Source organism: Pipistrellus kuhlii, unplaced genomic scaffold (genome assembly GCF_014108245.1).
Source record: "Pipistrellus kuhlii isolate mPipKuh1 unplaced genomic scaffold, mPipKuh1.p scaffold_m20_p_4, whole genome shotgun sequence".
Lineage (NCBI taxonomy): Eukaryota > Metazoa > Chordata > Mammalia > Chiroptera > Vespertilionidae > Pipistrellus > Pipistrellus kuhlii.
The window spans coordinates 37958528-38221513 of NW_023425540.1; the positions used below are offsets into that span (position 1 = coordinate 37958528).

The 262986-nt window shown below is 37.8% G+C and overlaps 2 protein-coding genes, 2 non-coding genes and 1 pseudogene across 9 annotated transcripts; 2 read left to right on the plus strand and 3 right to left on the minus strand.

Moving 5' to 3' along the window:
* Positions 1-20828: 20828 nt before the first annotated feature.
* Positions 20829-21795, minus strand: LOC118703219 (annotated as a pseudogene).
* A 4607-nt stretch (positions 21796-26402) lies between these two features.
* Positions 26403-26537, minus strand: LOC118704010. The gene has a single exon (XR_004983246.1). It is a non-coding gene; the product is annotated as a small nucleolar RNA SNORA21 (small nucleolar RNA).
* Positions 26538-42133: 15596 nt separating this feature from the next.
* Positions 42134-42242, plus strand: LOC118703965. The gene has a single exon (XR_004983206.1). It is a non-coding gene; the product is annotated as a U6 spliceosomal RNA (small nuclear RNA).
* A 16122-nt stretch (positions 42243-58364) lies between these two features.
* Positions 58365-117593, plus strand: JMY (junction mediating and regulatory protein, p53 cofactor). Of its 5 annotated transcripts, none has more exons than XM_036410984.2 (11): positions 58367-60040; positions 74388-74561; positions 79647-79797; positions 82949-83118; positions 91411-91576; positions 91866-92053; positions 93397-93483; positions 94125-94220; positions 95738-96332; positions 97428-97738; positions 99342-99942. In XM_036410984.2, exons 1-10 carry the CDS (start codon positions 58979-58981, stop codon positions 97733-97735), a joined length of 2997 nt encoding a protein of 998 aa, XP_036266877.1. In that variant the 5' UTR covers positions 58367-58978; the 3' UTR covers positions 97736-97738; positions 99342-99942. The 5 variants fall into 5 exon arrangements, with proteins under 5 accessions (XP_045427618.1, XP_036266877.1, XP_036266879.1 ...); XM_036410983.2 differs by lacking the exon at positions 99342-99942 and adding an exon at positions 117344-117593 and having other exon boundaries at positions 58368-60040; XM_036410982.2 differs by lacking the exon at positions 99342-99942 and adding an exon at positions 101396-102865 and having other exon boundaries at positions 58368-60040.
* A 7904-nt stretch (positions 117594-125497) lies between these two features.
* HOMER1 (homer scaffold protein 1) lies at positions 125498-211497 on the minus strand. 2 transcript variants are annotated; one of them, XM_036410987.2, is made up of 9 exons: positions 210162-211497; positions 178474-178630; positions 172936-173067; positions 166494-166586; positions 160543-160682; positions 137053-137209; positions 136229-136339; positions 135051-135131; positions 125498-128967 (listed from the first exon to the last, which is right to left on the minus strand). In XM_036410987.2, the coding sequence occupies exons 1-9, from the start codon at positions 210164-210166 to the stop codon at positions 128779-128781; spliced, it is 1065 nt and encodes a 354-aa protein (XP_036266880.1). In that variant the 5' UTR covers positions 210167-211497; the 3' UTR covers positions 125498-128778. The 2 variants fall into 2 exon arrangements, with proteins under 2 accessions (XP_036266880.1, XP_045427619.1); XM_045571663.1 differs by lacking the exon at positions 210162-211497 and adding an exon at positions 188401-188432.
* Between the last annotated feature and the right edge of the window lie 51489 nt (positions 211498-262986).

The window sequence follows — 262986 nt, forward strand, 5'->3', positions numbered from 1 at the left end:
CTGTCCCCAATTCCTCCCCACTTTTCTCTGACTCCAGGGAGCTGACAGCAGCCCCACCTAGACTATCTCCTGTTGCTTCTTCTACCCTAAGTCCTTCCTTGCTTCACTGTGTCCAGCTTTATATATATATTTAAAAAATTCTAAGAAGAAAAAAAAGTACACCTCTGAACCTGCTTCTGATAACTGGTCTTCCAACTGTAATGTAACTCCAAGACTCTCCTCTTTGGTACTCAGACAGTTATTTAACAACAATCAATTTGCTATCTTCAACTTGCATTTGAAAGGACTGTTTCCTGCAATTGACCTGCCTAAAAGTACACCTATGGTCCAGATGTTTGTGGATTTTCTTTCCTATCTTTCCTTTTCTTCACCACCATAAAAAAAAAAAAAAATTAACGCATACCTTTCATTTTATCCCAACTATTTCTACACTGCATAGTAAAACCTGAAATGTAAAAACCTCTGAGGCACCAAACACAGGGCGACTCCCAAATGCCAATGTTGAGAAAGTGAATGACTTCAATGATTGATTAATCTTTTTGCAAGTCAGGTAGTTCCTAATTCTTTTCTACCAATATAATTGAAGCACGACATGTTAGCTGACAGTGCATTAATAATGATTCTTGATGATATATTATTATATAATTTCTGATGTAAAACTTGGAAGGAGTTCATAGAATTGAGTGATAGTGCTATAACAGAATATTCTTCTTTTCTCTCTGCTTACTTATGTGAATAAGATTTCTCAGAGCATATCTATAAAACAAGGGGCATGGAATTGATAATAAACTTTCATTCTAGCAATAAATGATAGTCAAACATGGATACATAAATTGAAAAAACTAGTTCCACTCATCTATTTAAGAAATGTATTTCTAATAAAATTTTACTATTCATAATTATGGGTCTAGTAATAATTAATGTCGTTTTTAAACATTCGTTTAAAATCTTGCTTGGCGTTGACTTGTATTGACATAACCTTCAAACACGTGGTATCCACAGAACGTGTGAAGTGCAATTAACAAGTTTTGCTTGAAAAAGTTTGTATTTGGTTTGGTTTTTGTTGCAAAACTAGGACTAAGAAGATGGCGGATGAAGAGCATATTCGGCACTGCATGCTTTACGAGTTCCAATTAGGAAGAAAAGCAAGTGAGGCTGCAAAAAACATCTGTAGTGCTCTTGGTCAAGATGCAGTTAGCGCCAGAAAATGCCAGCGTTGGTTTGAGAAATTTCGCGAGGGAAATTTTTCCTTAGATTACAAGAGTGGTCGAGGCCGTGTGTCCAATTTTGATCAAGAAGCTCTTCAAGCTCTTTTGGTGCAAAATCCTCAAATTACCCAACAAGAGCTTGCAACAACTTTAAATTGTTCACAAAAAACAATTTCCAATCAATTGTGTGCACTTGGCAAAGTCCAAAAGTTTGGAAAATGGGTTCCTCATGAGTTGACCGACAACAACCGTAATCAAAGAGTCACAATTTGCAGTTCGCTCCTCTCTCGTCAAAACCATTTGCCATTTTTAGAGCAAATTGTTACCGGAGATGAACAATGGGTGCTGTAGGTTAATTTGAAAAGGCGGCCTCAATGGTTGGACAAAAATGAGGCTCCGCAGCCCATGCCAAAACCTGACTTGCATGCGAAAAAAGTGATGTTGTGTGTTTGGTGGAATTTTAAAGGAATTCTTCATTATGAACTTTTACCATCTAACCAAACCATTACAAGTGCAGTGTATAGTGCCCAATTGGAAAGGCTAGCCCAAGCTTTAAGAGAAAAAGAACCCAGGCTGATTAATCGGAAGGGCGTAATTCTTCACCACGATAACGCACGACCGCATACTGCAAGAATCACTGCTGAAAAACTGCGCCAGTTGGAATGGGAAGTTCTCCCTCAACCTGCATATTCTCCTGATATTGCCCCTTCCGATTACCATTTGTTTCGTTCTTTGCAAAACTTTCTTCTTGGAAAAAAATTTAATAATGAAGAATGCCTCAAAAATGCATTGACCGAATTTTTTGCATCAAAATCACAAGAATTTTACAACAGAGGGATTAAAATGCTTCCTGAGCGTTGGGCACAAGTAGTAGAAAACAATGGCAACTATATTGTTGATTAAATTTTGTTGTATTGTTTAAATAAATTCAATTTAAAAAAGTATTAGAAAATGACATTAATTATTACTAGACCTAATACATATAAAATTTTGTCATATATTTAAATAGTGTCTGTTAACAATAATTATAACTCAGTGCAGAAGAAACCTTAAATATTTTGAGACTATCACAAAAAACTTTAAAATTTTAAATTTGAATATATACACATATTTTTGTTGTGGAAAGTTTGCTGGGTCTATCCATAGAAGACTTTCAGGCATATACATATATATAATAACATTGAGAGGGAAAGAAGAAATCGAATGAGAATACAAATTTAAGGGAGAAAATTAATACTATATTATTTTTTACTGTTATAGAAGAGCTCATTAATCTATTTTTTTAAAATGGATAAAAGCAGGCAGGAAATCAAATTAACTTGGTATTTTGCTTCCAATGAATATAGTTAGCTTTTTAAAGTGTCAAATTTACATTAAATTAGAAATTATGTCCTTTGCAAATATTTAAACTTATGATTTAAAAAATTAATAACTTGAAAACGTGTAAAGGTATCAATTGTTTTGTTTATTTTATTATTATTATTATTATTATTATTATTATTATTATCTTGAAAGCTAATACAGCAAGAAAATTTGAAAGCTGCTATAGAAAAGATCTGAGGTCCATGCAAACTCTCCAGAATCTGTGTCTTTAACTGTTTCAAAACTTCTAGTCAGCCCTAACCAGTTTGGCTCAGTGGATAGAGCGTCAGCCTGTGGAATGAAAGGTCCCAGGTTCAATTCCAGTCAAGGGCATGTACCTTGGTTGCAGGCACATCTCCAGTAGGGGGTGTGCAGGAGGCAGCTGGCGGATGTTTCTCTCTCATTGATGTTTCTAAATCTCTATCCCTCTCCTTTCCTCTCTGTAAAAATTCAATAAAATATATATATATATTTTTTTAAAAAAAACTTCTAGTAAAAAAAATGAACATATTGTGATATCAGGTAAAAGCTGCCATTTCAGGAAATTATCCTATTAGCACAATTAGTGCTCAGAACACTTTAAATGCAATCAACTTTAATTAAAATGGCTCTTATGAAAAATCAACATTCATAAATTCCAAGAACAAATTCTAGAGATTGATACTAAACCCAATTTAACATTTATTTAGTCATTTGTTCAACAAATTATTGAGCCCCTTTCCCAGCCAAGCCTGGGAGAGCCTCTGGGGACACAGCCTGGGTGCCCTGCTGGCTTACACCGCAGGGATTGAAGGTAGAGGGGCACTGAGTCTGAAGGTAATGAAGCTTAAGTTTCAGAGCTCTTCATCTGCAGGACCCTTCTGAGCCCTTTCTGAGTTGCTGACATTGGAGCAGAGACCTGAGTGAGGACAGCATTCCAGGAAGAAATAATATTATAGATGGCAAGGCTTTGAAGGGAAATGATGTTGAGAAGGCCAAGGTTGGAGCCTTATATTTGAGCCCCTTTTACCCTTTTCTACTCTCCTCAACCCCCTTTCCCTCAGGTAACCACCATTCTGTTGCTGTCTATGAGTTTTTGTTTGCTTGGCTTTTTTGTTCATTAGTTGCTTTCATTTTTATATCCCACATATGAGTAAAATCATATGGTGTTTTGTTTTGTTTTTACTTTATCTATGTGACTTACTTTGCTCAGCATAATATTCTAAAGATCAATTCATGTTGTCATAAATGACAATATTTCATCTTTTTGAAGATTGAGTAGTATTCCATTGTATATAAGTACTACGTGTTCTTTATCCAATCATCTATTGAAGGTCACTTTAGTTGTTTCCATGTCTTGGCCACCATGAATAATGCTGTAAGGGGTATGGGGGTACATCTATCTTTACAAATAAATGTTTTCAAATTGTTCAGGCAAAGACCCAGAAGCAGGAATAATGGGTCATATAGGACCTCTATTCTTAATATTTTTAGGAACCTCCGTACTATTTTCCATTGTAGCTTTGTAATTTACATTTCCACCAGCTGTGTATGAGGGTTCCTTTTTCTCCAACACTTGTTATTACTTGCCTTTTTTTTTTTTTTTTTTACAGCCATTCTAACAGGTGTGAGGTAATATCCCACTGTGGTTTTTGACTTGCACTTCCCTAATAGCTAGTGAAGTTGAGCATCTTTTCATATAACTGTTGGCCACTTGTATGTCTTCTTGAGAGAAGTGCCTGTTTAAGTTCTTTGCCTATTTTTAAATTGGATTGTTTGGGTGTTTTTTTTGTTGAGTTGTATGAGTTCTTTATTAATTTTGGATATTAACCTCTTATCAGAAGTGTTGTTTGCAAATATCTTTTCCCATTCAGTTGGTTGCCTTTTTTTGTTGGTGGTTTCTTTTACTGTGCAGAGCTTTTTAGTTTGATATCGTCCCATTCATTTATTTTTGCTTTTACTTCCCATGCTCTTAAGGTCACATAAAATCTTCTCTAACAATAAGGTCCATAGGTTAGTACCTACGTTTTTTTCTATGTATTTTATTGGTTCAGGGTTTATATTTAGGTCTTTGACATCTGATTGATATTTTAAAATAGCAGCATCAATGTAAAAATACATAGAATATTTAAAATAGCCTAAAGTCATAACACATATATATTGAAACACCGTCCCCACTCATAAAAGACAGAAATCATTGCTTTCTGTGTAAAAAGTTACTGCCTCTCAGTGGTAAGAGATATTCAGAACTACATGATTTTTAGGCTAAAGTAAAACAAAAATCCATCAATGATGATAAACCTTTTTTTACTAAACAAAAAAAAACCCAAAAAACCAATATACCCAATTTTTATAAAGTAGAAATTCTAAGGCCATGCAGTTAACAATATAATTTTTAAATAAATCTGAGACTAGTAAGCCCACAAACTAATTACTAATGAAGAACACACTTAGGGGATAGCTATTTACAATGGTTTCAGTGCCATTGTTTTTCCTTCCTTCCTTCCTTCCTTCCTTCCTTCCTTCCTTCCTTCCTTCCTTCCTTCCTTCCTTCCTTCTTTCCTTCTTTCCTCCCTCCCTCCCTCCCCCCTCTCTCCCTCTCTTTCCTTCTCTTCCTCCCTCACTGGCTAACTTCTCTATTTTCTCCCTCCCTCCCATTTTCATTCCTACAATCCTAGTCTTCCTAATAAGTGGTTAGGAGTGCCTGCTTTCTGCTAGGCAATCAAGACAGGCATCAGCTTAGTAAGGAAAACAGACATCACACAAATAACTTATTAATTGCAATTGTAGTGTTAGCTACTGAAAGAGATGTTTGGAGTGCCATGGGAGATGGATGTAGAAACATGCAATTAAATGCAATATTGTATTTTAAAAAGAGAGAGAGAAATGAGCATAGAAGTATGGCAGCACAGAGAAAAGCAACTAATGCTTAAATGCCAGCCACTCGCATATAATATTTTCTTAGAACACTTAATTTTTAAAAGGCTGGGGGAAGCAGGTAATTCATTCCTTTTAATTTTTTAAAGTCTTCTTGAGTTTCTTTTAAAACTTGGCTCTGTGCAGTAGCAAAAATTCTCATAATTATTTTAATAAAACTGGGATTTTAAAAAAGTGTTTAAATTGTGTCTGAAATTCTGATTAAGACCACCTTCCTGGAAGGGCAGTGAGGGCGACACAAAGAGAAAAAGATCCTCAGCACACTGTGAATTCATTTTAAATTCTGAGACCACAATCAATTTCACACAGAGGCTCCCAGTTCAACCCAATGTCCTCACCCACAGCCCCAGGATCAATCAAGATGTGTTTTAATTGACTGCTTTTGTCTTTAAGAAATTCTTGGATGGAAACCAACATTCTGTCATTGGTTTTATTCTTATAAAAAAATAAATAAAAAAGCACTTTGGTGCTTAAATACTTTAAAATGTTTTTAAAGTTTCTAATTCTGTTTTAAATGTATCAATTTTTTTTAAAATCTATTTCTCCCTTCTGGTTTTTGCTTAATATAAATTATGTACTTAGTGCTACTCCAATGTAAAATATGGCTGGAGAAAAAAATAGCCTCTCAGTGTACAAATGACCTGAGAATAACAAAGGATAAAGATGTTGGTAGAAAGAGTGGATCATATTTTCACCTTGCCCTTTTCTTCTCTAAGAGACAGCAGCAGGAGCTAAAGAGTTAAAGGAGTGACTTTTTCCAACCTTTTTCATCTCATGGCACATATGAACTAATTACTAAAATTCTGCAACACCAAAATATATATATTTTTTGCAATCTAACACACACAAAAAGTAGATGTCATTTTGACTCATTCACACAGGACAGCTATTGTGTTGGCTGTTGTCATTTTTATTTTGACAATCTAAAGGAAAAGAGGTCAGTGACCCTGATTAGTCAAGTATTGCATGTTTGTTTGTTTGTTTGTTTGTTTGTTTGTTTTTACTCCTCACCCAATGATATTTTTCCATTGGTTTTTAGAGAGAGTGGGAGAGAGAGGGAAAGACAGAGAGAAAGATCTATTTGAGAGAAATACATCGATTGGTTGCCTCCTGCACATGCCACAACCAGGGCCGAGCCAGAGAGAAGCCTACAACAAAGGTATGTGCCCTTGACCGAAATAAAACCCAGGACCTTTCAGTCCGCAGACTGACGCTTTATTCACTGAACCAAACCATCTAGGACTGGTATTGCATGTTTTAAAAATTCTTCTGGCATACTGGTTGAAAATCGCTGAGTTAAAGGCACAAAAGCAAGAGGGCACCTCTCAGGACCCAATCAATACTCCAGTGCTCAGGGAGCAATCAGTCCTTCATGATGTTGGATTAGGGACTTGGGTTCATGTTGTACATGATTCTGTCCACCTTGGACCAGCACCTAAGCCTAGCTGTAGGGTGAGGACCTCCCTAAGTGTGCACTTCTTTTACCTATGGTCTCTGTAGATTTATCCCTAGAATATTTAACAGAAAGCCTTCACCCTAGGATTAACCAAACCTTTAAAAAGGCAAGCATGTGCTCCTAATGATGTTTTCTTCCAAGTGTATCTTAACCTTACTTCCATAAAGACACTTTCTTCCCAAATCATCCTGAAAATTCTAGAAATTTTAAGATATCTTGTAGACAAGTATTGAGTAAAACTGACATTCACATCAGAATGTATCTTGTCAATGGAAGAAACCCTTTCCACATAATATAGGAATGATGGGTTTTATTTGTATTATACTTATACTTTCCTAGAAGTTTTCATTTCATTACCTCAATCTTCCCCACAAATAGTGTGAGGTTGGTACCATCCTCCCCATTTTACAGGTATATAACCATTTCTCTTTCCCAGTGACTCATAGTTTATGGAAATAAATAGAAACGTGAAGTTGGAAAATCTCCTGTACCTGCCACTTTATTCATTTGTTCAACAAGTATTTACTAAACACAACTGTGTGTTAGGCACTATTTTAGATACTGAAATTATCGAAGTGAAAACTCATGAGTCTTACCTCTCCTTAAGAGTTTAGAAAAGGAGACAAATATTAAATAAATGCAATAAAATGTAGTCTTGCTGATGGAACCCAAAAGGAGGAAAAGTGAGTTCCATATATGGAATCAGGAGGAGAAAGTTTCCTATAGGAAAGAATTCCACCTGTTTTGAAAGATGAATAGTGATGACAGAATGGGAGCGGACATTTCAGGAAGAGAAAGCATATAAGTCAAATAGTAAAAGTAAATAATAAAGTAATAAAAATAAAATACACAAAGAACCTCTGATATACAATACCTCATAAAGGTAAAAATAAGTATTCATTTATTAATGGACACACACTTATGCCATCCTTAATATATACCAGAGCCCATACTAGTAAAAGTGAAACAAGGCAATTTTTTCCACCCTCAAACTTTAAAGAAGTAAGATACAAAGGATATAATTTCACAGAGTGATACATGTGATGAAGAACACAAACCAGAATAAGGAGGTGAGTGGTGGTATCTCTGAAGAAGTAGCATGAAAACAGAGATCTGTGTGAAGACAACACGTTCAGAGAACTGAGAAAAAGGCATTCCCAGCAGGAGAGTCAAGTGCAAAGGCCCTGAAGCAGAAATTAATTTTGTGAAATTAATTTTAACTTTTTAATTTGAAAAAAAATTCGTCTGTCTAGGATTCATCCTGCACTGGAGGGAGTAGGAGTTAAGGCTGATTATTTTTAATCAGTCAGGATCTGATCTGAAAAAGGAACCTATGCTAGGTAGTTCAATTGAAGGAATTTCACCTGGGGAATGTGTTACAAATTTGTCAGAAAAGCTAAAAGAGAAAACAGAGGAAGGTGAGGCAGCCCAGAGATTAGGAATGGCAGAAAGCCACTCTTATCTTAACACAGAAGAGGTGGTGTTATGATGCCAAAGAGCCAAAGTCTCCAAATAGAAGGTGGAACCTTGGACCACCGTAGGAGCTAGAGACACACAGGCAACTCAGCCACTGCTGCTAAGGCCACAGGAACAGGGAGAGGGGGAGAAATCACTTGGGTTCTCCTCTGCCAACTCCCATTTGGCTGTGCTTAACCAGAGGCCAGAAACAAGGGAGCTGGGAACTGTAGTTTGCGGGGAAGGGGGTGGGGTGGTCAGTTCCCTGAGGTACAAAGCAAGGAAGGGCAGGGAAGGGGTCGGAGAGCAAATCTAAAATCTAACTATTAAATAACTGGCACACAATCAACCAGTTAATCATCCCAGAATTCCAGAAACAATCATTCCGTTATTATGGCCAGTTAATTCATCCTCCAAAAGTCTCTTTTCTATCCCAAAGCCACTTCCTCAGTTCAAGCTTCACTTGGGCAGCAGAAATAAATGGTTTTATAACTTGTCTCCTTGCCTCCACTCTCCCCCACTCTAAAATGCCCTCGGCACGGTGTAGACCTCCAGAATTCATTTTTAAATAGAGTCAATTGTGTCCCAATCTTTGCCTACAGCTACTAGTAAAATCCAGTTCCCTTTCACATCTGGCTCCAGCATAGCTTTCCCCCACATCTTCCTTTAAACACACACTGTGTTTTAGCCACAAAAGAACTCAAGATTTCCCAAACTTGACATGTTCTTTCATGCTCACAGCTTTTGCTCACACTAGTTGGAATTCTCTTTTTTGTAATCCTTTAAATCCTTGTTCAGCAGCCCCTGGTAAAATGTATTATTCTATACTATATTCCAACAGCAAGTTGTTTATATTGCAAATAGAATTTACTTACCACATTTATACTGGTAATGTAGAATACTCTTTACTATATATATATATATATTGATTTCAGAGAGGAAGGAAGAGGGAGTGAGAGAGAGAAACATCAATGATAAGAAAGAACCACTGATCTGCTGCTTCCTGCATGCCCCCACTAGTGATTCAGCCTGAAACTGAGGCATGTGCCCTAACTGGGGATCGAACCATGACCTCCTGGTTCATAGGTTGAGGCCCAACCAGTAAGCCATACAGGTTGGGCAACATTATATTCTAATATGTTTTAGAGTACAAGCAATATCCTAGACAGGGGTCTACCACCTGTATTTGTGAAAAAGTTTTAATGGCACACAGCCATGCCCATTTGTTTACTTACTGTCTATGGCTGCCTTTGCACTTCAAAGGAAGAACTGAGTAGTGACAGAGATTGTATAGTTCCCAAAACCCCAGACATTTACTCTCTGGTCCTTTAAAGAAAAAAAGTGTGCCAACTCCTATTCTTTATAATTACTTTCAAAAAATTCCTAGAACTTAGTCTAATATCTGGTACATAGTAGCTGCTCTATAAATGTTAACTGAATTGTTTAGAAAGATACAAATATGCAAGTTCAAAAATAATATAAAAACAAAAGACCCTGAATAGCCACAGAAATCTCGATGAAGAAGTACAAAGTGGGAGGAATCACACTGTGTGATATAAAACTATACTGTAAGGTCACAGTGATCAAAACAGTCTGGTACAGGCATAAAAACAACATATAGATCAATGGAACAGAATTGGGAGCCCAGAAATAAAGCCATGCCTTTATAGTCAATTAATACTTGACTAAGGAGTCAAGAATGTAAAATGGTGTAAGGATAGTCTATTCAAAAAATGGTATTGGAGCCCTGCTGGTTTGGCAGGCCTGGGTTGTGGGCTCAATCCCCAGAAGGGAGCATGCAGGAGGCAGCCAATCAAAGATTCTCTCTCATCATTGATGTCTTGATGTCTCTCTCTCTCCCTTCCTCTCTGAAATCAATAAAAATATATATTTTAAAAATGGTGTTGGAAAAACCGGACAGATACATCCAAAAAAAAAAAAAAAAAAAAAAAAAAGAAAAAGAAAAAAACAAAAAACTAGATCACCTTTTTACACCATGCACAAAAATAAATTCCAAATGGATTAAAGACTTAAATGTTATGCTCAAAACCATAAAACTCTTAGAAGTAAAATCTCTGACATCTCTCAGAGTATATTTTTTCTGATATATCTCCATAGGTAAGTGAAGCAAAAGAAAAAATAAACAAACGAGACTACATCAAATTAAAAAGTTTTTGCACAGCAAAGGAAACCATCAACCAAATGAAAATACAACCCATGAATGAAATAACATATTCGCCAAAGATACATCTGATAAGGAGCCAGTATCCAAAACTTATAAAGAACTTATAATACTCAACACACAAAAAAATCCAATTAAAAAATGGACAAAGGACTGAACAGACAGTTCTCCAAGGGGAACATACAGATGGCCAATACACATATGAAAAAAAATTCAGCGTCACTAATCATCAGAGAAATGTAAATTAGAATCACAATGAGATATCACCTCATACCCAACAAAGTAGCTAACATCAATAAATCAACAAACAACAGGTGTTGGCAAGGATGTGTGGAAAAAGTAATCTTTGTGCACTATTGGTGGGAATGCAACTTTGTACAGCCACTGTGAAAAGCAGTATGGAGTTTCCTCAAAAAATTAAAAATGGAACTGTCCTATGACCCAGCAATTCTACTTCTGGAAATATACTGGAAGAAACCCAAAACACTAATTTGAAAGAATATATGCATCCCTATGTTCATTGCAGTGTTATTTACAATAGCCAAGATTTGAAAGCAGCCCAAGTGCCCATCAGTACATGAGTAGATTTAAAAAGCTGTGGTACATTTACACAATAGAATACTATTTGACTGTAAAAAAAGAAGGGAATTTTACCTTGTGTGACTATATGGATGGACTTCGAGAATATTATGCTAAGTGAAATATGCCAGTCAGAGAATATGATTTCACTTATATGTGGGATCTAATGATTAAAATAAACTATTGCCGAGACTGGTTTGGCTCAATGGATAGAGCGTCGGCTTGAGGACTGAAGGGTCCCAGGTTCGATTCCGGTCAAGTGCATGTACCTTGGTTGCGGACATATCCCCAGTAGGGGGTGTGCAAGAGGCAGCTGATCGATGACTCTCTCTCATCAATGTTTCTAACTCTCTATCTCTCTCCCTCTCTGTACAAAACCAATAAAAAATATACATATATTAAAATAAACTATCAAACAAAATAGAAACACCCTCATAGATATACAAAAGAATAGACAGACAACTGTCAGAGGGAAAGGGGGTTGGAGGTTAGGTGAAAAAGATGAAGGCTTAAGAAAAAAACTCCCAAACACAGACAACAGTATGGTAATTACCAGAAGGGAAACGGGGTGGTGGGAGGTAGAAGAGGATATGGGGGATAACTGGTAATGGAAGGAGACTTGGCTTGAGTTGGTGAATACATAATACAATATACAGATGATGATTATAGAACTATCCTCCTGAAACCTATATAATTTTATTAATCAAAATTCAATTTTTAAAATCTCATGAAAAAAAAAAAAAGAAAAATCCAGAAATAAAAGAAAGTCATATTTAAGAATGACACAAAAAAAGCCAGAGAGAAAGGGAATATCTCTTTATGTATGTAAAGGGTTTACATTTTTTTCCAGCTTTATTGACATACAATTAACATATAACATTGTGTAAGTTTAAGGTGTACAATGTAATGATTTGATACACAGACTGGGTAGGACAAAAGTAGGTTTACAGTTGTGAGTATACAAAACAGTTGATTCTTTTATTCCTAATTAATTACTAGAGGCTCAGTGCATGAAATTCGTGCACAGATAGGATCCCTAGGCCTGGCTGGCGACCAGGGCCAATCGGGGCCTTCCTTCCAGCTGCCATCTGGGGCCTCCCTTCCCTGGCTGCTGGCTGCCAGCTGTGGCCTTCCTTTGTTCTGTGCCACCCCCTAGTGGTCAGTGCATGTCATAGTGAGCTATTGGTCTCCTGGTCAAACTCTGTGGGGACAATTTGCATATTAGGCTTATATAGAGAGAGATTGTATTATTTTCCATATGAGCAACTGTAAACCTCCTTTTGCCCCATCCTGTATATATTTCAAAATGTTTACCACAATAAGGTTAATTAAAATATTATTCACCTCACATAATTACTTTTTTTGTTGTTGTTTATGTAATGGTGAGAACATTTAAGATCTACTCTCTTAGCAACTTTCAAGAGAAATGTTCATGGTTGCTTTTGAAACAAACAAAAATAAAACCACAAACAAATGATTTTCTAACTGCAGGTGAAGAAATTTGGGTTAGCCTTAAGGAAGAATATATCAAAAAATTTAAAAAAAAACTTATGAACCTTTCTGCTTCAGTAGAATAGAATACCTAGAATTTTATTTTATTTTATTATTTTTTATATATATTTTATTGATTTTTTACAGAGAGGAGGAGAGAGGGATAGATAGCTAGAAACGTCGATGAGAGAGAAACATCGACCAGCTGCCTCTTGCACACCCCTTACCGGGGATGTGCCCGCAACTAATGTACATGCCCTTGACCGGAATCGAACCTAGGACCTTTCAGTCCGCAGACCGACGCTCTACCACTAAGCCAAACCGGTTTCGGCAGAATACCTAGAATTTTAGATTAGGGCAAGCATCCTATGCTGGATGTGACTTAAATTGGGTCAGGCTTATGACTAAACTAAAAAGCACCTGAGAGTCCCTCTAGCTCATGAATCTATGATTAAATGAATCTGTTTCTGTGATAAGAGTCCTGGGAGTTCCCTGTTATAGGTGCAAGGACAACTGAATCCTTTACTGCATGAACCTAAAAATAATTCAATTCTAAGTGTTGTGGTTGTTTTACACACTGAAATTAATTTTGCCTACATGCAAAATTGATTGGTGAAAGACTTTACTGTGATGTAACAAATAAAGCAAAGTGTTGTCTTTTGTTCTGTGTGGTATTATTGAGTGCAACATATGGATTTATTAAGATTTAAAAAATAATTCTTAATTATTATTACAACCAAAAATTCAAAACATCCAACATAAAAAACACATAGAGCCGAAACCGGTTTGGCTCAGTGGTAGAGCGTCGGTCTGCGGACTGAAAGGTCCCAGGTTCAATTCCGGTCAGGGGCATGTACCTTGGTTGCGGGCACAACCCCGGTAGGGGTGTGCAAGAGGCAGCTGGTCAATGTTTCTCTCTCATCGACGTTTCTAGCTCTCTATCCCTCTCCCTTCCTCTCTGTAAAAAATCAATAAAATATATTAAAAAAAACAAAAACAAAAAAACACACATAGAATTCTGGAGGAATTTATCTACAGCCAAATCCTTCACAGTGAAGTAAAACTCTATCCACTGAAAAAATTATTAAAGTGATCAGTAAGCTATGGGGAAGAAAGCTCTGTGCATAAATGGTTCTTCTTCATAGGTAAATAGCTTCTGCAAAGATTTTTTTCTTATTATTGCTGTTAATATATTGTTTAAGTAATAATTATCATTCATTGCTTGTGGGAATGCAAAATGGTACAGACACTTTGGAAGACAGTTCAGCAGTTTTTTATAAATCTAAGCATTCTCTTAACCATATGATTCAGCAATCATATGCCAAGTTAGTTAAAAATTACGTACATACAAAAACTTACATACAAATGCTTACAGTAGGTTTATTTATATCCCAAAGTTGGAAACAAACAAGATATTTTTCAATAGGTAAAAAAAAAAATAGCCATACAATTGAATATTATTCAACCATAAAAATAATCTCTCAAGCCACACACACACACACACACACACACACACACACACACAAATAATAATAAAAAAAAATGGAGGAACTTTAAATGCATACTGCTCAAAGAAGCCAGTCTGCAAAGAGAAAACCATGGAGACAACAAAGAAATCAGTAGTTATCAGAGGTCATGGTGGAAGAAGAAATAATAGATAAATCTAGAGAATTTTTTAGGGCAGTAAAACTATTCTTTATGATACTGTAATGGTGCATATATGTCCTCATTTGTCAAAACCCACAGTCAATACAATAGAAAGAGTGAACCCATTGTAGACTTTAGTTAATAATAATGAAGCAATATTGGTTCGCCAATTAAAACAAATGTACTATATTAATGCAAAATGTTAATAACAGGGGGAACTGAGAAGAGTGAATAAAGGAGATATAGAGAATCTCTGTACCTTTTGTTCAAATTTTCTGTAAATGTAAAACTGTTCTAAAATTAAACCTATTAATTTTAATATAAAAATAAATGCTAAGAATTAAATTATTCAAATAAAAATATGTGCAGCTGATAAACAAAAAATCATGAATGTTATTAATAATACAAATACAAATGACAATGAAGTACTATTTCTCCTATTGACTTTCAGAGGAATTTTAAACTATTTTAAGTACAATGAGACCTGTACTTTTGTACACAACTGGTAAAAAGAAAAACCATGACAGTCTTCCTGGAAAGCAATTTGGCAAGAATCTCAAACACATTTATTTCCCTTCCCTCAATAGTTCTAGGAATCTATATTTTAAAAATGTGTGTGTGAGAGAAAGATTTTATAATAATGTAAAACTTGGAACAACAAAGGGATGATTAAGTAAATTGTTGCATGCTCATATGATGACATATTACATAACCACTTGTATTTTCTCAAATATTACATAAAATGTTATACTACTTTTAAAGTAAAAGAAAAACTTTAATGAGTTCTCTTTACCTGGTTGATTTAAGAGTTCCAGGCATTAAGCATCAGCTGTAGCATCAAGACCATTAAGGAAGGTGCTCTGTTGGGGCAGCTCCAGCTGGCAGTCAGACTGGACTCTTTCTTGTGCTTTACCAAACCTGGCATCCTCTCAGACTGTTCTTCCTCTCGGATGTCCCTCCCCACACTAGTTCTGCTTCTCCAAACCTCCCCCCTCCTTCAAAGCCCAAATCAACTCCTACCTCCTCCAGGGAGCCTGTTCGGATTATTCTAGCCTGAATAGCACTTATATAAACAAATACTAATTGTTTTCTGGTTTCTTGTCTCTTCATTCCAACCAGACCATAAGCACCCTGAGGATAAACTCTTGATCCTTCCTATTTGGACTCTTCACAGTACCTCGTAATACAGTGGAGATCTAATAAATACCTATTTGTTCTTAAATAAGATAATAAAGATGAAAACATCCAGCACAATGCCCACCACATCATAGATAATTAATAAATATCTGTTTTATCTGGAAGGATAGTTTCTCAACTCAAAATTAACAAGACAGGGAAGGAATATTCAACTACAACATGGCAGAGAGGGCAAGAGCAAGAACACTAAGAGTTACAGCTCTCCTACCTGTGATGGCTAATTACAGGTCACATCACGAAGGAAAGTGAACACACATGCCAGGGCACATTATCCATACCCTTCCTCTCTAAAATCAATTTTAAAATTTCTTTTTAAGAATTTTAAAAAAAAAGATGTTTGAGGTTAATTCAATCTTCACATAAAACATCTTTAAACTATTTTACATTAAAAAGGACATCTTGGATCATTTTAATTGGGTTGTTTTATTTTGCCAATACAGCAGCGTTTTTCAACCGCTGTTCCGAGGCACACTAGTGTGCCGCGAGATGTTGCCTGGTGTGCCATAGGTGCAGACAAGACAAGAATTTTATAATTTTTCACTATTTTGTTTACTTAATATTTCATAATAAAGTAATTATAAAATACTTTCTTTGTGTTTATTTGATTCCTATTCAAGAGAATTACTTTATATATAGTCAATATAGGCACAGAGTTAAATTTTTTAACATTTTCTAATGGTGGTGTGCCTCGTGATTTTTTTCATGAAACAAGTGTGCCTTTGCCCAAAAAAGGTTGAAAAACACTGCAATACAGTATTTGATTTACTGTGTACATCTCTGCATTTTACCTGTTGTTTCCATATGCACTATCTGCCTTCTGAGCAGATAGCTAAAACTTAATTTTTTAAAAAAGATTTAAAAAATATTGTTCATGTCTTTTGGGTTGACTTTTCAACAATTCCAGAAGATTCTATCTATTTGGCATAATGTTAAGGACATTTCTGCCCAATTCATATTTTTTTCCAACTGCTAAAAAACCTTGAGCAGGAATCAAGGTTATTTATTCTGTACCTAGACAAGGCTTAAAAGGCAAAAGGCACATCCCAGAGGAAAGCAAGGCATTCATTCAGATTCACTCTAAAACATTCTCTCCCCTGGTGCTCTCGTCTCTATTCAATTTCTTCATTACTACCCATACAGAAATGACTCACAAATTTATATCTCCAGTCCAAGTCTCTGTCTTCTCACACTTCAAACTTAACTATACAACTGGCCACTTACCTTATCCTCTTGAGATTCTCAAAAGTGCCCAACCTTAATGAATTCACGTTTTTACCACTACTCAGACTCACCAATACTCCCAACCTGGTTTCCTTCCACAGTGGCTCACCTCAGTGAACTAGCATTCCATTGAACAAGCCTGAAAGCCAGAAGGCATCCATGACACTCCCTCTCCTTCACCTCCAAGGCCAAACCATTCTCCAACTCTGTCAAAATTATTTGTTTCCCTCTATCTTCTCCACCATTTTAGCCAAGCTCTATTTTAATAACTCCTACTCAGTCTACATGTATCCCTTAAAACCCACTAACACCTACTCACTATTTTACAGAAAAAGCAAACATTTTAATACATATTATATTCTTTTACCCTCTACTATTACAGGGCCTTTGCTTATACTGTTTTCTTGACTTGAATCACTCTTCTCTCCTTGATAACCTCAATTTCCTCACATTTCAGCTCAAGCATCATTTCACAGTGAAGTTTTCTTTGGCTTTTATGAGCAGGTCAAACCCTCCTGTCTCCTAGCACTTTATTCATCTCCTTCAAAGAGTTCCTTAAGTTGTTATCTCACTAATCTAAGCCATAAAGGCATGAATTTTTCTAATTGCTTTCTCCCTACTGTATCCACACACCTAGCATACTGTCTGACACAAAATCGTTGCTCAAGAGATATTTATGGGGTAAATACATAAACTAAAATATAAATAATCAACATAAAATCCTTTCCCAAGAATAAGTTTTTATGACAACTACAAACCAGAAGGAGAATAAAACATTTCCTTGAATAAAAGAACACATGGGGGGAAAATGTCTAGCACACAATAGGTAAGCAATGTTGTAAAAAGTCACCTGTTTTAAAACTTTCATAGGACCAACAACTGCATTCTGTTCCTCTGAGTATTTATGGAGAGCAGGAACAAAGCAATGCATTTTGCTTTCAGGATGCTAATAATGAAATGTTTTTGTCTGTGTTTCTGCTCCTTGAATATCCTTTACTTTGTATAAATTTACATAAAATGTAACAGGCCAATTGGAAAAAAAAAAAAGAAAGAGAAAGAGAGTTGCAAGGATTTATATTTTGCAAGTTGGGCAGGATGCCTAGATGGGACAAAATTTAGGTCTTCCTATTAAATGGATACACAGCTGTCTGGTCTTAAGCCTCAAATAAAAAATATCTACTACAAAGGGAATCATCTCTAAATATGGAGCAGAGAATTCAGGATTTCAAGTTTAGCTTCCTTTGTGTGAAAGACATTCAAAGGGATCAAAGGTGAAGTGTTTAATCTTGAGTTCAGTTAAGGACACATTCCAATAAGGAAAAGCTGTGGGGCTTACCATTGTTTTATAAAATAGTGTGAAGAGAATTGTTGGGCTCTCATTTGCACATGACAGACGCACGATTCATTTCTTTAAATATGAAGCCTGAAGTCACGCCATCTAAAATTATGTTTTCTACCAACAGCACTGAGTAACTACACATTGGAATGAGCACTGGCCTGGAGCCTACACCCACAGAGCTGAGATGACAGGCTCCTCCATTTACAAGGACTCTGCGCAGGAGACCTGGGTTCTCGTCCCATTTCTCTGGCACTGATTAGCTCTGTGGCTCTCACACAGTCTCAGATCTTCACGTGTAAAATGAAAAGGTTGTATTTGTTAAGTTTTTAACGCCCCTTCCAGTTCTAACTCCTTTGATTCATGCCTAAATCACTGCCAGGAGACTGGGTTAAGTCGCTAACTTCATCTGCAAGTCCCAAGTGCATTGGATGCAGGGGTTCCTGCTCTTTGTAAAGGTTGGTTCCTAAGAGGAATTTATAGCACCATCGAAAAGTGAGCAAGGAGAAACCTTTCCTTTCCTCAGAGGGGCATAGCAGCCACCAATCTGGGCTGACTGGAGGGTTGGGATGGGAAGAGAAGTAGGGAGGGCAAGGCCACCATGATGATGAAGCAATTTTGCCCCCTAAATGGACACTGGCCTGACTTCTCTTCACTACTGTTGGGATCTTAGCAGGCAGGCCACTGACCTCACCTTCTGCAACAGTGATTCACAGGACTCCACCCAATAACATGAACTCTTCCATACCAACCTGTCATGGAGCAGCCCTCTGTGCATTTTTTTTTAATTGTTGGTTTAGTTTAGTTTTCAACTACGATTTACAAGCAGTATTATTATATGTTAGTTTCAGGTGACCAACATATACTTGGTTGGACAATCATACACTTTACAGTGTTCTTCCCTGACACCATACATAGTTAATATAGTTGTATTGTCTATATTCCCTATGCTGTACTTGACATCCCTAGAATGTATTTGTAACTACCATTTAGTACATCTTACTAGTAATCCCTTCACTATTTTACCCATCCCCCAACCTCCCTTCCCTCTGGTATGTGTCTATTTTGTTTGTTTATTTTATTCTTTAGAATCTAAAGAACCAAATGATATTAGTCTTTCTCTGACTAATTTATTTCACTTAGCATAATATGCTCTAAGTCCCTACATGCTGTTGCAAATGCTAAGATTCCATTCTTTTCTATGGCCCAGTAATATTCCATCATATACACTGAGTGGCCAGATTATTATACTTTCAGAGATCATAATAATCTGGCCACTCAGTGTATATGTAACACTACTTTTTTATCCATCTGTCTACTGTTGAGCACTTGGATTGCTTCCATGTTTGGCTATTGTAAATAATGCTGTAATGAATACGGGGATGGATATATTCTTTTGAATTAATGCTTTGGGTTTCCTTGGATACATACCCAGAAGTAAAATCTCTGGGTTTCTGATTTTGAGGAAAATGCTTTTAGTTGTTCCCTTGTTGAGTATTATGTTAGCTGTGGGTTTGTCATTTATGACCTTTATTACGTTGAGGTAGATTCCCTTTATTCCCTCTTTGCTGAGAGCTTTTATCATAAATGGGTACTGGATTTTGTCAAATGCTTTTCTGCATCAATTGATATGATCATATGATTTGTATTCTTTACTTTATGTAATGAATCATGTTAACTGATTTGCAGATATTGTACCAACCTTGCATCCCAGAAATAAAACCCACTTAATCAATGTATTGCTGAATTCAGTTTGCTAATATTTTGTTGAGGATTTTTGCATCTATGTTCATCAGAGATACTGACCTATAATTCTTTCCTCTATAGTGTCTTTATCTGGTTTTGGAAACAGTATAATCCTAGCCTCCTGAAACAGGTTTGGGAATCTTCCCTCCTCTTAAATTATTTATAGTTAGAGAAGGATGGGTTTTAGTTCTTCTTTGAATGTTAGATAAAATTCACCTATGAAGACATCTAGCCCATGGTTTTTGTTTCTTGAAAGTTTTTTGATTACTGCTTCAATTTCATTAATTGTAATTAGTCTGTTCAGATTTTCTTCTTGATTCCAATTTGGAAGATTATATGTTTCTAGGAATATAACTATTTCTTCCAGATTGTCTAATTTATTGGCACATCATTGTTTATAAGCTCTCTTCATTTTAAAAAAATGTATTTTGTCAAGTAACCATCTGGTTGGGTAATTCCACAACAGAAGGTGTTAAAAGCAAAGAAAAATACCTGTGCAAGAAGGATGTTTTCAAGTTGGAGGCATAAGCTCAAGCTGCCTCAATTACTTTGTGCTTCCTTCCCTAGCAGAGAAGAGAAACATTCTTTTTTTTTCTTCTTTTTTTTTTACATCTCAAAATTGGGTGCCTTGTCCCTACTTAGGGCTTTACCATGGGCAAAAGGCAGTGCCAACTTCTTAGTCTATAGGAAAGTATTGTTTATTTAACTAATCTACCAGAAGAAGATTCTAAATTAAATTTCCTTGCCTTGTTTTATAAATGATAAATTGCTATGCTCAGCATACTTTCTTCCAAATGTTCATAAAATGGAATACGTCAAAGTAAGTTTCAAATTTTATACTTATAACTATACAATCTCTAACATGTAGCAAGATATTGTCAAAGTATAATTTGCTTAAGAGTAATGTTAATTGAGATTTTTTTACTTGGCTATAATATACATTTGTCATTTCTTGGGGAAAAAATTTTTGTCAGCTCCCTTCTGAATTATGGTTCTAATTTTCTTCTATTTTATTTTTTTCATTCTGCATTTTATTACTGGAATACATTGTCCTACCCATCTCACCCCATCCCACAATAAAAAAATCTCATCCAGATCTTCCATTCCTTTCCTTCATCTCCAAGGCAGTCCTGCACAAGTGCTCGAGAATTTACTTCCCACTGGGCATTTTGAAGTGTGTCCAAGGGGTAGCCAAGTGGAAACTACCAGGAGCCCCTGTGGAGAAAAATGGAGGGGGGTGAGGTAGCTCAGGAGGAGCTTATTTGAGGGCCTTGGTCACTTGCTCATAGACAAGCTCAATGTCCTCAACATCTGGACAGGTGGAGACGAACTCTCCATGCACAGGCATTGGGCAAGTACCGATGCACCCCTAGGAACAACTCAAAGATGGAGAATCCGCAGAGTCTGCAGTACTTCTTACGAACCACCTGTACTATGCAGAGCTTTGGCAATGGGCTGCACTCAGTCAGAGTGAGCTCGTCGCCACCCAGAAACTTCCTCTGAGAGATGCCCAGCACTGGTCTCATCCACTTCTTCTGGGGGCGGGGGAGAAGATGTCAAGTAATGGTTTAAACTTTCAGGGCTTCCAGGAGCCCTTTCTCCAGATTATCACTGAGGCTTAGGTTTGAATTCTTGATGTAAGGAGAAAATCTGGCAAGTATGTCCAGGCCAGCTGTGCTGTACTCAGGGTTCAAAGTTCCCAACTTGGGGTACCCAGAGGACATAGCACTGACTCCAAAAATTCCTTAATCTTGTTGGTGACTTGTGTACACTTCATTGCCATACAGCAGAAATGGGAGCTGCCTTCCTCAACACAGATTCTGTACCAACTTGGTTAACCTCTTGGTGTCAGTGGTGGTGATGCTGAAGGTGACTCCCTTGAGCCAGAGACCATGAAGAGTCTCTGGGAGAAGGGGCTCTCAGTCTTGGCCCCATCCCTGCTAGCCTTTACAAACAATTCAACCAGCAGTTGTTCTTCAGCCATGGTTGCACTGGCGTCCAGAAAGTTGCCTTCGTTGGGGGAAAGGGAAGGAACCAGGCGCAGGAAGGCGGGTCTCACAAGCAAAGATTCTCTCCCCAAGAGCTAGGATTGTCCCCTCAGCTCAACACCAGCCTGGTCAGACTCACTTACTTTAGACTGGCCCTCCACCAGTCCAGTAGACCCTATACTCAGCTCCTTCAGCTCCCAGAAGGGCCTGCATCAAGGAGCACTTCTGTTTTAGTTGAATAAAAAAAAAAAATTGACTTTCATCTTAAATAGACATGATAAAAAAGAAAATTCCTGTCTGAAAAAGTCCATAATATGAACCCACCCTTTTACTATCCAGTCCTGCAATATTACCTTGAATATTTTTGGCCTAAGCCAATCTTTCAGTGTTTACTTTAAGTATGCAAATAATACAAGTTCTTTTAAAAATGCTACTTACATTCCAAAAAAGCAATCATTCTTATTGTCTACTGCTGTCATTCCAGACTTAAGGGTTCTAATCCAAATTCATGGGTGACTAGAAAGACACCACCCACATCCTATTGGATTCATTATGAATAACACAAAGATAATGACACTTATAATTACTGTCAGGTAGCTTGCCACCTTCTTAGAAGTTCTAAAAAGCAAGATGCCCAAATGTGTACTCATAATTGTTTATTAGTCAGTCAGTTTACAAATCAAACTATAGCTTACTCAAAATAAAATGGCACTTTTTCATTTTTTTAAAATTTGAGTTACAGTGTTTCTAAGTTAAACACAGAGTATAAATACTGATATGGATAGTGTAAATATCTGAGCTATTTGCATGAAAGTACCATAATAAATAGAAGTCAACCTATAACAAGTTTTGTTTTAGGAGAGTTATTGTTTAAATTCATATTGAAAGTAGTCAAATCCCACTAAATAAGGAGATTATTTTCTTTATAAGGCAAATTGTGTGTTTCAGTGAATATTCAAAAAGGAACACTTCAAATTACTTATCTTAAGATTTTGGAAACTCTTAAGATAAAGAATAAAGTCCTATTTACTCTCTGTTTTCTCATTCCCCTTTACATTATAGATTAAATCTCATAATACTGTTTTGAATGTTATCTTCCTTCCTTCTGACTCCACATTCTATTTTAACATAGTAAATTTGTTAACAATTTGACACCCAAAACTCTATGCCTATTTTTATCTATCTCCATAGCAACTGCATTCAGCACAATGTAAAACATTAAAGACAACAACATATAACTAAGAAGAAATTGTTTTCTAAGTACTCTGAGACAATCCAGTATATCTGCTATAAATTCCAGCAACAACTTTGTAATGGAATTGACTATGCCCTTTAAGTAATCACTCTTTTGGGAGAAATGACATCAAGTTGACATATAAAATTGTGCATTATTCTATAAGATTGTTTAAGATATAACAGTAAAGACAAAACAGTTGCCCAGGCTGAAATCCAAAGGGAAGGCAAATCATAAGGGCAGACGTGGCTTCCCCAAGACTTGAGCAAAACTATCACAGTACTTTCCCAAGGAGCAATTCCCCTTCCCAGCAGGAAACTCATTGGAACACCCCTGAGTCACTTGAAAATTGTTAGGCGACATCAACCCACCTCCATCATAAGCAATTTCAATATAAACATTTAAAGCCACATATGATGATTTCATAGGTCTGAATGTCCTCTTGATAGCTAAAGATGACAGATTACAAAGGAGATTTAGCCAAGTGACAGCAACCCTGTAGATGCCTGCTAGGAGGCTGACCACCACAGCATAGTAATTTATAGGTTTATATGTTGGTTTCTCCAGCACCATTATAATGTTCAAGTATTGTAACACATCAAACATTACAACACAACAGACTGCCAAAAACTTATACAAACAACAAAGCCACACTCTCCTTATTGAATGATTCAGATCATTATAATGAAAATATCATCAATAAGGATCATAAACTGAAACTAATACTAAAGAAAACAAATGAAGCTGTACCGTGTAGAAAAAAACAACAACCATAAGATTCTGACCTAGAATAATAAAATCCTATGGTTGGAAAGAGTCTTAGAGGCCATCTAATTCAGCAACCCACCTGATGCAAAAGTTTATTCTACAATGTTCTTGAAAGTGGCCTCTCCTTGTTCCTGTCCAGTGCCCAAGAGTTGCTTTTGACTCAAAATTTGCCTTGCTGAAACTTCCACTCATGACTCTGTTTTCTAGAGCTTTTAAATTAATTAAATCTCTGTGCTAACTCAGTTGGTTTTTTAAAAATACATAATAATAAAATATCAAGCACTTATTGAGTACTTACTTTGTGCCAGGCATTTGACTAGGTATTTATATGAACCATCTTACTTACTTGGTGATTATAAGTGTAAACTCTGGAGCCAGACTGAGTTAGAATTCTGGCTCTGCATTTACTAGCTATATGACATTAGAAAAGTCATTTAGCCTCTCTGTTCCTCAACTATAAAATAGGAATAATAATAATAATAATGTCTAGATGATATGGTTGATAGGAAAATTCAATGCTATATATGTCAAGTGTGTAGAATAGTGCTCAGCACATGATAACGACGGTAAAAATTTTGTTGTGCTACTCATTGTTATTATTATTTCCTTTATAATCCCATTCTACAGGTGAGAAGGCTGAGGTTTAGTAAAGAGTTTAGACAACATAAGTCTGGGATTTTCAATTATCATTGTTCATTCACATCTGGAAAAGATTATGCAATCTATTTGCTATTTCTCATGTATTTGTAATTCCATTTAGCTTTGTATATTAGTTTATTTAAATTGATTCCATGTTGGGAACTTTCTTCAGTGTTTGATTTGTTCTAAGAGTTTGGAACCAAGAGTATGGCTTCTCCAAAAGAAGCATTCCTAATATTATATTCGCTAATGAAATAAAATCATCTAGTGTTAAACCAGAGATGGTAAATGTGCGTTTGGAAAACTATATTATAAAATATATCAAGAATCATAAAATCATTCAAAGCCTTTGATTCAATGATCCTACTCATGGAAAGTTATTCTAGGGAAATAATAGAACAAAACAAGTGAGTTACAAAACCTCCAAATCTTCCTTACAGCATTATCAGCTTCATTCTCCAAAATATATTAGGGGTGTAGTTAGGTAAATAAACATGAAGGGAAATTATGTAGTAATTAAATAATCATTATGAAACATGGAAGGAAGTGTATAATAAATTTTAAAAAGCACCCAAAGTTGAGTAGTTATGGAATTATCATGATATTTTTAAATTTATCTTTATTGTTGAAAGTATTACAGATGTTCCCCTTTTTTCCCTTCATTGACCCCCTCCCCCCACACCTGCCCCTTCCCCAGGCCTTCACTGCACTATTGTCTATCCATGAATTATGGATATACACAGGTAATATGTGTATTTGGTTAATCTCTTCCCGTCTGCCCCTTGTTCTGAAATTCATCAGTCTGTTGCATGGTTCCATGTCTCTATGTCTATTTTGTTTGTCAGTTTAATTTGTTCAATAGATTCCACATATAAGTGAGATCATGTGATTTTTATCTTTCTCTGACTGGCATATTTCACTTGGCATAATACTCTCCAGTCTATCCTGCTGCCTCAAAGGGTAAGAGAGCCTTTCTTTTTTATAGCTGCATAATATCCCATTGTGTGAATATACCAGTGTTTTTTTAATCATTCATTTACAAATCTTAGCTATTGTGAATAATGCTGCTATGAACGTAAGGGTGCATGTATTCTTTCTGATTAGTATTTCTGGATTCTTAGGATATATTCCTAGAAGTGGAATCACTGGGTCAAATGGTAGTACCATTTTTAATTTTTTGAGGAAACTCCATACTGTTTTTCATAGTGGTTGTACCAGTCTGCATTCCCACCAGCTATGTACTAGGTAGGGTTCCTTTTTCTCCATATACTTGCCAGTACTTGTGATTTGCTCACTATTAATTTTTGTATGCTTAAAGACAAAACTGGGAGAAAATATCCCAAAATGGAAATAGTTCTGTTAAAATGGCTCACTTAAAAAAAAAAAATGTTTAATCTTACCTAATAATAAACAAACTTGAAAATTAACCATACCTCCACGACACCACCAGCCAATCAGGAGTGATATGCAAATTAATCCAACAAACATGGTGGTTAATTTGCATACACAGGCGAGGAGTGGTGGGGACGGGACACTTGCAGTCATCGCCATGGCGATGATGCAGGCATTCTGCCCCATCTCAAGTCCCTCAGGGCCTCTGGGCATCCTGGGAAGGTGCAGTTGGAGTGGAAAGAGTTGGCTCCAGGGCCTGAATGGAAAGGGGCTGGGCCAGAGCGGAAAGGCGGTGTCAGCAGCCAGGGAAAGGAAAGCCCATTCTAGCACGAATCTTTGTGCATCAGGCTTCTGATATTTATATAATAGGATACTATACTTAGTGACAATGAGCTAAAACTACATATATCAATATGAGTAAGTCTTTTTTTAAGGTTTCTTCCGTTTCTTTTCTTTCTTATTCTTTTTCTTCCTTTTATTCTTTCTCTTTCTTTTATTCCCTCCCTCCCTCCTCTTCTTCCTTCCTCCCTCTCTCTCTCTCCCTCCCGTCTTCCTTCCTTCCTTCCTTCCTCTTCTTTCTTTCCACCTTATCATACCACCAATTGAAGCAAAACTACACAATATGCTGCTGCTTCACCCAAAAGTGGTGTTTTTACTTTGACCTTTCTTCACAGCTCAGTGGGTCATTAGCAAAAGGCCCACAGAGCGCTTTAAAAGGGGTATGGATAAATCTTGACCACAAAAATCTTCAGTAAGATAGATATGACTTCATTTCATTTATACAAAGTGTTAAAACTTATAAATGCCATACCATATTATTGTTACAAACACACATACACATGTGGTAAAAGCTTAAATATCTGGATAGAAATTATAAACACCAAAATTTAAGCTAATGATTACCTCTGGGACTAAGGAGGGAAATTTACCCAGGGAAAGATTCACCAGGAAAACATATTTCATAAGCTGGTTAGAGAGTAATCTGGTTATTTAACAGTATTATCATCTACCAGTGGTTCTCAACCCATCTGAGCCGTTTATTAAAAATACAAATGTCTGGGCGCCACTACTCTAGATTAGATTCAATTGGTTTAAAGTAAGATCTGGGCATCAACAATTTGAAAAGTTCCCAGCTGATTCTAATGAGCACCTAGAGTCAAGAACTAATGTATTTTTGGTATAGCTAAAATATATAGTAATGATTACTACTAACCTTTAAAATTGCTATGTTGTTGCCTAAACCGGTTTGGCTCAGTGGATAGAGCATCGGCCTGTGGACTCAAGGGTCTCAGGTTCGATTCTGGTTGCTGGGGCACATCCCCAGTGAGGGGTGTGCAGGGGGCAACTGGTTGATGTTCCTCTCTCCTCGATATTTCTAACTTTCTATCCCTCTCCCTTCCACTCTGTAAAAAAATCAATAAAATATATTTTAAAATAAAAATAAATAAAATTGCTATATTGTTTTAGCCATAAAAATATGAGGCTATATTTATACATACATACATACATACATACATACATACATAATATCGTTGATTCTGATTAACTCAGAAAACTAGAGAACACTGCAGGTCTCTGAGCCCAGGTATCCATGGACTCTTTGCTGTCCACAATACAAAGAACCCAGCATGTGCATTATGCAAGAGTGGAAACCAAGCCAAAACAGATCAGGGAAACAGAACTGTTTAAATTGTCATGCCAGCAACAGCACAACTGAAAATGACACCCCCATAGTATTGTTTTCCCCGTAGAGTGAATTTCACAAGAGCTCCCTTGTAGAGGGAGACTCTACGCCTGCAGCTTCCTCCTCTGGGCCTCTCTCTGACTGTAATAAAGGAAAGAAGAGAAAGAAGCCCATCTGTTAGGTCTCTGCAAGCAGGCTTGTCAGATTTCCATGATGCCAGGCCAGCAGCTACAGTGGCAGAATCACCCTGTGGGCCAACAAGGAAAATAAAACAATTGCCTTCTGAAGCAATTGAGGATGGTCTCAAAGTCATGAGAAGAAGCCAAAGGAAGCTGCAGTGGCCAATGACAAACTCATCTACTGGTAGCTTCCTCAGGTAGCTAGATGAGGAAGCAGAGCCCACAAGTGTTGATGACAGGACTGCTCCACCTGCTCACCAGCTGTTCACCCTCCTAAGCCTTTCTCTCTTCTCCATTCCTTTCAGTCAGACTCTCCATGAATTTCTGTCCTGGTCTTCTATAGAGTGAGGTATGTGAAGAAGAGGACAGTAGACAGAGAAAGTCATAACTTTTGTGATAAAACAAAAACAAAAACAAAAAACAATTAGCCGAAGCAGGTTTGGCTCAGTGGATAGAGCTTTGGTCTGCGGACTGAAAGGTCCAGGTTCGATTCCAGTCAAGGGCAAGTACATTTGTTGCGGGCACATCCCCAGCAGGGGGTGTGCAGGAGGCAGCTGACAGATGTTTCTCTCTCATTGACGTTTCTAGCTCTCTATCCCTCTTCCTTCCTCTCTGTAGAAAATCAATAAAAATATATTTAAAAAAAATAAAATTAAAAAATTAAAAAACAAAAAACAATTAAATAGATAAAATATAGAAATAGTTGGGGGAAGCCAAATTAATAGAATAACTTTTATTGATTGAAATTTTGGTTTTTAGCAACTTAAAATTAGATGCCCTTAAAGAGAAAAGAAATGCCACCTTTTGATGAAAACAGTAACAAAACAGTAACTCATTTTTTTGCATTATTTATTACAAAATCTGTCATCAATGGAACCTAGGTTCTTACAGGACAATTGACACTTAAGGTCCTGTTAGTCGAAGGCCCCAGCATACCAAACTGTGGGAATATTTTTACTAAGGGACTTGAAAATTCCAGTGGGTCACAAAAGGTTAAGTAAAAGGAGACATATAGAATGAAAGCAGCACTGCTGAAATTAATTTTTATTAACTACCCTAATATTTTTAAATGGGGATATTTGAATAAAACATAAGACTAGCTAAGGAGTGCCATGTTAAAAACAGTGACTTCCTTTTCTTAGAAAAGGGAATTTGTGTCAGCAAGTGGCTCTTATGGTCCATTTGTAGGAAGAAGTTCATTAGAAAAGAGGCCTGTCATGTTTCTCCAGACTGAAGGAATAGTGGTTAATTTTGAGATGTTATGGATGAGTGAGCATATAAACAAACGTAGGAAGAAGCAGGAAGGTAAGGAATGCTAACCGCCACCGCCAATATGCCTGGCACACAATTAAAAAAAATGTATTTCTCCAAAGCTAATCATCCTAGCATCAGAAACAAAAGTTGAGGGATTAAGCTCTATTCCAAGGACAGATTTGACAATATTAATTACGTTGGTAAACAAACTCAGAAACAATAAAAATAAATCAAACCATGTTTCAGCTCCAGTGAAAAGGCAGTGTTTGCCGGAAAGGCCCCAACAGCAAGGTAAAAATCGTTTTCAAACGATTGAAAGAAGTCTAATTCTGAAGACTAAAAAACTAAAACCTCTGGAAAGGGAAGAGAATAAAACAATTTTCTACTTTAACAGATACTATAGTCCTTTTTAAAGAAACAAAAGGCTATACTGTGCTAGTGATTCTCTGGAACACATGAAGTTACCTAACAAGAATATAATGTGCCTCACATGTAATTAGTCATTTATGCAGTCATCAAGGAAGGAATGCCAAGATTTTCATATATAGTAACCTGATGTCTTCAGAAGCAAAGACCAGTCAGACAAGTTCCAGATAGAAAAATAAAAGCAAAAAGGTAGAGACTGGGCTTGCATGGAGAAGATAAAGCTTGTCAACAAAGAGGAGACATGTAATTTTTGGTCCCATGTGAATTAAAAATTCACAATCTAATTAATTTAAAATTCAACAAATCAATCAAATTAAAAACTCAGCACAAACTCTCCATTATCATTTGGAGATCACTACTTCATCCAGATCATTCTGGATTATAAAAATGACAATAATAGTTTATACTTGAGTTTCTTTCACATCAAGATATAAAATGGTTACCTTATTAATCTCATACCACAGTGAAGAAAAATTAAAAAGTGTTGAGAATATTGACAGTAAATATACACATTCTAGAAAACTGTTTTCAAATCTTAGGGCACAAGTCTTAGGTGAAAGGCCATGTATAAGTTGTTTGTCTACCTGCAATGGCATTGAATACATCTTTTGTATAATTCTTAAAATTTGGACTTCTCCAGTCTAGGGTTGTGGACAGGTAAAGATGATACATTAATACCCAATTTATATCAAAGTGGTCCATCTCAGTTCCCATTTTGAGACCCACCATCCCACCGCTAGTATTGCTTGGAGGCTGTACCTCAGTGGTGGGGACTACTAAAACAGCTCTAACTCTACTACATTCATTCATTCCTTTCCTCGTTCACTCAACATATTCATTCACTGGTGATTTCAAGGGCTGTCATGAGGGGGATATTAGCCACACCCCTTTAATTACCATCTTTTCCTACAGCAAATACAATTTTAATTTCAAGTTTCCTAATCTCCAGTCCCAACCAGATGATCACAACTAAACCATTTCTATATAAAAATTCTGGTGATACCACTGTAATCATCTTTCACAATTATTTCTTTTTTCTAAATTATTTTTCTTTTTGAAAAATAAGTTTTTTGGGATGATGTTGTTTAATAAAAGTATATAGGTCTCAAGTGTACAAATCTGTATACATCATCTGCATATTGCATTGTGTGTTTACCACCCAAAGTCAAGCCTACCTCCTCATCATATATTTGACCCTCTTTAGCCTTTGTGACTCCCCCACCGGCTTCTATTTGATAACTACCATACTGTTGTATGTGCCTATGAGTTTTTGTTTCTCTGTTTGTTTGTTCACTTGTTAATTTTCAATTTTTCATTGAACTTATTGGGGGTGACGTTGGTAATAGAACCATACAGGTTTCAAGTGTACAATTCTATAACACATCATCTGCATACTGCATCGTGTGCTCACCACCCAAAGTCAAGTCTCTTTCCGCCACCTTTTATTCCACACACACACCCCTCCTTTGCCCTCTTCCACCTCTTTCTCCCTGGCAATAATCATACTGTTGTCTGTGTCTGTTTTTTGTTTGTTTGTTTTGAGGGTTTTTGTTGTTGTTGTTTTTGTTTTGTTTTGTTTTTGCTTAATCCCTTTACCTTTTTCACCCAGCTCTCCACTCCCCCTCAAACATTTATTTTTCAGGCACTGGTCTGCCCAGGTTTTTATCCTCTGTCTGGATTATAGAGTTGGAGTAGTATCTGTTTGAACTGAGGTGGTGACAGGATGGAATTAGGAAGAGAATTCTAATTTCTCAAGATTCTTAAATAGGGAAAAGAGCTATAAAAAGGAGCCAGGGTGTAGACATTCCTAAATATTCTTAATTTAGCAAAAGGAGAACTATAAATGAAGCAGATACTTTTTAGTGTCTTTCAAAAATGATAACTAACGATTATTGAGCATGTAAATACATAAATGATTCCAGTCTTACATGCATCTAATACTTATTCTGTCTCTAATATAGAGCAGAACACTCTACAGATTAAAACATTTTCCATCAGGTTAATTGTGGCTTTACAGAGAGATGGAATAACCTGCTGAAGATAACACTACAGGATTCCCATCCTGCCAGTTTGGCCCCAGACCCTATACCTTTATCCACTATTCCACATGAGCTGTTGATGCCACTAATTTCACTTGTCCTCACATTCTGGAACCCTTTTAAATGTAATAACAATAATTACCTTGAAGGAGGAGCTCTCTGTGATATAAGGAAAATAATTTTTTACTGAAAATTCTGTTCTTATTCCGGCATTGCTAATTAGCTATGTGAAGGACAAGTATCTTCACCTCACCACATCTTAGTTCCTCATCTAAAAAAATGCTGACTTGAAACTTAATGGTCACAAATGTTTCATTCCTAAAATTTAAAGCTTTAAGAAAAATATATTCTAAGTTAAAGAGAATATATTTTAAATTAAGGAGCATATCATAATTTAAATTATAAGTCTGGGTCTATGATGACATATTTCAACTTAAATATACCTTAAGGAAAACCTCATAGGACTTTTGTTTGTTTCATAAAGGGCTTTAAAACTTTGAATTTTGAAATACTAATAATCTCAAATAAAATTATCTCATTTCATTCACCCTTTTCAGGAAGATGAATCCAGCTCTAGCAATGCCTTGGACTCATGAAGCTCCTCTCTTGAGGCTTAGCAGAGATAAACACTTTCTGAGTGACATCTGGATTCCTCCGTTGATATTATGACAGGAGGTAGTGGTGATGGCCAATGTTGACAGGAAAAGGAGAGTAGTGGAATGTGGGAAGGTGGGAGGGAGAAAGGAGGTGGCAGAGGAGAGGGTGGGACCCGCCTGAAAGGTGACACCTCTAGCTGCCCAAGCTCATTATCAGTTGTTGACTTTGCATAGGAAAACAAGTTTCACACACAGTATGCAAATGTTGCCGATTTCTATACAGTGTGTACTAACTTATTCAGCCCTTCTTCTAGCCTTAACAACCATCTTTCTTTTTCTCTTGATCCAACTCTTGAATACACCTGCTTGAATCCTGACTAGATAGTAGCTCAGAGTTAGGGGATCCCTGCTTAGAGACAGAATGCAGTTACAAAGAGAATTCTGAAACTGTACTAGATACCCACAGTGTTAATAGCTATCATTTATTGAGAGCTTACTATGTGCCAAGCACTGTTCTAAAGCATGTATGTGCCCTGACCGGGTAGCTCAGTTGGTTAGAGCGTTGTCCCGAGATGCCAAGGTTGTGGTTTCAATCCCTGGCCAGGGCACATATAAGATCAACCAATAAATGCATAAATAAGTGGATCAACTAATTGATGGTTATGTCTCTCCCTCCCTCCCTCCCTTGCTCTCTCCTGCCCTCCTTTCCTCTCTCTTCAAAATCAATACAAATAAAAGTTTTAAAAGAAAACTAAAAATATTAATCAATCCATCAATGCATCAGTCCCCCAAATACCCACCAAGTTGTGGAACTTCCTTTGGTGGTTTGGGGAGATAAAAAAAAGAAGAAAAAGAACCTATATGTACTAACCTTTTGATTCCCTCAACAACCCCATGAAATTGGAATAATTATCCTATATTACAGAGGAAGAATGTAGACACCGAGAAGTTAAATAAGAACTGGGCTATAAACTCAGGTGGATTGGCTCCAGAGTCAGTGCTCCTAAATGCCACCCTATGCTGCCTTGGCATATAAATTGTTCCCTGGAAACCCAGAATCCATCTTATAGAATAAGGAGACCAAGGCCAGCAATGTTCAGAGGCTTGTTCATGTCCACATAGCTGGTTAAAGAAATAGCCAAGAAAATCATAACTCCCAACTTCTAGAACAGTAATTCTCTTATCTTTTGCTGACTCTAATGGGGTTGGGAGTTGGGGCCATCAGAGGGTAATGTCTTGAGTACCTTATTCTTGTTTCCTGTAGAACCTGTTCCATGTCCTTATCAGTAGGAAGTTTTACTTGGCTTTTCTGAGATGTGTCATCCAAAACACATTCTGGCTGAACATCTCCATCAGCAGGGCCCAGGCAGGAGCCCATTACCCTTCCTAAGACAGTTTGCCCACTTTTAAAGAAAAACAACAACAAAAACACAATTGAGCAGTACAGTACTTGCCCCAACTCTAATGAACTTTTCTATTTTCAAAGCCTTCCTCTCCTTTTGCTTCTCCTTCTCCCTCTCTCTCATACATGTACCACAAAGTGCAGGCTCTTAAACCAGAGTAGGAAGGGCCTAGTCTCAGCTCTACCACTCAGCACTGAGGGGGATAAACAAAGTTACTTAGCATTTCTGTGCCTCAGCTTCTTCCTCTGAATAATTAAGATAATAAGCCTCACAAGGTCATTGTAAAAGCCTCTTATGAGGTAATATCTATCAAGCTCTTAATGTTAACTATTATTGTAGGTAACATTAGTTCTGCAATGTTAACCCACTCTGAAAAATGATTTATTAATATCTTGCTGATAAAACAAAAATATCTCTCAAGTCCAATCAATATGTGACAATTATATGTCTGAAATAGTCCAGGACAGCCCATTCTGAGCTTCAATAATCCCAGATTTGGGCCTCTCTATTCTTTTTCTCTGTGTAACCAAAATATGTGACCTTCATTCTTCTAGAATCTAGAGCATTCTGGAGGTGAGTATTAAGTGAAACACACAAACACACACACACACACACACACACACACACACACACACACACATACACTCGATACCTTCTAAGGAAAAACAATAATTCTCAAAGGTAGTATATTTATGATAAGGAATATTAAAGAACAAAACATCTTTCTATATATAAAAGAATCAGCACAGAGACCCAGGTCCACACTGGAGAGGGCAGGGCACATTGCTGTTAATTGTAGTTCTAGCATCTGCCTGTTAAGCTATTTCCAAGGTTAACACACCTTGCTCATTGTTCTGTATATATACCAGGCCCAAAATCTGAAATTTCAGCCTTTTTCCCTTTCTTTATGCAAGATTAGATTCTGTAGCAAGAAGTCTCTCATCCCCTATGGTAATTTCTGCAAAGTAACAATGGCAAACACGAGTTTGCATAACTCCTTGTGCTGTATCCAGTCCCCAAGGTGTCAGAGGAGGAGGGTGTAAGATATATTCTCTAAATTATGTTAATTTCAACATTTTTGTGCATTCTTAGAAAAATTTCAGCTTGTTTTAATCAAATATAACATTTATATATATATATATATATATATATATATATATATATATATATATATATATATGTACATTTTTGTGTGTGTGCTTTGGTTGATATATTAACATATCACATAATACTAGAGGTCCAGTGCATGAAAATTCATGCACTGAAGGGGGGGTTCCTCAGCCCAGCTTGCCCTCTCTCACAGTCCAAGAGCCCTCAAGGGCAGAGGTGACCTGGTGATCAGGGGAAGGCTACGCCCCCATCACACCTCTGCTGCCACTGCTGGCAATGCAAGCCTCAGCCGGCCCTGGTTACCTGAGCCTTGGACAGCACTGGGCCACCGGAGGCTTGCCTGCACCCTGGGCCAGCCTGGGCAGCTGGGCAGCCAAAATCCAAGGCTTGCCTGCGCCTGGGGCATTGGCTGGGCAGCCACTATCTGAGACTTGCCTGTGCCTTGGGCAGACCCTGGGCGGCTGGGGGGCTGAGGGCAGGCTCTCCCTCCACCTGGCAGAGCTGAAAGAACTGGCGGACTTCGGAGGGGCTGAGGGGATTGGGCGCTGCCATCTTTGTGAGAGTGTGATGGTCAAATTAGCATATTCCCTCTTTATTAGATAGGATTCCCAACAAAATCATGATAAACTTATTGACTTAGAGATGTTTTACCCTCTCAATAAATTCACACCTATTTACTTCAAATGCTTAATTTTCCTGATTAGATAACAAAAAAATTTAGAAATTATCAAAATCAATTATCAAAAATCAATGTATAGCATTGTCCGAAAAATGAAGCTATATCTATTTGCAAGTTGAGAACCATATTGTGATTAAGTCAAATAAGATCTAGGAAGGTATAGTCAAACTTCTTACATTCCATCTTCCTGAGTAGTAATTTAAATGTAAATAAATTTTATTCAAATCAATTCTATCCTAAATCATATGCATAGGTGCAATCATTATGAATAGCAGATGTAACAGATTCAGACAAATAACAATCAAAGATTAGACAGATGAATAAAAAAGAAACTGTCATTTTGTTCTGATTACTCAGAAGCATCAGGAATAAGTAACTGTTTAGAAGAGTCTGTGATATTAAAAGTGACTTTGTGACCTCATAAGAAGGGACATAATAGGAAGAAAGCCTTCAAACTAATTTTTGGCAAATCAATCCAACCAGATTTTCTAGACTGTATATCAATTCATTTTATCTGGCTCTAATCAACTTAAAATTTTTAAATGAGGGTATATAAGAAGAAATCCAAATATAGAAAATATTAATAAGTTAAATGAATTATTAATCAGCATTATGAAATTTCAGCTTGTTTCTATCTCATCAGTCAATATTCCAAGTTCATATTTATCTTATAATATGCTTCAGATTTGTATTCTAACAATTACCATCAAAATCAATAATGAATCCATAGTCATGTGTAGTTCTGACTCATAGAAAACATTCAGAGGGAAAATATTTTGGCATAAAGAAGCCACTCTTTCAAGGCAAGAAAAATTCAGATTTCCACTCTGCTAAAGTTACAGACTGAGTATGGATGTTTAGAAAGTTAATTTTAATATAATATCATTTTTCTTTATCATCAGCACCAGAATCTTACTTTATTGAATTTACTACCATTCTCTTGTCTGCCTATGACCTTATGTGACCTCATAGCAGAGACAGACCATGTTTTATTTGTTTTGGGTGTGGTCTCATCCATGTTTGGAAGAACAGCAGAGCAAAGCAGGATGCACGTGTGTGACCAACACAGGGAATGCTAGCAGTTTTATAGGTTTTATACTCAGTGGTGCTTCATGTTAATTTCCTGCGAGTTATATCTTAATCTTTAATTGCTTCATTTTGCAGTCAGCCATCAGCTGCAGATAATGCAGGTCACACAGTCACCAGATTAGTCAGTCTCCCACTCCCGAGGCCCCTCTGCACATTTGCAAACAGCATTTAGACAGACAATTGGGTAAAGGCAGCTGGATTAGAGCCCTGATTCTCAAAGTGTGATCCTGCACTAGCAGCATCAGAGTCACTTGGGAATTGTTAGAAATGCAAATTCTCAAGCCCCCTGTGCTTCCCCTTAGACTTAGTGAATTAGAAAGTAGGCCCAGCAACCTGGATTTCAGCAAGGCTTCCAGATGATCTAATACACACTAAAGTTTGAGAACCAGTAAATTAGAGTGATCCCCCAATGCTATGATTCCTTTAAAATGTGTGATATGTTGATTCTGTCACAAACTTTCAAAATATCCAAAACATTTTCATATTACATTGTCTCGTATACAGCTATGAAAAATTAAGGGAAAGGAATGTTGAAGACTTATGGGTATTCTAAAGAGCATAATATTTTAAAACACAGCTAACTTTATATTTACAGACATTGAGTTTGGGTGGAGAAAGGGTGTGAATTTCTTTTCCAAGACCTATACCCAACACGAGCCAAAGGTTCTCGGGGAAACAGCTACCTAGGTCACCAGAGATGGGGCAATCATCTGCTGACAAGAGGAACATGGGGACAAGGGCCGGAGCTCAGGCCCTGGGATACATGGATCACCATCATCCAATATTTAATAGAAAATCTTAGCTCATTCATGCCTCGTAAAATTTCTTGCCCTCAAAGAGTCTACATTATTGCTGAACCAGGCCAGGAAGAGTCAGACCTGACCCACCAAAGCAGGTTAAACTGGTATGCATACATTTTAATGGATGTAGAACACCTACTGCCCTCCCCATTCCTGTCCTTTTCCTAATTCCTATCCTTCTGTGGAATCTCCCAACTTCCAACATGGAGCATACTAATGTATTGTATTTAGAAAATCAGTAAGTTTATCTAATATTTTACTGTTATGAATGAATTCTAGAATGAATGTTAGAATGAAACAAAACAAATCTTGAGTACTTTTTCTTTATCAGGAATTTTTTATTTTTAAAATCTTTTTTCTTGCATGGATACAATCTGCTGTTGTTGTTCATTTTTCGTTATTGCTTTATAGTTGTTATCTTTTAAAATAAACATAATATTGTTTTATGAAATTATTTTATGGTAAAATAAATTCATAGCCCCTACCTTATCTAAAACTAAATATAGGCCATATATAGCTTCCAATAAGAGACACATGTGAACACATTTATTGGGACAGAAATATAATACCAAAATTATAAAAAGGAGGAGGAAGCATATACTCTAGCCCCAAAGGCTAACATGGCAAGTATGCAAGATTACTAATTCTGTTTCTGCCACCAAAAAAAGAAGACTAATCCAATATTACTCTTAAAATGGAAAATAAAGAAACCAATTTTTCAGAAGGGCTTTCCCCTCTATTACTAAACCCTAAAATAAACACATTATGTAATGCCTTCTGTAGGAGACAATAGTTTCATAGCAAATTTGGTCCTTGCACTCTCTAAAAGATAAACTCAGTAATGGGGAATCTGGAGAGGACTTAGTTAATGTTGCATAAGTATAGAGCTTTACAACAATCTAATGAAATACAAGTACAACCCTTAAAAGTCACCAAAAAGTAGATGGATAACATGCTCCTTAAACAATCTTGACTAAATATCATTTTCCTCTGCTTAACATTTTAAGAAAGTAAAATAATGACAATCCAGAATTCATCTCCAACTAGAATGTAGTGTTAGGATTTTATGTTGCTGACTGACAGAAGATACTACATCTTGTACATCAGGCAAGCAGGGGGCAAGGCTAACATCTGTTAATCAAGTTGAAAACCTTGCCCCAAGTTCTGCTCTGAGGGAATGTGAACTGCAGAATACCTGAGCCAAAGCCAGAATTTTCCCTCAAGAATCACCTTTACCTCCATTCTAGTATCTGGCTGAGGTACTAGAAACATACAAATTTGAATTGCATGAGATTCATCGTCTTATCAGTGGTGCTTGGGCTGGCAGAGCCTGGTTTACATAAATAAGCTTGATGTGGAAAACTTTTAGAGCAGGTATCATTAATTTAGCCTCTCAGCCATAGAAAAAGTCCGGTAATGTTCCTGTGGAACATTTGATGCTGAACAGCATAATTTCCTGACGTGCCTGCCAGAGTGAATTAGCTGCAAACTGTGCAGCCAGTAACCTACACAACTTGACCTGTGATATGGAGCTAATTTGAATTCTAGTGAATGACCACGGAAGGCAGAAGCTGAAATCTGAACTACTCTTTCTGGAAGAAGTTAAAATAGTGGGAACAATTGCTTATAGAGGCCACCCATAATGCATGTTATTAAAACTACTTCATGAGCATGCCGAGACATATCTGTATGATTTGCTATGGCAAAGGGGCTTGCAATCCAGTAATGAAAAAGCGGCCTCCATGAGATTCTTGTTTCCAATAGAATAATTATTGAAAGGGCAGTGAAATAAGGGTAGTTAGGGATCTATTTGAAACCCTATGAAGGCCAACAGTAAGAATTTTCCAATGAGTGAACAGGTTTGAACTGGCTTAAACTCCCCCTTTTTTTCAGTGAGATGTGTACCCTCCAACTCAGTTTCCTAGGAGAGTGGTGACCACCCACGCTATCAAAGTCTCCAGGTTCTAGGCAGCTTTCACCTATGCTCAGACTGCTTTGTGCCAAGGCACATTTATCCCTGAGCCACACAGGACACCCTCATGCTTGCCACATAAAACAAGAGCACAAGGGATGTCATTGTCCTTTCTGCTGGTGTACAATCCCGAAGTGGCTTCAGCCACACCTCAGCCTGAACAAGCCTCTCTGCAAACACTGAGAGCCTGGGAGCCTGGTTTGCCTGCTAGTCTGCTCAGCAGTGGTGCACCCTGGTGTTTACCGCCAGCCCATTAGGAGACAAGCCCTTGCAAGCCATAAAATAAAAAATTGATTAGAACTCAGAGAATGTTGTAACAATTATTTTCTTGGACAAAACATCAAAGGAATATCCCCTTTGTCCCATAGCTATAGGCTAAAGGGAGATAATTTATCTCTGACACACTTTCCTACAGATAATAATCCATAGTTTTCTTTATTTTTCCTTTTTTGGGAAAAGGAGATGACTTTTTCCTATAGTTGCTATTTATAAAAGTTTGTGGTCAGTTGTGTTGTTTTAAATGCTTGATTTGGGTCCATCTCTTTTGTCCATTTGTTTATTTACATTAATTTTTGACTAGGCATAAAATTCAAAAGGAACAAAACAATGTAATATTAAAAGTTTCTTTTTTATCTTATTCTCCCAAATACCCAGTTCACATTTCTGGAAGCATCTATTGTTTTCAGTTTCCTTATAGATTTTCTATGCATATATGTTGTTGTTTTTGAAAATCACCAAAAATAGCAGAGCATACATCTTGATTCTTTTTATTCAACAATATATTTTAACAATCCTATATAATAAAAGGATAATATGCAAATCTACCAAACGGTGGAATGACCAGTCGCTATGATGTACACTGACCACTAGAGGGCAGATGCTCAATGCAGGAGCTGCCCCCTAGTGGTCAGTGTGCTCCCACAGGGGGAGCCCCCTTCAGCCAGAAGCCAGGCTGATGGCTGGCAAGCACAGCCTCTCCTGCCCTCTCTTACAGGCCTAGTTCCCCCCAACTTCCCTCCCCTGCAGGCCTGGACCCTCCCAACTGCCCTCCTCTGCTGGCCTGATTGCCCACAACTGCTCTCCCTTGCTGGCCATCTTGTGGTGGCCATCTTGTGTCCACATGGGGCAGCCATCTTGTGTGCTGGAGTGATGGTCAATTTGCATATTACCTATTTATTATATAGGATTTTACTAAGAATGGAGCTTGAATTTTTTCAAATGCTTTTCATGGTATAATTTCACATTTTTCATCCCTTCTCACCAACAGAGCAGTATATCCTATCATTTCTAGATTCATCACTTTACTTCTCCTTAGTCACCCAATTATCAATTATCAATTCCACATGTGGTAAATACTCTACTGCTCCATGTGGATCCCTTTACCCACTTTGCAGCTGCTAAAGGCTCACACAGCCATCCTTCCCTGAGAATTCTCTAGGTCACAGGTACTGCCCAGCCCTAACCCGGGCTCCAGGCCCTACCCAGCATCAGACAAGCCCAGCAGAATGCCCAGGTCAAGCACTACACTTGATGCTGATGGCCAGTATCTTGTCTACTGTTGACCTGAGTCCCTTTTTGTTTCTCATGTTCCTGTCCTTGCTGATCTAAACTTACTGCCTGGTCCTGCAGAACCTTCATCATTTCTTGCTCCTACTCTTGCCCCAAATTCCCAGAGCTGACCTTTCCAAACTTGACCTCTGTCCTGCCTGCCTTAGGCACTGCTGTGGCTACTTCCCCCGGTCTTGCTGAAATGACCCCGCCTTACACACTCCGGTCTAGCCCGACACAATCTGTCTTGATGTAGAATATCCATTACTTCCCTCAGCCTCTCTTTTAGTACAAAATTGAAAGTTGTCAGTCTCTGCTGTTAAATACATTCCCTATAAAAAAAAATTAAAACACTTTATTATCTATGTACTATCTATATATTTAAAAATATTTTCTGTTCTATGTTTTTTATTAATCTATTCATTTGTTCATTCATTTGTTCCTTCACTCAATGATTCCAACCGATATTATTTATCTACCACATGATCACCATATTTTCCCTGCTTGAACCCTCCCAATCCCTGTTCACACTTAACATTTCTTTTCATCCATAGTGGAGTCTATTTCCCCTCTCCTTGAATCTGGCTGGCTCTGTCCATTTGAATGCAGTAATAGTGGCATCCTGCCAGTTGTAGGCCTGGACAGCTTTGACTTTTGCTTTCTTAAGGTTCCTGAGTCCAACCTCCCTGTTGGAGTAAAAGGGGAAACTGAGGTGCCAGACATGTGAGTCAAGCATCTTGGATCCTCCAGACCCAGTCAAGCTGTCCCAGCAAAAACCATAAGGAGCCCTAGCTGGTTTGGCTCAATGGATAAAGCATTGGCCTGTGGACTGAAGGGTCCCAGGTTCGATTCCGGTGAAGGGCACATGCTAGGGTTGTGGGCTTGATCCCCAGTTGGGGGCGTGCAGGAAGCAGCTAATCAATGATTCCCTCTCATTGTTGATGTTTCTCTCTTTCCTGCTCCCTTCCTCTCTGAAATCAATCAAAATGTATATTTTTAAAAACAAACAATAAAAGCAAAACAAAACACAGTAGTCCCCACCCAACTTGCCCATACTGCATGCAGAATTGAAACAAAGAAATGTCTTTTAATAATCATTATATTCCTAGTAAATTTAGAAAATATATTAAATGTGTAAACCCAATATTGTTGAGCCTAAGATAAATTGATATAATATTGGTATATTAATTTAAAGTCATACCCTTTGGCTTAATTCCACTTTAGGATTATACCTCAAGGAAATGACCAGAAAAAAAAATAGTTTGTACAAAGATGGTCATAGAAATGCTATTTATAATTCTGGAAAGCTGGAAAAATCTCAAAAGTTCAACAATGCAGTAAGGCTAAGCAAATGGCAGTGTATTATCAAGATGGAAAACTATGGAACACTGACTAGTGTGGGGACTAGGTGGATACATGGAAATGTTAACTAAATTCAACAAAAAGACAAAAACAAAATCCCTAACTGAGGATGGCAGCTATACAAAACAGAGATATATGAAATAACTCAGGTCAGAGAATAAGAAGGAAGGGTGCAGTGCTTGCTTCGGCAGCACATATACAAAAAAATTTGAATGATACAGAGTAGATTAGCATAGGCCCTGTGCAAGGATGACATGCAAATTCATGAAATGTTCCATAGTTTTAAAAAAAGAAGGAAGGGTGTGAACAATTACAACTTAATTAGAGGTCCAGTACATGAAATTTGTGCCTGGGGGGGGGGGGGGTCCTCTCAGCCCAGCCTGGACCCTCTCCAATCTGGGACCCCTTGGGGGATATCCAACTACTAGCAGTTGGACATACCTCTCACAATCTGGGACTGCTGGTTCCTAACTGTTCACCTGCCTGCCTGTCTGCCTGATCACCCCTAAGTGCCCTCTGACAGCCTGATCACTCATAACTGCCCTCCCTGCCAGCCTGGTCACCCCTAACTGCCGCCCCCTGCCAGCCTGGTTGCCCCCAACTACCCACCCCTGACTGGTCTAGTTGCCCCCAACTATCTCCCTTGCTGGCCTGGTCACCCCTAGTTGCCCCCCTCTGCCAGCCTGGTTGCCCCTCACTACCCCCTCCCCCCCCCCCCCCCCCCCCCCCCCCCCCCCCCCCCCCCCCCCCGCCAGCCTGGCCACCCCCGCAGCCTGCTGGTCAGTCGTTTGGTCATCCCTAGCTAATTCCCCTGCTGGCCTGGTTGCCCCACACAGTCCGCTGCTCAGTCCTTTGGTCGTCACTCACTAACCCCCCTGCTGACCTGGTCGCCCCACGCAGCCTGCTGGTCAGTTGTTGTTACTGTGAGGAGTCGTGACCAATTTGCATGTTACCCTTTTATTATAATAGTATAGATATCCTTTCTCCATTGAACTGGTTAAAGTCTGGATTTTTTAAATTGGGGAAGGGGTAGCAGACTAAATTACGTACTGTGCTTCTTTTAATTTCCTGTTCCCGAGACCACCAGTGTTCTCCCTCTGCAGCAATGTGATTTAACACCCACAAAAATAACTGTCCACATAAACCATGAGACAGTAGACTTTAATCGGTGCCACAAGCCAGTGTTTTACAAAAACACTGGTGCAACAAAGGATATACCAGAAAATATGGCAATTGCAGATTAATAGAAGGCATTCTTTTCATTTCCTATTCATGCCAAGTGATGGCATATACTTAAGTGATTACTTTATAAACAAAAGGAAATGGAATGTTTAAATGCTTTAAAAGTATGAACTATCTCAAACATACCAAGAAGCAGAGAAAGTAATATAATAAACACTCATAAACTCAACACCTAGGTTTAGCCAATGTGAATACCTGGAAGTCCTTTTAATGTCCCTCCCAAACCTACTCATTTCCCTCTCTCCTCAAAGGTAACACTATTTGGATCTTGGTGTGGGTCTTGCCCTTTTATTTTAAAACATCTTTACCACATAAGTGTAACTCTATAAATAATAGGGAATGTCATTTTGCTTATTTAAAAATTAAAATGGCATTATAATGTATACACTGTACTCCAACTTCTTGTTTCCATTTAACATTCCTTTTGAAATATAGCCATGTTAATGTTAGTTATAATTAGTTTTGTTTTTATGACATGGTATTTTTTTTCTGTTTGTTTAATCCTGACCCAAGGGTATTTTTTCCCATTGATTTTTAGAGAGAGTGGAAGGGATGGGGGAAGGGGAAGAGAGAGAAAGAAAAACATCAATGTGAGAGAAACACATTGATTGGTTATTTCCTGCATGTGCCTGACTGGGGCTGGGTGGGTTTTTTTTCCATGCAGAGATGATTTTTATTATAAACAATAAAATGATCTGTCTCCATTACAAACCTTTCATATTGAAAGGATCTCTAACATGAATTGCTTTAATATTAATTATGAAACAAGAAAAGTTTAAGAATCTCACCGTGGGAAAAATCCAACACTGACAAATTCCAGTGATCAGACATTCTCTTTTAATGTAAAATAATCACAACTCATAATTACATAGAGAATGTCCTAGCTGTGGGGGTTATGAGACAAACTAACTTTCCAGATCAAAAGGCACTCACTGCTAGGGATGAAACAAGCTCTGAACCAAACCAGCCACATTGGGCTAGTCCCTTGAAAACAGTGGTCACGTACCGTTCAGCTTGAGCAGCCCAAGGACACGTAGCAAGCAATCATCCCCTTATCTTTAAACCTACCACTCACACGTGGACAGGCTGCCCTCATCACTGCAGGTGAAGTGTGTGGAGAGCAGTTCAGTTCTAGTTTGGAGCTGTCATCCCCCTCTGCACAACTGTCACACGGATGATCCAGACTCAGTCTTTTTCCTGAGAGCCACTTGCCACACATCTTCATGAGGTGGCCATGACCGTGCACTCCCAGACTGCCTCCTGACTAAGCCGGACACTGATTGCGCCATTCTTTCCAGGCCCACATAGCTTTCCTTGGTCAACTCTAGAATCCCTGTGACAAGCAAGAGCACCTCAAGCAACTCTGCTGCTGGGCCTGGGTAGAGCACAGGGACTGGGAGCCCACTGCAGTGTGGAGCTGGGCTTCACCAGCCCAGATCTTGTGCAGATTCCCCAGCTCCCTAGTGTGTGGGTTCAAATTTTTCTGTTCATTTTCTTAATGGCAGGTATCCTACCCCTTCCCTAATAAGATTAAAAAAATAATAATAACTTCCTTGATATGATCATGTATAGTTACTAAATGCTATGAAAAATAGCCTAAGAATAATAAACCTTTAGAACCATTCACACGCATATCCAAAAGAAAATTAAGACACCAGAACTATTTTTAATTATTGGAGACCTTGGCTATAAGGCCTGTAGTAGGTAGAATAATGCTTTTCCTCCCCTACCCCACCTAAAGATGTTCATGTGCTAATCTGTGAAACCTGGAAATATATAAGATTAAATGACAAAAGGGAATTAAGATTGCAGTTGGCATAAAGGTTGTTAATTAGTTAACTTGAAAATAATGAATTGTCCTGGATTATCCTAGTGGGCCAAATAAAGTCACAAGGGTCCTTAAAAGTGCAAGAAGGCAGAAGTCAAAAATCAGAGAAACATAAGGCAACCGAAGCTGTATCTATCTCAGAAGAAAGGTGGCATGCCATGAGAAGAATTCTTCCCACCATTGCTGACTCAAGATGAAAAGATCTACATGCCTATGGGCAACTTGTAGAAGTTGGAAAGGAAATGGATTTTACCTAGCACACCAGAAGGAATGCAGCCCTTGACTTTAGCCCAGACTCATTTCAGACTTGACTTCTCCAGAATTTTAAGATAATTCATTTGTGTTGATTTAAATCACAAAGTTTGTGGTAATTTGTTACAGCAACCACAGAAAAATTAATACATGATCATATATGTAAAATAAAGGATAGATGATAGGAAAGTAGGGAAAATTGTGTACTTGGGGATGTGTACATTGTTCTTACTCTCAAAAATATTTTTTTAAAAATGCAGTTATTGTTCCACATTTTAGATTTTAATTTATTATGTTAAACTCACCCAAATTTTCTGCATTAGGTAAGATAAATACAAGAATGAGTACTACAGAAAGAGGAAGAACCCAAACCCCATTCTCAGAACTTACCCTAGAATCTGTAAAATCATTTCAAACAAAATAATAAAGCCATACTCTGAAGATCTGCCTCAGGGGATTTTGGAAATCTGTCTATTTTTGTTTCTAATTTCTGAAACACTATTCATGATAATTCACTATAACTGAAGCCAATTACTAGAATGTGAGCACCACATTGTAATCATATTTTGCCCTCGATGTGTCACGAATCAATGAATGAATAGTAACAAGTGTGTGTTTTTTTAAGCACAGATGGTGTTTGTGGTAGCCATGAGGTTGCCTCTCAGATCTCTGAGCATAATACTGATGCCCCGGCTGCTGCATTATGAATCCACCACATTTCCCACAGGCAGGATTGTGGCAGGGAGACTCGAGCAGGCCTATCGCCGTCAGACACCAAACTCCTCTGACGAGTGGTTGACTCTGGCTAAAGGATTCTAGCCTTATCAAAAACTTTCTTACACTGCATTACATTCTCCTCCTTTCCTCCACAATGTACCAGCACTCCAGTCCTTTCCTCTGTTTCCTCACAATTTTCCCTCACAGGTGTTTTTACAAAAAGGCTCTTGCACATCTAATCCCATCTTGTATCTACTTCTTGGAGAATCTTAAGTAATGCAGTGATTAAGTGTATGAGTTTCAAAGGATTTCCTAGATAGGACATAAAAAATGAAAAGAGAAATAAAATTTAAAACATAAAGATCATTTTTGTAATTGATTTTTTAGATACAGAAAGGAAGAGGGGGAGAGAGAGAGAGAAACATTGTGCTGTTGTTCTACTTATTTATGCATTAATTGATGGATTCTTTTTTTTAATCCTCACCTGAGGATTTTTTTTATTGATTTTAGAGAGAAAAAACAAACACATCAATGTGAAAGAGAAACAATGATCAGTTGCTATCAGTACATGCTCCCACCAGGATTGAACTCCCAACTCAGATATGTTCCCTGATTGGGAATCGAACCTGCAACCTTTTGGTGCACAGGACAACGTTCCAACCAACTGAGCCACTCCAGCCAGGCCAAAGATTGTTTTTAAATGATATTAAAGATGCATGTTTATTTACATCTTCAAGACACATTAAGTGAAAAAGATAGTTTATAAAACAGTACTTACAGTAGGATCTTCTTTTTGTAAATAAGCATAGAAAATATATGAAAAGAGATACAAGGTTTTAAGTGGCATCTCAGTAGTATTTAAAGTTTTTTATTTCAGATTACTTGCAGTTTCAAATATGCCTACATGTTGACATAACACACGTTGCATTAATAATAATACTTAAGGAATACTTATTTTAAGCTTTAAAGAAATATTGAAGTCCTAAATTAAACATGCTACTCCTCTTTGGCACAGCCCAACATGAAAGTTCAATTTTTTATCAGACGTAAACTTAGTTCACCTTCTCAGCTCTATTCAACTACCTTTCTTGCAGAAAGCACTGGCTGTATCACAGACCACTGACCGCTGCTGCTTTGTGGAGTTGTGTGGCTGGCTCCTATCTGTGGGTGTTGTTGAACTTACAGGTGCTAAGCTACCCTTTATGTCTAGGCTGGATTGAAACACCACAGTGCAGAGCCCAAACTCTGGTTTCCTTAAGGGCTGGATGATGCAACCTGAAGTGTGAGCTCCACACTAGGTGAAACTCGTTTTTTGGAAATGACAGATGAGAAGGAGCCAGGAAGACACATTCCCCCCCAACCCCACCCCCCTTTTTTTTTCTTTTTTCTCCATTCCTGTGAACATGGTGCTTTATTTTTAAATATATTTTTATCGATTTCAGAGAGGAAAGGTAAGGAAGAGAGAGATAGAAACATCAATGATAAGAGAGAATCATTGATAGGCTGCTTCCTGCACGCCCCCTACTGGGGATTGAGTCTGCAACCTAGGCTGTACCCTGACTGGGAATGGAACAATGGCCTCCTGGCACACTGACTGGGCAACATGATATTTTCTTGCATCCCCTCTGGGGAAGCTCCTCTTGCTGAGGGAGAATGGGTGCAGAGTGACCTACTTACTGTGTCTTACAAACTGGTGGCAGAGCAGTTTGTTGACATATGAACACATGTTGCATTAATAATAATACTTAAGGAATACTTATTTTAAGCTTTAAAGAAATATTGAAGTCCTAAATTAAGCACTTAACAGAGCTTCACATTTTTCATGCCCCTTTTTCTTACTCTCAGACTGTAAAATAAGAATACTTAGCCATAATAGAGGTGACTTAAAATACAAAAATGAGTAGCCATGAACATGCACTACTCAGATTCCCTTTTAAGAAAGTCTTTCCATTCAGCTGCAAAAAGTGGGCTTAGCTGATGAGCACCTTTCATATTCGCCTTAGACTTTGAGCCCAGCTCTGGTACTTTTCAAGGTGGCCCCCAGGCTACCATGAGCTGTGGCAATGGTAGCCAAGATAACATTCTTCTTGGCTGACTTATCCAATGACTGGAGGACTGTGCAGGGCTGTCTGCAGTCCCAAGGTCTAGCCATTCCTGTTTAGCTTACATCTCATCTAACAATCACTGTTCAAGTTCCTCCATTGGACTGGCAGAGATTTCAGGCTGATGCCCCTCTACCATGCAGCCTCCTCCCCTTTTCTTTCATAGGTATTCCTTTCCACAAACTTTTTATACTCCTCACTTCCTCAGTGTCTGCTTCCCAGAGAGCCCAGCCAGCATCTAGAACCAGCCGGATGGTACTAGAAGTAGTCCAAGAAAACAAGATGTAAGATGGGGTTTGGAGACTAGATCACTCCCCATGTGACTAGCAATAAGCATCCTATTCTGAGTGATGAGTATAGCACAGAGAATTCTAGCAAAAGGTGAGTCCTGTTTCTAAAGTTTACACTGAGGGTGAGTTAGGACAATGTGCCAGTGGAAAGGAATGCACTGGCTGGTACAATGATTTACTAGGTGTGTCGGTTAACAATGTGGACTTTTTTCAATAGATGGAGTTACACATATGTTGATATACATGTGATTTGATATGTATGCTATTTTGTTGTATTTACAACAAGTTTCAAAACTTCATATGTTGGAGAAACCAAGATGGTGGAATAGGTAAACATCTAAACTGCTGCCTTGCACAACAATTTAAAAACTATAACTAAAAAACAAAACAAACATCATCCAGAACCACAGGAAGGCTGGCTGAGTGGAAATTCCACAACTAGAAGGAAAGAGAAAAGCACAGTGAGACTCAGAGGAAGTGCGGAAGGCAGAGGTACAAAGGCACACGTATGGAGAGGGCTGGCAACTGAGTATGCAGCTGGCTTTCTCAATCAGGAGGGAGACAAAAGCTCCTGACTTCTCTGAACTCCAGTTCTGGGCAAGACTCTGGGGACCCAGACTCATTTGGGGAGAAACTGGACTGTCTGTCAGCGAGCAAAACTTGAGGGCAACTTTCTCTCAAGGGTGCTTGCAGCGATTACCTCGGGACACTAAGACACAGAGGCCTCTTAGGGCAGGGCTGACAGGAAGCCATTGCTGTTTGCTCCGCCCTGAGACTCATAAGACTTTTGCAAATCTTGTCTCATAAGAGTGTTTCCAGCACAGAAGTTCTATCAGCATAGATACATCTGATCCTCACAGCCAATTGGCCTGTCAATTCCTCCCAGTGATACCAACAACAATCAAGGCTTAACTACAACAAGACCATGCACACAGCACACAAAGGGGTGCACCAAGAGTGTCCACCTCAGGTAACTGGGGAGGCTGAGCCACTGGGCCCTAGAAGACACCTAGCACACAAGGCCACTCTATCAACTCAGAGAAGAAGCCAAAATGTGAAGACAAAGAAACAGGTCACAAATGAAGGAAAGAGAGGAAAGCAAACAACTGGATATAGAGTTCAAAACCACGGTTATAAGGTTTTTCAAGAATTTTCTAGAAAAAGTCGATAAATTTAGTGAGACCCTCGAGGATATGAAAAAGGACCAACTACAAATTAAACATACACTGACTGAAATAAAAATAATAATATACAGAAATCCAATAGCAGACTAGAGGGTTGCAAGAATCAAGGCAAAGATTTGAAATACAAAGAAGCAAAAAACACCCAACTGGAAAAGCAAAGAAAGAATCCAAAAATATGAAGATAGTTAAGTAGCCTCTTAAACAACTTCAAGTATACCAACATCCAAATTATGGAGGTGCCAGAAGAAGAGGGATAGCAAGATACTGAAAACCTATTTAAAGAAATAATGACCAAAAACTTCCCCACCTGGTGAAAGAAATAGACTTACAAGTCCAGGAAGCACACAGAACTCCAAATAAAAGGAATCCAAAGAGGACCACACCAAGACACATCATAATTAAAATGCCAAGAGCAAAAGATAAAGAGAAAATATTAATAGTAGCAAGAGAAAAACAGTTAGTTACTTACAAGAGAGCACACATAAAATTGTCAGCTGATTTTTCAACAGAAACTATACAGGCCAGATGGGAGAGGCAAGAAATATACAAAGTGATGAACAGCAAGAACCTACAACCAAGATTACTCTACCATTTAGAATTGAAGGTCAGATAAAGAGCTTCACAGACAAGAAAAAGCTAAAGGAGTCCATCACCACCAAACCAGTATTATATAAAATGCTGAAAGGTATTCTTAAGAAGAAGAAGGAAGAGAAAAAGGAGGAGGAGGAGGAAGAGGAGAAAAGGATAAAAATTATGAACAACAAATACATATCTATCAACAAGTGAATCTAAAAATCAAGTGAATGAAAAATCTGATGAACAGAATAAACTGGTGAATATAATAGAATCAGGGGCATAGAAAGGGAGTGGACTGACAATTCTTGGGGGTGAAAGGGGTGTGGGGAGATACGGGAAGAGACTGGAAAAAATCGTACACCTATGGATGAGGACAGTGGTAGGGCGTCAGGCAAGGGCAGAGGGTGGGATAGGAATTGGGTGGAAGAGAGCTATAGGGGGAAAAAGAGGAACAATTGTAATAATATGAACAATAAAGATTTATTTAAAAAAAACACTTCATATTTCAAATTTGCTAAAGGTGTTAACATCATAGATATTTTTATACTTAAAAACATTGACTTTCATGCCAAAAAAAAAAAAAAAAGAGAGAGCATTTGCGGGAAGTTATAATTCATTACTTTATTTTGAAGAAAAGTGCTGCTGAATACTTTGGGAAGCTTATGGTGAACATGCTCCATCTCAAGATACTTGTGAATGCTGGTTTAAAAGCTTTAAAAATGATTATTTTTATATGATAGATAAAGAATGTCCAGGTCAACAGAAAAAAGTTTGAAAATCAACAATTACAAGCATTATTGGATGAAGATGCATGTCAAACTCAAAAACAACTTGCAGAAAGATTAAATGCTGCTCAGCAAAAAATTTCCAATCATTTACAAGCAATGGGAAAGATTTTAAAAGAAGAAAAATGGGCCAAGGCCAGTTTGGCTCAGTGGATAGAGCGTCGGCCTACGGATTGAAAGGTCCCGGGTTTGATTCCAGTCAAGGGCATTTACCTGGATTGTGGGCACATCCCCAGTGGGGTATGTGCAAGAGGCAGCTGATCGATGTTTCTCTCTCATCAATGTTTCTGGCTTTCTGTCCTCTCTCTACCTCTCTGTAAAAAAATCAATAAAATATATTATAAAAAAAAAAAGGAAAATGGGTGCTACATCAACTGAAGGAAAGACAAATGGAACACTGAAAAGTCATCAGTAAAATTTTGCTTCAATGGCACGAAAGTCTTTTTTGCATTGACTTGTGACTGGTGATGAAAAGTGAACTTATTTTGAGAAATCCCAAAAGCCCAAAATCATGGGTTGATCCAGATCAACCATTAACATCGACTGCAAGGCCAAATCACTTCAGAAAGAAGACAATGCTCTGCATTTGGTGGGATCAGGAAGATGTGGTGTATTATGAGCTTCTAAAACCAGATAAAACCATTAATACTGACTGCTACTGACAACAATCAATTTGAACAATGCTTTAATCGTGAAACGACCAGAATGTTTCAGAAAACACAGCAAAGTAATTTTGCTTCATGATGACACACTTCAAAACCATTTAAAGACACATTAAAAGATCTTGTCTGGGAAGTATAAACCCACCCGTCATATTCACCAGACCATGCCCCTTCAGATTACCACTTGTTCCAATTGATGGCACATGCTCTTTCTGAGCAGCACTTCAAAACATACAGACAAGTAGAAAATTGGCTCTCTGAATGGTTTGCATCAAAACAAGAAAAGTTCTACTGGGATGATATCCACAAATTACCTGAAAGATAGGGAAATGTGTAGCTAGTGATGGACATTGCTTTGAATAAAGCACTTTTGATGTTTCTCTTGAAATTATCATGTTTTCTTTGATTATAAAATTCGCCATTAACCAGTACAAGTAGTAGCCATTTGAAATGTAAGGGGAATGATAAATATAAGAATAATGAAATTTGAGGGTTAGGGGAATTTTTTAAAAAAAAATTATTTATTGCCGGGACCAGTTTGGCTCAATGGATAAAGCGTCGGCTTGGGGACTGAAGGGCCCCAGGTTTGATTCCGGACAAGGGCATATCCTTGGTTGCGGGCATATCCCCAGTAGGGGGTGTGCAAGAGGCAGCTGATCGATGACTCTCTCTCATTGATGTTTCTAACTCTCTATCTCTCTCCCTTCTTCTCTGTTCAAAAATCAATAAAATATATTTTTAAAAAATTTATTTATTGATTTGAGAGAGAGAGAAACACTGATTTATTTTTTGCATTATATATGCATTCATTCATTGATTATTCTGTGTGCCCTGACCAGGGATGAACCTGAAACCCTGGCTATCAGCTTGATGCTCTAACCAACTGATCTGCCCAGCCAGGGCTGTTATGAAGTTTCATCCTATAGACATAATGAAAAGCTGTGACTAACTTTGTTTATTGACATTCTTTCAGGACAAGATAATTTAATATTCTAGCTAAGACTCTAGAGGATGTTGTAACTTGCAGCTGGAGAAATTCCTAGAAACCTGGAAAACAGAATGGCCTTCACAGATCCTGAACTGAAATGCTTGAATTCACCTGGTATACAGAAGAGGGAGGAAATAAAGACTCAGGAAAGTGGGAATGCTGAAATGGATGTGTTATATGAAGCCAGAAGGATTGTGTTTTCCAGGGAGGCCTAAAGAATACACCATTTACCAAGAGCATTAGAAATGTGAGGGGGGTCTCCTTTGCAGGCCAGGGATAATGACAGGAGAAGCAGGAACAGAATTTGGCTCAATGAAAGCAATGGGAAGAGAAGGCCCTGGAGCAAGAAAGGCCAATGGTAGCATTTCACCATCAGAAGCCAGAGGGTCACAGTGTCCCTAGTTAGGGGATGATTAATAGAACACAGCATCCCCAAAGGCAAAATAACTGAGCAGCCGAAAGGCACTGCTTAATACTTTACATAATCAAAATAGAGTAAAAGTGGATGAGCAGGAAATTGAGGGGAAGTTGTTCTGCACTACTCTCCACATCCTTCCTCCCCCCAAATCTCATGCCCAGATTCTGGACCTGAACCAGTTTTCAGACCTGGTGCCCACTGACTAAAGAAATGACTGGATCCCAGCATGAAGAGCCCTGAAATACATAATGATTTTCACAGTGTTTCCCCAAAGGAACCTGCTTCATGTACTTGTGACTATTCACTGGGGGAAGAGGAATACTCACACATTTCAAAGACGATTGAAGATAGGGTTCAAGTTGACACTGATACCTAATAACCAGAAATTTAATCACGGGCTCTGTGCTAGAGTGAGGGCATACAGGAGCCAGGTAATAAATGGAGTCTTGGCCAAAGTCAGAGTCCCCTGGGTCTGTGAACTCATTTACTCATTTCTCTGATCCCTAAATATATAATACAATTGAGATGGACATATGTGGCAGTAACCCACACCTTAGGCCTGTTGGTGAGAGCTATCATAGAGGGAAAGAAGAAGTGGAAGCTTGTGAAACAGCACCCCTCCCACCTATATAGTGTGTCAAAAACAAGTATAACCCTAGTGAGAAATGGCAGAGATTAATGCCAGGCAAGGAAGTCCCTGGAATATCTGTCTAATTTGCTGGTCTGGTTCTTAAAGGACTAGATGGATCCTAGAGACTATTGCTAGCTCAATGAATAAGTATTCTTAATCACAGCTGCCCAGCCAGTAGTTTGTTGTTGTTGTTGTTGTTAGGACAGACAATATGGTCTCTGGTACATAGTATACAACATTTATTTGGTGCATGTGTACTTTTCTATCCCAATCAGGAAAGATCAGAAACAGTTTGCTCCGGGGCCATGTTAACTCTGCCACCATCTGTCATAATTTAGTCTGAAGACATCTGGACCATCTGGACACACTGCAAAACATCATATTGATTCATTACATTGGTGACATCATGCTGATCTGGCAGCATGAGTAAGAGGCTATTAGCATGCTGGAGACTTTGGTAAGATACATGTACTCCAAATTGAGGGAGATAAATTATAAAAATTGAAGTGCTTGCCAATTCAGTAAAGTTTCTGCACAGACCATGGTCAGGTGCAAATCAGGACATTCTCTTTTGCAGGAAGCTGCTGCTATCAAGGGAGTGTACCAAGGAATGCGGAAGGTAGATGGACCTTAGGTGTTAGCAGGGCTGACACTAAGTACCTCATCTGTTGAGATAGTGGTGGCTCAAGGCAATTCCCTAACCTGATAATCCTTTTACTGTTTACCAAACTTTACCTTTGTTATGCCTGTATGCATTGCTAAAGGGAAAATGTGTATTCAAGTAAATAAAAAGCAGACCAGCTAGAGGTCAGTGTGCTTTTCATGAAAGAGAAACCCCCTGGCCCCCACCCCTTAATAATTAATATTTCTTGTCTAGAGTTTTCATTTGTGTGTCAGCCCCTCCTTCAGATCCTGAACCCAGCCATGCAGGTCATGGCACCCTTCAAAGTAAAGGACAGATTGCTGCATCACACATCCACTAATACAATGAAGGAAGCACAATGATTGTTAAGGCTCTTTGGTTTTGGAGACAACACATTCCACACCTAGGAAAATGCCCAACCCATATACAGAAGCTGCCAACTTTGAGTAGGACTCAGAGTAGAAAAGGGCTCTGCCTCAGGTCCTGGCCACACCTGCCCTGGCCAGTGTGGCTCATCTGGTTAGGCACCATCCAATGCATGCACATGCCTGGACTGTAGACTCATCCCCCAATAGGGGGAAGGAGTCAGCGAATTGATGTTCCACTCTCACATGGATATTTTTCTCTTCCTCTCTCTTCCTCTCTGAAATCAATAAAAAAAAAATATTAAAAAAGAAACAATATTTGCATCAGAGAAATGAAAATTAAAACCACAATAAATATCACCTCACACCTGGCAGAATGGCTATCATCAATAAGTCATCAAAAAACAAGTGTTGGTGAGGATGTGGAGAAAAGAGAACCCTTGTGTACTATTGGTGGGAAAGCAGTGCTGCAGCCACTATAGAACACAGTATGGATTAATGTGGTGAACACACAATATAATATGTATTATAGAATTGTACACCTGAAACCTATATCATTTTATTAACAAACGTTACACCGATAAATTCAACAATAAAAAAGAAAACAGTATGGAGGTTCCTCAAAAAATTAAAAATGGAACTGCCTTATCACCCAGCGATATCCAAAGCATTAATTTGAAAGAACAGACACAATCCTGTATTCGTTTCAGTATTATTTACAATAGCCTAAATAGGAAAATAACCCAAGTGCCCATCAATAAAGGAGCAGATAAAAAAGTAGTGCTACATATGTACAATGGACTATTACTCAGTTATAAGAAAGAATGAAATCTTACCATTTGTGACAGCATGGATGGACCTAGAGGTTGTTATGTTAAGTAAAATGTCAATTGGAGAAAGACAAATACATACCATATGATTTCACTTAGAAGTGGCATCTAAAGAATAAAATAAACAACAAACAAATAAAATAGAAGCAGGCTCATAGATACAGAGAAGAGACTGATGGTTGCCAGAGGGGAAGCAGGTTGAGGGATTGGGTGAAAATGGTGAAGGAAGTACAAATTGAGCCCTCACCAGTTTGGCTCAGTGGATAGAGCATCAGCCTGCGGACTGAAGGATCCCAGGTTGGATTCCGGTCAAGGGCATGTACCTTGGTTGCAGGCACATCCCCAGTAGGAGGTGTGCAGGAGGCAGCTGATTGATGTATCCCTTTTATCGATGTTTCAGTTATCCCTCTCCCCTCCTCTCTGTAAAAAAATCCATAATATATATATATATATATATATATATATGTGTGTGTGTGTGTGTGTGTGTGTGTGTGTATTAAAAAGTACAAATTGACAGTTACAAAAATAGTACCAAGGATGTCAAGTACAGTATAGGAAATATAGTCAATAATATTGTAATAACTATGTACAGTGCCAGGTGGGTATAGTAAATATTGGGAGGAATACTTTGTAAAGTTTTTGACTGTCTAAATGCGGCACACCTGAAACTAATACAAAATAATATTGAATGTAAAGTGTAATTGAAAAATAAAATTTAAAAATCACACACCTAATCTTTAGTCTGGAGCTCCAATTCTACGTCAGTCCTTTTCCTCTCACAGGTGTTACACCATCCACCACCCTCCAATACATTTGGACGTTCCTGACTTTGCAGTGTCTCCTTCTGATAGAATCTAATTAGAACAGATGTCCATTAGGCCCCTGAACTCAAGTTGTCCCCTGCTCCCAATCCCGGGATGTTTGACCTAACAATCTAAACTATTTTTCATATATAAAATTTAAAGATCATACCTACATTTAAAGATCATACCTACAATCATACCTACATTATGATTATAAATATAAAATAAATACGTGCAAGAAAATGCTATGTAATTTGAAAATCACTACATAGACTAGTATAGTTTTTATTAAAAGACCTAAAGAGTTAAAGCATTTCCCAGATTGCCTAACAATTCACAGCAGTTTAAAAAAATTCGAAGACATAAACATTTTCAACCCCTTTCAAAGCTAGTATGGTGTATGTGCTTTTTCTGTAGCTTTACTTGTTGCCAGGGAGTAATTTATACACTCAGAGATCTTGCTTGACAATCAGATACAGACCTAAACAAAGAATTGTAGAGTACTACAGTAGCCTTCCATGGGAATTTTTGTTTGTTTCTTTTCATTCCTAGTGTAACAATTACTTAGAGGAAACAAGAACCATTGAAACAATCCTTTTGACAAAACACAGTGGCTCCAGAGTATTAGGGGAAAATATTTAACACCTGTGTGACCACCAGTCAAGTTTCTCTAGCACTACGGTAATAAGACATAATTTTATATCTGTGGATAAATACTGAAATACATGTAAAAAATGTTTCCTATAAACATATTCTTTGATTTTTTTTTTTAATCCTTATTCAGACTTCTCCATAATGTATTACATGAAAAGACCTAGGGATCATGTCAACTTTTTATCAGAAAAACTTTTAGGAGTAACTTTTAGTAGAAAAGATTAAAAAAAAATTTATAATGTGCTATTGTTTGCTTAGATCGTGATACGTATTTGTGATGGGTTTCCTTTCTTCCTACCTTTTGAAAGGTGTATCTCTGATTTGCATCTGAGAGTTGACACAGTTCTTTTACAAGCTTTGAAAATGTGTGGTTCCACATAAAGAACTACAAAAAGGCTTAAAAACCAGTTAGGTTCCCTGTTTGCTCATCCTGCCCAAGCCCCCCCCCCCCCCCCCTTTTATTGTCAAAGCAGATTCATTGGTCTAAAATGTCCTGCTCAGTGAAGGGGCTAAAACTTTTGCTGTTCAGCCAGATGTCAGGACAACACTGAAGTAAAACTAAGTATATCTGACAATGCACGGTTAATTAAAGTTACGGTATTCTGCATATGTTTTTGAAATATGTATAAAAGTAAAAGAACGAATCCTCATTGCACTTTACTGTTGAGGCAGAATACCTGCAATATGAATTGGACTCGAGGAAGAAAAAAAAAATGCCAATAACGTAAACTGGATTACAGGATCCTCTAGGATATTTTAAGAATGTTTTATCACAGTTCAGTAGGAACAGCAGGATTCTTCAAATTTACATGATTTTTATTTTATTTATTTATTTATTTATTTATTTATTTATTTATTTATTTATTTATTTTGCATGTGCATTCTGGGGACTCCTCATTGAGTACAACTTCAAAAGGGCTCAAACCAATTATCTCAAAATGAGGCTCAAAGAACCACTACACAATGATGAAACCTGAAGCAACAAAACACTGATGAAACTGTGTCTCGAGGGTGTTAGGGTACATCCAACAGTTTGGGGGAACCCAAAAAAGCTCATCACAAGGTCCGAGTCATGTTAACGGAGTACAGAGTATAGGACTTCATCCCGACTCCCCCCAGGGGAATGGAGGCAAACTTACATTTGAAGGCCCCCTTTTGCATGACTGGAGTTCGGAAAGTCCCAGTTCCTCAGCCCGCGCTCCTTTTCCCCCCCGGGGTTCGGAGGCCACTGGGCCCGCGAGGCACACCTGTCACTCCAACCCCCTCCGACCCCACAGCCTGCGAGTCTCCGGCTCCCGCCTGCAGGAGGGAGGCGGAGGCAGAGCAGAGGAAGGAAAGAGTCGGGAGGGGCGGGGCGACGCCGAGGGGGCGGGGCGGGCGCGCGCACGCGCGGGCTGGGAGTGTGCGCGCCGCCGCCGCCGCCGCCGCCGCCGCGTCACCAGCGTGCGGCACGTGCCGGTGTTTACGTCCCTCGTGGAGCCGCCGACGTCAGCAGCCGAATGCTAACATTGTGGCGATACCGAGGCTCAGAGTTTAGGGAGACGCGTCCGTCCATCAGACAGTTCCGCGCGGTCGGGAAGAGGACGAGGCGGGGAGATCGGCCTGGAGACGCACACACCGCCGGCCCCCGCCGTCCACCGGCCTTCCCGGCCCCGCGGGACCCGCGTCTTCCCGCTGGGGCGCCGCAGAAGCCGCCCCGCGGCCTCGCGCGCGGTGGGCGGGCGCGGGGCGCTGCCGCGGCGGCGCGGGGCTTGTAAACAGATCCGGCTGCACGTGACCATGTGAACTACCTGCTCCAGGGACGGGCGCATTGTCTGTGTCTCCCGGCGGGCCGGTCCACAAAGGAGCGCGGCGGGTCCGAGCGCGGGGAGGACGGGCGACCGAGCGAGGAGAGCCGGCGGCCGGGACGCTTAAGATGGCTGAAGGCGCCCGGCGAGGGTGAGCGGGGGGCGCGGCGGCGCAGCCAGCCGGTGAGTTCTCGGCCGGCGGGCGGGCGGGCGGCCAGGACCAGCCGGCGTCGCCTCCCCCGCGGCCTGGCGCCGGAGCCACCATGTCGTTCGCGCTGGAGGAGACGCTCGAGTCGGACTGGGTGGCCGTGCGGCCCCATGTGTTCGACGAGCGCGAGAAGCACAAGTTCGTCTTCATCGTGGCCTGGAACGAGATCGAGGGCAAGTTTGCCATCACCTGCCACAACCGGACGGCCCAGAGGCAGAGGAGCGGCTCCCGGGAGCAGGCGGGGACGCGAGGGGGCGCCGAGTCCTGCGCCGCCGCGTCCGACGGGACTCGCGGGCCGGGCTCCAGCCCAGCGGGCAAGGGGCGGCCGGAGGCCACGGCTTCTGCGGCTCCGGGGAGGAGGAGGAGTCCGGGGCCCCGGAGGAGCCCGGCCTCGGCGGAGAGCGGCTCTCCGCGGAGCGCGCGCCACCTCCGGGGGGATCCGCTGCTGCGGGGACCAGCCGGCAAAGGGGCCGCCGAGAGCCCTCTCCGGAGCCCGGCGCGGGCCAAGTCCGCCCCGGCCCGGAAGGCATCCGAAGGCAGAGATGCGGCGGGGGCCGCCTCTGCCGCATCCCCGCCGGCGCCCAAGGAGGAGGTCCCCCCCGTGTCCTCGGTGCGGGTCGTGAGCGCCTGCGGGGCGGTCTCCGAGGAGATCGAGGTGCTGGAGATGGTGAGGGAGGACGAAGCGGCCCCGGCGTCCCCGGCGCGCTCCGACCCGGATCAGCAGCCCGCCGCCGCCGCCGAGCTGGAGCCCGCGGCCGAGGAGTGCAGCTGGGCCGGGCTCTTCTCCTTCCAGGACCTGCGCGCCGTGCACCAGCAGCTGTGCTCCGTGAACTCGCAGCTGGAGCCCTGCCTGCCCGTCTTCCCCGAGGAGCCCTCGGGCATGTGGACCGTGCTGTTCGGGGGCGCCCCGGAGATGACCGAGCAGGAGATCGACACGCTGTGCTACCAGCTCCAGGTCTACCTGGGCCACGGCCTGGACACCTGCGGTTGGAAGATCCTCTCCCAGGTGCTGTTTACCGAGACCGACGACCCCGAGGAGTATTACGAAAGCCTCAGCGAGCTGCGGCAGAAGGGCTACGAAGAAGTGCTGCAGCGGGCCAGGAAGCGCATCCAGGAGGTGAGTTTGGGTTTCAGTTCATAGCTTTTCGTTCCTCCTTACCCCAGGCTGGAGCCTCGGTCTTAAACTGTGCACCTCTGGGACACTTGTTTCCCTGGACAAGGGAAAAGGAAGACGATGGGCTATTGTGACTCGCCTCCCCCCTTCATTCCTTTCAGTGGTAGGAAAAACTGGCTTTCCTCCACTGGCCCTCTGAAGAACCTTTGGTAAGTCTTAGATGTCCTCCCCCATGTATCAGATAGGTTCTGTATGGTAAGTGCTCTGGTGATGTGCTGCCACTAAGATGAAAGCCACTTTGAAAAAAAGGCACTCTCCCCCACCCCCACCCTGTAAATGTAAGCTGAGGGAGAATTTACTTCTCTCTGCTCTCTGAATCTCTTTCTAGCAATAACTACTCGGCATGAACTAATCCTGGTGTCATTTCTTAGTGTCATGCTCATTTACTCAAAATAGTTTGTTTTATGGAGTAAAGTTAGTTTTGCTTTTTCCTCCATATGTAGTTTGGCAGCTTAGGCAAGTTGTAAATTCATGGTCCTCCAAATAAGTGGCCTGTGCAAACGAAAAAGTACCAAGTGACATTTGGTTGTAAATGTATTCTTAAGGGTTTTAGACACACTTTAAGAATATTTCAAGTCTTGCTGAAACTGGTTTGGCTCAGTGGATAGAGCGTAGGCCTTGGGACTGAAGGGTCCCAGGTTTGATTCCAGTCAAGGGCATGTACCTTGGTTGCGGGCACATCCCCAGTAGGGGGTGTGCAGGAGGCAGCTGATCAATGTTTCTCTCTCATCGATGTTTCTAACTCTCTATCCTTCTCCCTTCCTCTCTGTAAAAAAATCAATAAAATATATATTTTTTAAAAAGAATATTTCAAGTCTTTACAGATAGTTCGTGTTTCACTCCTGTTTTAGAAAGGAAAAAATGCCCTAGGCAGGGATGTTTAGTATACTTCTGTACTTGGGGATCAAAAAGTAGTGCAGTATAGTGCAATATGGGGGAAAGATTGGAATGGATATACATAGGAAGCTCTACAATCCATAAAGTATATATAATTTGAGGTTATGCTTACATACAGCTTCTGTAAGAACTTCACTGAAAAAGTATTTTCACATATACTCAGTTTCCTCTAATAGACACTTTTCTCAGAGCCATTTATTTTTAGGGTCAGTACCAATTGAGGTTGGACTTGGGTAGGTAAATGCCCCTTTTTATGGTTTTTATATTTCTGACATTGTGTTGTCATCTGTTAACCTTGTCTATATTTATATAGAAGTTGAATACTGCTATTGAGGCCAGGAAGTTGGAGCCTTCTGGTTTTTTAGAATATGGTTTTTCTTTGCTAGACTTGAGGATTTAGGAAATAACTCTTCCTCACTTATCCCACACCACAGTGTTCTCATACAACTTCCTGAATCCAGGCTTTCACTCCTTTCAATTAGTATATTTTATGCTAATCCCACCTGTAATGATCCTAGAGTTGCAGGGTTTTTATTTCCTTTGGTATCATCTCCTTTCTGGAGTCTGTTCTACTTAGGATTGTTTTTTGTAAGGGACAGAAATCTTAAATTGCCACATATATTCTTTTTTTGTATTTAATAAGAATAATACCTGTATTTCATTGACATTGCAAGAACAAAGTTAGTGCTTCTTTTTCTTACTTGAGTTATACATATATACATATATTATAGTCTTATAGGCATGTCTGGTTTTATTTTATTGATACTCAGAAAAAGTTATTTTGTCTTTTTTAATTCAAATTGGGTAAAAAATGAAGGCTGCCAAAAGTTTAGTTAATTACAGTTTTCTAGAACCCTTTCATGGGGGAGGTTGTGTATGTTTCTTAAGATGTATTTTTTACTAATTAAGTAAAGTTATATTAACTATAATATTTTATTCTGTTTAACAAAGAAATTTTTAAACTTTTAAGAAAGCTTTTGTGTGTTGGAAAACACCTCAAAATAAGTAAAATTTAGTATAAATTCATTGAACATTAAATACATAAACTTTTGGTGCTTCATTTAGTTGGCTTGAATAGTATTTTTAAAATAACTGTCAGTGAAATAAACAGGTTCAGTTTTAATGCTCTCCTGATTTCTACTGGAAGTTTCTGTGACTCAATCGGGGGAAAGTGTAGTGTGATTCATTAGTGATGTCTGCCATGGGGGTGATAATGGGGGTGAAGAACATACCAGCCATGTTTTTTGTTACCGAGGTGCTTAAATTCTTTGCTATCTTAATATTTTGCAGTAATTTTTTTTTGTAGGTAAAATTTTTATAGAATGTGTCACAGAACATTAATTCTGTTGAGTTTAGTAATTACATCTAATTCCATGTTTTTGTATTTCCAGTTTTCAAGTTGACTTAACTTGTGAAATTGGCTATAGTTTTTCAAGCTATCGATAGATGTATTTGCTAAAATCAGACTCATCCTTTGGTATATTTTACTTAAAAATTTAGTTGTTTGGTTGTGTTTTTCCTTTAATTTCTGTGAATCTATTTTCTGGTCCCCTTTTCTACAGAATTGCTTTTCCTTACCCCAGGATAGTTTTCCATTGATTTTTAGAGAGAGGGAAAGATAGGGCGAAACATCGATTGGTTGTCTCCTGCATGCGCCCTGACCAGAGCCTGCAAACCGAGGTACATGCCCTTGACCAGAATCGAACCCAGACTCTTCTGCCCGCAGACGGATGCTCTATGCGCTGCCAAATTTGCCAGGGCCGCGGTAGGCAAACTGCAGCTCAAGAGCCACATGCATCTCTTTGGCTTCTTGAGTGTGTCTCTTCCACAAAATACCACAGCCTGGGCGAGTCCATTTTGAAGAAGTGGCATTAAAAGAAGTTTAAGCTTAAAAAATTTGGCTCTCAAAAGAAATTTCAATCGTTCTACTGTTGATATTTGGCTCTCTTGACTAATGAGTTTGCTGACCACTGTCAGCTAGGGCTAATGGTTTCATCTTAAAAACTACACCTGTTTTTGTTAAAAATGGTCAGTAAATTGTTGAAAGAATTTGTGTGTGTTTTTTTAAATAGAACAGACTGTGCAAATACATTGTAAACTTTTCAAGGTCACTGGCCTTGACAAAATCTTGGAATTCTCTTCTTTGCCACCCCCTAGTTCAGGGCCACACATCTTGTGAGCACTCTTAATATTAGTGGACAAAAGACACCAGAGTTTGTTTTTAGAATTGCAAGAATTTGAAGGGTTTGGAAGAAGTGTCCTGTTAATGTCAAGTTGTGGGTAAATAAGTTTTTGTAAAATGACAAATGTAAATTACTCAAGGGATCATGCTATTGAAAAGCTAGGATAAAGATCTCTTAAAAATGTAAATGATTTCCTAAATAAGGGGTCTTTATTTGAGGCCTGTGGGTTCCCTATAAATTGAGGGGAATTATATTTGAACTTTAATGGGCATGTAACATTTTATATGCATAGGCATGTTTGCATTTTTTGAGAAAGGCTTTTACCAAACTCCTAAAGGTGTTTTTCAAAAAGAGGTTTAAAACCACAGTTGTAAATTATGTGCTTTGTAAATTAGCACCCATGACTGGTATGCTTTGTAAACAATATCGGAGTTTAATTTTTGGAATACACGTATGATTAATTGAGTTATAAGAAGTATTCCTATATCCTTGGCTTGTGAAATACTGAATTAAACCTTAAATTTTCTGCTAAAAGTTTTTGTTAATGATTCATAAAATTGGTTATCTGATTGGAAATAAGTTTTGGAGGAGCTATAACTTATATAGTACTTATAACTTATTTTTAGATTACATACAAATTATATACCACTTAAGACCTCAATCTAGAATATAAATGAAATGTCATATTTATTATAGGGTAGGTTTGTCTTGGACTTTTTCAAGGGTTTACTGTAAATAGTGCTATTTATACAACAGGCATTCAATCCCTGTATGAATTAAGTGCCACCAAGTTCTTTTGGAATGGTTTCAGCAATAGCCCAGATCATTGGTCAGAGCTGAAGATTGTATTATAGTGTGTGTGCATGGGTGGCCCATACTATGGCTTACCTTTGATGACTTAGGTTTTGTAATAATGGTTTTTGTATAAGGACAATTATTCTTGAAATTATTATTTGTGGTTTTTTTTAGATAACAGACCTTAATAACTATGATGGTAGGCTTGATTTAAGATCTATAAATCAGTGTTCACTTAAGAATTTATTATGTTTGTAAAACTGTCCTCAATTGGACAGTTTTACAAACATAATAAACTTCTTTCCAGTTGAAACAGCACGTGTTTTTAAAAGTAGCCATCCACATAAAGCACACAGTAACCAGAGCCTACCCAGGGTTTGGAGTCAGGACGACCTGAATTCGAATATAGACTTATCACTTCTGTAACCTGCTTAGTTATTAAAACTCTTAAAACAGGGAAATGGGGAAAATACGTAAACGCTATTTTAAGATTTAATTAAGAGAGTATGAAAAAGTACCCAACAAAGTGTCTGGTATTTATAAAGGAGACTTTCAAGAAGTGTTAATGGTTTCTTTCATGTAATAAGGATTTTCTAGAGTTTTCAACTCAATATTTCTCTCAGGTAATGTAACTAATTTATTAGCTACTTAGGCATTGGGCACTTTACATTCTCCTTACATCCTCCCCACTGTCTTTTGAGCCAAGTGGTGCTTTTTTTTTTTTTTTACCTATTTTGCTGAAGCAGAAGTTACACAGATTTGTCAACATTAAACAACTAAGGAGTGACCAAATTCACATTCAAACATAGATTTATCTTAACCCAACTGTGTGCCTTTCCTGCCATTCCTAGTTTTCCTAAAGACATCTGTTTGTTAAAATGACAACAGCTAGCACTAGCCGGTTTGACTTAATGGATAGAGCATTTGCCCAAGAACTGAAGGGTTGAGGGTTTAATTGAAGTCAAGGGCACAAACCTGGGTTGCAGGTGGCTCCCCTGGCCCAACCAATAGATGTGTCTCTCTCACATGGATGTTTCTCTTGTGTCTCTCTCCCTCCCTTCCACTCTCCTTTAAGAAATCAATGGAAAAATTTCCCCGGGTGAGGATTAACAACAAAAAAATATGACTCAGCCAAAAACAAATCTAACTTCTGAGGTTATTTAACAGAAGGAGCAAGAAACTCTAAGAAGACTGTTTGCTTATTACCTCTCCTCCCAATTATGACTTTCCCAAGTTTTCTGGAAAACCAAGATTAGTTATAAAGCTTTGAAGACTTGCTGAAACCCCAACTATATACATTATATAAGTGACAGGAGCCCTAGGTTGTTGGTCTTCTTTGGGTCAGTGAGCCATGATCCATGACTAAGTAGGTATGAATAGTAGAAGCAGGCTGGGGAAAGACATAGTGTATTGCAATGGAGAGAGCTGTTCTGCCTGTATATTCCCATAGAAAGAGTGTAAACTTAAACACAGTTAAGGAATAATGAAGCTAAGTAAATTTTGTGGGATTCTTGAGAGTTATGATGAAAGACTTGAAAGCTGGAAGCTGTTAAAATAATTACTTAGGTACTAATCATTTTTTTCAGTCCTGTGCTCAAATACATTTTTGGTAATTTTTCATATCACTGAAAAAAAGAGATAAGTATAGAAGAAAAGATGAATATATGCCTCTAGTTTAGCACTTGTAAAGCAAAAACAAGAAGACTGGTGACAGGATGGCAGTTTTCCTGATAACTAATTTATGTGGTCATTTCTCTGCTTGCCATTTAACATCACATGATGCCCAGCCCACCAAATATTTCACAAACATGAAATCGGGCATGTTTCCTCCTTGCTAAAACAAGGTCAAGTTGGACAGACACTTTAGTAATTTGAGTATAAGGGTGTGTGTGTGTGTGTGTGTGTGTGTGTGTTGAAGGGAGAAGGTGAGCAAGAGGTTTAGTTTGTCAAACATAAAGGCAGAAGAATGTTTGAATTAGCAATCTTCACTCCCCAAATGTTCATGTAACTTTAATCAGTCTCACTGTTCTTCATTGCTGCTTTATTTGAGATTTCATTGACTATAGAATATTATTGGAAGTGAGACTTAAAAGCACAAGGTGGCCTTTCCTATTTGGTTAAATGTATGTCTGCTTTGTTTTGTTTTGTTTTTAAAGGGAAGTTTCCTATGACTTCTTTTACTCTTCTTGAAAAGGCCAGAATCTGCTCCCTCTGATTCTGACCTATTCCCTGTTGATAGGGGAAAAAAAACAAACTAAGGTGCAAGGGTAAGAGGCATAGACAGTAAAGACTATTCTTGGTGCTTTTTGGAGGTGTGTGTGTGGTAGAGGTGAAGTTCATTTAGCTTTTCAAGCTCCTTGTTAGGGGACTTGTAAATACCAAATAGCTTTAATACAATATATAAGTTATAAAACCAGAGAATTCAGCAAAAAGCTAGAAAATTTTGTGAATTTTCTTAAATGTAGGGAATTTCCTTTTTATGCTTGTCTTTGAATTTAAACTTTTATTTGGTCATATTGCATATAATAGATCATTTTCACATTGTTCGGGGTTTTGTGGAATAGGCTATGAAATAAAAAGAAGCCTGATGGGCTAGACATTTTGTATAGAAGGGAATTGTCTTAAGAATAAGTGTACAAGTTCCTTTAATAATTTGGGATTTTATTTATAACTTTAAGGTTTGAGGGTGATAACTTGGGGAAGCTTAGTTTATTCAACAAATAGTACCTTCAAATAAGTAGGCACTGGGAGAAGACTACAGAATGGTCATTTTCTTTGCGAAAGTAAAATTTGTTACCAGGTCATCCTGATGGTAGGAATTAATTGAGGCAGGTTACTTTTTTTTTTTTTTTTTAATATATTTTATTGATTTTGTACAGAGAGAAAGGGAGAGAGATAGCAAGTTAGAAACATCGATGAGAGAGAGTCATCGATCAGCTGCCTCTTGCACACCCCCTAGTGGGGATGTGCCCACAACCAAGGTACATGCCCTTGACCGGAATCGAACCCGGGACCCTTCAGTCCCCAAGCTGACGCTCTATCCACTGAGCCAAACTGGTCTTGGCTGAGGCAGGTTACTTTTTAAGAAGCATCTCACTACACTGTTCATTAATTTGTGCTTAGTGGAAAGAAAATCTGTGTTTTTGTCCTAATTCTGATACTTGTTGCTTGGTCTTAGGTTGTCACTTACCATCCTCTAATCAGGGGTCCTCAAACTTTTTAAAGTGGGGGCCAGATCACGGTCCCTCAGAGAGCTGGAGGGCCGGACTATATGAACTACTAATTCCTACTGTAACACCTCGGCTGCGCTCACTGCCCAAAAAACCTGGCGGGCCGGATCAGACTCCTCTGCGGGCCGCATGTGGCCCGCGGGCTGTAGTTTGAAGATGCCTGCTTTAGTTTCCTGTTTATAAAGTGAAGTTACAGTGTCCTTTTAAAGGAATTTAGGGTAGTTTATAGGCACAGTGTGGCAAGGGTTGGGACTTAGGCCACTTGCTTTGTGTGCTAGTGTCCAGTTTAGGTCTCCCTGCAATAATGTGACTAAGTCATAGCACTTCTAATGTTGATAGGGGTCTTAGGCTTTTAAAATAGCCCATTTGTGGATGCAAGATGGGCATTAGAAGAGGCCAGGAGTAGTGTTTCTTCCTGTTTTTGTGTTTTGTTTTCTTGTCCTCACTTTGTTCCTTAGCTGAGCTTAAAGGTGTGTTGTTTTTTGTGCTTTTCCCTATAGTTTCTATATTTAAACTGCTTTTCCCATTCACTTTTGATAGCTTGTTGAAGTTGTACTAACAAAATGAATGTTTAATTCCTAAAATTATTTCTCTAAGCCTTTCTTTCTCTTCATCTTCCTATCTAGGTGAATCTTTGTCCTCTGTGGACAGTAACAAGGCCTAACTGGAGTGACCTATGTATAGAGAAGTATATGAGGATCTAGTTTTCAGTAATCACAATAACCTTTATTGAATGCTTCCTGTGGGTCAAGCACTGTGGGGAGGTCTTAATTAAATATATTATCTCTGATAGTCTGTAGATAGAAGTTAGTAGGTAGGTTTCAAGAGTTTGTTTCCTGGTCCTCTATTAATATCTTTGTGAATTTGGGCCTACCTCATTCTCTTCAGTACCTTAGCTTCCTCATCTGTAAGGCAAGGAGAATAGTACTGTTGCCTCATAGAGTGATTTAAAATAGGTTTTATGTAAAATACATAGACTAGTAAATTCTTGGTAAATGTTACCTCTTTTAATTTAAATTTTTTATTGTTTAATATATTACACAAGTCTTCTCTTCTCTCCCCCCCCCCCCTCCCCATTGACCTCTCCTGGGGCAGCCCGAACCCCCAGCATATGCCCTCACACTCCCACCCCCCTCCACTGTCTGTGTCCATTGGTTATGCTCATATGCATGCCCTTTGGTTGATCTCTTAGCCCCTCACCTCCTGCCTTCCCTCATAGGTTGGATAGTCTATTAGATGCTTCTATGACTCTGGTTCTATTTTTGTTCATCAGTTTATATGTTCTTTATATTCCACAAATGAGTGATATTTATCTTTCTCTGACTGGCTTATTTCACTTCGCATAATGCTCTCCAGTTCCATCCATGCTATTGCAAATGGTAAGAACTACTACTTTTTTATTACAGTGTAGTATTCCATTATGTAGAATACAGTTTTCTAATCCACTCATCTGCTAATGGGCACTTAGGCTGTTTCCAAATTTTAGCTATTATAAATTGTGCTGCTATGAACATAGGGGAGCATATATCCTTCCTAATTGGTGTTTCTGTTTTCTTGGGATATATTCCTAGAAGTGAGATTACTTGGTCAAATGGAAGTTCCATTTTTAATTTTTTGAGGAAACACCATACTGTTTTCCACAGTGGCTGCACCAGTCTGCATTCCCACCAGCAGTGCACAAGGGTTTCTTTTTCTCCGCATCCTCTCCAGCACTTATTGTTTGTTGATTTGTTGATGATAGCCACTCTGAGATGGTATATCATTGTTGTTTTGATTTACATCTCTCGGATGATTAGTGATTTTGAGCATGTTTTTCTGTGTCACTTGACTTTCTGTCTGTTCTCTTTTGAAAGATGTCTGTCTATTTAGGTCCTATGCCATTTTTTGATTGAAATGTTTATCTTCCTTTTGTTAAGTTGTATGAGTTCCCTATAATTTTGGAGATTAAACCCTTATCAGAGATAACATTGGCAAATATGTTCTTCCATGCAGTGGGCTTTCTTGTTGTTTTGTTGATGGTTTCTTTTGCTGTGCAGTCGCTTTAAATTTTGATGTAGTCCCATTTGTTTTATTTTCTCCTTAGTTTCCATTGCTTAGGAGCTCTATCAGTAAAGATATTGCTACTACAAATGTCTGCTATTTTGCTGCCCTTGATTTCTTCTGCAGTTTTTATTGTTTCCTCCCTTACATTTAAGTCCTTTATCCATTTTGAGTTTATTTTTGTGTATGGTGTAAGTTGGTGGTCTAATTTCATTTTTTTGCATGTATCCATCCAATTTTCCAACACCATTTACTAGTATTGAAGAGACTGTCTTGACTCCACTGTAAGCTCTTGCCTCCTTTGTAAAATACTGTTTGAGCATAATGGCTTGGGTCGATTACTGGTTTCTCTATTCGGTTCTATTGGTCTACTAGTATATGTCTGTTCTTGTGCCAGTACCAGGCAGTTTTGAGAACAGTGGCTTTGTAATATAGCTTGATATCTGTTGTTGTGATCCCTCCCACTTTCTTCGTCTTTCTCAAGATTGCTGCAGCTACTAGTATTCGGGATCTTTTTTTATTCAGATGAATTTTTGGAGAGTTTGTTCTACATCTTTGAAGTATGCCATTGGTATTTTAATGGGGATTCCATTGAATCTAGATTGCTTTGGGTAGTATGGACACGGTAAATGTTAACTCTTATTTGTATTAATCTTCATTTCAACCCAAGAGGTAGGGATTTTGCAGTAGAGGAAATAGGTTCAACATAACTGATATACAGAACCTGATTCAAATCTAAGCCTGACAGATTCCCACCTGCTTTCTTAACCACTGTGCCATCATCATCCCTGTAGAAAGGGAGTGAGGCTGATAAACAACTCAATCATTGTCAAATTAAAGTGCATGGTCAATGTCTCATCAGAAAAAAACAAATAGTGACTGGCTGATGTTTGTTTTTTATAAACTTTGATTATGTACATTTTATATAATAAAGAGGTATTATGTTAATTTGTCCTTTACAAGTCAATGGGTTGTGCACGCACAGGAGCTGGGGGATGGGTCTGGGACTTCCACCCCCAGCAGAGGCAAGCTCAGGCCTGCCCAGCACTAATGTCCTGCCCAGCGCTGAGGTGAAGCTGCCCGCTGCATCCCTGGCCAGGAATGTGATGCTGCCTGCCTGTGTCCCTGACCTGGGACTTGGCGCTACCTGAGTGCATCTCTCCCTTCACCCTCCAAAACCCTGTCCCCCCAGCACAGGGCTGCTTCTGTGTCTCGGTGAACTTTGCAACAGACCCAAGGAGAAAACAGAGGGGAGAAGCTGGGAGTTGTGGATTCCCAGCGCTTTAGTCACTTGAAAACAGCCCCACTTGAAATGCGAGGTGGCTGAGAAGTGAGGGGCTGAACACCACTTCGATGGACTTCTGTAGGTCCGAGGCCCAGGTGTCCACCATGAGAAGGAAAAGAGGGAAGATGGTTGGAGGGGCCTCGAGGAAGGGAGGACAATCTTAATCCCAAATAATCGAATTCTTTTTCTACTGTTTGTTAAACACAGTACATGGCTTGACCAGAATTGAACTCTAAATACTTCAGTGCATGGACTGCTCTAACCACCAAGAAAAACCGGCTAGGGCTTCTTTCTACTTTTTTTTTTTAATGTGCATTATCTATAGTACCTTACACACTTCATAGTTTATATGATCTGAAATGTCAGCAGCTCAAGTTTATTTTCTGGGTTTCATCAGTTTGGGTTAGCAAAATAGAAAATTAAATTGTTATTATAATAGATTAGTGGTTATGTTCTTTTACCAATTGAATTCTTTTATCAGGAATTATAGGAAATGGTTTAGAGTCTAAAAGTCTAAAAAAGTCTGGTGTTATTAGTAAACTCTATCTTTTGAAGTTTTAAAATGCATTTCATTTACTTAAACATTATTTGCAGATAGTTAGATTAAAATAGATTGCCAACTGAAGTTATAATTGGTTTTAAGGTAAGTTAATGTTGGAAAACATGAAACTTTATAGCAAAGAAGACAAATTAATAAATTAGCAGTGTTAGGTGAGATGCCTTGGACTTCTCTGCAAGAGTATTAAGTTTAGTTGCTGCATAATAGCTTTGTAAAGTGCTGTACTGTTCTGTTTGAGAATAAAAAGCATGTGGGAAATAATATATAAATGTGTTAATATTTAAATAAAATAGTTGATTTTCTTTCTTTTTCATTGCATATAGTTGTGTAGAGGGGAACTGTGACTTAATAAACATACAATGACTTGATTTTGTTTTGGCAGAAAATAGTATCTAAACTGTTGTGTTAACATTTACTTTAGTGTCTCTGTAAGGAGAGCTCCCAGAAGCCCTGTGTCTGAGGATTGTCTTACTGTTGAATCATGGCATTTGGTCACTTCTCAGTGACTCTGGGGAACTTTACAATTGAGGAATGTTGCTACTATTTTGTTTTTCCTCCTCATTCTTTTAATTTCTGCTATTCCTAAAACTTCATAGAAAATAATCTCTAATGTTTTTCATTTCAAGTGGAATAAAAAATAAAGGGTTTCTGTGAATGTACATTTTCTTGTAAGGAGAGAATTATTGCCTTTAAAACTATAAACAGTTTATAATTCATTGTAAGGACTAATTGTGCATTTTTTTAAAACACAGTTTTCTTGTTCTATCCTTCTTTAATCTGGTTATTACGTATGTTTCCTATAGCTGTAGTCTTGAGATGGTAAAGCTGTGTTGGAAGTGAGTACCTGTGCCACCAGTTAGAATTTATTTCTGGGACTTGAGAAAAGTGCTGTAATTATAAATTGATCGTTCATACAGCTGCTATTCCTTTTATAATACTACTTTCAATTGTAGCTTAACGCAGCTGATTCAATACAAGATTTATCTACTTATGAATAATAGGTAGCTGGGCCCAGAAAGAGAAGTATGTAGTATTTTCTTATTTCTTATGCCTTATCTTTTGGAAAAGTTGTATTTGTAAGCCAAAATACGTTTGTGTGTGGGTAAGTGGAGAATGGATAGAATATAAAACCTTTCTTAAGATGTACAGTTGGCCAACAGGCACATGAAAAGATGTACTGCATCACTAATTATTAGGGAAATGCAAATCAAAACCACAAGTTATTACCCCATACCTGTTAGAATGGTTATTATAAAAAATATTAGAAATAACAAGTGGAGCAGATGAGGAGAAAAAGGAACCCTCTTACTCTGTTGGTGGGATTGTAAATTGGTGCAGCCACTGTGGGAAACAGAATGGAAGTTCCTCAAAATATTAAGCATAGAACTACTATATTACTTAGCAATTCCTCTTCTGGGTATTTAACTGAAGAATATGAAAGCACTAATTTGAAAAGATATATGTACCCCTTTGTTCACTGCAGCCTTATTTATAATAGCTAAGATATGGAAACAACCTGAGTGTCCATCAATAGAATAGATAAAGAATAGACAAAATAGTTAAAGATGAGGTATATACAGTTAACTCTTGAACAGCTGGGTTTGAGCTGCACGGGTCCACTTATAGAAGGATATTTTTCCAATAAATATACTGTTGGCCCTCCACATTCCTGGTTTCAAATTTGTAGATTCACTCAGCAAAAGATCGAAAACAGTGTTTTCCATCTAAGTTTGGGAATCTGCATATACATAGGGTCTACTTAAGTTATGCACATATTTTCAGCTTCATAAGGTCAGCTATATATACTCAGCCATACAAAGCTAAATATTGCCATTTTTGACAACACGGATGTATCTTGAGGGTGTTAATGCCAAGTGAAATAAATCAGAGATATAAAAACAAAACAAAACATGATTTTATTTGTGGAACAGAAAACATAAAGAAATGAAAGAATAAAAACAAACTCATAGATAACAGACAACAGATTGGTAGTTGCCAGAGTGGTGGGGGCAGGGAGGCGGGGCAAAATAGGTAAAGGGAATAATGTACACCTGAAACCTACATAATGGTATTCAATTAAAAAACACATCTTTCTCTAAAAAAAGTATGTATTCACTTGATAGATCATGATTGTAAAAAGTATAATTGAAATGTAAATCTTCTCTCCTCCTACCCTCATTTCCTTGTCTGTGGTTCCCCTTCTTAGAGGTAGTTACCCATAAGAGTTTCTTGTGTATTTTCAGATTCAGTCATATATACAAATATATATAGGACATTGATACTACCTATGTTTTAAACAACCCATATATACTATATATATATATATATATACACTCTAGTATACATATTGTGTGTTTTTTTCTCTTAGGCTATTTTTCTTATTTCTTTTTCTTTTTAGTCCTCATCCGAGGATATTTTCCCATTGATTTTTTTTAGAGAGAGAGTGGAAGAGAGGGAGAGAGAGAGAGAAACATACATGTGAGAGAGGAGGTTAACCGATTGGTTGCCCTCCTGCATCAGTGCTGACCAGGGCCCAGGCCAGGGAGGAGCCTGCAACCCAAGTACCTGGCCTTGACCAGAGTTGAACCCCGGAACCTTTCAGTCTGCAGGCAGATGCTCTATCCACTTAGCTAAACCAGCTAGGGCTAGGCTATGTATAATGTTTTAAAATGGAGAAGTACTGTGAATTCCATGAGAAAAGGGACCATGCTTTTTTGTATGCCCGGCTCCTAGCCCACTGCCTAATATTTTAGATACTCAGCCCATATTTATTGAGGAATGAATGAATGAATGAATGAATGAATATAAATACACATATATGCATAGATACATACATGAGTTACAAAGAAAGTTAAATTGAGTTCCAAATTGGGAGGAAGAAAGGAGTGACAAGAAGATTTGGGGAGATTAGTAAAATAACATTGGCAAGAGTTGATAGTTATCTTGTAGTTTAGCAAGAAAAAATTTTTGAAAATAAATATGGGGAAAGGTATTAGACCATGGAATACTTTTCTAAAGAGTTAACTAAACAACTAAGTAGTATGGAGTCCTAGAAAATGCAGAAAACAGAAATAATATGGTGAAAGCAGTTTGAAAAGGATAATTCAGGCCTAAGGCATGGATATGAGGGATAAAGAGCAGTTGGAGCTTTTTGTTCCCTCTTGCTTCTGTGTTTCAGAGTTTCCATGTCCTCATGATAGGGAGCAAAAAGTAAATATTTATATGCTGTTATAATATATATAACACACACACACACACATAAAATTGGATTTCTTTATACTAAAACTTCATTGTTCCACAGCTCTTGGATAAGCACAAGAATATAGAGAGCATGGTAGAGCTTCTGGACTTGTATCAGATGGAGGATGAAGCCTACAGCAGCCTTGCAGAAGCCACAACGGAACTCTATCAGTATTTACTACAGCCATTCCGAGACATGAGAGAACTTGCCATGCTACGGAGACAGCAGATCAAGGTATTTTTTTAAACCTAAATAGTAGCCTGCCTGTTTCATAGTTCTCAACCTGGCTGGCCATGCATTTTAATTACAGTGAAACTTTTTAAAAATGTACATATCTGGTTCTTTGTCCCCAAAGATTCTAGTTTGATAGATTTGGGCTATATACAGCCTGAACAATCATTTTAAAGCATCTCAAAAGACAATTCTGCTGAGTAGCCAGGAGAGCACCCTTGACGGTAAAATTATAAATACAGTGATTCCCCTGCCCACTTTCCTGTACTAAAATTTGTTTCACCTAAGAATTGGAGTTGTTTTTTTCTTTTCCACTCTTCTAACAATAGATAGGAATAACACATAAGACCCGGTATCTAAGCAAGTGATGTGTTTATCATAAGTAATCCTGTGCCAAGAAATTTGTATTTATAAATGAGTCTCACTGTCCTAGCTACCTAAACTGACACATTCTTTTTTCCATGCTAAAAACAGGCACTGTTTTCTTTCTAGTTCTGAAATTGAAAACAGGGGTGTCACTGTTTCAGCACATGATCCAGATGACCAAGGCTGTGCATCTTCAAATTTGCCAAGTTAGGAAATGAACTTAGTGTCCTATCTTCACTTAATGTCTTAGGTGCAATTGTAATCACATTTTTTAACAGTTGGCTGAAACATTAGCTGCTCAATTTTACAAGTCAGTAAAAAACAGCATTGAAAAGCATAATATACATGAACAGTGAAGGTAAAGATTAATCCAACAACAAAGTGTAAATTATCTTCAAATAATTGTGACTGGATTTGCTTTTTGTTAACTTTTTCTCTTCTATAAGCCATAATGCACATTTTCTCGCTTCTGTGTACGCTGTTTAATTGTGCAAGTGAAAATAAATTCTGCTAATAATCTGAGTTGAGATTTTTTAATTTGGAACATTGCTTGTTCTGTTTATTAAATTTCTGTTTCATAGTTGTGTCTGTTGGAAAATCAAACCAGATACTTCAGATATTCAGAGGGACTTGAATATGAAGAGTTGTTAATTAGGTATAAAGTTGTTAACCAGATCATTAAGAAGGCAAGAATGTAACTCTGTAAGGTATCAGGGTTAATAATTGCCAAAACAGCCACCACTCCTAGGTGTGTGTGTGGGGGGTGTACTGGAGAGATGTACTTTCATCTAATCAGCAAAGAGGATGGGCCCCGTCCTGGTGAAACTAGTCTCTGAGGAAGAGGACATTGCTCACCTAGTGCTGGTGTTTGAGCTGCTCTAGTGGAGAGACCTGCTCTCTGGGGATAGTGCACCGGTGGGCTGGTGGGACTGGGAGGTTGGGGCACACAGTGAAGCTAGTTTTGCAAAGGTGGGAAAGCTGGGAACTGGATTCAGTAAAAAACTTCAGAGTCTGAGTTGAAGAAGTGAGGCTGGGATGATGCTCACAGGAACAGCAAACAGTAAAGTCAAGTGATGCAGATGGTAAGAAGCAAAGCTCTGTTACCTTCTTCAACCCTGAAATCTCCTCCCACCCTTCCTATTGACAAAGCCTAAATGTGATTTGCAGAGCTTGAATCCTAGCATCACAGGGCAGAAGGTGGAACTTGGAGCCAACAGACAAGCCATTTACATACATTTCAGATTTTCAAAGTTAGAGAAAATATCTAATAACCTAGTTTATGGTCTTAGGTAAAATAAACTTACAAGTTCTTTAAAAGATATAAAGTTTAATCAATGAGGTCTTTGAAAAAGATTTCTATTCAAAATATACTGAATAAGAGTTTAAAATTTTGCCTGCAGTGTTCAATTTATTACTATTCCATACTTGTGAATTCTAATATTATACTTTTTAACTTGAGTGTTTTAAAATCAGAAGTAATCACAACAAAAAGTTCAGACCTTGATGGTTTTGTAATAGCAAACAAGTCTTTTAGAACCCTTAAATCAAAGCTGTAGTCTAAATATGCCACCTACTGCCAAGAATCCCACCGAGGTTTTCTGTTTCCTGTCAAACCAAGTAACGTTCCTCAGCCTAACATTCAAAGGCCTCATAGTGATCACAGCCTTCTTTTTTGGTCCTACCTCCCATCACCTTTATCAGTCTTACCCAAACTCCTGCCAGGCTGGACTGCTGTCTGTCTCTTACCATACCTGCCTCTAGGCAGTGCTCAGGTTAATTTTTGCTTCTAGCGTGCCTTTTAAAGGAGGCTCTATTTCTCCATCTGTACCTGTCAAAATCCTATCCCCCAGCGTCCAAAGCTTCTGCAGTTATGAACCTCAGTAAGTTCTATTTTTTTGTAGAGATTTTTTCATTATTATTTTCCTCCCATTACCATTTATCCCCTCACCCTGCTCCCTATAAATAGCTAAGTTCTCTCTTACCAAACCTTTAAATTTTCTTAAAGAATTTAAAACACTTTTATTCCTTTTTACACAGAGACACTGTTTGCCATCTATAATATCTGGCCAAAATGCTACTTATTCATCATTCCCTTTAGAAAGTCTGCCCAGACTTTGCACCCCAAACTCCACAGCTAGTGCTTTCCATGGTATCTTAAGCATACTCTGTCATGACATTTTTTATACTCAACCGAGAGCCCCAGTGCGTGAAATTTGTGCACTTGGGGGAAGAAGGGTTCCCTCAGCCTGGCCTGCACCCTCTTGCAGTACAGGAACCCTCAGGGGATGTCCAACTGACAGCTTAGGCCCGCCCCCCTCCCATCCCACCCCCGGAGAGAGGCTCCCGCCACCACAGCTGCCCTCCCCAGCTGTGAGCCTGGCTCCTGGCTGAGCGGCACTCCCCCGGTGGGAGCACATTGACCACCAGGGGGCAGCTCCTGCATTGAGTGTCTGCCCCCTGGTGTTCTGTGTATGTCATAGCAATTGGTTATTCGGCCATTCAGTTGATTTGCATATTAGCCTTTTATTATATAGGATTGTAATTCTTTACTTGGGTATTTATGTCCTCCACCAGGCCGAATATCTTATTATCTCTGGTGCCTACTACAATACTGGCACTGAACAGATATCATACATGATCGTTTTGAATGAATAATTGAGACCTTTGTTAAAGGTCTCATAGCAGAACTAGTCTCCTCATTTCAAAACAGATTTCTTCATCACAGATCTCTCTTTCTTCCCACCCTCAATTAGATTGTAAGTTTCTTGGGAAGACAATATGCATATTACTCATATATTTCCTCTAAAGCACCTAGTACAGTAGTCTCTGCATTCAAATTATATAATTGAGATGATTTCTAAATATTAGCCATGGGAAAATCTAAAAGGGGAAGAAAAAAAAAACCCAACCATATCCAATAGTAACATCATTTAAGTTTGACTCCTGAAGTTTGAAACTGGAGATACAATAATCATCTGAGAATTAAAAAAAAAAAATCTAGTATGGAATTGGATATCAAGAGTCCTAGCTGCTGCTACTGGCTTGTCTTTGTTTGGTAACTATTTTTATAGTCTCAGAAGTGGCGTTTATATTAATGAGGAAGACATTTATGTTCTGAACATATATATATCTCTACTTCCTATCCCTGCCCCATACACTGGAACAGTGGTTGGCAAACTCATTAGTCAACACAGCCAAATATCAACAGTACAATGATTGAAATTGCTTTTGAGAGCAGGAAACCGACTTCTGCGCATGGGCCACGAAGTTCCAGTTGCACTGTACATGCTCACCCGCACATGGTATTTTGTGGAAAAGCCACATTCAAAGGGCTAAAGAGCCTCGTGTGGCTTGAGAACTGCAGTTTCCCGACCACTGCACTGGGAAAAAGAGGTCTCATAATTTTGCCTCTTTCCTAGCCTCATATATGAAAACATGAACTCATTTTTTTGCTTGACTAGAAACAGGAAACCTCTGGGATAGTGTGTCTTTAGCCTGTCTAGTTGGTATGATTTGTGAACCCAAGAAAAGATAGAAGCATTTTTTCTTGTTCATGCTTATAAAAGATATGTATAATAAAGAAGATTTGGAAAGTGCAGATTTTAAACAGGAAGAAAAATATTACCAATAATTTACTACCAAAAGATGACATCAATAATAATACACCTTACATATTTTGTCCTTTTTCCCCTAGGTATTCTTTTATGTAATTGAAATTATTATATCTCTGCACAATATTGCAATGAACACTCTGGTTATTATTTTTGGAAGGTATTGTCTTAAAAATCTTCAAAAAGTATGGTATCATAAAATACTTCCCAAAAAATGTTTTAATCATTGTATAGTTTCACTAGTATTGTATAAGTATGTATCTTTTTTGCCATTACCACTGTTTAGTCCACATGTGTCAAACACAAGGCCCGCGGGCCAAATCCGTCCCGCCAGGCCTTGCAATGTGGCCCGCACCGCGCTGTCATCACTGCACTCCACTGCGTTTCCATCACAATGACAGTTTATGACTGTTCAGTAAACCATTCGGCCCGCGATTTAGGCTGGATTTTAGATTTTGGCCCCTTCTCTGATTGAGTTCGACACCCCTAGTTTAGTCTCATCATTTAAAAAAACAACAACACATTTTTATTGCTTTCAGAGAGAAAGAAAGGGGGAGAGAGAGATAAAAACATTGCTTCAGCATGTCTGAGGTTTTGCTGCCTGTGGATTCCTCTAGTATTTTTATGGTTTCTCATCTTAAGTTTAAGTCCTTTATCCATTTTGAGTTTATTTTTGTGTATCTGTTCAATTTTCCCAACACCATTTATTGATCATTGTTAATTTTCTTGTGTTATTAATTAATAGCTAGCACTCTAAAGCAGGGGAAAACAAGTATTCCTTATTTTAGAATCAAGCACAGTGCCTGATGTAAGCATTTAGTAAATGTTTAAGAAATGAATCAAAGAAAGAAAATAACTTTTTAAAAGTGTTTTATTTTATTGATTTTAGAGAAAGGAAGGGAAAGGATTAGAGAGATAGAAACTTCCATGATGAGAGTGAGTCATCTATTGGTTGCCTCCTGCATGGTTCCTACTGGGGATTGAGACTGCAACCAGGGCATGTATCCTGACCTAGAATCGAACTAGTGACCTCGTGGTTAATGGAGTGATATCTAACCATTGAGCAATACCGGCTGGGCAGAACTTAATTTTTCTTTTTCTCTCTCTAAAGATTTCCATGGAGAATGATTATCTGGGTCCCCGAAGAATTGAAAGTTTACAAAAAGAAGATGCTGATTGGCAGCGGAAAGCTCACATGGCTGTGCTCTCTATTCAAGATCTTACTGTCAAATATTTTGAAATAACAGCTAAAGCTCAAAAAGGTAAGTTTCCCAAAGAAATTATACTTGTTTAACTTTGAAAACGAGTTGTTTAAATATTTTATGTTCACATTAACTGTGTTGAAAAGTATATAAAGACCGCTAATAGTCTGAACAGTTGGGAAGGAAGATCACTATTAATAAAGTTACATCTTTTCAATCTTTTTTAGATATATTAGTAATGGGATATTGATATAGTATAATTCAGTTTTGACACTAATCATTCACAATTACAGACCCCACAATTTAAAGGCACAGAGGTCTCTAACATGACTATCCTCATCTCGGGTACTACTCCCTCATTTGGGGGGTGGGGAGTTTTCAGGCCATCTGCTCTTCTACCAACTTGCTACTAATTTGAGGGTTCCCATAACTTTTTTAGGTTCAGTAACTCAATACAATAACTCAAAGAACTTAGAACTTATAAATGACACAAATCAGGACAAGCCAAATGAGACATAGGGCAAACTCTGTGAAGGTTCACCTTCCTTCCATAGGTGGCCATAGACATTCTTCAGTGGCTCCTTAATATGCAATTCAAACTCAGGGCTGTTCATTATATTAATAATCTGTTACTTTCTTTACCTGCAGTTAATACAGGTTAACATTCAGGTTATTCTTTCACCAAATTCACATTTTCTTAAGTTGAATTTAAAGCAATTTATCCTTCAGAATGCCAGTGCAGAATGAGAATACTTTTCTTGATTTCTCCATATCCTTTGGCATTGTCATAAAAACACACAAAACCAATAATTTGATAAGTGAAAACGGTATCATGTTCTTATTTTACATTTCTTTAGTTACTGAATGTTGATCTTTTTTGTTCTCATATAATAATTGGTATTAGCATATTCTTTTTTTTTTCTTTTCAGTTAACATTTTTGCCTATTTTTCTATGGTATTTTTTGTATTGCTCTATAAGAGCTCCTAATATATTCATTGATATTTTTATTATATTTCTATTATAGTTGTCTAGTTTTGACATCTGTTGCAAATATCTATTCCTAAATTTTCTTTTACCATTTTTTACTTTAAAAATCATCAGCTTTTAAGAATGATTTCCTTTTTAATCTTTAAATTATGTTAACTTGTAATTTCTAAAGTAAGTTTCTGTGTTCCTTCAAATAGTTAAAGCCTACTAAAAATCCTTTTATATACTTAGATTTCTTTCTACACTCTTTTCTGTTCTTATATTGTAATTGTAACTTTATAACAAAATTTATTAACAAAGTTTATCAGTTAAACCCTCACTGTTTTTCAAAATATCTTGGCTATACTCAATTATTCTTCACTAAAATAGTATTATAAACCTTTTGAAAAAATCACATACCCTCTTTTTTTTTTTTTTAATTAGGATCATTTTTTCCGAAACTAATATAATTCTGATCAAAACTATAATGTTTTAGGATTTGAAAAAGGATTTTAATATTTATGAGGAAGAGTAAATGCTTTATTTATTAAATAAACATAGGATGATATTTTTTGGAGGGTGTGGTTGGTATATCATGACATTTATTCAAGTTGATTATGTTTTTTGTTTTGTTTTTTGGTTTTGGTTTTTTATCTGGGTCCTACACATTTCTTGTTCAGTTCACCCGTGGGCTTTTTATGTTTTACCTTTGTTGTTATGAAAGGACATTATTCCTTTTAATAGGTTTTGAGCTTTATTATTTAATCTTCAAATCTTTTATCTGTTTTGGTGATTAATATGGTATAGAATGTGTTCAAGTTCTTATGCAGATGTTTCACTTACATACAAAGTGAAATTTGATAGCTGTAATAAAAACTGTCAATAAATATATGTGATTTTTATTTGTTAAAGAATAAATTAAATATGGTTTGTTTCTTAGATTTAAAAAAATGCTTTAGATAGATGAAATTATAGTTAACATGTAGTGTTTGACAATGAAGTGCTTTTCTTCATTCTTTTAAGGTATGTTTTAGTAATACTTTATGTTTTAATGTTGACGTGACTGATTTGTGCATAGATGCTGGCAAAAGTGTCTGACACTTACGCTGTTGCTACTTTTGAAACTCTGGGCTTTTATTTATTAGGATGAGACCAGCAATGCCCTAACTCCAAAACTACACAAAAAAAGAAGACGACTATAGACCTGTATTCTAATAGATAGATACAAAAATCCTCAACAGAATATTGACAAATTTTAAAATACTTAAAAATTAACAATCATGACCACATGGAGTTTTTCTTTCCTCATTCAGTATGTGAAAACCAATCAATGCATGCTACTGAATTGCAGGTCTAAAGCAGTAGTTTTTAACTGGGTGTGATTGTGTTACACAAAAGGACATGAAGCAGTGTCTGGAGACATTTTTGGTTTTCACAACAGCATAATGAATAACTAGCATCTAGCCAGCAGAGGCCATAGAATGTTCAGCATTCTATGTTGCACAGGACAGCCCACCATAATGGCTAAGAATTTTCTGGCTTATAATGTCAAAAGTGCTGGTGTTGAGAAATTCTAGTCTTAATAAGAAAAAAGCATGATCAGTATATCAGTAGATGTTGAAAAAGCATTCGGCAAAATATAACATCACGTGCTAAAAAAGCAAGTCTTAGCTTGTTGTAATGAGGTGAGAAAAAGAAATAAAATGTATTTAGTTTGGAAAGGAAGAAATATAATGTCCTTCCTATTCACAGATAATAACATTGTTTATGTATGTAGAGAATTATATGGAATCTATTTTTTAAACTCTTAGAATTAACAAATCACTTTCTCAAGGTCACAGGAAATAAGGTCAACCGAAGAAGTGAATTTTAGTAGGATTTAAATAATTTTAAATAATCTTGAATATTTCAACTAACATTACCAGGAAAAATGTATAAACCTTCACAGAATAAAGTTTATATAGAAACTTTGAAATGTAATGACACTGGACATGTAAAAGAGCATTTTTAAAATTAATCTGACAAAGTTATTTCTGAGGAAAATTATTTAAAATTTTTATTGAAGACATTATAATCTAAGATATTGTTGAATAATATTTTAGAGCCATTAATAAGTAATTTACCATGGGGGTAAGATTTGGGTGTTTATCTTTGAGTAGGTGGTTAGTGAAACCTAAGTCTTTCAAATTTTTTAGTATCAAGTTGTTTTATATCTTATTGTCTTTTAAAAATTATTATTAATAGCTGTGTACGATCGAATGCGAGCAGATCAGAAGAAGTTTGGTAAAGCATCTTGGGCAGCAGCCGCTGAACGTATGGAGAAACTCCAGTATGCAGTTTCTAAGGAGACGCTACAGATGATGCGAGCAAAAGAGATCTGTTTGGAACAGAGGAAACATGCACTAAAAGAAGAGGTAACAAAAACACGGAAAGATACAAAAATTTTTACAACTTAAGAATTAATTTTATCTTTGTATAAGACTGACATTTTTTTGATTTTACAGTCAACTAATAATTTTGCACTGACTCCATTAGACAATAATACTCATGATGGGGCCTATGATTTGCAGTGCCACTAATAGAATAGATACATATGGTATTTTCACAGCATCACAATGGAAATACAGGCATCAGTGCACTGTTCAGATAAAAGGAGGTCTACGTTAGAATTCCTTTGCTTTCTTTAAAATTTAGTAATGTTCAAAGCTTTCTGACAATTATTAAGAAAGTTTCACTCCCTAAGGAAATTTAGCAAAAATACTAAGGCAGTAACATTTTGTTAGACTTGATTATATTATGCTTAGACCATTACCTTTGGAACTTTCATTTTATTTCTTCTGGAACAAAATAAGATTAGTAGAGGTCCAATTTTCTTGATTGGGTTTCAATTTTCTCTTCATGGATACAAAAAAGAAAGGAAAAAAAGCTATAGAAATCCTTGAAAAGGGTTTCTTAAAACCTACCTAAAATGAACTTCTAAAAAATTATATTTTTTCTCATCCTTTTTATCAGTGGTTTTAGTGTTCCTTAGAGGGTCCAAAACAGCACTGGATATACCATTGATGCCCAAATCTTGCTTGAAAATATTGCAACCATTAGTTTTGAAATATTTTATATATTTTATGTTTTATTAAACTTAGCCAGAACAAATAGCTTTTTATAAAAGAGTACTTAAATATCTACATTTGTGTATGCTGATAGTTTTTCTAAGTACTAGAAGAAGCAAATGATATGGTGTAGGAATGCAGTATTTTTGAAAATCAGGAAAGTATATAGTTTTAATAGTGAATGAAGATTAAAACTAGTGTTAGGGATGAATCTAAGCAGGTGTTCTAGATGGTAGGTAGTAACCTTTGATGTTTTAGGCACAGCTATTCAGTTTGTCCATTGTACCCAGATTTAAAACTCAAAATATATCAAAGATAAAAAGCAGTCAAATCATTAAATAAATTTTGGATTGCTTTTCCTTTTCTTTATCCATTTTTTACCTTACTGAGATAGATGGTTAACAATTTATTGTATCATACATTATTAAGTCATTTTTGGGGGGAGGAAATGAAATCACTTTTTGGGGCCAATATGTCATATATGAAATATTTCTAAAACCAAACTCCTTCATTTCCGTACTTAGCAGGTCTTCCTCAAATCTCTCCTTTCTGTTAAGGGCGCATGATTCTTCAAGACACCCCAGGCCCAAAACCTTAGGATCATCTTTAACTCTTCCTTTTCCTTTGCCTCCATTTTCTGCTTATTAGAATTCTGCCCAACAAAAGTGTCCCCCTCAGTTTAATACTGGCTATTTTAAGAGAGGAATTATACTTCAGAAGGATTAGATAAGTATAAAATTATTTGCTTCATTAGATTTGTAGTACTTCGTAGCTCAAAATGATTTTTAAATCATATTTTGAGAAATAATACAATCAACTGGAGAATATTTTCATAACCCCCAAAATAAACCTGTGTTCATTAGTAGTCATTCTTTTTTTTTTTTTTAATTTTAATTTATTGATTTTTTACAGAGAGAAAGGGAGAGAGAGAGTGAGCTAGAAACGTCGATGAGAGAGGAACATCGACCAGCTGCCTCCTGCACATCCCCCACCGGGGATGTGCTCGCAACCAATGTACATGCCCCTGACCGGAATCGAACTTGGGACCTTTCAGTCCGCAGACCTAAGCTCTATCACTGAGCCAAACCGGTTTCGGCAAGTAGTCATTCTTCATCTCCTCTCCCACCCTCCCCCAGACCAAGACAATAACTAATCTACTTTCTGTCTCTCTAAATTTTCTATTCTGGACATGTAAATGGAACCATAAAATATGTGGTTGTTTTATTTAGCATGTTTTCAAGGTTCATCCATATTTGTAGCATTCATCAGCACTTTTTTGTTGTGTTTGTTTTAGGGTGCCTAAAAGAGCTGCTGAGAGCAAGGTTTCTGATTGCAGTACTTGCTATTGCAGGAACATTTATTCTTACTGGAATTGGTCTAGGGTGGTAGACAAAGCTACATTGGGCCCTGAGAATCTGGGATATGATTATCTGTGGGGTCATTTTCCTTGGGGCCATCCTGTTACCTTAACAGTCTGTTTTTTAACATTCTGTAGTGTGTTTAAATCTTCAAAGGTTTTGGTAAAACTGCCAGTTAGTCATTCTTGCCAGGTTTATGATTGTTGTGTGTATATAATATACGCATTCTGCTTTTTATGTGCGTCTGTGATGATTTACTATACAGTTTTATTAGCGTTAATTTAAAGGTGACCACATTACTCATGAGAAATAGTACAAATGTCAGTTATTAAGCCCATCCCAAACAAATGCCAGTGAAGACCTTGTGATAGAGTACTACCCTGTGATTTAAATGATGGGGAGACTTTTGTTCTTTTTAAAAATGTTGCTATGTTGTGTTTCCTTAGGTTACTTTGAAGACAAAAGACTTCTTCCTGATGTGACAAAACACTTTAAAAATAGGAATTAAATTGAAAATTATTTAGTAATATTTGACATGAATATAATGCTGAACTTGAAACAAAATTTTTAAATTAACATTGAAATATTAAATGTCACCTGGGCAAGCAAAATTCTGTTTAAATTTAAAATTTTCTTTACACTAGTATTCAGAATAAGTATGATGCCTTTTACTCTATCTCTTTTTTAACAGTTTCTGAGTCTTGATTATAGCCATTCTTACCCTCTTGAGGTCACAGACAATTTGTCCCTTTAATGATTTGAAAGCAAGGAATCCTGCACTCAGAAATACGCATATGCATAGCTTTGCACACAAATTTAGTGGGTTCCCAGTTCATCTATATCTGAGCCTCTCTCTGCTGGTGTTCAAATTTTTCCATCAAAAACTCTTGAAAATATCATTGCCCTTTTGGTCCAATACTTTTGAAAGGGTGAGTTCAATTAGTTGTGACTATTCTACACTTTCAATAGTATATTCTCCATCAATCCAGATTTTAAAACAATAGCACAGTCTATCCAGATACATCTTTTACTTTCAAATATTATTATTTACAGATCACATCAGATACATTTTAAACCACTGAACAAGGTGAAGCTACACATAATCACACAAGTTTAGGAATAGGATGTATTTAAGAAGTATCATTAAAATAATGGATATTAATGAAATAAGGGATTCTCTTTATAGTTATTAATTGAAATAGATACTAAAGTTAAGATGCCGTCATGAAACAAATCACATATATCAATTAATTTGTGGATTGTTACCTTCTGTTGACCATATTCTCTTGGTAATAGGGAATTAACCAGAAAACCCTTGGGATTCCAATCCTTGTAGTTGAAAGTTCTAGAAATACACCAATGTGCTTTCTTGTCTTGGCAGAGGATTTTAACCATTCCCATTCATATTTTTAAAACTGATTCTTTGAGGTCATCTCTATGAATATGCATAAACTTCTAGAATATTTAAAAAAAATTTTTTTAAACATATCTTCCATCTTTAATATATTTTATTGATTTCTTACAGAGAGGAAGGGAGAGAGATAGATAGCCAGAAACGTTGAGAGAGAAACATTGACCAGCCGCCTCCTGCACACCCCCCACCGGGGATGTGCCCGCAACCAACCAACGTACATGCCCTTGACCAGAATCGAACCCGGGACCTTTCAGCCCGCAGACCGATGCTCTACCACTGAGCCAAACCGGTTTCGGCAACTTCTAGATTATATATTATGATTATATATTCCAACCCCTAGGCTAGTTCCTTTTATTTCATTATTTTGTCTTTCTCCTAAAAGCATATGGCTAAATTATGATTAATTAAGGTTATAGCCCTCTATGTCAGTTTATTTAAGTCACTAGTAATTAACTAGAGGACAAGTGCACGTGGGTGGGGAGGGTCCAGTTAGCCCACGCCGATGGTGGCTGGGCAATGGGGGGGGGGGCACAGGTGATTGGCTGGCCGGTCCCACCCCCAATTGGGCCGGTTGGCCAGCCACAGTGGGTGTCATAGCAACCGGTCATTTCAGCATTCCGGTACCTGGCTTTTTATATAGAGAGAGATTATTGAGCACTTATACTATAGTGAGCATGAACTTATGATATAGACAGAAAACTTCAGCAGAACTTCCTTCAGTGATGGAAATACCCTACATCTACACTTTCCCATAAGCTTAGCTACTAGCCATATTTGTATTGAGCCCCTGAAATGTTGCATATATGACAGAGGGGCAGAATTTTTTATTTTAAATTATTTAAGTAGCCACATATGGCTGTGGCTGCTAAATTGGACAGAGTTACAGATCCCACCTTGAGTGAATTACTTAACTTCTCTATAAAATAATATATACCTTCTAGGAGAGTTATGAGTTCATGTATATAAATCATTTAGCAATGTGCCTGGCATAGAGTAAGAACCCAAAAATAAACATTAGATATTATTATTGTGATCTGTGTTAGTTAACTGTGCATGTATCATGGAAGGGAATACAGAAGTGGTGAAAATGTAATTCCCATGTTTAAAATGTTTATTTGTTTTTCGTATGGGCCTTTCCAAAAAGTTTCAACCTCAAGGAACATGAGGCAGAGAGGCTGGTTTTGTGTTTTTAATTTGTTTCTCAGTAAGCAGATAGTCTGTTTCATCATATCTGTACAGTAGATATTTCAGTCTCTAAGTACAGAAAGCTAGGTTCCACTCTAAAACTCTGTTACTTAATTTGAAATTCTATTTTTACTATCTAAGTTATATTTTGATAGTGTTACAAAAAAGTTTTAAATATTTCAGGCTCTGTCCTTAGTGTTTTATGTGTATTACCTCAATTCCCAATCATAATCCTTGGCGCTATAAGCCCATAAGTCATTATCTGAAACCCCAAGACCAGATATGTTTCAGAATTCTCAGTTTTTTAGATTTTAGAAAGCCAGTTGAAGGTATGTAACTACTGGACCAATGTTAGCATTTCAGTAATGAAACATGTAGATATTTATGTTAAATGGAATAAATAAGGATTCACATCAAGTCAGATCATATTTCCCTACTAATTGTGAGATTAGGTTTTGACATCAAATAATTTATGGATATTTCCAATTTTAAAATATTTCTGAAGTGTGGAATTTAAAAAAATATATTTTATTGATTTTTTACAGAGAGGAAGTGAGAGGGCTAGAGAGTTAGAAACATCAAAGAGGGAGAAACATCGATCAACTGCCTCCTGCACATCTATTGGGGACGTGCCCACAACCAAGGTACATGCCCTAGACCGGAATCGAACCTGGGACCTTTCAGTCTGCAGGCTGATGCTCTATCCACTGAGCCAAACCAGTTATCAGTTTGTATGTATCTTCCCTGCAGCTGTTATAGTGGAACCCCAGGTTTGCCTAGTTATAAGTCTCATGTTCTTTTCATCTTTTCCACATCAAAGGGCTAGTCTTGATTGAATGCTTGTCGAGCTTGCCTTTAATGTTATTTCTCTTATGCTGTGCATTGTTTTTATGACTACTCTTTGAACCCTCGCTTCATTTCTTGTTTACTGCCATCTTCTCTGTAACTCACATAGTGGTGAGTGCTCAGTGAGTACTTGTTGGCTACTATATTGGCTCAACCCATAGACACTGTTTTTCACAGCCCTTCACATGTTGTACGGTTTTCTAGCACAGTAGGGTAAAAGGCAGGACAGGGCCAGCATTTGTTATGTAAATGACTTTACATTTGTTTTTAAGATAAAGTACAATCTGGAAAATAGGTAACATGAAAACTACTATATCATTGTGTAAGGGGGGGTGATTATCCATGGGGTCATTAGTGTATGATGTACTTTCGTGGATATATGGATGTCGACTAATACTTTCTGTACTTCATTTCCTTGATAGATTTACTGCAGAAACATTTTTCTTTGTTCCCTTTTCTATATCAGAATGGTGCTCCCTTCTTTTGTCTAAGTGGAGAGACCATCCCTGTAGGAATTTGTGTAATTGGGCTCGTTCACATGCTGCTGATACTACCTAGGCTGCCTTAGGAAGTCACAGTTTGGTTTGGGATCTTGATTTCAAAAGTGTATTTAGAAGGGTGAAAGTTGAACAGTTTTTCCATTGGCACTGACTTTTTTTCTTGAACACTTAACCTGCTCTTTAGGCTTCCTTCTTGTCAGGGGAAGCACTGCCCCCCCCTCCCAGATTCCATCTGTGGCACCTTCCTTCACTGCGTGGCCCCATTGCTCACAGTTAGTGCTCCTTCCATTTTGGATTCCCATTCCCTCAGTTCTGTGGCTGTCAGCTGAATTAGTCACCAGGAAAAAAGTCAGTCTGGAAATTTCAGACGTTAACAGGGAAGAGATTTGGAGCAGTGTAGCCTCTGCACACCTCTCCATGCCTTTTTCTGAGAATTTCTCCACCATGTTGAAGTATAGATAAACCTCACAGTACCATTTTGTGCTCTCAAAATTTCCCTGGCTTGTCTTTAACCCCCTTTTCATTAGCTTATCTCATGAAAGTGTTCTCTACATCTCTTTAACTTTTCCTGAGACCCATCACTGCCCTGTTGTTTGTTTTCTTAGAGTTTGGTACTTAACAGATTTCTTGTCTTGTGCTTCTGTCTCTTATGAGGTTTTGTCCTTCTTTTGAACCCAGCCATGCCAAATGCACGTCTGGACTCTATTGCTCTGAATAGAACTCACTAAGCCAGAAAATTGGGGGTGAGATCACTTGTTGTAAAAGAACACCCTTCCTTTCTTTGCTATTTGCTGTACTCGGGTATCATTAGTCATCTTAAATGCTTTTAAGGTATTTGGGCCCTGGGCAGGAATCAGAGTATTGTTCTACTTGCAGTTGAGGCAGCTGACAATGTACAGGTATGTCAACAGGGGACTTTGAACTTCCTTTCTTAGCCAAAGTATGGGACAGGAGTCTGGTAATTAGCACATGTTATAAAAGTGGCAGATAAACGGTCACTTCTGGCTGGTGAGAACTAGAGATAGTAAAGATGGAACAGCCTGCACTGGACCATCACTGCAGAACTGATCATAGATGAAGGTTTTTAATGATGCCTTCAGTGATTCACACTGAGGTTTTACTGACTATAATTCCCCACTTAGAGCATTAGAGCCTTCTAAAATCACACACTGTCTGTCTGAATGCTGTGCTCACAGAAAGTGTTGGTGCTGATAACAAAGGAAGATGCATCCTGGGACTGTGGTCTCCGAGACTGGACAAGACCCCTAAGATAGTCTGTAAAGGGTTTATAATTTAAAGTGAGATGAGAAGTCTTAGCAAAGAAATCACTTCTAGATTCTTCTTTTATGATTTAGGACAAAAGCAGCAGGATTTAATTTCATCAACATTCCCCCTCATATGTGAAACTATAATTAAACCCATTTTGGGTTTGTTTTATATTTATTGTTTGTTACTCATATTACTTAGTGTAGCAAAATCACTGACTTACAACTTAGATAACTTATTAACTATTTATAAAATGTTTATTAAATTAAATAGCACTGTATTTAATTCATCTGGTTATTTTTAAATGTATACTGTTGCACATTTAGACCCCTACTTAACTGTTTTGAATTTCGAAATTTTTATTAAAAGAATTGAACTGGATGGATATCTAAAATGTAAAGGAAGGCTGGAATTTTGTTTAAAAACACTCTTTTTTATGTGCTAACATGTTTTACTAACCTCACCAGCCAGAAGGGGTTATTTTGTAGAAATGAGAACTCACTGTCTGCTGGCATGGCTGCCCAGGACTTTCCGTTAAGTGTGTTCCTGGGCTTCTGGAAGCCCCGGTGATGACTCACCTGAGCTCATAAGCATTTATCTAATTTTCCTCTTTGTTCTCCCCCCACTTCGTTTGTTAGTCACTCCTTAGCATGCCACGTGAGCCCAGGGTCTCCTCACAGTGCTGCTAGTTCCCAGCAAATTGATACCTGTACCAGGAGTCTCCTGGAACTTCTGGGCTTGAACCCCGTAAACTGCCAAAGAGTGGTGCCATGTTCTTAGAAGAAATGTTTTTGGAAGAATACTTAACTCTCTCATACCAAAAAACTATTCCCACATTACAGCCTCATGAAAAGTTTCTTGCACCTGTCTTTTTCCAAAGATCCAATCTTCATTCTTGCCCACAAGTTTCTTAGAATAATTGCTTTATGGATTTATCCTGTCTGATTAGTCTTTATTTCTAATTAGAACTTACAACATGACTTTTTTTTCTTGTCCCCACCAACTAGAAATATTTTTATTTTCAACACAGATGCAGAGTTTGCAGGGTGGTACAGAAGCCATAGCCCGATTGGATCAGTTAGAAGCTGATTATTATGATCTGCAACTTCAGTTGTATGAAGTACAGTTTGAAATCTTGAAGTGTGAAGAGTTATTGTTGACAGCACAATTAGAAAGCATCAAAAGACTTATATCAGGTATGGTGTACATTTAACCACATAAGTCCACAAAAGATTGAATGCTTTATAAGAGACTAGAGGCCCAGTGCACAAATTCAGCAAAGGGGAGGGGTTGTGGGAGCCCCATTGACAACCAGGGGGCAGCTCCTGCGTTGAGCATCTGCCCCCTGGTGGTCAGTGTGCATTATAGCTACTAGCTGGTAGATAATGGCTTTGCCTGAGGTTACAGAACCAGTAAGTAGATGAGAACCCTGTTCTGTCTGCAGTTTACGCTCTTAACCGTATCTCTGTTGCTATTCTGTACCAGAAAAGAGAGATGAAGTGGTGTACTATGATACTTATGAGAGCATGGAGGCAATGCTGGAGAAGGAAGAGATGGCAACGTCAGTGCATTTACAGAGAGAAGAGCTGCATAAACTTCAGCAGAAAGCACGCCAGCTGGAAGCAAGACGTGGACGGGTTTCAGCCAAGAAAGCCTACCTCAGAAATAAAAAGGTATAATAAGTTATGTATTTATGACATTCAGCCTTAATTTTAAATTTTGCTTTTATTTATTACCTAATCCTTAATCTATAGTTAATAATGCTAAGCTAGTTTGTCACTAATACTTGTTCATCTTTTAAAATGAAGTAACTTATTATGGGGTGCTGCTTCAGAGTCCTGCTGGAGTTCCTTGGTAATATGATATATATAACCTATCACCTTTTTAAAATCTGAAAAAAAAATTAATTTCAAAACATATCTGACCTTTGTTCTGGATAAGGGATTGTGGACCTGTATTCTCATTTTAAAACCAAGGGAGCCAAGGTTAAATAAATGACCCAAGGAGAAGTACTTAGTAATGGGCAAGGTAGGATTCTATCTGAGGTCTGTGTGACTTGAGAAGCCTGAGTCAGTATACCACTGCATCATGTCACTGTATGGGACTGCCTTTTTCCCCTAGGGAGACTGCCCTGGACAAGATCATTTCATGATCAATACTTGTTAGGCAAGAGATTTAACCGAGTTTCGGGGGAGAATATAATATCAACAGTTGCTTTACAAAATAGTTTACTGGCTTAAAATGTCATTCCTCAGATGCCTTTCTCTGACTAGAAGACTAATCTTTGGTATTGCTCCTAGAGTGTTGGGAACTAATGGAAACCCTTTCATCTGGAGGGCTTTCCAAAAGGACAGAGGGAAAATGAAGATTTAGCGTGGTGTCACTAAAATTGCCAAATGACAGTGTATTATTTTGTAAAGAAGCACGTATATCTCATTTTATTGTTACCTTTTTGTTTTCATGGGAGCATAATTTCAGGAAAAGCATAATTCTGACTTTCTAGTCTTTGAGGTCTCTTTTAGCTCTAAAGTCCGTGGCCAGAAGCTTAAGATTTCATAATATGGTTCAAAGCAGTCTGGGCATAATCATGTCCTTTTATTCATCAGAGAGAGTTTAAGAATACAGACTTTAAGCCAGGAGTTGTATATCCTTTTTGCCCAGACAGTTTAAGGAGTACAATAAGACAGAATATTCTGGCCACAGACTTTCAGAGCTGAAAGAGACCTTTGAGACTATATAAGAACACCTTCTTCCACTCTATCTTGCCCAATTTCCAAAAAAGGGAAATCAGGAATGCTAGAGAAGTTTTAATAGTTGGATAGAAATCTCTTTTTTAAGATCCTGGTTATTTGGCTGGCTTATGCTGCTTCAGTATACAAATGAGAAACCAGAGGTGGTTTATTTGATATTTTGCCATGCAGTTATATGTTAAAATGTGACTTATCACGTAAACCATGATATGTTGTTTAAATCTTTAAGTTCCACTTATATTAAAACACGTTTTATATGTTTACAGGAAATTTGTATTGCAAAACACACTGAAAAATTCCATCAGCACCTTCAGAGTGAAGAGAACTACAGAACCCATCACACAGTACAACTAGTAAGTTTCATAACTCATTTGCTATCTAGAAAGCCTTTTCATTTAATTAATATTCTGCCAATTGAGATTTAATTAGATCACTTTTAGTTGATTCAACAATACGAGAAAAATTTTAAATTTTTGTACAAATAACTGCCAGCTATAAGGTTATGATAGTGAAGCAAATGATTTATGTATAATGCTGGAACTACTTTTATTTTTTTTTTAACTGCTGGTTATATTGGTTGGCCTAAAGTGTAATATCTAAATTACTGACCAAGTGTTTATTGATTTATTTTAAGGTCCACTGTTTTGAGTTAGCAGAATTAATAGCTATAAGTATTTCATACTTAAAATTGTTTAAGCCAGAGCCCCAAAAATGAAACATTTTCTAGTTCAGAGATTTTATTCTATTTTACAGAATAAAATTCTTTAATTGGGAGTAAATAAAAAATAAAATAGTATTATTTTTGCCATTATGAATTTTAAAACGATAATTTGTTAAAAACAGATAGTATTTCATGCCATAAAACATTTTGTTTAATGCGTCGTTTTGGGGGGTTACCCACCTGACATACTGGGAGAACTCTGTTCTTTTTTCCTATTAATGATAAAAAGAAATGGGAAACATCATAATTGAATTACTCTTCACTTTTTACCAGAAGAGAGAGAAATTACATGATGAAGAAGAAAGAAAAAGTGCTTGGGTTAGTCAAGAAAGACAGAGAACGCTGGATAGACTTCGAACTTTTAAACAGGTAATAAAAGTACACTGTTTTGTTTTTCATTGCTATATACACACTACTGTAAGATTTCTTTGTATGAGAAAAACTGGGCTTTCCCTTTGTTGTTTAGAAAGTAATTAAGTTTTGATTGAATGGCTACCTTTCCTCTGGTTGTTTCCAGAATTAATATCCTGTGACCCTTGGCTGCCACTTCAGTCTAGTATAAGAGGAATGGCCACTAGGAAGCCTGGATTCCCCTTGAATTATAAACTAATTATAAGGTAATTAGTTTACAGCTAGCTCTCCATTTCAAGCATCAACTTGTTATTGATTCCATACACATCAACGTATGGTAGTAATCTATGGAAATGATCAGTGACAGAATTAGAGAGTGGATCAGCATACATGGGAAATGCTTCAGCAGTTTTCTTACCAGTGAATCCATGACTTGACACTGACATCATAGCAGCTAAATATTTTCTTTGAACTGTGCTTAAGCTGAATAGTTTTAGTTGGTAAATTGCTCAGGAGCCTTATTTCCACTGTCGGAAGCTTTTTATAAAGTCCTATTAGTATTATAGTGAAAACGGTGTTAAGCCTTGAGTTAAGCGAATGCATTAATGCTCGGTTTCATTGCAGTAAAAATATAGAATTAGAATTGTTACGTCAGTCAGTACTCCCAAAATTTCATCTGTAAGTATTTGAAAATAAATGTAAGAGAGTAATAATTGCCGATACCGGTTTGGCTCAGTGGATAGAGTGTCGGTCTGCGGACCGAAAGGTCCCAGGTTCAATTCAGGTCAAGGGCACGTACATTGGTTGTGGGCACATCGATGTTTCTATCCCTCTTTCTTCCTCTCTGTAAAGAATCAATAAAATATATATTAAAAAAAGAAAAGATCAATGGAAAAAATATTCTTAAAAAACAAATAATCCCTTAGCTTTCTGCATATATATGTTTTACATCATTTATGTTGTGTAATTTGCATTTCTATTATTTTTTTGTTTAAATTCATAATTTTATCCAGTAAAGACCGTTTTTTAATAGTCATAATTTTGAATAGTTGCTTAAGTCGAAAAGAAGATTACAAGATCTTGATAAAGGATTTGATGATGAGCAAATGTTAAAGAGTTTGGTGATAGCCTTAACCGGTTCAGCTCAGTGGATAGAGTATCAGCCTGTGGACTGAAAGGTCCCGGGTTCGATTCCGGTCAAGGGCATGTACCTTGGTTGCAGGCACATCCCCAGTAGGAGGTGTGCAGGAGGCAGCTGATTGATGTTTCACTTTCATTGATGTTCTCTATCCCTCTGCCTTCCTCTCTGTAAAACATCAATAAAATAGTTTGTTTTTTTTTAAAGTTTGGTGATAACTGTTTGAAAGTTACTACACTTTGGTATTCTGGTTTTCTGTATAACTTTATTACAAAAATTTCCCTGAAAATTACAAAAGCTCCAAAAGAACATCTTTCACTTGAGAGGGAGAATAGCCATTTGTTCATAAATTGTTTTAACATAATTTAACCAGTTATGATAACTTCTGTTTTTTTAGAGGTACCCTGGCCAAGTTATATTTAAATCAAGCAGATTGCGACTGGCTCATGCAAGAAGTGCCGCCAGTCCTGTGCCCTGCGAGGAGCAATGCAACTCTATGCCAGGAGCACTGCAGATAGAAGAGAAAAGTGAAGAGGTGCAGAAAGGAAGAGGCAAGCTTGGGTCATCACAGACAGCAGAAGCCCAAAGCCTCATACAACTTGAAGATACTTCATTAGTACAACTTGAAGCCACTTCATTACCTCTCAGTGGTGTTACCTCGGAACTGTGCCCCACTGTTTCTCTTTCACTTTTGAATAATATTGACCTTGAACCAGGTTCTGTTACCACAGATCCACTCCCACCACCTCTTCCTCCAACACCGCCACCTCCACCACCTCCTCCTCCCCCGCCCCCACCACCACCACCTCTGCCTGTTGCTAAGGACAGCATCCCAGAGACACTGGAGAAAGATCTGCCTAGAGTGGAGGGGAACGAGAAGAGAATCCCTAAATCTGCGAGTGCCCCTTCAGCACATCTCTTTGATAGCAGCCAGCTGGTCAGTGCCAGGAAGAAGCTCAAAAAGACTGCTGAAGGTTTGCAGAGAAGGAGAGGTAAGTTAAAGAGATCTTTTCATGTTCATCTGTTGAAAAAGAGAGTCATAATCAAAGGACTTTTTATTTCATAGGATCTTACGAAGCTTAATACATTATTTTATTTCTGGACATTATTTGATAGCAAATAGGTTTTCAAGATCACAGCAGGGCAGAATTCTTACCAACCCATATAGACAAATTTCTATAGACATAACCTTTATGTCTATATAAAAGTGTGTACCTTTAGCTGTTGGGTATATTTTTTAAAATAAATCTTCTAAAGTGATACTTAATCTATTTGGTAATACATAGTAGGCAGCTTCTTTTGTGTAAGAAAGTGATTTTAAACCTGGGAAATACAAGAAATGTATTCACATTGGAAAGCTTAAGTCATCTGGTCAGAACTATCACACTAGGGTGGCATTGGCAGAACAGTATAACATTTGGTCACGTGTTTATTGAGGATCTTGGTATACTCCATATAAAGAATCAAAGGAGAATAAGGAGTAATATGAATAATTTCTTACATGTCATATTTTGTTAAAACTATTTTTTTAAAAAGAACAGAAAATCTTGGCCCTCAAGGAGCTTTAGCTTGCATAGAATATTATATAGAACATTTTGCATATTATATTTTAATCTGAAATACTATACTGTAAAATATTTTTTACCTTAATCCAAGTAGAATTTCATGTGTAAAACAACTAAATGCAAAGTATAATCACTATAATGAACCAAAATTAATTTTTGAAAATTAAATGTATAACCCAGTCACTTCTTGGTTGGTTTGGTGCATTATAGAAATCCTTCAGAAGTCTCACCCATGATATTTCTAAAGACCACCTTCCAGCTCCCAATCTGTTCCCTTCTCTCACATGGGAAATAATAGGAATACCAATAATACCTGACATGGAATTGAATCTTTGAATTTCTTTTTAGTAAGTGTAATTAGGATTCCCTGGGCTTTGGAACCTTCTGGTCACACTGAATAGTCCATTTTATAGATGGTGTTTCCAGTGTCATGGGCTATCAAGTCCTACAGTCTTTAGAGGTTGTAGTAGTTTGACTTTATGTGTTATCCTAACTACAGTCGTTTCCTTTCATTTTCTAAAGTGAGCTCACCCATGGATGAGGTGTTAGCTTCCTTGAAACGTGGTAGTTTTCATCTGAAAAAGGTTGAACAACGAACTCTGCCTCCTTTTCCTGATGAAGATGATAGTAATAATATCTTGGCACAAATAAGGAAGGGGGTAAAATTGAAGAAAGTACAGAAGGAAGTTTTGAGAGAATCCTTCACGCTTCTGCCTGACACAGACCCTCTCACGCGGAGCATCCATGAAGCTCTCAGGAGAATCAAAGAAGCATCCCCCGAGTCGGAGGATGAAGAGGAGGCCTTGCCTTGCACAGAATGGGAAAACTAACAAGTAAATGGTCTTGCTTTCTTCATAGCATTGGTAACACAGCTTTTATACTGGATGATGATGATAATGTCTCTTATGTTGAGCCTGAGGTTTATTATTTATTATACAGGCCAATTATAGTTGGGTCATAAATTTGTAAACTTCAGATTTTACTTCTGTGGTTTCTAGAAACTTAATAGGAAAGCACTTCACTTTTCAAAGATACTGCTTTGTAAATGTTTTTTTATATGGCAGTACAGTCATATCCCAAGTAAAGAGGATAGTCTTATCTAATACCAAGAAAGTCTTTCAAAACAGAAATGGCCTTTTCTAACTGAAGCATTTTTATTACACATGCATGCATATTGAATTTTGATGTTTTATTAGCTGCCTGTAAAGGAATTTTTGAAGATCATACTGGAAAAGTAATTGTGTTATCTCATTATTTAGCTTTCTAAGCCTTTAAAACTGAGGTTGATCATTTTTAGGCTTATAGTTACTATATTGTTTAATTAAAATTGCAGTTAACATAATAAATATAAAAATTATACATATAATATTTTATTGAGTACCCCTCTGGGTATTGGTTCCACATTTGGCATTCTACCAGGGTATAGAGAGTTATACTCCATTACATTTTAATAAGGTAAATATAAAGTAATATAATTATAAATTATGTTAAATATATAGAATCAGTCATGACAACATATATTATAAGTTAAATAATATACAGCTTCACCCCATTCACCAAAAGGGGGGGAGACTCAGAGGGAAAGACAGAGAGATACATCGATGTGAGAGAAACACATTGATTGGTTGCCTCCAGGAGAAGCCTGCAACCAAGGTATGTACCCTTGACTGGAATTGAACCTGGGACCCTTAAATCTGCAGGCCAACCAACGCTCTATCCACTGAGCCAAACCTGCTAGGGTTCATCAGCACAACTATTCTTAAACATGTTTGATTATAAGAATTACCTGGAAAGCTTATTAAAAGGGCAGATTCCTGGCCTTCACTCCCCAGGATACTGACCAAGTAGTTCTGATGCATATGCAGGAATACATCTGGATTTTGAAGATTTAATACAAAATAAAAAAACTGTCATTAATTTTTAGATTGATTACATGTTCAAAGATACTATTTTGGATATCAAATATTACTAAAAGCAATTTTACCTGTTGCACATCTCTCCAGCAGCATCTGCACAGATAAGTAATTTAACAAAATGGGTAGGGGAAAATCATATTTCTCTTAAGTGGTTGTGTGTTACCTTTAATGTGCTTGAGCCAACATTTCAGAATACCATGGTCCTGCCATGGATTTTGGGCTTTTGGTATCCTTTTTTCCAACGGCCTTACTTATAGAGGTCCTGATTAACAGAGTCACTCTGTGTGACTTACTGTTTATGAGCCCCAAAATAATTTCAAACCATTTGTGCTTGTACGTAACTAGTACATGTATACTATGCTTTGCAAAGGGATATAAATATTATCAGCGTATCTACCTGGTGTATGAATGTGTCTACAGACTCAGGTGTGTCTTGACAGGGAATCTTGTTGACACTGGATCTTTGTCTTTCACATTATAGTGCTTGCTACCTATTTTTATTGCTTGTCTCCTGTTACAGCTTCTCAGTGAGATGCTAAGCCTATGCCTGAAACTACCATCTTAGTGCTGATTGGTTTATCCCTCAGGTGGGCCTTCATAGAATGAGTATGCTTAGTCCTTTTATTACAGTTGCCGGCAGTGGCCCAGGCAGGGTATGTGGCCTCCCAGCAGCTGCTCACGCCAGCCCATCACTGTTTGTCATCTTCCCATCCTACCAGATCCTGCCCAACATAGACACTGCAACAGTATTTCCTACATTAAAGTGTCTATTATTTGTAGCTTTTGGCTGCTAATTTGGCCTTATTTCTGTTGTCCAGGATAAATACCACTTTGAAAATTGCCTAAAACTTTTCTCTTTTTGAATGATTTTTTTATGACTGGTATATGTAGTATAATGTTGAGAGAAACAATGAAATAGTTCCACAAAATGTATGAGCTCAGGTAGCTGCAAAGCTAATTTTAAAAGACAGTATATCCTACACCCAAAGCAATCTGTAGATTAGCTGTATGCTCCACCAATTGAGTTGGCATTGATCAAAGAGCTCCATTTCACTGCCAGTGTGTGGGCTTAGGAAATCATTTTTAAATGCTTTAGATACTTCTCCACAGATAGCTAAAAAGACTGTAATTTGTATTTCCTGCTATTAATTGGCTTCATTCTTAGAGCTTTTAAATCATTAATGTGATTACATCTTTGAAGAGCTAATTCCTCAAAAATTCATGAAGTAAAAAGTGAAGTGTACCTCGTCCTCCTCTAAAAACTCTTCCTAGAGATCACTATAGGTAACAGTGTCCTTGAAGGGTATTTACATAGACTTTATTCAGTTTCTAGTTTGTTTCCTGTGGGAACAGGAGAGAGAGAGAGAAACATCAGTGTTGAGAGAGAATCATTGATTGGCTGCTTCTGCATGCCCTCCACTGGGGATTGAGCTTGCAACCTAGGCATGTGCTTTTAACTGGAATTGAATACGAGACTTGTCATTCCGCAGGCCCACACTTTATCCACTGAGCCAAACCAGCTAGGACCCTATGGGGTCCTTCTTAAACTTATGAAGGAATTATAATGACTCTGTTCAATAGAAATACAATGTGAGCCTGACATAGGATTTTAAAAGTTCTAATTATAAAGAAGGTAGAAAAGAATGGGTGAAACTGATTTTACTATTACTTTATTTTACATGCTATATCCAAAATGGTATCTTTCATCATGTTTTCAATATAAAAAAATATATACAATTCAATTTACATTTTTTTGGTACTGAGTCTTCAAAATCCACTGTGTATTTTATACTTAATAGTATAAATTATAGCATAGTACATCTTAGTCTGGATGCTAAATATTCAATGGTTAAAGTAAAATGTCCTATCAAAACAATGAAATTGTATTTAGTAGAAAAAAATATTTTCTATCACTTCATATTTAAATCAAATTAAAAATTAATTTTCTCAGGCACGCCTCATTTTAAGTGCTTAATAGACACATGTAGCTACAGTGTTAGATAACGCAGAACTATAATAAAGTAAGTTAATATTCTTTTCATATGAGCTTTTATCTGATAAGTACCAGAACTTTTATATAAATGTTCCTGTGCCATAGGTAAGCTCATAGATCTCAAACAACTACGTATTTTGAATTTTACAAAGTCTTTGTAAAACACCCATTTAAAGACAAGTACTAATCCCGTCCTCTAAATGTCAATCTAACAAAAATTGCTCCCTAGCGAATTTTAAAAATGTAATAGTTCTTATACTGTCAGTTTATTAGGCAAATACTTTTAGATTATATTTTTCCTTTTTGTATTGTCATGTTACATTAAAAGAAATAAAAAAGAGAATCAAACATACAACCTTTTAACAGTGATCAAAACCCATATGTAAGTTTTCTCATTTTTATTGCTTTTGAATACAAGCATATCTTTTTTTTTTTTTTTTTTAACTGTATAAATGGCCATTTATAAGGAAAATCATCATTGTTCATTCTGGATGTTGCTAAAGTTATGAGGAAGCATATATACATACTACCTTTAATAGGTCATTTTTTTTTTAATACACTGTTATTTCGTTTGTAAACAGGTGACTCATGAAAAAGAAAAAAATACCTGCGGTTGAAGACCGATTCATATTCTTTTGAAAAACAAATTTTGGTTCCAGAATTGGATTCCATTAGATCCAAAGTGTATTGGCTCAGTGGTGTGAAAAAAGGAAGCACAATTGGCAAGTTATTACTCTTCAGTCATTGCAATAGATGGTGGTTAACATGAGTGTTAGGTGTGCAGTGTTTCTGACTAGAGGGAAGAAAAGGCCTTCAAAGAGATGGCCTTTTTTTTTTTTTTTTTTTTTTCACCATCTTCCCCTCCTGTCCACCCACATACATACTTACAGTGGCCAGTAAAGCTAGGGGTTGCTATGAGTTGGAAGAGCACTGGGTGGACAGGGGTCTACTGTAAGTTGTATTGGGACTGCTTTGAAATCTATTTTTCAGTGCACTGGTAGTCATCTGCTTGAAAATAACAGAGCTTCTTCCATATCAGCTTATATAAATAGTTTGACACTCTGAAAAAGAAGTTTATCATGATAACCATTGGGCAGGAATTGGAAGAAAATCAGATGATGAACATTTCCACATTACTTATCTCCAAAGGAATTTTCATAAAGATGTTCAACAATATCTGGAAAGATACAAAACTATGGAGATACATCTAGTTACGTGTTTACCACAATATGATACATTTAACATGGCATATTTTTAGAAAATCGCACACTCTTACACTTTGTAAGTTTTTGAAGTAAAAATTTCCATGCTTTTAAATAGCTCTTAATAATCGTGAATTTATAATAGTTTGAATATTATGTGCAGCTTTGTTTATGAGAAGCAATACTTTGTAATTTGATAATTCAAATTATTTTTGGTCTTTTTGTTTGAACTATTGCTTGATTACTGTAATTCAACATGACTTTCCTATTAAGAATCAAAATTCAGGATTCTATAATAGGAATGCAGATTCCTATTTATCATGTCTTTTTATCATGTACCATTTAAGTTTTTATTTTTACGCTCCACAGTGGGAAAAAAAAAAAGTGATCTACAGATATGCAGAAGAAATTAGACAAGCAGAAAAGCCTCCTTAGCTGGCATTTCACTATCCTCACATGCTTTGAGTGGAGTTTTTGGATAGAGCCTTTGTTATTGTCACTAAATTAAACGTGTGTAGCTCTAGGTGCCTGTTTTGCTATAATGGAGTCCCGAAGGGTGCGTTTATATGAATGGAGCCAGTATGTGTTCTCAGCTGGACTGCTATGGGCTTAAATGAAGATAGATATGTTGGACTCAGTATAATATTCTGTAAAGTAATTCTGCATAAGACAGATCTTGGCCTTTATCTGAAGGGAGGACCAAAGTACCAAAAAAGACATTTCTTATGAGGCAATGATCTGACCTAGACTCAGAAAGCAGTCCCAGTGTAAAAGCCCTCCAGTGGATCAGTATTCCGGAGAAGAAGAAAATGCTCACACCCTTGTCACATTAAAGTATTATTTCCTTGAGAATAATTCATTCATTGAGATTTAGAAAAATACAGGAGGATGCAATGTTAAGTTAGCAAAAGCACTAGAACCCTCATGTCTAGAGGCATCGCTACCCATTTGGTGTTACAGCTGCGATTCCAAGGGTCCCATGAAGATTATCTCACATTTGAAGATGATTAGGTTAGAGCAGCCAGCTGTGCTCATTCTCTGGTAAATAACTTTCTCTAATATACTCACTTCCCTTTGAGATTCAGATTCCTGCTTCCATAAAATTGCATGTTACTGCAGGTCATCAACTTTTAAAGAGTTCTCACAAATAATATTAAAATTTAAAATAACTGTGACCCACTTGTCTTAAGACGACTCATCTTAATTTTAAAGCAGTTTTAGACCCCAACAGGAATTATGTTGACATGGTTAAATTCTTTTTTTTTTTTTTTTCTTACCCCAGTAAGATGAGCACCTTGGGCCTTAGTATTTCATTTGTGTATATTTTAGTTATGATGGTACTTATAGATCGCGTTTCCACTTCCAAACTTGCCTGTACTATTTATATGGTTTAAAATATTTGACAGCTATATTTCTGTTAATGTATCATTCCCATATATAAGAATCTGCAAACAACTGCTTGCTTATGCTGAATCAGTTTAGAAGTTCATTTACTAATCTAATCTCAACTACTATATATTTAAAATAGGGAAACAAGTAGGTGGTGGTCTGGGGAATGTTTTGAGAACAGTATTACTTACTCCTCACTTAAATGTCAATGTTAATTATTTCTTCTACTAATGCAACTAAAATTATGTATATATAACCAATGTGGAATATATAGAGGTATTCCTAATGATTTAAAATCCCAATGGTACTATATTGTAGCAATATGAAAAAATGTCTGGCTAAAGAAAGATTTTTAAAAGATAAGCAACTGTTTTGCTTACTTGATGAACATTTTATAGGCTTATTGAGTTTGTGAGCAGCATAAAAGCAATCATTCCTTAATTCTTCATTGTGAAACTTAAACATTTCTATAAAATGCATTTTTAAACAGACTTTTAGACACGACTGTGACACTAAGTCAGGGGGAGTATTTCCAAAATGGGACTGTGGGGCTTTTCTTATATGAAACCGTAGAAAAATTTCAGCACTTTTATGTTACTAGAGGCCCAGTGCACAAGTCTGCTCCCCAGGGGGAGCAGGCCTAAGCAGGCAGTTGGACATTCTTAGTGCTGCCGTGGAGGTGGGAGAGGCTCCCACCACCTTCACTGTGCTCGCCAGCCGTGAGCCCAGCTTCTGGGTTTCTGGCTGAACAACACTCCCCCTGTGGGAATGCACTGGCCACCAGGTGCAGCTCCTGCATTGAGGGTCTGCCTCCTGGTGGTCAGTGCACATCATAGCAACTGGTCATTCCACTGTTCGGTCGATTTGCATATTACCCTTTTATTATATAGGATGTGAGGGGGCGCCTTGGTTTCTACAAAGCTGAACTATGTAGCAATATTTGGTAACTTGGTGTGACCACTTTTGTAAAGCATATACTTTGGCCATAGCAGACACTAAGAATTGAAATTCTTTTATTAGCGGAACAAAGATAAATGGGGAGCATTCTCTCTGTTTGGGATGGGACCAGATATTATACAATTAACACAATTTAACTTTATACATTCCCTGATACTCCATTTTCAATTACATTTACTGAGTATGGAATGCTTTTAGCCTAAGAAAAGTTTTTTTTCTTTTACTGAATACAAGGTGTGTGTTTTTTTAATCTTTATAATTTCATTATTATGCACTTAACATCACATACCAACCTGTAAAGTACTAATGGGTCCTTACAGGCCTTATCAGGGAGTTGAAATTTCATGTACTTTACCATGTTATTTGTAAAAAAAAAAAATTTGAACAGATATAAAACATTTAAAAACTGTGGCAGACTCATTGTTAATGTGCAACATTAGATAGTGAAAGCAGAAACCTTAAGTTTTGCCTAATTCTTGCACTGAATTTAAATAATATAAAGTTAAATGTGCATTTTTAAATAGATTTTATTCCCCGTTTACTGCTTAACATAGAAGAACTATGCTTCACGTGGAGGGCTGACCAGCAGGCCTCGTTTCCGGTGGCAGAGAGGGAGGGAGGGAAGGAGAAGCACCTTACTGCGGCTGCGCGCTGCATTGTTCAAGCCACCGAGCAGCTCAGCAGTTGTGTCTGAACTTGGCTGCAGAGTGCTCTTTTGTTAAAGCACATGTAAAAAATCTCTGCCCAATTGCTTTGTGAGATGAAGCAATGCTATTTTTTATCCTATAAATATAGGCTAATTTAAAAGTTTTCCTACAAATATGAGTTTATATTGCTGCCTAAACTATCGTGTATGTAAAAAAGAGGCTTTTTAAAGGTAAGAGGGAGTCTGGATTATGTGTGTTAAATGTTTGTCCACGGACTTACATCAAAGACATATTCATGTGGAAATGTTCTCTTTTGCCCATGGTAAATGTATAGCTTGGCATTTGAGGAATTTAATTGAATTCCAAATTTATAAACGTTTCTCCCCTTCTCCATGCATTTATTATGACACTGTAAGGTGCATGTACAGAAAATACCTCTGAGATTGACACATTAAATACTTTATCAATGTTATTTCACACTGAATCTCAAACATTTGTTTTGAGGGATAGGGGAAAGTTTTTGTGTGTGTTTTTAAAGCCAGGTATAATTAAGATTGGCTTATTCTGGGGAGTTAAGGAAGGACCATGATAAATGACATATAGACATGTACAAAAGGGAAGTTTTGGTGTTTTGTTTCTTTTGCATGTTCTATGGTCATCAAAGAGTATATAACAAGTTATTCTAGCTTTTCCCAATACTAATTAAATTGGTTTTAAGAAGTCTCCATAATCACAGATGGCATTTTCCCTTCATCTGTTAACCAAAAGAAGTAACCAATATAACCCATATAGTGACTTCTGACTTCAACTTGGACAGAATCCTCACTGTGTCACTGAATTTCTTATTGTACTGTATGTATTGCCAAGGTTGAAACCATAATATGTAGTTTATGAAAAATTGAAGGCCACAGATCATTTTGCATGAGTAAAGCCCATTAGGATTAATGAAACTGACATGTTTTTTAGCCTTTCTGGTCAAATGAAAATTTTAATAGCAAACTGATTCACCATTTACTAGCTTTGTGCAATATTATAATGGTAGAAGCAAAACACTAGCACATTGTGCTTAGCTTTTAAGGATTGCTTTAACACTATCACATTACATGGGCAGTGTGCATAGTGTATTGTAAATGCCAACTCTTGCAAATTTACAATACTTAAGTATGCTAAGTTAACATCCTAAAGTATTAAAAGTACAAAGAAAAAAACTTAAGCAAGCATTTATAGCAATACTTTGAAATCTCCAATAATTGTTTTGACTGTTGCCTTTTGCTCTTTAGTGCAACTTTTCTGCATTGTAATTATTGTATTGCTTTGTATTTCATGTTTTTTACACTCATGACTTCAGAGTTAAGTACTTGTACACCAAGTATTGCAATCACCTTTCTCTTCTTGTACATGCAATGTAACAACATACAGTTTTGGTGCTTAACAATATTCCATTTTTTTCTTTAATAAAATATATTTATTGCATTTACCTAACTTTGTTTAACATTGGTGGGAGATACTGTCACTTCATTTCAAATAGAAGGAGCACAGCAAGTTACATACCTTTTATGTTGATCAGGATTCAGAGACTGTTTACCCCTATACTTCTGGCTCTTCCCAACGACTCTTTATTATGAAATATTTTCATAGCAGCTTTATACTAGTTCCAGCCTTATTCATATCATTTCTGTAACTATCCACATAGTTTGAAAAAAATGATTCCAAAATTGGAAGGTCTTTAAATGCCTTTCATGTTAGCAGTCAATTTGTGTTCATCTAATAAGGGGAGATTATCGGCTTTAATCAAATATAGGACTAGCTTAACTGGGTCCCGGCACATACTCTTACCCAACACTGACTTGATGAAGTCCCCAGCACACACACAGGTCTCAGGGAGGCGTCCTTCAATGGACTGAGGTCCCAGATGCTGCCAAACCCTACCTTTCCCCCAAGTCCTCATTTCCAAAATGATGGGCCGAACAGGATAAACGGGACTTTCCAGCTTCAGAATTCTGTATTGAGAAGTGAGAAATTTGCTGAAAGCGGTTTGGCTCAGTGGATAGAGCGTTGGCTTGTGGACTGAAAGGTCCCAGGTTTGATTCCGGTCAAGGGTATGTGCCTTGGTTGCAGGCATACCCCCTGTGGGGGGTGTGCAGAAGGCAGCTGATTGGTGTTTCTCTCTCATCGATGTTTCTAATTCTCTATCCCTCTCCCTTCCTCTCTGTAAAAAAAAAAAAAAAAAATTTAAATTTTTTTTTTAAGTCAGAAATTTCTCCCAGGAAGGGCCTTACTTCCATGTATTCTCTCTACAGATACATCAGCAACTAACCAGAGGGTTTTGAATACTAGTTTTTCCATAAAATGTACGTGATAGGAATGTTAGCCATATTGATAGAATATCATTTTCTGCCTCTTGAATTAAACTTACACACATTAATACAGACTCAACAGTACTTCAGAAGACTCCTAGTATCTAGTTCACCCTTTTGAAAATCATGGTGCTATTGGCTAGAGACGTGTTTATTGGGTGGACTTCTCTGTGAGGTTAGCCATCTTTCCTAAGACAGGTGAAAACCTCCTGAAAATCTAGGCCTGACTGGAATTCCTTACTCTTTGTGGCTTTGTTGCTTATCCTGACCTTGCTGAACTTCTATAAGCTGGTTGAAACCTGAGGAATTATTTGCTATAGGAAGCCCTTTGAGAGAGACTTAAAATTTTTGATGCAGCACTAGCTGGTTTGGCTCAGTGGATAGTGTGTCAGCCTTTGGACTGAAGGGTCCCAGGTTTGATTCCAGTCAAGGGCACATTCCCGGGTTGTGGGCTCAATCCCCAATAGGGGATATACAGGAGGCAGCCGATCAATGATTCTCTCTCATTGATATTTCTCTCTCCCCCTTCTTCCTTCCTCTCTGAAATCAATAAAAATATATATTTTAAAAACCTTTGTTGCAAAAATCCCTACATTCCTTCATATTCTGACAGTTACCGAAGGAAACGACATTTAACCATATTTCCCCAGCGCTCTGTCCCTCTGCCCAGGGATACCTTTTACACAAAGACCCCACAACTTTGTTGTACACCAGAAACTTGGTTCTCCTTCACTGTTATTAGCATTTTCTCCAGATCTCTCCACTAATAATCTTAGTCATTCACAAGTGTTCTTGCTCATCTTTCTCTAAACCTATTTGTCAACTGTTTAACTTCTAATAGGCTGATGTGATATTATTCTCCTGAGTTTATGCAGACCCATTTCCAATCGCAGCAGCCTCCAACTTTCACTTGCCTCCTCCATTTGCTCTTGCGATTGCTGTGACAGACACCATACACTCAGGCCACTGAGCTTCTTTCTGATCTCGGATTCTTCCTTGTCCCTAATTCCAAAGGCTAGGCCCTGCTGTACATTCAGTAGAGTCTAAGACTTTCTGCCTTCATTCTCCCTAAGGAAAACATGCTACAAGGCTTTCTTTGGGGTCTTTTCCAAGCCTTTCTATATGCTCATCTCATGTCTTTCCACCGGCATACGTGTCTGTCTAAAATGCTTATCAACACCCATCAAAAATCCATCGAGTGTTAATTTGGAAAGCAGGTGGGCAATGTATCTGGCTCCCTGTGTGTCAAAATTCTTTATCAGAACATTGGAAGAAAGGGAATAAGAAGGTTAAGATGCAAAATGAAAATTATACAAAGATTTGCCGGGACCGGTTTGGCTCAGTGGACAGAGCGTCGGCCTGCGGACTGAAAGGTCCTGGGTTTGATTCCAGTCAAGGGCATGTACCTTGGGTGCGGGCACATCCCCAGTAGGGGGTGTGCAAGAGGCAGCTAATCGATGATTCTCTCTCATCGATGTTTCTGGCTCTCTATCCCTCTCTCTTCCTCTCTGTGAAAAACCAATTATATATATATATAATTTTTAAAAAATTATACAAAGATTAACAATTTGAGGTACAAGAAAAGGGGTTAGGCCCAGCCGATGTAGCTCAGTGGTTGCACATCGATCTGTGAACCAGGAGTTCACTGGTTTGATTCCCAGTCAGGACACATGCCCAGGTTGCTGTCTCGATCTCCCATGTAGGGTGTGCAGGAGGCAGCCAATTCTCATCATTGATGTTTCTCTATCCCTTTCCCTTCCTCTCTGAAATCAACATATTTTTTTTAAAAAGAAAAGGGAAGGGAGTTAGATATTAAATTGTCCACATTGACAACTCTAAGTGGCAGAGAGGGATATGCTTTAAAATCCCTCCATTACTCCCCATAGCACCTTCACTATTAGCCCAGGGAGGTCCAACTCAGTGAGCACTTCCTAATCAGTCTCACTCTCTTCCGTGTATTTAAATGACCTGTGGAGTGACATTGCCCAATTTGACTTTTAAAAAAATTTTTTTTCAACTTATACCTCTTCTCAGAACTCTTGGTCTCTTGGGTGTTCAGCTGCCTGTTGATCTCATCATTCGGATGCCTCATACCTATTTCAAGTAGAACATATAAAAAATGGTTCTCTTGATCCAATCCTTCTCAGCTTTACGTTATCTTTCACAATTCATTCAGTTCTGCAATTTAGCACTTGGAAGTTATCCTTGCTGCTTTGCTCAACCTCATCTTCCACATTCAATCTATATCTAGTCCTATCAAGCTGAATTCCAGTTTACCTCTGACAAATCCACTGCTTTTTCCATCTCTTACTGCCCTCTGACCCAGAGCACCTTCGTCACAGCTAGACAACTACATTAGTCACAACATCTTTTCACTGCCATTCTTGTCTCCTTCCAACTTAATCTGCACCCACTAATGTCTCACTCCCCTGCATAAAGCCCTCCAGTTGCTTTCCATTGACTTAGGATAAAATCCCAAATCTTGAAATCCCAATTCATAAAAGAAATACAAATGATTAATGTGCATACTAAAAAAAAACACCTCTACCTCAATTGTAACAAGGAGAACATAATTAAAACAAAATGAGGTACCATTACACTTTGAAGAATGGTTAAAATTGAAACGATTGGCATTTTCGTGTTTAATCAAGGATTTTGAAGAAAACAGGAACTTTCATACACTACTAGTGGTAGTATAAATGGTATAACTATTGGAAAACTAGGCATTAGCTACAAAAGTTGGATGTATGCTTACCCTGCAATCTAGTTGAAATATGTATAGACTTGAACCAGGAGACATCTGCAAGAATGCTTATAGCAGCATTTTTCCTAACAGCCAACAACCATGCACTGATGGATAGACAGTTGTGGTATATTCCTAAAATGTGGTGTGTCCTACAATGGAGTGCCGTAGAACACTAAAAATGAATAGAGCTGCACAGTTCCGATGTGTCTCATAAAGTTGAGCAAAAGAAGCAAAAAAGAATAATACATGATTCCGGTCATATAAAGTTAAAAAAAAACACAACAGACAAAACTAAACTAGCATTTATACTATTATTTAAGCAGTAAAACTTTTTTAAAAGCAAAGGTATGATTACCATAATTAAAACCCTATGGTCACATTGGAGGGAAAGGAGAGCTTTGTGACTAAAATTCTGTGGAGCTGTCAAGCTCTTATTGGTTGGCCAGGGTGGTGATTAGGTGGGGGTCCACTTTACAATAACTCGGGTAAGTTTTACGTTTAATGTTACTGTATTTTTCTGAATAAGCAGTACATTTCCTAATAAAAAAGGTTTTAAAACTCTAAAATAGTGTTGTTCTATTCTGTAAATTGCTTCTAGAATTGAAGTTGCCGAATACGTTTTATACACAAAATACTTTGCATGCTTGCTCTACAAAACAATGACAATGAAAAAACCAGCTCATCTCAGACTTCTGCTCCACAAAGTTATATGCCTTTCCATCGGCTGTGTGTGTGTGTGTGGGCATTAAACTCCTTTTCTAGGTGTTCTACTATTTAGGTTTCTTGTGAGGAAGTAGATAGGAAAATCTTTAAAATTTTCATCAAATAAAGATATGCTACAGACAATAGGGTACTGAAGGCCTGGCATGGAGGCGGGCTGGAGGGGGTTTATGGGGGAGAAGGGGGACATTGTAATACATTCAACAATAAAGAATTATTAAAAAAAAAAAAAAGATTCTACAACATAGCAGTCATAGTGGTTAAGAGCAGGGACTACTAGCTGTGAATGTGGACAAATTCTGTGTGCTTCTGTTTGTTCATCTGCAATATGGATGGTTTCTACTTCATACAGTTGTGGTATGGGCTAAATGCATACATAAATGTTAGCTGTTATTCTGAAAATAGAATACCAAAGTTCTTCATATGCACAAATACACAAAGATTTCTGTAATTTGAAAGCAGGAACATCTGAATCTAGAGTAACCACTCCTGAAAAGTAGCCACAGTCTGAAAAGGCAGCAATAGTCATATACATTTCCTGTTGTAATAGAACAATTTCATTCACATATCTCAAAATGAATATTCTGCAATAAGCAACAGTTTAACAGAAAACCTTTATGTTGGCTCTTCATAGGAAGAATTGGGTGCAATGGAAAAATGCAGGAGATGGGATCCTAAAGAATCTAAAAAGTAATCCAAAAATATGTCAGTGAACTTTCCGTTAAATATGGTGGCTTCAAACATCAATACCTCTTTGTAAAGTCCTAACATGGCAATAAAGGAATTAAAAGAGAAAACTGTGGACAAGAAATGTCAGTAAGTGTTTGGAAGAGACCCAGGCCGTTCGTTGGTGGAGGGAGCTGACCTGAGTGCAGCCAGAAGCAAGCCAAGCCCTGAGGGGCCTTGCTTTGGGAGGCACTCTGTCCTTTGAAGGGTGGGGAAGAGAAATAAGTGTGGAAGGTCAAAAAGAAGTGATTGATCTCACTCCCATCTCCAGGCCCTCCTTCCCCCCTGCAAGATGCTAGAGGTTCATTCTCTGGATAAAATGAACCAGAGAAAACCTAGGCTCCTATAGCAGGCACAGGGGAGGGCAGTTAATGCTGCACACCGGAGGATTAAGTTAAAATCCTTCAGAATCACGGGGAACCTTAGCTAGGCACCTCCAGCCCCCAGATGAGTCTGGAAGATGCTTCTGTAGAAATTAAAACCCCCAGAGAAAAGGCCATCGTGAATGTGTGAGGAGAGATGGAGATTTACCAAACAGGGAAGCTGGTCTCCCATCCTATCATCCTACCCCCAAAGATACCAGTCAACCAGCCCCCCATTCCTGCCCCCGGGGCTCCCAGGGTCTCACTGCAGAAGATGAACAGACTACTCAGAATCATAGTTTCAGAACGTCTCTGCCCGAGGGATGGACTGGTTAAAACAACTAAAGAAAGTAACTCAGAAAACAAGACAATTTGGAGAGTAGGAGAAAAACATTAAAATTACTTTTGTCAGAAAAATAAGGTGAAATACTGCACTCATGATACAAGAATGTGTTGCAGCAAAAAGGAATAGTCTGAAAACAAGGAGTGACATGTAGAAATGAAAACTTTGACAGCTGAAGAGGGCATGGAAGGAATAAATGGTGATGGAAAAAATAAAATGCATTTTGAAAAATTCAACTTTTAGAGCTGAATAAATCGCTAAGGAGATGAACAATAGAAAAGAGGATTGATTTGGCTCATCAACAACTGATTGATGCCAGGAAGAAGAGAGAAGTGGAGGAGAGACCATTATTAAACAGTACAAGAAACTTACTGTTCTCTTCGCCACAAATTGAGTTGCATTTCTTTTCATGTGCAATAGGATTCTGAGAGGCCTCTGAGGAGTGTCCCTCCCAGTCAGATAGGAATTGGAAAAAAACGCTCCCTGATACGAGTGACCCTGAGGTACTGGGTTGGAAACAGAGTTTTTGGCAGAGCAGTAGGGGCAGAGCCAGAGTGGAGAAGTCTGCAGAGCAAATGGAAAATTGGGAAGAGGAGATAATTCGTGAGTATACAATTCTTTCAAAAAATTTTCCAGTGAAAAGAGAAATCAACCAATAGCTCAAGGATTAAGGGTGGGTATTTTTTATAGGTAAGAAACACTAAGTCATAGCAATATCTTTACAGACACAGCTCCCAGGGCAATGGAGACTAAGAAGAAAATAAACAAATGGGACTACACAAAGTTAAAAGCTGCACAGCAAAAGAAACCATCAACAAAACAAGAAAGCCCACTGCATGGGAGAATATTTTTGCCAATGACATTTCTGATAATGGTTTAATCTCCAAAATTTACAGAGAACTCATACAACTTAACAAAAGGAAGATAAAACAATCTAATCAAAATATGGGCAAAGGATCTAAACACACTTTTTGAAAGAGGACATACAGAAGGTCAAGAGATACATGAAAACATGCTCAAAGTCACTAATCATCCGAGAGATGCAAATCAAAACAACAATGAGATACCATTTCACACCTGTAAAAATGGCTATCATCAACAAATCAACAAATAAGTGCTAGAGAGGATGTAGAGAAAAAGGAACCCTCGTGCACTGCTGGTGGGAATGCAGACTGGTGCAGCCACTGTGGAAAACAGCATGGCGTTCCCTCAAAAAGTTAAAAATGAAACTCCCATTTGACCCATTAATCCCAAGACTATATCCCAAGAATCCAGAAATACCAACCAGAAAGGATATATGCACTCCTATATTAATAGCAGCACAATTTACAATAGCTAAGATTTGGAAACAACGTAAGTGACCATCAGCAGATGAGTGGATTAAAAAACTGTGGTACATCTACACAATGGAATACTACGTCACTATAAAAAAAGAAGGAACTTTTACCATTTGCAACAGCATGGATGGAACTGGAGAGCATTATACTAAGCAAAATAAGCAGTTGGAGAAAGATAAATATCACATGTTCTCACTCATATGTGGGATATAATGAACAACATAAACTTATGAACAAAAATAGATCCAGAGACAAATGATAAGAGAGGGGCAAGCAGAGACCAACCAAAAGACTTGTTTGCATGCATATTAGCATATTAATGGACACAGGCGCTGAGGCAGTGGGAGCTTGCCCAAGGTGGGAATGGCTGTGGTAAGGGGGACAACTGGGAAAAAAGACATCTGTAACACTTTAGACAATAATAATAATAATTTTTTAAAAAAAGAAACACTAAGGCATACTTATGTGCTGAGGTACTGATACAAAATAGATAAAAAGTAAAAGTGGCTTGAAATAATTGTATTATTGCTTCTTAGGTAAATAAGACCACTTATAATTAATAAAGGGAAACTGGGGAAGAAAATTATCCAATTCAGGCATCTCAAACATCTTTGACCTCAATGATGGGAATGATTTAAATTCAAAGGATTAGAGGAGGTTTATGGTTTTTCCCAAGTACCCACCTCAATTCTCCATAGTTATAGAATGTACATGAACACAGCCATTAGAGCTATTCTGGTCATGAATGGATTTTCTAGAAAAAGTTTCTCCCACAGTATTTTCACTGACTTCTTGTGTCACTAGTACACGGACTTGATTAGTCCACATTTAAGGTGGTACTTTTATTATCCACTTGTTCAACAAGTAATTTTTAAAAATATATATATTTTATTGATTTTTTACAGAGAGGAAGGGAGAGAGATAGAGAGCTAGAAACGTCGATGAGAGAGAAACATTGACCAGCTGCCTCTTGCACACCCCCTACCCGCAACCAATGTACATGCCCTTGCCCGGAATCGAACCTGGGACCTTTCAGTCCGCAGACAAGACGCTCTACCACTGAGCCAAACCGGCTTCGGCTCAAGTAATTTAACATTCAACAGGATCTACTACATACAGACAACGTGCCCTGGAGGATACACAGGTATCTGTAATTCTAGGGCACGGAAATAGGTTGAAAAGAAAAGCAAGTCTCCGCCCTCACAGTGCTCTGTAGCGGACATAAGTGTTAGACCCACCAACCAGCCCCCCAATGTCTGACACCCATCATGGCCATCAGGACAGGACCACGTGGCACAGAAACCACCCCGTTGGTAGGGGTAGGGCCTCACCTCCGTCCACACCTCCAGGATGTGCCATGGTTTGGTAATCCAGAGGTCCCCTCAGCGTGGGGTGGTTCTAACAACCTGAAGTCACCTTCCTTAAGTTACTGTCCTAGTTACTCTGCCAGGCAACCCAAAGGGCCAGGACCACCGCTGAATTACACAGCTGTCAGCTCTGTCTCCCCAAAACCACTGGCGCCAACATCACAGCGCTGTCCAGCCACCCCTGGGAGAGAACATCACAAGCCAGGGACCCGCTCCAGCTCAGGCTCTGAGGGCAGGTGTGAGATGCCAACGTGTGGTGTGAAAGGGCAAGAGTAGTGCTGGCCAAGCACAGGCGGGGCTCCCGGCAAGACCTACTTTACTCCCTGGCAATGGCTGCTTTGCTGGAAGAGTCTGATTCCACTTCAGTCAAGAATTTGCTGTTATGAATGTTCTCCCTGTGTAAAATATCTGCTATTTTAATAGCCATCAGGGAACGCAGACGAAGAGTGAAAGGAACAGTAATGACCAGGAAGCCTTTCCGAGTCACAGAGAACGCTCCTATCCAAGAAGAAATAATTTCACTCTGTTTTTGCAAATGCAAATAAGAATGGAAATTTAACATGGTCATTTTCACCATGGAATAGATTTTTCACTGCTGCCAAGTTCTACAATAATCCTAAATGCCTCTCCTTCATTCCTGCGCTGAGGATTGGTCCACAGCAGGTCAGAATTGAGAACTGCTGCCTTTCAGCTAGATTCCAGCCATTAAAAGCTTTAATTTTTTTTTTTTGTTTGTTTGTTTTTTGTTTTTTTAAGTGCTGCAGGCTAAGAGCTTGGATTTAGGATCTGGCTTTAGGCATCTAGCGGTCTTAGGCTGCATTTTTTTTCTAGAGAATTATGAGTGAGTGCCATGAAAGAGAGAGACTCCTGGAGGGAGGCGATTTTTAGTTCTGCTCTGGCTGTGTGAGTTTAGGCTAGTCACTTACCTTCTCTGGGCCTCAGTTTCCTCCTTTGAGAAGTTGGATAGGAGAATCTGAGGTCCCTTCCAGTTCCCATGATGTCAACCAAAATAAGTCACTCTGGTGGTCTATGAAAGAAGAAAGTGCCCTACAGCTTTCTAATTTCTGAACAGAACATTTAAAAGGAGAATGGAACCTACTCTCTGAGTGGACACACGCCTCCTGGGCAGAGGGAAAGAAGAAATGTCTTTTAAGAAGCCCGATATGCCAAAAAGAGCTGCCTGCCACCATGCATTTGCCTTTGTTGCCGAACCAGCTGGCTCTCAGGAATCCACAGGGCGCTGGGGGGAGAAAGCCAGGAAAGCCCGGCCTGCCTGATTCCTACTTCGGCCCCAAAGCAGTTCTTTGTTCTGAGGTTTACCAAAACCAGAAGACAAATTATTTTCCTACGAATTCACACAAACAGCCCAGAAACTAAAGTGCTTTCTAGAATACTTGTTCCCTGGCTGGATAGTTGTTGGTTAGAGCACCGTCCCAATACATCAAGGTTATGGGTTTGTTCCTGATCAGGGCACATACAAGCATCAACCAATGAATTATTAAATAAGTGTAACAACAAATTTACGTTCCTCCCTCTCTCTCTCTCTCTCTCTCTCTCTCTCTCTCTCTCTCTCTCTCTCTCATCTTTATCTCTATCTCTATCTCTATCTCTTTCTCTCTCAACTTAAAAAAGATTGTTCTATTTGGTTCACCAACCTTTTTTTGGTATCATGGCCTCACAAAACTTGTCTGCTGCCCATTATGTATTTTCTTCAGGCTTCAAATTTTATAGTCAAGAGCTTACAAAATGTTTCCCTAGTAGCTTTGAGAAATTATTTAAATATAATTTGTACCCATATAAAGTGTACAATTTGATAAACGTTGACAGTTTTGCACATGTGTGAAACTGCCATCACAATCAAGACACAGAACATTTCACCACCAAGAACTAACTCCCTTGTACCTTTTTGTGATCCATAGATAACCACTGACCTGCTTTTTGTCACTACAATAGATTAGTTTGCCTTCTCCAGAATTTTGAATAAGTGGCATCAGATAGTATATACTCTTGTGTCTGGCTTCTTCCATTCAATGCCATGAAATTCATTCCTGTTGCATGTATCAGTAGTTTGTTCCTTCTTGTTGCTAAGTAGTAGTCCACTGTATAGATGGTGTTACATTTTGTTTATTCATTCATCTGTTACTGGGCATTGGGTTATTTCCAGTTTAGGGCTCTTGTGAGGACATGTTTTTATTTCTTTCAAGTAAAGGAGCAGGATGTCTGGATCATTTGCTGGGCGTGTGTTTAAAGAAAGTTCACAAAATGTCCAGACAACAGTAAATGACCGCCAGGCACACCTTTGCCCTCACATGAGAGAAGCCTTTGTTTCTTTCTAGAGGCGCTGAATAAGGTATAAAGCATTCCTCCCATTTGCAGAGGAGGAAACTGTGGCCTGGGGAGATGAAAATACGTCCACAAGAGAGCGGCAGGCACGTTAGAGGTGTTGGCAGGTCACGTGTGTGAAGAGTGCTGCACGGCCAATGAGCATGTCGAGTGCTTCATGGAAGGACAAGATTGGCTGCCCAGCGCAGGGGCCCAGCTCACCTATGGATCATCCTGGTCAGGAAGGATCTAAGCCTCACTTAAACCTGATGGCATGGCCTTCTCTGCCTAGAATACAGGGGGGGGGAAACAGTTTTAGCATGACTTCGGATAAAGCCCTAAAACCATGGTCAGCAAACTGTGGCTCACGAGCCACATGCGGCTCTTTGGCCCCTTGAGTGTGGCTCTTACACAAAATACCACGGCCTGGGCAAGTCTATTTTGAAGGAGTGGTGTTAGAAGAAGTTGTTTAAAAAATTTGACTCTCAAAAGAAATTTCAATCGTTGTTGCTATTTGGCTCTGTTGACTAATGAGTTTGCCGATCACTGGCCTAGAAGCCCCTGAACCTTACCAGGCCCGTGTGAAGACAGCCACTTCTCCGAGGCCAGCGCTGCCCACTCAGGGAGCTGGGCCACACCGTATGGGCACAATTTACACCTTCTATGAATGCACAGCCACTAGAAATGAGTTTGGCTTGAATTCATTTAAGAGGAATCCAGTGTGGAAATATTTGTTCATGTTTTCATTCTTGTTTGCAATAAAAATGGAATAAAATAAATGACCACATCTCCTCCTAAATCCAAAACATAAGCCTAACAAAATTTTGATTAAAAACAATAAGTTTGCTCTCTATTGTCAATAGTATGCATGATTTTTGGAAGGATATTTGTAAAACCATCTTTAGCAATAACAGTGAATCTTATTTCAGATGGGATGGCATTTTAAGTGTTGCAATCAAGCAGATGTGGGGATAAAGGGGAGAGATCAACCAAAGAACTTGTATGCGTGCATATAAGCATAACCAATGGACACAGACACCAGGGGGGTGAGGTCATGAGTGGGAAGGGGGATGGCAATGGGGCAATAAGGACACTTAATCAATGAAGAAAAAAGGACCAATAAAAACGAATATGAATATTTAAAGGGGAAAAAATATGTTACTTGAAGGCGCATAACCATAACCCAACAGCAAATAAAATTAGTTTCATTTCTCTCAGAAAAAAACAACTTTGAGAGTTTGTGATACAAAAAGGGTATGTTATTAAGTCTTTCTCTGTATGCCTTTTTCTTGACACACCCAGAGGAAAAAAAATTGGAATGAAATTCAAAAATTCTTTGAACCAAAGAACAAAGAGGAAGAAATGGCAGCTTACTGAAAAGCATTGCATTTATCGCATTTACAAATGTGACGTGTTTTTTTTTTTCAAAGGCAGCCCAGGTTCTGCAGAGAAAACAAAGGCCCCGTCATCATTGAAGTCGCTTTTATAGCTTGAAGATTAAGTTGCATCTCAAAAGCGTTCCTGTGGTTTTCATGCTTTAAACGTGCTACAGGTTTTTAAGGAACCCGTAAGTACTCTGGCTCTGGAGACACTGCCTGCTCCAGTCGGCAGCAACAATTGTCTTGGTACTCAGACAAGGTGGGACCAAAATCTTCCTTTTGTTTTTATTTTTATATTTAGAACAGCAAGTAGAAGGGAGTTCTTAACTGGAGAATGAATATGGCAAAGGCTAAGAAGATTCTTTACTGACACCCCCTTATTTGATCCTGACTCCATAAACCCCAGGATCATCCCTGAGTACGCCTATTGACTGCTGTCAGAGTTACTGCCAGCTTGTTTAGCTTCCAAAAGGTGTCGCTGAGGTCCCTGGGTCCACATGAGCTGGCCTAAGCTGGCACAAGAAGGGCTGTGTTAAGAGCACAGTTCAGAACTCCTCACATCGTTCCCCCATCAGATATGAAGCAGACCGTGCAGGAACATTATGGAGATACGTAAGGCTACACCATGTTAACATCAATTAGGTCCTGGGGGTCCGAAGCCCAGAAGCCCAGCAGCCCCAGGCAATCAGAAGGTGGCCTCACATTTGGATGTGAAGTAGTTCATTTCCTGGTTAGTAGAAGATATAACAAAGGATTTGTTTGTAAGCCTGAACTATGCTTGGTAAGGATCCTACTGATTTAGTATAAAATTAAATGACAGTTAATCAATTTGATTATCTGCCAGCTCTTCTCCAGGTCATTTGGACCTTTCGACCTCCATTTCTCCCTGCACACCCCTTTCAATATCAGGGCTCTCTAGGGCTCTGGTCCTGTTGTCTTCACCCACTCTGATTTCATCTCATGGCATCACCAACCACCTATTTTCTGGTAATTTCCAAACCCATTTCTCTAGCCAACACTCCCTTCCCAATCTTCAGACTCATAAGACTTCTGGAGAAGTACCTCCAACTCAACAAACAGAACTTACATTTCTTCCAACCCAATCTGGAAATCTAGAAGTCCTCCAGCTACCAAGCCCTACAAGCTCTATTGGTGGTGGGTACATTGTTGCAGGCCATTGTTTGGGTGTGCAAAGAATATGACTTCGTTCTTCTCTGTTTTGTTCTAAAACATGTTCTGCATCAGAAACATTGGTTTTGTCTGTTCAAGATAAACTCAACCAATGAGGGTTTCCCACCTCCTCTCTGGGGTTCCAACTAGGTTTCATGTAGCATCAGAGTCCTTGGAGAGCTGGGAGAATGGTGGGTTCTGGTTCCTTGTCCACCTCTCTCAGTGCTGGCCACTGGCATCTTTCTGCACCAACATCCACTGATCTCGTCTTTGGTCCCAAGTGACTCTGTCCTAATTCACTGGCTCCTTGGTCAATAACTTTGCACCTGCTAGAGAGAGTCAGGCAGGGAAACATTGCAGATGCCTCCCTTTGCCACTCTGGGCTCCTAAGAAACTTGTTAGAGACTCCCTTAGTTTAGACACACTGTGTCACCATTTCTCCTCAGCATCTGCTGCATCCCCCTGGTCCAGGGGATACCTGGAAACTGAGGCATGGGTGTCTTCTGCTATTCAATTCTCAATCCCGTGGGGTTCACCTATTTGTCCCTGACTTAAGGCTGGTGTGTTAGAGGGAGGGGGCAGTGCTCAGGGCTTTTTCTTAGTAATACTACCTTCTCATTATCTTGTTTCCTTCATTTCCTCTTTCTTATCACATGAAAGTTGTTGTTTTCATCTGATTTGAGAGAAGAAATCCAAAAGTAGAGAATTGACTTTCTCATTACTGCACTAACAACCCAGTCCTGAGGGGCAGGGAATTGAATGCTTTGGCTGTTGTCTGAATTGGTTGTAAGGAGAAGGAAAAGGATTAATAAATGCCAGGAAATAAACAGATTAAAAATTCTAAAATGGCATCCCATCACATACCTTTTGAATATATCTCATAATTAGTTCAGCTGTTTTCACATTGTTTTTAGTTTGTTTTGTTTTTTTGTTTTTGTTTTTGTCTTTTACTTGAACTTCTACAATGAAAAAATGAGTTATCTAGAATCCTGAATCTGTTCTTGCAGAACGTTTCTTAGTTCAATCTCCTCCCCACCCTGCAAGATTTTCTGAGATATAATTGGCATATAATATTGTACAAGTTTAAGGTATACAATATACAATTATATATATAATTACCACAATAAAGTTAGTTAATACCTCCATTAACTCAAAGAGTCAAATTCATTCTTGATACTGTGGCCAGTGATTTGCTTTCTCTAAAATGTAAATCCAATCATGTTACTTCCCTCCTCCAAGGTTTCGGAGACTTTCCACTGCCTTTAGAGAGTCAGAACTGCCATGGACACGAAACAAGGTCTCGATCTGGAATGTGCCCACCTCATCTGCTCGGGTGCCCCAAGCTAAGCCACTGATGGGTCCACCAGGGAGTTAGACCGCATTTGAGGGTATGGCCCTGTGCTCTTGTGATGCACCCTTTCCCCTCAGCTCTCTGGCCATCACCAGAATTTTCTAAGTAGACATCTATTTATCTTTACATCTCAGCTCAGATGTCACCACTGATGGACTAACTCCTTCCTTTGTAAGTCAGTGGAAGCAATGACTCCTTTTATCACAACACACATTGCTGCACATATTGAACACATATGCTTTCTTCACTAGACTGTTTATTGCGAGAAGGGACTATGTCTTAGATCTTTGCGTTCCCAGTGCCAAGTGATATTGTAAGTGCTCACAGAATGTTTCAACTGGCGGGGGAAGCGCTACACTCTGTGTTTGTCTCACATACCCCTGTGGGTTCCTGAGCCATCCCGATGGCACTATCCAACAGCTGGTGGACTAAGTCAAGGTTAAAATTTACATTGGGCATCCCCTTTTCTAAGACAGTAAGCATATTCAGTTGTTCAACACATTTATTCAACAACTTTTTTTTTTTTGTCCAAAGCATGTGCTAGGTGTTCGAAATATTTCATTTAGAAATATTTTCCTCAGGGTCAGTTAAAACATTTTTTGAAAATTTCAGGAAAACTTAAAACATCCAGAGCCTATCCAGATTTGGATTATAATAGGTAGTGTGGAGAATTTGGTAACTGGGTATTAATCAATCCTATGCACCCCTAATATTTAATTAGTAGTCTCAAGTTCAAGAAGAAGGTGGTGGTATAAAAGAGAAAAGAAAAATATGCCAATGCTTAAACTGTGACATATCCATAAAGCATAACTCTGAAGGAGTTAAAGGGGGAGATGTAGGTCTATTTGTACCAACTTGGCCATAAACGAAATTAAGTAAAAAGTAGCAATTGTAGAACAAGACAAGCCATATAAAATTTATACGCTCCCTGCCCCTCTAACAACTAAAAATATCTATCAACAAATATATTTTGTATATAAATGGATATAAAATGTTGAAAGGACACATATTAATTAGATTATGGTAGCAATTTCTAGGGATGAAACTGAGAACTTTAGAGTAACTTTTGCTTTATCTGTACTATTAAAAAACATTTGCAAAAAAAGTAATCATGTAAGAACCACTTGCATAATTAAGTTTTTTCCCCCCTAAAAAAAGTAGAGAAGTAGTGCATTACATATTCAAAGACAATACTTCTGTAACATGGAGAATACTTTTTCTCATTAAGTGATATATTGTGAATTTAAACTTTTGTACCTGTACCTGCCTTCTTATAAAAGGCCTGCCGTTCCTAGTTGGGACACGATGGAGTGGATTAGCAGGCAGAGGACCTGTGTTCTATTCCTTGTTCTGCCTCTTACTTGGCCAATCACTTAATCCTGCTGAGTCTATGAAATCTATAAAATGGGATAACAAATACGGTTAAGTCACGACATTGCTGTGAACTTGTGGGATGGCCATGCACCATGGACTGTGACGTTCTATGTTTTACACTATCATATATAACGGGATTTTAATGCACAGAACGTACTCTAGATAAAGGCTCTGCTAAAGGAGACCAAGATTAATCACTAAGTAGAAAAATATGAACAAAGGTGGTTTAAAAGTCAGTTTATTTGACAATTCACAAGTGATTTGTAAGTTTTATGGATTATTTGGAGCCAAATTTGAAAACCAGTAGCTCCGTTTATTCCTGGAATGTCTGACATGCTCTAATTCACCTAAGTAGTGCAAGTCATGTCTACTCGAGGAAATCAAGCTAATTTTAACTTAAACTAGACATAAAAATCAAATAACAAATACAAGGAGTATTTTGTTGTTGTTGTTGTTGTTTGAGCTTATTTCTACCAGAGATAATTTGTATACAGTTACCTGTTTATGAATCAATATAAAAAGAAGAGGAAGACAACAGAAATGTTAATTCTCTGAACTTTCTATGGCAATGCGAACACAAAATCACCTGGTCCTCAAGGTGAATTCAGTATCAAAGTAACACACTGGAAAAGGCACATGCAATCCACTTAAAGCCTCTAGAACTTGACTTTGAGGAGAGGCAGGTGAGCCACAGAAAGATAATTAAGTTCTACTAGGAAAGCGTTAATTCTTCTTGTCTCTTGTCCCCCGACCCCCACACCTTTTAGAAATGACAGAAGCATGGAAGCTATTAAAAGAAAAAAAAAAGTAGCATTTAATCAACAAGTCAATAAGAAAAATGAAGTCATTTTCATAAGCATTTGAAACTGGGCTTATGAAAGACAGCAGTTACCACATGTAGACCCCACTTTGCATTTTGCTTCAGTTGTACTGAGAAAGCCCTGATTCACACTAAGGAATAGTAGCACTTCTTTAGTAGCTCACCTTGAAATACCAAGATGCTCTTCAATTTACCAGAGATGGCCTTATTCTGCACCTGCACAAAAAACAGTTAACCTGGTGCTGATGTTTGCTGGATTTCAATGTTTTGAAATGTTATATATGGTGCACTGGAGTTTGCTGGTTTTGATTTTTTAAGTTAATATATATTTTAAAATCAGACTTTAAGGAAGGATCTCAATAGAACACAGTCAAGTATCATTGCCTCAGACATGAGTTTCTTTACAGGTTTTATTATCGTGTGAAATCTGCCAGGTTTTCTGACCCTCCACGCCACGCTTCCACGAGTCCCCCCACTTCGGCTGCTCACTCTTCCCTCTTGGCCGTTCCTTCTGTTTCCTTGACAAGCTCTGGTCCTGCCCTGCACCTGGCCCACAGGGACACGTTCATCGTATTTTCCCCATTTCTTATGCCCTCTATTACCATGAGCTATGCTGACAGCTCCCAGATACCTATCTCCCAATCAGCTAGCTCATATTTCTCTTCTAAGCTCCATTTAGACTTACATCTCACTCAGATGTTCTATAGACCTCTTAAACTCAAAACAGAACTCATCATTCATCTTGCTTTGTCCCTCCTCCTCTCCTGAATTTGCTCTCTCAATAAATGAGATTGTTCATCTGGTTGTCCAACTCAAGAGAGCTAGGAATCATCCCGCATTCTTCTTTTTCCTTGTCACCTACATTAGCCAGTCAGTCCTACTAATTCCACCTTCTAAATACTCTCTGAACATCTTGTCCATTCCCACTGCCACTGCCACGATGGGGGACTTATCGTAACATTCCAGATGTTATTTCTCTCCCTCTGTCACCTGTTTTTGGTAAAAGTGACTTACAATGTTTCCTTTCCATCTAGTGTACAAAGCACTAGGCAGTGAGTGCTGACTGAGTTTTTGAAGGTTTTTTCTAAGATGAAATCATTAGCTATTTTATAAGACAATATATAAACAAAAAAATGAAAAACATTTGCCCTAGCCGATTAGCTCAGAGCATCGGCCTACAGACCAAACAGCCCCTGGTTTGATTCCCAGTCAAGGGCAAACACTTTGGTTGCAGGCTCCCCAGCCTTGGTAGGGGCGAGTGTAGAAGGCAGCCAATCCATGTGTCTCTCATGTCAACATTTCTCTCTCCCTCCTCTTTCCTCCCTTACACTCTCTCTAGAAATCAATGAAAAATATATCCTCTGGTGAGGGTTAAATAAATAAAAACATCATGTCTTTAATTCAATTCACTGTTTTCTATTTGTGTGACATCTACATATCAGATTCCCATAGAGGAAAAAAAAGTCATAAAAATAGTAAGGTCCAATTTAACACAAATATGAGGAATATCTCCACAACTAGAGAAAGGTGAATGATGCAACTATTGCCATTTTAAAAAAATCCATTTCTAATAATTTTCAAAATACTCTTACATGAAAATCATCTTAAAAAAATAACGGTATAAGCCGCTACTTAAGAAATTTTTTAAAATATGTCATTCTCAACTACTACTTATATGGAAGTTTTCTTTTGTAAGTTTTATATAATTTACTTCATGAATGATAAAAAACAATGCTAAATATCCAGGAGACGAAAATTCATTGAAGACCATTTTATAACTTCAAGCACAGAATTTTAGGATGTTAAAGACATTTGATGGCAACTAAACAAAAGAATTTCTTGAAAAACAAACACTCCCACCTAACAAATATCCCCCCTGCCTGCCTCCACTCCAGAACGGACAGAAATCAGGTGCACAGGAGAGCAGGCCAGCTGTGTACTCCAGAGTTAAATGAAAACATGGAAGACTGTAGCACACTTGTTAAAGAATGAATTTAATTTGAACAAGGAATTTAATTCTTTAACAAACCAATGAGTTTAAAAAGTTGGTACTGGTTTAATTTTGAGTGTCCCTTTTTCAAGTTCCACTTGGGGGGGGGGGGAAAGTTTTTTCTCTACTGTAATTGCTTCCCAACAGTTCAATGACAGCAAAACATTAAATCTATGATGGTGCTGGAGCTCTTCTGTAAGGGCAGAGACGCACCTTCATGAACTTTGTAAAATCTGCAGTAAAGGAGAGAAAAAAGAGAGGGGAAGGGAGGAAGGAAGGAATGAAGGAAGGAAGAAGGAGGAGAGGGGAGAGAGAAGAGAGGGGAAGGGAGGGAGAGGGAGAGGGAGAGGGAGAGGGAGAGGGAGAGGGAGAGGAAAAGGGCGAGTGAGAGGGAGAAAGGGAGAGAGAGAGACCAAAACTAATTTTCCAGGCAGGAAAATACTTACAAAACCTTTTATGTCAAAGTTAGGGTTTCACAACAGATCACACTAAATGTAAAATCCAATAGCACCTGTAAGATTTAAGTAAATGCTGCCATCACTTGAATGCTTTTTAAAAAAGTATCTGTAAAAGACTGAGGGGAAAAAAGATAAAGTACATTCTCCAGAGAACAACAAGTGTATTGCAAAATAAAAACTGTATTTTTGTCTTTCTTTTTTTTTTCCAGTTGTTTTTTTGTACAAGAGTTCAGTTTTCATATAATAACTTATACACAACGGGATCACCCTCTGCTCTCCTTCCTGTGTCACTTCGAGTCCACATGTTCAGGCTACAGTCCCCAGCACTGTTTTCTGACAAATATATTACCACAGTTTGATCTAAATATAGATACATTATATAATATTTGCCTCTGGGAAAATCAAATTTTAATATGCAAACTTTTATTTCTATAATACAGAAATGGAGAAAACTACAGTAGGCAAACAACCTAATTATGACTTGAAAATGATGACTCTCCTACCGTAAATCAATGTTTAAAATAGTCTTAAGATTTTATTTATATGTGCCCTTGTGTCCACCTTATCCCATATACTGTACACGTCTAATGACAATCTGGGAATTTAAAGGTGCAGCCCTCAATAAATTGTTAGATCACTTTTTTAAAAAAATTAGGCTCTATTGGACAAGGAAAAAACTCAGAAAATTTCCAATTTTAAATTTCATATAGTAGGAAAATATTAAAAAAAAATTTCTGTATATACATATGAGTATATGTATATATTGAGTTACACACATCTCACATATCAGTACAACTCAAGTGGAGACATTTTGATGAGTTATTTTCCCACTATATAATAACTATGTCAAAATTTAAAAATATCTTATTACATCGTTAAAATAATTCACTTACCATTTCAACAGCTTACATACACTGTTTACTTACTTTTATTAACTCTTCATATCTACATTCCCTGATCCCTAGAGTTAAATTTCCTATTTAAGTCAAAATCTGGTGCTCTTTGTTACTCAGAAACTGATAGATAAAATCACATCTACTTCAAAATTCTATCAATTAAGTAAAGTTTTATTACCTGATTTGTCAGAGACATAGCTCAGCTCTGCCCTTGTGTACCTACATCACCTTCCCTGTGATACACAGGTGAGCTAAATGCCCTAAAATAGATGGCGGTGACTCACATGATGTTATAGCACACATAAGACATGGTGATCAAGTGTCTGATAAAAACTTCTCAGAGACATCTGAAAACTCACTTTAGAAACTAACTTTAGAAACCATTTATTTTTCACTCTAATATAAATTAATATGTATGTATTTCCATACATACACATACATATATAAAACAAAATTGCCTATGCTGAGTAGCTGTTTGTGAGTGAAAAAATGGTTACAAATTGATCAATTAGCTTACTTTTGTTCTTAACAATTCAGTCTTTTGGGGGTACAAACCAAAAGTCAGTGCACTTTGTAGACTCCTCAGAGTCAGATTCCCAAGCATACACTTTAAATAAAGAACCCTCCTCAACACCGCAGGCATTGTACAGCGAGAATACATGGACTCTGATGCAACTCCTACTCCATATGCAGACTAAACAGCACGTGCCTTACTTTTAAAATAGCTTCTTAAAAGAAATATATAAAGAAACGCATCTTTGCTAAAAGTCTTTTAAAATTACATCAAAACAACATTAAAACCTGTTCACTGAGAAGAGCCTATTGAATTGAATTCCTGTGTTGAGATGCCTAGTTAACAGTTCAGAATATTGCCTTGTGAGGTTTGACTAGAGATGTGGTTGGCGTGGAGATCCAGACAGAGTACACGGCTCAATCCCAATAGTCCTCTGATCCGCTGTTGGATGGAAATGGATCCCTTTTAAAATATCTATACACCTGAAAAGGATCTATAATAAACAGTTCCCCAATAACCACAATTATTTGTAAATTGAAATGCGTTGATCATCCAGAAAAGGTTTCTTGCAAAAGATATAAATAAAGGTAACTGCATATTCTGTAAATATACTTAACATTGCTAGACCAGACCGTCAGCGACGGGCTGCTGCATTTCAGTACTGTGTCAAATTTATTAGAAATTTAAAAAGAAAAATTTCTGAGGGACTCAGCTGCCTTCGTTAGTTGGCTTTAAAATGTATAGTAAAATGGGAGACAGTATCTTCTCATAAATACATGGGATCAGTATGGAAAAGTAAACTATACAGGGACAAGGTTAGAGAACACCAGAGTGCAGCAGAGTGGCCACCAGAGTGAAATATCTTCCCACAAAAAAAAGGGAAGGGTTCTACACACCCTGGCACAGCAAGCATGTTTCAATTAAAGATGCAGCGCGCTCTCACTCCTGGCAAGAATTAACTGGTCATGACACTGCTTCCCAACAGTGCAAAAGTATCCTGAGAAATTATTCAGATTATAACAAAAGACAGGGCTTTCGTCACTAAGTTGTTTTTTTGTGGATTTTTTTTTTTTTTTTGCACAAAACACAGCTTTAGATATCATAAATAAATTAAGTTAAAAAGCAGATAGCCTTCACTGTGTTGAACACAAAAAGGGGATGTGACCCAGACATCGTTAATTCTCCCATTGGCTAATATCAGGAAAAAGAAAAAAGAAAAAAAGAAAGAAAAAAAAAAAAGATTGCATTAAGTGTCTACTTGTAATTTCCTAGTTAGCTATGGCCAATAATATACATGGAGGTAATTTGTAGTTCAAGTGTTTCATCTCTTTTTCCCCAACTAGCTACAAGCTGGATTCTAAAATTTACACTGAAATATACAATTCCAATTTTCAAAAAAAATCCTCCTCCGGGAGGAGTGATATTTAGATTTTTTGTGCAATCTTGATGCAGAGCCCAAACAGTCCTATGAAGGGAGACAGTGTATTTTTTCTTCTTCTTTTTTTTTTAATCAATTGGCACTGAAATTTCACTTTCCTTAGCTGCATTCTAGAAGCTTGGCCAAGTTATCTCGTAACTCCGTTAGTTCAAAGATTTTTCCATCGAGAATTTCTAAGAGTGTCTTCAGGTTATTACGAAAAGCTTCTTGTTCATTCTGACTTTTCTCCAGACGTTGCTCTAAGTCAGACAGTTGTCCCTCCAGGTCTTTGTTCCGAATTTCTACTTCCTTTAGAAACAAAAGTGCGATATAGATATATATATAATGTCAGTTAATGATTTAGAAAACGATATAACTTTTGTTATTTCCAATATTGTGGTAGTTACGAATCTCAGGTTAACACAATTTTAGGAGAGATTTTAGTCTTCACCATCCAAGAAATCCATGTGGTTTTACTGTCTGGTTTGTTCAGGAACCTACCTACCCATCTAACAAAAATTTCCTTACTGCGTACTTTGTGCCAGGCAAACCCCTGGGCACTTCAAATACCGAGACAGTACTTAGAGGATTATCCGCATCTCATTTCTATTTCGGCTACCGTGCTGTTCCTAATGCACAACTGTTCGCAATCTCTGGTGAAAGCAGGCAGAGAAAAAGAGGGGAGTTAATGTTTTCTCCTTATTGGCAATTCTGGAGAAATACTGAGAGAAGAAAAATGACTTCCTAAAATGGAGTTTTAGCATCCTCTAAATATGTTAATTATTCTTTGTTTTGCCACAAGAGCGAATGAATGCATGTGATAGAAAACATAGTTCAATTGCTAAAAAACGATAGTGAAGATATATAATAACTATATATAAGAATTGTAAAGATAATAATTCCAACATACTAGAAAACAAGGAAAGAAAAAGAATCACACACAAAAAAAGGAAACTCATGGCAACAAAAACAATTTTTTAACACATTAAATTCTGGCATATGGTATTTAGAAGTTTTTATTGCTCTAAAAATGCTTCTAAATGTCACAAATATGGTAAGCAATTCTATAAAATAAAATAACATAGCATGAGCTTTGATATATTTCAGTAAAAAATAAAATTGAGGGGAAAAAAGCAGAAAACCAACTATTATACTTTAAATAAGCATATGAATTACAGGTAAGCAATGAATTGGCAGTTACAGTAGTCCCCTTATCTGAGAGGGGACTAAGAAGCCCAGTGGATGCCTGAAATTGCAGAGAGTACCAAACCCTATATATATACTGTATTTTTTCCTACACATACATACTTAAGATAACATTGAACTTATACATTAGGTACAGGAAGATATTAACAATAAAATAGAGTATAACAACATACTGTAGTAAAAGTTATGTAATTGTGGTCTCTCTCCCAAAATATCTGGTAACTGAGACAGCAACTAAGTGACCAACAGGTGGGCAGCCTATTCAATGTGAATACGCTGGACAAAGAGATGTTATGTCCTGCGGCGGAACAGAGCAGGACAGCTGAATATTTTATCACGATGCTCAGAATGGCATGCAATTTAAAACTTATAAACCTTATTTCTGGAATCTCCCATTTAATATCTTCAGATTACAGTTGCCTGCAAGTAACTGTTTTCTGTGCAATCTTAATAAAAAACGAAAACCCTACGTAAAGAGGGGGCTACTGTATATATAAGCTTTCTAGAAAGCTCACTTTTACATCTGAGAGACTGAGGTGACTGACACAATTTACATTCACGTATGCAAATTCTATGGAATAATAAAAACATTTTGGAGAAACCAAAATGGCGGTATAGGTAAACACCTGAACTGCTGCCTTGAACAACAATTTTAAAACTACAACTAATGGACAAAACGGACATCATTGAGCACCACAGGAAGGCTGGCTGAGTGGAAATTCTACAAACTGGAGGAAAGAGAAAAGCACACTGAGGCTCACAGAAACTATGGAGGTGCGCACGTTCAGAGAGGGCTGGCAACTGAGTACATGGCTGGCTTTCTCAGTTGGGAGGGAGGCAAAAGATCCCAAATGCTCTGAACTCCAGATCCGGGTGAGACTCATACAGGGAGAAACTGAACTGTCTGGTAGTGGGCAAAACTCGGGAGCGGCTTTCTCTTAGAGATGCTTGCAGTGATTACCTCGGGACACTAAGGCTTCCATCCTGAGATCCCACCCCATTAAGCCATTGCTGTTTGCTATGCCCTGAAACTCCACCCCATCTAAGCTGAGTGAAGAGGCTTTTGCATATGAATGGCCTGGTTCTTTGAATTCTAAACTTACCTAACAAACTGCAGCTGAGTCAGGGAGACCCAGAACATCCAAAAGAAGGCCCAAAGCCCCAAAGCAGCTTTTATTGCTTCACAGCTGAGCCTCATCTGGGCATCTCCAAAACCCCAAACAAAGAAGAGGAATCTGCAGATCTCTCTGTACCTCCTGCTGGGTGGCCTCAGCCAGAGGCTAAATTAGCACCTCCTTGGAGATCCAAGAGCCTGTGTACCCAGGGGTCAGAGTGGAACCACCCAGATTACAACTCCTCTGTTCCATAAGGTACACAACTCAGGGGGCAGACTCAGTGAGCACCAAAGCCCCACTGAAGCGAGTCTTTAACTCGTAAAGGTGTCTCCAGCACAGTTCTCCCATAGTAGACACAGCTGATCCTCACAGCCAATTGGCCAGGAGGTCAATTCCTCCCAGTGATACCAACAACAATCAAGGCTTAACTACAAGACTGTGCACACAGCCCATAAAGGAGTTCACCAAGTGTGTCCAACTAGAGAGGATGAGTCACTGGGCCCAACAGGACAACTAGCACACAAAGCCACTCTATCAACTTAAGGATGCAGCCAAAATGCAGAGACAAAGAAACAGATCACAAAGGAAAGAAATGGAGGAAAGCAAACGATTGGATATAGAGTTCAAAACCACAGTTATAAAGTTTATCAAGAATTTTCTAGAAAAGGCCAATAAATTTAATGAGACCCTCGAGGAGATGAAAAAGGACCAACTAGAAATTAAGCACACACTGACTGAAATAAAAAATAATAATCAGAGATCCAAAAGCAGACTAGAGAATCACAAGAATCAAGGTAAAGATTTGAAATACAAAGAAACAAAAAACACCCAATTGGAAAAGAAAAAAAAATAAAAATTAAAAATAAAAATAAATTTTTTTAAATCCAAAAATATAAAGATAGTGTAAGGAGCCTCTAGGACAACTTCAAGCATACCAATATCCGAATTATTGGGGTGCCAGAAGAAGAGGGAAAGCAAGGTACTGAAAACTTATTTGAAGAAATAAAGACTGCCGAAATCGGTTTGGCTCAGTGGATAGAGCATCGGCCTGCGGACTGAAAGGTCCCGGGTTCGATTCCGGTCAAGGGCATGTACCTTGGTTGCAGGCACATTCCCAGTAGTGGGTGTGCAGGAGGCAATTGATCAATGTTTCTAACTATCCCTCTCTCTTCCTCTCTGTAAAAAATCAATAAAATATATTTTTTAAAAAAGAAAGAAATAATGACCAAAAACTTCCCCACCTGGGGAAAGAATTAGACTTACAAGTCCAGGAAGCGCTGAGAACTCCAAACAAAAGGAATCCAAAGAGGATTGCACCAAGACACATCATAATTAAAATGCCAAGAACAAAAGACAAAGAGAGAATATTAAAAGCAGCAAGAGAAAAACAGTTACCTACAAGGGAGCACCCATATGACTGTAAGCTAATTTCTCAACAGAAACGATGCAGGCCAGAAGGGAGTGGCAAGAAATATTCAAAGTGATGAATAGCAAGAACCTACAACCAAGATTACTCTAGGTAATCATTCAGAATTGAAGGGCAGATAAAGAGCTTCACAGATAAGAAAAAGCTAAAGGAGTTCATCACCGCCAAACCAGTATTATATGAAATGCTAAAAGGTATCTTTAAGAAGAGGAAGAAGAAGAAAAAAGGTAAAGATAAAAATTATGAACAACAAATACATATCTATTAACAAGTGAATCTAAAAATCAAGTGAATAAGAAATCTGATGACCAGAACAAACAGATGAATATAATAGAATCAGGGGCATAGAAAGGAGTGGACAGACAATCCTCAGGGTGAAAGGGGTGTGGGGGGTGCAGGAAGAGACTGGACAAAAATCATACACCTATGGATGAGGACAGTGGGGGTGGGGGTGGGGTGTAAAGGCAGAGTGTGGGGTGGGGACCAGGTGGAAAGGAGCTATGGGGAGGGGGGAGAAAGGAGGATCAATTAATTGTAATAATATGAACAATAAAGATGTATTTTTTTAAAAAGACAAATTAAAAAAATAAAAGCATTTTGGTGTTAGTAACACAATATGAATCAGCCTCAGAAAATATATTTCAAACATGTTAGTATATCATTTAAAAATATATAAACGTCTAAAAAATCCTGTCAAGTCAGGATAGGGGGATATTTTTTTAATTACTGAAAGACAATTTGGTAAATAAAAAGAATAGTATGTGAAGCAGATTTTTATGCTTGAGGACAAATACTGGGAATTAATGTACTAATAAGAAATAGAAATTACTTCAGGGTTTTGGGATCATGGGTACTTTTTTCCCCAAAATTTGTCTTATAATATCTGTTAAACTTTTGAGAAAAATAACTGGGAAATGGCTTGCATACATAAGAGAGTAACAGTTGAATTAGGATTCCGAACATGTAGAAAATTTCATGGGCTTTGACAGAAATAGCTAGGATCAAGGCTTAAGCCAGGATGCCACAGATGCGTTGTAAAAGCCTGGGAAAATATAAAAAGGGAATTATGCAGCTATAATCACTTATAAATGAAGAATTTAAGGAATCCCAACCTAATCTTAAGGTATTTACTGTGAGATGTTTACCAGGTATGTTTCTAATCTTTGAATAATCCATAAGATGAAGATAAGTAATTTGAGTGCAGAATCTGAAATCAATAAAATGCTTATAAATCCAGAAGCCCTGGAGGCTCTCAACTATGAGGGAGAAAATAGTCCCTGGGATCAAACCTAAAAATGCCACTCATGACTGCACAGCGAGCTCTCTCGCCTGCTTAAACAATAAGCTTAAGAGTAGGATGTTTCCAACTATAAAAATAGACGGAATGTCATTCACTAGAAAACACCCTGTTCACCAGGCACCGCCCAGCTTGCTCTCTAGACTAGAGCCTCCCTTTAAAATGAAAGGCTGCCTTGTTCTCTTTGCCAGTCAAGGAAACATCCAAACATTTTCAGTGGAAGCAAGCAAAACACAAAGTTCTCTCAGCTATTAAAGTGGTGTTGTTCTCTCTAAAAGGAGTCTTATACTCTAAGCCATTCTTCTGATTGGAGGAATTTTACCAGGCAGATGACAAAAGGGATCCGATACAATGCTGATGGCGCTGGTCTATTCTGAGGCAGAGAATGTGATCCGAGGGCAAGAATAGACAGCAGGTGCACGGGGCCAACAGGAGGCAGTCGGGGCCCTGGAGGGGGGCACTTCTCATTCTTCTACTTTGGTAATGAATTTTAAAAAATCTTCCTAACTGTGGTTCGCTGCCACTGACACCTATTATGCGTATATAAATTGGAAGCACATATTCGTGCAGAAAAAAAGTGAGTAAAGTTAATTAGACTGAAAAAATAAGAAGAGCACTGACTTCATTTCCATTAGGGCTCAACTACTGCTTTAATTCGTATTTTAATTCATTGTAAAAAAATGAGCAGAATTTCTAAACTGAATGAAAACCATTTGAGAAGTTTTCTTTAAATTCAGAGTATTTTTAGGTTAAAAGTAGAAATTTCTAAAATAATTCTGAAGATCTACACTAATAAAAGAGAAAGATGCAAATTGGCTGTACCTTTGTGATGCCCACCAGCCAATCAGGAGTGAGTATGCAAATTAACCCAAGACAGACTGTATGTTAATTTGCATACGCAGGTGCCCAAGCAGCTGGGGGCTGGACGCTTGCATCATTGCCATGGCGATGAAGCAGGCATTCTGCACTGCCCGGGCTCCGGGCCTCTGGGCAGCATGGGAAGGCAGAAAGAAGGTTTGGGGTCAGAACGCAGGCAGAAAGGCGGCTCCGGGCCAGAGCAAAGGCAGTGCTGGCAGGCAGGGGAAGGAAGGCCCTTTCTTGCATGAATCTTCATGCCTTGGGCCTCTAGTAATTTATAAATGACTACCTATGATGACTATAAGTTATCTAAATGAAATTATCAACAACTTTTAGAAAAATCTAAGCTTAGGCATGAATCAGAAGTCCTAGAAAAGAAAAATGACCAAGAATCTACAAAATGAAGTTTCAGGAAAAAGTCATAACTACAGTGATAGAATGATTGATGCCTCCCCATGCAAAAATGAATAAACATTTTATTAGAGCTTACCTGCAGTTTCTGAGTCAGAGAGTCCCTCTGTTCTTGGAGTTCTCTGGCATTATCAATTTCTTGTTTTAATCTTTCTATTTCCTAGAAAAAATAGAGCAATGTCTTTAACAATAACATTTAAGTGCTATCAAGGAAAGAGAGGCACCGTTTTTCCTGAAATTACTGTCCTAGTTCTTTAAGACTGATTTAAAGAACATTTACTTTAAATTCCTTTAAAAAGATGAAAGGATTAAAAACAAATAAAGAAATTAACTCATAGACAGACAACAGTATGATGATTACCAGAGGGAAACAGAGATGGGGGAAGTAGGAGAGAGTAAAGGAGGGACAAATGTATGGAAAGAGACTTGACTTGAGATGATGAGCCATATACAGATGATATATTATAGAATTGTGCCCCTGAAACCTATATTATTGTATTAACCAATTTCACCCAGTAAATTCAATAAAAAAAATAAAGAGCATTCCTTTATACTGACTTTTAGAGAGGTGAATTCATCTTTAAATATATATTTTTATGATTTCAGAGAGGAAGGGAAAGGGACAGAGAGATAGAAACATCAATGATGAGAGAGAATCTTTGATTGGCTGCCTCCTGCAAGCCTTACAATGGGGATTGAACCTGCAACCTAGGCACATGCCCCACCTAGGAATCACACTGTGACCTCCCAATTCATAGGTCAATGCTAAATCACTGAGACATGTTGGCCAGGCTGAATTCATCTTTATAGGCATGTTGTCTTGTGCAGAATAAGCTTAAGAAACAAGCAACAAGACTAACTTGATGGCTTTGGTATAGCACTGCTCAGAATCAGTCTGAACATTTTAAGGTTGTTTCAAGTTTTGAATTCTTCCCTGGGATATTAAATCTGACTGAAAACCATAGAAAGCAACAGCTTGTAAAATTCATATAACTTACAATAGTTTCCTGTTGGTCATAAGGATACAACTCTCAGACAGAGAGTTGCATAACTGGTATGCAACAAGCAGTATCTCAGTCTGATTGCCTCACCATAGTTCATAACAATAGAAACAAGGATGGAGAAAATATGAACAAGGTTAATATCACTCAAGAAAAATTTCATGCTAAAAAACCCACACAGCCTTACCTTATTCCATAAAGTACATAGACTCTAATATTTTAGCTAGATTATAGCTGAGCAAAAAGTAGAAAGTACCTCTTCCTTTTCTTTCAGTGTTTCTTCCAGTTCTTGTATTGTCTGATTTAATTCTGTCTTATGGGTATGCACTGCATTTGCTTGACTACTAACACATTCAAGCTCAGTCACCTAAAATTAAATGAGAACTCAGGTTAAATTATATGAAAACTTCAAAGAATTTATTACTAAAGAGATAACAGGCCCTTGGTAGGCAAGTAATAAATTTTGAATCAATATATGAAAATTAATTTTGAGAAATATTAATATAAAAGAATAAATAGAAAAATTTCTTTAGAGATGTGGATTTAGGACAAAAAAGAGCAAAGGAAATAACTATTTACATGGGCTGGTCATGAAAAGGATAGGAAAACTTAAATGATTAATGGTAGTAGAAAATTCCTTTAAAAGCTACTCATAACATTTAAAATCAGATATAGTCATCTGCCCTCCATCTGTAGCTTTCAAATTTAATTGAAAACTGGCCTTGCAGAGATGAGAAATTTTTCTAATACATTTCCAAAATGTAAGAGAATCTGGAAGAAAAAAAACATGCTTAAAATGCAACTTAAATATTTGATACAAGAATGTCTACATGTTAATAGTTTCTCTTATGACAAAAGATAGTTCTTCAGTCAATAGATGGACTGAGAGCCCAAACACAACATAACTTTTAGTGAACACTTGCTATTTTTTGAGAGAACAGATATAATACAACCCATATATGCTCTTAGAACCAATGAAAATCTCCAAACGATGTCCCTGTGCTGAATCTACATGTAAATTTCCTCTAATCAAGGAAATCTGCTAGCCATAAATTCCATGGACAGCAGCCCTGTACTTGCCCGCTTGTGCAGACGTTCTGCTTCCTCTTGATATGCAGCAAGTTGCTGTTTCCATTGTTTCACATTGGCAGTAGACTCCAACAGGGCTGCAGTGAGTTTGGCATTATTTCCTTTGAGGGTAGCCAGTTCAGCCTCCCAATGTTTGCTGATTGCTGAACTGAAATTCAAAAAAACAAAACAAAACTCTATACATTATACTGAATATTATTACATTGAAAGGACAGCAGTACTCAGGTCTTTCATTTGGTTCATAGTTCATGAATGTTTCAAAGACAATCCAAGAAGAATAAAAACAAAAGTATTTCATTGAAATGCTCTTAATTAATTAATTAAATAAATAAATAAATAAATAAATAAAATCTTAGCAAATGAGGAAATATAAAAAGTACCAAAGTAGTAGGCTTAATGTGGAAAAGTTCAGGTATCTTACAGGAGAGTCTCCACCTATTCTTTCTTTTTTAAAATTTATTTTTATTGATTTCAGAGAGGAAAGGAGAGAGAGAGAGAAAGAGAAATATCAATGATGAGAGAGAATAATTGATTGGCTGCCTCCTGCATGCCCCTTATTTGGGACCAGCCTAAAATCTGGGCATTTGCCGTGACTACTGAGCACACCAGCAGGTCTCTATCCATTCTCTTTTGAAGAATAAACACTATATCCTGAAAAATATCTATGAAGAAAACATAAGAATGTACTATATTTTTAAGATCATCATAGCCTGAAGTACAATTTTATTCCTTCATATAAAACATATGAGGATGTCCTAGCCCAGTGGTCGGCAAACTCATTAGTCAACAGAGCCAAACATCAACAATACAATGATTGAAATTTCTTTTGAGAGCCAAATTTTTTAAACTTAAACTTCTTCTAACGCCACTTCTTCAAAATAGACTCGCCCAGGCCGTGGTATTTTGTGTAAGAGCCACACTCAAGGGGCCAAAGAGCCACATGTGACTCGAGAGCTGCAGTTTGCCGACCACAGCCATAGCCAATTTGGCTCAGTGGATAGAGCATCGGCCTGTGGACTGAAGGGTCCCAGGTTCAACTCTGTCAAGGGCACATGACATGCCCTGGTTGTGGGCTCGATCCCTAGTGGGAGGCATGCAGTAGGCAGCTGATTGAGGATTCTCTCTCATCATTATCTCCCTCTCTCTCCCTACCTCTCTGAAAAAAAAAAAAAAAAAATGTATTTTAAAAACAACAACAATAAAACATATGAGGATGCTTCAATGTTTCAATAAGGTTTAGGACATGTAATAGAGTATTTAATATTACTGGTGATTTATGTCATGTTGCTCAGAATTTTTAAATGGCCTAAATATTTAGAAAATGCTGGAATAGCCCTGACCAGTTTGGCTCAGTGGATAGAGTGTCGGCCTGTGGACTCAAGGGTCCCAGGTTCAATTCTGGTCTAGGGCATGCATGTACCTTGGTTGCGGGCTCATATCCAGTAGGGAGTGTGTAGGAGGCAGCTGATCGATGTTTCTAACTCTCCCTTCCTCTCTGTAAAAAAACACACAATATATATATATATATATCAATAAAATATATTTTTTAAAATGCTGAAATAAATTGATTTCAGATCATATGACAGACTAGACCTAGAAACTAATGATTTAATTTATGACAAAATTCCCCTGTCACTGATAGAACAGAACTTAGAGCAATCACCTTCCCCCCCCCCCCCCATTTAATGTTCTACTTGATAAGTTACCCAAAGTTAAGTATTTCAATCAAGACAATTTTCTACTATAAAGATAATTCTACTAATTAGGAAGGTCCCTATTTTGATAATTCCTTTCGTCAGCTTTATAATGAAGAATTGCCTCCTTTCTCATTATAGAAAAGTTTGTTCCTATTAGTGAAGTTCTACTAACCTCATTCCATTAACTAACTAGTAATGATAATAGCTTTCCTTAATCCACATTTTGATGTTTGATATTATTTGCATCACAAAACAAATGTTTTGATAGACTTATATTTTATAGTAATATTAATATATATTAGATAAAAGAAAGCATAATTTCTATCATCAAGATTCCTAAAGTTCATCACAAATAATAAGACATATCAGCATTATGAGATCATTTCTGTGAAATTCTTGCCAAAAACTCCTCTCATCCTAATTATGAGAAAACATCCTTCCTATAAACCCAAACTGGGAGACATTCTACAAATTAACTGATTGGTGCTCTTCAAAAGTGTCAAGAAGAGATAAGACTGAGAAAAAATGGAGGAGACTAAGAAGAAATAAGTAAATACAATGTGAGATCCTGGTTAGGTCCTAGAACACAAAAAGGGACACTGGTGAAAATTGTTATCTGTAGTTTAGTTAGAAGTATTGTATCAATGTTAATTTCCTGGTTTTGATAATTATGAAAGATGTTAATATTAATGGAATCTAGGTGAGAGGCATACGGGAAATCTATACAGTTTTGCAACTTTTGTATGTTTAAAATTAATTTAAAATAGAAGACTAAAAATGTTTCTAAAGGGTCCTGAAAATTTTTCATCAAAACATGAAAGAACAGAATCAAACAATTAGTTAAGCTATTAATTTAACAACCCTTTTTTCTCCTAAAAAGGAAGTTTCTAATTCTTTTGTGGAAGGATTTTCTGAATTCAGATTTTCTGAGTAAAGTGTGCACTGATTCACCTGCTCTAACTGAATTATAGATTTTTTTTTTAAAAAAAACCACCTACCAATTGTTCCACTACAGAGATGAGTTTTATTTAAATGGGTTTTTCAAAACTCATAAAATTGTACAGAAGAGAGAGTAAATTTTACTATATAAAATTATGCTTCAATTAAAACATTATTATCACACTACCAAAAGAAAAAAATAAAAGCTTTCTAAGCACGCCTAGATATTCTTCCTGTGACTGTAGCATTACAAATAATAAGAGGTGGAAAGTCTTCTTAGATGGTAGAACGGTCTCTAAGCTGCTCCATTCATGTCTGTATTTATGGCATGGGAAGAGACTGAATGGGCAGGAAACAGAACAGCTGTGATATAATGAGAGTCCAAAATAAAAAGGAAGGAGGTGAGGGCATCTGGAGATGTTGATAAAAAGGAGATTGGAGAAGTAGGATTATAGAGGCAGGGATATGCAAGGGAAAGGAACAGGCAGCTGTAATTAAAATTAGTTTGGGGTCTGGCCAGTGTGGCTCAAGGTTTGAGTGTCGACCTATGAACTAGGAGGTCACAATTCCATTCCTGGTCAGGACAATTTCCAACAGGGGGCATGCAGGAGGCAGCCCATCAATGATTCTCTCTCATCATTTATGCTTCTATCTCTCCCTTCCTCTCTCCCTCTCTCTTCTTCTCTGAAATACACACACACACACACACACACACATACTTAAAAATTGGCTTGGATAATGAGAAAACTGAAATGATGCCTCTGGAACAGGATAGAAAAAGATGAACATATAAAGTCTTGATATATCATAATTTGTTTACTTCATATAAATGAACATGTCTTGAGTCTCTAATATATTAAGAAGTGAGATTTGGCCACAGGAAGTTCAATGAATTCCCACTAACTCTTTTCTTCCTTTACTCTGCAGAGCTCCAAAATATTGCTGATTGCACTTAAGAAAATATTGAAGCAAATTATTTTATCAAATACTTGCATGCATATTGCATAAGACTACAATCAGCAATAACAATTTAAGACCTAAGAGTCCTGAAATGAGTTCTATAGGAGACCAGTTCAATGCTAAGTTTGTGTGTTTCTGCATTTTCATATGCTTGGTTCCAACGAAAATAAAGATATGCTCTTAAGGCCATTTTGTAATATCAACCAAAAACTGCTTTTTTTTTTTTTTTTTTTTTTTTTTTGTAAATTTGAATCTTTCAGGACATTCTTGCTTTTTGTACTTTAGGAGTGGCTTCATTAATAATCCATTTTTCTAGAGCACAATGTGAAATACAATTTAGAAAGTAAAATATTTTTTATTTTTGTAATTTGCCCTATTTTCTTCTAGTGTATTAGAATTCCCTATATAATGTCAACTTACAATGAATTCCAAAGAGTCTCCTGTAGGAAGTTCTACATGTGAACTATCTGATATCTCTGGTGTGTCCAGCCCTTATATATAATTTTAAATAGTTGGCACACTTTTGCAATTTGAGAAACAATGTTCCTTTCTTCTATCTACAACTCCTCTCCCTTTAAACTCATATTTAGCAGTACCTAATACCTTGGGATTAATTCTGATACCAAAACTTTAAGTTAGCATCTTACATTTCAGGAATATTGTTTAAAAAAAAAATTGAGGTTCTCTGACTGCTAACTTGGTCTTTTTTTACAGGTACACCTTTGACAGTTTCACACCGAATAAACTGCTCACAAAGAAACACCTAAATTGTGCAGCTGGAGACACCAGTGAGTCAGAAGAGATTTTGAAACACCACTATGACCTCATGTCTGAGTGCTGGAATAAGGACAAAATAATTCTTTATTCCCATGGCTGGTAAAGTTTCCCTTCAAACATGACCAGCTAGTTTCCTGCTGGCACTTCCGATCCAGAAGCCAGGGAAGGAGTTCAGAACATTCCAAAAACATCTTCTGAAAGGTTCCTTAATCTAGAATTTTACAATTTCCCTTTATCTAATGTCAAAGTTCTATAAGAAAGCAGTCAACTTGATTAAATTAGTTCTGCAATATCCAGAAGATCATCTAACAAAGTAATCTATCTCACAAAATAAGAGTCTAGTGCATGAGTAAGGCACTTATTTAACCTGTGGAGTCAACCCTATGTGTCCACGGTCAGTAACAGAATTTAAGAAAACTGCTTCTCCTCTGTGCCTGTAGGGGCCAGGATCCACCATCAGTCTCTAGAATAACAGCGCCTTGCATGTGCTTCTTGAGCCTGTTAATTATGTAGAATTGTGAAAAAAAAAAATCCAGATAATGTCTTAAAAATAGATTGCAACAGGCTTACTTTTCGACATTATTCTCAGTGTGAATGGTGAGGTCACTCCCTACTATGCAAATAAGACTGACTCAAGCACTTCACAATCCTGACTTGTCTCAGGACTGGCCTAGTGGTCTCTCCTCACTGCCTGCCAAACGTGGACATTACCACACTGTGTGCCACTTTCTGGGCCACGTGCTCTCATGTTGGCGTGTTGGCCCCAACCCAGTTCCACTTAGAAACTAATGCTTCCTTCAATAGTGTAGGGTCCAAACTTGTTTCTTAATACTATCTAAGTTATCCTTTTAAATGCAAATGAAGTAATTTTGCCCTGTTTATAATCAGCTTTTTTTTTTCTTTTCTTTTTTCCCCCCTCATCAAAAGAACTTCAGTAAGCTGGGATTTAAGGTCCTGCCATGCAAAGAGCCTTGTGTAAGAAAGGCTTTTTCTACTAGATGTGGCTGAAAGTTTTAATTTGCCTAAATGCTTCACAAGGTGTCTCTCAAAGCTTACTGTAATTTTGGCAACTCCTTTGGTTGCTTCCTTTTCCTTGAGGTCTTGTTATCAGGTCTTCCCAGTGTTTTGTTCCTATCGTCCTGTTGGTACCTGCTTCTTCTGACCCATGTTTTTAAAAATATATATTTTATTGATTTTCCACAAAGAGGAAGGGAGAGGAATAGAGAGCTAGAAAGGTAGATGAGAGAGAAATATCGACCAGCCACCTCCTGCACACCTCCTACTGGGGATGTGCTCACATTCAAGGTACATGCCCTTGACTGGAATCGAACCTGGGATCTTTCAGTCCACAGACTGACACTCTATCCACTGAGCCAAACTGGTTTCGGCCTGATCCATGTTTTAATGTATGCCCACTGCAGCCTCGTGGCCCAAAGTTCTTTTCAAGGTGCATGAATTCGTGCACTGGGCCCCTAGTTTATAATAAGTTTACGCCTTTGGTGTCAGCCTCAGAATACATTTAGCCAGTTAATGGAGTGAGAAAATAAGCCAACAGAAATGATTCTCATTAAGTGGTGAGGTTGATTTCTGATTGTGAGAGAAGAGAAGGGAAGGTGAAATCTGAATCTAAACGACATTACATTTACCACATAAAAACACTCTGCACTTCAGGCAGTTTCCCATTTGGTTTTAGAGGGCACAAAAGTCTAGTTTTACTCCCACTTTTTATTCACTAAAATGGAGAGAACCACAAACCCACTAAAAAGAGGCCCTTGGAAATTCCCCAGCTGCCATCACTGCTCCCAGCAGTAACAGAAGCATGTCTGAGTGCTCGAGTAGCTCTCACGCGCGACAGCTGGGCACTGCAACATCCCCTAACATCCACATACTGCCTGCCGGGCACCGTGCCTTCTGTGGTCTTTGCCACAAGCCTTAAAGTAGCAGTCAGGCTCCAAGGAAAGGTGATAAAAGATGAAGAAACCACAGGAGGACCTGATTTCACTTCACTTCTACTTTTTACTCTCACTGCAGGTCTCCCCTACCCACGATGATCTAAAACGTATAAAGGAATTTCCTTTTAAAATTTAATTTAAGCAGCCCATTTTAGGTAGGAGGTATGGATACCAACGTGTTGCTCAAAACATATTTACTTGTGAAAGGCTCAAACTAATTTACGGGCATTTTAAATATTTAATGTTAACCATACTTTCCCTGCATCAGGGTTGGGTATAGAATCTAAGGGAAGGGAGTAAAAAGCTATTCAGTGCTAGTTCATAAGTGATTAAAAAAAATTATTCAAGGCAATATCGTGTGTTATGCATCTACTACCTTCATACAAGTCGCTATTTGTGTTGTTTTCACTTTTATAAAAAACTAATCAGTAACTAAAAGCTTTCTTTGGCCATGTATTCAGAGCATGATGTTAGATTATCCTATTGGAGAGAAGTCTTCAGGGAATAGCCTACACAAGTAAAGAATTATGTTTCTCTGATCTCTTATAAGTATGCATCTATCCTGTGCAAAGAGTGAGGTCAATTAAGTTTAAGACTGCCCTTTATTTATAGGAAAACAGCATTAAAGCATTATTGTTTATTCAAGACAAATGTATATTTTTATCTATCCATCCATAATTAGATTTAATTTTGGAAGTAAGGTGCCTCTGTTTCCTTGCAAAGTAGGTCACTTAAGGAAAATCCATCCTAAAAATTGATTAGCACAATATTTCGTATTGTTGGGGAAAACATTATAAATAAAATAATGGAACTCATTCTCCATACTGACAGAATATAAAATGCAATCAACAGAGATTTTGATAAAGTTAAAATTGGATGGGAATATATGAATAATTTTACAGTAAAATCTGTTTTCCAATTTCCTGTCATGAAAATTTTTCATTCTTTTAGAAGCCAGTTGTAATCAATAATTTGATTGATCATTGTTTGATATTCAGAATTTTTTTAAATTTCTTTTTAAAGAGAAGGCCAGGGTCAAATGACATACCTTGAAATTATTTAAATGTGTAGCATGAGCAATACTCTACTTACAACAATTATTGCCTGTTAGTTATGGCGATCATCATTACCCACTTTACTTATTTAATGCATCCCTGATCTTCTTAAGTAATATGCAGAAGTAAGGGCCCTGATCACAATGAACTTTAAGGAGGGGGAGATGCTAAGTGAATACAGCTCAGAATTAATAATAGCTTAGTCCACTACTGATGGAAACCAAACTCTGTTACAACTCTGAGGACCAACCTAGGTGATGAAGACTGGCTGTTCTACAACTCCAGGTTAGTTCAGCAAGAGTCACACTTCAGCTACAGAATATGACACAACTGAAATCTACCAGCAGGCTATTCGCTTTGTGTTTTTCTCTAGTAATGCTGGCAGACTTGAGCATGCCCATCCCATAAACTTCCTTTCCCTTGACCTAGCACCCTTTTGTAATCTGTGACTTTGAAAGAGTTTTTCTCTGTGTGAAGCTACCACATATGATATCAAGACCAGTGACGTGGGCTTCATTTATACCAAGCTTAAGCAACTGAATAAACTGATCCAGACTATTAAACCCAAATGCTGCAGTGGAGGGGACTTTCTGTCTTCCACACAATAGCAACACGGCTAGGACTTGAACCGAGACACCTGCCATAAGGTTTTTTCCAACTAAACTATAATGTCTTTTTTCATATGGGCTTGCAATGACTGATGACTTTTCCCCTCACCTTACAAATAGTTAATAATCTCCATGATTAGTACTGATTTACAGAAAACTAATAGATCATGTTCACTGCAGCATTACTCACTATAGCCAATATAAAGAAACATGTGACTGTCAATGGATGAATGGGTAAAGATGGAATATGATTCATACACAATAGAATGAGAAAGCCATGAGAAAGAACATCCTGCCACTGGTGACAACATGGATGGGCACTGAGGGCATTATGCTAAGTGAAATAAGTCAGACAGAGAAAGATAAACATTGTATGCAATCATTTATATGTGGACTCTGAAAAAGCCAAGTGCAGAGAAACAGAGACGACATGGTAGTTACTAGGGGTGAAGGGGTTGGGGAAAAGGAATCGAGATGTTGATCAAAGAGTACACACTCTCAGCTATTAGGTGAGTAAGGTCTGGGGATCTAATGTAGAGCATAGTGACTATAGTTAATAGTACTTGAAAGTTGCTAAGAGTGTAGATCTTAAATGTTCTGACCACACAGAAGAAATTGTAATTTTGTGACCTGACGTAGGTGTTGGTTAAGGCTATGGTGATAATAATTTTATAATATATAAGTGTATCAAATCAACACATTTTATACCTTAAACTTACAGAATATTCTATGCCAATTATACCTCAGTAAAGTTGGGGAAAAAGACAGGTGAATCAATCTATCTATATCTATATCTACTTCAATATATCTATATCTATATCTATATCTATATCTCTCTATATATAAAGTGCTAATACGCAAAGTTTCCCTTTGGGAGTTCAACCTGGAGACCAGTTCGATCGCTCACTATGACATATGCTGACCACCAGGTGGCGGCGTGGAATATGGCAGGTGACCAGCTGTGGTGGGGCGCTGAGACAGGCACTGAGGGAGCGAGGGAAGAAGGAGGCAGGGAGGCAGAGAGGTGGGGAACCTAATCAGCCATGTACAATTTCATGCACCAGGCCTCTAATATGTAAATATAGATTTGGAAAGCTAAAGCTAGTTTCCATGCTCAATATCTTCAATAATTATATTAAAATGACATAATCTATGGCAACCACTTTCATACGCAATTTAAAAATTTTAATCTCTTGAGAGTGTAGTTAATTTTTCATATGCATTTTTAATAAAAGGGAATAGAGAAATTTAAGAAAAAAGAAAAACATTTTAGATTCCATTTACTGATACCAATTAACACTATATTCATAAAAGATCAACCAGACAGTGCTAGTGACATTCTAGATTTATAACACAGTCATAAGTATCTCTTCTTTAATATTTTTAGCAATTGAGAACCATATGACAAATTCTATAAAATCTGGGCATTTATACATTTTGGCTCTTGGGTTCTATTTGGAGAAGACAGACAAAATTAAGGAAGTTTAAGTTCATTTTGTTATCAATGCATAAGATGTGCATTGTTAGGCCCTGCCCAGAAGCTCAGTTGATTAGAACATCACTATGATATACCAAAGTTGTGAGTTCAATTCCCAGTCAGGGAACATATAAGTATCAACTAATGAATGCATAAATAAGTATAATAAAAAATCAATGCCCCTCCCTCAAATCAGTAAATAATTTTTAAGAGATTTGCATTTCTAATTAATTAAGTCATGTGACACTAGCATTTCAATGATTATATAATTAAATAGGCTGTCCTTTTTTGTAATTTCTGAACTTAATTCAGCAATTAGAAATTAATAGTATTTATCGCCATTTATGTGTCTAGTATTTTGGGGCATATGTATATGACATTTTTCTCATCCTCAAAGGAATTCCTACCTTAACTGTAGAACAAAAATCTGACATATAAGAAACAGCTGACCAGTCACATGATTTACAAATATTTATTATCACCTACTATGTATCAAGTACTCTACCAGACTAGTGGAATTCAAGTATGAAATAAATATGGGTATTGCTCAAAAGCCATACAAAGTAGAGACTAGAAATATCTTTCATTTTTTTTATTCCCTTACTCTCAAAGTTACACAATGAACAATTCTCTCATTTATTCCATCCTTATTTTTCTCTATAGGTTTTTTCACTGTCACTACCATGACCTCAGATGAAGACAATAACCACATAATAGTTTCAAAGCAAAAGCAGATGCTGCCCCCTCTGTCTGGACTGCTCCTTCCCCACTTTCCTGGGGCTGCTTCCATTCTCAAGGATGAGTGATGTGTGACTCCTCAAGGCCTACTCTTCTACCCAGCCACACCACTGCCCCAATACCTGCCCTCTCCCTCTCTCCTTGATCTCTACTTTCATGATACTATTCATAACAGTAATTATACAGGTATTTATTTAATTAGTTTTTTTGTTCCCCACTTAAGTTTAAACACCAGGAGAACAGCGAGATTTTTGTTTGCTGATGTACCCATAATGCCCGACACTTAAATATGTCAAAAGAATGTAAAAGGAAGTATGAGATCAGGAAGTATGGACATAGCCAGGGAGAGAGGTGGGGCTCTCTGGGGCTTCTGAAGCACCCCAGGAATCACTGCCTTTCATCATCACGGATCACTGTCACACTGCTTATGTAGCCTACAGTCTCACGAAGCTCCTCAAGGGCAATCTTACTCATTTTTTTCCCCAGACAGACATGCCAGACAAATGATTTTGAATAAATGAGTATTAAAATGGACCTACATTGTCAAGACCGGTTTGGCTCAATGGACAGAGCGTCGGCTTGGGGACTGAAGGATCCCAGGTTCGATTCCGGTCAAGGGCATGTACCTTGGTTGCGGGCATATCCCCAGTAGGGGGTGTGCAAGAGGCAGCTGATCGATGACTCTCTCTCATCGATGTTTCTAACTCTCTAACTCTCTCCCTTCCTCTCTGTACAAAATCAATAAAAATAAAAAAAAAAGATGGCCCATATGTGGATAATTGCCAGAAACAGCTGGTCATGCCGAGTTAGACCACTGATTGCTTTCGTGTGTGGCTCATGGAGATGTTACATATACAAGTTGTTAGTCACTTAATGACTTCCAAGCCGTAGGATTCTATATAGACATATGCAAGCATATAAAAACACTCCACAAGGATAATTGTGCCTCCCATTCTCTGGTCATGGTGTTCAGTTTTAACATCTGGTTGAAATCATTGGTTTACAGTTTTAAACTCTTTACCTTCAAATAAAATTTAGCACCTGCTTTTTGAACCATTCAGGGCCTATTATCCATCTTTTGCAAAATACTTGTGAAGGTATTTAAAAGTTTCAACTTGCTGATCCCAAAAAATATCTTCTACTCTGAGGCCCCCTCTAGATGCCACTAAGCTGCCTTAGCTTACATGCATATCTGAGAACTCTTAGGACAAGTGTTCTAAATGTTTGCTCATGCCATGATGGTCTGGAAACATTAAAGTTAGCTCTAAGCAGAAATAAAACCATTAGCCAGCTATTTAGTAAATACCCAGATTGTATTCTTAACTATATTACTAAGCCAAGAAAGCATAGTATAAGTTTACTCCCACAAATTACCCAAACCTAAGATCCCCTAATAATTTCCCTTTGCTTGCAGCTATATAATAAAGAATACTAAGACTACATACACACACAAGTGTACACATTGAACTCTCTTAAGATATTTGCCAAAAGAAAGATATTTGCCAATGTAAATAACTATAAAATCAACATGACCATGTTGACTTAACCTAAATACATAATACATTCTTAAATGAATTAAATGCCTACAGATCTAATACTTATTCATGAACTTCAACTGCACATTTAGAGATTTATAACCTGTCTTTGTGCCAAATAATAAATTAATTTTGTTAGCTATTATTTCTTTCAAGATTGGTCTCCATATAGAAACTTAAATTTTCTTTATGATAAATGAGGGGAAGATAGGAGCAGAGAATCAAAGGATTAGAGTCAAATTCTAATTCTGGTATCTATAGGTTTTTTTTAAATATTTCCTAATCTCCTTACATCTCAGATTTTCACCCTGAAAAATAGGGAAATTATATCTGTTCTTCTTCTCATTAGATAATTATAGAACAAAATAAGTAGAGATAAGACTATAAAAAATATAAAAACATAAGTTTAGGTATAACACCTAATCTTTAATGGGTAGATTTCCATGTACATCATGCTACCTAATCTTTAGAAGTACTAAGGACAGTGCACCTAGCCAAGCATTCAGAGTTCTAAACTAACATGAATGACAGTTATAAGATAATCTCTAGGAGGTAAAAAATGAAAAAGAACAAAAATGATATTTCTCTCAGTCAGTATCACTGAACTTTAGTGAGTTAAAAGCAAAAGGTGTCCTTCCCTGGTCTCTCAGGGTATAATTCTTTCTTCCTATAATTAGTCTACAAGTGGTGTTAGACTGAGGTATCACTCACAGGTGAGACATCAACACCATGCCAAGTGCTAAATGCCTACAATATTGTTTCCCAAACATAGCCATATATAACTTATTACGTTCTTATATCTTACTTTCCCCAAAACAGCAGGTCAGACTTCACCATTTTCCATTGTTTCAATAGCAGCTACTGCACAGAGCAAGTTTCTTTCAGTTTGCGGTCTTATTTTATACTGTTAAACTCCATTCCCAAGTATAGAAGATTTATGAAGTTTAGAAAATTTAATATTCATTATGGGTTTCCATCTCTAAGTTTAGCAATTAGGGAGCAGTATTGTTCAGAAATGTATCCATTACAATAATCCATTCAAGGACATTATGGTGTTATGCTACCTCCTATGTTAGTGCCCTCATTTCAAATGAATCTATCATTGAAAAGTAATAACGGGTGGATCACATATTTTGAATCCACAGTGCCATCTGGAAGGAATTTAAATTATGTGTGCACAAAATGTGAAAACAAGGACACAATATTTCTTTCTTCTAATGTGCTATGTAAAGAGGTAGCTAATTTGATGTAGGCAATAGATTTATGTAGCACAGTAACATTTCGATGTTTTTAAGGATTATAAACTCAGCACTAAACTTCACGCCCAGCCACAGAAGACCACGAGAGGAATCTCATTCATTTCCTGGACTACAGGAATGATCATGTTCAGATAATCAAGAGAAAAGGCCTTAGAAATCATTATTCACTCCCCTCTTATTTTACTTAAAAGATGAGGAACCAGTTCAGAGAGAGAAAGTGATTTGCCTAAAATGAACGCTATTGGTGGCACAATCAAAAGAACCAAAGTTCAACCCCTTTATTTCTGAGAGGGGGATATAATAGTAAGAAGGTGTTTTATTTTTAGAGATCAACAAAGTGATCACAAAACCGCTATATTAATACACATTTTTCTCCCAGGAAATGATCCTCTCTAGAATTAAATCACACTCAAGATGCATTCTATGAACTGTTATTTCCACAATAAAATGGGCACTGATAGAAGATAGCCTTTGTAAGTTTTAAAGATCAGAAAAGTAATATGTTAAGATAATGACTAATACTGTTATATTTCTTTTATTTCTGAGGCATATGTTCACCAACTTTAACATTTGCTTTCTATGACAGACTAATTAGAAGGACACATATATTAAACTAGAAGTAATCGCATTTCAGAGAAAAAGAAAGCACTCTTACTCAAGTATTAGTAATAACTTCTCAGTATTAGATCCCACTTTGGTGTTAAAACAATAATAAGGGCAATAGAAACCAGGCTCAGAAATAATTTTCAAAGAAGCTTCATTTTATGAATGGTTATACATAAAACTGGCCAATAATTTCTTAATTTTTCTCAAACTAGCTCAAATTACATAGTATTTTTCTCATTGTTATGAGGTTAGAATTTCCAAAATATTATTCTTACTGTGTATTCAAAGATATGAGCATTAAACTGGATAAGGAATAATATACTATGGACCAATTTACATCATTCGTATTAGTAATAGATAATGAATGTATACATAAAATGCTGCAATAAAGATAAAACTATTGAGAGAGAGCAAATAAAGGATAAACTGAGTTAGCCAAATAAAGGCTCCTTCTGTAGTTCTCACCGCTACACAAGTTAAATAAGTGAGTGGATTTTGTGATATGAATATGACATATGGAGCAGTAGGATCTCTAGCGCAGTGAAGTATACAAGGTTCATCTGAAGCTACTTATTTTTTTAAGTGAAGAATATTAAAAAAAATGAATTCTGATTTTTAAGTACTTTCTCGATCCCAACACACTTAAAACCTAGCACTATGCCCATTTTCATTTTTATAGAGTACAGAATAAATTGAAAAAGGAACATTTAAATGATATAGTAAGAATACATTTTCTAAATTGTTTGTTTACAAATACCAGATTATAAGCCCAAACCCCTAAATTTACATTGAATTGATATGCCTTTTGATACTATTACACAGTAAGAACAAAGCAGTCTTAGAACACAGACATCTGACTGCAATGTTAAAGTCCCACTGTGGAAGCCATTATCTGTCCACATACTATATCTACCTGTAAGCTTTGACTCATAAAAATCAAATTGATTGATTTATGTAAAATACAAAATGCTATACAATTACTTCCCATCCTAGGTTATAAAAATAAAATTGTACAAATAAAAGCAAATTCTGCAGGCTATGAAGAATTTTCTATGCATGAATTTTAACTCATATTTAAAAATTTTTCATTTACTTAGTATCTGTAGATTTTCTTTCTGACTCATCAAATCGCTATTCCTATAGTAACCCTATTTTTAATGAAAATATTATAGGATTTCACTTCTACTTAACAGAGTGTTACTATTTTTACGTGTCTGAATTTTGGTCATCTCCCTAGAAGCTTGAACCTCGTTTCAAGATTTTCATTTAATTTCTTTAAATTGCATCTATTTCATTGTGTTTTTCATATTTTTATTCATTTGAATTTGATGAATTGAGTTACCTTTTATCAGAGAAATGAATAATCAAATCTCAACTAAATAAAAGGGGAAACCAGACACTTTTACTTTAGCACTTCTTTAATTATAACTGTAGAAAAGCTTAGTTGAAAGAAAATCAGTGCAACATTTCATGCAGTTAAATTATTTACAATGATGTTCATTAATAAGTCAAATATAACTGTTATCTTATTTCCATTTTGATATACTTGATATCCATTCATATCCATAGGAAAGCACTTGCAAATTTTAAAAGAAACAAAATCTTACGATTATAGAAACTATCAACAAGGAGACAGTCAAGAGTTACCAACACGACGCTCTTAGAAACATTCAAAATTCCCCTCACAGCAACCTGTGAGGTGGGGAGTGTTCTTATATGACAACCGAAGAAATGAGGATCAGATTACATGTAGAAAATGGCTACATTAAGTTTTAAAAGAAATGGCATCTATGAACCAGTACTACTTTGAAGTCCAGGAAAATTAGGTTGCTTAGTTTTGTTTTTTTCACTATCTTTATCAGGAATAATAGCTATTTTGATTTTCAAAAAACAAAAAATGTTCTTCATCAAGGGTTTTTGAGTCTTCTGAAAATTAAGTGGAGCAAATATAATAATAGTATTTTGGAAAAAAAAAATCACGCGTGATGCCATGCCGTCATTTTTTTCTTCCAAGATATCTTAAATGGAAATATCTTAAATGCCATGTAGGCATACACAGGAATTCACACAGTTAAGTGTCTTCTTTAAAAGTATTACTTCTTTTGACTCTTCCAAGTTAAAACTGTGATGATTGTGTCTTTTTAAATTGTCTTGTTTCTTCCATGTTAGTCTCTCTCTCTCTTGGTCAGGAATTACTTGCATGGTTTCAATTAGAATAAACTTCAGATCCTCTTCTTCCACGAGAAATGGTTACTCCAATAAGTTCTAAAACTGAAGGTGGTCACAGAAGTCATCTATAATAGTAAGGAAAATCGGCTGTCTCCGTAGTAGGGAAAAAGTCCAATTGGAGAAATGATCTTTTCTGACTTTCAAAAAACAAAAACAAACTATCCAGTAGGTATCAGAATGTAAGGAAATAAGGAGTCCAGATTTTCCATCTTGTTTTAAAAACAAAAATATTAATGGGAAAACACTAAAAAGAGGAATGTAGTGGAACTTCTTCAACCTAATAAAGAGCATCTAAAAACAAACCCCATAGCTAATATCATGCCTAATGGTAGAAGACTAAAAGTGTTCCCCTAAAATAGGGAACAAGACATGGATGTTTATTCTTGTCATTTCTATTCTGCATTGTACTGGAAGTTCTAGATAGGGCAATCAGTCAAAAAAAACGAAATAAATGACATCAAGAATGAAAAGAAATTATTTCACTTAACATGATGCTCTCCAGTTCCAAAGAAGCCAGTCAGAGAAAGATAAATAATACATGATCTCACTCATATGTGGGATATAATGATCAACATAACTTGATGAACAAGAATAGATCCATCTAGAGACAAATGGTAGGGGAGGGGATTAGAGAACAACCAAAGGACTTGTATGTGTGCATATTACTGTAGCATAACCAATGGACACAGACATGGAGGCGGTAGGGGTTGCCTGGAGTGAGAATGGCTGCGGGAGGGTAAGGGTGGTCAACTGGTAAAAAAGGAGACAAATATTGTCTAATTCCACAGAAAATATATCATTAAGTGACTTTGCACTGTTTTTTAAATGAGAAAAATTATTCTCAAGAAAATAAATTATTTTATTAAGAAAAATGCACATTTTAGCATCTTTCACATTGTTTAAGAACTTAACGTTGCTTATTAACACATTATCTTTAAAATTTCTTTGTACAAATTAGGAAGCTTTCAAGAAAACTAGGTAGTCAGTTAAATTCTTACTGACAACAATAACTGATTTTCAAGGAATATAGCTCGTTTTATATCTTAGCTTCAAGGTCTTATGAATCCATAGGTGTAACTTTAGCTGACAGTACCAAGGACATTCAGAACATGTACTCAATTTCTGTGAGGAAAATTATTTCATTCATATGTTTATTGAATGTCTACCATGGATGCACCAGGGATACAAATGAATAAAACACAATCCTTGCCTCAGAATAGACTGAGAAGTTAATGTTAACCTCCATATGTCAGTTTGAAGGTAACAGGGATTTAAGAGAGGAAGGAACATAATTCAGTCTGACAGCATGAAAGAAAGCTTGCCAGAAAAGTTGATGCTGGAACTTATAGAACATATATACATAGGGACTGACCAGTTGGTGGTCAAGTTAGAGGCAGAAGTCAGGTGGGAGAGTGTATGACGTGTGTGTGTCTCATGTGTATATGCAGCCATTGCAAAGAAAAGGGAGGACATTCCAAAAACAAGGAAGCAGAGACTTGTACTTGAGCAACAACCTGGTTGCTTGGTTGTATGTGGAGGAGCACAAGCCATTCAGAGTAATTGCTACAGAAGCACAGATGATGAGTCTGGGGAGGCCTCCTCTGATGACCATGGATTGGTCCACATACACCATGCCACTGAAACATTTTAAGAGGGAACATGACATGGTCAGGTTTCTGTGTTTGAGAGGATAATACCTGTCAGAGTAATATGTCAGCAAAGAGAAAATATTCCGTATTCCAAATCTGCAAGTCATATCTTCCCAAATACCTCCACCAGGAATTTATAAGGATACTATCAGCTAGAAATCCTTACCCTGAGCTAAGCCATATACAAATCACAGATTCCATTTGAAAGTCTAAACTGGAAACAAGATGGGTCATCTAGTCCCAATCCCTCTGTATTTTAATGTTGATTTTTAAAAAAAATTATTGTTCACATTATTACAAATGTTTCCCATTTAACCCCCCTTCACCTTGCCCCCAGTCCGCACCATTGTCTGTGTCCATGGGTTATGTATGTATGCATACACATGTTCTTTGGTTAATCTCTTCCCGTCCCCTCAACTCCCCTTCCCTCTGAGATCTGTCATTCTGTTATATGACAGAATGACCTATTTTGTTCATCAGTTTATTTGGTTTATTCAATTCCACATATAAGTGATATTGTGTGATATTTAACTTCAACTGGCTTATTTTGCTTAGCATAAGACCTTTAATATCGTTCAGTGAACCTCACCCATTCCACTTTACCACAGACCTCACAATTCCCTCCTGTCATATTCACCACAAATTTCACACATTTAAGTGGCCTGCTTGTCCTCTATATTTACTTGTCCCTTACTATTCTAGTAAGAGGAAAGATGGAAAGCCAAATTCAAAGGAAGAACAATTTCCCTAAGTCTGAGGTCAGAGCTGTCCATGTTCCAAACCTCCCTTCCACTGGAATCCCCACCTTAGATGGTCTTTAAGAGCAAAATTGAAGAAAATTATGAATTTTTAAAAGCCCTCTACAGGGCAGAAGTCACAAATAATCTCTTGTGAATGACCACACAATTAACTCCAGTTGGTCATCTTGAAAACAGAAGTTGACAATCACAAAGGATAGACCGGTGAACATTATTTGCCATTAATTCTTTTTTTAAAATATATTTTATTGATTTTTTTTTTTTACACAGAGGAAGAGAGAGGGATAGATAGCCAGAAACATCGATGAGAGAGAATCATCAATCAGCTGCCTCTTGCACACCCCCTACTGGGGATGTGCCTGCAACCAAGGTACATGCCCTTGTATGGAATCGAACCTGGGACCTTTCAGTCAGCAGGCTGATGCTCTATCCACTGAGCCAAACCGGTTTCGGCCTTTGCCATTAATTCTTTGCCAACAATGTCAATGCCAAGGAGAAGGAAAAAGGACTAATCTCTATTGAAGGTGGTTAGTAATGTCTTTATATCAAATGAGTAGTATTTTTCTTCTTGTAAATAACCTATATCTACAATAATAAAAGCATAATATACAAATCGACCAAACAGCTGAACAGCAGATGACCTTCTGGAAAAAGCAAGGGCTGCGAGGGCCGAGGCAGCCGGGGCTGCAGAGGATTACTCTTGCACAAATTCGTGCATTGGGTCTCTAGTTAAGTTATAATGCCTGGGGGGAAAAAGCTTCAGCAAATTTTGAAGTTTCTTCAAAATCTTTTCACACATCAGATGAGAATAAAGGTTAGTTCTTTAAAAATTCAAGATAGGAAATTTATACTTCTTCAGAAAACCAATAAACATTCTTGGTCACTAAACTATATTTTTTATTGCATCTTGTTTAAAAATGTACAAATTGCTTTTCACTTCCTAGAGAATGTCTAAGTGCATACGTTACCAAATTACTAGAGCACTTTCGTATCAAGTGTTACCTGTTCACAATGATGACAAAGGAAACTCTGACATCTCCAAACGGTTCTGTTACAATCCCTCACAAACTATCTTGGCCTTCAAGTGAACTCTTAAAAACCTAGTCTAATTCTGAGGGTTAGTGGTGGAAGGCACTTAAGTCAATTGGAACTGCAACAATAAGAGGAATCCCACAACTTGCAGTTTTCATCTGCAATTGTATCAATGACAAAGTGCTTCTTGTTAAGCCAGTCCCAGCTTTACACACACAAGTTACCTGCCAAAATCATTCCCATTGTAGTTCATGTCTATAATCATACAAGTTTTCTTCTCTGTCCATAAAAGAGACAATTGGCAGAGCTATTGAGAGTACAGACCCCAATGCTCTTCACAGCCATTCACTTTTTTCCTTTCTATCATCTTTGAAGTACAAACTGCATTTGATTTGATATAAAGCACTTTTTAAAAATTTTAACATGTAACTAAATGACATGTGACATCTCCAACGCAATTTAGTTTTTGAAACTGTCAAAGGATTCCTAAATCAGTTTTAAAATAGTAGCTTTCCAAAATTATGATAATGAACAAATCTAAAAATACAAATGAAATGAACCCAGCCAGATTTCATAAATTTTAGTAAACTTGTAGTTTGCTGATTTAAAGCAAAATCAATATATTGAAAAGTAATGTTTCTGCATACATCCTTTAATAAATACTTTTCAGAAACATGTAGTGGCAGAAAAATCGCTTATACACAATAGTTCTATAGGCAGTACTCCCAAAATGCATAAACTCTAGCAGCACCAAGATACTCTATTGCCCTCACTAGTTTGCCCTGTGGACTGAAGGGTCCCAGGTTTGATTCCCACTAAGGGCATGTGCTGGGTTGCAGGCTCAATCCCCAGTAGGGGCGACCAGGAGGCAGTTGATCAATGATTTTCTCTCATCATTGATGTTTCTATCTCTCTCCCTCTCCCTTCCTCTTTGAAATCAATAAAAATATATTTTTTAAAAGATTCTATCATCTAAACATTACAAGAATCAAAATATAATCAGTGCTTAAAATAGCCTATTTTTCATTAACATAATCAAACTGTTATTAAAATTTATTAGTACAAAAATAGTTTCACACGCTACTAATGTCTATATATCTGTTTGGAATGCTCAAATATGTAACAGCAGTTATTTATCATATATAACTGTAACTCCGAAGGTCATAAATTTATAATACACAAAATTAAAAGTTTAATTTTCAATATTATATTTCAGTATTATATTTTAACAGCATGAGAATTCTATGAAATTAACTATTTCCAAGAGAATTTTAAATAGCTTTAAATCTTAAAAACAAAAAATCCTGGAATTTATTATTATTAAGAAATAATAAATTTCAGAATTTCACATAGCTGATGCTGTGAAGCAAACAATACTCCCTAGAATAAAAGAACAAAACCTTCTCCATAGGTATATGCTAGTCCATAAGTATATAGCTACTTTATTTAGTGTACTCAGGTCCGGTGCATGAAATTTGTGCAGGTCCCCCTCAGCCCACCCTGTACCCTCTCTAATCCAGGATCCCTCGGGGGATGTCTGACTGCTGTACATCCCTCTCACAATCCAGGACTGCTGGCTCTTAAATGTTCACCTGCCTGCTTGCCTGATCGCTCCTAGCTGCCCCCCCACACACACACACACAACTATATATGGTGTCTGGTTGTTACTAGAGTTATGGGGGAAATCACTTCATTAGTTATATAAATGTCTAATCACTATGTTGTACACCTGAAACTAATATAACATTGAATGTCAACTATAATTGAAAAATAAAAGAAAAACTTTTAATGTACTAAGGAAGAAAGACAAATGGTCTAAATAAGCCTTAAAACAAATTTTAATTGTCTTCCAGTGATCTTTTCTCTACACAAGATAATAGGAACAGTTAATCCAGCACACATATAAATATGTACATTACTGAAACAAAATTTATACTCTCTTTTTTTTTAAATCCTCACCCAATGACATGCTCAGAGAGAGGAAAGAGGGAGGGAGAGAGGGAGGGAGGGAGGGGGAGGGGAAGAAAGAGGAGGGGGAAGAGGAAGAGGAGGGAGGGAGGGAGGGAGGGAGGCAGGGAGAGAGACATCATTTGATTGTCCTCTACATGAGCACCAGTAGGGAATCGAACCACAACCCACACGCATGTTCCAACCAGGAATCGAACTGGCAACCCTTTGGTGCACTGGAAATCGCTCAACCAACAAAGCCACTCCAGCTGAGCTGAAGTTCCTACTCTTAATGTGCACTTTACTTTGACATTTCCTATTTGGTTTTTATTTCATATTCAGAATGCCATGAATAATCTAAATTGATTTTAAATCACCACAGTTTGAAAAAATCCTAGATTATATGATCTCTGAAGTCTCTTCTAACTGACATTTTGGAATTCTAACATTAACTACAATATACATCATCTTTTGTCTCAGGTAGAAATCAAAACAAGGTCAGAGAATAAATCTAAAATCCTATAGCTAAAACGTCTTTACAATAATAAGAAAACTATAAGATTACGTAATGCTTTTAACACAATTAAAAGCTTAAATTGACCTGTTTAAGTTTTACTTTAAGAACTCAAATATCTCCACGGCTAATCTGTAGATTCCAGTAGTCAAAGAAGTTCAAATCAAAGTAAATAACTCCTATTAGACTCTCCCAGGAGGAGAAAATCATCCAATGACCAATACCAGTTAGAAACTCCAAATACCAAGGATTAGCAAAGCAATAAACATTCAGAAAACTTTTGGTGCATAAAGTAAACTAGAAATAGCATTTACAAATATTAAATAGAAAAATTCTATTTCTAAATGCTAAACTATTCAATGCACATGACTTGATTATTGCAAAGAATTCAAGTTTATAATTATACTCAGTGTAGTGAAGTCTATTTACTAAATGGATATACTAAATATAATTTAATAAAAAAGGACATTTTCTTCCCTCAACATAAACATTTTTTTAAAATTGCTCTTTAATTGTAATTGCATATTTTAAAAGCCTGAATGTTTTACAAATCACAGTCTTCAGATCAGAACTAAACATTTTCATGTGTTCCATTGTTTCTACAGCTATAGAAAAGAAAACAATGCTTAAATGCAATAGTAAAGCATGATCTCCATGATAATTCCAAGATATGTCTACTGATTGTGCAAATAGGCATTTTTTTTAAATAAGTTAGAACAGCCTCACTGTCAAATAGTTTCTACCCATTCACTCCTTAAAAAATAAACCTTACCTAATTTTTTCTTCCTGAGCCTGACCATAAGGTCCCTCAATGCTAGTCTCTAATATGTTCAATGCTATGCCCTTAATACCCAACAAGTTCAGTCAAAATTAAGGCTCTCATAAATAAGAGTTTGGAATATCTCACTTCACAATTCTTCTGAATATGCTAAAGAATTTGATTTTAAAAATCTGGTCTCCAAAAGAGATGCACAACAAAGGAAAATTGTTTCCTTAATTTCAAAGAAAACTACCAAGTCAAAAATTGCCAAAGAAGGGTAAAAATGAACTTTAAGACAATGACTGATAGGTATTTGTTTACATTTGCAATAATGCAGTTTCATAGACATCCTTACATCCCCAAAATCCCATAATTAATGTGACTGATTTGGAACACATGTAGGATAAACTGTACCTGCTTAAAGTATCAAATTCTTTTTTAAAATTCAGAAGCATGTGAAGATTTATTTTCTGTTAGATGGTGTGCAAAAATAATCCTCACATTAACAGGTTCATTCTAGAAATTACCCCAATAACTTGCTTCCTTCTGTGAAATCACACAGTGAGATCACCTCTAAAACTATGGAAAGCTTAAGTTCAGAGTGGGAAATTATTTTTTTAAATTATAACCCTCAAGAACATACATGAAAATGGAAACCAGATTAACACAAGGAGCCTTTCAGCAACTGTGTTAGAAGATAAGAAGAGACTTAAAATAACACACATTTTGTTTCACTGAAAAATGATTTGTACTATTACTAGTCAGTAGCCCTTTTTTATACAGATAAAGGAAACATTCATTCCTGCCCTTCCAGGCAACTATAAATTATTAAAATCTTTCTGAGGTTAACAAAAACAGTTAAAAACATCTGACCTGGAATTTTCACTCAGGATTATAACTTTGCAAGATTCATCCGAAACCCAAATAACTTTCCATGTTTACATAGAAACATAGTTTACTGAATCATGATGGTTGAATTGAATTTGTACCTATGTGAAAATGGCAATGCATTCTGAGTTGGTTCAGCCCTTGACTCTGAGTTCTGTGTGACATCAGGTGTTCTTTCATCATCGGTCCCATTGATACTTTCTGGTGTTAAAGGAGACTGAAGGTCCCCGCCTGCTGATTCCTTAAAAACAAAGGGATAAAAAGTGTTATACTTCTACTAAAAGACACAAGATCATCTTAAAGTTAAAACTGGCTCTGATGTATGCTTACTTATGAACTGTATTTCAATTAAAATTTGAATCAAAGACTTAAAAATGAAATTTGAAGAAGTAAATTTTTTAAAGCAAAGCAAATCACAATAAAACTACCTGAAACCTAACACAAGTTAGAATATAGTTGCAAAGAACTAAAACACTTTGGGGCTTACATAAGCAACTAATTAGTTAGAATAAAAGATATTCAACGAATTGCCTGAGAAGAAAGAGAAGATGGCACAAAAATTCAAGAAGGTGTGAGGTTTTATTTGGGAGGGTACGACAGAGAAGTGGAGAGAGAAATCTTCAAAAAGTTTTAATTTTTTTACCTATCCTACTTCTCAACTCCTGAAATTACTTAGAAAAGCAATCAGAAATACCTCTATAACATACATAATGATGTCCGTGTATTTCAGCTTTTCTTGACTCCTACTCAAAATAGAATTATTTTTCTTCACAAAATTTCCTCTTATATCTACTTTTAATTGATCTGCCTATCAAGGTAAATTTAATTTATCCCTTAGGAAATTAAACTGAATTTAAAATGAAGCTCAAGAAGACACTTTTTCTTGCATCTGCCATGATCAAATTATCCAAATTTGATATTAGAAATCAGAATGAGGGGTCATTTGATAAAATGTTAACCAGGTGAAGTTCCAGCATCAGATACTGAAAGAGCAACTTGGTGGGCCCCTTGTGATTGCTGGGAAATAGAACTTTACACTTGAAATATTAGGCTATTGTTAAGGAAGAAAATGAAAATATCACCAGGGAACTGGTTAGGTATGGTCATAATTTGTCAACTTAGAAGAATACAAGATTTCCTAAAATATAATCAATGAGAATATGTTAATACAGGGAAATGCTTCTAATTAGGAAAAAATATAGGAGAATATAAAAAGCCTATGTTATGATAATTTATATACTTTACATGAAAAATATTGGACATGAAGTGCTGGGAAGAAATATGGAAAATATTGATGTGGTAAGACTAACTTTTTTTAAAGGGGGCTTCTGGTTTTACACCACTGAATGCATTTTATTTCACACTTAAATATAATTTAGCTAATAGTACCATGCTATAAATTATATAAGCTATCAAAGATCAAAAGACTCTCTTGACTCCACATTCTCACTTAACTATTTTTTAAATATTAATGGAACCTCTATTTCAAACTTTAATTTCACTCATTAAATCTTTCTCCTGAATCCTCTTTGTTTCCACTAATAGTCAATGCCTGGGTAAAGCTTAAAGGATAATGTTAAACAACGTAACATTGTTTACAACAAAGTCAAAGAGTACTAAGGAAATAATGGGAACACTATCCAAAACGACTCCTTCCAGGTCAATTATAAACAATATCAGAAAAATCTATTAATATAACATGCAGATTTCTTTGCAAGTGCCAAGGGTTAGCTTATTTTGAGAAAAAATATCCAGAAAATTACAGGCAATTAATTATTGATATAATTTATATAAGAAAGACAACATGGAATTCCAATAGATTCATATTCAAAAAGAAAAGGCTTCAACTCTAAAATATGGATGAGTATATAAACGTAATAGTATTGAATTTTAATTTATAAATTTTAAATAATCTTTTTAAAATTCTTCACATTAACTGACTTTTTTTTTTTTTTTTAATTTGGCAGAAGAGAGACACCCACCATTCTTTTTTTTTTTTTTTTAATATATTTTATTGATTTTGTACAGAGAGGAAGGGAGAGAGACAGAGAGTCAGAAACATCGATGAGAGATAGACATCAATCAGCTGCCTCTTGCACAGCCCCCACTGGGGATACGCCCGCAACCAAGGTACATGCCCTTGACCGGAATCGAACCCGGGACCCTTCAGTCCCCAAGCCGACGCTCCATCCATTGAGCCAAACTGGTTTCGGCTAACTGACTTTTTAGATTAACTCATCAACTACTAGTTTTGATTCCAACCAAAGAGAACTTGTGCTGCATCCCCTCCTGTCCTCTCAACCCAACCCACTTCCCACCTGCTCTTCGACCTCAAGATCGCTCTCCATACACCGGAAAGCCAATCATGTTCATTATACTCTCACTAACATCATCCCAGTTTTCAGGTTTCCTTTACCTTTTATAACATCTATGCTGTCAATTTTAATTTGATATAAAATGAGCCATCATTCCCTATTCTTATATGCCCAAGCTACCAAGAGCTATGAGAGAAAAAAATACTGTTAAATATGCTGACTGGTGCCATGAAGATAATTTTGAGCTCTGACTTTAATTATGATCTTGAAGTAATCTTTACTCCGTTTGATTCTTCTTTTTTTTTTTTCTTTTCTTTACCTAACAGCTGTTTCCAAAACTCTGTTCAAACCTTCTCTCTTTTTAGTTGTCCTTCCTCTCAGTGAATGACTGAATTCTTCTTTCACAGAGAATATAGAAATAAATTGGCAGAGATTTCCTCAATCTCCCTCTTATCTGTATCTGAATCCATTTTTATCCTTCCTTCCTGTCTCAGATATAGTGGCTAATCTGTTTCCATCCTCCCCCCTCATAGCAGTACCTTCTGCATAATGCTCCATCTATGATCTCTTCCTTCTATTCTTCTCTTTCTCTTTCCTGACTCAATTTAAAAGTCTTAGACGAATGACAGCTAAATTGTTTTTCTAGACTCCAATGAAGAAAAATTTTGATAGCATCTGATTATATAACCCTTTAATGCATATTCTGAGAGAGAGAAAAAAAACTAACAAGTTAACTGGAATGTAGTATTTTTACTGTGAACCATATAAAAAATTTCAGGAGTAAAACCAGTCATAACTCTTGATTTGATATAAAATTGTTATAAGATTTCCATGGAAACATATGAATATAAGATCTTCCATACAGAAAAAGTTTTAAGTTAATGTCTGTTATTTAAAGGGTAATATGAAAGAAACTAACATTTAACATGTAATTCAACCTATTCCCTAAAGATGCATCCTTTATCCAGGAAACATTAAGACTATTGGTAATACTTTCAACAATAAAGAATCATTTTTAAAAATAAGATTATCTGACATGACCGCACTCAGAAGTTTAAGAGAGGGAAAGTGGATAACTTTGCGCTCAATGCCAGGCTGCTTCAGAGAGGTGGAATGGTTTGTCCACGGACCTGCTTCTCACAGTGTGGTCCCCAGACTGACAGCATCAGCATCTCTGGAAACTTGTTAGAAATGAACATTCCTGCAGAAACTGGATTGGCTCAGTGGACAGAGCGTCAGCCTGTGGACTGAAAGGTCCTGGGTTCGATTCAGGTCAAGGGCATGTACCTGGGTTGCGGGCACATCCCCAGTAAGAGGTGTGCAAGAGGCAGCTGATTGATGATTCTCTCTCATCGATGTTTCTAACACTCTATCCCTCTCCTTTCCTCTCTGTAAAAAATCAATAAAATATGTATTTTTTTAAAAATGCACATTCCTGGGCCCCACCTCAGCCTCACCAAATCAGACTTCTGCGGGTAGAAACCAGCAACTTGTGTTTTAACCCTTCCAGGAGTTTCGGATGCAGGCTTTATTCAATTAGGAATTTGTGTTTTTCTAAATAACTGTTATGTGCCAGATCCTATATTGAGGTTTTACATCATTATCTGCACCATTAAAACCATATTACCAACAACAGCTGTTAACATTTATTAAGCATTTACTATATGCAAGCATTTTGTAATCCTCATTGAAATCTCATAAAACCCTATAAGAAGGTAACTTTCTTATTCCCATTTTATAAATTTTTTTTTAAATAGTAACTTGCTTTAATCAGAAAACCAGATTCAAAGATGGTCTCTATTGCCGTGATCGTATGACACCGTCGTAATGTCATCCTATATAATAAAAGGCTAATATGCAAATTGTCCCCTCAACCAGGAGTTTGACCAGGGGGCAGGAAAGGAGAACTCTGGTCAACCACCCACAGCTCCCCCAGGCCCTGGCTGGTCTGGCCTGATTGGCCCCAACTAGGGCAGGTTGGTCAGACCCTACCCATGCATGAATTCGTGTGTCGGGCCTCTAGTCTGTTATAATAATGTTGCCATTATCATATTTGTTCCTCCTAACCATCCTATAAAGTAATGAAACAGTAATAGATCTATAAGCTATTTTAGCAAGATCACACAGTGACAGAAAAAGGATTTATAACTAAGCTTGTCAGACTTGAACACCCATACTCTTAACCACTTGTTTATCCCTCCTCAAATAAAAACAAAAGCTATGCTTGAGTGTTTACTATTATTAATTATTCCATTTAACCTTCTGATCCTTTTGCTGAATTCATGAGTCATATTCTATTCTCCAGGCAGAGCCTTAATTTAGCAGACTGGGTTAAACCACTGAGAACCAAGCTCTGTTCTTTAGCTGAATAGGATTTGAGTAGCCAGCGTTCAAATACTGCAAACTAAAACAAATATTAATAACACCGCAATGGACTGTCACAAAAAGGGAAGAAAAGAGAAGTGGGAAAAAAATTCTTTTTTTCCCCCTTCACTATTTCTCTGGCTTCGTTTAACAATCAAACTTCAAATATTTTGAAAAGATAAATTGGCGTCAATGTATTTTTGGCTCTCAAATACTGATGGGCTTATGGTATGTCTTGGATATAGCCCTTCAAAGAATGTAAAGGCTTAAAGACACTACTTCCACCAAAGAGGAGCAGGTATCTTAGCGACCTGTAATAGTCCATGGCCAATTACACAAAAACAAGTTGTGCTTGGAGAAGCAGAAACTAAGTTCAAAGGCAAAATGTAATAATCCATTACAGTTTCATTGGGGTCATGTGAGTATTCTCTTGCAACACTACAATCATTCACCTGAGGAACTGAAGTTCCCAGCACGTATTGGTACTAAATTTTAAATAGGCTTTTATGCTTAAAAGTATCACTATACCATCAGAGCACTTGGGGAAAGACAGATTCAAGGGAAACTTCAAAATGATCATTCATGTTATTCCTGGTCACGGTTAGTACAGAGGAGGTATAATGAAGCTTCAATCTAGAGTACACTTTTAGTCTGTGAAGAAATATGTACTTTAAAGCATACTTGAGAGTTCTCCTTTCCTTTAAAAAAAAAAAAGTACACACCCAAAACTCTTTATACCAGTAGGGTTTGCCAAACAGAGTTTGGTGCAGGGTGGGGAAGAAAGTGAATAGTGAAAGTTTTCTAAAATGTTCCAAACATCTAGCTAGTCACCAAATTCCAAGGCAATTTCTATTTACTTCCTCAAAAAAGTTTTATGTAAATCTGCTACTACTGACATTATTCCAGAGAAACATTTGTACATCTGATCTTCATAAAACTCCCAAGTAAACGTCAAAAATAATCACTAAAGAGAAAAGGCACAAAGCTGAACTCTGCTCCTCCGTTTTCCTGAGCCAACCCTGTGTCTCCTCCGGCAGCTGCACCTCAGTGACTATCACAGAACACAAGCAATAGGTCAGTCTATGCTCCATAGGCACGATTGTTTTTAAGTTGTATGCACATTTTAAAAATCTGACTTTAATTGCTAAGCTAATCCCTCCCCACCCCCAGATTCTTGTAGACATTAGCATACCTATATGGAACCAAACACCTTTCTTTCTTGACTACTACAGATGAACTGAAGGGTACATTTCTATGTCCACTTTGAAAATTATCTTAATTTTGCCGTTATGTTCTGAAGTTTAACTCTGGCATAAAGGATATCATCTAATATGAACAAGGCTCATAAGTAAGCATAGAAATTAAACACCCACCTGTGAAGGTGTACTGGTAAGTTCCATCTTTTCTTGTGATTTCTCCTTTGCTAGTCGAGCAGCTTCTTTAAATTCCTGAAACTTTTCTGCAAACTGAATGTATAAAGACTATATACATTAACCAAATAAAAATAAGTTGCAATGATCACTTTTACCTTAATTTTCTTTTAGTTTCTCTGTAACTGACTCTTATGCATGCAACCTAACCCTCAAAATAATTACAATTATAATATGAAAATAACAAAAAAAGAAACCAAATACCAAAACATATGTATACTGCAAAGTACATTGACAAATCTCATTCAAAAACATCACAACATAACTAAGTTAGAATCTGGTGTCAGCTAGCTTACCTATGTCCTTCCTTGGTTTTTCAGATATACTTTACTAAGACAGAGTGGGGGGCAGGAGAGAGAGGTACATATCAGGAGAGGAATCAGTAAAGATGGGCATACTGTGTTTGTATATCATGTGTGAAAGGGAATCTCTTAAGTATCAATTTCTAAACATCTCAGTATCTGGAGCATGCTTTTAACTTTCACTATAACATAAACTCTTGTATTATGTAAGGTATTTTATTTTCAACAATACAAACAGCAACATTTACTATTACCACTAACTGGCATTAATAAAACTTCATTTCTAAAGACTCCTAAACAGCTAACGTACAGCAGCAGAAGGAATAATATGTCTCCACAAAGGTCTTTGAGATTAGTAATAATTATAAAAGTTATTGTACATAAAATGCTAATTCTTAGGAACTCACAGAAATCTATAAATGTCATGGCCACAAATACTACCTTATCTATGTTTTGGAAGTAGATACTAGTTTACCACTATTCTGAGAGAGAGTAAGTTATGGTTACAAAATAACCAAATTTAAAAATCTAAAATCTTTTTCCTGTCCAGGTGGCCTGGTTGGAGTATCGTTCATACAAAAAAAAGAAGAAAAAAAGAAAAAAAAGATTTCAGGTTAGTTCCCAATCAGGGCACATACCTAGGTTGCTGGTTCAATTCCCGGTCGGGTGCGTATAGGAGACAACCAATCGATGTCTGTCTGTCTATTTATCTTCTATCTATCTATCTATCTCCATCTCTCTCTCTCTCTCTCTCTCTCTCTCTCTCTCTCTCTCTCTCTAATAAGTAAAAAACATATCCTCAGGTAAGGACTAAAAACAATAAATAAAAACCACCTAAAATCTCTATGCAATTTAAACCACCTGGTTAAAACTGGTAATAAAAATATGAAATGATCATTCTCTCCTCAAACCCCATAAGCCAACTCTGATTTCATTTCCATCTTGGGAAGGAAAGCTTTGGTAGGAAAGGCTCATGATACTCTGATGTGCCTTTGGGAGATAGAGGATCAAAATTAGAGTTGTCATTGCAACTTTTCTGTTTTGCTTTAAATCTTTCATCCCCTCCTACAACTTGTAGATCTGGGAAGTGAATCTGTATTACTATACTTCACTAATTAAACAATACATCTCCTTACAGAAAAACAAAACAAACCTGAATACAAAGCTTAAAAGGTCTTATTCATATTGGTGGAATTAATTAACCATAGTTAATTTCTTTTTATATAATCTGTAGTACAGAAAGCTTTTCTTACACTAATTTAGCATTCCAAAGTAGTTAATGTTTAAAACCCTTCTCAATTTCAGAAAGACCTATGCTTTGCTAACTTTTAAAGACTTAAGTTTCCATGATAACAAAATACAGCTCAGGAAGCACTACAAGCATAGCTATAATTTTTCTTATACATCAACCTTAACAAACCACCCTGTTCTAATACTGCCCGTCTCCCTTACTTTGAGAGGCCTCCGTCTACAATTGCTTCAGGGGCTTCTCCAACCCCTTGCATTCATTTATACATTTTAATGATAAAACAAGTCAGAATATTTACATGTTTGCTTCATTTCTATAAAATATTATACACTTCGTTGGGTCCTCTACAGTTTATAAAGCATCCACATTAGACCTCAAGATTAGTCTCTTCAGAATGCTTTGGTCCAAAGCATCCTGAAGAGATTAACTGTAAACTCTTGGAGTCAAGTCTAGTGAATAAAAACCTGGACTTGACTCTGAGAACTAATAGGCTGTTTCCTGATAGCCAATCCACATGCAAAATACTAGAATTCACTACTGGTAAGATTGGTCAAAAATATATGCTAATTTTGAAAAAAGAAAATAAAATTCTTGAAATATAAAAGCCATTCCCAGAAAAAAGATCAAATGAGAGGAGACAGTATAATTGAACAGAATTTAATAAATTATTCCTTTATTACATTAGCTACTTTCCCACTAACCTGAAAGACACAATGAAAAACTTAATATATAGTCAAAATTACTTAAGCTCAAAAATCATTTCATGCAAGTTTATTGAAGATATTAAGCCACATTTCAGTTCCTGTGCTAACCAAAAAAATTCAGCAAGTGGAATATAATTATAGTTTTATTTTATTCTTGCTATAGTCTGTAATGGATGGTTCCAAAAGAAAAGTCCTAAGGTTCTGAGTAATGGCAAAAGTATTAGAATGAACATATAATTTCCCAAGGGAATTGTTTATGGAGAGGCAATGCTCAGCCAGATGCCTGTGTCCCCATTATGTTGAAATACTTTGATTCTAAAATGTATACCTCTACCACAGTTCAAGTAATGTATTTAGAGAATTAGCTGGGTATAAGAAAGTGGTCGGCAAACCACGGCTCGAGGGCCACATGCAGTTCTTTGGCCCCTTGAGTGTGGCTCTTTCATAAAACACCACAGCCTGGGAGAATCTATTTTGAAGAAATGGCATTAGAAGAAGTTTAAGTTTAAAAAATTTGGCTCTCAAAAGAAATTTAATCGTACTGTTGATATTTGGCTCTGTTGACTAATGAGTTTGCAAAACCACTGGTATAAGAGAAACCAAATTAGGGAGATCCAAGATGGCTGCGCCCAGGTGAACACCTAGCCGCAGCCGCACACAACAATTTCAATAAAATACAACTAAAATATAAAACGGACATTGCCCAGAACTACAGGAAGGTTGACTGACTGGAAATTCTACAGCGAGAAGCAAGGAGAAAACCAGAAGGAGGCGCGGAGGAGCTGGAAAAGCCCAAGGTACGGAGACGCGGGGTGCGGAGAGGACGGACCTGAGAGGAGGGAGGCCGAGTGCCTGGCGGGCGTTCCCCAGCGGAAAGGAGATAAAACTCCGACTGTGCTGGGCCCCCGACTGCTCTGAACCCCAGTTCTAGGCCGGACCCCGGGGACTCAGGCTCAGCCATAGGGAGCCGGGCTGTAAGGCGGAACCCCGGGGAGAGGCGGAAGGAGGTCCCGGAGGCGCACATTGCGCGCAGAGAAGGGACGGTCGGCTGTGCCGGGGGATTGCCCTGACGGGAAGGAGACTGGGGCTCCAGACTGCTGTGAACGCCACCTCCAACTCCACTTCCAACTGAACTGAACCCCAATACCGGGCTCATTGTGGGAGAGCATAGCCTGTTTGGCAGCAGGCGAAAATCGAGGGCACCTTTCTCTCAGAGGCGCTGGCAGCGAGCACTGAAGGACCCGCATAGGGCGGGGCTGACAGAAGCCAAAGCTGCAGGCTCCACCCTGAAACCCCGCCCCATCTGTAACTGTGAAATGAGACAACAAAATAGATCACAAACAAAAGAAATGGAGGACAAAAAGCATCTGGATATAGAGTTCAAATCTACGCTTATAAGGTTTTTCAAGAATTTCCTAGAAAAGATGGATAAGGCTTATGAGGATATGAAAAGAGATCAACTAGAATTAATAAGGAGTCAACAAGAAATGATAAGGGATCAACAAGAAATAAAGAATACATTGTCTGAAATAAAAAATATTTTACAGAGTCCTAAAAACAGGAGGGATGATCGCAAGAATCAAGTCAAAGATTTGGAACATAAAGAGCCAGAAGACACTCCTCCACAGAAACTAGAAGGCAAGAGAATCCAGAAAATTGAAGATAATGTAAGAAACCTCTGGGACAACTTCAAGCGAACCAACATCAGAATTATGGGGGTCCCAGAAGATGAGAGAGAGCAAGATATCGAAAACATACTGAAAGAAATAGTGACAGAAAACTTCCCCCACCTGGTGAAAGAATTAGACTTACAAGTCCAGGAAGCATACAGAACTCCAAACAAAAGGAATCCAAAGAGGACCACACCGAGACACATCATTATTAAAATTCCAAGAGCAAAAGACAAAGAGAATATTAAAAGAAGCAAGAGCAAAGAAGGTAGTAACCTATAAAGGAGCACCTATACGATTGTCAGCTGACTTCTCAACAGAAACCATGCAGGCCAGAAGGGAATGGCAAGAAATATTCAAGGTGATGAATAGCAAGAACCTACAGCCAAAAATAATCTACCCAGCAAAGCTATCACTCAGAATCGAAGGCCAGATAAAGAGCTTCACTAATAAAAAAAAGCTAAAGGAGTTCATCACCACCAAACCAGAATTATATGAATTGCTGAAGGGAGTTCTTTCAGAAGAGAAAGTAAACAAAGATAAAAATTATGAACAACAAATACGTAACTATCAACAAGTGAATCTAAAAACCAAGGAAATTAAAAAAATCTGATGAACCATATTAACTGTTGAATATAATAGAATCAGAGGTATGGAAGGGGAGTGAACTGACGATTCTTGGGGAAAAGGGGAGAGGGGGGCGTGGGAAGAGACTGAACATAAACTGTGCGCCTATGGATGAGGACAATGGGGAGAGGGGAAAGGGCAGAGGGTGGGGTGGGAACCTGGTGGAGGAGAGCAATGGTGGGAGGAGGGGGGAAAGGAACATTTGTAATAGTATGAACAATAAAAACTTATTAAAAAAAAATAAGAGAAACCAAATTAGATAACTTGTTTGTTTTAATTGTCCTATAAAAATGACTTATAATCACCAAGGCAAAAGTTAAAATCGTCTAAAAATTGAGCTTTAAACTACAATTTATGAAAAAGATAACATCTGAAAACAAGTGTTAAGGAATGTTTATAACTAAAACAAAAGGAAACAAATAGCTTATTTCATACTTATTCCTTACATATTCTTTCCATGTGATATCCACTGAACTATCTAATAATAACCTCAAGTCAATATTCACAAAAAGTGTAAGACTTTTAAAAAGAATCTGAATGACCCCAACAATTTGAAGTCTCAAGCCATGAGATCCTGTGTATACTAAAACACATGTAAAGTGTTTCAAATGTAGGGTTGTCCTTTTAACTGAAAGCTTGAGAGAAGTTTTAAGCATAAATCTTTGGGTTGGGTGAGCACAGAATTTGAAGAGCAAAATTGAGTCATTTTCTCCATCATCTTAGTATCCCAATGCTGGAGACTAAGTCCAGGGGGTCATAATAAATGCAAGAATTCCTCAAAAGGTTGAATGGACATATTCAGCAGGGCTGAAAATCTGCATGCTATTACCTGCTGCTGGAACAGCCAAAGGCATTTCCCCTAACCTAATAATCTTTTCCTGTTTATCAAACCTTACCTTTGATATGTATATCTGCTTTCCTAAAGGGCAAAGTGTTTTCCAGCAAATAAAAAGCCACGAGTCTGGAGATTCTCAGGGAGCTTAAGTCACTAGAACTAAGTTTCTGTGTGGCTTTCCCCCATGCCTTCAAAACTTATATCTCATGTCTAGTTTATCCATTCACGCGCAGCCCCTTTTCCAGATTCCTGAACCCCAGCTACGGAAAGACCCTACATCCTGAGATTGTTTCCTTTTTTCCTTACATATTCTTTCCATGTGATAACCACAGAACTCAAGGTGCTGCTGATGTGAACACTGCTTGGCTTTGCTTATAGGCAGGACAACTGTTTTGCTTCCAATATTTAGCCTGGTGATGCTCTGTATTATATTGGCTTTTCTAGCCATAGTACTTCACTTGGTCAGAAGAGGAGTATTTCCCAAGAACTCTTCATAGTATCTATTGGGTCTCTGTATTGCATCAGAGAGCTCAGAGTAATTCTGACCCAGACAATGCACAGCTTTCCCTAAACATAGTGGTTTATATGTGTCTACTGTCATGTCAGAAAGTTGAAATACATACCATTATCAGCTTGAGTTTTCATAATTCATAACAGGTTGGTATCTACCTATGTTGCAGACTATCTCCAACTAAGGATGTAAAGTCATGAGCAAAGTCCATTCTGAAGTGGTAATTCAGATGTTTTATTTCCTATCATACACACAGTTAACTATTCAAAGCCTTCTCAATCAGCAGTGACTATTTTTAATGTGTGCAATAAATTTTCCAATTGACAACAGAATCCAATGATTATCTTCCTGCTCTAAAATCGCAACAGTTAAGAGAATATTAAACAAATTTCTCCTATGTATTTTACACTCTCCATTTGCTACTATCTATTTAAGACATCTGATCTAAAGATGAAGATTTCCACTTAGATCTGATGAATTAACTTACTTTTGAAAGATGATGCTCAGAGGAGAATCCCAGTCCATAAACAGTGTTTGCCCGGCTATCGGCCCACTGGCCAAACTTCTGAGAAGTTTTTGTAAATGTCATGTTTGGGGTGATGGTGCTATTAATTATTGCCTGAAAAATAAAGCAAGTATGAATAACCTGCCCAACATTAGCAAACAGACATTTAAACTCAGGATTATTTAGTTACATAAAAATTTAGGATTCTTAATGAGCCACTACATTAAATATACAGTATAGTTATAGAAATAGTTTATATTATTGCAAGTGACAGAGTGGAAAAAAGGTAACTATTAGGACTATAAATAAAATGGCTCTCTATCAAAAATTTCAATACCTTACAGTCAAAATAGATGTTTACTTAACATCTATTAATTTTGATGATAGTCACTAAAAGCAAGTAAGTTTTAACAGTTGTTTCTTTAAAATAGTTATTTCTCATTCCCCAAAAAATTTTTCAAAAATGAACACATCAATAGGAAAATTTTCTATTTGTACACTAATTTTCTCAAATGCATAATCAACCATTTTCCAAAAGCTAACTTACTTGAAATATATTATGATACAAAAAAGACTTTCAATCATTTAGTATTTTTCCTTTACTCAAGGGAAAAACAAACCTTGAAATACATACTTCATTTCTTTTCTCATAAAGTGGTATAAATTCATGATATGGAGAATCACTATCATATCTGTTTAACACATAGTTTCTTATAAAACTAGTATTTTAGTATGTTATTAAATATTAACTTTGGTGATCACTAAAATAGATTTCAACTATTATTATAACATTACCTAACTTAAATTCCTCTGCCAGGACTGTGAAAGTTTAGAATCCATTTTATTTAAGTCTACTGCCCTCCAAAATTGAGATTACAAAGTGATTCATTAAAAATAAAAATGTGCCCTGACTGGTTTGGCTCAGTGGATGAAGTGTTGGCCTGCAGACTCAAGGGCCCCAGGTTTGATTCCAGTCAAGGGCATGCACCTTGGTTGCGGGCACATCCCCAGTGTGTGTGTGTGTGGGGGGGGGGGGGGGGGGTGCAGGAGGCAGCTGATGGATGTTGGATGTTTCTCTCTCATCGTTGTTTCCAGCTCTCTCTCCCTCACCCTTCCTCTCTGTAAAATATCAATGAAATATATTTTAAAAATTAAAAATTAAAATGTGATCACATTCATAAGTGGTTTTCTGGTAATTTATTAACTATGGAATAAAAATCAAGCATTTTTAGAACAAAGCTAAATTTACCATGTGAAAAACCATATAATGTAAATATTTATGAGCTAAGCAGGCACTGGTGAAGTTATAATAATGAAAGTATGAAAGAACATTATAAACTGATGAACCAAAAGATAGATATAGAGACAGTAAAGCAATAAGCAGTCTGTCAAATTACAGCGGGGAGGGGAGGGAGATCTGGGGGAGATAAGAGAACAACCGAAGGACTTGTATACATGCATATAAGTACAACCAATGGACACAAAACTTTGGGGAGGGTGGGTTTGTATGGGAGGAGGGAGGGCAATGGTAAAGTATGTACACAGATAATAATTTAATAAAAAATAAAAAAAGAAAGTATGACACCTGGCTGCTAAAGAAGACAGTAGAAGAGTGGTCCCTTGCTTTCTCTAAAAGACAGCAAATGTGTCACCTGTTGTTATATGGAGCCCTTGTCCTTAAGTTTTTTTGTTTACCTCTTACAAAATTTATATACTCATATACCTCCTTACTCTTCAATTCAAAAGCTGCTTTTCCTAGCTAGCATGTCATTTTATTAATAGATCCTGTAAAATGTGGCTAATAACTGCACTAATTTGCGAGATTGTCATAGAATGAAAAGACTGAATGGAAAAGAATATAGAATGGTCCCCCTATATCCAGTTTCAGTTACCTGTGATCAACAGAAGTCTGAATTATTAAATGGAAAATTCCCAGAAGTAAACAATTCATAAGTTTTAAGTTGCATGCTGTTCTGAGTATTATGATGAAATCTCTCGCTGTCCTGTCTTGCCTCCTGATCATGCCTTTGTCCAGCATTAGCCACACTACATACGCTACCTGCCCACGGTCACTTAGTACCTGTCTAGGTTATCAGGCTGACTGTTGAATGTCCCAGTGTTTGTGTTCAGGTGACCTTTATTTCACTTAATAATGGCCCCAAAGCACAAGAGTAGTGACGCTGGCAATTTGAGTATACCAAAGAAAAGCTGTAAAGTGTATGTTTGTACAGGAAACAATTCAGTTCTATCTGCATTTTCAGGCATCCACTCACAGTCTTGGAAGTATTCCCTGTGGGTAAGTATTAGTTTGCTAAGGAACCATTTGGTTATTCAACTATTTTATTGAGTACCTATTAATGTCAAGCACAATTCTATAAACCTGAGATACAATAAGAGGCAATATAATAGTGGATCACATTCTACAGCAAAAAGAGTCCATCAATGACTACATAAATAAACAGCTGACAAATTTTCTGTGAGTGGTAAGTGCTTATGAAGACCATAAGGCCAGGATATGATAAAGGCTAGATGGCCAGGACTGTCAGGCACTACTTTGGATCCCACGATCCTGGACTGTACCCTGAGGAAGGTACATTAGTGTTTTCAAGAAGAGAAGAGCATTTAACACGTGACCCTAATAACTCAGAAAGTGAGATGGCAATAGATGTTCCAGGCAGCTGAGAAACCCATCCATGTGGTACTGACCTTCAGCTTTAACTATTTCAAATGAACTTTTTCTACTTTTCAGTTAAGTGTTCTGTTTTAATCCCCATTCTGAACATTTCCTTAAAAACATATTTTATTAGACTTCCTTGAATAGAATGCTACAGTGAATCCAATTAAAAGAAAAAGTTAGTTCTATAAAATAAACATGTCTCAATCCCAACGTTCTTGTCCTTTCAAGGAGAAGAGGTAGAAATGCTGTGTTATTACAGATCATGGAGTGCCCTGATCCTGGCCTTTGGCCAAGTTGATGTCTCTGCAAACTTTACTAGCTCAGTAAAAGTACATTTTCTAGTCAGAGCACCTAAGGTCTTTTCAACTGATCACACTGTGCAGAAACAGAAGTGAGAGTAGTAAGAAAAACACTCACTTAGCTGCATCAAATAAGCCAGTAGGGCTTATAAAAAACAAAACAAAAAAACCCCGATGACTCCTGCAGGGAACTGCAGTGGTTAACAGCATCAGCTTAGAAAGGTAACTAGAAAGTAGAAAATGTGATAGAAACATGTAATTGCTACAGAGGGTGGAATTTATTAAAAGAAATGAAACAAAAACTTTTCAAAGGAATTATTTAAGAGTCTAAAAATTACAAGCTGCAAAGTATGTTCAAAAATAAAAATGCCAGAAGCAATAGTTCATAATGCTCCAGAAGGAAGACACATGAGGATTACTTAATCACATAGTACATGAGACTACTTCAGTTGAACTTTATTTTTTATACCATCTAACTCTCCTGTCTAATAAATTGACATTTTATCTGTAGTTTGGGCCAAGAGAGAAACACAGATCATAGAGAACTAAAGATTCAAATCAGGGAAAAGAAATAAATTAACATTCTAGAATCTAAATTAATAATAATATCTGTTAACTTCACTTATAAACTATGACAAAATTGTTCTTCATTTAAAAAAAAAACTTTCACAGACATTAACTATTTCAATTTTCCAAGTCCTTTAAATCCTCCAAATGAAAATGAAAATAGGATCAATTATTCAAATAAATACAAATTAGTCACTTGTGAACCGAAGTACAAATAGCCCCTGGAGTCTATAATCTAGTTAATAATACCATGTTTCCCTGAAAATAAGACCTAGCGCAACTTTGGGAGAAAAAATTAATATATGACAGTCTTATTTTCGGGGAAACAGGGTATAAGAAATGAGCACACAGAAAAGACTGAAGTTTGAGCATTAAATCAGATTTTTCTTTTAATCCCCCAAACCACTCAGTACTACATAATTAACAGCTTGATAATATTAATAATGGTAACAGTAACAGTTGTATTTGTATAGGGATTACTATACACCCTTGAAGTGCTTTTGCCTAAATATATTTCATCTTTACAATGATTCCATGATCTGATGATGTAGACAACTTACTAATTCTTTTTCACAGATGAGAAAACTGAGGTATTAAGACATTAAATAACTTGCTCTAGGCCAAATGGCTAGCAAGTAGTAAAGCAAAAATTCAAACCAGACAGTCCGGTTATACAATCTGTGTCCTTAACCCCTAAACTAAATTGCTAAAATTCCTGAGAACAGAAAGGCCTCGTGGCTTCATGAACACTGAAGAAAAAGAATGGAGCCCTCATTCTACACACTTTATATCCAGAATATGATGCTTAGCATTTCTTTATCTTCATGTGTTGTTCAAAATTCACTGATAAAAAATTGGAATTTTTCCCCTTTTGAGGGGTATACTATCCATCAGGCACTAACTAAGTGTTTTTGCATATATTAACTCAGCTAATCCTTACAATTTCAAGCACTGAGGTGAGAACAATGAAGCTCAGAGAGGTAATTTGCCCAAAGTCAAAATCTTAGTAGATGGAAGAGCTGAGACATGAATCCAGGTAGTCTATGCTCTTTTTTTTTTTTTAATATATATATTTTTTTAATTGATTTTGTACAAAGAGGAAGGGAGAGAGATAGAGAGTTAGAAACATCGATGAGAGAGAGTCATCGGATCAGCTGCCTCTTGCACACCCCCTACTGGGGATACGCTCACAACCAAGGTACATGCCTTTGACCGGAATCGAACCCGGGACCCTTCAGTCCCCAAGCTGATGCTCTATCCATTGAGCCAAACCGGTCTTGGCTATGCTCTTAAATATTAGACTATCTGCCTCTCCTAAAAATAAAAATGTAGGAACTCTCCATAGGCTTCTTTCCAAATGAAGGATAAACTTTAATATTGCTATTGATAGACTTCATATGATTTAGGGATTTTGAACAGCATACTAATCTGTAAGAGTGGAAATTACATCCACCCTATTCACCACTATATTCCTAGCCCCTAACATAATGTCTGACATATAACAGATAATCAATGAATATTTCCCAAATAAAACTGATCTCAGATTTGTAGAGTATTTTGACATGTAATTTAGTATAAATAAGGTGGTTAATCCAAGTAATTTAGTGGACAAAATATGTCAATACCTTAAAAATGATCAATGTTGGCCCAGCCAGCATGGTTCAGTGGTTGAGCATCAACCTGTGAATCAAGGTTTGATTCCTGGTCAGGGCACATGCACAGATTTCAAATTCAATCCCCAGTGTGGGGTATGCAGGAGCCTGCCGATCAATGATTCTCTCTCATCACTGATGTTTCTCTCTCTCCCTCTCCCTTCTTCTCTGAAATCAATAAGAAAGTATTTTTTTAAAATGATCAATTTTGTTTTTTAAAGTTGTTTTAAAATCTCTCAATATTTTAATAAACATTCCTCTAAAACTGAGATGCTATACTGTATAAAGCAAAATAGCAAGATTATTTAAAGTAAATGTAACTTACCTTTGAGCCATCTAAACTGATTATCCTATACACATTTCTTGTGCTGTCATAGAAATAAGACACAGTAACTGCGTGCTTGCTGGTGGGTACCCAGTTCTTCTTTGTGTTAGGGTCAATCTGGAAGACATGAGCACGAGTGCTGAAGATGGGTTGTTCCCTGTGAGGGAGAAAATAAAATGACACTCTGAAACCAGCCAGTTTTATTCCACTGGACAATAAAACACGAAAACTATGAGGATGACTCCACTTAACCAAAAACTCCCCACATCCTGAAAAACAAGAGACACTTTCAAATTACAATATTCTAAGTATTCAATCATAAGCTTCTTTAAATGAGAGTCAATCCTCATTTCTGTATTTGCGAATTTGCCTACTCAACAAAATGTATTTGTAACCCCAAAAGCAAGGCTTGGGATCCTTTCTCGGTCTTCTGCAGTGGAAAAATGTGTGTCCTTGGAAAAGCATGTTCCCATCTGACACTGATCAAGACAACACTCAGCCCTTCTGTTCCAACTCTCATAATCAAGTGTCCTTTTTCTGTGATCTATTTAGTGCCGGGTACTTTGCATTTTTGTGCTTTCTGTTTAAAATGGCCCCCAAGCATAGTGCTGAAGTGCTATCTGTTCCTGGGGCAAGAGGCTGTGATGTGCCTTATGGAGTAAGTATCTGTTAGATAAGCTTTTTCAGGCATGAGTTACAGCACTAATGGCCTTGAGTTCGATGGTAATGAATCAACAATCTATATTAAATGAGGTATCTTTAAACAGAAACACATAAAACAAACTTATGTATTGATGGCTTGATGAAAATGTTACAACAGAGGCTCACAGAGACCCTATATTCCCCCTAGGAGCAATGGCTCAAAATTCACAACTTCAGTGTTGTGGAGCTTTTGTAAGAACATAACTATTGTGAATAATGAGAACTGACTATGCCTTGTTAAAATATACATTCTCTACCTGACCCTCACTAGGTTAAAGGTTGTTACCCGTTTAAAACTATATCATTCTGGTAATAGGTAAATAACTTACTGAGAAAGTCTACATCAGTATAATCTCTATATTGAAAAGTATATGGAAAACAAAGTGGCTCACCACAACAGTATCTTTTACTTAGATCAAGTAGGGCCTTAAAGATGTACAAGAGATTTAAAAAATTATAACTTCAACAACAAGAAAGCCCACTGTAGGGGAGAACATATTTGCAAATGTTATCACTGATAAAGGTTTAATCTCCAACATCTACAGACAGTTTATACAACTAAATAAAAGGAAAATGAATGATCCAATTAAAAAAATGGGCAATGGACCTAAATAGAATATTTTCAAAAGAAGACAGAAGGAAGGCCAAGAGGCACATGAAAACATGCTCAAAGTCACTAATTATCCGAGAGATTCAAATCAAAACAACAATGCGGTACCATCTCACACCTGTCAGAATGGCCAACATCAACAAATCAACAAATGACAAGTGTTGGCGAGGTTGCGGAGAAAAAGGAACCCTCGTGCACTGCTGGTGGGAATGCAGACTGGTGCAACTACTGTGGAGAACAGTATGGAGTTTCCTCAAAAAACTGAAAATGGAACTCCCATTTCACCCAGTAATCCCACTCCTAGAATTATATCCCAAGAAACTAGAAATACCAATCAGAAAGGATATATGCACCCTTATGTTCATAGCAGCACAATCTACAATAGCTAGGATTTGGAAACAGCCTAGGTGCCCATTAGCAGATGATTGGATAAAAAAACTATAGTATATCTACACAATGGAATACTATGCTGCCATAAAAAAGAAGGAATTCTCATCATTTGCAGCAACCTGGATGGAATTGGAGAACATCATGCTGAGTGAAATAAGCCAGTCAATGAAAGAGAAACACCACATGACCTCACTCATTTATGGATAATACAGAACATTATAAACTGATGAACCAAAAGATAGATATAGAGACAGCAAAGCAACAAGCAGACTGTCAAATTACATCGGGGAGGGTAGGGAGATCTGGGGGAGATAAGAGATCAACCGAAGGACCTGTATACATGCATATAAGTACAACCAATGAACACAAAACTCTAGGGAGGGAGGATATATATGGGGGAAGCAATGGTAAAATATGTACACAGGTAATAATTTAAAAAAAATTTTAAAAAAATAAAAACAAAAAATTATAACTTCAAGAACCAAAACTTGATATTAAAACATTAAAATTCTTTTACTATATTCAAAATATGATTACAGATTTTTTTAGTCTGTATATAACAGAAGCATTATAATGCAAAATTTTTCAAGTTCAAAGTAAAATTTCTTTTGAAATAGCAGCTAGGAGACATTTTTTTGTCCCCTTCTCCCCAAATAACACATCTTTCTTTCATAAAGCAGATTAAGGTTCTAAAGAGGAGTTTAACTGGTATTTTTTTAATAGTTAAATTTAAAAGTTTTAATTTTAAAGAAAGGAAAGGAGAGTGTGGGAAAGAGAGAAATTAGGAGACAAGCAGGACAAATCTGGGTCCTTGACAAAACGGCTCTTCAGATAAAGGGCAGTGTGTCACGTGTCCCCTATGATCTCCTTCGGTCCTTGAAGAGCAGGTGAGAAAGGAGGGATCTTCCCTGTAGGTCACCTGGCTCTTCCCAGTTTTGTGTCTTGAAACCTCTGTAACAACTTTTCTTATTTAGAATATCTCTTTTGAAAGGAAGTGATACATTTTATGCCACTCCCTAAAAAGTGACAGAAAGACATAATTTCTGGTTTAACTGCCATCATAGATGGATTTTTTCAACACATAAACATTAACAATCTTGCAAGGCACTGTGACAGAATAAAGAATTCTGAATTGGGAGGTCTTATTTCCTTTCCCCATCCTCAATCCTGACTTTCAGTAAGGCTGACTAAGGGCTACCATGGAGGAATTGATGCCTAAGTAGTGTATGAAACAAAGTATGGCACAGTGGTAAGAAGGCTCAGCACACATTTGCCTGGGAAGCAAGAACTGTAGTGATGGAACTGCCATTTGACCCAGTAATCTCACTTCTAGGAATATATCCTAAGAAAACAGAAACACCAATCAGAAAGGATACATGCACCCCTATGTTCATAGCAGCACAATTTACAATAGTTAAGATTTGGAAACAGCCTAAATGCCTATCAGCAGATGAGTGGATTAGAAAACTGTAGTTCATTTATATAATGGAACACTATGCTGCTGTAAAAAAGAAGGAATTCTTACCATTTGCAGCAGCATGGATAGAACTGGAGAGCATTATGCTAAGTGAAATAAGCCAGCCAGTGAAAGAAAAATACCACATGATCTCACTCATTTGTGGAATATAAAGAACATTATAAACAGATGAACAAAAATAGATACAGAGGCAACGAAGCATCGAACAGACTGTCAAACAGGAAGGCTGGGGAAGTTTGGGAGGGTGGGTAAGAAATCAATATAAGCATAACCATGACCACAAGACACTGGGGTGGTGGTGTAGTGAGGGTATGTGCCAGGAGGTAGGGGAGGCCAGGAGGTGGTCAACAGAAGGGGAGAGGGAGATTGGAGAGGGAAGGAGACATATGTACTATTTGTAATACTTTAAACAATAAAGTTAAACTAAAAGAAAAATAAGGTTAAATATAAAAAGAAGCCAGCTCACAAGGGTCCTGGCTGGAAGCTACTGAAAGATGTAAATACAGAACAGCTTTGCCTTTTAGAAAGATAAATTCGGCATCACTGAGGAGGGTGGATTGGGAAGAAAGAACATCAGAGAAAAGCAGGCTAGACAAATCCATAAACAAATAGGAGGTAGGAGAGGAATGAAGATATGAGGAAGGATTCAAGGTAAATTGAGAAAGTAGAATCAATAAGGTTAAGTAACAGATTAGACATGGATAATGGTTCTCAAATAGGGGTTATTTGTTCCCCTATTTGACATTTCAAAACATCTGGAGACATTTTTAGTTGGCATAACTGAGGGAGATTATTATCGCATCTAAGGAGGAGAGGCCAGGGCTGGCTGCTAAACATCTACAATGCACAAGACAGCCCCACACAACAAAGAAATTACCCAGCCAAAAATGGCAATAGTGCCAGGGCTGAGAAATCCCAACGCAGGAGATGAAGGAGCGATTGTAGTCTCTCTCCTGGGTGACTGAAAAGAAGACAATGTTACTGACCAGGATAGGAAACAGAAAGTAAAGCCAGGGCCTGGCAGGACAGTGGGGAGGGGTCGAGCTCAGTTTTGGCTAAGATCACAGCCCTTGCATGTAAAACTGTCAGCACAGGAACTTAAAATTAGGCAGGGCTCAGCAGAGAAAACCAAGCTAGAGTGAAAAGTGTAGAGGGAATCATCAAGAGATCTTATCATGGCCTTGGCCAGCTAGCTCAGTTGGTTAGAGCACATGGTATGAAAGTGTTCTATTGTATTATTCATAGAGGAATAAAGGGAAAGTAGGAGAGAAGCACAAACCCAAACATGGCTAACTGCCGGACTGAAGTGCTGAATATACATTCAGCTGTTGGTGAAAACACTCTCCTCTTCCCAAGATGTAAGTACACAGAAAGTAAGAAAAAAAAAACATTCTATCCTCAGCTTGGTTTTTAGAGTTCGAAGTGGGAAAGAAGGTGGACAATACTTGTTAAGGCCAAAAGGACACGAGCAAGGATAAGACAAGGAGTGGACAGACACTAATGACCATGTAACTTCGGATGGAATGCCTGAAGAATTTACTTTCAGTGCCGCTGTGAGGGCACAGCAAGTCTTTAGACAAGCTGATGCTCAATCACTAGAGTTTCTTCAAAAGAATTGTGCTGCACAAATTAATAATAAAAACTGTAGTTCCACTGATTATCGGGGAACCAGTTTAACTGCCCCTCTGCCCAGCCTTCCAATGCAAAGATTGTGACTGCATGTTACTATGTATTCCTATTACCATGTTATATGGTTAACAGCTGTTTGCTTATACATTTAGTTTAAAAAACAAACAAACAAAACATATGCTTACTTTAAGGAAAACAAAGATTATTCTAATGGCTACCCAACACATAGTTGTACTGCAAGAACTCCATCTAGTGATGAACTAAATATTTACATAACAGGCATATGTTTTTTAAAATTTCCAAGTCTGTATATAGAAATACGAAATTATGATGTTGTTATAACAGAGGTATATAGACATAAAATGTGATACTACCAACTGCAAAATGTATTTTCTGGAAGTATTTTTTTTAATTGTATGACCCGAACTCCTTCATCTTTTATTTGATTAAATGCACACTCAAATGAAAGATTTAGAAAATAATTATCTACATCATAACTGAGCATAAAAAAATATTATCAGTGAAAAAGTAAAGGGCTTAAGAAGTAAAAATTGTCTGTTATAAAATAATCACAGGGATGTCAAGTACAGCATAAGGAATATAGTCAATAATGTTGTATTAATGGGCTGGTGTTAGGTGGGTACAGCCTTATACAGGGGATGACTTCATAAGTTCTATAAATATCTGAGCACTAGGCTGCACACCTGAACTAAGGTGATATTGAATGTCAACTGTAATTTAAAAAATTTAAATAAAGGAATACTTTCATGACATCAAGTTGTTAATTGGCATATCTGAAGAAAATGTCAAATAAATTAAAATTTTCCATGTGGAGTTTAAGATTATCTATAATAATAAAAGTATAGTATGCTATTACACCAGACAGCCAAATGACCTTCTGGGTGACCTTCTGGAAGAAGCCGGGGCTGCAAGGGTCAAGCCCCTTGCAGGAATTTTGTGCATCGGGCCTCTAGTTAAATTATAAAACTATACTTAAACATAAGAATACTGTTTATATTCCTTATATACTATCCCTTATTTTAAAAGTAATTTTTACTCATCTCAGTCCTTTCATTTGGTCAAAGAAATTCCAATACTTATTTACCTTGGGCACTTTAATAAGCAGCTACATTTAAAAGATCAGAGATATGCAGAAATTCATTATAAAGAGCAAGCAAATTCACTCAATATATACATTTAAGTAACATCTTCAATGCTAAAGAACCTGGCTTGCTATTTATTAAATAACTGCCAAGTGACATTACCTCTGTCCCTCCTCCCCATTTAAAACCCTATCCATCCTAGATAAAATACTGGGTGTTTTAAAATATATCAACACCTATGTCTGGTAACTCAATGACATTTAAAATTAGTATTGTAGCCCTGGCTGGGTGGCTCAGTTGATTGGAGCATGGTCTAGTACACCAAAAGGTTTCTGGTTCAATTCCCAGTCAAAGCACATATCCAGGTTTTGGGTTTGATCCCCAGCCAGTGTGCATATGAGAAGCAACCAACTGATATTTCTCACATTGCTATTTCTCTCTCTTTCTCTCTCTCACTCTCTCTCTCAAAGCAATTGGGGGGGGGGGTGAGGAAGAGATACATATCATCAGGTGAGAATTAAAATATAATAGTAAGTAAAATTAGTATTATATTTTCAATTATATTAGCCTTTAAATATTCTTTTCCCAAATGATTTACACTAAATAAAGTTAAATTCCAAAAACTCACAATATACATTGTGAAATCTAAGGAAAATAGCCTCTTGTTAATGAGAATTCTTATTATTATAGGTATTCTTTTTCTAAAATAAATTAATTTTCTAGTAGACATCCAATTCCTAAATTTAAAATGAATTAAATGTTACAAGATTATTTCAGTTCTAATACCAATAATACTTCAAGGAACAATAATATTCTTTGGTACTCTTTTTTCCTTTATACCTACTACAAACTAACCTAGTAGTATCTGAACACGTATAGAGCCTTAAACAAACAAACCCAGGACTGATGAGAAAGTACTGAAGGTCCTTGGGCAAAATGTTAACATTTGCTACATTTCCATAGTGGTTGCATTGATATTATAGTATTCCCTGTGCTACTCTGAATATTTTAAAATGCTCAAAATGACAAAACATTACACCATTTCTCTAGAATTCTTGTTGACAGTGTGAAATTTGAATAAACAGCCACATTTTATTTTATATGTATGTAAAACATTTATTTTAACTGCTGTGCCAAAATCCATGCAATGATTAGAACTGCACTATCCAATATGGTAGCTACTAGCCACATGATTACTGGACTTTTGCAATATGGCTAGTGTAAGAAGTAAATTAGTTTAAATTTTATTTGATACCCCAGTCAGTTACTGAAATAGTTTTAAGCATGTATGGAACCACTTGGGTATATAAACCTACTGTTTCAAGTGTAAATTTCATGAAATTCAAATCCAGACCAAGTCTTTCCAACAAAAACTTTAGCATCCAAACTGATATGTGCTCTAAGCACAATAAAAAATGGATTTCAAAGGCTTAATATAAAAAATACAAAATATCTCAATTACTTTTATATTAATCAAATGTTAAAAATATACTGGACATACTGTATCAAAATATATTGATTTCACCATTTTAAAACTTTAAAAACAAAGTTAATATTACATTATTCACATTGTATTTCAAGTGGAAAATAATGGACTATTTTAGGTAGCCATTTCCTCACTGATAGACATACATGTTGTTCAATGTTTGCAGTATTACAAATAAATGCCCTTGTATGTTTACTTTGGGGATACATGTAAGAGATAGACTAGAAGCTGAATTCCTGGTCACAGGGTATGCACCATAGAATATTACCAAATTATTCTTCACAGCTCATGCACCAATTAATATTCTTAATAGTCTTATATTATTTCCTTCCAACACTTGGTAATGTGTAAGTAACATCTTTAATTTGTGCCAGGTTGATGGGCTTTGAAATGTTATTTCATTGTTGCTTTAATTGCATATCTCTTGATTACTAGTGAGGCTGAGGAGCTCCTTATGCATTGCTGGGCCATTTGAGCCCAATAGAGTTCTACACTTATTCCTGAGCTTGTTTAATACCTTATTTTAGCTCCAAAGAGTGAAAACACCAGAATCCAAAATTCAGCACTCCATCCATATGCATGGGAACATCTCATATATACATTCTAAATACAGATATAAACTTAATTAAGATAAACAACCACTAAAGTAAAGAAAAGCAGTTGTTATTTTTCTAAATCTGATAACACTGAATGTTTAAAAATCAATATATGTACAGCTACAGCACATATATTCTGCTCTTTTTCCAAGATAAATTATGGATCTTTGGTAGTTTTTATTTTTAGTTAACAAGTTGTTTCTGACATTCCTCAAAATTTTTCCTTTGTGGAGGGGTGAGTGGAGGAGTGGTAAATGCTTATCAAACTTTTAACTTACTCATTTAACATTTTCCTGGTTTAGCATCAAGAATAATTTAAACAAAACATACTTAATGTTAAACTGGAGCTCAAAAGAAAGAAAACAGTTCTGTCAGATAGCTTAATCTCCTGGGCGTTTTTCATACAATAAACACCACCACTCCATTCCCACTCTATTTCTCTACACAATTTTCATTCCAACATCCCTCAGATTTGGTTTTCTCTGGTCACAGCTAATGATTATATCTGAGTAACCTTTCTGAGTGTCCTCAAGTAGTTTAGCTATAAGTCTACCAATGAACAGCATCTGGATTTTTCTAGCTGTCATGTTATTTTTTCTATTGAAAAAAGACTATATTAAGTATAACTGAATATGATTTCTGTTTTCCCTTCTTGTTAGCTTTTTAGGTTACACAAATTATAGACACAATTCTTTGTAGGATGCTGTGTCCCAACTCAGGATTTTGCAAATATAATTTCTGTAATGATATAGAGTTTTTGCTCAAATGCATTAGATCTACTTCATAATAGTTGTATTGATAATTCAGATATGGTATTATAGAAGCCCAAATAAATATGTTTTCTGACTGTGAAGATATTTAATATTTTTAACTGACCAAAAATGTGATATAGGAATACAATAAGCTAGGTTTGAGAACTTTCCCTATTTAGCTTTTCTGAAAATGAATTATAGTAAAGTTAAGGGCAATTTGACTTCTAAGGTACCTGAAAGAGGTAATCACTATAGATAAAAGAGCACCTAATATGATGCATTACAGCAATGTTTTTCCAACAGTGGGTCACAACTCAGAGGTCAATTTAATAGCTAACAATGGGCAGTTAGAAAGTGATCAAGAATGTAAAATAAACAGAGTAGATCACACTTGGTAAGATTATATGTACTGTTTCATGAAACTTTTTTAAAACTTAAAATATATATTTTATTATTAAGGTCACCTGGACAAAATTCAGATCTTGTGTGTTGAATAAGAAACTATGTTTTATTCCCTTTTTTCCTGGATCTAATCAGATACTTTTATAATTATTAAACTTTGGATATATACATAGAAAAAGTTACTCAAAGTTCATTGTTCATAAACTCATGAATATTAAGGATTAAAGTAGGTGATGATTTAACTGGTACTACATGAAAAGTATACTCCAGCCCAGATGTTCCATGAAACTTTAACTACATATTCATATATGCTTGACACTACAGAAGATGCATTTTTTTTTCTGTGGATCGTGGTCAAAAAGTTTAAAAATCTGGACATACAAAATTCTTTTATTCAATGTTCATAAAAACCCTATGAAGCAGTTACTCATTTCATCAAACAAAAATATAGGTCCTGAGTAACATATCCAAAGTCACACAGCTAGCAAATGATATGAACATATTTCAAACGGAAATGGCATTCAACCCACTAGAAATAAAAACACTGCAAATTAAAACTGAGCTATCATCTGTCAAAATAGGAGACCTTTTTTTTTTTTTTTAAATGAAAAAAAATCCAATGTTAGTGAGAGTTTAAGAAAACATGACTCTTTCAAAAGCAGCTGGAAATATAAATTAGTAAAGTCTTTCCGGAAAACACTTTGACAATGAATATTAATCAAAAGCCTTTAAATTTTTGTGCATATTCTTTGACACAGTAATTCCATTCTAGGAGCTTACCTTAAGGATATAATCATGGGTATATGCGGAGATTTAGCAACCAAACACTGTGAATTAAAATGTCCAATAATGTATGATCAAATAAATTATGGCATATCATATAATGGAATCCTCTACATAGCCATTAAAAAACAAAGTTGCCGAATATTCAGTGACATAAGATGTCCAATATAGAAAATGAAAATCATTTACAAAACAGTGAATGCAATATAATTTGTGTTTATTTTAATGTAAACATGCATACAAAAATATACTTGGAGGGCACACTTATATTTGGTCCTTGTCCTGACTCCCCTTATCTCAACACAGAAACCAGAGTGATCCTTCTAAAAACCCAAGTTAGCATTCAAATATTCCAGGAATAAAAAGGTGGATGGTCAGTATACAGCAAATGTAGACTGCTACTGAAGTGGGTGAGATGATAGTGATACAGGAAAATTGTACTTTCTACTTTTTTATATGTCTGGAAAACTTCATATGATAGGGTTTAAAAGTCATAAAACCTAAATCAGATGGGTCATTTCTCAAAACCCTCCAAAGGCTTCCCTTCTCATAGTAAAAGCCACAGTCCTTAAAATGAAGTCCGAAGACTTCTACCAGTGTTCCTCCACCCTGGCTGCATCAGAAACAACCAGCCTCTACCTCTACCATCAGTGGTCTGGTGGGCAGCCAAACTCCCAAGCTGATTCTCACAGGGAGCCAGGAGAAGACCACTATGGGATATGCCCCTGTTTCCTCTCCAACCTCATCTATCCCTTACTGGCCACATTAGCACTCCTGGTGTTTGTCAAACATGCCAAGCTCCCCCCACCTCAGGGCCTTTTGCCTGAAGTAATCTCCCCCAACAGATCTGCCTAGTATCTTCCTTTGCCTCCTCCAGGTGTTTGTTCAAATGTTATCTTCTCAGAGACAAATTTACAGCCCCTCCTTCTCTGTCAGGACTCTATCATTTACCTCCTTTCACTCTTCCTCGTGGTACTTATCATTAGCTGACACACCAAGTATTTTATTGATTTTTCCCTCTCCCCCACCTAAAATACTATCTCCTCAAGGGCAAGGATCTTGTCTTTTTAATCATTCTGTGTTCCCAGCAATGCAATGTAACTCGAATAAATTTAATTTTAAAAAATTGAGACCTTCTTGTCCTAAATGCATTCCCTTTTCTACTACTGAGATTCTGAGCAAAAGTATCAAAAATATTTGTTTAAGGAGGCTGTTAACTATTCTAAATTCCCTAATACTAAGGTTTCCTCTCATGTTATTTCAATTCCATATAAGAAAGCCTTCAGTGAATTAAGACTTAAAAGTTCTCCTGTAAACCTTTAAACATATTGATAAAAGAAACTCCCACTAGATCCCCATATTATTCAGTATCTCATATGACTTTAAGGGGAAAAAATTGTCTGCTTGCTAGTATTATATCCAAACAAGACAACGCAACACACTTCTCCCTCACTTGCCTGGCTATGTTGTTTTCTACTCCAGTAATGATCTCACCTCAGGTGCCTGCTACATCTACCAGTATTCATCTGTTTCTTTACAACACTGTATTTTTAAATGTCCCACTTTACCTTGTTCTTGATTTTACAAATTACTGGAAATGCTCTGTAGAAACTGAAAGATTATAGACCTAATATAATAAAAACTGAATAGCTTAAACACTACTTACTGAATTTAAAAATAGCAATAGTGACAGAAGAAAGTTGATCATTTTTAACCTTTTGCAGTTGGGATGACCTGATTATCTCAACTGTTTCCCTTTTTAAAAATTAACAAGCACACAAATTAACAATTTTCATAATTTGTGTCAAAGGACAGAAGCCACAGATTGGATAATTCAAACTGAGAAATTCAAATATGCCACTCTTACACCTGAGAACAAAAGCCTACACTTATAAAACAGTATGTGGCCAATTCTTTGGTTATAATTAATATTTTTGAGAGCTTACCAAATGGCCAGGCACTATTATAAGCATTATGCTATATTAATTAATCCTTTCAACCTTTATGAGGTAATTACTATTATCCCTCTTTTGAAGATGAGAATCCTGAGGCATAGAAAAGGTATTTAATTTGCTTAAGGTGACACATGGTAGAGCCAACATATGAACACTGTCAGAGCCCATACCTTTATCCTATTCTGAATCCTTGGATGGGAAAATAATTATTTTGTCATATAAACCTGGTTAACTTTTGTAACCAAGCTCTCACCTGGCCCTTGTCTGGAATTTTGTGGACAGACGTGGGATAATACGGCCACACAACTATGATTACTATGCATGTTAAGCACTGCTAAGAGTACTTAAGTATTTTCGTAAAATGTATGTATGTACACTGGTACCACTTACTCTTTTACCTGTATTTTGAAAACAATTTTATAACACTTCACTGAAATGATACTGTAGTTTGAGAGAACCCAAAAACTTATTTTTAGTCATGTCCATTTTGGTTATTGAGCTTTCCTTCTATAAGGGAAGATAACTTTGATCTGCATTTTGATAGAATGACTCCACCACTGTAACGAAATAAGATAATAACAACAATAATAAAGTGTTAGCCTGTTAAAAGCACAGGTCTTGGAGACTAGGAATTATCAATTCCAAAGTATCTCATATTCATACACAGGCTACACTTAATTATCTTAATGTCCTAGTCTACTAGTCCTATCATCTATGCCACTTCTGGGTCTGTTTCTGTTGATGGATTTTTCTGCTCATATGGGTTGTATTTTACTTCTCTGAATGTTAGATAAGCATATTAAGGGGAGACTTTAAGATATATAAAAGGCCCAAATCAATGTTCTAGAGATGAAAAATAAACTGGATGAAATTAACAACAAATTAGACAATGCAGAAGAACAGAAAACTAGTTAACTTGAGTATATATAAACTACTCAAAATAAAGCAGAGAAAGAAACTTAAAAAATAAAGAGTAGGAGTATCAATGTGATCATTATTGAACAACTTCAAGTAACCTATTACACATGTAACTGAAGTCCTCAAAGATGGGAGGGATGAAAAAAATTCCCACATAAATAAAAAACAAAGAAATAATTCTCAAGAAGCTCAACAAACCCAAAGCTATAGCAATGGACATCATAATTCAATTGCTTTAAATTAATAAAGAAGAGAAAATCCAAAACACCCCAGTCAAAAGGCAGAGATGATCAGATAGGCCTATACAGCAACACCCAACTATATGATGCTTGTAAGAAAGTCATCTATATAAAGAGGCAATATGTAAGTTGTTCAGGACGCCATAACGTCATGACAGCTCAGGAGGAGGCTGCGTAGGAGGTAGGTGGGTGGGGACCTCGGGCACGGTGAGACAAGCCACGGATGGCGCGGGCCCGCAGAGAACGGGCCTGCCAGTCACAGCACGCCAGCAGTCCCGCTTCGGGGTATGAGCTGCAGAGGAAACACCTTAGCTCAATGACTAAGCTCCCTGTACGCCACGAGCAGTGTTCTTGGTAACTTGGGTAATAAGAATCTAAGAAGGTGATCTAGGGGTTTTTTCCGACCTCATTCCTGGAGGCAAAAACGAAGGTCTTCTGCTGGAGGGGGTAAGAAATGTCATATCCTGCCCTGGCCGGTTTGCCTCAGTGGATACTCGGCCTGCCGACCCGCAGGGTCCAGGTTCAGTTCTGGTGAAGGGCATGTACCTAGTAGGTTGCAGGGTCCTCCCTGGCGGGGGCCCAGGTAAGGGCTCATGCAGGAGGCAACCAATCAAAGTGTCCCTCACACATTGATGTTTCTCTCTGTCTTTTCCTCTCTCTTCTACACTCTCTAAAAATCAGTGGGAAAATATCCTCAGGTGAGGATAAAAAAAGGAAGGAAGGAAGGAAGGAAGGAAGGAAAGAAGGAAGGAAGGAAGGAGGGAGGGAGGGAGGGAGGGAGGGAGGGAGGGAGGGAGGGAGGGAGGAAGGAAGGAAGGAAGGAAGGAGGGTAGGTCTTATCCTATGAAAGAGATATCTTGAAAATGCCTAAAGAAAGTTGTAATTTTTTTGTGGTGAAGGGATTGGAATCCCTGTTGACGAAAACACCTTGGCGGCTGTGCCGACCAGCAGTGGCAGCAACAGCAGGGTGATGGGGTGGCACCTTCCCCTGATCAGCCCGGTAGCATCACACAGTATTTATTAAGTAATGGATGCCTTCCAAATCTGTGGAAACTTCTACCGCACATTACTATTCCCAGGCTACAATACGTAACACACCAACAGCTGTTCTTGCTGTTAACGGTACCCTACTTCCAAAAGTCTATTCTTTTCTCCTACCAGTCTCCAGGGGCTGAGAAACCCGATGACCAATATTGTTAGATCTGTGCCAAAAGAAGAAGAACCCTTTCTAAGTGAGGGTCTGGCTAGCATTCCTTGCGTAAAGTGCATCTATTTGGCTGCTCCCTGAGAGTATGGAATATTTCTTAGGCTACCATGCTTCTTTGTCAGATCAGCTAGAAGTCTCTTGCCATGAATGGATTCTAGAAAAATAGGGAAATGGAAAGTAGATTTGTGGTTTGGGATTTTAAAAGTAAAGCAAGAATGAGTAAGAATTCAGCCATTTGAACTGCTAATCCCCCCACCTTCTCTCATCCACAAAATTTATACTTACATGTTTCTCCTCTCTACCCCATCCTCACTCATCAGTGGGACACGAAACATGAGGAGTTAAAGGACCGACTCTTGGTATTTCTGTTCCTTTCTCCCTACAGAGTTGGGAATATGCTTTTCCTAGTGAAAATGTGATACAGGTTTTTTATACTTTGTAAGTTACCATTAACACATTTTAACACTTCAACAGCTTCTATGCAAGGTACTAGCCTTCAGGGACTTAAAGAGATAATTACAAATTGTGAACAGTGTTGCCAAGGAAAATAAAGTGCTAGAGAAAGAGAGTGCACAATGGGAATGGAGGAAGAGGAACCTAATTGAGATTGGATGGTTAGCTGAAGAGTGGGAATCACAGAGATAATAGTACTTCAGGCTCAGACAGCAACCAGCATGTGTGCAGCAAAATGCATTTTCCAGAGGTGGTGGCAGCAATACCTCCTATCCCTCTTCTAGAACCTTGCCACTCTCCTGTGGAATGGACCTTAAACTTAAAAGGACCTTCATGATTGCCTGGACCAAAACAGCGAGGCAAAAGTGATGCTGTGTGATTTTTGAGACTAGGTTGTTACAGGCCATTCATCTTCAGCTTGGTTCACCTGCTCACTCACTCTTAGAATCCAACCACCATGCGGTGAGGAAAGCCAAACAGCCTACAGAGAAGCACCAAGACCACAGCCCCGGCTGACCTCTCTGTCAAGAGCCAACACTATCTTGCCAACCACGTGAATGACCCATTTAAAAGTAGATCCCAGCCAATGCCATGCAGAGTAGAAATGAGCCGCCCCATCGAGCCCTGCCCAAGTTGCAAAAACTCGTGAGCTAAATGATTACTGTTGCTTTAAACAACTGAAGTTTGGGTGGTTTGTTATGTAGCAAGAGATAATCAGAACAACGGGCAAAGACCTTGAGGCTAGCAAGATCTTGGCAGTTCCAGAAACTGAAAAGTACAGCTGGAGCACAGAGATAAATAACAAGTCACCATCAACACCAGCACCAACAGCCAACATTTGGTATTTTGAGAATTGTTCTAAGGGATTTGTAAGTATTATTTGATCATAACAGTCCTGTTGGTAGATACCCTTAGGACACTGATTTTAAATATAGGGAGACTGAGGCACAGAACAGTGAAATGACACTCAGGCAGTCTAGTGCAAGAGCCCATGCTACAAATAATTCCGTACTTCCTCGCAAAGAACAGAGGGGTACATAATTTCAAAGTCTTAAAGAAGAAGTCTAGGCTTCAGGTCTCTGCTTCCTTCTCCTTCATCAGCACCATCTCCCCGTGGCCATTAGGCTTCCACTCTGGCTGGTCAAACTTCTCAAGGTAAGGTTAAAGGACCACTATTTACCCAAATGAATATGTATTGTTTGCCTCATTTGATGTTTCTCCTACATTTGATCCTGGAAACTCAAGTTTTGAAACTCTCTTTCTTGGTTTCTTGGCTGTTCTCTGTTGTTTTAGCCTGACAGGTCTCTCAGCTACTTCTCTGCCCCTTAAGTGACTATTCCCCACAGAGAGATCTGCTCTGTTCTTTTCTATAAATACCCCAAATGAGCTCATCCACATTCATAGTTTCAGCCAATACTTATATATTCTAATGATTCCCAAAACTCTAGCCTCAGCCCAGTTCTCCTACCTTGAATGACACTCTCACATGAATGGCCATGCTTCAACTTTTACTTAATTTGTCATCTCACTCCACTGCCAACTTGCTTCTCTTCTCCTGATTCCTATCTCAACTAATGGCTGACCAAGCCAATGCCCTTACCCCTCTACAGCTATAGAGTCATTGTCAACTCCCATAGATAATAATTAGGGCTCTTTCAAATTCAGCCCCTCTTTTATTCTATCTTAATTCAAGCCATTATTCTTGACTAAATTGCTGCAATTGACCAATTACACAATTAAATTTGAGGGTCTCTAAGACCCCCACCAATTTTACACATATACATACCCTCCTCCAAGTTCAAAACTTCCTCCATTTTGCAGCCTCAGTATTAATTAAAACACAAGTAATGGTCCTACAGGGGGGTACAGGAAGAAGATAGGTTTTTCCTCTTTCACATCTATTTTTACATATGTTTTATTATATATACACTAGATGCCTGGTGCATGAAATTTGTGCATGGGAGGGGGGGTCCCTCAGCCTGGCCTGCACCTTCTTGCAATCTGATACCACTGTCTCCTAACCACTTGTCTGTCTGCCTGCCTGATCACCCCAAACCACCTCTGCCTGCTGACATGATCACCCCTAACCATCTCTGCCTGCCGGCCTGATTGCCCCCTAACTGCCCTCCCCTGCCAGCCTCATGGCCACTAACTGCCCTCTCCTGCCAGCCTGATCATCCCCTAACTGTTCTCCCCTGCTGACCTGATTGCCCCCTAACTGCTCCCCCCTGCCAGTCTAATCGCCCCTAACTGCCCTCCCCTGCCAGCCTGATCGCCCCTAACTGCCTCTGCCTAGGCCCCGTGGCTTTGTCTGGAAGGTAGTCTGGAAGATGTCTGGTCTAACTAGCATATTATCCTTTTATTAGTATAGATATGGTAGGACACGTAACTTATAAATATACATATATTAAGGAGTTTGATCAAAATCTTTCATTGATGTGGGTACCACATGAAAATTATGGGGAGCCCACTAACCTAGAAGTTAAGTACAATCCTTTAATAGAAACACAGTCATCATATCTGGTCCAGGACTGACTTTCTAGTCAAATCTATTTGTATACTCTCAACAAGGTATCTCCAACTACTTTTAACTTTCTAACTAGCAAACATCACCTGTGAAGCTTTACCTGTGACACCCCTCTGCCTGAAATGCCCTAACACCCCTCCACACATTTTCCCTCTCTCCACTGCCCTTGGCACCCCATCAACTCCTATTTGTTCTTTAAGGCTTAGAACAAACACTGGAAGCTTTCTCTGATTTTCCAGATGGAGGTGGGCATTTCCTTCTCTGTGCTTCCAAACACAATGTGCATCTCTATTACAGCACTTAAATCACAGTAATGTAATTTCTTGTTTACATGGCTGTCTACTCATCTTTGTATTGGCAGTGCCTAGCATGACTCATGACACAAATTAAGTGCTTAATGTTTGTTGCAAGTGCTCAAGAGGCACAGTGTTAGGGGATAAACTACAGCAACACCTTAGTTACCAACACAGTTGAGAGAGTTTTGTTTTGCTTAGGTTTGGAATAATGATCAGTTTTAACTTTTTAATTTTTAGATGTGCTTACATCATGCATTAAGTTTTCAGGTGTTGGTAAGAGGGAGAGATTTTTTAGAAAGCCAACACTTTATCATTCTCTAAATTCTAATCAGTTAACTGTCAACAGTGCCAACACATTCTGAAAGATGCCCTATATAAATTCAAATGCTAAGCCTCAGTGATTTTGGTCAAACATGGAAAATTAATTACACACATTTATCTTCCTTTTCTGAAATCCCACTAAAATGAAAGTGAAGAGGAAAAGAAGATATAAGCAGATAACACCAAAAATACTAATGCACTAGTGTCACTTATAATTTTAATGTAGTTTTGAAAGAAGGAATAGTATCTAGGAAAAAAGAGGGGGACAGTATTTCCCTTGGCAAAAGCAAGGAAAATGTCAAGTACCTGCAAAAAGGGAATTATAAGTGAACAACTTGCTGGAGAGAATTTAGAGGCAAAAGGAAGGCAGGAAAGGGTATGAGGTTTGGGGCTAAAATTGGAAAGTTGATTGAAAGTTTAAATAACAGCAGTGAGAATCCTCTTCCCCCACCTCACCCTTCATAGTGAAACAACCACCTTTCCCATCAGCAGAAGACAAGAGTGAGGCCTAAAACAGGAGCACTGAGAGAAAGGGTGCAAAGCAAACCAGGCCCCTCAAAAGCCCTCCCTTCATTGTTTTCAGATTACAGCAGGTAATACACCTCCTAGCTATACAATGAAATGTACTTACCTTGCTCTCAGAATGCCAAGAGGTGGGCACATATTGAAAGAGTTCTCTAGAGAAATTGAACAGTCTCAGAAAAAAGAAAGAAAACCCTACTTACTGTCACCTGGGGACCACCCAAGAAAAAGTCAGTTCACAGCCTAAATAAAGCCTACTAGTGATAAGCCTCAATGAGTCACTAAAAGCTCCTAATCAGCTTTTTAATATCTCACTCTTGAACATAGCTGAGGATCACCAGACATTCCAGGAATGTTTCCAACATGAAAGAAGAAATTAAACAAATAAAAAAGGAACACAAAAGAAAGACAATGTAGGGAATAGAAAACCAAACCTCAAAAACACTATAAATATCCTCCAATAAATGAGATATTGGGAGAGAGTACTGGGAAAGTGAAAATTTAAAACCCAATAGAAGTATTAGAAAATGAAGTCAAGGAAATTTCCTTAGAAGGCAGAATAAAAAGGGGGAAAAAATGGTAGATGAGACAAAAAGGTTCACCATCCAACTAACAGTTGATAAAGTGGAGAAAATATATACTGTTCTTTAAAAATAGAAGAAAAGCTCCCGAACTTTGGGGAGTTGACAAATTGAAAGGACCCAGCAATGAACAAAAGAACATGTGATTTTTTTAAAAAGCAAAATATAAAAACAAATAAAAAATATATATAAAAACAAATAAACCTGACACTGTATCATCATAACATTTTTGAATAGCACAGGGGAAAAAAAAAAAAAAAAGAAGAAAATTCTAAAACCTTCCAAAGTGGGGAAAAGTCACACATGAAGGAACTGGAATCAGAAACAAGCAGCCTTCCACAGGAACACTGGAAACCAGAATACAATAGATCAGTATCTTCAAAATAGAGAAAGTTATTTCCTATTAGAGATCTAGATTCAATTAAGGAAGGGTGGAGGGAGGGAACACACTTTCACATATACTATGCTTCAAAAAAGTTATCCCCTACCTAGTCATTTCAGGACACTACAGGAAAATAAGCTTCAGACAAACCAAAAAAGAAAACACAATGTCCAGGAGAGACAATACCACCCCTCCACACACACACACACACACACACACACACACACACACACACACACACAAAAACACACACAAACAAACAAACAAAAAAAAACCTTAAGGGAAGGTCTAAGTATGTGGACTAGACTGAATGCCTACAGAGCAATCAATCCATATTGGAGCAGGAGTGTAGAAGGCTATAGATTTTTAAAAGTTAAAAATAAAACGAAATGGAAATATTGGTATCTGCACATTTGCAATATATCCATAGTTATTTGATATGATGTAGAAGCTAGAATTATAAAATGGCCCCATATTACTGCCACTTGTTGGACACTTTCTACACAGAACTCTCCCCTAGAGTGTCGAATGTTGGTGTAATGGTTGAAAAAGATGGAATAACACAGGTGATTAGGACACAAACATATTGACCTTCAGTTAATCAAAAGGGAGGTTACCCCGAGTGGCCCTGACCTGAGTATCTCACTCTTTTAAAAGATGGAGCTCTGTGAAGGGCTTCTTCTCCTGGTCTCAAAGACATCCTCTGTGTTTAAAGCTGCAAGGAACTAAATTCAGCCAACAATCACATGAGCTCTGAAGACACCAATCTACTAGAAGAGACTAGTCCTAGTTCCTACCTTAACTGCAGACTTGTGAAACCCTAAGCAAAAGATCCAGTTAAGGTACCCAGACTCCTAACTCACAGAAATGGGTGTTGTTTTAAGCCACTAAATTGTACTCATTTGCCACCCAACAACAGAGAACCAATACTATTATATATACAGCATGTGAACAAACTAATCAGGATAAATAACTTAGAAGGAAACCATACTTCCTCCAAAAGCATAAAACTTCAGGAGTCAAAGCAATATCATACCGTTTTTTAAAAAATAATACATTTAGAAATTCCAGAAGGCAGAAGTCACTCTGAATAAGAAATGAGTATAACTGGTAAGTACTGCTGAAAGTAATCAGGTTTAAAAGAGATAAGAGATCAGTTTCAAGTTGTCCTGGATCTTTTACCTCATACTAAATAGATACAAGGCTCAAATCAGGGTTTTTCTCCGTGGCTCAAAATTCTAATTTTTGCACATTGCAAACAGGGAGGAAGGCTTCAGGAACACTGAAGTTTTTCAACAAAGTTTCTCACTTGTGTAAGCTGCATTTATCCAATGCAATGACTCTTGGTCCCTGGACCGGCAGCATCAGCATTACCTGGAACTTGGTTAGAACAACAAATTCTTGAGGCCCCTTCCACTGAATGAAAAACAGGGTGAAGCCCAGTAAACTGTGATTTTAACAAGCCCTCTAGGTGGTTCTGATTCAGGTTCAAAATTGTTCAGGTTCATAATCTAGTGTTAAGTTCTGCCATTATAATGCTGTGCTCTGATCTCCCTTCCTTAACCAAGAGTTTAAGGATTTCCAAACTTACTGTAACTGGTCTAGTTTAGAATATTACAGTCACTAGCACATAGTAGGAGCTCAAAAAAAAATTTGCTAAATAATTAACAGATTAGGCTTCGGATGTATTTCTTTCACCGGGTTTTTAGAACACATTGGATAGAAATGCCTTTAGGCAGGTCATATTCGCTTCACTTTCCTACAGTCTGCACCAATCCCTATTGCCTTCTACGTATACGTTCACACATTTTTCTGCTCAGCCAATGACAGTGTCAGAATTTAGGACCTCAGGGGTATAGGATTCAGAAAAAAAAAAAAATTTTTTTAAATCTGTATACAGTATGGTCCAAACATCTCTCACGAATTCTAGGGAATCAAGTAACTTACAGCTATCTCATGATGATACAGAAATTGTATAGTATGCTACAACTGGTCCTTCTACTTGTGGGTCTCTTGATCCAATGTTAAGCCCTAGAAGAGTGTTACAAGCTAAAATCTCAAGCTTTCTTTTTCGGGTTTTCAAAGATGTAGGCCCTGCCTACTTAAGTATTCCATTGGCCTGTGTGCCTAATAATTATAAGGGCAGTTAACAGAGCTTTGACTAATAGAAATTACAATTTAATATCAACTTTGGAAACTCTATACCAAACACATGTAATAACTTCAAATCATTTATGAGAAAGACTTCAATGTACTCAAAATGTAATGCATTGAGCAAAGATTTAATTATACTAAAATCAGAATGCAGTTTTAGAACCATCTAAAAAAAAAAACAAGGTATATGTAATTAATTCACCACTAAGATACTAAGATTGCATTAGACTAGAATTTTTTTTTTAACTGTGAGGAGTTAAAAAGCCTTCTCTATATGAATCTTTATATTATGTGAGCATCCATTTCGGGCCCAGCGGACTAATGGTAAGAGCCCTGAGGAGCCAGCACATGCTCTGCCATGTCACAGTTGCAGAGCCTCCCATAAATCAGTTTCCTGTCTCCTTTCCATAAAAAGCGGAGATTAGTACTAACACTCTGATAACTGACAGCAGAACCACTCCTTACACTTAAATAAGAAACCAATTTTACTATCATTAGAGTAACTATTTCTTTAGCCAATTTTAAAAGAAAAATGAAATTAAAATGAGATAAGCAAGCTAAAACCGATACAAACTCATAAGTATCTACCCTGTTTCCCCGAAAATAAGACAGTGTCTTATATTAATTTTTGCTCCCAAAGATGCGCTAAGTCTTATTTTCAGGGGATGTCTTATTTTTCCATGAAGAAGAACACGGTACACATTTATTGTTAAATGAAAATAAAGGAAATTTATTACCTGTATACGGTATGGTAGTACGGTAGTTGTCAACACAAACCAGACAAACTGTGAATCCTACAGTATCAAGAATTTACTCATTTATTCAATGACAATCATGTCATCATCTTCTGGAACATCATCATAACAATCCAAGTCCTGAATTTCCTGGTGAATTTCTTGTGACTCCATTTCTTTCAGAATCAGTGGACCAAATCTCTCATGTTTAGCCTATCGGGGCCTTATTTTTGGGGGGATGCCTTATATTTCACTCAGAAAGAAACCTGTAGGTAGGTCTTATTTTTGGAGGATGTCTTATTTTCGGGAAACACGGTATATACAGGAGCAGTGACTGACCCTGATAACTTTGCACTGTAGATATTAGCATTTTCAAAATACCCTTCACCCTTAAAATCCAAGAAAAGTTCTAATACTTAATATAATCATCATAGAAAAACAAAAAATTACAGACTCAAAAAATAAAATTTCACTCTCTTACCTTTCAGAAATAAATATGGTAGCCCTTTAAGAAATTTCCTTCAAATCTTTTTATGCATAAATGGAATGCATTTTACATAATTGAGGTAGTAAAGAATATACAATTTTGCTTTCTGGTTTCTAACTGACCATTGCACCTTCTCTGAAAACATTCTTCAGGCTAGCTTTCTACCAAATGAATAGCCTATAGGAGTGTTCGGCAAACTCATTAGTCAACAGAGCCAAATATCAACAGTATAACAACTGAAATTTCTTTTGAGAGCCAAATTTTTTAAACTTAAACTTCTTCTAATGCCACTTTTTCAAAATAGACTCGCCCAGGCCGTGGTATTTTGTGGAAGAGCCACACTCAAGGGGCCAAAGAACCGCAGTTTGCCGACCACGGGCCTATAGCTTAGCTACCCATAATCATATAATAATTACTCAGAATATACTAATATACCACCAAACTATTGTAGGTAGAACAATAAATATCAATTTAGCATTAATAAAATACTACATGAAACAATAAAAACAGATGACTATAATTCTATATATTATCAGTGGAATAAGGGGAAAAGGCAGTCTGCAAGATCTAGAACTTTTTTTTTTTTTAACCCAGCCAACCCTCGGGACAGATGAGTTTAAGGGTGACTTGGGAGTCTTCTCATTCAGCCAAATGTATAAAGATCCCTGGCAATGCTGAGTAAATAAGAGTAGGTAGAATCCTCATTCAGTAAGCATCTTGGGAGTTGGCAGATTAATTGAGCAAAGCACTTGAATTTTAATGTTAAAAATTGTGACAGAAATTCAAAACAACAGAGTAGGACAGAAAATGACAATTTTGCAAAAGAATAAGCAAAAAGGAAGCACAGGAAGGCAAAGGAATAGGCTAAGCATACTAAAATGTTATAGTAGGTTCGAAATAATCGTCCTATATAAGTTTAGAAATGTACACACTTACCTTCCATATAGAAAGAATGACTGACAGAAATTTTCTAGTGAGTACTTTGAGCTCTTTGATAGTCAAATCCACTTAAGGTAATTTCTTAGAGACTGTTATTAAAAGCCTAATGGGGGAAACTGAATGTAACTAGGACAGAAAGTTCTAACTCACACACACACACAAAAAGCCTTATTAAGAGTAGCCCTCTTAAACGTACTTAAATGTAACAGAAGGGAGACAATAACTACTAAGTTTAAGATTGAGGTGTACATAAATGTAAAGGTGGAAGGACCCAACAATTTACCTAGAAAAAATCATCAGAAAAATAACTGGTACAACCAACCATATATCCAGTTGCTAGGAATCGGGATTTTCTATATACTAAAAATGGGGTCTAATTTCCCAGATCCCTTCCACCTATACTGCATGTGTGTGCTATACTATGAACTAAGTGTTTAGGAAATGTACAGTATAGTATCCATATAACCCTGTACCAGACCTTCTCTCTCAGTTCATTTCTACTAAAAACAGGAACAAATGAGGAGCAAGCTCTTCCATGAGGTGAGCTGGGGTGGAGGTGTGGGGGTGAGAGGAGGAATTAAGGATACTGTTCTACAGCTCTGTAGACTCTTAGGCATGTGAAACCATGGATCCAGATGTACCAATAGACATGACAACAAACATGACTTAAAATGACCTCATAAAGCAATAAAAGCTGCTTTGATATCTGTGGTTCCTCAGCACAGTGTTTTGTTTGTTTGAGTTTAATTTCTATCTAACTCTTGTTTGGTGATTTTTCAAAATGCTGCTACTTCTTATAACTGCTCTGCCTTCAGGAACTGGTTGTCAACTCCTATCAAAGATAACACGGAAATGTTTCATGTTTTATGAAAGAATGTTAAAAGAAAAAGCTATTTTTTTAAAGCTAATATTAGGTGTTAAGTTGATTTTTTTTAAAAAGAGAACATGCAGCCCTGACTGGTTTGACTCAGTGGATACAGCGTCATCTTCTGGACTGAAGGGTCCCACGTTCTATTGCGGTCAAGGGCATGTACCATTGTTGCAGGCACATCCCCAGTAGGAGGTGTGCAGGAGGCAGCTGAAGGATGTTTATCTCTCATCGATGTTTCTAACTCCTCTTTATCCTCTCCCTTCCTCTCTGAAAAAAAGTCAATAAAATATATTTTTTTTTAAAAGAGAGAGAGAACGTGCAAAGGTAAATTATACTATAAAGAGAAAATACTGATTAGATTGCTAAAGTTTTTTTATTTTATAAGTAATTTTATTTTCTGATACAAGAAAGAAAACACTAACTTTTTTGCCTTCCTCCAGCAGTCTACCTTAAAAGAGAAAGGTCTTTTTTGATTTCTAGAACTAAATCTCTCTCTTGCTTATCCCATGAACACAAATCAACCTTATAAACTACAGGGTCACTTTACTGGGTAAGCCACAGATTATAAGTCATTACAAAACAAACAAGAAATTGCTCATTTCATTCAAATAAACATATCCTAATTAGCTGAGAAATAAAGCTATTTAAAATGTCTTATGTCAGTCATTTAAAATTATATCAGGAAACATTAAATAGTTATAATTCATTTTCCCTACTCTTCTGTCCAGTGACTTGGAATAATTCTAGATAACAAAAATAAATACTTCAGCTAAACACCAGAGGTCTGGGGGAAAATTTCATGTGGCAGTAGGAAGGTTGGACCTTTTGAGATTTAAACCTTTTTTTTTTTTTCATCTGAGACATTCACTTAAAACTAAACTGAGTTTACAAATTATGTATAAAGATAGTTTCTTTTGTCAATCCCTTATCTGCCATGAAAAACAACATTTCAGGTAATTAGCCTAAATCAACTTCAATGATTCTCTGATCCCCTAAAATAAGTCACACTAATCAGATTTATATTATGACTTCATTTCAAATTAAACTAATAAATTATAGTGCTGAACCAAAATTTAGATTCCCTAAACACTCTCTTTATATATTTATATTTTGAAAGGATATTTTTGAATATACACTTTTTGCTCATAAGTCTGCAAGTTTGTTGTGAAAGTTTAATTTCTATTTGAGAAGCAGGAAATCAAAATAAAGAAAAAAATTACAAGTGAAAGGAAAAAAATAGGATCAAAGGAGGTTTTTAAAAGAGATTAATGTCTACACAATATGACTAATCAAAATGACCTAATATACCTTGCTTTCAAGAATTACACAATCATATCCTAATGTGCTTCTCATAATCACTATTTCATTCTTATAAAAAACTCCGGACAGAGCCAAAAACATCATGTACTGTATCCATTGTCTCCCAAATGATCCCAGCTCTAATAGTATTTGCTCCTCCCAAAAGTTAATTTACACAGATTCTTGATGTAATCAACATTGATTAGTTTATACAGTCTTATAATAGCTTTACACAAATACTCAAGTACCATAATCTTGATTCTCCTCCTCTCATTCAATTTGTGTCCTGGTAAATATGAAAAACTAACCAAAAACTTTTTTATTTTCATTTTAAAAACTCTAGAATCAAATCTAGTTTTAAAAAAAGACATTATAAAATACCTTATTCATAAATTTAAATAATACTATTCCTGCAACTTTGCATAGTAACACAAATTGCTATCTCACAGAGATCATGATACCTGTCCGTTGAGAGTGGATGGCCTACCCATCCCATCACCACTAGATTTGGGGGAAAAAATTTCTCCTCCTCCTTCAATTTTTTTTTGGAGGGGATGGTGGGAAGGAGGGCTCAGATGAATTCTGCTAATCCCAACATTGAAGCAAACAGAAGCTGGGAAGTAAGGAGAAAATTACAGGAGCAAAGCCAGGAAGACAGAAGTTTGAGGATGGGAGTGGGCTTAAATTTTTTCCACTACCTGTAAGTGGGTAAATGCATTGTAGCCAGCAAAAAAGTCCTGAGAGTCCTTTGCTATTATCCCTGCTTATCTCACCAGGACAAGAAGAAAGAGGGTGAACTCACAAGGACAAAAGGAAATAAAAGCAAGAAGAAGCAGTTTAAAAGTCCTCACTATATAAAACAATAGGTCACAGACACAAATAGATTGCAGATTGGGGGGAAAGAACATTTGCAAAGAGCAAAGGTCACCTTGTCCACATGTTACCTCAAAAAACAAAAAACAAACAAAAAAACACACCTAAAAACAAAACAAAAAAGAGTTATTTCAAAATTTCATTGAGTGGGGTGGACTCAATTATTCATTAACATATTAAAAAAATAAACCAATTCTCATGAAAGTTCTCATCACACAAAAATGTTAATTAGACCTACTATGGTAATTACTTCACAATATATACATGTGTCAAATCATTACTATTGTGTACCTTAAGGTAATACTATGCTATATCAATCATATTTCAATAAAATGAGGGGCTTATTCTCAAAATATGCAAACTCTTCTACTCTTCTTATGGTTAGTATCTTCCTGATATATGCTGATAGATATAAAATTATAATTCTACTAGAGGCTCAGTGCATGACATTTGTGCACTGGGAGGCGGGGGGGGGGCGGGGGGGGGGGGGGTCCTCAGCCCCGCCTGCACCTTCTCACAGTCCGGGATGTGGGGAGCAGGCCTAAGCCAGCAGGGGTCTACCCCCTGGTGGTAAGTGCACTTCATAGTGACTGGTTGCTCTGCCGTTCAGTCAATTTGCATATTCAGGTTTTATTATATAGGGTGTTAGTCACAGGACAAGTAACAGTTCAGCTTATGAGGCAAATCTTACTAGCATCTCCAAGTACCCTTTAATTACTTGCTTGGCAAAATTTTTTAAATATCCTCACTCTTACTTTCCATGTGGTTGGTATGGTGAGCTAGAAAGTCCCTTTTAAAGGACTTATAAGTCTTTAAAGTCCCAAATTCACTGTCTCATAGTCCATCTGAGTAAGCAGCTCTGCGAGGAACATACCACGCCATGTCCTACATTTTTACCTCTGAACAATAAATGCCCACATCCTTAAAAAGTACTGTGCAGACAACCACACACAACTCATCACCACCCTTCCTTCCCTCCACCGTGGAATTTTCCAGGGCCTGCCCAGCTATCTGCTTCCCCTTCCTAGCCAGGTTCATTGCTCTGGCTTGATCTTTCCACAGGACACGACATTTAAAACCAAATTCTAAATGCTTTTTTAAACTTTTCTCACCCTGTTTCCCTGACCCTTCATGGAACTACTCTAAAACTCTTTAGTGGAGTTCCAACAGCCAAGAGCAATGATTTTCAAATTACCCATTGCTACCATCAATTATTTTTCTGTCATTTCCCCCCCTCAAAAATAGAATAAAAAATACCAGAATGCATCACACAAAGTGTATTATTTCACTGCATTTTACCATTTCTATATGTGTGCACTAGATTTTGAGATAAAACTGTGTACCTTACTATAATGGACCACCGCCCCAAAAAGCTTGAAAAATACCTACTTCTGTTTGGCCTAGAAGGCCCTCTAACCTGGCCCCCGCATAAGGCTCTAGGTCTAGCTCTTGCTACACCCTACAAAAGCCAAGTTCATCTTGCCAAACTTTTGTAGCACCGTGTCTTCGTTCAGTCCATCACACTATTCCCTCTGCCTTGAATGCCCTCTCATTTGTCTATGAGGCCCCCTGCACTCATTTTTCATTCATTAATACATGTTACCTCCTCCACCAACACTTCATCTCTCCCATGGCAGCTAATGACACACACACACGTTGTACCTTTATGAGGAATTATAACCTACATGATAGCCCCTTGGACATTTCACTGATCTTTTTAGACTTGACTGTCTTCCCAACTTCTAAACTATAAACTCCCTGAGGGAAGGAATACCTTTTAAGATAGTCTCTGTATCCAGCAGCACTGAGCTGCTGTACATGCCATATGATAGGGCTTCAAAATTGGCAAAATGAACAAATAAAACATTAGGGACTCGCATCTAACTTCTCTAATGTTAGGAACGATTGCCTTTGCAACAACGCCTGTTCATATCGCAGTGCTGGATCAAGATTTCCTCATTTCTGCTACAATAGCTCCCAAAGAGCAGCACCCAGTAGCCTCGGGCGCAACGAGGAGGAGGTGTCAGCTTCCTCGCTCAGCAAAGGAACTCAGTTCAGGTTGCAGTGCAGCAGCACCCACTTCCATGCTTCAGGAGGTTATCTAGGGAAAGGCGGACAAGAGGGTTTGCAGACGTTCTCACGGGCAGGCGAGATAAATCAGAAAAAGCATTATCGGACCACGGGGAGAATCTCATTTTATAAATAACTCTTAGTGGAGAGTAGGAAGAGGGAGGATTCTCTATTCCCATATTGATGGCACTAAATCGCCAATATGATCTAAGCAAAACAAAAGGTAGCATGAAGTAACTCACTGAAGTTACTTGGTGCCTGTTACCTACTGTAATAGTTCTGAAATAGCTACTGACTCACTGCTCTCATGATGAGAGACTACTTGGGAGACCGGGGTCGTACCTCACAGGGGCTCCTCACGCAGGCTTTGAAGCTTTTTGTAGGCTTTATCTTACATACATGAATGCTGTAATTCTCAGGGGTCTGGTACACCTATTTCAAAGCCACTGCTTCAATGGCCTTCAGTGTAATTAAAAACAGGGCAGGCAGCAGCATCCAAGACACTTTGACAGACTCTGCCAACTGTCAGTTTCAGCTGTTCTTTTCTGTTTCCACCATAGTTCACAAACTACTACTACATGAGCCACGTTTGTTTCTGCCTAAACTAGTCATTTTCTTTAAAAATAATTCCTTTTGCTTGAAGTTTGCCCCAGACTTGCAATTTTATCCATAATTAAGGCAAAGATGAATTATTATTATAACCTAACAGTCAAAAATATATTCATAAAATGTGAAACTTTACCCACTGTATTAAGTTCTAGATACCTGTCAGAGGAAGGTAATTCAGGATTGCCTGGGTAAAACTTACAGAGCCATGTTAAGTTCTGTTTCCTTGTGCTTTAAGTAAGTGCTGAAGGCTGCTTATTCTACACCTATTAGGTACAGAAAGTATAGAAACGTCTACAAATGCCTTCTCTGTATGTTCTTCTACTTTCAATTATCCATCTTCTCCTGACAACTCTGCTTAAGTGTATTAGTCAGAAAGAGTAATAAACCCAAATATAGACGTTCAGAAAAATAACGACATAAATATTCCTTTTCCTCTCCAGTCTACCTTTAAGACTATTAAGGACAAATAAGTAAGTTCATAAACAAATTTAATTACACCGAAGTATCTAAAGTGTGTGCTATGTGTGGGGGCTTATGTTCACATATTAAACACTAGTCCCCTTAGCATTAAGTTCATACCAAGCTTCCCTTGGTAAAATGTAGAGCCCTGATGCAGGTTAAACCATTTTCTCCCATGATGCTCCTGCTCCACCATCTATTCCAGAGAGAATGCAGCCTTCACCATGGAAAAAAGCTACTTGATTATTTTTTTCCCCTCTAACATGTTTTACACAGAAGAGTGTATAATTTAAAGAGAAGCCATATTTCCAAGGTTTCAAGTAGTATTTTTCAGTATTTTCTCTTACTAAAATTGGTACAATTCATCAAAAAAAATTTTCAACTGTCATTATTTACATACTTAAAAATTGCTTAGAGAAAACAATCTCTCCATCTGAAAGATTTACTTTAAGAAACCAACTAGTAATCATCAAAACAGAAAGGAGAAAAAATTCATTTTTATAGACTAAAAAAATTTTTTAAACTCATCGAAGTTCTTCATTTTATAGATAAGAGAACAGTTCATACAGGTTAAGTAATTTGCCTCAGATCACAAAGCACTCGAAATAGAATGAGGTATTTTAATTGCTCTAAATCATGCAAGTTAAATATGTTCTCATCCACTGTCATTTAAATGTTAAAATTATCCCTCTTTCTCATTAATTCCTGACGAAGGACTCCTACAATATATGTTCTACATTTTCAAATTTGTTCAATTTAATACACTTCAAATTATAACTCCAACAAAAAAGGTAGTATCTAAGAACTTTCCTCCAAAAGTTTCAAGAAAGTTAAGGTGTGGACATCCCTAAAATGTCGCAATGAATTTCAAAGTATAACCTTTAGATTGCTGTCCCCCAAGTACATTTTGATGTTTGTTCAACCACCACAGAAAAAAAACAAAAAGAGGGAGAAAATTCTAGAAGTTTCTCTTTGACAAACAGCATCAACAATCTGTGAATGAAATGCTTAGATCATTATTCCATTAACATATAATGGGTTTCTGGTTTAAATTAGGAAGTCACTAGCATTTCATCAATTTACTGCATGAAGAGTTAATGAAAGGTTGGGAAATGCACTCTTGGTTGACTTTGGATCTGAAAGAAGGTGATCTGACATTGTCAACAACTGAAGACCTGAGCTTAAAAGCAAACAGCAGAAGAAATGAACAAGTCCCTTCAATAAAAAGCTCTTTTCTATTCAAGCTCTGATCTCTTACCAAGTGCATTGGCACCGTGGAGACCACAGCAATAAGGCTTTCGGATTTTCATGCCAATGCCCCAACAAATCAATTCTGTACATTTTTAACTTTGGATACTCAAGGGCGAAGCAGAGGGCACAGTGTGGGTAACAATTCACACTGGATCATTTTCAAGGACTGTAGTTCTAACCACTCGTTACAATTGTTTCTTTGTGCAACTGATTATTCTCAAAGTACTGAGAGAATGCAGTACCGTACTTCTCTGAAAGATAAGGGCAACAAAACCCAAGACATGATTTTGATTACAAACTGATGTGGCAGTTTGACCAGTCAAGTGCCGTGTATGGTTGTCTTCTTAAATATTTCTTAATCGTGACCTCAGGTGTCACTGTACAAACAAATAAATCTTGTTGAAAGGTTCACATACCTACATTTTTAAAGCATGGCCGGTTTAGCAAGGTGGTAAATTTGTTTGAAAACATGAAACACAGTCGCCACCACAGCTCAATCACACACACACACACACACACACACACACACACACACACACACAGGTTCAAAGCTGTGTTAAACACACACACACACACACACACACACACACACACACACACACAATCCTTACCCCATTTTGCCCAATGAAAACTTGCTCCGAAGTTTCTGCTCTTAGGCTACGGAATAACTTCCAGAGGAATGTCTCCGTCTGCTATTTCGCAGTTGCGTTTCCAGCCCCCGAAGGTCCTTTTCTGGAGGTATTTCAGTAATGCTGACAATTCAGTGAGTTCGCTTGTATAAAATGAATTCTCTCTCAGAAATACCAAAACGTTCGCACCGAGGTGGCATTTGCTTATTAGCGTTAAAATGCTGCGCGGAGGAGACAGCGGTTAACTCTTAATTCCACAAAAAAAAAAAAAAAATGAGTCTACGTGTTGGAAAAAACGCGGAATCCAGCTTCACAGAGTCCTACGAAAAATGACTTGGGTGGTCATTCCGTTCAGGTCTTCTTCCTCCACTCTCGGGAGAGGCAGGTAACCTGGTCTTTTCGGCGCTACTAAGGCTGCGGGTTCAAATTTCTCCACCACCACACCGGGTCCCTGGGGGTGGAGCGTGCAACCCAATGCGACGTGCACTTTTATAGAGAGAGCCCTACGAGAAAATAAAAATCCTAAAAGCAGTAATGCCGCGGCTTCCCTGCACTCACATTAGAAAAAAAAAAGGGGGGGGGGGGCCTACATAGAAAAAAATCTCCTCCGAGTGCAAACCCGGCAGCTCGCGACGTGCACAACACTCCACATTGGAAATCTGTCTTTTAAATTGTGTTGTTTTTTTTTTTTCCCTCCTTCCTCCTAAGACTCGGAGCCGAGGAGAGGTGGGGAGGAGGCAGAGAAGGCTGGGCAGGATCGATGCATCCTCCCGAGAATACACGGAGCCATTTCCAGGCTGGCAGCAGGCTGGGGGCGCAGCGCGTGCAGGAGAGCAGGGGGATGGGGGCCCCGATCCCACCTCCCTCAGCCCCTTCCCGCCCCCCGCCGCCGAGCACAATGGAGCCCGGCTCCCGCCCGGCCCTTCATCCGCGGCCGCCCCTCTCCCTTCCTCCTCCGCCGCGCACAGCGGGTCCGCGGCTCCCGGCGGCGGAGAATGAATGAATCAGAGAGAGCCTTAGCCCCACGCCGCCCGGGCACCCGGCTCCCGGCTCCCGGCTCCGGGGCGGGCCGAGCGCGGGTGGCGGGAGCAGAAGGGTCCCCGGGAGCCCGCCCGAGGGCAGGCGGGCGGCTAATCCCGCGTCGGGGGCGGGGAGCGGGGCTCGGGGCCACCGGAGAGCCGCGGCTCCAGCGCCCCCTCCCCGGCTCCCAGCCTCTCACGCTCCGGGCCGCCGCCGCTTCCTCGCACTCCCCGCACCGCCGGCCTCCAGCGCCCGCGCCGCAGGCAGCGCCGACCCGGGCGGCCCTGCGCCGCCGCCGCCTTCACCGGCCGCTCGCCGAGCGGAGGGCGCCCCTGCCCAGGTCAGCGCCCCGCGCGGCGGCAGAGCGGGCTGCGGCGGCGGGGGCAGCGGGCAGCGGGGCGGGGAGCACTAGGGCCGGCGCGGGCCCTCCCCCTGCTCGCGGGGGGCGGGCGGGAGGCAGGCGGCTGCCGCGGCGGAGGGCGCCGGGGTTGGGGCGCTGACACGTCCCGAGGGCCCGGCGGGGAGGAGGCTGCAGCCGCGAGGGCGGCGGGGAGGCTGGCGGCACCGAGCCGGCCCGCGTGTGGGGAGCTGGTCGGGTCAGCGAGTCCGTCAGTCCGTCCGTCCTTCCTCTCCCCCGCCCTCCCCTAGTGGCCGGCGGCGGCTGGCTGGCCGTGCGCCCCGCTCCGGCTCCGGCTCCGGCTCCGGCTCCTGGCCCCGCTGCCGGCTGCCACGGCCCCCTCCTCGGCACGCCACGCCGGGTGCTCGCGCCCTGTCTCCATCCTCCCCGCAGGAGGACCTTTAAATAGCAACGTCAGCGCGCTCCGCGCCGCACGCACGTCACCCGCCGCTTACGTCACCGGGGTGCGGGGGATGATGTCACGCGGCCGGAAGTACTGCTAAATTAGGGAAGGCGCAGGGGAGGCGGCTTCCACCAGCTCCTCTCTCTGTGCCCACCTGTTCTCGCTTCTCCTTAAAGGCCAAAGCGCAGGAGACAGCCCGCGAGGAGCCGGGAGGAGGAGGAGGAGGAGGCAGAGATTGCCTTGGGCGCACAGGTGCCAAAAGCCAGTGACTCATTCCTGGCTGCGGCGCCGAGGTGTCAGGCGGGTGCTAGCTTGTCTCCCACTCGCGCCTCTTATCGCAGCCGGATCCCCGGGCTTCTCGAGTCCCAACTAGCACGGATATGTGGGAGGAAAGCCTGATCATTAGTGATAGATGATTTCTAACAAGACTTAGTTAAAAATCACCTTCATTTTCAAGAGGCAGTGCTATTCTGGACATAGGAGACTTAAACACCCCCCCCCCCCCCCAGTGGTTATCTGAATCACAAATGAATAAAGAGCGGAGCCATAAACAAATGTTATAATGCAATAAAGGATAGTAATTAACAGGGAAGAAGGCCATCAAATAATCTGAGAGTTTTTATTTGCAGAACAGCAAAGTTTTGGCACAGGATAACGACTCAATCTTAGGTAATTACCGTCATCGACAGCAAATGCCAGTATATCCTCTCAATTCTGCTTTATCAAGAATATGAGTTCCAGTCTATGGAATTAAAAATAAGAAAGACTATCAAATCTCCCTTTTAAAAAAATTAACACAAGCACATTTGGATTATGTTTGTCTTTCTTGGTTTGGGCCATGTGATAACATAACCTCTTAAATATGTCGTTTTTCATTTCCTGTATGGCAAAGGGAATAGTCATTTTTAGGTTTGCTAGCTGTGTATGTGCATAATAAATCATATTATGAATGCTTTTAAAATGGCAAATTACTGAAAGTTATAAAATATCCTTATTATTTTGATAGTTTATTAGATAGACTTAAATAATGAACTTTGATTTGATTTAATGTGATAGTCATAACCCAGAAATAGAATTACTAGATAATGCCAAAGGCCATTGCTATTTCAGTTAGTGTATAAATTCAGTGACCACATTTTCCAAACCAAAGTCTAGGCATATCATTTGACAATAGACAAAATACTTGAAATCTGAAGTGACCTGGAAAATCCAGGACATAGGATTGCCAGCCTATAAAGTGATTGTTAGGAGAGCTATAAATGGATATCAATGCAGTCTAAATAAAAGAAGCTAAAACTCTGCAGAATTTATACTATGTGTAGCTTTTTAAAAAATGTTTTTAATGTTAAATTGCTAGCATAATTTCTAATTAAGGAATATTGGTTTTACAGCTTTCTGTATTTAAATTTTCTTAGTCAATTTAGGAGCCCATCACTGAAGGACACCAGCCAAAATAGGACCAATTTGTAACTAAATCAGGCTTTCTGGTTATCCTTACATTATAAAATCAAGCAATTTAATATTTCAATTGCTTTCCATTTGAAATATTAAAAGTATTTTTAGGGTTATAATAGGTTAATAAAAAAACAACACCCTGACTGACAACTATCATATTAATAGAAACTTGTACTAATTTATCTTTCAAATAAATGGAGTTTCTCACATATGTATAAAATATTAAAACTGCCTGGCCAGCGTTGCTCAATGGTTGAGTGTTGACCTATTGAACCAGGATTCCGGGGCACATGCCCGGATTGTGGGTTCAATCCTTAGTGGGGGGCATGCAGGAGGCAGCTGATCAATAATTCTCTCTCACCATTGATGTTTCTATCTCTCCCTTCCTCTCTGAAATCATTAAAAATATATTTATAGCCCTAGCAGATTTGGCTCAGTGGACAAAATGTCAGCCTGTGGACTGGAGGGTCCTGGTTTCTAATCCAATCGGGGCATATGCCTGGGTTGTGGGCTGATCCCCAGCAGGGGGTGTGCAGGAGGCAGCCAATCAATGATTCTCATCATTGATGTTTCTGTCTCTCCCTCTCCCTTTCTCTCAGAAATCAATAAAAATATTTTAAATATATATATGTTTATTTATAAAGCAATAAGACTGTCAGTCTTCAAATATTGTTATCTGTGGGCTATTGCAAATTGAAATACAAATTAAGTTAGTTACTAAAATTTCTCTACAAATTATTATTTCCTATTTGAACTAAATGACTTTTCTCTTTCCTGCTCTTTCTGTCCCAGCTCACTTTATCATTATTAGACACTTCATTCTACTCTTTTATCATGACTTCTTTGGGTTATAATCTTAGTCCCCCTCATCTTTACCCAAATGTCAAAACAGCCAATCAACTGCCTCCCAGCCTTTAGAATGCTGACCCTTCCTTAGTGTTTGTACTTTTCAAAGCTACAAGGTCGCTTCTCAACTGCTCTTTTGTCAGCTGAAAACAGAGAAACATTTTTCCTATATAAATCTAATGGTACATTGTGATAAAATTACTCAAAGTTTATGTGATTATTTAACTTCAGCTTCTGCTTTTAATTTATAAAATTCTGCCAGTACTTGTTCTCTCCCCCTCTCCCCTCAGCTTGTGTAGTATATCTGGGAGTCTATATGCTCATGTGCCCAAAGGAATAAGCAAGATGTTTGATATTTCATGGAATATCTGCTCAGATATAAAATAATCAAGTAAATGCCCTTTTCTCCCCATCCCTCTTGAAACAATTATAATGCAATTTTAAGAGAAGTCAGAGAACCATTCTATGGTTTTCCAACACAAAGTTATTATCTTTTCTCCTGATGTAACCCAAGTGCTAGCCATGAATTTCTAACCTGATTACTTTGCATGTGTTTTAAAATAATGAGCTTCACATATGTATATAATTTATTTTATTTTATTTTATTTTTTACTGGAAGAGGCAGAAAGTACTTTGGTAGACTTTCAGATTTTTAACAGTTCCTGTTTCCCAGTACACTCCAAAAATTTATGGAGAGGCTTCTGAATACCCTGATTTTAGAATCTGTGGGTGGAGGAGGCATCTGTTTTAGTTACAGAGTTTACTTCCATGCCCTTAATAGGAGATGGTAATAGTCATGGGTGTTCATAGACTGGTCATGAGATACATCTTTCTCAATGAAAAGACATCTAGGAGACAGAAAAACTTTGCAGGAAAGAGAGTTAAAGCTAGATTTCATTTTAATTGCTTGTCTTAGATAATAGCAACTCCCTTTCAAATTCCCTCTTTTTAAGGACCAAAATACAACTATTTTCAAATAAAGTCTTAGGTAGAAATAAAAGTTATCTCGGCATACAATAGAAATCTCAGGATTCCTAGTTTATGCCACCTTGTTATGAAGGAACTAAGTGTAACCAGCAAAACCTAAAAGTAATAAGAAAAGAATGAAAGAGTTGTAGGGAAACAGAATTTATCCAGTTGATTCTCCAGAGTCAGCCCACCTCCTCTACAATATAGCAGATATTTGGTGCCAGTAAGACGTGTTTGGCCTGTTCAAAACCATCTTTTACTATTATCAATAATGTTTCGAACAGAAATAGATTAGTTAATAATCTCCAGGGTGGGAGTATAAGTGTTTGGCATTTCCAAGGCAATGACTTGAGGACAATTTTTACACTTTGATGTGTCTGCACTATTTTACCAGTGGGATGAGTTATGATGGAGGGAGGGAAGTCAAAGAATCATTCTAAAGAAAGATGATATTAGAGGATGGGAAATAATCTTATAGAACTGTCTCCTGCTCTGATTTTGGCTGTCAGTTCATTATTTGTTTTCTAAAAATGGTTAAACAGATACAGATATAATCCCAGATTTATGAAAGAGCATATCAGAAAGTTTAAATTGGTGCTGTGAGAAAATCGTTATACTATATATGTAAAATGTTAAATGTTCAGAAAAGATGGAGATATTCTGCCTTTGAGAAAAGTATCTGGTTTGACTGCAGGTTGTGTGTTTGGTTGGTTGGTTGTTCTAAACAACAATTACAGAGAACAGGCTGAGGAAATATGCAGATCTGCAGAGAGCTACAGTAATGAATGTGGAGTAAAAAGCTGTTTTTACACCTGTGTAGTTACTTACAATAGAATGCTGTAGAAGCTGATTGCCATAGTAACCAATAATCTTTTTCCTGAATGGGGGAACAAGACAACCATGAGAAAACTGTTTTAAATGAGGTATGCTATTTTGTGATTCTTTTGGTGCCAGTTAGGTCACTACCCTAGGTATTAAGGACAGCCATACTTATGAAAGGAAGTTGCCTTCCTTATCAAAGAGAAAACGTTGGTGCAAAAATTTGGGGCTATTTCAAAGAGAGAGAGGGGTTTAATATGGCAACATAATTGGTAGAGATTCTTCACATGGTTAAACTGGGCAGACACACCGAAATCGGTTTGGCTCAATGGATAGAGCGTCGGCTTAGGGACTGAAAGGTCCTGGGTTCAATTCCAGTCAAGGGCATGTACCTTGGTTGCGGGCATATCCCCAGTAGGGGGTGTGCAAGAGGCAGCTGGTCGATGTTTCTCTCTCATTGATGTTTCTAACTCTCTCTCCCTCTCCCTTCCTCTCTGTAAAAAATTAATAAAATATATATTTTTTTAAAAAGATTAAGATGACTTTTTATTAAAAAAAAAAAAAGAGAGAGAGAGAGAGAGAGAGAGAGTTCTTTCTCTTTTACATGTAGTATTCCATTGTATAAATGTACCACAGCTTTTTTATCCACTCATTTGCTGATAAGCATTTGGGCTGTTTCCAAATCTTAGCTATTGTAAAGCATGCTATTATGGACATAGGGGTGCATATATCCTTTCTGATTGGTGTTTCTGATTTCTTGGGATATACTCCCAGAAGTGAGTGGGATCACTGGGTCAAATGGGAGTTTCATTTTTAATTTTTTGAGAAAACTCCATATTGTCTTCCGAAATGGCTCCACCAGTCTTCATTTCTATCAGCAGTGTACTAGGGTTCCCTTTTCTCCACATCCTCCCCAACACCTGTCGTTTATTGATGGTAGCCATTCTGACAGGTGTGAGGTGATTCCTCATTGTTTTGATTTGTATCTCTTAGCTCAGTGGTCGGCAAACTCATTAGTCAACAGAGCCAAATATCAACAGTACAATGATTGAAATTTCTTTTGAGAGCCGAAAACCAACTTGTGCGCATGGGCCACGAAGTTTCAATCGCTCTGTACGTGTGCGCCCGCATGTGGTATTTTGTGGAAGAGCCACACTCAAGGGGCCAAAGAGCCACATGTGGTTCGCGAGCCACAGTTTGCCAACCACTGTCTTAGATGATTATAAAATATCTGGAAGATATTCATAGCCACTCACCCTCAGACTTATATCAATAGAATTGGCTGCATTGGCAATCACTGGCTTAGCTCTTCCTCACTGTATCTACTGAAGCAGAAACTAGCTATATGAGCAGTTATTGGGGTGATGTAGAAAAGATGCTTGTTGCCCAGCTGATTTGGCTCAATGGTGGAGTGTCAACCCCTGGTTTGGTTCCCCATCAGGGCAAGTGCCTGGGGTATGGGCTCCATCCCATCAGGGGGCATGCAGGAGGTAACCGATCAATGTGTTGGATCAACTCATCATTGGTATTTTTCTCTCCTCCCCCCCCCCCCCCCGCTTCCTTCCTCTCTGATATCAATAAAAAATATATTTTGCCGAAACCAGTTTGGCTCAGTGGTTAGAGTGTCGGTCTGTGGACTGAAAGTTCCCAGGTTCGATTCCGGTCAAGGGCATGTATTGTACATTGGTTTCGGGCACATTCCCAGTGTGGAGTGTGCAGGAGGCAGCTGGCAAATGTTTCTTTCTCATCGATGTTTCTAGCTCTCTATCCCTCTCTCTTCCTCTCTGTAAAAAAATCAATAAAATATAGATTTTAAATATATATATATATATATATATATATATTTTTTTTTTTTTAAGAAACAGACAAACAAAAAAGCCCAATCTTTAAAGAAATTCAGTTTATTACATACATAGCAAAAGCAAAAACAGCAAAGGTGCCAGCTGCCCCTGTGCCTTGTCCCACAGGACAACAAAAAACAAAAGAGGCTGGATGACAGTGCAACATGAGTAGTGGAATACCTTGCTGCTGCAGGCGGATTCCATGTTGCATCTAGTAGTTTTACAGCCTGCAGTTGTATGCTGGAGTGGGGGTGGGAGGAGCAGGGTGTTGGATAGTAAAGAACATGGCTGGCCTTTGTTTCTGGTTCCTGGGAGTTAGCCTCTAACTCCTTGAAATTTCCCAAGAGATAGAAGTATCTTGTTATTCATGGTGGGCACCTGAGTTCATGCTAAGAAAACTCAGAATGGGGGGCTGTGTCAAAAAGATGAACTACGTAATTAGAGGATTGAGGCTTTGATCCAAGGACTATCAGCCCAACCTCTGGGGAGGAGAGAGGGACTAGAGATTGACTTCAATCATGTCACCGATGATTCAGTCATCCATGCCTCCATGAAGAAATCCCAGTGAACACTCTGGACATAGAGGCTCAAGTGGGCTTCCTGGTTGGTAAACACACATTGATGTGTCAGAGAGTTACCGTATTTTTCGGATCATAAGACGCACCGGACCATAAGACGCACCAGTTTTTAGAGAAGGGAAATGAAGAAAAAAAGATTCTGAAACAAATAGTGTCCTAAAATATTTTATGTGCATTAAACCCAACATCACAGTCATAAACACATGTAATCAACCCTGTAAAGTAAACAGCAGCATTTAGAACCATTTTAGAGCCGGGCAAGCACACAGAGACCACACAGAGCCGGGCAAGTAAAAAAACTTTTTTTTTTAAAGTATATGTGTAGGTTATATTTGGACCATAAGACGCAGGGACTTTTCCCCCCCACTTCTGGGGGAAAAACAGTGCGTCTTATGGTCCGAAAAATATGGTACATGTCCTGAGGACTCAGAAGCTTCACATGGGAAGGACATGAGCCCTCCTGAAGGACATGCAATTGTCTAAGAACTTGCCCTATGTGCCTTTTCAGTTGGCTAGTCCTGATTTGTATTCTTTATATAAAAAACAAAACAAAACAAAACCTATAATCATAAGTATGGTGCTTTCCTGAGTTCTGTGAGCTGTTCTAGCGAGTTATCATACTTGAAGGGAGAGTGGGAACTCCTGACTTTGTAGCTAGTTGGTCAGAAGTATGGTTGTCCTGGAAACCCTGAGCTAGTGGCTGGCGTCTGAAGTTAAAGCAGTTTTAGAAGGGAAGTGTGCCCTTCACCTGTGAAATCTGATCTAGCTTCAGGTAGTTAACATCATAACTGATGTTAGAGAGGGGAAGCCAGAACACCTCATGATACCCTCCTGGAAAGACACAAAGACAGTGAGAAATGGCCTTGAAGTCGTTTCTTGCAAGCTTCCCATGGTTTCATGTTCCAAGAGGATCACAAGACATTTGCTAAACTTAGATCAGCTGCACTTAAGCTTTGCATCAAAAAGGGTCTGAAAATGTTTACCAAAATGCTGGCAGTAGCTATCCCTGAGTCATGTAATCAGAAGACTTTTGGCTTTCTTCTTGATGCCTTTCTTCTTTGTCCTGTATAGATTCAATTTAGGGAGTAGTTAAGTGTGGGCTCCAGGGAAATCCTGCCTGGGTTTGGATCTCAAGTCTGTCGTTTAGTAGCTACATGTTCTTGATACTGATCCATTAACTTGTCCTCCTAGCCCATGGGTTCAGGCAGCTCCAGGTCCTCCGAGGTATGTGTTCTCCCCTTTTACCTTCCTCATTTACAAGAATGTCATGTGGAGCTATCATTTCCTTCTCTGAAATGAAGATATAATATGTCCATGGCAAGGCCCTAATTCATTATCTTTGTTTTCTCATTAAAATAAACAAGTCAAAGAACAAAATAAAAACCATGCTAGTTTGGTATGACTGTTTTCTTGGTAAGGCAAGACTTCAAGCAAATTACTTCGCCTCTTTATACCTAAACTTTCTCCTTTGTATAACGAAAATAATAGATATTAGTCCCTACTTCATAGAGTTCTTATGAGCATTAAATGAGTTAGTATAAACAAATTGGCCAATTTTTTCCTTTATAATCAAACATCTCCTATAGAGAAATAAAATAATTTCTGAGAAAAATATTTGAAAATGTCAAGGAATATCTTAGATGACTATATAAATAAACTACAAATATACATGTACAAAATAGATATGTATTAAAATGTGTATATGTATACTTTATATTACTTTAAATTCCTCAGGCTCCCTCCAAAATAAGCCATAGTTAATATTTTGGTATCATATTTATTTAAACAAAGGAAATACATTAGAATGTTCATGTTTTATCTATGGATAATGGAATTTTGGATCTTTTTATTTTCTTTGTACTTAGGACATATTCTAAGTTCTTTCAAGTCTTTTTGTAATTAGGAAAAAATGTTACAGTTACTAGTACAGATAAATTATTTTTTCTGAATTCTTTATGTACTTTACAAAGAAGAAAGTAGAAACAGAAAACCTTGGAGACTCCAGTGACATGAGAGATTGCTTCTGAAACGTTCTGAAATTATATTTTTATTGGTTTTAACAAGATTTACAGCCTACTCAGAAAAGCAATAGAGTGGGCACCAGAAAACAAATTTGTTTGGAAGCTCTAGAACCAGTACATGAATAGTCATGACATTCAACAACATGTCCCTGTTGAAAAATAGTTTTTATAATCTATAATGGTAGATGTTCTATGGACAGAGTAAGCTTCATGTAGAATAAAGTGAAAAGATTTTAAAAGTAGAGATTAAAGATGATTAAAGATTAAAGATGAGAAATTATTTTAACAAAACTTCCTTTTGTTATGCTAATACAACTTACTATCAAATACAAACATGAACTGTAAGACTATCAGAAAGTAATATTATCTATATCTATATCTATATCTATCTATCAACATGGACTTTGGAATTAAATAGACTTAGAATTTGAGTTCTCTTCACCCAACCAGGTAGCACTGGATAAGTTATTTAATATCGCTGAGCCTTAGTTTCCTAGTCTCTAAAATGTCAATAATAGTACCTGAAGGGCTATAATCATATATAATAAAAGGCTAATATGCAAATTGACCAAAGAGTAGAATGACCGGTTGCTATGACACGCACTGACCACTAAGGGGCAGATGCTCAATGCAGGAGCTGTCCCCTGGTGGTCAGTGTGCTCAACCAAAAGTCATGGTAGGCTAGCACAGCAACAGTGGTAGGAGCCTCTCCTTCCTCCACGGCAGCACTAAGGATGTCTGACTGAGGGCTCCCAGACTTTGAGAGGATGCAGTCTGGGCTGAGGGGACCCCCCCACCCCCACCCCGAGTGCACAAATTTTGTCACTAGGCCTCTAGACCTATATAATAAAGAGCTAATATGCTAATTAGATCAGACAGCAGAACAACCAGTGGGCAGTGGCTGTGAGGACTGAGGTAACCAGGGCTGTGAAGGCCTACTCTTGCACGAATTTCATGCATCAGGCCTTTAGTAATTAAATGAAGTCCAAAGTACTGATACATTGCAAATGCTTAGTCAATGTGTTCTTTATATATGAAAGGCAATGGTCTGTTTTTGTTTCTTTTACTGATATGAGAATTAATTGCATTCTAGATTCCTTTCATAATTAGCCATTATAAATGGAAAAGAAACATTAGACTATGTAGTAATTGGGAAAATTGACTTCAAAGATTTTTCAAAATGCATTCTTTTCCTTTAAAACATCCAAATCTGGAGTTTTACACAGAGGCATATCATACAACTCTGGTCTTACCAAGTATAAAAAGAAAACAAAACAGAGAGTTTAGTATACAAATACAACATTCTCTCCCTCCCTCCTCCTCACCCTCCACCACAATTCATGCTCATTGATCTCTGAATCTTTGTGAACTACTATGCTTTAGCTTCTTCCATCCATGAAATGGAGTGCTGATTATCATTGTCTCTGGATTTATCAAATAAGTGCTAGAGTAAACTCCTGGCCTTTTAAGAATGCCCAAAAGACTCATGTCACCCTTCAAAGGCCTTTGAAGATTTCAGTCAGAGTTGGCGTCCATGCCTGCCTATGAGTTATCTGTGCCTTTCAAAGTACATTAGGGTCTACCTAATTACAATTTTTGTCAAAACCTCTACAAAACTCTAGTCAAGGGCATGTACCTTGGTTGCAGGCACATCCCCAGTGGGGCGTGTGCAGGAGGCAGCTGATGGATGTTTCTCTCTCATCAATGTTTCTCTCTATCCCTCTCCCAAGTTCTCTGTAAAAAAAAAAAAATCAATAAAATATATATGTGTATATATTTTAAAAACCTCTACAAAACACTTTCCTTTAAGGGAAAAGCCTCTCTTCATAATTCTGTGCATTCCACTCCTACAGGAAGACTTCTCAGAAATGACAAAACATCCCACAGTTTGGACCCAGAGAGAGAGGGTGGGCCTCCTCTGTCCTTCACCCAAAACCTAATTTATAGTGAGCACCAAGGCTTCAGCTGCATGGAGCCTGTCTCTCATCCATGACACTCCTTAACTACCAGCACATCTCTGTGACCCGACCATCCAAAAAGAAGGTCAACACTCCTGGGCTTTAAATGTCAGAGGATGAGACTGCTACCTTTCTGCCTAATTTCTCAAACTCTCAGGTTTTCCCTCTCATTTCCCCCATTGCCTTTATTGGCATTTCCTACTTGGGAGAACTCAGTATCATCTATGAACCTAATGTCTGTCTTCCAGAACAATTGCACAAATTTAAAATATATTTGTTCTAGCACAGAATGATCGCTGAAACTTTGTTGTTTATGCTTCCCTAAATAAAGACACATTTATTAAATATAACATTTCATTTCAAGCCAGATCCCTATCCCTGTGTTGTGCTTTTTCAAGTAGTGCCAATCCAATGATGAGCCAATCAAAAATTCTTATTAACTAGTAGGAAATGTCTTTGCCTATAATGATTTTGAGGAAGTCTTATATTTATAAATTTCATCCATTAGTTTTGCCTTTGGTGTAATAGTCATTTTTTTAAAGACCTTGTAATATTTCTATATTAATTTCCCTTACAAGCTATGTACCTTTTTACAGTAGGTTGTTTATACATTTTTTCTGCGGTCCTACCCTTGAATTACAGATTCAACTAGTTTGTTTAGTATGGTGTGATACTATCTGTAAGTTTCCATAGCTATGCCTGCAATTTTTCTTTTAGATAGAATTCAGATAGGCAATCCATCAGTCCCTGGAAAATTTGCCATAACAGCGTACACAACTTCGCTAGCAGTTGCATAGTTTTGCCCTTGATGTGCTTTAAAAGCCTAGGTTGATCAAGTTCTATTGATTTTCTCTTCCTAGTGTGTTAACTAGGTCCTGGGCACTTCACATTATTTATTCACAAGAATAATACCACCTTCTATCTGAATAACACTTTATATTTATCAAGTATTTTCAGCATTTCAATGGATCTAATAATATTAATCTCTAGGAATAAAAAATAATTTATTTTTCTGTAAACCTAAAGAAAAGTAGTTTTCTGTAAAATTACTTTTAAAAATCTATTAATTAAAAAAAAAAAAAACTCCCATAATTTAAAAGAGGAACTCTTCGTGATGTTTTCTTAGTAAAGTTGGAGGAAAAAAAACATACAAACCAATCTAGCTATCAGGAATGTTGCATTCCATTCCACCCCAATTAAGTGGTTTCCTTTATTCTCTACCTCTTCTGACTGATATAAAGGTTATTTTCTTCATTTAGAGACCCTGCATAATTCTTCTTAAATTCTTACTATCATCTATGACTAAATTATCAATTGATTTTCAAAAAAAATGCGAAAAAGAAAAATTTTATAACTATAAAATAGCTTTTATTTATTGGGTGTCTACTACATGAGAATATTACGCTAAACATCTTATGTATAGTTTTTTTTATCTGTAGCAACTCTAATGGGATGGCTATTCTGCATTCACCCTTGCTATAGAAAGGAGGAAATACAAGCTCACCAGGAATTTGTCGTTTGCCAAAAGTCCAGTTAGATCTGTCTAATTCCAAACCGATGTCCTTAATCCATGTGCTCTCTTGCCATTTACTTGGAGCTAAATCAAGCATTTCTAGAACTACAGATGACTAGATTATAGGGTGTAGGCTATCTGCATTCTTGGCTGGTTCTGCCACAACCAACTATTTGATTGAGGGCAGGTGACTTAGTTAAAGGGTGCCTGTTTCTTTATTTATTTGTTAAATGCAATGATAGATTACAAAACCTTTAATGTCTTCTTTTTATGTAACAATCACAGAACTTCTAATCCCTATGTGATCATGAACAGGTGCCAAACTAAAGTAAAAAATATTAAAATATGTCTTCCTTTTAAATTTAAAGAGAACAGTATGATGTTAAGTTTAACTACTCTGAATGGATATTGTTCCTCCACACAGGAGGAATGTGTTTGACCTGTTATTTTACTTAACAGCCACAGGAGCAGAGATGCTCATTAAACAGTACAGCCCCCACTTTAGAGTGTGATGGCAGTAATGTCTGTAAATAAATTGTCTTCGTTGCCATGAGTGATAGATTTATGTGTTTATTTCTTAATTTGAAACTGCAATAATTGAAGGTTTGGATGGAACAGAGTGTTTATCCTCTTTATTCAGATTATATATATTCAGAGTGGCTTAGAGAAGAAGATTGCCAGGGCCTACATTTGGCCAAGTCCGACTTAGTTTTTCCCACATAACTTTTGTATTTCTTTACATAATAATTCAGCCTTTTCCTTGTTTCCATTTATAATGGAAGCCTTCTATACTGGTTATTCTGCATGCCCTCCTCCCACCTACCTCCTGGTCTTGCCCAAACCTCTCCACCCCCATTTTTCTCCAATCGCCTCTGTCCTACTTTTTGCCTCAGAAGACTGAAATTCGCTGACGTCTCCATGGCTCCTTGTGCACTGGAACACATAGGAGATCGGCAAGTGGAAAATGGAGTAGTTTTCCCTCCACTCCCCATCCTGCATTGTCTCTCCGGTTCTTATCCGTCACTCCTGAACCACATTTCCTCTGCAGGGTCAGTCTTCTTCCCCAGCTCCAGCTCCCACTGAGTTCTGCTAACTTTATTTCCTTTCTTTGTTTCTTTAGTCCCAGGAGGAAAACAGCTCTCCCTTTGTAACTGGTGCCTTGCCATACTTTTTTTCTTAACCTTGCCTCTATACCTTTGAGTAAGCAGTCTTCTTCTTTCTTCCCCCCACCCCCCATTAATTTATTTTAATCCTTATCCAAGGATTTCTAGAGAGAGTGGAAGGGATGGAGAGAGACAGAGAGAGAGAGAAACATCAATGTGAAAAATACAACGATTAGTTGCCTCCCACAGGCCCCGATAAGGGCAGGGATTGAGCCTACAACTGAGGTACATGCCCTTGACCAGAATTGAACTGCCACCCTTCAGTCTAAGGACCAATGCTCTAACACTGACTCAAATCGGCTAGGGCTCAGTCTTCTTATGAAAGTCCCTTCATGTAAAATATCTAAGGTGAATTTTGTTTCTTCCCTAGGACCCCAAATGATTCACCATCTCTTACCAAAAACCCATTAATTTGGAATTTAAGCATCTCATTCTAAAGATGACATTGACTTCAATGAATATATATTCAACATCTTGACAAGCTCAGAATTATATTAAGTGCTATGAGAGGTACAAGAATCATTTGTGCCCTAACTGGTTTGGCTCAGTGGATAGAATCAAGGGTCCTTGATTCCAGTCAAGGGCATTACCATGGTTGCAGGCACATACACAATAGGGAGTGTGAGAAGACAGCTGATCGATGTTTCTCTCTCATCGATGTTTCTAACTCTCTATCCTTCTCCCTTCCTCTCTATAAAAAATTAACAAAATATATTTTTTTAAAAAAGAGAGAAACATCAATGTGAGAGATACAATGATTAGTTGCACAATTTGTGGCACAATTCTGCTTTTGAGAAGTTTATTATCTATTAAGAAAGTCCGAGATTAACATATTAAATAATTCACATGTAACACAGGACTTTAAATCTTAAATTAGGTATTTCATAGGACTAGTCAAGCAACAGGAGATAAAATTGTAGGAAATGCTCACTCTCCAGACATGCCACATTTCTTACATATTTTTATTTCTTGAATTAGAAACATTTTCATTTCTTAGACTTATAAAATATAGTATTCAGAACTAGAAAATGTTAGTGAAAGATTAACTACCTGTGGAATACTCATGCTTGAAATATTCTGAGTAAGTGAAATGTGTCCAAAGGTACCTGCTGTGTAAACATGATGAGATCCAAGAGGTTATCTTGTGTACGTACGAGGAATTTGTTGGTCAAACAAGAAGAATGGTGCCCTAACTGGTTTGGCTCAGTGAATAGAGCGTTGGCCTGTGGACTGAAAGGTCCCAGGTTCGATTCCAGTCAAAGGCATGTACCTTGGTTGCAGGCACATCCCCAGAGGCAGCTGATCAATGTTTCTCTCTCATTGATGTTTCTAACTCTCTGTCCCTCTCCCTTTCTCTCTGTAAAAAAATCAATACTTTTTTTTTAAAACAAAAAGAAAACAAGATGAATGGTAAGGCATTTGCCAATGATCGGTCTGGAACTAGCCACCATCCACATACACTCTGTGAATAGGAAATTTATCAACTGTGCTTGATTCTTAGCTTCTATGGGACTCTCCTGTTAGGCCCAAGGATATGCACTAAAATCCAGCTTTGCTCATTAGTATATCTCCCTACTTGGTTCAGAGAGAAAGCCCCAGATATGGGAGAATGGGGAAGGCATGCACCAGACTCTGGTGTCTAATATGATCATTGCAATACAATAAACAGGTTACTGTTTTAAGAGCTTGGATGTCAAGACTGCAAATCTGATATGTCGCCCACAGATTGGGAAGGAAAAGATAGACTGTGCAGAAAGGAGCTGAGTTTCTCCGCCTGTGTACAGACATTAGTGGGGTTCTCTGTTAGAGCAGAGAAGGCTTTATGCAGGTAAGGACTTGGGGGCTTGCTTTCTAATTTGATTTGGATTCCGGCAGGCAAGAAAGGAGGACTTATAGGAGAGAGAAAAATATAAGGGTAGGCAAAGAGGAAAAAATGTATTCCCCACAGGACAATGAAGAAACCAGCTTGACCTCCAAGTCTAGTTGGAGCAGTACAGAGTAATATTGAAGAGATAGGATGGGACAGACCTGTGGTCGGCAAACTGAGGCCTGTTGGCCACATGTGGCTCTTTGGCATCACAAAATACCACAGCCTGGGCGAGTCTATTTTGAAGAAGTGGCATTAGAAGTTTAAGTTTAAAAAATTTGGTTCTCAAAAGAAATTTCAATCGTTGTACTGTTGATATTTGGCTCTGTTGACTAATGAGTTTGCCAACCCCTGGGGCAGATCAACCTCTTATCATTGTACTGATGGAAGAACACAGCACCAGAATTTCAGAGTGTTAATAGTTATGTGATTTCTCTTGAAGTAATGTAATGTGCTTATAAGTATTGATGCAGCCACTCTAGAATTATGGTTGGTTAAAAAAATGCTATCATTGCCGAAACCGGTTTTGCTCAGTGGATAGAGCGTCGGCTGGCGGACTGAAAGGTCCCGGGTTCAATTCTGGTCAAGGGCATGTACCTTGGTTGCGGCACATCCCCAGTAGGGGGCGTGCAAGAAGCAGCTCTCATCTATGTTTCTAACTCTATCCCTCTCTCTTCCTCTCTATAAAAAAAAATCAATAAAATATATTTTTATAAAATGCTATCATATTCAATAAGTAGGGCTTGAATTGCATGGGATCTTACAAGACTTGAGATCTGGAAATTGATTTTTAGGTCCTGTGCCTGGTACAGTAAATGTAGGAAGAGAGGAGGTGCAGAAGTGCATTCTCAGCCAAATGTAGGAAGAGAGGAGGTGCATAAGTGCATTCTCAGCCAAATTGAGGGTTGGGATAGGTCTGCTAATGCAGCAACATAAATTTGCAGCTGTGGCAACAATAATGCCATTCAAGACTGTTTCCTTCCCCAAAGCAGGAAGCACTATAACAATGATTTCCTCTCCCTGTACAGGAGCCTGCTTTCCACCAGGAGTGTGGGAAATGAGAGAAGCTTCATCATTTACTGCCAGGCCCACATGAAAGGTGTCGGGGAAAGGAAGGGTCATAGGAATACAAGAGCAATAATGAGTGACTAAGGACTTTCCAAGGTCTTAGCCAGCATGACCTTGTTGGTGCTATAGTCTATGGATATTGTTTTTCTGCCCTTACCCTTGGTCCTTCCAATTCCACCTGAGGAAAAGTGGCACTGAAAGTCACCCACCATTAACAACTGCTGCATAAATGTCTTTTAAACACTTGGTTCTGGAGTAGCAATTATTGGAGCACTTAGCTAATAAATGCCTGGTGAGTCTAATCTCTGGATATCAGGGAATTAAATTAAACTGCCTGAAAACTGGGTAGTAAATTAGCAACACCAGTTATTAAAGTGACACATAAGGGTGTTTTTATTTTTCCACATTAAGATACCAGTATGATATAACACTCCTATCAGAACAATGACTTGACTCCTGGAGGTAGCAAAACAAAGGACTTACACACTCTCTGTATATTTCAGGCAGTAAAACTTTCCAAGTCAGCACTATTTTTCCCCATAAACCTGTTCTGCATACATCATATTGATGTGAAGTGATGTGAGATAATTATGTTAAGGCTCTTTGTAAACCAAAGAGTTATATAATGGTCAAGGAATCATTATTACTATCATTCAATGAATCATAAAAGAACATGTTGCAAGATCACTTGTAAGTCAATATTTTCAAATTCTGGAAAAATGCACTTATTCTTAAGAACTAAAGGTATTAAATTAAAATGTTGAAATATTATTTATTATGAGTTTGGTCTGCTGGTAACAATAATCTGAAGTGAGAACAAGAATGAAATACACTAAAACAGTATTGTTCTATTCTTTTTTTTGATTATTTAATTTCTTTATTGATTAAGGTTTCACATATTTATCCTCAATCCCCCATTCTAATCCCCCACCCCTCCCCACTCATGCTCCCACCCCCCTATTGTCCTTGACCACTGGTTAGGCTCATATGTATGCACATAAGTCCTTTGGTTGATCTCTCCTTTTTATCCTCCATATTACTTCTTTTTAATATTTTAAAGAACTGTATTCCAAATGTATAGAGTTATGTTCACTGCAGCATTGGTATTACAAAAAACAACAAAAAAAAGCCAACCTGGAAACCGCTCTCTATGATCCATAATACAATGTAAATGCTTTACAAACAGTTATTCTGCCTTGTTTAGAAAACATCTATACTTGTTCTGTATGCCTAACCATATAGCACACGTCAGTAACAATGTACATTTTATTTAGAATATTTTCTATCCAAGATTGGTTGATTACAGAGATGCAGAACCCAGATACAGAGAGCTGGCTGTATTTAAGTAGATTATGATACAATTATATAATAGAGAAAATAATGAAATAGACGCTATAAGCACCAATATCCAAGAAATATTAAATAATAAACACAATATGGAAAACAGTAAGTATTATATAACTGGAATGTTTCTAAGAGATATGTAATTGTCAAGGAATTATTTTTTAAAGTCTCTCTCTAGATAGTAATATGTGTCAGTAAACCAGAAAACATTCTTGGGGAAATATCTGCTATTCCTCTGTTAATAATATCTATATTACAAGAGTGATAACTTTCTATAGTAATTTTATATTGTTTGGATTTTTATAATGGGGTTATGCTCCTTTTAAATGCATAAAAATTTAAGGTTTTACAAGTAAGTAAAACACCTGTGCCTAAACAAAATCTAAACACATTAATGAGCAGATAGGATTGCCTTTCAATCATATATTGAAAGAAATATCGCAGGTTTGAAGTGCTAAAGCCAAATAGAGTTTAGTCCAACTTGCTGAGGCTGATTTGGATTTTTGGGGCTTGAAAAAAATGCCTCAAAATATTGATCCCAATGCTCTAAGGCACCAGACAATAAGTTCAAATATGTTTCTGAGTCTCCATGGGGCTAAAACAATTCTTCCTGATAACATAAACTGAAACAAAGATGAGTTTCATCCTTTTGTAAGATTTTTAGCTTTTGTTTGTAGCCATTAAATCAAAGGTCCACATGTGTGTGTGTGTGTGTGTGTGTGTGTGTGTGTGTGTTAAATATATATTTTTATTGATTTTTCAAGGAGAGGAAGGGAGAGGGATAGAAAGTTAGAAACATCGCTCAGCTGCCTCTTGCACACCCCCTACTGGGGATGTGCCCACAACCAAGGTACATGCCCTTGACCAGAATCGAACCTGGGACCTTTCAGTCCGCAGGCCAACGCTCTATCCACTGAGCCAAACCAGTTTCGGCCACATGTCTGTTAAATGCACTCTAATCCCCAGAGAGAAATCAACTAGAATGGTTGAACATAGTCAACCTGGACTTGCACAAAACGAAGTATGAATGATGACAGAGTTAGCTTTGCTATTTTCCATCATGAGTGAAGCACGAAGAGTCTGGGCTGTGAAAGGAGATATTTAAAAGATTCAGTCATCAAAGGAAAGATATGTACACCTATAATACCTTAATAAAAAAATAAAATAAAAAATTCAGTCATTTAGAAGATTAATGATTACTTTCCCTTTACTTATTTTCCTTCATTAGTCCATCATCTACTGGTTAAAATGCTTAGTTGATGGCTGAATATAGATAAAACTATGATGTTGCTAATAATGCTACCAGCTGAGTGATATGCAAGTCAAATTATATGTATACACATAAAATAATAAAGTCTCAATTGGTGAGGATGGTGAGGTTGTAGATTATTTTTAAAACTTACCATTATTGTTGCAAAATTGGGCAAGCCACATATTTAAAAACAAAACATATTTTTAAAAAACAACATTATTTTACAAAAATTACTGCTTCCTTTAACATCTCACAGGCTGCACATGAAGGAAGAAATCATTCAATACTATATTTGCAAAAATAGTTTGGTTCTAGACTGACTCTTGGAAATCTTCAACACTAGTAGTAAATGTAGCATAAGAAAGAAAATTGTTCTCTTGGTATATATCCTGTGACTAACTGTTTCAGCTTGTTCAACGGACTCCCATTATAGGCAAACATTCACAATATAAAAAGTCTTTTGGAATTTGGAAGTTAGGTTTCATAGGTTCACTATGTCCCCTGAGGCATTATCTTATGAGAATAAAGTAAATATCAATGAGTTAAATAATATCTCCTTCTGAAAAAATAAAGATTAAAATTTAAAAAAAAAGCTCATATCCTCTATTAAATATTTACAAGTTCCTAAAAGCTCCTTAGGGAATCTGAGGTCCAGGATCCATAATGCTTATAATATGTTTATAACTTAAACATATGAAATCATTTTTAGTAATGTTCGAATGGTGTAAACTTCAAACCATGATTTAAAAATAGTTTAAGTGAAAAGATCTCTTTTAATAAACCTACGAAACCATTCAGAGTGTAGCATGATCTCAAGTTTTGCTTTTGTCTAAGCTAAATAAATAATATGTTTAATAAAAGAAATTATACAAAGTTGAGAGTTTTAAAAATTGATAATACTGTATTGACTCAGCACAATATGTTAAAGCTATATTGATTTTCAACTAATTTTAAACAGATAATTACTTTGCTCTTATTGTAAAAAAGTTAAAAATTTAAGCTGTTACACAAATGTATTTGCTTCTGTAGGTATAGTTGAGCTAAAGCACTTGCTTTTTATTTCTTCAGCTAAAACCCGGTATTTATTTGCAAACATTTTTATACAATGAACAATGACATTCTCTTCATAGAATCATAATGAAAAAATGACAGTATGTAGAAAAAAATTTAAAAAGCAAGGATACATTTTCTAATTATAATACGTAAGATACAATAGTGAAATAGGAAGAAAAACAATGAAATCACAATGATTTTTATATCACTCAGGAACTTTGACTAAAAAATATTACCTTCTATAATTTTTCTCATTCTTTTTCCACAAAATGAATGTGTTACAGTTCTATAAACATTTTTGCAAGGAACTCATAATAATCTAAAAGTTCTGGAAAGAGTTTAAATTACCTTACTATCAAAATCAATTATTGTAAATCATTTTGAGTAAACAAAACAGACTTTTAAATCTACATATTTGCTGTTCCAATGAAAAAAATAAATTGGTCAAAAAATGTAAAAGGCACCTCTTAACTTGTAGGCAGGTGGAAGAGAGAAAGACAGAGCCTGGTGCCCGACTGCTTGGGTCCGATCTCAGGCTCTGCTTCTTGCTTGTTGTGTGATCTTGGGCAAGTTACTCAACTTCACTGTCCTTCAGTGTCTTTATCTGTAAACTAGGAATGACAATAATAGCAGTACTTGCTTCTGTAGGGTTGTTGTTAAGATTAAATGAGTTAATAAAAGTAAAGCATTCAGAATTTTACCACCTAGAAAGGACTATGTAAAAGTCAGATATTCTTATTAAGTGTATTTCTTTTATATACTCTAAATTACCAAGTAAATAGTTTCCAAGTCCAACTGCAGTTGATGAGTGGTTCAAAAACCAACTTGCTCTTCTTATCTAAGAGGCTGAGTTTTCCTTGAGAAATGTCCCAGGAAGGAAACTCCAGAGCTGTCACCTTGGTCTCTGGCCAGGGATCCCAAATATGCTGAGTTGAATCCATTCCACAGGGTATGTGGTGAATGAGTCAGCTGGGAGGGAGCCCACCTCTTCTCTGCTAGCTGAAGAAATACTGCAGGATTGCTTTATCAAGTCACTTGGTAATGGAGGGCAGGTTTTCCAACACAGCATGCACATTCAAACTCTCATGTTGTTCATTCTGTGGTGGTGATAGTGGGAAAGAGGAAAGAGGCCAGATGATAAAATGCCTTACCAGTATATGCCACAATGAGAGCATTCTCAGACGCTATGATAATATATATCCCACAGGAATTGTGGGGGCCAAAGTATGCTACCTTGTGGGCAGGCCCTGAGTGTGGCCCCAGCTCTGGAGGGCAGCCAGGCTGGCAGAGCGTGGAGAGGCCCCAGGGCACCGAGAAGCAGCTGCAGAAGTGATGAGTGGGCAATCTCCAGGTAACTGGATCCGTGTGTTTTGTACCAAAGGACTGAAAACCTAGCCCAGCGCTGGCCACCAATAGGCCAAACAACCTTAGCAGGTACTGTTGGCAGGCATTGGGCAAAAGGAGGCAAGAAGAAGATAAGAAATAAAGGAAAGGGAGGAAAGTAGTTGAAAGAAAAAGAGTGAGGTGAAAGCTGAGGTCTCTATAGAGGAAATAAATCACTAATTATCTTGGGAGACCCTCAGAGGTGCTGAGGAGAAGGCTACTAAGGGCTGAGAGACTAAGTTCAGAGGTTCTTGGCCTAGGCTATGCAATAGATCCTCTTATGTAACTGGAAAAAATACCACACTAGCCGAAACCGGTTTGGCTCAGTGCATAGAGCGTCAGCCTGCGGACTAAAAGGTCCCGCGTTCGATTCCGGTCAGGGGCATGTACCTTGGTTGGGGGCGGCTGATTGATGATTCTCTCTCATCGATGTTTCTAACTCTCTATCCCTCTCTCTTCCTCTCTGTGAAAAATCAATAAAATATATATATTTTTTAAAATACCACACTAATATTTGGGCCCCACTGCCCAGAGATTCTGATTTAACTAGAATCATGGGCCCATGCATTAGTAATTTAAAAAAAAAATTATATAAGCTCCAGATGTACAATTCTATGATACGTCATTTGTACATTGCATTTTGTGCTTGTGTCAGTAATTTTAGAAGATGATTCAAGTGCACAGCCAGGGTTAAGCAGCACTGGTTTGGCTGACTGGAAGGTGAAGTGATGCTCTGTGATGATTTTGGTTGGTAAGAAGATGCTCAAGAGAAGCCAGACAAAGCAAAACAGAGAAACTAAACCTGTTTTCACATGTGGAAAACAATGAAAATTGCATGCTATACTAATCGACAAATACTTGTAGTTGGTTAGTACTGTTATTCAATGCTTATGAAATGCAAGACTTTTCGGCATTAGTCTGAAATAACTCAATCGGTTGGCTTTTTCACCAAAGGTTTCTGGTCCCAGATATTCTAGAGCACTCTCTTTTTATGAGGTCATCAAGTCTGAGGGACATGCCTCCTGATGCCCAAGATTGGCATTCACTTCAGAACGTAGACTGTTGCTATAAAGCACATGTGTCAAACACAAGGCCCGCGGGCCAAATCTGTCCCGCCAGGCCTTGCAATGTGGCCCGCACCGCGCTGTCATCACTGCACTCCACTGCGTTTCCATCACAATGACAGTTTATGACTGTTCAGTAAACCATTCAGCCCGCGATTTAGGCTTGATTTTAGATTTTGGCCCCTTCTCTGATTGAGTTCGACACCCCTACTATAAAGTAATCAGTTAAAGGAGCAGCAGCAGGCAATCCAAAAACCATAAGCTTTTTAATGAAAAAATTTAAAAAGTTTAGGATTTTTTTTTTCTGGGAGAAGATAGAGCCACACTAAAATACTTAATCAAAGGCATATAAGTTCAAAAGCAATTAAAAATATTATTTCACCTTTATATTGTTGGAGGATTATAAACTGACTTATAAACTCTGCTTTTTAAGTCAAGAATAGAAAATATGAAACAACTTCAAGGCTCAGCCCATCTGATCATCTTATTTAGTACTGTAAGCCCCACTTCCTATCTGCCTGCCTTTCTTTATTTTTCCCCACACCATTTCATTTTTTTCCATACTATATCATTGTTAGTAACTTTGTTTATTGTATCTCTCACACCCACTAGAATGTAAACACCATGAGAACATGGATAGTTGTTTATCTTATTCAGCTGTACTTAACCCAAGTAGGGACTCAAATATGTTTTTTGAAAATTTGAATAAATTGATTTAAAAAATCTCGTTATTTTAACATGTTGTCAAGATGTTTGAAAACAAAAGAGGGAATTCTGATATCACTTTAAGAGTGAGTTTCTTTCAAACTGAACTACCAAGCAAAATAGAGACAGACTCATAGAAAGCAGGCAGCCAGTGTGTGTGTGTGTGTGTGTGTGTGTGTGTGTGTGTGTGTGTAGGTGTAGGTGTTGGGGGGTGGTGGAGGGATTGAGCAAAAAGGGAAAAAAGAACATGGACATGAATATCTGTGTGGTGATGGAGGGAAAGGGTGGTTAGAGATAGAAGTGGGGATAAATGATGATAGAAAAAAGAAAAAGTGAATTTCTTTAAGAAGCAAGTTAAAAAAAAAGATGGAATTCTGCTAAAGCTGTTTGAAATGAGTTAATACATAGATGGAAAGTGTAGGTATAAAATCAGTTATGAGAATGGGAGAGATTGAATGAAGTTAGTCAATTGTTGTAGAGTTGCCTGTTGACTGAAAGGGATTTTCATTAAGTTCTAGGTTATACTGAAATATTATATTCTTTTGCCAAGAAGCCAAAGAGATGAGGTCAAAAACAGGGAGAGTTAGAGAAAGTGACTGAAAGCTATTTTCTATAAGTTGTAAGCAAAAAGTTCTAGAACCTCTTAGGTGGGAATATGGGTAATAAAAAGAGTGGAAAATGCCTATAAGAATTTCTTTATGGAAAGTGGCTCTAACACCTCATGGTTCTGGAGCCAGGGCATTCCTGTAGATTTCTGATTCTGAGATTTATGGCAAATTTAATCCGCATGGGACAAAGTAAACCTGGGTTGGTTTAAGCAGAGGATTACTGAGTAGGGTACATACTTATATGTTAAAGACTAATGGGCAAAGTTCTTAACTATAGACGGATATTAGATTTTCTTGCATTCTTATACATACTCATCACTTTCTAATAGAAAATACACATTCATCATTACTATGAGTTTTGCATAATGCATTATACATTTCTAACTAAGTTTTAGGGGGAAAGCTGTCACTTAGTGGCAGTTTTCCACTTTTGTAAGAAGCCCAGGGTTGAGTCATAGCTTCTCAACTGTTGACAGCTAACTAATGTGTAGGCCTGCTACCAAATGGTAATTCATTCCAACATAGAGGTGACACCTGTAGTAAAACACCGATATCAGTTGTATGTCCGAGTTGGTTAAGGGAGACAGACAGACTCCTCCGGGGGCTGTGGGAAGAGGAGGGAGAACAAGATGGAGAGGTAGGAGAGAGAGAAAGATTAGCAGCAAAGAAACAGATATGGGATTATCAAAGGACAGCAAGAATAATATGCTACATAGACTTTTGTGCACATGCATTCACACCTGTGCAAATGCACACGGTGGTCCCAAAAGACAGGTATAATCACAAAGGAAGACAGATTTTAACGGAGTTGAGGGTTTTGTACTAAAGCCTTCTAAAGTATGCCTTTTCCCCCAACTACAGATATATCTAGATTATAAAAGGCCAGTGGCTGTAACACCGTAACAACCAAAAGACCAGTCACCAGGAGGTGCTTCCCCGGGCCCATGAGCCTCTCGCAGCTCACACGGTGAGGCAGGGCGCACAGCTTGTGTGGCCTGGTGGCTCGAGGTGGCAAGCTACTTGCGATTGGCAGGTCAGGGGTCCCACCTGTGCAGCATTTCTGGGTCTCACCTGATTTCGTGTGCCGGGTCTCTAGTATAGGAATACAATTACAAAGTACTTAGCAAAATGAGCTGATACACTTAAATTAAGAGTAAAAGATTATTCATCCTGCCTTGGATATACCCTTTAGTCATTAAGAAGCACTGTGAACTCTAGATTTTCTTTAAGGTAAAATCTTTCCAAATTACTTTCACTATTACACATACTTTGAAGATCTGAGAATACATTCAAATATCATGGTGTCTTTGAATGGAGTGAAGAATATTAGATTAAAGGAATGTTGGCTTACAAGAACAAGTGGTTCCTACCCTTTTGGAGGAAATTTTAAGCTATGCACTGTGTTCAAACACTGGCACTGGGTACCCTCAATTCTCTGAGATTCCCCTAAATTCAGGGTCCTGGTTTGTGATAATTGAGGGTGTTTACAAGCATCTCTAAAGCTATTCATTTGCTGCTAGGAATGCCTATATTCCACGCCCCAACAACAACAAAAATCAGCCTCCAAACATTGCCAAATGTTCTGTAGTGAACAAATCACTCCCAGTTGAGAATCATTCTTTTTGGCCAAACATTTCTAAATATTGCTTACCAGAAATTCTTGGGGGCAAAGGATTAAAAGAATATTTTAAAAACCATATATAAGATACAGGGTGGCGAAAAGTAGGTTTATAGTTGTATAGAAAAATATATAATACAAGAATAAATTGTGTTTCACGTACTCACAACTGTAAACCTACTTTTACCCACCCTTATATACAAGAAAGGGAATATGGGTAATAAAAAGAAAACTCAAACTAAAACTAATGTCCCTCTATGTCTATCCACACTTTTTTTGGAGAATCAATCTGCCCTGCTCACTTTTGCTGACCAAGTGGTCATGCTTTATACCACATGACCCTGCCTACCCTACCCTCCCCCCCCCCCCCCCCCCCCCCCGCAACCATAGATGCTGCTGCTGAAAAGTAATATCTGGTCTAGGAATCACTAGTTCTGTGACTTGTTTGTGGCTAATAGAATGTAAATTCTGACAGCAGACATTTTTATTGGTCTCTTCCAATGCTTTTACCCCAGCACCAAGAAGAGTGCCTGGCATATATTTATGGTGTATCATAAATATTTCAGAAATGAATGAATGAATGTGACTTGGCTAAGTAGATGAACTGTTCCTATTAGAATCCTCTCCTGTGGATCTGAAATTTGAGAAAGGAGAGGAAGTAGTGGAACAAAAAATAAATAAATAAATAAGATGTAGGGGACTTGAATTTTAGCCAAAGTTCATGGACACGTTATCAGGAAATTGAAAACAGATGGTAGTAGGAGAGAAGCAATAAAGCACAGGCATAGACAGATGTAAAGACATGACAGGAGACCAAGAAGCTGCTCTGTACCAGCCTCATTTCCCATGAGGCTACCTGTGCTTAGATTCCCCTGATATCACCTCAGTGCTTTAATATTTTTTAAATTTTATTGATGAGAGAGAGGGAGGGAAAGAGAGAGAGAGAGAGAGAGAGAAATATATATATATATATATATATATATATATATATATATATATACACACACACAGGCATCAATTTCTTATTCCACTTACTGATGCATTCATTGGTTAATTCTTATACGTGCCCTGACCAGGGATCGAACCCACAACTTTGGTACATGAGGAAGAGGCTTTGACCAACTGAGCAACTGGGCCAAGGCTCACCTCAGTGTTTTAAAAACAACTCTTGCACTTACCCCTTCCCTTAAGTTAGCTTGAGCAATTCTGTTCCTTCTAATTTTAAGAACCCTAACTTAAGCAATAATGTATTTAATACAATAGTGATGTCTCAAGATTGTTATAGCTACTTATACCATACTAAAATAAGGATGTTAAACTGGCATTCAGATATTATTAAAACTTATAAAAATAGATAAATAATATTTATAAAGTGAAAGTATTCATTTATGCAACAAAAATTTTTAAGTGTTTACTAGGTGCAAGCATTCTGCTAGCCACAGCTGATAGCAATATGAAAAGACAGCTCAATCCTCTTCAGGAGTAGATCGCAAGTACAATGAGGCACAGCAAGTACAATGAAAACAGTAAAGATATTCTAAGGGAAAAGGGAGCATGTGCAAGGGAGACTTTTTGAATTAAGACATAAATGGTAAGTAGAACCCTAGCCAGTTTGGCTCAGTGGATAGAGCGTCGGCCTGCGGACTGAAGGGTATTAGGTCCCATTACAGCTAAGGACACATGCCTGAGTTGCAGGCTCAATCCCCAATGTGGGGTGTGTAGGAGGCAGCCAATCAACGATTCTCTCTCATCATTGATGTTTCTATTTCTCTCTCCCTTTCCCTATCTCTCTAAAATCAATATATATATATATATATTAAAGATGCAATGGGGGGGGGGAAAGGAGACATACATAATACTTTAAACAATAAAGACTTTTAAAAGAAGACATAAGGTATATGTAGAATTTTTCCAGCCATAAGTGAGAAGATTCTGCAGAAGAAGAAAAAAATGTGCTCGAGTTGCTGAGTGGGAAGAGGAGGATATTTTAGGCAGGAGGAATAAATGTACAAATGCATGGAAGCAGGTAAAAACACAGTGATGGGATTATGCGTCTATGAAGTGCAAGAAAGAACCAGCAGAAGATGAAGCTGAACAGTTAGGCAGGGCTGGATGGGGAAGGAACTGAAATTGTATTCCAGTTCACTGTAGGTGAATCGGAGCCATAAAGAACTCTGAGTGCCAGGAAGACCAGATTATATTTGCATATGAGAAATTTCACCCCCGTGGCGGCGAAGTAGTTTGATTGGAGCCAGAAGGTAGTGATAGTCAGGGGTGGGGTTTAGGTGTGGGATCGGGTGGTGCGTGGAAATGGTCCTGGGAGAATCCAGGGCAGAAAAGGTGGGAATACCGAGGAAGAGCTGGAGATGACGGTTTTGTGGAAAAATCATCGAAAATTGACTATTGGTGAAGAAAAGGTTATGTTTGTATAGACAAAAGAAAAAAAAAAGAAAAAAAGAAAGAAAGACAATCATTAGCATTGGGAAATAGTAGTGCAGTCTCTAAAGATAATTTATACTCTCCTCTTTCTCATCAGAACAACGCGGGAGGAGAAGAGAATCAGTCTCAGAGAGCCGAGCGGCTTGCCCAAGGTCACTTATCCTTTCAGAGGCTGAGGCAGAGCTCTCAGCTCCGCGAAAATCAGGTGAACGGATAAGGGAGCACACAAAAGGTTTTCTCTGCCGTTCAGAAGACGGCAACAAAAGGATAAAAATGTTAAACCTTTGTCAAAGTACTTTTATATAATTAAACTTATTTTTTTATCTATTCCATAAATCCTCAAAGAACTAAAATGTTCGGGACTCAGAACTTGATTCTTTTCTTTTCTATATTGATTTTGTGTTTAAACTCAAAGGTAGGAGTCTTCGTTTTTCTTGTTTTCTTCTCTTTGAAGAGAAATGGCATTTTATAGTTTGGTGAGCAGGGTTATTTTTCTTGTTGTGGATTTATACTCCGTTTCAAAAACGGCATGTAATGCATTTCATAGTGCGCTTGTAGCGGTGTCTGATGATACTGAACTGAGTTTTTACCTAACACTGCTCTTCTAAGGGACAGGACATTCTTTACCAGCATTCAATCCACTAATGTCCCTGCCGTTTCAACAGGCATGGGGAATTTCATTCCCTCTTTGCCTCTAGAGAAACTCAGTCTTAAAGTGGTTAGGACTGTTTCTAAGAGATCAATGCCATTCACTTCTACTTTTAGTCCACTAGACAAGTCAAAAAAAAGTTGTATTGTTATTTTTTTCAGGTTCAATTTTATATTCACTTAACCTATATTGAATGCCTACTAATGGGCTGAATACTATGTAAGTCGTTTTGTTTAATCCTCAGAAAATGTCCAGTCTTTTATCTGCTTAAGTAATGATTAATGGCATTAATGTTGAAGAAAAGAGGTGCGTTATTTAAATTTTTTTTCTATTTTGAAGGAAGGAAACAGAACCTTTTATTTTTCACTTTTTATTTGAAGTGAGTTGCATTAAAAAAAAATAATAATTGCTCTGGCTGGTTTGGCTCAGTGGATAAAGTGTCGGCCTGTGGACTGAGGGGTCCCAGGTTCAACTCTTGTCAAGGGCACATGCCCGGATTGTGAGCTCAATCCCCATTGGGGGGCATGCAGGAAGCAGCCGATCAATGATTCTCTTTTATCATTGATGTTTCTATCTCTCCCTCTTCCTCCCTCTCTGAAATAATTGTTTTAAAAAATATTTTTAACTATAACTGTTTTGGCTTAGTGGATAGAGCATTGGCCTATGGACTCAAGGGTCTCAGGTTCGACTCTGGTCAAGGGCATGTACCTTGGTTGCAGGCACATCCCCAGTGGGGGGAGGGGTGTGCAGGAGACAGCTGATCAATGTTTCTCTCGCATTGATGTTTCTATCTCTTCTTCGTCTCCCTTCCTCTCTGTAAAAAATCAATAAAATATATATTTTTTAAAAATATTTTTTAAAATATGATTATAAATTGTTTAAAAACATGATTGTTTAAACCAAATATTAATTTTTGTCAATGGAAAAAACAACTTTTAAAAAATATTTTTAGTATGTTTTTATTGATTTCAGAGATGAAGAGAGAGGGGGAGAGAGATAAAAACATCAGTGATGAGAGAATCATTGATTGGCTACTTCCTGAACGACTACAGGGGATCTAGCCCACAACCTAGGCATGTGCCCTGACTAGAGTAAATTATGATCTCCTGGTTCCTAGGTCAACACCCAACCACTGAGCCGCGCAGGTCGGGTAAGAAAATAACTTTTTATTTCATTGTGTTTTTAAAAAATTCATTAATTTTACAAAAAAAATCTTTAATTTTCAGGTTTTAATTATAACACCTAAAATATATTGTGCAAGGAAGTTTTTGAGAGGCAACCACCATTTAAAGCTGGTTTCTCTCAATGCAAGGCCAAAGGTACCCACTAGGGGGCAAGCAAAGCTGTCATTTCCAAAAGTATCTTGAAATCCCTGACTTAAAATTTTAAGAATGGGAAGTGACCCAAAGGTCATTGAATCCAAACTTCATATTTTGTGAACATGAAATCTGAGGCCCGGTGAGATTACCTGATTTGTCAAAGACCACACAGCCTTCCATAAATAGAGGCAGCTCAGAAGAAGTCAAGCTTTTGGGCTCCTGTGCATCCATGTTCTTTCTCATGGTAGTCAGACTACATTTTTTTTCTTTCTGGATCACTTGGCAAACATTTACTATCACTTGGTAAAAACACTTCATTGAATCTTTCATTCTCTTAGCTCCTGTATCTTATCTGGAAAAACCCTGGAGATTAACTTTCTTGGAATTTCTTCCTGTGAGATTGGTGATACATGTTTTGAAGCCAGAACTATTGAGCAAAGCATGAACTCTCCCTATTATTTTATTATTCAGCAAGAAAATCATCATCATCATCAGCAGCAGCAGCAGCATCATCTAATATATGTTCTGTGGTTTGGCATTGCTTTTATTACTTAATTGAACTATTTTGATGAATACTAAAACTCTCCACTTCAAGGTTTATATTCTAGAGAAACTTGTACACATGCACACCAGGAGCTGTGAATAAAAATGTTCACAGCAGCACTGTTCATAAAAAGACAAAAAAAATGGGCAACAAGCCCAAATATCCATTATAGTAGAATGGATAATCAAGTTGTGGTCTACTCAGAAATGGAATACTACATGCCGAAACTGGTTTGACTCAGTGGATAGAGCGTCGGCCTGCGGACTGAAAGGTCCTGGGTTCGATTCCCGTCAGGGGCATGTGCCTTGGTTGTGGGCACATCCCCAGTGGGGGGTGTGCAAGAGGCAGCTGATCAATGATTCTCTCATCGATGTTTCTAACTCTGTATCCCTCTCTCTTCCTCTATGTAAAAAAACCAATAAAATATATTTTAAAAAAAGAAATGGAATACTACAGAGTAGCAAAACTGAAAGAATTACAGTTTGTGTATCAATGAATGATAAATCCCCAAAACACGTTGAACAAAAAAAACCAAATAACACAAGTCTGTTATGTATGATTCCATTTACATAAATTACAAAGGCAAGCAAAATTAAACAATATATTGCTTAAGGAAACATATATATGATAGAGTATTAATTAATAGAAGCAATAAATAATTTCTCACAAAGTTTCAATGTATGGTTACCTAGGGGGTGGTCAGAGTGTGGGACATCATCAGGGAGAGGGTACAAAGGAAACGTGTAAGGGCCTGGGAATGATCTATTTCTGAAGATAGACGTAGGTACATAGCAAAACTATTATTATTATTTTTTAAACAGCACACACACACACACACACACATATATATATATATATATATATATATATATATATATATATATATACTATGTGGAGGTATGCTATAGTTCACAATAAGAAAGTTTAAACAATAAAAAGCTAATATTTTCTCAATTAACTTGAAAAGTCTATTTCAATGACAAAGATACATTTTAAAAATTGTTTTTTCATTTAGAATTAAAACTTGTTTTTAACCTATACCTCAGAACGTATGATAAGGACCATGTTTTAAGAAATACACTTTGTAATAAAGATAGTTGGCTAAATATGGCTAAGCCTGATGTTGTGTATACCAATATTTATACTAGAGGCCCAGTGTGTACGCTTCCTTCCTCTTGCCTCAGCTGGCTGCCCATCCATTGCTGCTCACAGCCAGCTGCCCTGCCCTCCGCTGCTTGTGGCCCCATGACAGCCACTGCTCCCTTGGCCGTGACGGCGTTATGGCGCTATGGCCATGGGCCTTTTATGTAAGAGATTGGGCCAACACATCTGAAAAGCCAAACATCCTCTTTCCATTGGTGCTTCCAGGAATATGACATTATAGCTGGTGAGCCTTGCTTTGAAAACCAAAATCAACTTGGTAATGCTTTTCTTTTGTTTCAGAGGTGATATTATAAAAGCTGAGGTTATCAATAAGAGCTGCAGATATATTCTGTTATCCAATTTAAGACATCCTCAGCTATGTGGATAACTGAAATATGCTTTTATTGAAATTAACAACAACTATGTGTGTATATTTTAGAAACTTTATAAGGAGATTATTCTTTATTGCCATGTGTGTATTTATTGTTGTAGACTATTATATGAGTATCTAGTTGTATTGTTAAACTCTGCAAAAAGAAAGTCAAGACCTTTTGACTGACGAACAGAGCAATTCTCTATGTCAATTCCTAGGGAAAGAGCAGCATCTGTAAGTTTTGAAAATATAGGAGCAGAGGTCAGATTTTTATAATAGATAATAACAGCTGGTGTGCTCAGTGGTTGAGCATCGACCTATGTACCATGAGGTCACGGTTTGATTCAGGCCAGGACACATGCCTGGGGTGCAGCTGGATCCCCAGTATGGGGCATGCAGGAGGCAGCTGGTCAATGATTCTCTCTTATCATTGATGTTTTTTTCTCTCTCTCCCTCTCCCTTCCTCTCTGAAATCAATAAAAATATATTTATTCAAAAATTACAGAGGTAGAAGAAATAATTTGTAGTAGAGATGGACTGAGGGAATAAGTTGTGGAGGCAAGGGAAGAGCCCTTGGAGCATGGGGGTGAGGAAGGTGATGGTAATGTGCCTGGAAGGGAGGAGGAAGAAAAGGGAAAGGCGCTAAGGGGCATGCTCTTGAGTCCTCCAGCTTAAGGTTGTTTTATTTTTTAAAAAATATATTTTTATTAATTTCGAAGGGAAAAAGAGAGGGAAAGAGAGGTAGAAACATCAGTGATGAGATGTTTGAAAGTGATGAGGGAGAATCATTGATCAACTGCCTCCTGCACGACCCCTGCTACGGTAGGGACCCAGCCTGCAGCCCAGCATGTGCCCTTGACTGGAATCAAACCCAGGGCCTTTCAGTCCGCAGACCAACACTCTATCCACTGAGCCAAACTGGCTAGGGTAAAAGGGTTTTAAGGGTGGAGATTTTAGGGGAGGTCCCAGGGGAAGATCTTAATAGGATATTTCGCAGCTTTCCAGTATGTTCTTCCAAGGTCTAGATCTCCACGGATGGATTGGTAGGTGCCAGGTCTGGAGGTCATTATTCAGTAATTAAGGTCATTATTCAGTAATACCATAGAGAATTGTATGTCAGCGATGGGGTCACTCACTGGTCTGGTTTTGCTGCTTTTCTGAACCCAGACCTGAAATACAATTGAGGCCTAAATGTTATCCCTAGGGAGTAAAGGTCAGAGGATCCAAACCGCTTGATCCACAATATGCCAGGGGAGGAAAAGCAACCCTGGGGCAAGGTCCTACTTTTCAATTATCTGTTGCTAGGCAACTGGGGCTTTACATCCTGATGACCTTCTGTACCTGGCTCATCCTCCTTGCTCTGCTCACCTCTGCCTAATTGCCTCCCACAGCAAGACCTGATCAATCTCTGGGTGCTCCAGCCTCATGGGAGTAAGCAGTCTGTTGGTTAGGCCCATTCTAACCAACCCAGTCATTACTTGTTCAAGGGTTTTGGCAGAATAATCCTGACCATTTCGAACTGATGTTCGTGCCCCATTGAATACTTATAGTATGATCATTTATACAACACACCAGATATGACTCTTTGAAAGCAGATAGCATGATTTTTTAAAAGTCTGAATTTGCCAAAGATTGAACACATTAAGTTCTTAATAAATATTTATCGGATGAATAAGTGAACATGAGATTCATAAAGAACAAAATCCATTCCCTTCCCATAGTATTAATAACTACAAATCCACATGTGAATTTGGGGTTTCACATTAGCCCTGTGGCACAGTGCTAAACTAAGTTCTCCATGGGGTCCAAGATGGGATAGCTGGGGATGAGGGGTAGGGGAGGAATTACTACCTGTCCCACATCTGAAATCATTTAAGTGGGAAGCAACTTGGCGAAGTGAATAGAGATGGTGTGATGTTAATGGTGTGATGTCAACTTGACTAGGCCTCGGGGTGCTCAGACATTATTCTGGCTGTGTCTATGAGGGTGTTTCTGAATGAGATTAACATTTGAATAGGGAGACTGCAGATTGCTTTCATGTGGGCAGGCCCCATCTAGTCAAAGGTATGAAGAAAGAATAAGAAAGGCTGACCTAAGAGCAAGCAGGAATCTCCTGCCACACTCCCTTCAAGCTAGAAATTTCTCCTGCCCTCAGACTTGAAATATGGATTCTTCCTGAGTCTCCAGCTTACTAATTGCCCATCTTGGGATTTTTCAGCCTCCATAATCATGAGTCCTTATAATAAATGTCTATATTTATAGACATCTATATGTCCATATCCATATGTGTATAAATGTGACTATATATATATATATATATATATATATATATACTATTAGTTCTGTTTCTCTGAGGAATCTGGTTAATATAGTTGGAAATAGGGTCTGAAGAAGCAAACACAGGTTTCCTGTAATGTGGCATTTGGATTATATTACAAAGAACTGGATTTTGGTAACCTTTAAAGGCACGCCATCAAAATGGGTGGTGATGGCCATCTACAGCATCAAGCTCAGATGTGGTCCTGTTACAGAAATCCCGAACAATCAAACAATGAAGGAGGAGAGTTTGGAGAGACTTACTTTATTCATCGCGCCATGGGCCCAGAGAAAGTGAATTCAAGTTCTAAGCAAAGGTACAAGCAGAACCAGCTCTCTGTGCAATTAGTGGTTATCTCACTGCTGTCTTCGAAACAAACACAGCTAAATTTATGAGCATACCTAGTCTTGACCTGCAAGGTCAGACAGCTAATTTTATGATCCTCATTTTACAAGCAGGCTAAAGCAAGCATTTTTAGAATAAGAGGCCATCTAAGAAAAACAGCAAAAAATTCCAAACAGCAGTTTTTTACAAAATAGGGGTTTTCCTTCTCAGTCCTTTGCGTGGGAAATAGTGGAGAAAACAGTAGTCAGCCTGAAATCATGTGCGATGAGAGGAAACGGTAGGAGGTCCTCAGTGTGGGAACTCAGCAAGTCCAGGCCAGGGCACCAGCAGAGACCACTGCCTTTGTCCTCTGATCCACCTCCTCCACCGATCAGACCATACATTGGCCACAACGAGCAGCTAGAAAGTATAAAAGAAGGTGGACCTAGGAAGAAAGAACACCCCCATTTCATGCCCCACAAAAGCACCCTGGGCTTTCCCACATGGGACTTGCAAGCTTGGCTCAGGCCTGAGGATGGAGGGAGGGGTCAAGGATACAAAAGAAACTTCGGGTCTAATGAGAGCATAACATTTTAATATCAGATGATACTGAGCATTTTAATACATGCACCTGTGGACAAAAGAGGCCACCTGCGAACCTGACAAGCTCAGGGAAGACATGCATGGCAGTCCTGCAAACTCAAAGACCTAAAGTAACCAAAGGATGGTTTGAAATTAAACTTTAACTAAAAGCAGTTATGGTGGGTAGTCAGTCACCTCCTAGGCTGGTACTTTCACTGACAAGGTCAACTTTTACTTTAACTGAGCCTCTCTGTCTTTTTGCCTGTACAATAACATATCCTTGAAATGTCTGAGTAACTTGTAACTTCCCTTTTCCTGGACCCCTTGGGGCCCAACCTAATGTGACTGAGCCCCAGGACAGATACCACAGATTCCTTCATTGTTATCAGGTAAATTGTTCCTACACCCACCTCAGTATGTGTCTATCATTTTACTTTTTATCCAATCCCTATGGGTTTCATGTAACCTACTTATGTCCCTTCCTTTGATTGTAATGTATAAATATATATGTAACCCGCCATTCTCTGGAGCATTATCTCAATCCATTGAGGTTCTGCTTCCCAGCAATTGTCCTCAGTTTGACTCAAATAAACTCACAACATTTCTTTACAGGTTTGAATGTTTTTATGCTAACACACATGACCAGAAAAGCTAGGGTCTCTGCTTAAGTTTCATCTAATGATGGAGAGGAATAATTTGACCATGGAGGTTTGAAACAGCAGTGGAGAAAAGTGACGTTTATTTGTCCCTGACGGAGTCTAGCTTTTTCAATGAACTAGTTACATGCAGTTAGCCAAAGAAGAAAAAAGAAATGTTTGGTATGCCAATTTGTAAAATTTCCTTATGACCACTATTACCATATTATTCCTAAAAGTATAGTGGAGAGCTGAGAGTTCCCTTGAAATTTAAGCCCCAGGAGATTCACTCCCTCTCTTTCTTTTCTTCAATGACTCTGCAGAAGGTCAGTAAACTCATTTCCTGAATCAATTGGATGATTCAAAGTTTTCCATCTTCAAAGTATGGCCTTTTACTAGTAATCTTTTAAGTGGAGATTGAATATTGTAGCGTTGTATGTATCATTGTAATAATATATGCAACGAAATGACACCAAGACTTAATGAGCTAACAAAGGCTGTGACTAATTCAGGGTGGCAGGAATCTGTAGAAGAGGGGGTGCTTTCTGGCAGGAATCTCAATCCTTTTTTTTTCAAGGAAAAGTAAAAAAGAGCTGCTGATCATGAAAGTTGTAGGGCTCTAGCTTTCAAACATTGCCCCTTTTCCAAGAACAGTACCTTTGCCCTTAAGTATTCATAACAATATTTCATCGTTTAGCAACTCATTACTTTTTGCCAGTCAGCAAAGTCCTTTGCTAAAATGTTGTCAGATCATCAGCCCACAGTCTGTAAACCACCTACTCACTAGCTCTGTTCTTCAGCACTAATTTTCTTTTAATGCCTGTTTGTTTGTCCGGGAGATAGGTGAACAGGGAGCTATTTTGATGATTTATAGCATCTGCTTGATCTCCAAGACTTGGTTAGTTTAAACACGGACTCTCCTATTCAGATAGCATTTGAAAAGTTTTGCAAATAAATGAATACCCTTTTCTTGATATTGAACTTGGTTTCTTCTTGTTTGCCTGAAAGGGGAGAATCAGAAAGCATCAAAACGAAAAGCACCTGCTGTGCCCGCCTTAATTTAAACCACATGTGTCAAACACAAGGCCCTCGGGCCAAATCCGTCCCGCCAGGCCTTGCAATGTGGCCCGCACCGCGCTGTCATCACTGCACTCCGCTGCGTTTCCATCACAATGACAGTTTATGACTGTTCAGTAAACCATTCAGCCCGCAATTTAGGCTTGATTTTAGATTTTGGCCCCTTCTCTGATTGAGTTCGACACCCCTAATTTTTAAACAGTCAGAGAATCAAATCTCCTAGATTAATAAACCTACTTTTGGTTTTCCAAAGCAATCTCGGCATTCTCAGGACCTAAGGAATGGGCAGAATTTTAGGACTGCCCATTTAGGAATTTTTGGATTGGAACCCGGATTCTTTGTCCACAGAATAGAAGAATGAATCCAGGGACAGAAAGTGGTATAGCAAAGGTGGAGATTTATTGAAGAACAAGTACAGACTGTCACATGGGGAGAGAGAAAGAGTCCCACAGAACGGACTCCCAAGTAGGGAGGGGAAAATGGTCCCAGTGAATTCCTTTCCCTATGGCTTAGAAAGGCTGCAGATCCTGGTGCCTTGATATCCCCTCTGATTGGTCACTATTCCTTTAGACTGGTTACTATAGCAACTCCTGGGCTCAATGGTTGAACTTCATGTGGGACATGTGAGGTTCTTTCTTCCCCACTTCACCCTCCTTCCTTATTGTTTCCCTATTTCCTTTGGACTTTCTTCTTCTCCTTCTAAATGAAGGGCTTCCTTCTCTTTGTTTTGTACATATAGGCCTTTTGCTGTTCTCAGCTCCCTTATTCTATGGAAATGTACCTGTTGCAGCTTTTCAGCTTCTCCTATTCTATGGAAACATACCTTCTGTTGCTCTGCAGCCCTGTACTCCCCCCATGGTCCCCTTAATTTCCAAAATTTCTAAAATGTCCTAAACTTGTCCTATTTTCCCCCTAAAATTCCTGTTTCACCAGTGTCATCCTGAATTTTCCATGGGACAGGCTCCTTTTAGATGTTCACATCCTAAATCACTGCCCTTTAAAGGCTACTTTCTTCCACTTCCAGTCTTACTTTCCAGGTCTCAGGGAAGTTTCCTTCTATAGCTTCTGACATGCTGATAAACGCTAACATCTTCTGGTTACATGCTCTTTCCTTTTTCTCTCTCTCAAAATGGAAACATGATTGAGAACCTCACAAAGAACTCAGTGGGCAACTTTCCCCTGCATGTCAAAAGCTAAAAGCCTGGCTAGAGTATATGACTATCTCTTTGGGTCACTTACTGTACTGCAACATCACTACACATGTTGCAATTCTAGCCCAGGAATTAAAAGAAGCCTTTCTTTCTGTTTGCTTTCATGTCAGCTTAGACAGGTAGTCAGTAACCTTGTTGGTCTCTGAGGCAACAATGAAGCTGTGAATAGGTTAAGAGGTAGGCAGAGAAAAAAAAAAAAAAAAGGAAAGTAAAGGAATTGAGGGCAAGGGAAAAAAAGGAGTAAGCCTAGAGTAAGAGAAGAAGAGAGAAATAGATGTGGAAGAGGAGTTTATGTGGATATGCCATGATCTAATACATAATAAGTAAAAGAGAGAAACATCAATTTTTTGTTCCACTTATTTATGCATTTATTGATTGATTCTTTTTTAAAATATGTGTTTATTGATTTTAAAGAGGAAGGGGAGAGAGAGAGAGAGAGAGAGAGAGAGAGAGAGAGAGAGAGAGAGAAAGAGAATGAAAGAGAAATAGAGAGAAACATCAATGATGACAGAGAATCATTGATTAGCTGCCTTCTGTACACCCCCTACTGGGGACTGAGCCTGCACCCTGGGCACGTGTCCTCACCTGGAATTAAACTGTGACCTCCTGGTTTATGGGTCAATATTCAACCACTGAGCAACACTGGCTGGGCTAGAGTTGATTCTTGTATGTGCCCTGACAAGCACTGAACCAAAACCTTGGTGTACTGGGACAGCACTCTAACCCAGCCATGGCCATTAGTACTATCTTATAATGTGGAAATCATCAGAATATTTCATTTTCCTTGGTATAGTAGATATTTTGGGCCTGGATCATTTTTATTTTTGAGAGGGGAGGTGACACATACTCGGTGTTTTGGACAGAATTGCATTAAATACGATAAAGTAAATAAAGCAATGCCTGGCATCACCTAAGTGCTCCATGAAATGTTAGATTTCCTTCTCTTTGAAATAATGAAGTTTGCTCATGAAAGAAAATGAGCACGGGGAAAAAAACAAAACGAAAAAGAAACCACTTGAAATCTAGAAATAATTATATAACCCCCTTTATCTGTGGATTATTCTAAACTCTTCCTCCACAAGTTATTTTACCAGGGCTATCAGCTCTTAATAATATTAGCTGCGGTTTTTCTTTTCTGCTTCCTCTATAAGAAGATGTGATATTTGTCTTGCTTGAGGGGAAGGGGGGAAGGCGCGGAGCAGGGAAGAGAGGTGAAGGCTGTTTTCACAGAACCATTTTATGCCCTGCTAAGGAGAGTAGACTCCACAGGCTGAGGAATCAGTAGCATTTTTCTAACTGGGGAGGAGTGTGACAGGATTTGCATTTCGAACGATCATCTGGTGTAGGAGTGGAGAGTAGAAGAGTGGGGCTGTAGGCTGGACAGCGTTTATTTACTCAACCAATATGTACGAAGTGCCTCTTCTCTGTTAGGTGCTGGGGAGACAAGGTCCCTGATCTTTTGGAGGCAGACCCACACAAAGTATACAAATAGGTATTTTGATAAATGCTATAAAGGAAAAAGATAGGCACTAGGCACGAAAGGAAATGCTTCTCTAGAAGCATAGTAATTCCTCCTTGGGAAAACTGCTGTTTGAAAATGCTGTTTGAACTACTCTGTTATTCTTAGTCTCTTATTCTGTCATTTTTAGACTGTAAAATAACTTTGTTTTTTGCTTGAATAGGAAAGATAAACTTAATTGCCTGACCTTGCAAGCTAGCCATTTAACTGATCCGCTGATATTGATGCCAGGTGCCTGTATAGATATGATACTCAAGGTTACAGGTGTCTGTATAAATATGATATGTACTCAAGGTTACAGGTGTTTGTTAGATATGATAGGTACTCAAGGTTACAAATTGTCTGTAAAAATAACTTGCACAAGGAACTAAAAAAAAAAAAAAAATCTAAAAAGAGAACGCTTCCTCCTTTGCTGGTCAGGATTTGACAGCTCTGAACCTGCCTGCAAAAAAGATGATTCCTAACTAATTGGCTCATTAAGGCGTCTTGTCCAGCTCACTGATTTGTGATACAACACTATGAGAAAGTGATGTGTGAGGATAAAGAAGAGAAGTCAGAGAGGAAAAGGACTGAAGAGAAGATTGTATTCAGGAAGGGGAGACTTGAGCATACTTCTGTGCTAAAGAGATGGCTGAGGGCCAGGGGAGGAGTTAGAGAGGAAAACCAAGGTTTATTTATGAAGCAAGAGCCCTCAGAGGGTGGGAGGAAGTGGGCCTTGGCCCTGGAGTGGAAGAGTTACCACTTGCTCTGGGATGTGATGAAAGAGAGGAAATGGAAGTATGTTTATAGATGTAGGGTAGGCTTGGACAGAGGTTCTTGATCTCATTCTCTATGCAGTAGAGTGGTTGCTGAATATCTGGGAAGACTTGTGGAGTAGAGGATGGGGGAGAGTCGGAAATGGGTTGGAGTGGCTTCCTTGGAAAACCAGAAGGACCCATGGCAGATGCATCTAGCTCTGTTCCAGATTCCTGGGATTTCTCTGAGGGATGCCCCAGAGTATTCCCTTTCGCCATTTATTTTCTTTCTCCCTTTAATTGTTGCATTTTGCAAGGGACTCAGTAATGACACACAGCAGCCATAAGGACAAGCATAGGAGAATGCTTCCATTACAGCTGTGCCTTCCAAACAAAATAAAAATGCATTCATGCAGGCCTGCTTTCACCCAAGCCTTAAATGAGATCCAATAAAGAGACTGGCAGAAATGAAAAATCGGACACTGCTGAGTGTGGGTGTCAGTATGGGCACAAAGAATCTCTCAGATGCTGCTGGGCCAGTACAAATTGGTACAACTATGATGAAGAGCAAATTTGCAATGTCTTGTAGTAAAGTTTAAACTGCCATAAACAAAATATAGCATACCAGTTGGATAGATACCTAGAAGATTATTTTTCAAACTGTGGTTGGAGACCCAATAGTGGGTCCAGAAATCAATTTAGTTGTGCTCAGCTAGCAATGTAAAAGACCATAGATTTAAGTAATACCAGGTCATTAATCATAGAAAGGATAAGACTTTCTCACGAAACATTGGTTTTAGTTCCACAATGAGACACAGCCTGCTTACAATAAGAAGTTTCACATTGTCACATGGTTCTGGAGAGACTCCTGCACATGTGCACAAGGAAGCTTGGAAAAGCTATTTCTTACAGCATTGACTATACTAATGGTTTATAATTTAGGAAATCTCCATCAATAGATGAGTTGAAAATGGTCTGGTATACAATGTAATATTAAACTAGGTCTACATATATCAGCAAACATAAATCTCAGAAACAACCTGGAGTGAAAATGGGAAGTTGAAGGGTATGCAAGTATGATGCCATCGATGAAAAGTTTAAAAACTCACAAAAACAATGGTAGACATTGTTTTTTCACTATATTTAAATGTATATAAAAGAATAAAAAAAGACTTGGAAGATAGGCTCTACAATCTGATAGCTGTTGCCTCTGGAGAGAAGGAAAGGGATGGGAACAAAGACTTTATTTCTAATATTTTTTTTAATTAAAAATGTTCTTGTGAAAAATATGATAAGGTAATAATGGCCAATTTGGGACAATGAATATACTATAATTTTTCTTTGTACTTCCTGTGGTTTTAAATATATGTTATTATATTTTTTTATATCCCTCTCCTTAAGAGATGGTGTTAATTTTCTCTTGAGCCTGAGCTAGACTTGGTGACTTGCTTCTAGCAAGCAGAAGCAAGGTGATAGAATGTCACCTCTGAGGTGAGGAGAAGAGCCAGGAAGAAGCCTCGGCTTTTCTCTTGGGTTTTCTCTCTCTTTCTCTCTCTCATTTCTCACTCTGGGGGGCCAGCAGCCAAGTTGTAGGAGCAGCCTTATGAAGAGGCCCATGTGGTGAGGAGCTGAAATCTCCTACCACCAGCTATTAATATATAACTGAACTCAGAAGTAGGTTAGATTCTCAGCCTCTTCAGTTGATGTATCTCCGACCAAGAACCTGACTATAAATCCAGGAAGTGTCCCTGACCCAGAGCACAGCTAAGTCTCTCTTAGATTTGATTTCTGACCCACAGAAATTTGAGATATAATATATGTTTACTATTTAAAGCTGCTAAGTTTTGGGGGTAATTTGTTATTCAGCAGTAGGAAATTAAATTTTTCTCTGTATTTAAATTTTTTCTCAAAAAAAGACCTCTAAATAAATATAAAACAAAGCAGAAACTATTAGAAAAGAAACTTCTTACAAATATTCACATAAATCCAAGAACTCAAGTGACTGAGGATATCAGTCACTGAACCAAAATTAAGAGCATGAATTCTGGTGCCAGTCAGCTGAGGCCCAAAGCCCTCGCTAGCTTTATGATCTTGGGCGAGTTTCTTAATCTTTCTATCTCTCAGGTTTCTCGCCTGTAAAATGGGAATGATACTAGTAGTACCTGCCTTATGGGTTTGCTATGAAGATTAAATGATTAAGCAAAAGGCAATTAGAAAAGTAAGCACTTTATACATGTAACTTTACAATTTTTATTATTGTTTGAAGGAAAGGGACCTTAAAGATAATTTATTCCAATCCCTTTATTTTGCAGGTGAAGAAAATGGTGGTTCTTGGTTCAAGGGCTCAGAGCTATTTTTTCCTTGAAATATCATTTCCATGAGGTTTTTCTTTTTTCTTCCCTTTACATCAATTACATCTACTGCATGTCCCAATTTGCAGGGATCTCTGCTGGGCTTCTTTACATACAGTGCTTTATATAATTTAGGAATTTTTGTTATCTCTATTTTGCAAAGACAAAAACAAAACATAAACCTCTGAGAGCTTACCACTTATTCACAGGCTGGTAGGTAGTAAAGTAAAAATTCAGATCTTTTTATAACAAATTAATAGCGCAAGTACTTTCTTAACCAGTTAAAGGTACATTAGTCTTAATTGTAAAGATCTTGTAGACTTCTCTGCTGATTACCTTATAGAATTCTAAAGCAGATGTGAAGCCTAGAATTCAAGCCTTCTTAACTGAACTTGCTTTGCAAAACATTACTGTGACTTTCCCCGGTAATTCTACATCGGGGTGTGTAGCCCACAAAAATACTCCCAAGTGTGCAAGGGTGTTCATTGTAGCATTATTCATTATAGCATCCTACATAATAAAAACCTAATATGTAAATCGACCTAACTACGGAAAGACCAGTGGAATGACAGTTCACTATGATGTGCACTGACCACCAGGGGGTGGACGTTCAATGCAGGCCCTAGACCCCCTCCCCATATTACCCACCGATCGCCCCACAGATCTGCCCTGATCACTGGCCAGGTGTAGGGACCCTACCTATGCAGGAATTTCATGCACTGGGCCTCTAATTAGTCATAATAATGATAAATTGAGACTACATAAGTATTCAACAATAGAAAGTTATTTTAAAAAATTATAACACTCATACTACCAGAAGGACACTACACAGCCATATAAAACAATGAGGTACACACACATACACACACTCATACACACACGCTATGGAGAATAGATAAAAAGTTTAATTTTAAAAAGCAAGTTGCAAAACATTTGATTCCATTTTCTATAAGGAAAAAACTATAGATTAATATGTCTGTATATTAAAAGGTCTGAGAAACATAACAAACTTAAAGATAATCCTTGGGCCCTGCCATTGTGGCTAATGGTTAAGCATCAGCCTATGGACCAGAAGGTCAGGGTTTGAATCCTGGTTGGGGCACATGCCTGAGTTGTAGGCTTGTTCCCACAACCCATTTTAAGAAATAGACTGTTACCCTTTTATGTCCCCTCTCTCTCCCTCCGCTATCTCATCCGTCTCCTTTCCTCCTTTCCCGGGAGTATTTGCTACCCTGAAATTGGTATTATCATTTCCTTGCTTTTCTTTATAGAGTTTCACCACGTATGAATGAATCCCTAAATAATAAATTATTTAGTTTTACATATTTTTGAACTTTATATCAGTGGAATCATGTAGTCTTTTCTCCTACAACATACAGGTTTATAAAGTCCACCCATGTTGACATATGAAGCTGTAACTTATTTTCGCTGCTGTATTGTATTTTATTTATGAATAAGCTGTAATTTAATCATTCAGTTGCTTGTTCACAGATATTTGACTTATCAAGTTTTTTTGCTACATAAAATAATATTGATATTAACATAATTGTACATGTATTCTGGGTAAGAACTTCTTTAGGATATACACTTAAGAGCAGAATTGCTGGATCACAGGATATATATATATATATATATATATATATATATATATATATTAAATAAGCCACAGTATTTTCCAAAGTGGTTTTAAACAAAGCAGTTTAAAAGAAGATTTAAGACTTCTCACTGTTCCACATCCTTATCAATAGTTGATATTGGGGTATATTTATTTTTAAAATATATATATTTTTATTGATTTCAGAGAGGAAAGGAGAGAGAGAGAGAGAAATAGAAACATCAATGATGAGAGAGAATCATTCATGGGCTGCCTCCTGCACTGTTAAATCAAGCCAGTCCATGTGCCCTGACCAGGAATTGAACTGTGATCTCCTGGGTCATCTGAGCCACACCAGCCAAGCTGTATTAAGTATATTTAAATTTTTGCCAGGAATGTCATTCTACAGATGACTGAATATATCTTTGTATTTCTATCTTTATATTTTTCATGTTTGAGTTCATCTATAACCTCAATTTGAAGATATATTTTTATCACTTCTTTGCATCACCTATCATTTTAAATAAATCTACTTTCCAGATGCTGAATAAAGAGCTGAGTGACATTCAGATCGATTTGAGGAACAATATCGGTCATTTATTAGAGATGCACCATCTGGGCATAATTTGATGTATTTAGGAGCCCTTTTATCTCCTTTTTCCCAGTTCCATCTATTTACCTCCCAAATCATCAAGTTGTGGTCTGGGAGACCAAGCTCATGTGATGTGTATGTTGCCATACCTAAAAGAAACTGGCCTCAAGTAATTTTAAGCCCTAGCCGGTTTGACTTAGTGGATAGAGTGTTGGTCTTCGGACTGAAGGGGCCATTTAAGATTCTGGTCAAGGGCATATTCCTATTTGCGGGCTTAATACCCAGCAGGGGATGTGCAGGAGACAGCTGATCAATGATTCTCTTCATTGATGTTTCTCTTTCTCCCTCTCCCCTTCTTTCTGAAATCAATAAAAATATATCTTAAAAAATAAAGTTATTTTAATATCAAGACATACATGGCAAATTAGCCGTACACTGCATCATACGGGATGTGGAAGCCAAAGGCCTGTTCGAACACCTTTGCTGACTGCAGTTACCAAGATAAAAGGTCTCCAATTCGCACAGGAACACAAGGATTGGACAGTCGAGCATTGGAAAAAAGCCATGTAGTTTGATGAATCACATTTCCAGTTATATCATGCAGATGGCAGAGTGAGAATTTCGAGGAAACAGCATGAAAGTATGCACCCCACATGCATGAATACAACCCTTCAAGCTGGTGGGGGCAGTGTTATGATTTGGGGCATGTTTTCCTGGCATGATATGGGCCCTTTAATTCATGTGGAATAAATTATGAATAGCACAACATACCTAAGTATTGTTGCTGATCAAGTTCATCCTATCATGTTGATGGTGTATCCCAGTGGTTGGCAAACTCATTAGCCAACAGAGCCAAATATCAACAGTACAACAATTGAAATTTTATTTGAGAGCCAAATTTTTTAAACTTAAACTTCTTCTAACACCACTTCTTCAAAATAGACTCGCTCAGGCAGTGGTATTTTGTGGAAGAACCACACTCAAGGGGTCAAAGAGCCGCATGTGGCTTAAGAGCCGCAGTTTGCCGACCATGGGCGTATCCCAATGGAGATGGCTTCTTCCAACAAGACAACGTGCCATGCCACGGTGCTCGTATTGTGCAGGAGTGGTTTCAAGAACATGAAGGAGACTTTATCTTGCTTAGGTGGCCCCCTCAATTACCAGATCTCAATCCAATTGAGCATTTGTGGGACGAAGATAAAAGAGCCATCAGGCAGCTCGTTCCACAACCATCAAATCTCACATAACTGGACTGTGCTATTCATCAGGCATGGTGTCAGATTCCTCACATCACCTTTCCACATCTTGTGGAGTCAGTGCCAAGAAGAATCACCGAAGTATTGAAGAAAAAAGGTTGGCCCAACGAAATACGGATGGTGTGGTCATAATAATCTGGCCACTCAGTGTATGTCTCTATTATGAGATTAGAACTTGGAGCTCCCTGCTGAATTCTGTAACTCCTAAAACTAAAAAGTTAATTCACTAAATATTTTTTAAAGCCTATGTTATTATTATTAATGCTGAAGTGTTGGGAGCCATCAGAGTTGGGACAAGGGCAACTCAGTCTTAAGGAAATAGAATTAAGTTCCTTCTAGCAGAAGTTATGCAGTGCCCTGAGGCCTTGGCCAGAAGATAAGATTAACCTGCTGCTTAGCATCTTCCTGCCACTTCCCCTTCCTGATCCTCCCCCCCTAGATAGCCCAGCCTTGGAATGTTGCACCTTGGAATGTTACGAAGACCCCTCTGCATAGGCAACCCTGCCCCCCTTTGTTTCTGCTGTATAAATACAGCCATTTCAAAGAATAAAGTTGAGGCTTGATCAGAACCTTGTCTTGCCTCCATTCTTCCGCGTTCCTTGTTTGTTTCATTCTCTTAGGTGGTTCCTATGTGCCCCTGTTGTTGTCCCGCGGGCCGGGACACTGAAGTTCTATCCTTATGTAACCACGTGGTCAGGTACACATTGCAGGGTGAATCAGAAAATATTCTTACTCAATGATCCTATGCATATCCTCAGATTTATCTAAAAATAAAACTTTGGTAACTTTGGAGGGAGATGGTGGTAGAAGGGAAGGAGTCCTGGTTATTAGTAGTGATGAAGGCTAACACAATGATACTTAGGAAATTATTAAATGGACAGGTATCTGCATTGATGTTTAAACCTTCTTAATAAAAACTACAAATTTAATTTTCACAACAAAGAGGTAAATGCTATTATAATATCCCCAGGCAGATAAGGAAACTGAGGTGCAGAGATGTTAAAGGAATGTGGCTAATTATCTCATGTTACTGGAAAGATGCAGCTAATATAGAGACAAAATATATAGGCAAATCTACTTTTTGTAATTGAAGGATGTCAAAACTTCAAAGTTATTTTTCTTATTTTATTTTAATCACCTTTCTGTTTTCTGTAAACCAGAAGCCCCACTACAAAGCCTTATTCTTAGATTTCTGCAGGTTGGACATCTACGCAGATAATGAAATTTCAGTCGTTTTTTTGTTTGTTTGTTTTTTTGTTTTTTCTTCTTCTTCTTCTTCTTTAAAGTACTTGCTTGTAGGTGGCAGTGTTCCTTTCAAACCCTACTTTGCATTTTTTTCCCCCTCCCTGGGGAAGATTAGAAAAAGCTATCTGGTTAATATTAACCTGAACATTTCTCTGAGTGGGAACTTCCTAAGAAGAAATTGTTAAGAGCAGAAAGTGTGGTATAAAGAAAGCTAGGCAGAATACAAATAGAACAATTTAGAAACTAAAGCATTACCTTCTGATACTTATGAGAATTACCTTTTTGTGCAATGAATTCACTTTTTCCCCAGCCCCTTTCTTCACTTTTCCTTTTGAGGAAATTATTTTAATATACTTTTACTGATTTCAGAGAGGAAGGGAGAGGGAGAGAAAGATAAAAATATCAATGAGGAGAGAGAATCATTGATCAGCTGCCTCCTACTAACCCCACACTGGGGACTGAGCCCATAACCCAAGCACATTCCCTGCCCGGAATCAAACAGTCACCTCCTGGTTCATAAGTCTGTGAGAAATGCTTACCTGTCCGAATTCAAATAAGGAACTCGGAGACAGAAGTATGGTAAAAACAGGATGTTCTTGAGAGCCGATGTCAGTACAGGTTGCACAGGCATAGCTGGGCAGTGATCACAGCCCATTTATTCAGTCCCTCCTCTGGTTCCCCATTGGCTGAGTATTATGGGATCATCTGTTTCCTCATATGTCCTCACCTAGATCTTATTGTCTCCCATTGGGCCATTAAAAAAATTTGGTCTGAGGCCTTTTCTAGTTGTTTCCACCTTCCCCATCTAGTTGGGGCAGGCGCCTTGGGGGTTTTCACCATGATGCTGGCCCATGTCCACAGTTCCTTGCTCTTACATCCTCTTCCCTCCTCCTTACATTCTGTTTGCCCTGAAAAAATGGAGCAGCAGTTTCCATCAAAAGCAGACTATGCTGGAGATGGATCACAGAGGCCCACTTCCCGCAGGTTGACGCAGAGAGCCACAGAGCCATGCCGGGAGGGCCAGGAAAGATTCTTTTAAGTGAAATTGTATTTCTTGAAAACACTTTTCCAGTCCGTGTAGAGATTTAATACTCTTTACCTAGTGCTTTCTTAGTTTTGACCTTTGGCTCCTTTTCTAATAGCTAGCTGTCTCTTGTGTTCAGGTATTCATTACCATCACCCTCCACCTCCCAACAGTGACGTTTAAGTTGTAACTATTTGTCTAGAAAAGAATCTGGCAAATAATGGATGCTCAATAAAGATTTGTCCATTGACTGAATGGCTGATTAAATGAATGAACTAATGAATTAGTGAGAGAAAACCTTCCCAGGAAGAAGAAAAAAAAAAAAAATCAAGGAGTGTAAATGTGAAACAAATTCTTACTGATGAATTTTGTAAAAAAGTATTTGTAATACTGATTTCATTCTTTTACATTTCTCTCAAATTTGTTAACTTTTTCATAACATTGAAAAGTCAATGTAGCCATATAATTTCAGTACTCTGCTTTGAAAAATAAAATGCTATTTAAAAAATGACTACTATTGGATCAATGGAAAAAAATGAGTACTTTTTGGGGAGGTTCTTATTGACATACTTAATTGCAGTTATTCTATCCTATAAATTACTTTTCCATTCATAGAGTTTACCTTTTACTTTGAATCTCTTAGTATACTGTCTTACATTGTATGTGGCAGTATTCCTAGTTTTTAAAGTAATAAAAGTTAAAGACAAGGATATTAATCTGGCCCATACTGAATCAGACCTGTTAAAAAATATTCATGATGATAATAATTGAAATATTGATTGACATTTATTTTTATCTTATAAAATTAACCTTTTAAAAGGCAACTTTCAGGGTCACAGACGTTAGTTATATTGTACCCTATAAATTTTTATTTCTTAATACATTTTTGTAGTTTCCAAAATTTCTCCTGTAAGCTTTCATTACTTTTATAATCATAGAAAGCAATACATTCTATTAACCCTCCACCCCACCAACTCAGTAATTTATCACTCTGAGCAAATTCCTACTTATATTTTATTATAGCAATTTTTAAAGGCATGAAAACCTATGGCCGTAATTTCAACTTGAAATTTCCAAGGTTTCTATCAAGGTGAATAGAGAACTGTATTCATAGTATATTTGTGTAGAATTTGCAATTGCCTTAATTGATTGTACTGTCTATTCTCACATCATTTCTAAGTTGAAATTACATGCTGATCTACTTAAAATGACCTAGTATATATTAATTTATTTTTCTATCTTTAATACATCCATTGTTTTCTTACATGTAAAACGAGGAGCAGGGATAATTGCTAAACTTTGCTTTGGTTCTAATATTCTAAAATCATTTGCTGAGATTATTCTGTAATAAACTCATTAGTGATAAAATTATAGAGTGGGGTATTTTGAATTCCAAGGAGCAATGTTTAACTCGCTAGACAGGATATGTTCTCAAATAAACTTTGAAAGTGTACCCTTGATGTGTGAGGGATCACACTGGAAAGTGAGAAATTGATAAGTTTAAAGAGTTTTAATACTATAGTAATCATCTAACTCTATCTTGTACCTCTGGTTTGTCACTTCTTCCTAATTAGAAAGACATCTGTGTCTCTCCATATGGTATGATTTGAAGAAGAACTTCCAAGAATTTCTTTAAACTTCTGCTTCTCTAACTATAGAACTTTTCTTAGAACATACTGTCCATTAATGAAATCCTTTCCAGTTATCTCATGTCTTTATATGCATCACTAGGGTGATTCTGCTGTTTTTTCTAAGAGCCAGTGACTTTTGAATGATTTACAAATTTTAAAAAAATCTATTGCAGGCATTTTCTTTTCAAAGCCTGTTTTTAGTTCCTATGAAGGGAGCCAGTATGACTTGGTGGTTAAGCAGTTAAAAACTGGCTTGTAAACAAACAAATCTAAGTTTATTTCCTAGCTGTACTTTTCAACTACTGACTGACCTTGGACAAGATACATTACAACTCTGATCCTCAGTTTTTTCATTTGTAAATTAGGGATAATATAACTTTTTTTTTCAAAATTGTTTTTGAAGAATAATTACCAGTATATGCTGTACACAAAGTACTTTGTCTTCCATTGAGTAAAGCAATATTTCTTGAGCATTAATTACATGTCAGGCACTGTGCCAAGTTCCTGTCTAACTCAAGACTGTTCCTTTTCTTCTCTCAAATTTTCATCTTTTTAAAAGAAAATATATTTTTATTGATTTCGGAGAGGAAGGGAGAGGGAGAGAAACATCAATGATGAAAGAGAATTATTCACCAGTTGCCTCTTGCGCACCTCCTACTGGGGATCAAGACAGAAACATAGGCATGTGCCCTTGACCAGAATCGAATCTGGGACCATTTAGTCTGCAGGCCAATGCTCTATCCAACTGAACCAAACTGGTTAGGGCTCAAATTTTCATCTTCAATGGCACTTTGAGGGAATGCTATTGTGTTAGTTCAGGTCTCTAGGAAGTGAATGCTAAGATAGCATAAGACATGCAAACCCAGGCCTGTGGCTATGGTTGAGTGTGGACCTATGAACCAGGGCACATGCCCAGGTTGCAGGCAGCTAGCTGATTGATGATGCTCTCTCTCATCATTGATGTTTCTCTCTCACATCCTCTCCCTTCTTCTCTGAAGTCAATAAAAATATATCAAAAAATAAAAAGACAAGCCCTAACCAGTTTGGCTCAGTGGATAGAGCGTCAGCCTGTGGACTGAGAGGTCCCGGGTTCGATTCTGGTCAAGGGCATGTGCCTTGGTTGCGGGCACGTCCCCAGTGGGGGGGTTTGCAGGAGGCAGCTAATCGATGTTTCTCTCTCATAGATGTTTCTAACTCTATCCCTCTCCCTTCCTCTCTGTAAAAAAAATCAATAAAATATATTTAAAAAATAAAAATAAATAAAATAAAAAGACAAAAAAGCTTTATACAGATCGGTGCCAAA

Bases quoted from the DNA above. Each gene is read 5' to 3' on its own strand.
- JMY (XM_036410984.2), top strand. From the start codon at position 58,979: ATGTCGTTCGCGCTGGAGGAGACGCTCGAGTCGGACTGGGTGGCCGTG. The intron at 91,577-91,865 runs GTATGGTGTACA...ATTCTGTACCAG, and splicing joins CATCAAAAGACTTATATCAG to AAAAGAGAGATGAAGTGGTG. The intron at 92,054-93,396 runs GTATAATAAGTT...ATATGTTTACAG, and splicing joins CCTACCTCAGAAATAAAAAG to GAAATTTGTATTGCAAAACA.
- HOMER1 (XM_045571663.1), bottom strand. The intron at 160,683-166,493 runs GTGGGTGTTTAA...TTTGTTTTTAAG, and splicing joins TTACCAGTACACCTTCACAG to GAATCAGCAGGCGGGGACCT. The intron at 128,968-135,050 runs GTAAGCTCTAAT...TTGTTTCTAAAG, and splicing joins CTCTGACTCAGAAACTGCAG to GAAGTAGAAATTCGGAACAA.